The sequence below is a fragment of the Ictidomys tridecemlineatus genome, chromosome 11 (genome assembly GCF_052094955.1).
Source record: "Ictidomys tridecemlineatus isolate mIctTri1 chromosome 11, mIctTri1.hap1, whole genome shotgun sequence".
In the NCBI taxonomy this organism is placed as follows: domain Eukaryota; kingdom Metazoa; phylum Chordata; class Mammalia; order Rodentia; family Sciuridae; genus Ictidomys; species Ictidomys tridecemlineatus.
The window spans coordinates 108592282-108831055 of record NC_135487.1 but is presented as its reverse complement, the minus strand read 5'-3'; the positions used below and the strand labels follow the sequence as shown (position 1 = coordinate 108831055).

Genomic DNA, 238774 nt, shown 5'->3' with positions numbered 1-238774 from the left:
AACCCAGGGTGTCTTACTAATGAGCTACCTGCCAACCCTTTTTATTTTTTATTTTCAGACAGGGTTTTTTTACTAGGTTGTTTAGGTCCCCCTCTATATTGCTGAGACTGGCCTCAAACTTGCAATCCTCCTGCCTCAGCCTCCCAAGTTGCTGGTATTACAGATGTGTGCCACCGTACTAGCATACAATGGCTTTTTTTAAAAAAATGTTTTTACCATTTTATATTCCATACAGAAACTTTTATTTATTTTTTCTAGATTTTTAGTGGTACATATAATTGGACATAATGATGGGATTCTTTGTTAAATATTCATACATCTACACAATATAACAATATAATTTGGCCAATTATCATTCCCCAGCATTCTTCTTTCCCTCTCCTCCTCCCTCTCCCTCATCCCTTTCCTCTACTGATCTCCCTTTGATTTCAGGAGACGGACGCCCTTCATGAACTTTCTTTTTCCTTTTCCTCTTGAGCTTCCACATATTAGAGAAAATATATGACCCTTGACAGTTCTGACTTTGGCTTATTTTGCTTAACGTGATGTTCTCAAGTTCCATTTATTTTCCTGCAAAGGAAGTAATTTCATTCTTTATGGCTGAGACCCCACTGTGTATATATACCACATTTTCTCTTTTTTCCCCACATTGTTTTATTGGTACATTACAGTTATACATACGGATGGGATTTGTTTTTACACGTTTGTACGTGTGCATAACACAATATAACAACTAGTTATGATGTCGCTCCCCAGCACTTTCCCTCTGCCTCAACATCTCCCGCCATTTGACCCCTTGCATCATGGTCTCTCTGTGATTTTCATGAGATCTGCCCCTATCTCTTTTTCTTTCCCTCTTTAGCTTTCACATATGAGAGAAAACATAGGACCCTTAACTTTCTGAGTTTGACCTATTTACTTTAACATAATGGACTCTAGTTCCATCCATTTTCCTGCAAATGCCATAATTTCACTTTTCTTTATAGATTCATCCATTCATCCACCAATGGACACCTACACTGGTTCCATGGTTGGGCTATTGTGAATTGTGCTGCTATAAACTCGGGTTTGCATGTATCATTGTAGTATGCTGACTTCAACTCTTTAGGCTAAATATCAGGGAATTGTATGGCTGGGACATTTGGTGGTTCCATACTTTACCTTTTGAAGGGACCTCCATGCTGATTTCCATAGTGGTTGTACTAATTTACAATCCCACCAACAGTGTAAAAGTTTTCCTTTCTCTCCACATCCTCTCCAGCATTTATTACTATTTGTATTCTTTCTTAAAGTATTTCTCAGTTGTAGAGAGACGCGATACATTTATTTATTTATCTCTATGCTGGGCTGAGGATTGAACCCAGTGCCTCACCCATGCTAGGTGAGTGTTCTACCACTGAGCCACAACCCCAGCCCCAACTATTTGTATACTTTGTTGGCTGCCATTCTGACTGGTGTGAAAAGAAATCTCAATGTAGTTTTGATTTTCATTTCCCTAATTTCTAAGGATGTTGAACATTTTTTTTCCATATATTTGTTGGCCATTTGTATATCTTCTTTTGGGAATTATCTGTTTAATTCATTTGCCCATTTATTGTTTGGGTTATTTGATATTTTTTGGTGTAAGGTTTTTTGAGTTTTTTATTATATTAGGTTTTTTTATTAGTTGCTCAAGACAATACAATGATCTTGACATCTCATATATTTGATTCAAATAGGGTATGAATTTTCTTTTTTCCACATGTACAGAGTGCAGGGTCACGTTGGTTATACATCCATGTGTATACATCCAGCAGTCCTAGTGTCAGTTGTATTCTGCTGCCCTCCCTAACTATATTAGATATTAATTCTCTATCAAAAAGTGCCGCAGTCCGGCAGCAGCAAACTAGCTGGGGGGTGACAAGCAACTTGGGTACATTGATACAGCAGGAGTGGGAGCCCTTTATTGCAGGACAGAAGGGGTATTTATACATTCCACACAGCTTATCTTAATTAACATAAACTAGATACAGCAGTCAACCAATAAGGAATCTCCACACTTAATGGCTCGTTGGCGTTACTTCACAAACCACTCCCTCTGCAAAATGGCCAGGCGCCATCTTGACTTGTTTACAGACTCTAACAAAAAGAGTAGCTAACAAAGATTTCCTCCCATTCTGTAGGTTCTCACTTCACATTTCTAATTGTTTCCTTTGCTGTGCAGAAGCTTTTTAATAGGATGCCCTCCCATTTATTAACTCTTGGCATTATTTCCTGAGCGTTAGGGGTCCTATTGAGAAAGCCTTTGCCTGTGCCTCTGTGCTGTTGTGTTGACCCTATGTTTTTTCTAGGAGTTGCAAAGTTTCTGGTATAATTCTGATTATTTTTGGTTCCATTTTGGGTTGATTTTTGTGCAGGATAGGAGATAATGATCTAGTCTCATTCTTCTACATCTGGATAACCAGTTTTTCCAGCATCATTTGTTAAAAAGGGTGTCTTTTCTTCAATGTATGTTCTTGACACCTTTGCCAAGGATCAGATGACTGTGGATATGTGGATTTGTCTTTGTGTCCTCTGTTCTGTACTATTGGTCTATGTGTCTGTTTTTTTGGCCAGTGCCATGCAGTTTTTGTTACTATAGCTTTGTAGGATTAATTGAAGTCAGGTATTTTGATGCCTCCAACATTAAAGCTTTGGTTTAGAATTGCTTTGGTTATTCGGAGTCTTTTATTCTTCCACATTCATTTTTTTTTATAATTTTTTATTTTTTTTATTGGTTGTTCACAACATTACAAAGCTCTTGACATATCATATTTCATACATTAGATTGAAGTGGGTTATGAACTCCACATTAATTTTAGGAGTATTTTTTTTCTAGTTCTCTGAAGAATGTCATTGGTATTCTGATGGCTATTATAATGAATCTGTATATTGCTTTTGGTAGTATGGGGATTTAATGATATTAATTCTTCCCATCCATGAACATAGAAGGTATTTCTGTCTTCTGAGGTCTTCTTCAATTTCTTTTTCTAATAGTATATACTTTTCATTGTAGAAGTATTTCACCTCTTTGGTTAGACTTATTTCTAGGGTTTTTTTTAATTTGTTTGTTGTTTAAGCCTATTTTGAGTGGAATTGTTTTCCTGATTTCTTTCTCGGCATATTTATTGTTGTTTACCACTTTTTTAAAAAATCATTCTTCTGTTGATGGACACTTAGGCTGGTTCTATAGTTTTGCTTTTGTGAATTGTACTGCTATAAACATGAGTATGCACGTATTGCTATAGAATGCTGATTTTCTTTCTTTAGGATAAATCCTGAGAAGTGGTATAACTGGGTCACATAGTGGTTCCATTCCCAGTCTTTTGTGGAGTCTCAATACTGATTTCCACAGTGGTTGGACTAACTTACAATTTCATCAACTGTTGAGAGCCACAGCCCAGTCCGATTGGCCCCTGGCATTTTGCCAGAAGTAATGGTCGAGAGGCAAGCCATTAAGATGATGATAATTAAGTTAAGCTGTCTATAATTGCTGTGACTGGATGATGCTGGATTGAAACAGGCTGTGTATTCAATTGTATATAGACCCCTGCTGTTCGCCTCCAGCGCCCGCCCCGCTACTTTGGAGTACTTGGGATTTCCTGGGGAGTTGGCTTGGTTGGTGAAATTCCGGTGGAGGGAGTTCCGGTTGGTGTGGTGTGCCGGAGAGAGGCCTCGTGGGTGGCCGTGGCGTTCGGGAGAGTTCCCGGGGAGTGTGCGTGGAGTGCTGTTGGAGTTCAGGCAATAAAGTTTCCTGTTTGAACATACAAGTGCTCGGTGATTTGTGCCCAGCCAGACTGCGGCAATCAACAGTGTTCCTTTCTTTCCAGGTCTTCTCCAGTGCTTTTTGGAATTTGTATTTTTTGATCAATGCCATTTTAACTGGAGTGAGATGAAGTCTCCCGTGTAGTTTTGATTGGCATTCATCTCATTAGCACAACACCTTTTTAAAAAAATCTTTTAAAATGATTTCAAAGTCCCAGGTGTTTTATTTTATCCTTCAGATTGTTCTGGGAGAAATCAAAGGTACCATGAGTATGTCCCTCAAATCGTCACGTGAGCTAGAAGTTTGGTCCCATGCATGGTGATTTGGGGAGACGGGGGGGGGGGGGGGGGACCTTTAAAAAGAGGTGGAACATAGTAGAAGACAATTGGGGGCCACCCTTGGGAGAGATTAATGTGGTTCTCATTGTATCCTGTCGAGTTCCCCAAAGAATTCGTTGTTATAAAAAGAGCAAGTCTAGCCCCAAATCTCTCTGCGCTCTAATCTTTCCATATGATCTTTTCCTCACAGGCACGGGTCATCGTGATCCTCTCCTGTTCAACCCTCACTAAGGATTGAACAGAGGGGGGCCAGCCAATCTTGGACTTTCAGCTCCTAAAACTGTGAACTAAACACACACACCAACAAAAAAAAAACCCCACGACTGGGCGGCTTAAGCAACGAACATTTATTTCTCACAGTTCTGGGGGCCAGCAGTGCTGGCATCTGGTGAGGGCCTGCTTCGTGGTTCCTAGACACCCATTTTCATGCTGTACCCTCACCTGGCGGAAGTGGTGGAGGTGCTCTCTGGGCCTCTTTGATAAGGCGCTAATCCCATTTGCTAGGGCCCCACCCTCATGACGAATCACCTCTCACAGTTCCCACCTCCTGTACCATGACCTCAGGTAGAATTTCAGCAAGTGAAGTTTTGAGAGAACACAGACATTTAGTCCATCCCGGGAAGGAATTGTAATGGCGGATGGTTGATGGACACGGAGGCTGGTTCTCTAGTTTGGCTTTTGTGAATTGGGAATACACGGGAAGATTTGGGATGACTAAACACAGTGTGAAGAGAAAAGGAACCATCGGTGAAGAGAAGGTGGATGGGGTGGAGTTAGGCGACAGGGGAACAGAACTGGACTGTTCAGAGCCCTCTCCCAAGGCCACCCACTCCTTTCCTGTTCCCTTTCATGTTTCCCTAGAGAGAAATCATCCACAATACCTCACCTGTTTAGTCTTCAAATCACATGTTAAAGACAACTAGGGCCAGGCCTATCCTCTAGTAACACCCAACATGCCCACCTGGATCCCTGGATCAAGAGCACCAGTCAAAGGAGTGGGGGAAGCCTGTGATCCATGAGTGGTGGGGAGCCGCTGCAGGTGTGGGGGAAAGAGAGCATCTTCTTAGAAATGGCTTCTGAGCTAATGTTGTAAATCCTACCTAAGAAAAAATCGTACGCAAAGAAGCGCTTAGATTATGGCAATTTGTCTAAAACTGAATTTTTTTTTTTCTTAAAGAGGGGATATAAAGGTGCTTGGACCAAGTCTAAGGACAAACATTATAATGAATGAGCAATGGGGTCAAAAAGAGAAAGCATCTTGATGAGCAGATAGGGGTTAATTTCTATAACCTGTTTGGAATCCTGCGATTCGAGAATTAGATGGGATCCTCAAAAACGTCCAAGAAAGAAGTTATGGAAGAATGGGAAAAGTTCTGACTGAGAGCAGGATACCTGGGTACAAGTCCCAACTCATCACAAACTTGTTCTTGATCCAGTCACCTGCTCTGGATCCCAAATGGAACAGCCTTGTTATGATCCCGGTGATTCCTCATGTTTTCTCCCTCTAATATAATTAAATAGCACCAAAATCAAATGTGAACACATCACCTATACTGAAATAGTAAATTGATAGCAATGCAAATAAGAAACCATTAATTTGCAGTTCTGTGTTTCTTCAACAAGATCCAAGTGCCCCTGCAGATACTGGGCATTGCCCCGAGGGGCACAGAGAGCCATAGGACAACTATAGGCACCTTCCTGGAATGTCAATTTTATTTGCTAGTCAGTGGTTTAAAATACATTTATATAAATATCAAAAATAAATATATTATGGAGAAGAATGCAACATTCCAATAAGCTTTGGAAAAACAACAGGAAACTTCAAAAAAATGTTTGTGTACAGAGAGGGTGGTAGGAAACTATGCCCTAAGACTCCCACAGTGTGTGTGTGTGTGTGTGTGTGTGTGTGTGTGTGTGCACATGCCACATGCACACATGTCTCAGCTCAATAAATCGGAGCATACAGAAATCCAAGCAATATGATTTTTTTTTTTTGGGGGGGGGGGTACCAGGGATTGAACTCAGGAGCACTTGACCACTGAGCCACATCCCCAAGCCATTTTGTATTTTATTTAGAGTCAGGATCTCACTGAGTTGCTAAGCACCTTGCTGCTCTGAGGCTGGCTTTGAACTCGAGATCCTCCTCTCTCAGCTTGCCCCACCACTGGAATTACAGGCGGGTGCCACCGTGCCCTGCTAGAAATATGTAATTTTTAAATTGCACTCAGGTAATAATCAATTAATCCAAGTTGGAGAGAGGCACGGAGGTGATGTAGAAGCACACTCCTGGTGAATTCACTAGGAGGCCTAGGATATGGAATTGGTAAAGAATCCACTATGGGTCAGACCGATAGCAAAGGCCAAAGGCCTACGGTGCGCAGGCCCAGGACTAGGTATCCAAGTACCACATGTGTGAGACTCAGTCCTGGCTTTGGAGAAGGTCACAGGATGGTGCTGGGGAAAGTGGGGACAGAGCTGGCCAAGGCTCCAAGGCACACAGCCCCATGCCAGGGCAGGGAGGGCATGCTCACTTCCTCCTCGACTTCCAGCCAAGCCCGGAGTGCAAGATTATTTACCTTCCCTCCCTTGGTTGCTGCTTCTCTCAAACATATTGTTTTATCTCTTGGGTGTGGCCAGGTTGGAACATTCTGTCTTGGCAGGACGCCTCTTTTTGGAGAGAGTTCAGGAGGAACTGCACTCAGTGGCCGGGAGCAAACAGAACCTGAGATGGATGCTGTCACCATCCAGGTCCTTTCTGGTTGCTACTGCCTTTGGAGTGAGGCTGGGCTGGTGGAAATATGCTGGGAATCATCACTCTCTGGCCCTGAAGGAGGCGCACAAAGGACCTGCTTTGGATTTGACTAACCTGGTTGCTTAAGATGGAGTGGGTATTTGCAGGAATGTTACTCAGCAATAAAAGAGAATAAAATCATGGCATTTGCAGGTAAATGGATGGAGTTAGAGAAGATAATGCTAAGTGAAGTTAGCCAATCCCCAAAAAACAAATGCCGAATGTTTTCTCTGATAGAAGGAGGCTGATTCATAGTGGATAGAGGGGAGGGGGACCATGGGAGGAACAGAGGAACTCTAGGTAGGGCAGAGGGATGGGAGGGGAAGAGAGGGAGCATGGAGTTAGAAATGATGGTGGAAGGTGATGGACATCATTATCCAAAGTACATGTATGAAGACATGAATTGGTGTGAATATACTTTGTATACAACCAGAGATATAAAAAATTGTGCTCTATATGTGTAATAAGAATTGCAATGCATTCCACTGTCACATATAAATAAAAAAAATAATTAAAAAAAAAAAAGGAAACCCATTTCCATGCATGCATAGTGTCTTTGTGGAGGTGTTTAAAAGCATAGATGAGTTGCTTTATTGCAATGGAAGTAATCGCACCAAGGGGTGTACGGCTTGCCTTAGTTTGTCATCCTTCTGGGAGGTAATGATAGGATTTTTCAGGCCTGGGAGGAGGGGTTTAGATCCCAGAGAGTGATCCCTGTGTCGTGGCATTTTCAAAACAAATTTCAGTTTCCCCACAGGCCCCACTCCCTGCATTGCATGTAACCAGCTTTTCAGATTCAGTGGGGGAAACCAAGCCGTGGTGGATATCATTGTTTCTTAAATGCACCCGGTCTTTTACCTGTTTCCCCTGCTTTTTGAGTGATGGTCAGCACACCTGGTGTCTTAGACTGTCCTGCTACAATTCTCCTTTGGTATAACCCAAAGGCCTTGAAAATTATGACCTTGTGAAATGACCTCGCAATCCTTCTCACTTAAAAAACTGTCTACATATAACAAATTCTTTCTCTTAAATATAGAAGCCCTCTCCAGATTTGCACTCTCCTTTATCACCTTGCTGGTTTCTTTGCTAGCAAGATAATAAACTTTGACAGGTGCTTAAGATCAGTCTGTTTAAGACAAAGAGAATTCTGACATTTCCCTGCCCACTGGGTATATCTAGCTGCAGGGTGGCCTCTGACTCCACTCCAGTCTTCTCCGCCAGGCATGTTCAAGTGCACAGAGGATTAAAGTCTCCAGTCCCATGCCCCATTCTCACGCCGTCTTTCAAGACTCAGTTCAAGATCATCTCTTTCTGAGAAGACTCACCTGCTGGGTTCTCCCACCTCTCCTTACCCTTCCACTTCTCTTTCCACACCAGGTTAGGGACGTCTCCTGGGTGCTCCCATGGACACCTTCTTTTTATTTTGAGAGAGAGAGAGAGAGAATTTTTTAATATTTATTTTTTTAGTTTTCGGTGGACACATCATTATTTTATTTGTATGTGGTGCTGAGGATCGAACCTAGCGCCCCAAGCATGCCAGGCAAGTGCGCTACCGCTTGAGCCACATCCCCAGCCCATGGACACCTTCTTAACATTCATCATTGGACATCAGAAGAAAAATACATTTAAAAAACATTTGTCTAGCTTTATAACTTAATTGTGAATTGCATGAGAAATATGTGTAGCTAATGTTTGCGTGTTTACTATGCACCGGATCCCTTTCCAAAGGCGATATGCAAATGATGTCACTGAAGTTTTACAACAGTCTTGTGTAGGCATGGTTCTTGGGTGCCAAGCCACCAGTCGCTTTCTTCATGGCTAGCAGAACCCTAATTTTGTTGAGAGGTCTACGACTCTTCCTAGGAAGTCAAGAAGAGAAATATCCCAGTTGGTCTAAACCAATTACTGTGATCTCATTTCTCTTGGAGCAATTGGTTTCAGCATAGACATGTAATGCAATTCTAGCCAAAGATACATGAAGATAAGCCTAATGGGTGGGAGAAGGGGAGATACTTCTAGAAGTTTCTATATGCCAGAAATGTGGGCAATCATTTGCAACAAGGAGGGGAACCAGACTGAGCACAGAAAGAAAATGTTTGAACCCAGAATGAAAATGAATGGAGTCCTTGAGTCCATTGATTACTGAAGTAATGAACCAAAGCATGTCAGGATTTCGATGCAAGGAGATATATTTTCCTTATTGGTTAAGTAGAAATGTGAGTATCCTCTTAATCACTACAAAAATCCATTAAAATATTTTATTATTATTTCATGTTATCATTTTACAGAGGAGGTAATTGAGGCGCAAAGAACTTAAATTAAGTCATTTACTCAACTTCAAGTTCTTATAAAAAAAGTTAAGCTGGCTCCAGGACTTTTAAGTACTGCACAATGTTCATGCTCTCAGAAAGGGGCCCAATCTCATTTAAATTTTAAATCCTTGCTCAGAGCACCGTGTATGGGATATAATTAGTGCTCAATAAATATATTTTGAATATGTGAGTGCTGACAGGGTCTGTATTTTGATGCACATCATTAAATAGGCTGATTTTTCTGGACTTCCTAAAAGGAATTATAACAAGCACAAACACACTCATACACGTGTGTTTTGTGTTGGGGACTGAACCAGGAGCGCTTTACCACTGAGCCACATTCCTAGCCACCGCCCCCTTCCCCAACTCATTTCTTTGAGACAGCGTTAAGTTAGATATGAGGTATCCCCTAAAAGCTCTTGCTGGAGGTAATGCAAGAGGTGAAATGTTTGGATTAGGAAAGTCTTGACCTAGTCAGTGAATTAATTACCGAGCGGGATTAACTGGGTGGTAACTGAAGTCAGGTAGGGTGTGGCTGGGGGAGGTGGGTAGGTCCCATGGGCATGCCATAGGGGATTATATGTTGTCTTTGTTGAACAGAGCTCTCTCTCTCTCTCTCTCTCTCTCTCTCTCTCTCTCTTTCTTGTGCCATGTTCCCAGTTGCTTTCCTCCACCACACTCTTCTGCCATGATGTTCTAACTCATCCCAGGCCTTGAGAAATGGAGTCAGACCTCTATGGACTGGGACCTCTGAAACTGCGAACCCCCCAAATAAACTTTTATTCCTCCTCTGATTGTTTTTACCAGGTCTTTGGGTCACAGCAGCAACAAAGATGACTGAAACAGACAGGGTCTTGCTAAATGGCTGAGGCTGGCCTCTAACTTGTGATCCTCCTGCCTCAGCCTCCTGAGTAACTGGGATTACAGGTAGGCACCACACTTGGCTAGAAAGATGTATTTCATTTGAATCCTGAAACACATTCATCGGGTATCCTGAAGAAGGAACTATTTAAAACAGAAGGAATGTGACAATACCTGAAACAGAGAGAAAAATAGTTGAAACAACCCCTTATAACCTCTCCATTCTAACCTGATTAGTAATTCTGAGGTTTCCCTGCAATTTTGGTTATGTTTACATTAGTCAATTTAGGAAATGTATACAAAGCACTTGATAAAATTTTTGATATCTATTTCTAATTCTGTAAAAAATTGGCAAAAAAAACCTTATAAAGTGTATCCGTTAAAAATTGCTGTAAACATGCTGAAGAATTTAAAATGATTCTTCCTTAGCCTCAGGATCAAGACCATGACTGCTTCACTACTCATCATTATATTGGAAATTCCAGCTAGTAGATTAATGCAAGGAAAATAAACAGAAGTTGAAAAGACAAGAAAAGAATCAAAGCTATCATTATTCATATGCAATATTATTATCTACAAAAAAAAAGACCAAGGGAATCTATGGTAACTATTAGCACAGATTAAAATAAATGTTCAGCAAGATAGCTAGATCAATATGCATATATGAATTGTATTCCAATATTATCTGCAACAATTAGAAAAGATAATTAAAAACACCATCTGCAGGAGTAACAAAAATCTGTAGGGTTCTTAGAAATAAATCCACATGAAAGCTATATAAGACCTCTATAAAGAAAAGTACCAGTGCTTATTGAAGAACATAAAAGATAACATAAACAAGTGAAGAAATATGACAAACTTATGGATTGACTTAGATCATTCTAAAATTTCCAATTTTTCCCAAATTAAATTATGAAGTCTGCATGAAGAACAGAGAGGAGAATATGATTGACCAGACGTCAGTACTTAGTATAGTGCTCACATAATTAAGATCCCCCAAACATTGAGTAAATGAAGACTTCTCAAACTTTCATGCTCACATAGATCCCAAATCCAGTGGGATCGTGTTAACCACAGACCTGGATTGAGAAGGTCTAGGTCAGGGCTTGACCCTCTACCTTCCCAACAAGTTACCTGGTGATGCTGATGCACCTGGTCCGTGGACCACACTTGGAAAAGGAATAATTAAAAGAAGAGAATACATAGCCCAGGAACAAACCCATGCATTTATGAAAGTTTGCTATATGATGAAGATGCACGGCAGATTGGCAGGGAATGTGAACTACGTGATAAATCCGGCTGACCCAATTTATCAATGTCCTTATAAGGAGGCAGAGTGTCACAGTGCAAGCCTTGAAGATTCGGTGTCACTGACTTGGAAGATGGCAGAGAAGCCACAAATCAAGGAACATAGGCGTCCTGGATGTCAGAAAAGGTAAGGAAATGGATTCTTCCCGAGAGCTTCCAGAAGTCTGAATGTAGCCCGGCCAGCACCTTGATGGTAGCTCAGTGGAATTCGTTTTGGGCTTCTGACCTCCAGAACCATAAGATAATCAGTTTGCTGTGTAAGTCATGAAGTTGGTGGTAATTTGTCACAGCATTGTTTGGAAACTAATATTCCATATAACAAAGGACTCCATAAAACAAAGTGTAAAGAGAAATCACAGTTGGGAGGATTTTGCAAAGCATACAGCTGATACAGGACTTGAATACAAGCATATAAGATGAACTACAGGTCCACAAACGTAAGACAAGTGGTCCACAGGAAAAAAACAGGCAAAGCATACATGCAGAATTCCCAGCAGCAAAATCTCAATGGCCAAAAAAAAGAGAGAAAAGATTCACCATCTGGCTAAAAATCTCAGAAATGCAAAGTAGAACACCAGGGAGATACAATTTTTGATAATGACAGGTGTTAATGTACGTAGAACAGTGGTGACTTTTATAAGATACTGACAGGAGTGCATATTTTTTTTTTTTTGCAGTGACTTTGGAGGGAGGAATTTGGCAATTTAATAAACTTGAAGGTGCACAGACTCCACAATTCAACAATTCCATTTGTAGGTTTCATTAGACACTGTCATATATAGGTACTTGGAGATGCTCACAAGACTATTCAGTAAGGCATTTTTGTAATAATTAACTGTTGAAAATAAATGAAATGTCCACCCATGGAAGAATGGAGAAATGAACTGTGGTCCCTTCCCACCTTGAGATACTACCCAATAACTAAAACCAATGAGCCAGCACTGCCTCTTACGTACACGATGATGCCCCGGCTGCTTCCCCTCTCTCTATCTATCTGCTCCAGGTCTGCACAACTCAAAGATCTTTGAAGACTTAATCTCACCTCTACTTTAATTAAAAATGCTTGAGGCAATCTCAAAAAAAAAATGAAAGAAGGTATAATTGAAAGGCAGTAAATTTAATACATTTAAAATGTACAACTGGACATATTTTGCCATATATATAAATTTGTGGAACAGCATCACGATCAAGGCAATGACTGTGTCTATCAACCACCAAAATTCCCTTCTGTTGCTCTTTGGTCTCTCCCTCCGGCCCCCTTCCTTTCTCATCCCCAGTTCACTACTGATTTCTTCTCTGTAGATGAGTTTACATTTTCCTGCGTTTTTTATCAGTGGAATCATTGAGTATGCACCCTCTCACTTTTGTCTTTTTTTTCACGTAGCATAATATTTGATATTTGTTCACGTTGCCACATGGCTTGTTCCCCTTTATGGACGTGTAGAATTCCGTGGTATGTATACACTGCAATTTATTCCTTCACCTAGTAATGGACCTCTGGGTCATTTCCGGTTTTTGACTCTTACCGTTAAAGCTTCTGTGAAGACTGGCATACAAGTCTCTGTGTAGACATTTGCTCTCTTTTTTTCTTAGGTAGACTCATGGAAGTAGAGTGTTTGGACTAAACAGCGGGTGTATGTTTAACGTTTTAATGAACCGCTGTGGAGTTGCACACCCCCACCAGCAGGCTTCAGTGGGTTTTAAGAATGAGATTGCAGTGATCTGGGACTAGTGAATAGGCATTCAGATGTTCCACCTACTCCCCCGGAAAACTCTGATCTAGTAGGCCTGGGAAGGACCCAGGAATCTAGGTGTCTAACATGGACCGCAGGTGATTTCTAAAGCAGGTGAATTGTGAATCGATATCCCGGGAGACTCTTTCAGTCAGATTTTCCACTGCTGTGACCTGACATGAACAATTTTAGAGGAGAAAAAAGAATTTATTTAGGGGCTCACAGTTTCAGCGGTCTCAGTCTGTAGAAGGCTGTCTTCATGCCTTGGGGCTTGAGGTGAGGTAGAACATCATGGCGGAAGAGTCTGGTGGGGAGAAGTGGTTCACATGATGAATGGGAAGCAGAGACAGACTCCACTTGCCATATGCAAAATGTGTACCCCAAAAGCACAGCCCCCCAATTTCCACCTTCTCCAGCCACACCCTACCTGCCTTCAGCCACCACTCGGTTAATCCAATCAGGAGACGACTCACTGATTGGGTTAAGGCTCTCATGACCCAATCATTTCTCCTCTGAACCTTCTTGCATTGTCTCACACATGAGCTTTTGGGGGATACCTCACCTCCAAACCATAACAGAGACACTTTGTTAATGACAACTGGATTTATAGGCCTTTGAGGATCCTGCTCCCACCTGGATGATCAGGTGGTACCCTGCACGGGCATTATTAAACCGTGCACAGTTTTTCCCATTATAGGTTTCATCCAGTGCTTAATGAGGGCAGTGGTTATAATGGTGGTCGCCAAAAGATATGCCCATGTCCTAACCCTCAGAACCTAAGACTTGTGACCCATGCTGGTAAAGGGGAACTTGCAGGTGCAATTAATTTAGGGGTCTCGTGATGAGATCACCCTACATTAGGAGAAAGGCAAGGGCAGGCAGACTCAGACACAGAGAAGGGGTTCATACGGAGACAGGCAGAACCTGCAGTTCTGTTGCCATTAGTCGAAGAAACTTCACTGCTCCTAGATGCCAGAAAAGTCTAGGAAAGATCTTGCCCTGGAGCCCCCAAAGTGGAGTGGCACCTTGGTTTTGCATTTGCAGCTTCCAGACTGTAAGAACGCATTTCTGTTATTTTAAGCCACCTAGCTTTTAGTAATTTGCCATGGTGGTAAGGATTTAGAGATTTTAAAAATATAAAGGTTTTTTTTTTTTTTTGTACTAGAGATTGAACCCAGGAATACTTAACCACCGAGCCACATCCCCAGTTCTTTTTTATACTTTATTTAGAGACAGGATTTTGCTAAGTTGCTTAGGTCCTCACTAAGTTGCTAAGACTAACTTTGAGTTCAGGATCTTCCTGCCTCAGCCTCCCAAATGACTGGGATTACAGGCATGAGCCAAAGCGCCCCGTTAGATCCCATTTTCAGTGTGAAAGTAGAAAAACGAACTTAAATTAGATACTATGATTATGTTTTTAGTAAAGAGAGTAATGGCAAAAGTCTGATCAAGGAAGGAGACAGTTGGGTCCTGCCCTCTCCCTTCTCTCTCTCCCCCTTTGGACTCTGGGACTCCTTTTCCACTCCTGCCTTTCTCAACAAATAGCATCTTTACTGTACCAGTCATGCGAACCAGAAATCCAAGAGCCACCCTGCGGTCTTCAAACCATTGCCCAGCACCCTAGACCTGTCAATCACCAAAGGCCCTATTCATGCCATTTATTGCCTTAATATTTCTAAAACTCTCTGCTCCACTCCCCCCTTCGTAGCCATCACTATAATCTAAGCCCTGTCATCTCTGGCCTGAGCAATTTCCTCCTAACCCTCTCATGTGTCTGTGTGGATCTCAGGGGACAGGCAAAGCCCTTCAGCAGGACCCCAAAGCCCAGCCCACCAGCCCTGTAGGTGCCTCTCGTGCCCCTCAGTCCTTTGAGCTCCTGCCATTCTGGTCAGCCTGAGTGAAGGAGGGTAACCCTTCCTCACCCGTGTGACTGCCACAGCTTCTGCAGTGCTCCCCTCTGCCAGCCCTCCTTTCCCATCTGACCAAGTGACACCCTCCCCAGAGCAGCGTGCGCCTCCCAGCCACAGCTACAATTTGCTCCTTCCCTGGGCGGTTGCTGCACGGAGGCCTGCTTCTCTCTCCTGCAATCTGTAAGCTCCTTGGGCACAGGGACTGTGAGCTTTCTTACTCACTTCCATGTCTCTGGAGCACATCCAGGTGCTTGGTACATACTAGCTACTCGGTTCCCATTTACTGAATGAATGAAGACATGCCATCGCTGTTTATCATCGTGAAAGATGGAGGGCCCTCGTTAAATAAATTATGGTCCACGCATGCTCGTAAGACCACGCAGCTCTTTCAAACAATGAGGCAGGTCTGTAGTTACTGATGTGGAAGGTCAGCCATGATAGATTTTGAGTAAGAAAGCGACCACAAAAAACAATGACAGAACAATTCTTAAGATAAGTCATGGTTGTCAAATCAAAGCCATAATTTTAATATAAAAATACACTTGAGTGGGAAGAAATGAAGGACAACAGCAAATGGTTATCAGTACTCAGTGCTTGGCAGTAAGACTGGGGGAGTGAGAGAAGTAATTTATTTGTATTTTATAATAAATTTATCAAATTTTATATCGGGTGAATGTCCTCTTTTTATGCATATATATATATGTTATTTTTGTAATTCAAAACATGTTTTTAAAGAACCCAAGAAAGGCATAAAAACATCCAAGGAGGGGAGGCTCGTTCCCTGACGCCCATCACCGCCCACTCTTTCTGCCCTCGTGAACCGTATGTGCTTGACTCAGCCGCCTGGCCCCAGACCTGCAGCCCACCCTCCCACCTGCTCCCCACCTTCTCCCCTACACCTTGCCCTTTCACCTGTGTCTGCATCCTTGGGCCACCTTCCCAGAGTGTGTGATTCATTTGTAAAGTCAGGAAGGGTAAGGCTGTCTGAGCTGTCATGAACTTCAAGTCACTTTACGTTGGTGACTTTCCCTCCCCAGCTGAAATGCAGGCTCTCTGAGAAGGAAAGAAACTGATATGTTCAAAAATGGAACTCCTAAGACCTAGCAGGCCTGTCTACACGGTGGAGCCCATCACCTCTTCACCAGCGTCTGGTGAGTCATTCTTTCCATCTCCACCTTACACAACACTAAGCTCAGAGAGCTTGTTAGTTGCTCGGTGCCTCACAGCAAGGACTGGAGCAGAGTTCTGACCCGCTGTCGCTCCTAGCTCTGTGCCACGGTACCCGGCGGGGGGGGGGGGGGGGGGAGGGGGGGCAATGTGCCATCCCCCCCTGTGTACCTCCTCTCTCAGTTCCTCCGAGACAGTAAGCGCCAGATAAATGTTCATATAACGATGGAAGTGGTTTATCCTTCATCCAGCATGTTCATTAGATAGATAGGCTTTGTATTCATGTTCCATTAAAGCTCCATCTCCTCAAAGCTTAAAATAGAATTGGAAATTTGCTATGTTTGACCTGTTTTCTTCCATTAGCATAATTTATCAAATTAGGGAACTGAGAAGCAATGAGACTGGAGAAGAGTCAGCCCACGCAGTCTCAGGACCGGATCAGCCAGAGGTACCATTAAGAGCACAGAGTCCCAGGGGCAGTGGAGGGGTGGGGGCTGAAGATGGCTTAGAACTGGAGGCAGGAAAGAGCAAATAAATCATTTCCGTCATGGCCCGGTGGGAAAAGGCTAGACTTCACGGAGGCCACCTCAACTTAGATCCCAGCTCGACTGCTCACTTCTGGGAATCTGAGTCAAACCAGTTTAGCAGGGGGGCCTCCGTTTTCTCCTCTAAAGGCTGAGATGCTACAAACCTCATTAAGGTGGCAGCATTCGTTTTAAGAAGATGATGTATGTGACCCTTGTTTGTAGGGAACCCAAACAGAAAGGTGTTGGCGATGTTCCACGTGACTGTTCTACTGACACAACTTTGAATTCTTTCCTTTGGATATAACATTCTCAGTTTGAAAGATGAGACGTTACCAACTTGCTTTAAACACTGTAGAGGTGGGGGACCATCTTTACGTTCCCCCGTCTCCTAAGACCTGGAATGGTATCTTGCCAATGATAGATACTCAGAGAGCATCTGATGAAGGAATGAATCGGACTCATAGCTGCTCAAGCAATGGTCTGTAAACAGTAGCACTTTATATATACCATGTTCCCTGGCTCTCCTCCTGGGCCATCCGTGGGTGCTACCCATCTGATGGCAAGCCATGTGGAGGTGATAAAATAGATAGGAGGAGATAAACAAAAAGTAGTCTTCAAACTAGTAAATAAAAGCAAAAGTAACAAGGAAGCAATAACAGGGATGATCCTGGTCAAATGAGTCTTTTAAACACAATGTACGTGTGCACATACACACACACACACATTGTAGAGTCACTCTAATTGGTGATATATCTAAAGAAAGTAAGAGTTTGGGGTTGGGACCTTAAAATTAAATGTTTCCTCTATGTGCATGCATGCATGTTTGTGTGTGTGTGTGTGTGTGTGTGTGTGTTCTTTCTCCAGGTCTCAGTAAATATGCTTTTTTATCCACAGGGGGCAATGCACATACTGTCCATTTCTATCTGCAGCTCTTCATTGCTCTTGGTAGCCCAAGCTCTGCTCAGGGTCAAGATGAGATGGTTTGGTGGTAGCAGAAAAAAATTGAGAAGAATGTATATACTTTCCAACCACTGGAACTTGTGTATGGTGCCTTATTTGGAGACAGGGCCTTTAAAGATGTAATTACATTAAGAATTTTGAGATGAGATCATCCTGGATTTTCTATGGGGCCATAAATCTGAGGACCAGCATCCTAATAATAAAAGGGCAGATGGAGATACAAGATAGACAGAAGAGGAGGGCAGAGGCACAGATCTGCTTGATGTGTCTGTAGGAAAAACATGCCAAGGAATGCTAAGGGTCATCGGCAGTCACTAGAAGCTAGAAGAGAGGCGTGAGGACCAGACTCATCCCAGAGCCTAGGAAGGTAGTATGATTCTGCCAACACCATGATAGCAGACTTCTGGACTCCAGAATTATGAAAAAATAAATTTCTATTGTTTTAAGTTACTTGCTTTGGGGTAATTAGTTACAGCAGCCCTATGAAACTAGTATAAGACTGCAATGCTATCTTCTCAAAAATGCTCAGTATGGAGGATCTCACATGAACACCCAAGCCTGACTCCAATCTTCAGTGGTGAAAAGGCTCTGAAAGTGCTAGCCAGCTTCGCTGGGCTTAGCAGTCTCAGAGTACCCACCCAGGGTTCTCCAGGCTCCGTGACTCTCCATCAGAGCTCTGCCTCTTTGCATTATCATAGATCCAATATCACCTTCCCCAGATGTGATTAGCTGCGCTCTCACACTCCAGCTCTTAAGGATGTTAGGTACAATTTCTCACCTGCCCAAGTTCAAAGTTCCTCGATATTTCTGCATGATGGTATATTGATCCTAGTTCTGAGAACACAGGGCTTGTGTTTGTACCTCAATGTCTCACCACATTTAAGTCCTAGATAGCTAGCTGCCTGCACACTGATTAGATGAATCTCCCTACAAGGCTGCTTCAGCTGCAAACTCTGAATGGGAGGAAATTGTCTTCTGATTTCCTCCCATCTCTTTCTAAAGCTCCCATCTCTTCACACACTCAGGGCCTATGTGCTACTTTGGTCTGATCTATGTAGGTGCATTCAGCTGCTGCCCTAAAATCCACAAAATGAGTCTGTCCCATGGCCATTGGTCTAGAGCTTTCTCCAAAGCTAAGGGAAAATTATAAATGGTGCATTGATTAGGCTGGCTCAGGAGTTTGACAGTTCTCACCGTGGGAACTTGATGGAGAAATGTGACTTGGACAAGTGAATCTGTGGGTGGATTCACAGCTTAAAGTCCTTGCCCAGTTCCTGGACTTCTGAAGGGAGGGTTCTTGCCCTAGATCCAGTCCTATTCAACATTTTAACTAATGATTTAGGGAAAGTCAAAGAGGTGAGCTTGTCTGATTTGCAACCAACCCAATTCTGAAAAACAAAGGAAACGTGTTTGTTGACATTCTCGGTATTTTCAAAACCATAAAATCATGGCCCACAATAATAAATCAAGATCCATATAACTTCTCCCACTCGGTTTCAAAAAATAAGCCATAAAAGTAAAAGACAAGTTAACAGCTCTTATGAGAAAGAGAGAGGAATTTATGGTTTTAGTTTATTTTCAGCTCAATATGAATCAATAGTAGGAAAAGGATTTTTTTAAAAAAGACATGAACATTTCTAGCCTGCAGAGAGTCCAGATCGAGGGTGGTGAATGTTCTGGTATGTTCTGCCCTGGCAAGAACAGAGCTGCAGTTGTGAATGTGGTTCTGTGCATCATGGGTGAAAATTGACATTGACTCATTGCCAGGGTCTCAGGGAAGAGAAGTTAGTGTGATGATGTGTTTAACAACCTTGTCACCTGAGCAAAGTTGATTTTTTAATTCAGAGCAGAAAAGGCTCAGGCAAACAAAACTTCCTATCTTCACACATCTGAAGAGCTATTCACTCAGAAGGGTTGGAATTGGGGCTGGCAGGGTGAAATATTGTGCATTTTTCAGTGAATGAAACAAAGACACCCCTCCCCCCAAAAAATGGTCTAGAGAGAACATTTTGGAGTTTATTTCTAAGAATGAAGAGGGGTCCAGCAATCAGGTGGTCTGGCTTGCAAGGAAGTGAAACTGCCATTCTTGGAAATATTTAAGCAAAACTATCATCCAAGGGGATCATTAAGGTGAGCTAGACTGGACTCATTGGCTGGTTGGGTCCCTTTCTACCTTCACTAAAGTGTGTGTCTCCCTATAAGCTACACGGTTGGTTAAAAAAAAAAAAAAAAAAGATTCTTCCCATGAAGCAAGGCCATTCTTGATTACAGGGTTTCAAGTGGCATTGTTCCTGGCTAGAAACTCTGTATAAGCTCTTGAAACCCATTGAAAGAGTCTCTTGGATAATGATAAGTTACTTACAGAGAGTATTTTATTAGGGATGATTTCAGACGGCAACTTAAATCAGCTTAAGGGAAAAAGGGAATTTTTTAAGATTTTAGCAAACATAATTTGTGTATCTCTGGAGAATTTAGGTGGAACTGGTCTCAGACACAAGAAGTCAGAGCTTCTCTCTCTAAGTTACAAGACTCTTGCTTTCTCCATTCACAACCCAGGGCTGCAAAGAGCTCTCTGCTGAACCCCTCCCAGCTGGTAAACCCGGGCGAGGGAGCCTTCCCTAGAGAGGATCTCCCATTGGCCCAGCCTGTGTGGGTCCTGTGGTCATGACCCGGACAAATCACTGCGGTCAAGAAAACTGGGGGCTATGTTTGGCCAAACCTGGGTTCCTTTCTCACTATTTTGGCCCAGGAGAGAAAGACCGAGTGATTAGCAGCCAACCAGAATCACATGAATCAGTAATGGAAGGGAGTTCCCAAGCAGATTGAACAGCAGCCATCGGGGGTGATGCTCCGTGGACAAGCTCTTTCACACACGTGATTTCAACTGATTCTCACCGGGGCCCTGTGAGGAACACAGAGCACACATTCTTATTTCTAGGAGGCCACCGGGCTTTACAGAGGTATTTGGTTGCACATTAGCCAAAACCCTTTGAATTTCTGAAACAACATGGCCATTTCAGGGCTGGATTCCTCTGAGTGTCCTTTACTGTCAACTGACACGATTCTTTCCCTGATACTCTACCAGCTCCAGATGTTGCAGCCCATGTCCCGACAGCAGGAAGCTTCCTTCTGAGTCTTCAGATAGCAGCTCGCGGGAGAAGAGCCCAACATCATACAAAAAGTCAGTCACGGGACTTCCTGAGGGACCTGCCTTCGGAAACACAGGCTCCCACCTTTCTTTCCCTGTATTTCCTGACTCTTTCTGTATCAGGAAAAATCAGAGACACCATTAGGAAAAGTATTCTGCTGTTCCAAGCAGAACTGCAACTGGCAACAGGTGGTATACTCATTCGCACACTCATCTCATTTTTTCCTTCATTTACCTGTGCATTCATTCATCCACTCACAGAATTGTATTGAATACCTGGGCTCTGAGTAGTGACTGGGCAAAGCAGTTTTAGTAAAGAGATTCCCAAAATGGAATCGTTTAAGAAAAGTACAATTTTATGCCTCTCATGTGTTCGGTGTGGTAGGGAAATTTGCTAGCGATGTGGGTGTCCTCGGGGACACATCTGCTTTCCAGACCTCGGGAAGGGGAATGAACAGAGGAGCAAGTTCTTCCATCACTAAGAATCTGAAGTGCAACTTCACCTCCCTTCTGCTCTTATCCATTGAACAAAAGCCTCACTGGGCCACGCCTGGATGCAAAGGAACCTGGGAAATGCAGCTCTAGTAAGGCAGCTAGGTACTCAGTCTAAGTTTATCGCAAGGAGGAAGGTGAGGATGGTCGTTGGGTCAACAGCAGAGTCAGCCCCCGTAACACAGTAACTGAAGCAAGATGGAAATTGTTAAGGGTCCTGTTCTCAGGTTGCTTGTAAATTAACGGGACAGAAATGCCTTGCTCTGTAGCAACAGTACCAGGTAATATGGCAGAAGGATTCAGGGGACTTTTAAAAGTTCAGAGGACAGGGAGGGATGCCTTGAACTGGAGGTGATCGGAAATGGTTCCTGAAGGAAGTGGCATTTGAGTTTGTTGGCCTGGGCTTAAAAGATGGCTACGCATCTGAAAATGGACAGGGGTGAGGGCAGCAAGCAGATCAAAGAGCAGTGACCAAAAACCAAAGGGCATGTTTCAGAGGTAAAGGAGGGATTCCTCAAATACCCGTCATGACACCCATTTATTATGTACATAGGTACATCCATTTATTTCTGTTCCCATCTGCTTTAGCATTTCCAGTTGCCAAGTCTTTATATTCTTCTAAGTCTTGGAAGATCTTGGAGTCATCTCCCGGTCCCTTAGAGCAAGAGAGATACACAGTCTAAGAGGACAGGCCAGGCTGTGAGTCAGAGCCCAGACACCTTGGGTTTAATAACTTAACAGCTTTGCAGCCTATACAGCATGCTGACCTATAGAATTTGTTTCTCATCTGACTTCAATCCAGAGGGACTGGCTAAAGTAAGATATCAGACATGAAAATGGTTTGAAGAATCAGAAGTGCTACAACATGGAAAACGTTTATGGCAACATGAAAATCTTATCCTTTCGGACTCCATTGATTCAGAATTTGGACAAGTTTTCATAAAGGATCTAGGCTGAAAATCATTTTTATGCTCTATATAACTAGGAATTGCAAAGCAAATTAACAGGGCAACCAGAATTGCTGGGAGATGTGTACAACCGAGGGAGGACAACCGCTTTCAATGTTGATGGTAGCACTATTGAAGGAGTACTGGACTTCAATTAATTCTGAACAATGCTCTTTTCATTCAAGTAGGTCTGGAGGGATTTTTACAAGGCAATAAAACTTCGTTAGCTATTTGTTTGAGCTTCTGAATATTCCAAAGAGTAAGAAAAATCACTAAGCAAATTAGTTTGGGGCCGCATACAGAATTTAAGTGTTTTTTTTTTAAAAAAAAAAAAAAAAAAACAAAAAAAAACCACCAGACAAACATTGGCCAGGATGTTCAAGAGGAGACTCTGGCACCAGTTTGCAGGTTGAACTAGTCTGAATAGTGAAAACTCTTTCATTTCCTGTGCCCTAAAATCCACATGAAAGCTCAATCAACCAGATAGAGACAGCGCATTCTGGTTAAGTGAGGGTGTGCTTCATTTCCCACCTTTTCCCCACCCCTACCAAAGTGCCTTTGAGCAGGTGCTAAACTCAATCTGAAACTTGGTGACATTTACAGCCTCTTTGGATCTTCTATAGAACCACAATGGAGAGCCCCTAGCACTGATTCAGAATTCCTTCTGTGGTAGACCATATGCTAAGTGCCTGATTTTACCGATGAAGAAACTGAGGTTCAGAGGGGTTTAGAAACTGGTTCACAGTCACACTAAAAGTGATTGGTGGAGACAAGACTTGGCCTCGGTGTTGCAGTACAAAGTTCATGGTTTATAAGCATTCTTTACTGAACCCTATTCTGTGCCAGGCACTTTGTTAAATATTGGGGATATAGAAAAAACACGAGCCCGCCCCCCCCACCGCCCCTCATCGGAAATGATTTGTTAAAATAAACAAATATTTAAAAACCAGCCTGTGAGATGAGCAGTCATTATAGATGTGGCCGTCACTAACTGGGATTCACTGCAGTGCCCTGAGGGTGCATTGAATATTACACTGCAGTAAGAAAGCAGAGTCAAAAAAAAAAAAAAAGTCTTCTTAAAAAACCTTTTTGATGTAAACTCATGCCTTCCCAGATGACGTGGCAGTCATCTTGCAGAGAGAGTCCCTAGCCCAGGGGGAGGGGCCCTGGAGCAGTCATCTTGCAGAGAGAGTCCCTAGCCCAGGGGGAGGGGCCCTGGAGTGAGGTCACTAGCCTCCCTCTGCAGTCTGGGGCTTGCGGGACTGTTGGCTCCAGCTGCATGCATTTCGAGAAGAGAGTCTGATTGATTGGAAGATTCGGAGACTGTTCTCTCACCTCAGATACCCTCTCCCTTCCCCAGCAGAGTCTCCCGTCTGTTGGTGGTCCACCGTTTTCTGGCTGAAAAGTCAAGTATTCTGTCTATTCTGGGAGCCTCCACCCACCTAGCCACTGTCTTCTCCTAGATTCTGTGATTTTGATGGAAGAGAGGCCGATGCAAGAAACATAGAAACTGCTGGCCCCAGAGGTAGGGACACAGAGAGCTGGTGTTACAGTTCCTTCGGAGGAAGGACCGTCCCTTGGTAGAGGGCTTTGGTCTCCTTTCGTGCCCACTTCCCCATCTGCATTCACTTTAGCCCCTGAGAATGGAGATGTGGCCATTGACGGCATTAGGTGCCTTGTCCTGCCCCGTTAGAGACTGATCCCAGACTCCTAGGAGGAAGGACCTTGCAAGTCATCTAGTCCAAGTCCCTACAGGTCTTAGGTTCCCTCTGCCACAGTCTCTACGTTCTGTGACAAGCAGCCCTGAGGCAGTCCCACTGCCAGTCTGTGTGTGGCCCGCACTGGCTGCTGGTGAACTCCCCTGCTGAGCTTGGATGGACTGCCTGGCACTTCACTCATTGTTCCCATTCCATCCTCCCAGGCCAAGGCAGGCAACTTTGATACCTTTTAACTGTTCATCCTTTGGATAATAGATGATTTCCTTTTCGAGAACTAAATACCATTGCGCACTTTGGGGGCATGCCTGTAATCCCAGGGGCCCAGGGAGCTGAGGCAGGAGGATCACAAGTTCAAAGCCAGCCTCAGCAACTGAGCAAAGCCCTAGGTAACTTAGCAAGATTCTGTGTCTCGACCCCCGCTCCCCCCCAGAAAAAGGCTGGGGATGTAGCTCAGTGGTAAAGCGCTCCTGGGTTCCATCCCTGGTACCAAAAACAAACAAACAAACAAAAAAAGCAAAAAACAAAAAAACTATCCCAGTTCTTACAAACATTCCTTGAGTGACTTATTTAGTGATTTTTAGCCCACAGATCATTCATTTTCCCTGAAATGTGGTCCCACTGGCCTGTGTTTGTTTGAAAGTGTAGACCTGGGAGAGAAAGCAGCTCTCTAAAGTGGGCTGAGAAGTTCCCCGGCAAGGCTGGTGAGGCCTACTCCCATCCAGATTCCCAATTAACATTGTTCCTCGAGTCTTTTATTCCAAGCCGGGGCGTAAGGCCTCCAGTGAAACAGCTGATGCACACATTGTCATTAGCAATACTTCTGCTTTTAGGGATTGCATATTATTAAATACAAATCACCCAAACACACACACACATGCACACACACACACATATCTATTTGCTTGACAGAGCAAGCAAGGATGCCCCCAGAGGAACTGGCTGCTGGACAAGAGGGAAGGGGGCTGCATCCTTTGTAGGGTTTGTGTTTTTGCTGCAGGAGGCAGAGCAGGTGGAAGGGGAGCAGGGCTCAATTCTAGACCTTGATTTCTGGGGTGGGATCAGGGGCTGCAGGGAGGGGTGCAGTGTGCTGTCATGAGGTGAGGGCACCTCTGCCATCGGGGGTCCTCAGTAATAGAAGAGTTTCGCAAACAGGTCTGGGGGTGCCTCTGGTAAGAAAGAGGTCGTCATGCATTTCACAGCCACTACATGACCTTGGGAGAAGCAAGGCCCCTTGTTGACACTGGTTCCCCCCACCCCCAGCCTGATTCCCGGGATTTCTTTTTCCTTTTTCAGCTCAAGCTGATTTTCACTCTGGCTGTTGATTCCTTCAGTGTCACTGTGGATTCCAGGGGCTTCCTGGGGTGGGGGTGGAGGATGCGCATCTCCTCACCTTTGGCCGTGTGTTGATAGGGAGGCTGCAGGAATGGCCCATGTCCGTCACACAGCACATCCTGGCACCCACTCTCCTCTCACTCCTACGGCTGCGTCCATCTCTTTCAGACAGCCACTTGGTTTGTGGCCACCATCTCCAAGTCCCTCCCAAACCTTGTCTGAGCTCGATAACCCTTCATTCCAACTTCTGGACAGATGCCCTGACAGGTCCAAGAGACCCCTTGGATCCAGCATGCCCACACATAGCTCTCTTGTCTCCACAACCCAGCCCTCGATCAAAGTCCCCTGCCTGATAGGCACCAGCCAGGACACTGGCCACTGGTCACCAGCCATCATCTGGTCACTGCAGCCGGGGGACCAGGCATCATCTTCAATCAACCTCACCCATACGCCCAGCCCAACCATAGATAATCATTTCCTCCCAAATGGCTGTCTTTTCTTTCCTTTCTGTTTTCGGAATGCCTTTCTATTACGCTCCCCCCCCTCTCTTGGAGTCCTTTGATCTTTTGCTTAAGTTAATGTAAAAGCCCTGAGTCCATGCCCCGCCTCTAGTCTCTTTGAAAAAGGCAATCTGATTTTCTCCCTCCCTGAGTGACCTCCTTTAACAGCCGGCTGCCCTCCATCTTCTCCTACCTTTGTGTAAGCGTTTTTTTTTCAGGGTCTGGGATGTCAGAAGTGGTAAGGACAAGGATACTGTTACCTCTTAGGTCTCACACGCCACTGGGCAGAGACTCTGCTGGTGAATTTACACAAGTCATGGTGACAGCTCTATAAAATAGGTACTATCGTCACCTCCATTTCACAGATGAGGGAACTAGGAATTAGAGCTAGATGTGGTTGGTGGTGCCAGCCTGGAGCCCCAGCTACTCTGGAGGTTGAGGTCGGGGGGATAACTTGAGCCCAGGAATTTAAGGGTAGCTAGGTCAACATAGAGAGATCCGTCTCAAAAAACAATAACTACCAGGAAAAAAAAAAAAAAAAACAAGGAAATTGGGACTTGATGCAGTTCAAGACTTACCCAAAGTCACACAGCTGATAACTGACAGAGCTAGGGTATGAATCCAGGACTCCATACAGATTCGCCGTGCATCCTCCCACGTGTAAAAGAAATTCCAATGATGCTGCAAAACCCATTTTGCTGTATCCCCTTGTCATTGACCCCCTTCCCTGACCACTTTTTTTGAGCAATTAGTTACCTCCCTCCTTTTGTCCTGCATCTCGTGCATCCTTGTATTCTGTCAACCATCTCTCTGCTGTCCTGGGCACGTGGGTGGTACGCAGCCACTCATCATGGCCCTCCCTCTGGAGCCATGCATGGCTGCTTCCTGCCAGCCCGGATATGGCTGACTGGACACGGAAAGGCCAGCTAACCCCCAAGGGCTAGTCCACAGGCTTGCGAGGCAGCTGTGATGCGTATGTCTCTCTGTCTCAATCGAGGACTCCTGGAAGGACCAGGGAAGTGCTTACTTGGATCTCCTTCACCAGCACTGCTGCAGGAAATTTGGTGGACTGACGGCCTCTAGCTACTGCCTGATGGACCCACCATGGTTTTGAATCTTCCTGTCTGCCCCCAGCCCACGACACTGGGGCGAACCAAAGCTGGCCCATGCTGGCCCCACTCAAGCTCGCTAACAGACTTCTTGGGAGGCACTCGCGGCCTTCTGAGGTTCCATACTGCACCCTTTCTTCCCTCTCTCCCCTGGTGTTACACTTGCACTGTAGCCTGAAGGTTCTCCCCACCCGTTCCTGATCCTTCCTCCTTTGTCTTTCATAAGCACCTCCCCCAGTATATTTCTGGCCCATCAAATCCTATTTTGATGTTTACTTCTTGGAGAAGTTAAAAGAACTAAGGCCAGAATCCATCTTTTTGTACTTCTTAGTACCTGGACTGACATAAAGCAAGTGCCCGGAAAATGTTTGAGGAAGGAAGGAAGGAAGGAAGGAAGGAAGGAAGGAAGGAAGGAAGGAAGGAAGGAAGGAAGGAAGGAAGGAAGGAAGGGATTTCCTGATTCCAGGAATTGAACGCAGGAGCACTTGACCACTGAGCAACATCCCCAGGCCATTTTATTTTTTCAATTTTTGAGACAGGATCTCACTAAGTTGCTTAGGGCCTCTCTAAGTTGCTGAGGCTGACTTTGGACCATTTTTATTTCTTCCCCAATCTATATCACCTCCAGATCCCTCTCCCTGGCACACAACCTCACTCGAGGATGACTTCCTTTCCTCCCCACAGGCAAGGTAACAGCAGGTTTTGCTTTAATCATCAGAAGAAGATACAATGCCTGTTTTTTAAAATCAGGTAATGGATTATGGTGATCATAATGATGTGGGATGTCATCTTTCTAATTGCTTGATGAGTTTTTTTTTTTTTTAAGGAGAAATTCAAAATGGAAGGTTATTTGGGGCGATTGAGTAGTGGAAAGGTATTTGGAAGTGTTTTTAGAAAATGGGAACTTCACTGGAGTGAGTGCCTCTGCTGTCCCCACCCCAGCATGACTCCTTTTAGAGTTCTGTGTGCGACACTTATGTATCTACTTGCTTTCCTCCAGGGGATCCAAGAACCCTCATCCATCTACTTCCCTTGCCATTAATCCTTCATTCACCCACTTCCTGTGGGTGACGTCAGGGCTGCCCCAGCACTCAGGGTGCCCCAGCACCATAAAGGGTTGGCAGCCTCTTGAGCTTTTGGGTGAGGCACAGTCCTGGGTGGATTCTCCTTTCTTACCGCAGTCCCTGGAAAATTTCCTTCTCCCTAGACTAGAGCGTGAGGCCAACCCCAAACACTTCCTATGTGATCAGATCCATTCTGCCTTTCCTGGCAAATGTCCTTGAAAAAAGACTATTCGTGTCATGTTCTTGGCATGGGAATCCAGGAAAGGGTTGTAATAAGCATCATTCCGAAGCCTTAAATACAGTCTTTGGTTCTGCAAATACCATAATGACAGACTTGTATTCTCAATGCTAGGAATTTTTGCAGGCACTGGAGCTTAGAAATGACCTGGACATGTAAGCAGGCTTTATTCTTATTTGTGTCTGGGATCCAAGAAGAAAATGGGGGCAGCGAGAGGGAAGGGCCAGTTCCTACAGCACTGTCATGGACGCAGGGAGTGGTATCTCCTCACGGCAGCTTTGTGCTGAGAAAGGGAGGAGAGTACACCTGTGGGGTCTCGGGGCACTATGTGAGTGCAGCAATAGATGATATTTTAGGCAATTAGTGGCCCTAAGCAGAGGCAGTGGCAAGGCCCAAGTAGACGGATTTGGAGGCTCCAGCCCACACTGAATTGGGGTGATGAATGCTGATTGTTGCTGCTGAAATCGGACACTTGGGTTCAAAGGATGTCAAGAGGTTCCCTCGCTGGGACCACAAAACAGCCAGCATTAAGCTTCCTTGAATATACCACCCCACCCCACTCTCCCCGTCTTTGTTCTTTGTGGGTCACGAAGGTGGCCCCCATCTAGTCATTCCTGAGGCCGAAGGGTAGACTTGTTTTCATGAAATCTCTTCCAACATTTGTTTCAAATCCCCACATGCCGTTATTTCACAGAACATAGATGTGCTTAAGGAATTTAAGTGAAGCTCTAATTTTTAAAAAACCTCATATTTTTGTTAGAAAACAAGAAAAGTCTAGTTAACAGACTTCCATTGAGATTCCTTTTAGTAACCTAGCGTGTTAAGCAAATTTCTCTATATCTAGTTCCTTAAGATCTGGATGAAAGGACATTTTTCTAAGGAGTCCACGTCAAAACTCTGAATTCTTTGTGAGCTGCTTCCTCCTTCAGGTTTTTTGCGGACAGGGACACCGTGTGGCCTGTGAGCCTGGCTGTCTGAGGTGGGGGTACTGTCAGGACTCTAGTGCTGGCACAGATACTGGCTTGGGTGAGGCCAGTTCCCAGGATGTCACTGTCATGGTTGGGATATCCAGTTTCCAGAGCACCTCCTTTTCTCACACGTAGCAAGGCTGGGCCTAGATTCCGTGAGATGGCCACACCCTTCCCCAGAATTGTGGCCAGGGAGAGGCAGACTGAGGAATCCCTGCCCCCGTGCAGATTCTTCTGGAAAGGCCGCTTGGTAACTGTCTCTACAAGGTCATTCATTGTGTGGCCTGATGATTGCTTAGATGGGGATTAAAAACTTATTGCTAGAAATAGAGGGAAGACAAGGATCAGTTTGGTCAGTTAGCAAATGACACCTTGGTGTGGGTACCAGTCTACTCAGGCTGCCGTGACAAAATGCAGTTCCTCCCTCCGTATGCAGGGGGTCTTGATTCCAGAACTCCCCTCAGATACTCAAATCCTCGGAGACCCAGGTCCCTTATATAAAACAGCATCGTATTGGCATATCCACGTATAATTTAAATCTTCTCTAAACTACTTACAATCCTGAATATAAATGCTATGTAAATAATTGTTATACTCTCTTGTTTCAGGAATCACAACAACAAAAACATGTCTGTATATATTCAGTGCAGATGATTTTTTTTCCCCCAAATATTTTTGATCCACAATTGGTTGAATCCACCCTTGTGGAACCTATAGATGTGAAACAGAAAGGACCAAACTCTTGGTGGTTTAAACAGGCACTTATTCCTCACAGTTCCGAAGCCTGGTACGTCCAAGATCAAGGTGCAGGCTGACCGAGCTCCTGGTGCCTTGGCTCTGTGTCCCCCTGTGGCAGAGAGCGGAAGCGGCTCTCTGGTGTCTCTTTTTATGAGGACACCTGTCCTCTTGGATCAGGGTCCACCCTTAGGACCTCATTTATCTTTAATTACTGCCTCACGGGTCATGTCTCCAAATAGTCATACTGGGGTTCGAGTTCTACATGTGGATTTTGGAGGGACACAATTCAATCCTTAGCAGTGGTCAAAGAACAGATACCCAGGGAAGGTAGCACCTTTTAAGGCTTTTGCTCCTAATCATAGCCTCAGGCCTCCTCCTCTGGCCTGCTCACCCCTGGGTTCCCTTCCTCCAGCTTAGAACCTGGCTTTGCTCCTGCCATACCACCCAGGGATAGTGGTCCTTAAGGAGTGGGGAGGACACAGGCTACCAGAGCTCTCTGGATGACAATCTGTCTGGTGAGCTCACCAGGGCCTAAATGTGCCTGCTTGTCTCAGGTCCTCCCTCTTGGCCATTGGTCGTGCCCTAGGATGAGGAGAGGTTTGGGGAGGAGCAAGCAGCAGCAGACGCATCTCATCTGTTACTTAGCAGAGGCGAGAACCCACCTGGGACAGAACCCAGCTGCCTCACAGAGCCTGCGCTTGGGCAGACTGCCTCACACACCTCCCAGGTTAAACCATGCAGGAGCCTGGGGGTGGGGGTGGCATGCCTGGCCTCCGAGGTGGAAAATGTGCGTCATAAGTAAAAGCCAGGTTCATCTGCTAAATACAAACAGGAGTGAATGAAACACACAGAATTCGCCCGACATGGCAAATAGCTATTTTTAGCTGCAGAGACGTCTGTGACTCCCCTTTGTTCCTCCTTTTTTCATCTTGGAAAGTACTAAGATCTCTTTTCCACTCCCCCTTTCCTTTGGTCTGCCCCCCCACACCCCCCCAGCCCCCACACTCGGCTGTGGCTGTTGCCTTTGTCTTACAGCCGGTGGCGACGCCCTTTGTGAGCTCAGGGGACATTCTTCCATTGTCAGAGGATCCAGCCACTCAGGCAGCCCCCACTCAAGATTTTATTCTTCCAGCGCTGAGTCACCGCCACCATCTTGTCGCAGTGCTTCCTGTAGGGAGACAAGGGAAGGAGGAAACAGGAAAGGAAGGGGGACCAGAGAGCTCCTGTGGCCCCTCCTGGGCCTGCAGGATGGGAGGCTGAGGCAGGAAAATCACAAGTTCAAGGTTAGCCTGGACGAATGTGTGAGATCCTGTCTCAAAATTGTACAAACAAATAAACAGGGAAAAAAAAAAACGTTGAAGGAGATGGACAGTACTATTGCTCTGAGCAAGGCCGAGAATCGTGGCAATATGAGGGTGGGAGGGTCGTAGGGGCTGCAGGGTCCCTTCGGTAAAGGACCTGGAGTGGCATCCTTAACACAGGTCCAACAGATCTGGCTTTGAAGTCCCAACTCACTGCTCCTGGCATCCTGGGAGTTAACCAAACTCTCTGGGCCTTTGTTTTCCCATCTGTATAACACGGATCCCAATCTCTTTCACAGGATTATTGTGCAATATAAAGGACACCATCCATGTGAAACACCTGGAACAGTGCCTGGCATAAGAGAGCTCTTTCCCTCTCACCCCTTCCTTCCCTCCTTCCTCCTCCTCCTAACAGGACGCCCAGCATCCCCCCCCCCACACAAGCATCCTGTAAGCCTCAGAAAGGCCCAGCACGGCGCCCCGCCATCTCACAAAGGCAGGCTGTCATGCACGCGGAGGGACTATTTCTCACTTGGAAACAAGAACAAATGGGAGAAGATCTGAGGACAAATGATTACGTGTCCCTCTACTGAGGGGACCCAAGCACATTCATTTGTTTCCCTCAGCTCTGTTTGCAATGATTTATTAGTTAATTCTCACATCTCAGACTCGTGGCAAGATTTTAAATCCTCATTTAAAGGCAGCTCTTATCATGATTCAGCTCCATAATCATTATTCAATATTTATTATGTTCAGGGCCTCTTTCCAGACATCATATATTTACTTCAGTCTGGAAAGCTGAAGGCCAAAAGGGGCTGCTGCTGCTGCTGCTGGAGCTGTCCAGAAAGTCCCAAAGGGCCCAGATGGCTGGGGGAGCAATACTTTGTGCGTGCAATCCCAGTGTTATAGGTTGTGCAAGGGCTTGAAGACATTTGAGCCAAAGGACTTTCAGGTTCATGAAAAGAAATGCTGTTTTGTTTCCAACCAGTAATAAACTCACAGAACTCATTAGCCAAGAGGGAGGAAAATGTGACCATAGAAGGCATGCATAAAAAGTTTCAGGTACTTACATGGTTGGCTAGCTTCAATGTGGGGTGCACCATGACCCTCTGAGAGTGCCACCAGGAAGGTCATCCAGCATTTTTGCATAGCCAGAGGAAAGAACAGTCCCCTCAGGTCATGGGTTCTGGCCCATGCAGCAACTTACGTCCACGAGTTTGTCCTTGGAGAGTTCTTAGATTTGTGATTTTCCAGTGCAGTCCAGTGCAATGAAGGGTAGTGATGGCAAGGCACATTCCTGGAGAAAAGGGCTTTCTAGAAGGGGGGTTTGTTGTCCCAGGTACAGATTTTCATTTTTCCTGCCTAATTCTCCAAAGGTCTACACCCTTTTCAGAAACTGCTGCTATTTCACAAGAGCATGAAGCACTCTCATAAGAGTCGCTGGACCATTCCACCAACTGTAGTTGTTACCCTGAGTAGTTTTGTGCATTAGCAATTACATTCAGAAACAGAAACAGTGACAGTGGCTAGAAATGCGGCTGCTGAGCTATGTGTCTTTAAGGAGAAAAAGAAAAGAAAAAGATCTGTGTACCCAACAACTGAAAATTCAGTCATTTAGGAGAAAACATTTTTGAGCACCAACCCTGAGCCATTGGCTTAGGATACAAGAAAGAAGAAGACACATAGCTGCCTTTTGAGAGTTTATCCACTGTGAATAACAGACCAACAGCTCCAATAGGGTTTGTCCCACTGGGGAGGACAGAGGGTCTGTTTCCAACAGCAGAAGTTGCCATTAGAAGAACCCCCCAAGAGTTCTTGGATGGAGATGAAAAGGGGAGGAGAGGGTCTCAGTCACCCTGAGAACGGGGACCATGAAGAGAACTAGGATTCACTATTGGGGGGAGCTCAGACTGCCCGAGAGGGAGGAGCAGAAGATGAGTCTGGAAAGAAGAGAAGACAAGGAAGCCACTGAGGGTGGTGGTCTAGGCTCAAGAGCCAGGCACTGGCTCTGGAAGAAAGCTGGGAAGAAGCATGATCAGATGCCAGCTTTAGGGAGATGTCATCAGTGGACTAGGTGGACTAGCTGAGAGTGAGCCTAGAGACAGGCAGATGACTAAAGTGACTCTGGAAATATCTGAGAGAGAAATCCAGGACTGAAATAAAGCACGGAGGTGTACCGTGTGTGGACAGATTTGAATTCTTTGAAAGGTAGGACCTGGAGGCCTTGGTTGTCCATGGCATGTGAGGGGTCGAGGAAAGAGGGAGAGGTTAGGCATGGCTTCTCCAGATGGATGAAGGTACCATACGCTGAATGGCAATGAATGCTACAAGAAGCACAGGAGAGAGAAAATATAGGTGTTTTGATATGTTCCACTTGCTCTTTAAATGAGACAGCCAAACAGAATCTCCCATCCAGATCCAAGTTCAAGAGAATAGTGTGATCTGGAGATCCCAGGTCCCGGGGACATCGGCAGATGGAGCTGAAAGCTGGCTGCCGAGGTCTGAATGTCTGTGCCCCTCCCAAGTTCATAGGTTGAAATCGAAGCCCCAACCTGACAGTATGAGGGGGTGGGGCCCTCTGGAAGTGATTAGATTGTGAAAGGAACCAGCGCTCTTACGAAAGAGGTCTGAGGGTCTCCTCTTCCTTCGCGCCCTGTGAGGACACATGGAAGGTGCTATCTACGAGAAACAGGTCCTCTTTACCAGACGCAGAATCTGCTGGCGCTTTGACCTTAGAACTGTGAGCAATAGATTCCTGCTGTTTGTAAGTAAGTATTTTGTTACAGCAGCCTGCACTGACAAGACACTGGCCAAAGGAGGGCCTGAGACACAAACAGAAGAGGCCAGTCCAAGGAATTCCCAGGGCGAAGGAAAATGAAGCCGCCAAGAAGAGCAAGCACAGAGAGGGGGAAATAGTCTCACCAGAAAACAGAGGCAGGATGACTTTGGAAGAAAGAGGAAGCGGTCCACAGTGTCACATGACATAGAGGTCGAGGAACATAGGGAAGAAGCAGGCGATCTGGCATCTGGGTACTTACTACAGACTGGCTGGAAGAAGACCCCTGTAGGGAGGTGCAGAGACCGGAAGGCCATGAGTCAGGGAAGTGGTGACAATAGTTGGACAGTTCTAGCCAGGAGCTCAGCTAGAAGGGAAGGAGTTGCTTAGCAGCGGACTGGGTATGAGAATTCGGTCGAGGGGATTTAAGCAGAAGTAGTCGGTAGAGGAGATAGATTTACAGGAGAGAGAAAATGAGTGGAGCAAGCATGCAAAAGAATGTTCTGAGCCCAGCTCAGGTCTGAGCTCCATGTTCCCTCCCTGTTCTATACCTCTTCTGCCTTTACCTGGGCCATTCACCTAGCACCTCCACACCTTGTTCTACTCATTGGAGTGTATGACTTGCCTTCTGAGGTTAACCTTCAATCTCTTCCAGGGAAAGAACTCTATTTTAAATATTTTTTGTTATAATTCATAGTGCTTCTTTTGTGCTGTTTTATTAGAACTGAGTTCCACGGTGGTGGTGTTGGAAGATATAACCACTGAGGTGAAGGACACAGAAAGTGACAGCTTGATGAAGTTTTACGTATGTCCAACGTACCAGCATAGCCTCACCCAGTCAAACCTACCTGAGAATAACCACCTTCTACCGCAATATAATTCTGCCTGCTCTTGGTCTCTTTTTAATGGGGATTGTATAGCATACGTTCTTTGGAGCCTGATTTCTTTCTCCCTCAACAGTATTTTTTGGTTGTATGTAGTGGTTCAAGTTTGCTTGTTTGTTTTGTTTGTTTGTGAAGTATTCCATTGTACAAACATACCAATGTTTCTACCTGTTAATAGATACTAGGACTTTTTTTTCCTAGTTTGGGACAAAAATAAATAGTGTTTACATGAATATTCTTGTGTGTGTGTGTATTGCATACTCTATGAGTACATGCTTGAAGATGTGATTGACAGGTCCTAGGTTAGACATTTATTTAATTTTAGTAAATACTGCCGAAGTGTTTATGCAATTTAGATACTTAAAGTGCATGAGTGCTCAGGTTCTACAGGATTTAAAGAAAATTCAATTCTATAAGGAATGCTTAAACACTGAAAGAACTACCACTTTCAAGAACCCACAATACTTCAGAAGTATCTATTAATACGTTAATAATTGTTATGTATATAACGCATTACTTCTCTACTAACTGACTTTTATTATAGGAACACCCCCCTCCTTTTTTTTTTTTTTTTGGTCTAGTTTGAGTTAAAGCAGATTCCTGAATATGTTTCTTTAAAAATAATTTCATAATTTGTGATTATCATCAATTTTTAAAGATCCTGTTGCTTTCCATTCAGATTCATGAGATTTTACTTTGCTAATCCATTACAAATGTGATTTTTTTTTTCCTAAGAACTGGGGAACCAGCCTCCGTGCATACCTTGGATGACATCGACTCTGCTTTCAAGTTCACCTTGGCTCACTTACATTCTAAGGAGTAGGTCACAGCACAGTGGTTCTGTGAGGGTGAACAAACTGATCTAGAAATGATCAGCCAAAGGGTTGAAAGAAGCATATGGTGAAGAATATGGGCCAACCTTACCTGGGTATTCTGTCCTTGGGTTTAAAAGACAATACAGTCATTCTGGGCATCTCAGAGGTGTTAGGCTCCACCATGTCTGTCTCCTGAGTGGTACAGTACTGATCTGGGTGGTCGACTTCTATCAATGGTGTACAATAGCATTTGGGGTCTCTTTCTCACTGTCCTTCTAGAAATGCCCTTTACCTCTCTCCAGTGTTGGAATTTCTGTTGTTATGTCTTTCCCTTTCTTGAGAAAAGCTGCATGGGAAATAAGTTTTCAGACTTTGCATGTCTAAAAAAAATGTCTTTATTCAATTCTCATGCATGTTTGATAGTTGGCCTAGGTATGGAATTACAGGTTGGAGAGCATTTTCCCTTCATAACTGTGAATATATCGCCCTTATTTTCTTTTTGCTTCTAATGATGTTGTTGAGAACCTCCAAGCCTGTCTAATTTTTTATCCTTTGTATGTGATTTTTTTTTCCATTCTCTGAATTTTCATAGACTATTTATCATATACCCTATTGCCCCCCCGCCCCCGCCCCGGCTTTTGGGAAATTTCTAATGAGATGCCTTAATTTGGATCTATCTGTATTTGAACTGTCGAGCATTTGGTGTATTCTTTGAAACTCAAAATGCTTGTCTTTCATTTCTGGGGATTTCTTTGGAATCATTTATTATTATGCCCTTGCTATTTTCTCTTCTGTGAACTCTTATGATTTAGGTATTGACTTCTTAGACCCGTCTTCTAGTTTTGTTTTATTTTCTCTTCAGTTTTATATCTCTTTGACCTTTTACTCTACTTTCTGGAAGACTTACTACTTTTCCATTTCTATTGTCCTACTTTTTAATTCCTAAGAACTCCCCGACGGCCTCTGCATATTCCTTTCTTGTTTCATCCTGTTCTCTTTTCTTGCATGGAGCATCCTTTGTTATCTCTTACACATATGATATGCCTGCACTTTAATTCTCCTCTCCCTGCGTATTCTCATTCCTCCACCCAATGCTTTGATTTCTGTTTGTCCATTGTTGGTTTTGCTATTTATCTTCCATATTATCAGCTCTCCTCGCATGTTCAGTGATATTGGAATATCTGATCATGACTAAGAATGAACAACTATCAATTTGGTTGGAAGCTCTTACACTGACGACAAACTCTGGGCAAGTTGGTGGAGCTTTGGACTGTGTGTTGCATGGTAGGATTCTTGGAGCACCTCTGGTATCAGTGATGTTAGGTTTGTTCCTCTGGGATTTCTTAAGCACTTGAAGTGCTTTGAAAGGGTTCCTGGCACATAGCAAATGCTCCATAAATATTAGCCATTATTATTATCATGAAAAATGCACACGAAGAAACAAATATATAACTCAACTAACCCAATGTCCACATCCTTGCTAGAATTGTCACACCAACTTACACAGTTTCGATCATTCTCATAATGATTTGGACGCAACCCTTGAATGGCTGATGGATGATAGAAATCAGGGATGGAAGGAAGACTCTCAGGACAGGAGAGTGGGGGGGGGGGCAGCGGATTGGGAAGGCACCAGTGTCTAGACGAGATGCCAAGCAGTCACAGTGACTTTCAAAGCCTCCTCATTAAGCCAGTGTCTAATCATTGTTCATCTTTGCAGTCCTGGGGAGATAGGTTCTGGCACACACTTGGGGGCAGATCTGTAAATTAAATCTGTGACTCCTCCAGTTGCCTCCCATTTAATTTTGTGGGTGATGGCACCAGAGGACCAACTCTGGGGGTGGAGGACAAGGAATATTCCATCCATCTGGCTGCAGATTATTAAGCCACTTTTTCTTCCTGTCACAAACAAATTGTGAATCACACTGCATTCTCCTCCACCCTCCCTTTCTAGAGTCTCCTCTTCCTTTTCTATAACCTGGGGAGGATGTGCTCATCACTGGTGGGTGCTGGCTGTGTGGTTCTTAGTAATGAGAAGGGCTCCCTTTGCCTTCTTCCCACAGCAGTTAGTCCCCAGCCACCTGGAAGTTCCCTCCAGAAATCCAACGAGCAGCTTCCGCAGAGCCTGGTCACTCGCCAGAGCGGTGGATTCCTCTCAGGAGCTGTTGTGTAGCCTTTGGCAGGGAGTCCGCTCCGCGGGTCATTGATTTCAACTGCTCAGCATCTTTGTTTCAGCTCATCTTGTGCATCTGCCTCTCTCAATTCAATTCTAATAACTTTAATGGCACAAAGAGATGGCGAAAGCATTGCCAAAGTCAATAATCAAGTTTCTGCAACCCAGGATTACTTTTTTTTTTTTTTCCCCCAGTTGTTTCAGCATGGATGAGAACCACACAGGCTCATGCTGTGTTTTGTCTCTGGATTATTCTCTGGTGAGATAATTTATATCAGGAGATCTGAGCCAGTCATTTCGCCCAGTTATATTTGGTCTCATTATTTTCTGTGGCTTCTTGGTTGATTCTTTTTTGTTTCCATGTCTTTTTCATACTATTTCTTTTTTGATGAAGAAAGCAGATCAGCAAATATTTATGAACGTGTTTTGCAGGGAGGCAGGGTGGTAGAGTCTTAGTTCAAATCCTGGCTCTTCTGCTTTTATATACTGTGTGATACCCAGGCCAATGACGTGCCTTCTCTACGGCTCCAGTTACTCGCGTGGACATTCCGCGGCGAGTAATGACACCATTCCTTATTGCGTTGTCATGAGGATGAAATAAAATTATATCGTCAGAGCCTGGCCTGGTGTCTGGCACAGAGTCACCCTTCATACATGGAAATTGATATTTTTATGCTGGTTTTTCAGTGCTGTCTTTTATCCATGACCTCATTTCATCTTCAAAACACATCTCTCAAAGAGAAAGGAGAAATGCTTTTCTTCTCACAGCCTAGACCAAAGGAACAGACAGATAATCAAAGAGATGAACCGAGAGTCACACAGCTAGCGAGGAGCAGCAGTGGGAGCCAAACACAGACAGGTTCTGTGACTTACAAATCACATTTCTATCTCGGGCACTAAGCAGATCCGAAAATGTCATAATTGAGAGGTGGAAAAAAAATGAAGGATACTAGAAAACTAAGTAGGGTCCTGATACTGTGAAAGTTAGAGTGATACTTTTGAGTTGGATGTGTTAAATCCAAATCTAGAGCAACGAAGCAGAGATGGAAGAAGTAAGCTCCCAACAGCCCCCAAGGACCAGAGAATAACAAGGACAAATCCAGGACCTCTCCCAAACCTGCCAGGCATGGGCAATAACAAGCAAGTTGATAATGAGAAGCCCTCTTCATAGGTTAAAGCCAGCAGAATCCTGTAGGTCACTGAACACTTTCAACTGATCCCAGATCTAAGGTGAAACAAAGACCCGGAGAAGGAGAGGCACAGAGAGAGCCATTTAGCGAGGCCCAGATTAGAGTCCACAAAGACTCGGTGCCCAGCTTGGGAAAGTGGTTCTGAAGATGAATGTGGTTGTTAGGATAATAATCTGTGTATTTATGTAACCATTAGCCAGGGAGCTGGTGCGTTCCCAGGGAACTATTCAAGCCAGAAGCAATTGGGTGAGGAGGGGAAAGAGGCTCCATTTGTGGTAGATCTTTCTTCTCCTTCCCTTCCCAAGGCAGTGCAAGTCTAGAGGGAGCCCTGAGCTGTTCTGCCGAGGAGACAAGCGATTTTTGTTAGTAACTCTGGAATAAATGGATGCTGAGGCTAGGAATGAGTTCCTCTCCCATCTGCCCTCACTCCTATGCTTGGCATGATTTGGCTGCTCTGCCTCCCCCTAGCACCTCTTGCCAATATCGGCCCCCCCTCTGGATGGATGGAAAAATCCGAAAAAATCACTCCACAATAGTTTTTCCAAGTTCAGCTGGTGCATGAGGCCAGGGCCTGGGAGTTCAAGGGATAAGAAGAATACTTGCACCAGCGGCTCGCTTATGTGGACATGCACAGGGTTGGGTGTTGAGGGCTACGGAAGAAACTGGGAATTGAACCCCCACCACAGCCCTGTGGCCTGTGGAGTGCAGTCATGCCGGAGTGTGCCCCGTGCTCAGGGACCTACGGAATGCGGAGCGGTCAGCCCTCCCAGCTGTACTGAGCCCCCAGGTGCAGAACGCGGTCTGGCAGGAGCCTGAGTCCAGCACATCCCAAAGAAACAAGGTCCCCAGGCCTCAGAGGACAGCTGACCTTTTCCTTTGACATAGCTGAGGAGACTCTCCCTTTTGGCCTCCCTAAAAATAACTTCCTGTTGTTCTGTTATTGGTGGTGGGCATGTCCCATTGATGCTCTCTCTGTAGCCCAACAGAATCTTCTGGTTTTCTCCCCCCATGAATTCTCCTAATTCCCCCAGTCAGTTGTCTGCTCCTGCTGGGAGGGTTAGGATCCACAGAGGGGACCAGAGGGCTGGGAGGGCCAGTGGGCAGGGTAGCCAAGGAGGTACCAGAGGTGAGTCAGGCAGGGGAAGGAACACCCATCTAGAGGCCTGCTCCAGCCTCTCTCCTGTTCCCCAGTCTTCCAGCCACATTAGCTTGTCCTGGCTTCAAAGAGCTGGTGGGAGTGGGGCTTTCAGTGGGTCTGGGGCGTCTTGGTTGGGGCCTCTTTTCAATCCGTTGCTGAATGGGTGCAGGACGTGGTCCCTGAGTTTGAGGATGATATTTTCTTGTGGGGAAAAAAGGAGACTTCCACTGCTTAGGTGCTCAAAACACTTTCAGGCGTGTCCTCAAGGGGTGCGCGATTTTGAATCCAAACAAAGTCGATTCCGTTGGAAAGCAAGAATCATCATCCTGTTTGAATTCCTTGGCAATGAGACTTCGAGCCCACCTTTGTAAAGTGCTATACAATTTAAAACAATCTTCCCCAGCATACACTTTTTAAAATATTGTTGTTGTTTGCTTTTGTTTTGATGTCAACCTAGGGGCTCTTTACCACGGAGCCATATCCCCAGCCCTTTTTATTTTATTTTATTTTATTTTTTTAATTTTGAGACAGGATCTCATTAAGTTGCTTAGGGCCTCACTACTTTGCTGAGGCTGATCTCAAACTTGTGATCCTCCTGCCTCAGCCTCCAGAGTTGCTGGGATTACAAGCATGTGCTATCTGCCCAGCTATCCACTTGGTTCTTGAAACAACTTTCCTAGCCCATTTTATAGAGGTAGAATTCAGACCCTAAAAAATATTCAAATAGAAGGTTACACAGCTAACTTTTGTTAGATTAGATTTCCTGGTTTTGCTCTTTCATTTAAAAAAAAATTTTTTCCTAAACTCTTATGGGAGTTCTTCCCCCTCTATTACACAAATCAAGGATGACAAGAGGGCTTATCCTTGCAGTCCATGAATGGGTACAGTTATTAGGGAAACTGCTCAAATTACATGTGGAATTTGGATGAAAGTGCACAGTGCTTTTTTTTTTTTCCTGGAGATGGAATCCATATTTCAAGCAGATTTATGAAAACTTTCATGATATGCAAAAGATTAAACTCACTGATAGAAGGAAAGCCTGTCACCTTCCCTCTCTGCATACCACAACAAATGAAGATTAAATCGTTACCATAAATATAACAACTCTCAAAACTAAGCCTTTCGGAGCCACTCCAAAATGTCTGGTGTCAGACTCCTGAGCATTCAGATCAATGGCATCTTCACTTTCTTGGGCTGCTTGGCTCTGGGCAGACAGGTCCTGGCTCTCTCCTGTCCCCTGTCCCCTGTCCCCTGTGTCTGTTACTCCCATCCTCATACAGCTTGGGAGGGGAGATTTTGAGAGACTTTCCTGGGTCTCTTGAGGATGAGATTTGCAGCCTCTGTAACAGAAACCCTTGGTTTCCCACCCGGAGCCTCAGTTTACTCTCTCACGCTCATTCCCTAGGGGCGACAGGGACTTTCCTGAATTTGGCCCTATCCCCAGCCCCAGCACGCCGATCCTGATAGTCAATCATGAGAATTTTATTCTCCTTGCTGGAAATTGGCTTCAGAAGAAACATGTGACTCAATTCTGATCAAAGAAATCGGAGGGGAAACAAATGATAGTTTTTATTTATTTTTTTGTGTGTGTTTGATGTTTTTGTTTTTGTTTTTTCCTGGGGATTGAACCCAGGGAAGCTCTACCACTTGGCTATGTTCCCAGCTCTTTTACGTTATTTCTGAGACAAGGGCTCACGAAGTTGGCCAGTCTGACCTCAAGCTTGTAATCCTCTTGCCTCAGCATCCTGAGTAGCTGAGTGGAAGAATTTCTTTCCAGGTCTCCAGAGAACTACAAGGACTACAGAGGACTCTTTTCTGGCTTTGAACATGTTTTCACAGAGAAATAATCACCAGAGCCCTGGCAGCCATTTTGTGGTCAGGAGGGAAAACGACTGACCTGATGAAGTTGGCCAGGCAGAAGCATGGAAAAATCCTAGACCCTTCCGGGGTTGTTTAAGGAGTGAATTAACTAACTCCAGCGCTCATCTTTCTAAACACCATGGAGTGCATGCCAATTAATGCCATGCATCACATTATTTTAAAACCATTGTGAATGGAATCGACAGTTATTGTTGGCAAAAATGTGTTAATTGCCAGACTCAGTGGTTCACATGCACTTCTGTAATTCCAGCGACTCAGGAGGCTGAGTCAGATGGCTTGCAAGTTCAAAGCCAGCTTCAGCAATTTAGCAAGCTCCTAAGCAACTTAGCAAGGCCCTATCTCAAAATTAAAAAATAAACAGGGCTGGGGATGTGGCTCAGTGGTTAAGCACCCCTGGATTCAATTCTTGGTACAAAAAAAGCTCCATGCTATGGAACCACCTTCTGTGGAATGTGTTAAAGTAAGATCATGTTACTATTTTTTTTTTTCAGATAAACTCACCTTATAAAGAAACAAGAGCCACTGTAACTGGTTGAATGACTAAGATAGGTGGGACACAGCACTCATGGATCAACCTATCCAAAACCAAATTGCAAATTTTAAAAGGGACCTTTGGGATAATTATCGGAGTGATGTCAAAGCTCTGATCAATGGACTCCTGTGCTTATACCGGGATGCTTTATAAACCTACCAATATTTGATTCAAATTCCTTTAGAATTTTGTCCCACAATTTACAATTCTTCAAGTAAATTTTTTTTCACAGTTAAACATTTCATACAACAAATGTTTACATGCTATGGAGAGAACCAGGATATATTTATATACATGTAAAATATTAAATTGTATTTCCAGTTTCACAGGCTTCTGCCATAATTATTTTGTAAATGTTCATTGAGTCAGAATGATGTAGCTCCGTGCTGGTCTTTTCTCTATTATTATTGTCATCCTTCAGTGCAGAACTTTCATGTCTATTTATATAAAATTGTACACATGTGTATCACATATAGCATGCAGAGGCCCATGAAATTAAAAGCCAGGTAAAGCACACTTTTTGCTTAGCTTTTGTGTGAACCCAGTGGCAATCATAATTTTAAAATAACAACGGGATGTTTTGTAATGTGTCACGTGCTGCATATTTGTGAACTTACTGTAAGATTTGAATGCTTCTCTCTTCCTTTTAAAGGCTGAATCAGCTCGCCTTGGCAAAGCAAAACTTCTGGGTTAATTCTGGATAATTGGTTAGCAAAGATGTTATGTGTAAAATATGTATATGCCGTGTTCCAAGCAAAATAAATTTGTGTCTATTTTAAATCTTGGAGTCGTTATCTTACCAGACTGCCAATGGGGGACCTGGGACATCACTGGATATCTCATAATTGTGAACTTTTGTTACAGTGTGTCCAGAAATGTTCTTAAAAACCTTACCGTGATTGAGTCATTTAAACCACCCGAAAGCACTGTAAGTTCGGCACTATTAATGTGCCCATCTTACAGATGAGAACACCAAGGCAAGAGGTGCTCAGTATGCAAGTTGTAGTCCCAGGACGTGAACTCACAAAGTTTGCCTCTAGGATCTGGACTGCACTGTATTTTCCTGTGCACAATGAAGATTTACTTGGTTGAAGAACCTATTTATTGACTCCCTCCCTTCAGACTCGACATTTGCCAGCTGAGGAATGATAAGAGGTCTTCCGTGCTGTTATTGACTCCACTGTGAAGGGAAGCCATTTCTGACCTGAAATCGCAGAGCAAGAGCCTCTGATAGTCTCAATCCTCCTTTTGTGTGAATTAGAATTTCCTCAATTCTATGCAACAAAACCAAAATCCATAAACACCCTGAATAGGAGTACAGTGGCTGCAGGTCGCCCTTGTTATCAAAATGTATTCGTTAAAACAATCCTTTTCATTTCCTTATAGACTGACGTGATGACAGGAAAAATATCACAAAACTAAACTTATAAAATAGTTATTCTTGCCGGGTTTCTGTTCTCGCGACTAAAAGGCTCAGGGGTCACTCTAGTTAAACTGGGCTAACTGGGCTGCACGAAATAACCACACAAGAGACACAAATACCTTTTTCTTGGGGGGTCTCTGTGATGGCTCCTCTGACCTTAAGGGTCCGCAGAAAGAGAGAGAGAGAGAGAGAGAGAGAGAGAGAGAGAGAGAGCACGCACTGACCCCTTTTATTGAGGAGAAGCTATTCAGATGAGGCAGGGGTCAGGTTTCAGGGGGCTGAGTGTATCTTCATGATGTCCACTGTCAGCAGGTTGACTGACACCTGGGTAGGCCACACCCAAGGGCACAGTAAGAGGAGGGGACACACACAAGGCACTTCCATGGAAGATTCTATCCTAAACAGGGCAAGGGGTTATATTACAAAGGAACAGGTGAGCATAGCTTCACCCATGGGGCTGTAGCAAGATACACCCATTTCTGTGACTGAGCGCCTCAGCACCCAGCTGGGGAGTATAACTCAGTCACCCGTAAGGTTGGCCTCCCACATATCCTGGTAATGGTCGTATCAGATCCACAGACCTGTGTCCTTCATGGTTTGGGAGATGACCTTACAAAATTTCTGCAGCTCTTTTCTACAAAGCAAATATTAGAGGAGCAAGCAAGAGATATTTAGTGGCTTAAACTAAGAGGACGTTGTCTCTTTCACATAACAAGAAGTCAGGCGGTAGCTGGTGCTGGTGACAGTGTGGCAGCTCAACAGTATCAGGACCAGTATCTCTGAATCTCTAGGCTCCTCTCAGGAGCACAGGAAGGCTGATGTGGGTGCAGCCCACACAGGCACCCCCAGGAAAGAGAAAAGGCAAGGAAAACACCTACCTCTATTGCCTCTTGTATTACAAAGTGAAGCGCCACAGAAACCTTCTCCAGGATTCTGTTTACCGCTCACTGGCCAAACTGCCGTCCAGTCCTTAGTTTCCCTGAGCTTCACAGTTAGGTGAGCCGGAGAAGATGAGGTTAGGAGTGAATGCTGGGTGAGACAGCGTGCAGGCTACAAAGAAAATCAACATTTTCCTGGTTGTCTTTGGGAAAACGCTACCCAAATCACCCAATTTAAAACATTTGCTTAGTTCCTGATTATGCACCTAACACTGCACCAGGTGCTAGGAAGTCTCAGAGGTTTGGATATAGAGATTTTTTCCTGTCCAGAAGAAAGAACTTGCTAGATGAGCTTGCTAACTAATTTTTCACAGTGCCAGGGAATGGTGGGAAATTTTCTATATCTGTTTTCGTATAAGCAAAAGACTAGCTCACTAAAGACACTCCAAGCTTTAGACTTCACGGGTTCTATAGGAGTAATTACTTATTAAGATATCCTCTGCCCCGGCTTCAATGTCACATCAGTGTTACTGTCAGCCGCATGTAGTGACCCGTATTTTCCCAGTCGCTTAAGTGGTCTTTGCATTAAATTGATATGATGGGGTCAATCAGGATGTTGCCAGGGAGTTATATTTCAAAAGGTGGGTAGCTCCACAAGTTTAAGAAATAAGGACAGTAGACAAAGGTAGAAAAAGTCGACATAAATTAAACATCAGAATTTAGAACTTGAAGCCGGCATTAATAGGCAATTCATTCACATGAATTTTTATCCTAAAATTCTATCACTGTCTTTCAGGAACAACTGGCATGGCTGTTCCTGAAGGTGGCTGGTCTTTGTATGACCTCAGGGGCTTACTCGGGTGACCTTGTAGAACATAGTCCTTTACACAGTCAGGAAATCTTTGGTGAGCACCTATTATGTTCTAAGCGCTTCAGTAGGTAGCTGGAGCAGCAGCCTAAAAATCAGCCTTGGTCCCTTACCTTAGGATCCACTGGGAGAGATGCACACTTTGACTAAAGTTAAAAAATCAGTGGGATGAGCTATTATAATAAGAACTGCAAACGCAGTGGAACAGAAATATGGGGGAGATAGAGGTCGATTGTGCCTGGTGTCGTGTGGGAGCAGGGAGGCCGTGGGTGGTGAAGGAATGGAAAGAGTCTCCCAGGAGAAAGAAAGAGAACTTTTGAATGGCACAAGTGCAAAGGCATGTAAATGCATGTGGAAAATTACAGGTCGCCTTGTACATCTTCTAGAGAGCTTAGTGTGCCTGGAAGAGAGTGGTGGAAAAAGCCCCGTAGAATTTCGCTCATTTTGAGCTCACAGAAGAATAGGCCCAGGAAAATTAAAGTTTTGTTTGTTTAGTTGGCTTTGCCATGAGCTTTTTTTTAAATTTCTGTTATTTCTACCCTTCATCACAGGGGTTGAAAGCCCCTTTACCTTCAGGGTAGTTCTGAACTCCACTAGCCTCAGCCAATGAGATGCACCTGTTTAATATTTGGAGATGGGAGGGAGGGGAGCAAACCGTGTCCATCTCTGGCAGCGCCTTGCAGACATTTGTTCTTTGGTGGAAATGAGGATTACGACATTCTCAAAGAGCCCTTCAGCTGCCACCTTCACTGAGTGGGTCAGCTGCTGTCAGCAGTGGCACTTTCCTGACCTGGGTTCCTGACCTGCTTTCTGATCCATGGGCCACAGCTGTAGTGGTGACCCTGTCAGCCGGTGGCAGTCTTTCCTGACTTTCACTACTCTCGCCCTCCCACCAGCTTGGGGAGCACCTAATCCCCTCTATTGCGTTTCTCTGCTTGAAATCCCAAGAGCATTTTCTTTTTCTTTAGCTGGCCATAGACTGATCCCGCATCAACAAAACGAACACAACAAAAGTAAAAAACTAAAACGTAGGGGCTAAACTCCCCTCGTTTGCAGTCAATACAATCGTCCATGTAGGGAAATCTGAGCAAATGTACAGTGCAACTTTAGAGCAACCAAGAAAGTTTAGCAAGGTCGCTAGATACATGTTTACTATACAGAAAAACGGAACGAACAAGGGGCCGACCTGGGTATTCCCTCTTCCATCTCCCACATCTCATCAGTCACCAAGTTTCACTGATGATACCTCCTGGACATCTCTAAAATGCACCAACGTCCCCCGCCACCAGCCTAACCCAGGCCACCATCATCTCTTTCTGGATCATCAGAACAAACTCCCCCAAGGAAACTCCCCCTATTTTCATTCTTCACAGGACAGCTGGATTCACCTTTCCAAAACACCGGCCCAATCTAGGCATTCTCCTGACTCAAGGCTCTTTGTTGCTCTCAGGAACAATTCCAAACTCCTAAGCACAGTTCACAAAGCCCTCATGATCTGTCCCCTGCCTACCTTTCTAGCTTTATTCCTTACTAAGCCACACTTGCCTCTTAAGAGTGCCAACCCTACCGCAATCCTTTTACATTCTCGAGTGAGTTTTTCATAAATACTTATCTCCATCTGGAACATCCTTCTCTCTCTCTCTCCTTAGCTCTCCCTTGCCCCTTTAGCTCCTCATCAACTCTCAAAGTTAGATTGGACCTCTTCTCTTCTAATGTCCCAACCTAAGTCGGAAGCCTTTCTGGGTGTTGTCATGACTTCCTGTACCACCCCCACCCGCTCATGGCACTTGACATACTTTTTTTTTTTTTTTTTGGTGGTGCTGGGGATTGAACCTAGGCAAGCACTCTACCAACTGAGCTATATCTCCAGCCCACTTGACATTCTCTATGGTTACTGCCTGTTGAACTCTCATTCTCCATTGGCAACTATAAGCCCCACGAAGGCTGGGAGTATGTGCATCATTGTGTTTTTAGTGGCGGTGCATAATAGGTGCTTATTAAATACATACTAAAAACAAATCCTTATTTTAGGCTCTTCTCGTATGTTGGGTTGAAGGATGAGGGGATGGGAGAAAAACAGTGCAAAGATAACCAAGGCTCTACTGATAGGGGCTATTATTCCACAAAAACCTCTACAGAGGACCACAGTGAAGTTCACTTAGATATAGAAAAATCCAAACATGTTATCTTTGACTTTACGAAAAAAAAAAAGTCCCAAGGGAACCAATAGGTTTATGGAGAAAATAGAGAAAGATTGCATTAATAACACGGAGCACTTCCAAAGTATCGGGGACATATTGGGTGATGCAGGTGTTCCAAAGTGACGAACACACTCCTTCCCTTTGATTTTTCCAAAGCATCCTCAAGAGGAGGGATGTGCTATTCTCAGCTGCTAATGAGGGACGTGAGTCTTAGAGAAGGGAAATATCCATCTCCCTCTGCTCTCAATAACCAATAACTTGCTCAAAGCCATCAATCAGTATGATACAACCAGGATTTGGATGCAGTGTCATTGTTTTTCCATATGGTATCCCAAAACCTGTACTGTCCCCCCAAACCTGAGGTTAGGACTATGAAAGATATTAAGAGTTTGCTGTAATTCCATTCAATAAATAGGTTCACATTGTCACTCAACAAACATTTTTGAGCCATCCCAAGTGCAACACAGCGTGGGCACTGAGAATCCAACACTGAGCAGAACAAACAAAATGACGATTTTTCTAAAATTCGTTTTGTTCACTCTCAGTATATCTTTTAGAATTTTCCCCATCAGTACATACACATCTTCATTCTTTTTAATCACTGGGTTACATTTAATAGACTAAGAGACACATCCTGTATTAAATGCCTCTCCTATTGATGACTCTTTGAATTATTTCCAGTTTTATAATATTTTAAGTAAACTTACTTGTGCGTGCATACACACGTATTTGTGTAGTTAGGTTGTATTTCTGTAGGTTGAATTCCTGCCTTGGAATTGCTAGGGTAAAGGGTTTTAATTTGGATATTAAAGCCACAGGACTCCCCCTGCACCTTTTCCTGAAGCCGATAGCAATTTAAACTCCCATCAACACTGTCGGAGAATATTCATTTCCCTCTGCCCTCCATCACAACAATCCTATCAATCTTGGCTTGCTAGTGTTATCTTGTTTTCATTTGCATGTCTCTGATTGCTGAGGTTGAAGGTCTTTTCATAAGTTTATTAAATATTTACATTTCTTCTCTAAATAACCTATTTTTTCTCTAATCTGTTCTCTTCTCCTTATCACTGTGTAGGAGTGCTGCAAGTAAGATTGTGTAAAAGTTCTTTTAACATTAGATAATGCCCAAAGTGCTTTTTTCCCCCAGATTGTGGCTTGAAAATTAACTTTGCAGATTTCTTTTATTCAAAGTCACTGAAGTTTGCATTGTCCAATCAGTCAGCCTTTTACTGTATGGCTTGGGGGTTTGGTATTTTCTTTAGAAATACCTTTCTCACTTCTAGATTTATTTATTCATGCAGCATGTATTTGTAAAGTGCTTTCTCTTTGTCAGTCACCGTTTCATAAATTGTGGAAAATGAAATTCTTCTTTATTTTCTGACGGTCCTTTCATGCCTTATACTTTTACATTTAGGCACTTAATCATTAGGAATTTATTTCAGGGTGTGGTGTAAGATGGGTCACTAACTTTCTTTTTGCAAAAGGAAAGCAAATTTTTTTCTGTGCAATACATTGACTTGTTAACCTTTTCCCACTGGCTTGAAAGGATAATTCTAGCATATGCTAATTCCCATAGCTAAAAGATAATTTCCATACATAAATGTTTCTGAGTCTCTTTTTAGTTACCCTGCTGTCGTGCCAGCACCACACTGTTTTAATTACCATAAATTTGTAATATATTTGATATCTTGCTGCAGCAGATTTTCTTGACTACCCGTGCACAGTAGATGAGGCTTAGAATCCACCAAAATGATTGGAAACTTCCATTGTAGTTTTGATTGGGTTTATACTGAATACAGATGAATTTAGGGGAGAACCTTTGTCTCTTTACAGTGTTGAGTGTTCCTATCAAAAACCTATGTCACTGGCTTTGGTTGGGTTCTTTTCAGTAGTCAATAAAGTAGTATAGTTTCTCCACACAAGTCCCTGATGCATCTTGTTACATGTATTCTGGGTCATTAATAATTTTAGTTGTTACAGGTTCTGCATTGTGTTTACTAGTTGGATATTGCTGGTGGGGAGGAAAGCTGTTGGTGTTTTATGTTCATTTGTTCCTCCTGGACTGTCTAAGGGGAGCATCGTAACAGACTACGCCGTGCTCCCTTTGCCAGGCATCCAAGACCCTCGCGTGTATGCACTCATTTAAACCTTGCTATCACTTAAGAGGTGGCCATTTCTCATGATCCCTGGTTTTCACCTGAAAGGTTACATGACTTGCCCGAGGTCACACCGTGAAGGCTGGCATCAGTACTTGCCTCTCCACCAGGTTACTTACAATTCATAGGTTTGCTTTTTGAGTTCTGCCTCATTTCTCCTTCTTCTTTTGCTATGTTACGCTAATCAAAACTCTAAAAATATTGCTGAGAAGAACCACAAGGATGGAACGAGGAGGCAACAAGTGAGGCACTTGCCAGAGATGCACCTGACGTTCAAGAATCGGGACAAAGTAAATCTTAACAAACTGGGCGGTGGTGCACACCTGTAATCCCAGCGGCTCTGGAGGCTGAGGTAGGAGGATTGTGAGTTCAAAACCAGCCTCCGCAAAAGTGAGACACTAAGCAACTCAGTGAGACCCTGTATTTAAATAAAATACAATATAGTGTTGAGGATGTGGCTCAGTGGTCCAGTGCTCCGGAGTTCAATCCCTAGCCCCCGTCCCCCTGCAAAAAAAAAAAAAAAAAATCTTAACAAACATCAGAGCTACATTAGACTTGGAAGCAAAAGGAAAAATCAATAACAGTCAAGTCCATCTTTATTTGAAATTTGCAGATTTTGTTCTCCAGGGATTTTTTTTGCACTAATTTTGATTTACTAAGTATTAATTATCTTACTTGATAGAAGGGTTTTTAATTTTTAATGGACAGTTAATCATTATGCCTGTGATGGTTCTTACGTTTTCTGACTCATTCTTCAACTACTCACCCTAGGAAAGTTCCTCACTCATATAACTCGTCTCAAATCTCAGGGTCTACTCAGTGTTTTACCAAACTGATGGCAAGATTTCCTCTGTTGACTTTTGGTGTGTGTGTGTGTGTGTGTGTGTGTGTGTGTGTGTGTGTGTGTGTTCCTATATTCTTCATAAATTAAGGGCTATCCTTTTATTCCTAGCTTTCTAAAAACTTTTACTAGGAACAGCCACTGCAGTTGAATAAGTGCTATTTTAGCATCCAGCAAGATAATCGTGGGTTTCTCTTTTAACCTAAGACACAAAAATAAGATATCTCCCAGCGCTTTGTTATCCTAAAGAAACACCAAGCATCTTCACAGGTAAAGGATTTTCTGCTGTTTGGATTATATCCTAAGGTTAACTCCTCATACGTGGGATTAGTGAGTGGCTGTTTTTCTTTAAACGCCTTCATTTTACACAATTCCCCAATGCAGCCCCATCTGAAAAAAAATGCTGACATCAATGCAGCAAGTCTTCCTTCCAGAGCAGCCTGGGGACCTCAGACACGCGCTCATTCCAAGTGGCTCTCATCGGTCTGACACAGCGGGTGAGTGAGTGGGTGGCAGCACTGAGGTACAGCCATCCTGAGGCCCGATGGACTCTTTCAATACCCTGTAAGAGAAATTAAAGAAAATGCCCATATCCAGCAGGATCCTGTAAAGGAACGCCCTCCTGTAGAATCCCCTAATATGATTTACTGGTGCAGAAAGAGCAGATTGAAACTAAAGGAGAAAGGGAGACCCCTCTTTCCTTTCTTTCAAGGCTTGGTGGGGGACTGCAGAGTAAAGATGACTTCTTGGGGCATCACTGAGGACTGTTCAGTCTCGTCTTTCTTCCCTTCCAGGGGGATCTGTTGCCTGTCATTATTCGGGTCATCCCTGTGAAGTCTGCATTGGGATGAAGCCCCTCCAAGTGCTAGCACTAAGGTCATCAATGAAACTGTCCCCAGAGGTCAGGGGACAGCAATGGGAGCTGTGGAGGTGTGAACGGGGCCCTCAGCCGTCTTCTCGCCTCCACCTGACACACTCAGTCTAGAGCCCAATACACAGGAGAACTCGGTGAATACCCAGCGATCCATAAAAGAACCCGTTACGAAGTCCTGCGGGACAGTGCACCAAGGACTGAGCCAGGGAGAAGGACCATGAGAAGCAGCGACGAGAAGAACCCACAGATTGTGTCACCAGTGCCAAGGAAAGGGTGTTTAAGAACAGACAACGCTGCCTTAAATGTTGCTGAGAAATCAGAGCAGTTACAAAACACTTCACCGTAATTAGGAAAGAGAAATGTCATAGCAATGATTTAAAAAAAAAAAAAAAAAAGAAGAAGAGGTTTTGATGTTGTTATTTGGTGTGGGACATGAATTTCAGGGAGAGGTGGTCTAAAACGGGAGCAGTACTCAGCAAAGCCGTCAGAGACCCACCTCCTTCTCTGTTTCTCTGTTCCATCCATACTCTGCTAGATTTTCCCTTTGTGACACACACACACACACACACACACACACACACACACACACACACCACAAAAAAAAAAAAAAAAAAAAGCTGCAATACCTCCAGGAATTGTCCCCACATCCACAGCAGTAAGAGTCAAGGAGGGGACAAAAGGACAAGGAGCAGGCCACCCGGGTCTGGCCATTTTTTTTCCAGAAATGCAAAATCTTCCTCTAGAATAGGCTTCAACTCTCCTTTCTCAGATGAGACCTGGGCCATCTGGTCACCCCTGGATCAATCCCTGACACAAAGTGATTTCATTACTGTTTCCACCAATCCTCTTCATCCCCTGTGCCCCAGGAAGGGCATGAGACCCAGGAGCCCTCCCAGGAGAGCGGGGGGACAGGCATTGGGATACGCAATGGATACCGTCGGTTAGAGAAGTGACATTTTTAAAAGACACAGACACCATCAGCTGCCTCACCTGAGAGGCCCCGTGCACACGGGGAAGGCAGAACGCCTGGTTCACCGATTGTGAAGAATTTCAAGACAGCCACAGTGGAGCTTGAGACCCTCCACGGAGCCCTTCTGAGTCGGGCCCCGTGTGACTACGCCATGCTCCTAAAGCCAGCCCAGGCCCAGAGCTGTCCACTGAGCTGGGCACCTGGGAGACGACCGTTGGCCAACCCAGGAACGAAAGGAGGACAGAATGTAAAGTGAGGAAGGAGAGATGGTACCCACACTCCTTGGAGAAAATAGACCCAGGGGAAAAGCGGACAGGATGGGAAAATAGAAGAAAGTGGGTGGAGGCCAAATGCGTCCAGCAAACGGCTGCCCAAGCGTTTTCTGTCTCTCTGCCCTGGGCCAGCTGACGTTGGAGCCTGGGGGGCGACCCTCATGTATGGGAGGTGGGAGGGGGGTCTGGGGAAGGGCTGCACTCAACCCGCATGAGGCCCAGGGCCCTGCAGAGGAGGGAGCTAGGGCTCATCAGAAGGGGATCTGCCACAAAGGACAGGCATCTCTTCAAGCAGACGCCCCCCCACCACCACCACTACTGACCCTAACTCCTCCTCCCTAATTTGAGGGGCATCCGTTTTCAGAACTTCCATTCATATATCGTGGTATTGTCAATGTGAGTGGTGGAGGGGATGAGGAAGGGAGGCGCAGGCAGCCGAGAGGTAGACAGCACTTATTTATATAAACCTACCCCATTCCCTCCCCCACCTCCACCTTTACCATCCATCTGAGCTCAGGGCTGTGCCACCGAGAGATGTAAACAGCACTTCAGTGATGTCACCCCATCCGTGCCAGGGGACATAAATTTCATTTCCCAGAAGATGCAGCAGAGAGTCGCTTCTGGGCAAACAGTGACTCTAGCAATAAATATTGGCAGACGAGAGAGACTTTTAATGGAAAAGCTTTGTGAACCTAGAGCAGCCGGCCTATAAATCCCAAACCAGGGAGGGGCTTCATATCCATTTCAGAAGACAGATTCATCCAAAGCAAAATAAATAACTCCAAGCCCATTTGAAGGCATCAGCTAGTACCATCTAAGTATTCAATTAAAACCACGTCTAATATAAATAAGAAACTATAGAAACGAGGCAGAATCCTCTACCATGAGAACTCTCAAGTAGGGACAGAAAAGATTTGCCTTGGGTTGGGGGGAAGACAAGTTGCCAGCTTACAGCTGTACCCCAAATATTACTTGTCAACAAAATGTACCGGGAAACCAAGGCCTACATAACATTTTTAAATACCTGACTGTGAATTTCATGCTGTCTTGTCTTCATGTTGCAAGCTCTCTGCAAACACTGCCTGCAGGAAGAAGAAAGGCCAGTCTTCATCTTGCAAGAGGTCTGGGCACCTGACACTCTGGAGCATGTTTTCCAAAGGTGATGCCAGCATCTACCAGACCTAGAACACCGTAACCAAGGCCAAGGGCAGACTTAAATGAATACAGATGGATATTTCCAGGGTTGCCTAAACCTGAGGCTTCTTGTTTCAAATATCAGTTTTTCTTACTTTCCTGAGCTATAGTGCCAAATTCCAACTGGGTATGAGACTTGGTCAGTGGGAATGCCGCCTCGGGAACGAGAGGTTCCTATGTATGCAGGTTGGACTGGAGACTCCTTGGTGTTTCCTAATAGACCCTGATGCTTAGTTCTATTCTAGAATTGCTCCAACCAGCCTGGACCACTGGAGCTTCCTCTGTGGTCTGGAGTCAGTCATTGCCCAGCCTGGATCTCTCAAAGTGGGCAGAGGTGAGAGGGAACTTAGTCTGAGGTCTTTGCTCAAGGGTATTTGCTGCAACTGGAGACCCAGTTTGAATCCATCAGACCTGGGCCTGAGAATCTTCAGGGCAGATTTCCCAGGGGAGTCAGTGCTAAAGCAGGTTTGGGAACCACAGCACTAGATGGAGTCACCTGAAGGACAGGAACCACATCTTCTTCATCTTTATTTCACAGTGCCTCCCACTTGGTACGCTCAAATTTGCTCTACCAAATACATTTTTGGATAAAAATACCTGGCTGTGATCTTGGCTCTGCCACTTAAAGGCCGTGTGACAGTAAGCAAATCCCCAAAACCTCCCTCTACCAAGTTTCCCTTATGGGGTTGTGCAGATAAAACAAACCTGACAAATTTAAATGCATTAAAAAAATGTAAAAGTTCAAGAGGAAGAGGAAGCATTGCTAAGGTTAGGAATGCTTTTCTTGTCATTTGTTAACTGTCCTTGCCCAGTTTTGCTCTAATTTTTGGTCTCCCACCCTAATCTAAAGTGCTGTGGAGAGATACGGAAGAAAAAGAGAGAGAGATACATCAGCCTCAAGTTGCTGGCCATCTGATCCCTTCTCTTAGAAGCAGCAACGTTCCTAAAAGTGCATCTACCGTTACCATGGCAACCCGGAGGCTGCCCACCTCACACTCTGGTGTCCAGAACAATGGCCTTGTGTTGGATAGCACTGTCTGTGTGCCCACGCCTGCACTTGTTCCAGGGAGGTATGGGGTGAGCCAGCTATTAGGGTGCTGCACACCCCAGTGTTCATTTAGAGACCAGGAAGGTGACCATGAGGAAGACTCATGTTTAATTTCCCACTAGAAACAGGAAATGGGCCTTGTTTGATGCTTCTGACTAGAGGCCAGTATGCCACAGTCCCCAGGTTAAATCTGGGCCAAGGGCCCTGTTTCCGTACAGTCCCACAATTAAGAATGGCTTTCGTATTTTTAAATAGTTGAAAAAAAAAAAACAATCAAATGAAGAATATTTGATGACTTGTGGAAATTATGTGAAATCAAACATCAATATCCATAAAATCATGTATTATCAGAACACAGCCTCGCTGCTTTGCTAGGTATTATCTGAGGTTGCTTCCACAGTTGAAACTGCACCACAAAGGAGACCTTTGGTCCACCAAGTCAAAATATTTACTCTTGGGCCCTTTACAAAAAAAAAAGTCAGCTCAGCCCAGTCCAGACCTTCAACAGCATGGGCTCTTAGAATGGACCTGCACCAGGCTGTGCTCATACCCAGGCAGCACCTTGAACAAAGCCCGCTTCTGTCCTCCAGAGACCCAGTGCTGGGGAAGAGCACAGAACCTAAAACCAGTCCAGTGCGGAAAGAGACCTAACATGAGGGGGTGTGGCCCTTCTGAGGGTCCTGTCCACCCCTAATTCCCAGGAGCACCCAGTTCTGTTGAAGAGTAAGTTGGTCTGCTGAGCATCTCCAGTGAATGGTCCCTGCGGGTGTCTGGATGTAGGGAGCTGTCACATCCAGGTGTCTCCAACTGTTCCAACTGGCACTTTGCAAACAGGTGCGGGTAGTCAAACATGATGATCTGAAGTCCTTCGGGCCATTTCCCACAGTCCATGGGTCACCTGCCTTTTCTGCATGGCTGTGTCCTCTGTTCCTTTAGTGGATTGTTTTATTCTTTCCCTGTGACCTTTTCATTACAGGTGTCACATGCAATCTGGCCTCTCCCTCTCCCCACTCTCCCTGCCCCACATGGAATTATGATGTCTCTTTCCCTGGGCATCCTCACCAAGACTCTCCTGATGCCATCTTCAGTGAGGCTTCTCACCGGGGCAGAGGCAGACCCAATAGTGCTCAGCACCGAGCACAAAGTGGTCAGGGAAGGAGTGAAAGGACACATAAGGGCCATCATGCCAGCAGCTTAAGTGTCAACTAGAGAGTCCCTCAGCTAAGTGCGACCTGTCCAGCGGAAAGTTTAAGGTATAAGCCACAAAGCATTTCTTCTTTCAAGGCCCGATGTATGCATGGGGCTTATGTGCTGACATCGATGAGTGGAGTTTGAGGACAATGGATCAGGCTAACTGGAGTTTTGAAAGTGAGCCTCAGCAGTAAGTGAAACTTCTCTTGCAACTGAATGGGCAAGGATTGAGATGGTCCAGGGACAGGCTCCAGAGGCACCAATTGGCAAGGGGAGGGGAGTGCACATTAAGTGACCCCATGGGGAAATGAACACTGGTTGGGGTATACAAGGACTCCACATGGAGGGCCAAGGGCACATTCATGCCTCATGGAGGATGGAAGCGTGCTAGGGTAAAGGGGTGCTGCTTGCTATGGAAGAGGAACTCAAGCAACATGAACTTTGTCATCTTAAAGGGTTGAAAGAGGCAATGGATTTCATAAAGAGGAGAGAAATGGGTCTTGGGGTGAGAGTGCTCTGGGTCGCATGATCGTTTGCACCTGCTTCCTGCCTCTGTTTTGCCTAGCTGGCTGCAGACCGCTCCTGGTGTGCAAAACTACTTTTCTGGATCATTGACTCTCCTGCTGCCCAGGTGAGCAAAACTCACCTGGGTTTACTCCAGCACACCTGTCTATGAGGCCCCCGGCTGCGCTGGCATCCTGAAGAATGAGCCCCCAAACAGGTGACTTGACACTGGAGCGTCTAAGGAAGTCCCAAATGCTTTGTGGCCTTCACCATTACTACACCTCACTTTTTGGGAAGTTGTATGTAAACAAAATGTATTTGTATTTTGAAACAAAATACAAATCCATTACTGGAGATTACATTTGTAATTTGCATTTGCATAGGGCTTTTCAATGGCATAAGCTATTTTCAATGACAGGATTTTTTTCCTCAGTGTTCATAACAACCATGGCAGACAGCTACTGTTATCATTATTTAACAGATTAGGATGATGAGTCTAAGCTCTCAGAAGTGGGGAAGCTCTGAGCCAGGAAATCCAACATCATCAGCAACCCGAGGGCCGTCCATCCTTCCGCCCACTCTGCCCTCCTTACCTCTCGGCCTTGTCTGCAGGCTATTAGTTCCAAGGCTACATCCTCCGATCAAAACCCCAGCAGAAGAAGGGGTCTAGTTCTTCCTTGGTTTCTATTCTTATCTTTTTTGGGGTACCGTGGATTAAACCCAAGGACACTTAACCACTGAGCCACATCCCCAGCCTTTTTTATATGTATTTTCTGAGACGGGGTCTCACTCAGTTGTTTAGGTACTCACTTAGTTGCTGAGGCTGGCTTTGAACTCAAAATCCTCCTGCCTCAGCCTCTTCAGCACCTGGAATTACAGGTGTGTGTGCTACCAGGCCCAGCCTGGGTTCTTTTTTAAGATTAAGGAAGGCATCACTAGCAGGCCTTCCTTGCAGACTTATCCTCTGGTCACCTTAGCTATAACAGGAATACACACACACACACACACACACACACATTATTATATATATGTAGGTATGATATATATAAAGTGTGTATGTATGTATGTGTGTTTGTTTGTACATATATAAATATCCCTTCTTAATCTAATCACCGAAGGGCTACAAATGAGCAGGATGGGCTTGGATGGACAGCCCTGACTTGGAATTCTATAAATTTGTGAGCACTGACCTCAGGAACACTGAACGCTTCCTGGCAGCCACACCTTAGTCTATCTCATTTTTCTAGACTAGTGATTCTCAAATTCAAGTGCATATCACAGTCATCTAGAAGGCTTGTTCATGTGCAGATTGAAGGCCTGGGCCTCAAGGTTTCTCACTCAGAAAGGTCTGGAGTGGGGCCTTGGGGTGTGCATTCCTGACAATCTCTCAGGTGATGCTTGTCCTGTGGGTCCCCATGTCACACCCTGGAAACGACTTTTCTGGATCATTGACTCTCCTGCTGCCCATGACAACCACCACTCACAGATTCTCCTTTTCCTCGGACACCCAATATTTCTTCCCACTTGTTCCTCAGTTCTCAATGGATAACCTTGTTGCCCATTTCACTGAGAACAAAGAAAAGCAATCAGAAAACATGCCCGTTCCATCACATCTAAAGTGTGCCTGTGTGTGCATTTCCATTTCTTTTCCACTCCTCTGAATGAACTGTCTTGTTGGGCAATCCTTCCAAGTGTCACAGGTCCTTATCTCCCTCAACTATCCAAGGACATAACTTCAAAAACATGCTCTCATCTGTGGGTCATTTCCATCAGCAAGCATGCTCTGACATTCCCCACCCTGCAACAGAGCAAAACAAAACAAACAAAATGGTCCCAGCCCCTGAGGACCATTAGTCTCTGCTTTCCTTTACAACAAAACGCTAGAGGTCGCTGTACTCACCCTCTTCCCTTCCTCTCATTGATTTTTTTTTTTGTTTGTGTGTTTTGTTTTGTGGTGCTGGGGATTGAACCCAGGGACTTGGGCATGCTAGGCAGGTGCTTTACCACTCAGTTACATCCCTAGCCCCTTTCACTAACCCAGTCTAATTAGACCTTTGATTCCACTTCTCCATTGACACTGCTCTTGTCAAGTTTAGTTTCTTAGAACATTTTCTGTTTCTATAGCAAAATACCTGAAACTGGGTAATTTAGAAAGGAAGAAATGGATTCTTCTAGTTCTGGAGGCTGGGAAGTCCAAGGTGAAAGGACCACATCTGAAAGAGCCTTCTGGCTTGTGGAGCTCTATGCAGAGCTCTGAGGCAGGGCAGTACCCATGCGATGAGGGCCTCAAGACAAGGGCCAACTGGCCCTTATAACAGACCAGCTTCCGTGATAACTAACTCAGCACGATCCAAAGATCCATCCGTCCGGGAATGGGAATGCACTGATCCTTTCATGAGGGCAGAGCCATCCTGACTCAATCACCACCACCCCAGACACCCATTACTTACGACTTTGGAGATTAACTTTCCAAGACATGAATTCTGAAAAAGCAAATATTCAAAGCACAGCCGTTATCAGTGACTTCCTGCTTCTTTCACCCAGTTCTTGCTTTAACCTGTTAGCAACGTGGGACACAGCTTGTCACTTCTCTCTGGGCCCCTGACATGGTTTCCTCTGAGTCCTCCTCCTTGCTCCAGGACCGCTTCTTTTCAGTCTTCTTCACGGGTTTCCCTTCACTGACTTCCCAAGGTTGGAACACCCTAGAGCTCCCTCCCCTCAACTTCTCTCTCTTTCGCCACCTACACACTGGGATTCCCAGACCTCTCCACGGAATTCCAGACCCGTGTAGCCTCCAGCACGGTCACCCCAGGTACGTGGTGGGTATCACAGAATTAACAACTCCAATGTCATCCTCCTGACTCATCCCCATAGTGTGTGTGACCATGTGCGCACACACACACACACACACACACACACACACATACTCTATCTTCTCTCTCTCTCTCTCTTTCCTTTTCTTTCTTTCTTTTCATTTTTTTTCTTTTTTGGCCTCATTCATGCTGGGCAAGTGTTCTACCCCTGAGCTACAGCCTGAGACCTTTTTATTTTATTTTGAGCCAGGGTCTTGCTAAGTTCCCCAGGCTGGTCTCCAACTTGCCACCCTCCTGCCTCAGCCTCCCGAGCAGCTGGGATAACAAGCCTGTCCAACTCCTTTAATCTACTTTCAAAATGTTTCCAGAATCTGATCCTTCTTATGATTTTTTTCTTGCCACCAACTCTGGTCCAAACAAGTCTCATTTCCTGCCTCCATTATTACAAGAGCCATCTCGACGGTCTCCCTGCTTCTTCCCTGACCTGCCATCATCTATTTTCAGCACAGTGGCCAGAGATTGCATCAAAACGTAAGTCAGATGATACCATTCTTCAGCCCAAACGGTCACTCAGAGCAAAAGTCTAAATCCTAACAAAGGCCTGCAAGGGGTTCCCAGGCTACCACTTTAACTCCTTCCCCTTCTGTCCCTCTCAGTTCTCTGCAACCACAATAACCTCTTTTCAATTCCCTAAACACACTAAGCACACACTTGACTTTTAGTTGCTTTGATTGTGCCAGAAGTACCCTCCTGCAGATATTTACCTCTGGGTCTAGCTCCTTCAGATGTATCCTTATCAGGAATACTTTCCCTGATATTTTTAAATGAAACAGAACAACCCCCTACCTTCATTTCCACCCCAACACTTTCTCTGCCCTAAAACTTCCTTATTTTTCTCGTGATATATATATATTAACACCTGACATTCTCTACTCATTTATCACTTATCTCCACCACCCCAAATGTATGCAGCATGAGGGAAGGAAACTTGACTCCATAGTATGCATTCAAAAGATGTGTTGAATTAATTAAAGGAAAAGGGAAATTCCCATAGTAAACCAACGAATTGGCAGCTAAGTTATACCTTGGATTCTTATCAGTATAGAGGTAGTCAGTCCCACAGGGCCCCATTAAGTCTGTACTTCCAGATTGAGCTTCTGAATCTAAAAGGCTAGGAAATAGGCGATGGACTACATGATGCCCACGTAGGTCCTGCTATCCTGAGACACGTGGCCAGCCAGCCTCCTTCAAAGCATCCCCCATCAACTCTCAGAATCCTCGAATTTAGTATTTAAAGAAATCTGTGGCAAATTCCTTTTGCAATGCAGACAGTCCTTCCCTGAATGATCACATTCATAACCCACTAGTTTTTGTATGTTAGTTTGCTCAGAGCTGGCCACGTAGGTATGCACCTACAAAAACCCTACCTGACATAGTTCACCCTCTTTTTTTCCTCCCACAAGATAATACACTCAATTAAAACAGCTGGTCAGCTGGAGGAGGATCGTTTTGATAGCTACGACTAGTCCCAGCATGACAACCTGTACTCCACAAGGAAATCGATGATTCTATCATGACAATTCACTCTTCTATTGGCATCAACATGACTTTTTTCTTTCATGTAAGCCAAAACCTTTTCTCATCCCCAGACAATGGTGTTCTTTTGTTAAAAATAGAAAAACACAGCATCCTGTGAAAAATGGCAAGAATTTCCATGAGGAATCATCTTGCTTGGAGCCTGGCCAGCATGGCACTGAATACATGCCTGCACTACTAAAAGACCTGCCGAAGCCTCCTTGGATGATCTTTTTCTCTCCTGGGAAAGAGCATATTTCACATTTAGGAACAACAATAGACCATGAGATTGGCAAAAGGAGACGGAAGGACCCAACTGGAAATGAGATCAGCGGGCACCCTGACACCTTCTGACACCCTCCAGCAAAGGGGATCAAATTGGACTAACTGATAAAAGGCTAAGGCAAGGCATCTTGCATATGGGAAGGGGTTTGGATGACTTCCATTTTCTTACCATGGTTGGCATCAGTGGTATGACCAATGCTAAGAGTTCAGTTAGTTGAGTAAACCATACCAAGGCTGGGGATGTAGTTCAGTGGTAGAGTACCTGCCTACTATGTGTGAGTACCTGAGTTTGATTCCCAGCCCTGGGGAGCAATTCATATCACAGGATGAACTCCAAACCCACTAGTAAAAATCTTAGTGGAATGGACCATTAACTCTCCATAGAGTCAGACAGGAAAACAACAATAAAAAAATCCCCTTAGGCAAAATAGTAGGAGCTGGCTGAGGGCTTGTAATTTTGAAGAACCAAAGAACAGTGTGGCAGAGGTCATTAACACCTGAATTCAAAATAGTGCTTCATCCTAGCCTGAGCTGGGCCCAAAGCTGTGAAAAATGAACTGGGGCTACCCATTAGTGGGCAGGAGGTAAAGAAATTTAAAGTAGTAGATACTCCTGATGTTAAGCAATGAGTCTGTTTCCCTTTACCTGGCTTCAGATGGGTATTTCAAGATTTTTTAGTCGATGTAGGGCTAATCATTGTTCTTTGTAATAATCATCAGAAGGCTAAAAACCAACAAAAAGTTGTATTTTTATTATTTATCACCAAATTCATAGTGTAGCTATTAAAAATACGAGTAGAATTTGTGTGTTCCAGACTCCTCAGGCAATACCCTGTCTCAGTTAAATCATTATAGCTTTAGTACCTGGGGACCTCTGTCTATCTGGGGAACCTGGAGATATTGTCAAACCCAGGAAGTAGACAGGAAGAATGAAACTTGCTCAACAGCTGAGCTTCTCAAACTGTGCTGTGCCTTCAGTCTCTGGGCAGATTCTGGTTCACTAGGGGTAGGTGTAGTCTGGATTTTTTTATGTGACAAGTTCCCAGTTGATGTCAATGCTGCTGGTCCAGGGACCTCACTTTGAGTATCTGGTTCTGGACTATGCAGTGTGCAACCTAGGATATTTGTGAAGTATAAACCTGAGCCCTAGGGTGCAGGGTTTGAATTTCAGGATGATGAGTAAGGACTTAACTTCTGTATCATCCACTCTCTGCAACCCAGACCCCAGAACCCCAGGGTGCACATTGTTCTGATTATCTGTCCAGAATCTGCAGCAGCCTGTGGTGTTTTATTAAATTGTTTTATAGTTACCTACCTGAGTTAGTCTACCTGAGCTGAATTAATTTTGTTTTCTAGCCCAGATGTTCTCAATTCTGTCTGCATAATAGAATCTCTATGAATGTCTTTAAAATTAGTGGGATACCTGGGGCTCTGCAGAATAACCAATAGATTCTCTGGGGTGAGATCCAGTTTTGTAGTTGATTTTCATGTGCTGGAAATGTTGTTCTCAAATTCTAATATGCATCAAATCACCTGGAGGGCTTATCAAAATATAGCTTATTGGGTCCTACCAATTTCTGGAATCCAAGAATTAGGATTTCTAGCAAGTTCTCAGGTGATGCCCCATGATACCTATATCCTTAGTCCCTGGACCATACTTTGAGAATAAGTATGCTACACAAATGACTTAGCCACTTACATATCTAAATCCATCTCTGTGGAAATTTCATCATTGAGAAGACAGAATGAGGAAGTTGGAGGTATTGGGATTCCAGAAAATGGTCTTTAATAAGGACCACAGTGTGGACTTTGTGTCTAGGAACACTTGGTCTTAGAGCCCTAAACTGTCTTGTTAAGAAGTCTGACCACCTTCATCACCAAGTGACCCATTTAATACATCCATGGAGCAGGAGAAACTGGGCCCTGTCCTAATTCCTGATTTACAAAAATCACAATGCATGATAAAATGATTACTTTTGAAGCCACTAAGTTTAGGGTAGTTCAAATATGCAGTGATAGATAACCAAAATACTGTGTTCACGGTATTTTCTTTCTATGTGAATTCAATTTAGTAGGAAAATATGTGATAGATGTCAGAGAAAATAGATACAAACAAATAATGCAGAATTGTGGCATCTTATGCTATTCACACTATCTTTGACTCCTCAAGTCTATTAAGTGGTGTGTGGATACATTTCTACAGCAAGATGCACAACCACTGAAAACAAGGACCTCCTTGTGAATTGTGCTGAGGTCTGTGATTTAGCGTCAAGTTCAATGTCAGGACTTGTGAAGCGGATGTAGGAGGAGCCAGTGAATTGTACTGAAGGCTCTGAGAAGGTGGAGCCCTTACACAATGAGGGCTCTGTCTGCTCTTGATCACCATGTGGCCATTTCCTAAGGTGGAATTTTGGGTTTGGGAGAGACTCACATTTTGAAGAGAGGGGTTTATTTCCTCCTCTCTTCAACTAATTTAAACCTCCCCCATCCCCATGGAAATTTTTAGTGCAGTATAATAAGGACACTTTCAGAATCACAGCCTCTTTTTCTGAATGTGTTTCTTATGTAAATGCCGCATCAGAGAAATTTCCCTCTGCTTTACACTTTAATTCTGCTTTTAAAACCTGCAAAATAGAAACACAGAGGAAAAAGACACCTTGAAAATACTTTGGATTTCATCTGTTTTCCATTTTTACCTTGGGCTCCCACGTTTATTTATTTATTTTTTTATCCTTATTCTTCAAGTCAAGCATATTTTTAAATCATCCTCTGTTGCACTGGGAAAGAAAAATGATGATTCCTGTACATTTTAGGCCGCCCAAATGTACCAAGAGATGCAAGTCACTTTACAATGATCCAGTAATTCTCAGAATGCTGCAGTGCAGTCGGGAGGCCCACACTGGAGAGTCTGGGGACATATTAAAGAGGCCTCATCTCATGAGGCAGGGCTTCTGAAGGAGGCTCACCCATGAGGCCCTAGGCAGCGTCCATTACACAACACCTGACTGTTGTGATGGTTCACATGTCCATTCGCTCCCTTGGGAACATGAGTAGCGAGGGACTGAAGGATTCTAGTTTGTCTCCATATCAAAATAATCTTTAAAAAATAAAAATTAAAAATATGCTTAATGAATGATTAACTGAATGAATGGATACGAATCTAGCTGCATTGCCTTGGGCAAGTTAGGACTTAGTGGGTTCTCAGCAAAGGGCCTGTCACTTTCCTCTTGCAGACTCACCTTCTTTGCACATAGTCAGAATGGAGAATAGGACTTACCTATGTGCTAAGGAAGGGGGTGGGGGGGGTGACCTGCAGGGTTTGCTGGGCCCAGGATACTGCCCCACATTCCTGGCTGTCAAATCAACTACCCGAAGAATTTCCATTATTTAATTTGAAGCTTAGATTCTACTCTAAAGACAAATCTTGGAAATTGGTGGTGGGGGGGGGGTGGACACTTCAAGCTGTTACCAGTCACTGAAACCCTAGTGTGAACTAGTTCCAGATCCTTCTCATAGACCACATTATAATGGAAAAGTGAGGTAGAGAAGGCAAACGAGTGCCTGAGGCAGGTTTGAAGTAGGTGACAGAGGGTGAAGAGAAAGTTGAAAATGTTGGGACGCCTTCACAAAGGAATCGTGGGGGGCCGTGTGTAAGCAGGGCTGCCTTGTACCTGCAATAACATGGCAAAGTCAGAGAGATTCAGGTTCAAATCCCACCTCTGCTTGCTCTGGCTGTGAGACTACAAGAAAGCTACTTAATCAACTCTTTGAAGTATAGGATTTTTAAAAAAATCTATAAAATGGGGTTAATATCAGCTAACGTACGGGGTGATGCTGGGAATTAAGAAAGGCCACCCAAAATGCTTAGGAGATGGCTGGTGCTTACAGTCAGGAAGGCCCAGCGGCCCACTGGCTCCAAACCCGGCAGGAGATGCAGCAAGGTTTTACTCTCGGCCCATGTAGGCTGTGGTCAGTATTTCCTTTCCCTCACCTCAATTTCTCAGTCTGTGCTCTTCGCCTGGGTCCAGCGGTGGCCACAGTTGACAGCCACCTAAATTAATTATGAGGGAATGCATCTTTTCCACCCTCAAGTTCCAAACCAGAAAGAGGCGAGAGCACAATACTATCTCACTCTAGACCACAGCTCCAGGGAGGACCCGGGCCATTCCACCCTTCAATGGAAAGCCTGGAGACAACGCGAGTGTGTGCTGGGGCGGCCGGCAGGGGGCGCCGCGGGCGCAGGTGCGAGCGCCAGTGAACCCCGCTTGCCCGGCCCCTTTCCGCTGAGAGGTGCTCGGCCCCTCGGTTTTCCTCTTCCCACCAGCGCCCCGCAGATCGCTTTGCCCGCTGCTCCTGCGCCCCCTCTCCAGTTGCCCCAATCTGGGGACATCGCCCCCCGCCCCGACTGGCGTGTTAGGCGACAAAGGGCGCAGGATGCACCAGCAACCGGTGCAGCCTAGGTAGCCCCCTCCCCGCCCCGCCTTTGACTCCTCCTTCCTCTCCGTCTTCTCTCCTTTCTCCCCGCCTCTTTTCACACCCCACCTCTTCCTTCTCTCCCCACCCACGGCACCTCCCCCTTGATGGAATGGCCCAGAAAAGCTGGTGCTGCCCACAGCCGTTCCAGCAGCCCTGTGACCTTTTCTCACTTCTCAGAAGGACCAGGAGTGACATCTCCGCAGACGTCGCTGGCTGCATGTCTCCCCCCCGCATCCTGCGTGTGTGCTGCCCCCAGAGACCCCATTCCGGGAGCCCTTTCTCGTCGTTCTTCAGCCCCACACTGCGCTGGGCAGCATCCTGCACCCGCAGTGAACTTGACAGATTGGCGGCCCCCAGACCTTGCCTATGAGAGAGCCATGCTGATATGAACACAAAGCCAGGACACCCTCCGCCTGCTGGAATCTGGGTGCAGACAGTCCATGGTGGGGGTGGGGCGCGGAGACAGCAGTTCCCGTGTCCCCTGGGGTGGGTTTGCAGCTCTCGCTTCAGGATCCTTCTGGCAAGGCAGGCCCGAGGCAGAGCAGGCCTTGAGAGTCTCCCAGGGCTCTGAAGCCTCTGACATTTTGTGCTCTGTGCCGTGGGCTTCACTATAGGTCACACTGCGCGGTAGGAGAGAAAAAGAGCCGTGATCTGAATTGTTGTTGAAAAAGCGTTTACTTAAAATCTTATTAAGGTTTATTTTTAGAGCCTATGTCTGCTGGCCTTGTCAACAGAGACAAATTCTAGGGGGCCTCTCTGCTCTTGCTGACCTTTAATAAAGACCAGAGAAGGCAGGAGCAGGGCTAGGCAGGCTTCCTTTCCTGGGTGAGAAGTTTTGATCTGCTGACATCCTCACCTGCCTACACAGGGCTGCATCCCCCAGGTACCCTGGGTATCCCCAGTAATGCCAGGATAATGGGGGTCCTTTCTAAGTGTGAAAGGGCATTATCCCTGCCTGCTTCCAATCTTAAACCGTGCAAAAGAAGTCTTTCTCCTTTTCCCTTCCAGCAGACCCAGGGAGAAGGCCAGTTGGGCTGTGGGGTGGTCTTATAATAAACAATTATGAAGTGCTTCCTACATACACTGCAGATAGTGCCCGATGTATCTCTCAGTATATGCTAAGGACAGAGTGACTTGTTTAAGTCTTACCACACCCTGTGAGGTATATATTGTTGCCCATTTTATAGGTTAACAAACCCAGGCACAAAGGGCTTAAGCAATTTGCCCAACATCATAGAGCTCTCTGATTATTTTCCCCATCATAAGAAAATCCCCACCTGGAGGCCTGCCTGGGCCCTCCTGGCCAAGGAGCAGCACTGAGGGCTGCCACACACTGGGGAGGCCTGGACCTGGGCACTGGAACTGAGGAACATGAGGTCATGTGCAAGGAGAACCGCTGCAGTGGGACAGACAGTGCGTCAGGCCTACAAGAGCAAGTGCCAAGAGCTGCTGTCCCTGCCAAGCTGCAGAAACCATGGCCAGCATCTGCCTCTTTGAATGTGTTTCCTCTCCTGAGGGCCCACCAGCAGCTTCGTGTGCTGCTCTCCAGCTAACTGAAAATATACACATGTTTAATGGCCCCCTTTGTCCCCAGTGTTCCCAGCTTTGTAGGGCAATGTAGAGGTCATGATTGAAATTTCAGAGGCCTCGAGATGCAATTGGCCATGTCCCAGAGTAATGCTACTTCCACTGGGAACCACCCAGAGACAGAATGACTAGGGAAAGAAGGACCCTCACCCGTGGATTGTGCCTATCCAGGGTGGGAAGAAAGGCTCGGGCCAGGAGATGGAGGTGTGGGGCACAGAAGTTCTTGGATACAGCCTTGCCGTGGCCCCAGGGGATCCTGGGCACTGTGCTTTCATGGCTCAGGAGCTATGTTTCAACCAGATGGTTTCCAGCTCCTTTCTGATGTGTCCGGGGGGGGGGGGATGTCAGCAAGGCTAGGACAGAGCATGAGGGGAGAGCAGAAACCAGTGGGAGCACAGGGAGAGCTGGAAGGGTTCACACCCTATGGGGACAAAATCAAGCTGCCCGTCTTTGCAAGGCAGGGCCCATATCACCTCAGAACACTGCTGGGGTCTGAAAACAGAAGGGACAAAGTGAAGGCAGCTGTCATCTGCAACTGAGTTGAGAATCACAAGAGAGAATACCCATAGGCACACACAGAAATACAGCCAAATATCTCAGCCCACACCCCTACCAGAGTGTGCACACAGATACTTTAACACAGTCTGTGCCCTTCTTAACACATGCACATATTTAGACAGTGCACCTACGCACACTCTAGTGGGCAACAGTGAAGACACCACATGACAACCTGGTGAGAGGGACCCTGGTGAGATACATAGCTGTCCCCTTATACTGGCAGGCAAGTCCACACCCAGATATGCACCATGGCAGACTCCAGCACGCATTGGCTAGTGTTCCTGCAGAGGGTCCTTATGGCCCATTGATGACCATGCCCAGAGAGCTGGCCTGGAGCCCAGGTGTCCAGCAGCTGGTCATTCGGAGGTCAGCTGCTCAAACTGAGGCTGGTGGTGGGAAGCTCTGAGAATCCCAGGAATTGCTCTGGAGGTGCTGGGCAGCCTGTGGGATTGCACACACCCAAGCTGTGGGATTGCTGGAGACACTCTGGGAACGCCCTGGGGAAGGGACCACATTGTTCACTCTGGATGAGTTGAAGCTTCCATAGGGGCTCCTCTTCTCATATGGCTGGTGCTAGTCAACAGTACTTCTTGGTTCCATGGTGTCCCAGCTTTGGATGCCAAGTATCACAGTGCCCAGAGTTTGTTCTGTACCTAGAACCACACAGAAAATCACCAGACCTGGAGGCTGCACAGTGTGAGGTTCAAAGCCCTGTTAGGGAGCCAGATCACCTGGGTTCGAATGCATGCTCTGCCACTTGCTAGTCCCTTGACCTCGCCAGGCCTCAGTTTCCTCACGTGTAGTATAAGATAAGAGCAGTATTAGACTTAACTCCTGGGCTATCAGGAGAATTGAATGACAGAATCTGAGCAAAGTGCTGAAGCAGTAAGCACCAAGGTGGAAGGAAGACAGGTAAGAGCAGGAGGCCCACAGGCAGGAGACTCAGGGGGAGGGGCAGGAGCAGGTGGATGATCAGGAAATGACCACAGACCCGTGTCTGGGCTGTCAACTTGGATATTCTGGAGGCCAGATAAATAAGAGCATCATTCCTGTAACCATATTTCCTCCCAGAGCACAGTGTGCTCTGCCAGAAAGCTGCAGCCCGCAGGAACATTTTCTCATTACTATATAATAATATCAAAGATAATGTCCTCGCTGTTGAAGGAGTCCAGAGCACTTAGAGATTGCATATTCAGTGCCCAGCTTCGTAGGCGCTGGTCTGGGTTGCTGAGGCTGCCAGCAGCCAACTCCAGGCTGCTCCTGCAGTGGGGAAGGCAGAACCCAGGCCAAGGGCGTCATGCAGAGCCGCCATACTCAGCCACAGAGCTGTATCCTCAGTTCTCCTGTGACCCATGCAGAGAGGTCATCCACTCGGGAGTCCCCCTCCCTGCTTAGAAGCCAGCTTGGTGGAGCTCCGCAGAAAAAAAAAGAGATCCCTCTTTATTGCTCTGGCCACAGGAGAGACAGGGAGGGGAAGCTGCAGGCCTCTCTTCTCCAAATGGGTGCTGATGTTCCTGCCTCCTTCGCAGCCTCTGTGCCTGAGAAAGTCCCATGTGTGGTGGCAGAGCAACTAGAGGGAGAACTCACAGGGGGAGAGCAGGGAATGACTCCTCTTCTGTCCAAAACAAGCCATTGCTGCATGGTGGATTTTGTTTGCAGAATGGCTTCTGCTGTGAGATCACACTGGGAGAGAGACTGTCTCCTGCATGTGAAGGATTTACCCAGTGAAGGACTGTCTGTGTCCTAGGAGATTTCAGAGAATTGATGGCTTGATACGGCCACTGCGGCAAAGTAAAGCTGCCCGGGATCAAGAGTCTGATGAGAAGACTTGATCCATTCTCCCCCGTTAATAGTCTCCATTGAGAAGAAACAGGGACGCACGTGGCTCCCAACATGAAGGCTTCCTGATGCCACTGGTGCTGAGCTCCTGCCTTCCTAGGTTCTCAGATCTCTGTGCTCCAGGGCTGACTTCTATACACCTTCAGCAAAGGGGGACTGGGCTCTTACCATTTCCCCAACACTGTCCCACCTGGAAACCCCATAGTCACACTTTCTACCTGGGCTCCTGCAAGGTCTGGGCCACATACACATGTCATAAGTAAGATGGGTCTTCCCCGTGTTGAATGCAGAGACATGCACATAGTAGGTGCTCACGGCTTTCCAACGCCTTCCCGTGGCTTAGAGTATAATAGGAGCATAGACAATAAACAATAACCAACATCTCCTGAGGCAGATTGCAGGCCCAGAAAGGCTATCTACTTTTCTAAGGCAGCACAGCTCTAAAGTGGTAGGATCAGCATTTGAACCTGGATATAAAGTCCAACATCTGACAGACACAGATCTTCTGGCCCTGGCTTCTGCCGCCTCTCTAGCTTTAGTTCTTGACACTGTTGTGTTCCCCTAATAGTCTCTGCACCTCCTCTCTCTCCCTCTCTCTCTCCCTCTCTCCCTCCCCACCCCCCCCTCTCCCTCTCTCCCTCTCTCTCTGTCTCTCTCGCCTACTTTTCCTACCTCATCATCCCCCCAGCTTCACTAACCCTTCTCCTGGCTAATGCCTTCTTGTCTTTACAGATGCATTTTGCCTGTGACCTCGCCTTGCCAGGTTCCCCTGATCTGTTTATCCTAAGTCCCCAAGGCAGAGGTGGGTGCCCCTCTTTTGTGCTTCCATGCTCATGACCAATGACCAGAGTGTCTATTTTCTCCAACATGATTATGGCCTCCTTAAGGACAGAGGGTCGTCTTACCTGTTACGCAACCCTAGCTCCTGGCAGCGTGGTTGGAACTTAGTCATTCCTTGTCGAGCGTGAACTTTTCCTGTGAAGAGCAGAGGAGAAGTCTTTAGACTGTGTAGACCACAGGTAGGGTCTCTTTTTCTCCTTCTTCCCCTTCCAACTCCCATTTTAAAAAAATGTGAGGACCATTCTAAGAGGGCTAAGAAAACCAGCTGTGGACCTGAAGTTCAGTATACTGCCTCCACCGTCATTAGGAAAGATATTTCTAAACAAAACAAAACACACAAAAAAAACCCTCTTAATTCAGTGATTTCATGTGAGGGCCACACAGGCATTTCAACATGGAGGAGGTCCAGGGTGGGGGGATGATTTCAGTTGTCAGGAGCACTAGGGGGAGCTTAGCAACACTCAGTGTCCCCTAGCCAGGGGTGTTAAAGATTCAGCAATCTACCTGGTGTCTGATAGCAATGCCACGGCCCTGCAAATTTCCCCAAAGAAAAGACACTGGAGAATCACTTCCTTCTCAGATCCAATTTTTCTAGCAGTGTTGAGAAAGAGAAATGAGATCACAGGCCTGGACCCTAGAGGTAAGGACCCTTTTGGGTTCTCCCTGGGATCCCAGGCTCAGAGCCCCACATAGACTTCCATGCACCTGCATCTTGCCCACTGGGCTGCTGAGGCCTGGCAGGGGGCGGCGTCTCAGGGTTGGCTGTGGCTCACTGCATCTTCTGAGGGCTGCGCTGGGCAGAGCTCGCCCTAAAGAGTCAGAAGGGGAGGGACTGGAAGATTTCCCGAAGGCTCAGAACTGAAACAGGGCTGCCTATGAATGAATCAGCATCTGTCTGTCTTGAGTAGGCCAGAGCCATATCTGACAGACCTGTCCCAGGATGAGTGGGAGCTCCAAGATGCAGGTTGTCAGGTTTCATATTGTATTTTATTCAAGACAGGCCCTCTCTAAGTTGCCGAGGGCCTTGCTAAATTGCAACTGGCTTTGAACTTGCATGTGCCCCCACACCTGGCTGCCCCCACCTCTCAATGCTATTACAATAGGTATTATATTCTAACATTTTTTTTTTGAGGGGAGGAGGTACCCAGATTATAGTGACTTTCTGTCCAATAACTCAGGGCAGCCCCCTGAACCTCCTCTTTCTCTTTCCATTCAACATCATTATATATCTGCACTTTAGACGCATGTAGGTACTTTAGTAAGATAGGTAATACTCTCAACATGAAAACTAATAAAATAGTAATCTAAACCCATTTTTAAGTGCTAGTAGGCACTTTGGATATAGGAAAACCTAAAAAGGAACATATAAAATAAAAGGTTAAGTCATCCTTTTGAATAGCTTTATCCATAGTCCCCTAAGCCAAAGAGACCTTAGTTTTAGATTTGAACAAAAGAGACTAAGCCTGAGACTTCTTCAGTCCTTTATTAGCCATGAGTGAGTTCTTTACCCTCTTAGAGTCTTTAATACCCTATTTGTAAAACCAAAATGGTCAATCCCTTTCTAGCTTATTCCCCCACCCCCCGGGGTGATTTTTGGTAATCCAGAAGAGATGAAACATGTAGATGTCCTTTCTGAGCTAAAAAGCATCATAAAAAATACAAAATCCCTTAGGATATTTTGTTTTCACATAAATCAGAATCTGACTCTTCATAAAATTTCCTTGTGCTTCAGAGTTCTTCCTCTTTAGACCAAACTAGTTATTTGCATGAGAAAACAGGTCATATCGACCTTTCATGTTGGGCCCAGATGCTAAGGTAGAAGGATTAGTTTGGAATTCACAGAATGACGTGGAAGTTCCATGATAGAATTTCATAAAGCACTGGGGGGATTTATTCAGGCAGTTCACGTCCACATCAGTGACTACATTCTCCCCGCTATGGGAGGTGGCCTTCGGATTGTTGCCTTTCCCATGTCAGGGCAAATCCACAACATAGGTGTTGTTATCCATTTTTCAGATAAGAAAACTAAGAGAGTTTAAGTAACTAGCTCAAGGAAATTTAATGAGAAATAAATCATGTTCTTTAAAATAAAAAATAAAGATTCTGTTAAAGCTAGTCATTTGAATCCTTGCTAGAAGGCTCTTTAAAACAAATATTTTTCCTGTCAAATCACCAACATATGCACAGTCCTCCTTCAGTTAAAAAACAAAATATGCAAGTGCAAAATAAACTGAAGGGAAAAAATGTAAATTACAAAAGTTTCAGGAGCATGGCTCTTAATCCGCTCTTCCTAAATAACAAAAGCGGATCCTACAAGTCAGTTTTTTTTTTTTTTTTTTAAAGAAAAGGGAAAGAAGGTGAAATATGACTGGAATCTTCATGAAAGGTGAAAAAGACTTGGTTGTAAGAACTCTTGATTTGTTAATTCTCTTTCTTGTTGGTAGATCAATCATGTATCTCAAGGGATAGGATTTACTGATACCTCACATTTCCCTCTCTGTTTCCTTCTGCAGGGAGCCAAAGCCCTCTCAGCTGAAGCTAATTCTTTTTTTTTTTTTTTAAATATTTATTATTTTTTTAGTTGTAGTTGGACACCATATCTTTATTTTATTTTTATGTGGTGCTGAGGATCGAACCCAGGGCCTCACACGAGCTAGGCGAGCGCTCTACCACTGAGCCACAACCCCAGTCCCGAAGCTAATTCTTTCTCTCCTGCTGCTTGCCATCTTTGTTCCTTTAGCTACATTGACCCTGGCCTTTCTCTGGCCTACAGAGACCAGAGAGCCTGATATGGTTTTCAGGTGGTCTGTGGCATGTCCCTCACAGTTTTGCATCATGGAAGCTTGGTCCCCAGGGTGGATATGTTGAACGGTGGTGGAACTTTTCAGAAGTGGGATCTAGTGGAAGGTGATTAGGTCTTTGAGATCATTTCCCTTGGAAGGAATTACTGAAGTTCCTGTGGGAACCTGGTTAGTTCCTTAGTTCCTGCAAAAGCAAGTTGTCATAAACGAGCAGGCCTGTCCACTGAACCTCTTGGGATCACCAGTGACCTCATCCACTCCATGCGCTCCCAACCTCACAGCCACTGGCCAGAATGGCCCTCACCAAAGGATGTACAGATGGGGCCACCTGCTCTTGGACTTTCAGTCTTCCAAACTGGGGCTAAATAAGCCTCTTTCCAAAAAAAAAATAGCTGCCCACTTTCATTTATCTTGCTACAGCAAGAGAAAATGGACTAATACAGAGGTTGAAACTCAAAAGCTGATTTGGTTCACTCTCAGGACAGGGCAGCATGCTCCTGGGGCCAACAACAAGTCACTTTACTGTGGTGAGCCTTGACTTCCAGTGGCTTAGGTCAACTTTTGACAAAGCAGAAAGACAGACTACGTCTATGAGGTTGTAAAATGTGAAAGAAGTAGAGTGCTTTTTCAATATCAGCTTTATTTTTGTCATCCCTCTCCACCTTCACCTTTGCTGGTCCAGAAAATAATGTAAATCCTGCTTCTCTAAAGGGTTGAGGTGCTGCCTTCAACTTCTGGAAGAGCCTCAGTCTAAGAGTCTGGTTAGTTCACTCTCCAGATGTGTGTGAGTTGGGCAGACCAACGTGCCAAGCAGCTTCAGACCTCTGGGAGGGACAGGAGGCCAGGCAACACTTCCCTCACTAGAATGGACTTCCCTCCCCTAAGGCCTTCCTTACAGAGGTCCTACCTATCTAAGGCCTACTTCACCCCTTGACCTTGACCACTCCACTGGAAGAGACCCCGACCGCAGTGCTGCTCTGTACCCATAACATGGCAGCAGCATGTCCCACCCACCACCGAGCCTCCCACTTGTCTGTGTGGGTATCTCCATCTCTCTCCTAGATGGTCAGCTCCTTGGGGGCTGGAATTGAATCTCAAGCAGCCTGGCACATGATTTGAACACAGTAGGTGCTCAGTAAATTACATAGTTTTTAAAATAATGGCTTCTTTACATTTCTGTAGCTTTTAGGTTTAATGGTTCTAAAAATGTATGCGTGGAAATCTCAAAACACTTGGAGATTCAACAAAACATGTAACAGTGATTTCTTGTCGGAGAGGAAGTCTTGAAAGAAAGTAGAAAATATTTTTAACTGAATATAAATAAAAATATAGCATACCGAGATTTATAGGATGTACCAAAGGCAATGCTTTGAGAGAAAATTTATAGGAATAAATGCTTGTATTATAAAAGAAGAAAGGTGTCAAGTCAATCATATAAGCTTTCATTTTATACAACTAGAATAGGAGGAGCAAAATCAATCCAAAGCCAGCAGGAGGAGGGGAATGATACATTAAGTGCAGATATTGATGAGACTGAAAACAGAAAAACAATAGAGAAAAATCAATGAAACTGAAAGTTCTTTGAAAAGATCAATAAAATTAAAAACAGAAAATGTTTCTTTGAAAAGATAAAGAAATTTTAAAACATTAGTTTAAAAAGGAGAGAAGACACAAATTATCACTCTCAGAAATGAAAGGTACACTACTAGAGGTCCTACAGACATTAAAAAGATAACAACATTATGAACAGCTTCACACACACACACACACAAATCTATCATCTTAGATGAAACACAGCAATTTCTGGAAAATTTCAATCTGGAAAATTCAGCCACAATGAAATAGCTAATCTGAGTAGCCTTGTAATGATTAAAAAACAGAATTTGTAATTAAAAATCCTTTGAAAAAACATCTCTACATCCAGATGGTCTCACTGATAACTTCTATCAAACATTTTAAAAAAAAAATAACACCAATCCTCCCAGAACATAGAAGAGGAGGAGTTCTTCTCCTTACTGTATGAGGCCAGCACTACCTTCTATCAAAACCAGACAAAGATAGCACAAGGGAAATAATTCCGGAACAATATCCCTCAAAGGAAAGGGTTCATTGCTAGTCAACAGATACATAGTTTCAATTATGTAAGATGAATAAGTTCTGGACAACATACTATCCACAATTAACAGTGCTGTAGTATGTAGTTAAAATTTTGTTAAGAGGGTAGGTCTCCTATTAAGTCTGTTACCTCACACACAAAGGCAAATTGAATCCAGCAATATGTTAAAATAATAATAGACTATGACTAAATTGTCCTTTGGTAAATGAATAGAGCAATGGACCTCCTATATTCTCATTTTTGTAATGGTTACACAAATCTATACATGTACTGAGATTCATAGAATCATACACACAAATGCACACATGATCCAATTTTATAGTATGACAATTTTAAATCGGGGTCAAAAATTTATATTTTGCATGTGATGTGTGCTGAGATGATAGTAACCAGCACTTTCAGATAATTTAATGCACTCAAGTGAATTTTTTCCCTTACAGTTTTTCAAAGGGTTTTTAGCTAGGAATTCAAATTTCTAATTATTATAAAACTACTCAGGCTATTTATTTCATTGTGGCTCAATTTTCTAGATTGAAGGCATGTGAAACGTGGGGTATGTGGGAGACGGGGAGACTGAGACTCAGAGAAGTGCTCATATGCAGAGCTGAACCACAGGCCAGAGCCCTCAGTGAAGGGCCCTGTCAGCAGAGGCTTCTATGAGCTGTCCCCTAGCTTAGCATGTGTCTCTCCAGGTGGTGTTGGAAGTGAAATCCTGAGTCCCCAAGATAGAAAACACAGGAGAAAAGTTATCCAAGGCCACAGGCTCCAAGTCTCACTAGAGAGAGTAAGAAATTGGAAACATACTCCCTGAAGTCCTGATTAATTGAGGTGATGGGAAGAAGTGGGATGGAGGAATGTGCTACCAACACGATTGCATATTCAGATATCTCTCTTCTTTCAATTTAATTAATACTTATCAAATACCCCAAAGGATATTTGTCCAAGCAGTGTTTTCAGAGAAATAGATCTCCATGACCAGGAGCCATTTTTAGGGGACTTAATTATAAAATAACACTGAAGATACTGAAAAAAAAAAAACTTTTGTCAAAACTTTGGAACCCATTCAGAAACTTTGAATGAGCAGGGGGTACATCTTGGACACTGTGCTCCAAGCGGCTTCATTCTGGCTGATACATCCCAAGGCAGAGCCATTCACAGCCATTCCAACCCTGTGCAGGAATAAGGGCTGCAGTAAGGAGTGGATTCTGGAAAGCTAAGAAGATGGAAAACGGAGTCTGAGACCATGTGGGAAGAGAAGAGAAGTTTTCAGGTTCTTTGCCCTCTGTGGTTGGTGAGTGGCAAAAAATGTTCACACACTGACACTAGAGAATCATAGCCAAGAGCAGGAGAGGACTTCATCTAATGTCATATTTTCTGAGAGCACCAAGCAGAGGAGCATGCTTTTAACTGCATGTCTCATGGGTTTGCAGCAGCAAACCCTAATAGATAGAAAAGGCACATCCCTGAGAGGACATATTTTAGGAGAGAGTAAAAAAAAAAAAAAAAAACCCAGTTGCTTCTCAGGCATTTTGAGATTATCCTGAGCCCAGAATTCTTTTTTCCTTAAGAACCCAGAAAGTTAGACTTAGAAATTACATTTCTAAATATACTCCTATCCAAAGGGTTTCTGTATTTGGAGCAGATAGCCTACTTTATTATCCAAAGGGAGCCAGTACCAAGACCCAGGGTAATCATGGCTTCATCATTATGGTTATGGGATGCTTCATTTTATAGTTTACTCAGTAACTTCTCACACCTGAACTCATTTGGTTTTCCAAGTCAGCAAGGCAGGTTTTATGGTCCCCATTTTACACACGAGGACCTTAAGCCTTGGAGAAATCAAGGGACCTGTTCAAAACCTCTTAATAGCTATGTGGTGGGGCAGGGACAAATCCAGGGTTTGTGCCCTTCCACAGATACACACCGAGGGCCACTGCACAGATGGTAGATGCGATGCTGTCAGGCAGTGTGGAAATCACAAAGGTAAATGAGACTTGGGTTTGCAAGATAGGATTTGATCTCAAAAAGGCCAACTACAAGTAGACTGGCACTAAGGCCAACAAATCCAAGCACTCCTCCCCTGCACTCTTGGAATCTATTGTTTTCTTATTTGTTGGTTGGTTTAGGTTCTGTCACCCAGCAACAACAAGCTCCCTGTGATTAGGAACTCAGCCCTCTTAGTTGCCACTGAATTTCCACACGTGGAACAAAATCTGGCACCGAGCTGATGCTGAATACATATCTATTGGCTGAATACACACATGAAAGTATGGGCCTCCTAGAAAGTTTCAAGGAAAAGGAGGCTGTGGGCTGGGCCTTCATTGGGAAGTGGAGGTTTTACAGGCAGGTATGGGAGCTGCACTTGCTCCAGACAGAATGTGATGAGTGAGCAGACCCATAAGAAAAACAGGGCTGTGTGCCGTGCTGGGTGAGGTGGCTCACCTCTGTACTCCCAGCAGCTCTGCAGGCTGAGGCAGGAGGGTTAAAGCCAGCCTCAGCAACTTAGTGAGGCCCTAAGCAATGTGGCAAGACCCTGTCTCAAAATTTAAAAAAAAAAATTTTTAAAGGGTTGGGTTGTGGCTCATTGGTGAAGCACCCCTGGGTTCAATCCCTGGTACAAAAAAAAAAGAAGAAAAGAAAAGAAAAGAAAGAAAGAAAAGCAGAGATTGTGTTTGGCAGAAGTGTGAGGAGTATGAGGAAGGGAAGTCAGGTTGGGGCTACTTCATGGAAGACCCCAAGTGGCATTTATTCAGTGAGTAACAGGAAACCATTCGAGTTCCTGTCACAGAGGAGAGGCTGGCCAGAGCTTTGGATCAGTGTGACAGATCTGGGATTGACACTTCATATGTCATAGAGGGGAATGAACAGAAAGGTGACTGGTTCAAGCCCTGGTACCAAAAGAAAAACAAAACTAAAAACGGTCATTGGAACAGTGCTAGGGAAGCCTTTTATGGTAGCCTGCAAGATTATAGGATGCAGAGCACTGATCTCAGAAGGGGCTGTGAGCTCACCTCCTAACAGAGGGGGAATCTAAAGCCTAAGGAAGTCTATTGACTTGCCTAAGTTCACACAGCCAATGTGTCCTCCATAATTCTTATAGGAGGTCTGTTAACTTTTTATTTTTATTTTTCTATTTTTAACTATGTGCGCACTTGCGTTCACATGCTAGGGAGGAAAATCGGGTTCTTGCTAGGCAAGTGCTCTACCACTGAGCTGCCACTAGCCCTCAGTTAACTTTTAAGTGATTGAAATTTTAGTATTTTTATAATATTTTCTATTTTAATGAAAAAAGTTCCTAATTTGCATCTCTCTTAAGTCTAAAGTTGATTAATGCACTGTACTAAGGAAACGGTGATAATCCTTTCTGCTTGTAGACTTTGGCTGCCCCCCAGATGTGAGCAGGATCCTAAGGAATCAGGTATAGGATGGTGGTGGATTTTATTTTATTTTATTTTAGGTTTTGGAATGCGATCTTCTGCTAGGGTCTCCTACACGTAGCCATCCATGAGGCTCACAGTGAAGAAGACAGACTTTTCTTTAGTCCTCAATTCATAACCTTTCACCAAGGAAATGTTATTGAACTCCTGGGACATAGAGGGCAGGAAGAAAACCAAGCCCTTTACTAGACACTGAATTCCTTTCTTCTTCTCCTACAGTACATTCTGCCAAATACAAACTTCAGGACTTTTAAGAAAAGCAAATAAAACCCCAACCATGTTGCAAAGGTTATCTGGCCTGTGGAGAAAGCGAATGATTAACTTTTGTAAAAGTGATTTTTGAGGATTTTTACAGCGTTCAAAGGCCCAACACGAAAATTTTAACTTAGAGTTCCACCACTCTCCCCTTCCCAGGAGGACACTGACCCATGTCCAGGTGTGGAGTGTCTGTCATGGCAAGGACAAGGAATGGTATGTGTGTGTCCCTCCCAACCCAACCCCCATCCTTTGGTTTCTGCCAGGCTCATTTGGCTGAAGGGCCCAGCAGGAAGGTCTGAGGCTTCCACCTTGAACCTGGGTCCTGGTCTGCTTTGTCTCCATGAGTCTCTCCTGTCACCCGAACTGTGAGTAATTATTATGACCAATACCAAAAGAACATGACTGCCCACATCCTGCTGGGGACTTGGGCAAGTACTTTTTTCTCTGTGAGCCTCCAATGCTCATGAGCAAAATGGGTTTTGGGTATCCACCTACCTCAAAGAATTGCCAAGGGGACTGAATGAGATAAAACACCAGGCACCCCCAAAATGTGCTGGGCACAAAGGAAGTGTCTGCAAATCTTGGCGTCCCGTCCTTTCCTCTTCCTGAGCATTTCTCACTCACCCACCCATTCTGGCCCCACGTACCACGACGCCTGCTGGATCTCCTACCTTTGCTTTCCCCTGGGGATTATCTAAGAAAACGGAGTCCAAAGGACCACTACAGGTTCCTTCTCTCTTCTGCACCCCACAGCAGCACACCAAGTGTCCAGATGAGCCACCATATGGGTTGAAGTGGCTGTGCCTCTCCCCCCGCAACCCACCCCCTGGGCAATAAATACTTTCCCCTGAAAAGAGGGACCCCTCGGAGGGCAGTGAACCTGTGCATCACGACAGCCTCTCTGGGCGCTGAATGGGCTAAAAGGGTCGCTTCAAGGGTGCAGAGTTCCCTGGGGGTCGCTGTCAGCGTGTTCTCGGTTCCCCCAGAGTCGGCGTGGGCGGAGGCGCCCTGGCCCAGCGCCCGGGAGCCGCATAGGTACGTGGCCACCAGGCTGCGGCGCCCCGCGAGGTCCGCAGTGTCCCCGCCCCCGTGCTGTCCGCGGGCGCCGGTTGCAGCAGGCGGAATTTCCCCAGGGCTTGGAGCACTGCGGCTGTGCGTCCACGCGGAGAGGCCGCGGGCGCCCCCTGCTGCTTGAAAGGAGGATCACAGCTCTAGGCAGAAGGCGAGCTCCTACTCCTTCAAGAAGAGCTCAGATCCTGGTCACAAAGCCAACAAGTTGCAAATGGAGGCCCCTGGACAGATAAAATCAAGGATTGGGAGCCTTATTGATCCCCCTGATATCACACTGTACGAACGAAGAACATTTTGGCAGGAGGCTGAAGAGGAAAGAGCGCAGGAGAGGAGGAGGGACCCCCTGCTAAGGGGTGTGACATGCATGGAAGGCTAGGAATTTGGAGTCCGGCTCCCTTTGTACCTGGCACCCACCAAATGACCCAAACTGTGCTCTTGCTTGCTCATCTGGTTGCTCAGGCCGGAAATGAAAGATTTGGGTTCTTTTTAGTAAGCACCCCAATGTGTTGGGTGCCCCACCTAGTTACATTTTACATCATAAGCAAGATTCTGTGCTAGGTTCCCAAGGTGTTTTATTTACTGGCAATAGCGTTCTTTCACACAGTGCATTTATTCACGGGCTCCTTTGTGTTCAGGCGCTCCGTGGGTTGGGTCCTGACGGAAGATTCATGTGGTACAAAGTCTGAGAACATAAGATATAAACTCACAAAAGAAAGTCAGTTTGCCAAAAGTAAAGCTGGTTGAATGAAAGGAAATAAATGGTCTAGACTCAAAGACAAAGAATGGACAGAGAGCTTCTGCCAAGACCACTACTGTTTGTCTCCGTGCTTGGCAGGAAGGGAGGGTGAAGGCCTGAACTCTCTTCAGGCACGGTTTGTTCACGTGCAAAGGATTTGTGTGCTCACACAGTCCACAAAACGCATGCTGGATCCCATTCTAGCAGACACCTGCTACACAGTATCTGCCTTTAGCTGTGGCTGCCAGGGAGCTACCGCACAACACTGGGCCTCTGCAGCATTAGTGTGCACTGCTGCATGGAGCTGCGTTCTGCACAGCGAGAAAAGAGCTAGGCCCTTCCCAGAAAACAGACTTCTACAGCCAGGGGTAATTTTTCTTTTTCATTTTGATTCTTGAACCTCTCAAAATGCTATATCTCTAGAGGAAAGAACCTGGCTTGAGCATCAAGAAAAACTGAATTCAAGTCCAGTCCCTGCCACAAACAGATACATGTCATGGAACAGAATCATCCATTCATCCATCCACTCATTAATTGCCCCAACTATCCATTTATCAAATATCCATAGAGCATCTACTATACACTAGATGTGGTTTTAGGTGCGGGGGTACAGTAGTGAATAAGACAAACTCTATTTGCCTAAAGCCTATAGTCCAGAAAATAGGCAATTCACTCTGCAGAGAGCAGGGCACAGAGAGGCTTGCTGTGTAGGCTGGCCAGGGAGGAGTGGGTCGGGCCAACATATGGGAAAAGGAGTGATAAGCCAAGGTAAGCAGGTATAAAGGTGTACAAGAATGATCTTGGCGTGTTTGGAGCAAAGCGTCATGCGATTGGAACAGAGCTCAGGAGAGTGGCCATGGGCAAGGGAAGAGAGAATGGGAGGAGCCAAACCACAGGGGCCAGCAGAGGGAGTTCATGTGCATGTTCCAAAGACCTCCCTGGCTCTTGGGTAGGGAAGGCGGAGGTGGGATGGGACGTAGTGGCAAGACTGCTAGAAGGGCAAGGTGATGACTTGGCCTGGAGTGGGGAGCCATATTGGACTACATGTAGAAAGGTGAGCCAAAGATACTGTTGACGTTTCCAGCTCAGGTCAGACTGCGTAGCCAGCATTAGAGTCGATTAGGCACTTACTAGGACTTTCCACTGACAGAGCTAGAATTGTGGCTTCAGTCTCTACCTCTACAATACATCCCTAGGTAGAAGGAAAGCAAGGAATACACAGACTCCAAAACTAAAGGGAAGCCAGGACCTCTGGTAGGTGAGTGGGCAGCAAAGTTTTGCCCCGAGGGGTTTGCTGACTCAAGCCTTCTGGAGCTTTCCATGGGCAGCCTCACTAGACTATGGCTGGCCTAAGAGGGCAATCTAGCAGGAATCTTCTGCATAAAGTTGGGGCTCAAAAGGCCACACTCTCAGAATGGGGGTGACTAAGGAATAAACCTGTCATGAGGGCAGGGACTTGCTTACTCTTATGGTTTAGATATGAGGTGTACCTCCAAATTCCTGTGAGGCAATGCAAGAGAGTTTGGAGGTGAAACGATTGGGCTGTGAGAGGCTTAATCTAATCAGTGCATTAATCCACTTGAACATATTAACAGATGGTCACCGTATGCAGGGAGGGTGTGGCTGGACAAGGAAGGTCACTAGAGCTGTGCCTTTGGGGTATATGCTTTGTCCCTGGTAAGCAGAGCTTTCTCTGCTTCCTAATTGTCACCGACCTGAGCTTGCTCTCCTCCTCCACACCCTTCTGCCATGATGTGCTGCCTCACCTTGGGCCCAGAGCAATGGAGTCAGCTGTCTGTGGACTGAGACCTCTGAGTCCCCCCAAACGCTTTCCCTCCTCTATGTTGCTCTTGTCAATCTTTTAGTCACATTATAAAAAATTAAAAAAAAACAAACACTTTAATCTTGGCACTGAGTGGAAGGAAAAAATATATATTACCTAAGGATTTGTTATAAAAAAAAAAAGGTCTCAAATAATTTAAATCTGGCTTTGGGAGAAAAAAAACCTACAAACATTGAATTTAATTTAAATGGTCTTGGGTTGGCAATGTTCTTGATTAACTGACAAAATTAAAAGTGAATCCTTTTATGTACCTCAACTTCAACCCAGATCTCAAAGAAACTCCCACAGGTAAAACTTAAAGGAAAAATAAACAGCTCACATTAAAAATTTACAAAGCACAGAAGAAACAAGCACTATTATTGACAATCAAAAACAAACAAAAAAACAGACAACAGAAGCAACCCATCAAATATTTCAGATGTTAGAACTTTCATGTATGAATTAAAATGCAATTATCTTTATTATGTTAAATACATAATATAGAAGCTTAAAAACAAAGGGTAGGAACAAGAGACCTTGCACAATCAGGCAGGTTTAAAAAAAAATAGCAGAATCGACCTCCTGAAAATGAGAAACAAAACACTGGAAATAATATTCAGTGGATACACTACACATTAGATTAGATGCAGGTGAAGAGAGAATTGGTCAATTGGAAGACAGATATCCAAATTTATCCAGAATGGAGTTCCGAGAGATAAAAAAGGTATAAATTCTAAAACAGAAGTTAAAAGATACAGAAAATAAAATGGTTTGAGACTACTACATATCTAACTTATTCTTCTGTCTGTAGAGAGAATAAGAGAGTGCAATTATTTAGAGTTAAATGCTGATAATTTCCCAGAATTACTTAAAAAAAAATCTAAAGTCTAAGAAGCCTAAGACTTGACAGAGAGAGAGAGAAAGAGAGAGGATACCAGAAACAGCCAGAGAAAAAAGACAGATACCCTGCAAAGAGACAAATAGAGAATCTGTGAATAGCAGCCATGGAAGCTAGAAACAGTGAGAAAAGCATCTGTAGGATGAAAACAATTGTTGTGAACCTAAAATAGAAACTCAGTTTCAAGAATGAAAGTGGATAAGGGCAGGTTCAAATGAAAAGCATCCACTCTCCCTGCAGGAAATGCTGGAGCCAGTACTCCAGGGAGAAGGGAGGGGCTCCCTCTCTGAAAGTCTGAGATGCAAGAAGATCTATAAGTGAAGTTTGGGGGCATCAAAACCAAGGTGACAAAATATGATGAAAAATTTTATGCTGGTAAATTTGAAAACTCAGGTAAAGAAATTTCTAAGAAAGTAATACTTAACACATATGCAAGTAGGAAAAAAAAAGTCCAAATAGCCTTTGTATGTGAAAGTAAATGAATTAGTAGTTTAAAATCTTCTGACTAGGAAAACACAGGGCCCAGCCGGTGTTTTAGGTATTAGAATGAACCTTCAAGTAAAAAATATTATTAAAAATATTAAAAAATACCAGAATAGGATAGAAAAAACAAAGAGCATTTCCTAATACTGGTGAAACAGACAACCATGAAATTCTAGAGAAAGTACTGGAGCACATCCTCAAGATCTTAAGAAGGTGATTTTTTAAAATAAGATATCAAATGGGTTTTGTTAAAATGGAAAAAGTCACTGAAAATTCACCTACTTTAAAATGGAGAATTTAGACCAGTATAATCACTATGGGAAATACTTGGGTATTACTCAATAAATTTAAGTGTGCATATATTCCATGGACCGAAATCTTGTCCATATATATATATATATATATATATATATATATATATACTCTTAAAACACTGCATCTGAGGACCTGGAAAGTATGCATAGAATATGCAAATCACCAAAATATGCAAATCGCTAAAACTAGAAAAAAAATCCACCTCAAGTACAACAACAAAGATATGTCCAGTATAGCAGAATCCTACAGGGGAAGATTATATCACAATGAAAAGCAGCCCACTCTGAGTATCTCAGAAGGATTCTCGATTATTCTTATGTTAAGAGGCAAACACAGAAGACTTTGTTCAGTTTGATTCCATTTACCTAAATCTCAAAAACAGGTAAAACTAAAAACATTTTTTTGGGGATAAATGCAGTTATATTTGGTTGATTCTGAGACATACCTTTTACTCTAACATTTTAATCTCTCTAAAAAGACGTGCATCTTATAACCAGTGGTGTCTTGCAATTATATTTAGCACGTTTCTTTTTTTTTTTTTTTTTTTAGGCAACGTTGTGCGTCTCACAATGTTGGGGGTTTGAAATTCAACGAAATATAGGAGGTGATAAAACTAGTGACAGAATGACTAACACAAAATTTGGTACATCTATGATTACCTATGTTCAGGAGGGGAGGAAGGAGGCTGAGGGAAGGAAGAGGTACCCAGAAGCATCCCAAAGTACTAGTGCTTATTTTTGTTTGTTTGCTTACTGGTGTTTATTTTATTATTGTTATTTAAACTTCTTGGACTTTTGCATGTATGAATATCTTTCACAATTCAAGAAAAAAGGTGTGCAAGTGGTGAGGAAGTATAATGTGGTTTTTTTTTTGTTTTGTTTTGTTTTGTTTGCCACTGTGACCAAAGAATTTTAGAGAAGAAAAAATGTATCTGGCACTCATAATTTCAGAAGTCTCGATCCATAGATGGCCAACTCCATTGCTCTGGGGCCAAGGTGAACATCAGGGTAGAAGGGTGTGACCCAGGAAAGCAGCTGAGGATATGACAATCAGGAAGCAGAGAGAGTCAGCTTGGCTCACCAGGGACAAAATACATACCCAGGAGCACGTCCCCTGTGCCCCACCTCCTCCAGCCACATCCTGCCACCTAGTTACCACCCAGTTAATCCACTCAAGTGGATTAAGGCACTGACTAGGTTAAGACTCTAATAACCCAACCCCTTCACCTCTAAACTTCCTTGCATTGTCTCACGCATGAGTTTTGCGTGATACCTCCTATCTAAACCATGACACGGGGATGCACAAGCGCATCAGGAAGCTGTGTAGAGAGGTGGGGGGGAGACAGGCAGGGGGCAGTTGCAGGAGGACACTGCAGGGAATGAGTGGGAAGATGGGGGAGTGGGAGCCCTCAGAACCATACATGCAGAGACACGGGCCTTTGAGGAGTGACACTTCCTCCATTTTAATAAAAGGAACACAAGGAGAGCTGGGCCCATGGAATTTGCAGTGGAATTTTCTACATGCTTTCCTTGCGAGGGCGGGGGGTCTGCTTTCTGTATGAAGAATATATAGGGCTGGGGATATAGCTCAGGTGGCAAAAGTGCTTGCCTCACATGCACAAGGCCCTGGGTTCAATCCCCAGCACCTAGAAGAGGAAAGAACGATGGAAAGCCTTTTTTTTTTTTTTTTTCTTTTTTGGAGGAATAAAAACAAAAACTGGCCGGAATAAAGGAGAAATGATCTCAGACATTTCTAAGCTGTGCAATCTTTCCCTGGTAACAGAAAGGAGCCAGAAGCTCCACAGTGCCTTGCACAGGTAGAAAGACTGGAATTTTTGCTAAAAACGGCAGAAAAGTTCGACCATTCATCACGAGCTGGAATCCACAGTTCCTGGGTCTCTTGGTTGGAGGGATCAGGTGTAGGTGATGGGCTGAGTAGGTGACACCTGCTGGGATCTGGGAATGGGATGGGCAAGGACCTGGCTCTTTTCATATGTGGTTTTCTGCTGCCATCTGCTGGCTGATAGTGGGAACACTCAGGAATCCGCAGAGAGTCCTAACTTCCACCACAAACCTTAGATCTTACTGGGAAAGAGGCAGAGAAAGCTACTAGAATCAGACTGTGAAGTATGTCAATCCCACCTTCTACACACACACACACACACCACAACATTTTGATCAATGATACAGTAAACTTTTACTTTTTGGCATACCGTGATTGCATAATATAATGTTTAAAAAACTAGATCAAGATGTTTGCATCATAAAAACAAAACAAAACAAAAAAAATCATTACATCTGCCACTTTTTCAAAGATGACATTTTTCAAGATCCAAGAATATAAGAATTAGAATGCAAATCTTGTGGATTTTAACAAAGCACTGGTTTGTCCGTAATTTCATGTTTTCAAAAAATCTTAAATTTCTTGTATATCTGTTAAGAATTGTTTTGATATTTTAAAAATCATAATTTCCTGTGTGATAATCTAGGGAATCCCACCATTTGGTTACAGTACTTTTGAAAATTTAACCATTTTCATTTTCAAAGGTGAATTTTCAACAAGACAAGATCAGTAGTTTGTGCTTTTAGAAATCTCACTTCGTTATTTCTACCGGGCGGAGGGGTGTTCAAAAGTAATAAAGGAGCGCTTTGAGTTGAGAAGCATTAAGTAAATGCCAGAGAAACCATTGTGCTTACCAAGAAATCCTAGAATTCCTGGTCAGCTGTGCTGTGCAGGATGTGTTGCTTTGTGGCCTTCAATGCCCCTTAAAATAGGTAGGTATGAAAGCTGTCAGTGCCCCTGAGTCTCTTGAGCCCCAGACTTCTGGATGCAGTCACCTGAGCAATTATTTAAAAGGCAAGTCAGATCCTGATACCCCACTTGCTTTGGGAGAGGTCAATGTTACACCTTAGAATACTGATCCCTTATCAGCTTTGCAGGGTCACAGGATTGGACTCATCCTTGCCCCTTCAAGCCTGTCCTTAGTCACCTTTCCTCCTTCTTCTGTGGTTTTCATTTTCGTCCTTTGTGCCTCTTTCTGTTTCAACATTCTGTTTATTTCCTTTAGAGCCCTGGCTTCACCTGTCGTAACTGTTTATTTATCTGTTCATTTCTTGTCTTCACCACTAGGTGTGACCCCATTCAGTGGGTCCATCTTGCTCTCTCTGGTTTTCCCAGTGCCTAATGAACATTTATTTACCAAGGAATGAATAAGTGAACGAGGGATTTGAGCAAAGGAATATGTCACTCCAAGCAAGTTCACGCTAGGGAGCTCATTCTTTAGAAGTAGAAGGAAGTTCCATTCCTGCATCCTGGCATGATGGCTGTAGCTGGCAGTGGGTGGATCCTGGACTCCCACTAGCCACCAGGACTACTCCTGCTGTTCTTAGGAGAACACCAGAGAGCAGAGGCCACTCAGCCACAGTGTAGGAGGGCTGAGGGCATCAGAGGTGTGCAAACGCTTAGGTGCAACCGTTCCATCGGTGTGTGGATACCCATCCGGGAGGCAAACACCGGCTCCTAAACCAGCTAGTAGCACTTTGTATTGCTCCAATGTCCTTCTGTTGGAAAAGGTCCCAGCAATGCCACAGGCTCGAAGCCCTCTCCAAAGAGGGCATATTAACATCTCCATTTTACAAATGGAAAGATAATGCGTCCACGTTCAGTGGGCTAGAGTACACTCCTGGGCGGCAAGCTCCTGTCTGGCCTTCCAGGGGTTCTCCCAGTCAGACGATCAGAGCCGGAGTAAGAGAAAATAAACCAGAACTGTCATCAGTTCAGAAATCGGTGGCTTGGGAAGCTTGATGACAGCTGTCCCCACGAGAGGTAGCTGGGGTGAAATGCTTGCTTAGCTCCAGAGAGGCCTGGGTCGGACATCTCAGGACACAGTGTCCCCTCTCTGGAGTCCCGAGGTGGTCTCCTCTGCCTCTCTCCTGGGTTGGGTCCTGGACAAGGAGCTCAAGCCAGAATGGAGTGTGCGAGGGTCTCTGGGCAGAGCCGGCCTTCAGGGCAGGCTGACCTGGGGGTTCTTCAGGAAGAAGGCCAGTTTCTGGGCTACGGAGTCCAGCTCGCTGGGGTTAGCATACTGGAGGAGGTTGCTCTTTGGGACGAAGTAGTGCTTCAGGAAGTGCTGGCTCACACACTTGTGCAGTTTCCTCACCAGGCGCAGGAGGCCTTTGTGCAACACCTGCCAGTCCTTCAGGTGGGGATACTTCTCGCAAGTCCAGAAGAGCACCGTCTGCGGAAGGAAGAGGGAGCGTCAGACGTGGTTTTGGGGGTCCCTGAGCGGAAGATCTTCAGAAACGAGCACTGAGTCTGTGCGGCCTTGGAAGGAGGGAGAGAAGAAAATGGGGCCTGCCCTGAATTCATGATCCTCGGTCTCAGATGGGCACTCCGTCTCAGCCAGTGGGTCCTCTCCCTGTCTTGGCTGATTTATTCTCTCACTCTCCTCTGACATTTCTCGAGATCATCACTCTCCTCAAGTCTGCAGCGGCGCCCACCATGCCTTTGCCTCCTATTTTAAAGGCAACGTGGAACCAACCCCTCATCCTGGGAAACCCAAGAGCTCCCTTTACCCCTTCTGTTCCACCCCTCCTCCTAGCCAGGGCTGACCCCTGCACAGGACCCAGATCCTGCCATCTTGGAACTGCGTATGATTGCTCTCCCTCTTGCTCCATGGCTTCTCGACCGGTTCCAACTCTCCTGCTCCCTGACCCCCGACTTCCCCTCTGCCCTAACTCTTGCCTCTCTGCAAATCTAGGTTCCCAGTCACTTGTCCTCATTTTGTCTCCTTTCATTCATTGCCTGCCTCCCATCCCCTCCAATATGGCGTCTTCTTCCATTAATCCTAAAAGGGTTGCACTCTTGCGATGGCCCAAGGATCTCCATGTTTCTCAATCCAACCAGACACTTTTTCAGACTTTGCTTTATCTGCCTTTCAGTGATTAGATTCCCATCTACACCCTCCTCTTTTGAGTCACTTTTCACTCGGCTTCCAAGCTAATCTACTCTCTGGGTGTTCTCCTAGCATTGGAGCTACTCCTTGGCAGAAATATCATCCTTGACCCACTTTTAAATGTTGGAGTTTCTGGGGTTCCCTTCCTGCACCACTTCTCCTCTTTACCTCTCTTCCCTAGCTCGGAGTTCCTCCCACCACAGAGGCTTTAGTTCCCGTTAATATGGTTGACCTGTTAATTGTTTTCTCCGGCTCTGACGTTTCCTCTGATCTCCTTACCTGTTTCTCTTGGATTTCTAAAAGTTATCTCAGCCTCAACGTGTCCAGACTGAACTCGTGGCCTTTCCACACAGCCTGATCTGCCTCCAGAGTTGCTTATTCAGTGAGTTATGCAAGACACAAACCTAGGAGTCATCCCTCTCCCCTCCATGCCCAGCCAAGTCCTGCCCAAACTCCTGCCTAAGTAATTTTCAACTCTGCCCACTTACTTCATCTCCAGTGATAACACCCTCTTCCACACCACACAACATTTCAACTGGATCCTGGCAAGGACCGTAACCAGTCTGCACCTACTGCCTTCACTGTTTAGCCTGACCCCACCCACACTGCAGTCCCCACGTGATCTTTTTGAAATATAAATCTTGGTTCCTTCTTGTCTAAATGCTTCAACTTCTTCCCACTGTTAATTAACTAAAAGTACAATTTTTTTTTATCATGGTTTGGTCCGTGAGGTTTGGCCTCAGCCTCCCTTGCTAGCTAGCCTTTTGACAAAGGTGTCAAGAAAGATATAGAATCGGGTGAGACATCCATCAACAGAGCAACGGATAAAGAAAACCTGGTACCTATCCACAATGGGGTGTCATTTGGCCATAAAGAATGGAACCCTGCCCCTTGCAGGAATGTGGATGGAACTGGAGGACATTATGTTAAGTGAAATAAGTCAGACACAGAAAAGCAAGTACTGCACATTCTCTCATATGTGGAAGCTAAAAAAAAGTTGATGGGAATATGAAATGGTGATCACTAGAAGGTGGGAAGGGTGTAAGGGTGAGGCTGGGATTTGATCAGTACATGTCATGTGCATTAGGGGAAATAGCACACTGAACTTCATGAATGTGTACAATCAATACATGTTAATCAGACATAAAATAAGTATTTTAAAAAGAACATTGGAGAAAGGACAGTTTCTTTAATAAGTGATTCTTGGAAAACTGAAGAGGGGTGTGTGTGTGTGTGTGTGTGTGTGTGTGTACATGAACATACATATATAATGTATATGAATATAAATTTTATATGAATGAAACTAGATTTCTATCACCATATACAAAAGTCAACTCAAAATGGATCAAAGAACTAAATGTAATACCTGAAAGTATGGAACTAATGAAAGAAAACATAAGGGAAACAGTTCAAGATATTGATACAGGCAAAGATTTTTTTGCATCAGACCAAAAGCATAGGTAACAAAAGTGAAAACAGGCAAATGGAATTGTATCAAACTAAGAAGCTTCTGCACAGCAAAGCAGTCGACAGAATGAAGACACAACTGCAGAATGAGGGAAAACCTTCCCAAACCACGCACCAGACAGGGATTTATATTCAGAATATATACAGGTCTCGACACCAAAAGGACAAATGATCTGTTGAAAATGTGGGCAAATGATTTAAATAGTCATTTCTCAAAAAAAAAAAAAAAAAGAAGAAGAAGAAATACAAATGGCCAACAAATATATAAAAGATGCTCCAGGTCACTAGACATCAAGAAAATGCAAATCATACCCACCATGAGATGCCATTTCATCCCAGGTAGAAGGGCTGATTTCAAAAAGACAAAATGTAAACAGGGTGAGGATACAGAGAAAGAAAAACTTGTTCATTGGTGGTGGAAATGTAAATGAGTACAGCTATTATGGAAAACAGTCTGGAAGTTCCTCCAAACACTTAAAATAGAGCTACCACACGACCCAGCCATCCCACTACTGGGTCTGTATTCAAAGGAAATGAAATCAGTGTATCAAAGGGAGATGTGCATGCCTGTGTTTATTGCAATGAAGAGCATTAAAACAGATGCCCATCAACAGATAAATGGATAAAGAAAATGTGGCGTATCTATGTACATAATTGAATATTATTCACCCATAAAAAAAAATCCTGTCATCTGCAGTAACCTGGATGGAACTGGAGGACATTATGTTAAGTGGAATAATAATCCAGGAGCTGAAAGACCAATATTGTAAGTTCTCACACGTGGATGCTAAAAGAGTTGACTTCACGGAAGTCTTTGAGAGTAGAATAGTGTTCACTAGAGCTTAGGAAGAAGGAGAGAGGGAGGTGGGAAGTAATTCCAAAACGCAGTAGGATAGGAGGCAGACGCTCTGTTTTAGGGTGACTGTACGTTACAATGATTTACTGTATTTTCCAAAATAACTAGAAGAGTTCAAAGGTTCCCAACACCTTTAAAAGTGATAGATGCATGAGGAGAAGAAAATGCTAATTACCCTAGTTTGATCATTATGCCTTGTAGCCATGGATTGAATGATATGATATCTGATAAATATGCACAAATAGTATGTGTCAATGTAAAAATCAATTATCCATGATATACTGAGAAAAGAAGGGGAGCGAGGGAGAGGGAGAGAAAATAAAAGAGGAAAGAAAAGGGACTCATAAAAGGCCAGGGGACAGAGGGTGTTTGACTCCAGGCAGGGACATGCAGAGAGCCCAAGTGTATTGAATTTCCATAATGAGTGATCATCAGCGGAGTGGCCACTGTGGCCACTACGGCCTCATCCTAAACTGATCCCACGCACCACCCTCTCTGAGTGGCCCTGCCAAGCTGTACACACAGGGTCCCACCTAACCAGAGCTGTCCAGCGGCCACTGCACCGCCACCCCAGGCTCACCTGCAGATGGTGGGAGGTGAGGACCGGCCTCTTCCCAGGACACCATACGTCCTCCTTCAGCTGCCTCATGACCTGAAAGCACTGTCTGCGGCAGCCCCCATCCTCGTCCAGCTGCTCCAGGAGCATCTGCTCGGCCTGGGAGAAGCTGAGCTGCCAGTGATAGCCGGCGTGGGCCAGCAGGTTGAACCCAAAGGACTGCAACAGAGGGGAGATGGGCAAGGTGAGGAGGAAGCACCCTGGAGACGTGTCGCGGGGCAACAGCGCGTCCTACACGGGGACAAGAGGGCAGCAAGGGGACAACACAGACCACACTGGCTGTGGACAGGGAGCCGGAGGAGGCTCCGTCTGCTTTGTCTGTTGTCCGGCTTCACTGTGCATCAGAGACCCCTGGAGGGTTGCAGAGCCTCGTGGGGCCTGGGGCTCTGTGTCTCTAACAAGTTCTGGGGTGAGGCTGCTCTGGGCTGGGATCGACATTTCGAGAAGCAGATCTAGCAAACCCTCAACTTTCCTTGGGGAGCCCGTTAGCCATACTGCAAGGGGTAAGCTGATGGCGTCCAGGTCCCTGGTACCTTGAGGCATTCCACTTTCTCTGGGGAAGGCCAGCGCTTCAGACACCGAGGCCACTGTGCTTTCTCAGACCAGGCGGTGGGGACCTCCACGGTGGGGACCAGCTCTATTTCCACCTGACAGGCGGCTGTTTCCACGGCAACCCAAACGGCCTCGCAGTTTGCCAGCAGGCTGACCTTACCTGGTGGGCAATGACCAGAGAATGAGAGAGGGAAAGGCCTGCTCAATACAAGCACTGAGAGACAGAGTCTGTGAGCAGCTGCTCCAAACAGCCCCTTGCTACCTGAGGGGCGCATTTTTGGGGGTGGGGGTGGAGGGACTTAAGTCAAAACCAGTCAGATACCATTGTTAGAGTATTACTAGGAAATCTCATTGCTGGTGGGTTTTATTTTTTTTATTTTTTTTCTTTCCCTTGCCCCAAAGCTTTTATGCTATCTTTAATTTTTTTTAAATTCATTTTTTATTTCTTACATACATGACAATAGTAGAATGCATTACAATCATAATTATCCATTCACAGCACAATTTTTCATAACTCTGTATATAAAGTATGTTCATGCCAAATTATGCCATTATACATGAGCTCTCTTTTTTTTTTTTTGCATTACGATTCTTAATACACCTTTATGCCACAATTTATCATCTCTCTGTATATAAGGTATGTTGACACCAAATTCTTAATTTACTTTAGCACATGTGTGTGTGTGCACGTGTGTGTGTGTGTGTGTGTGTGTGTGTGTGTGTGTGTGTGTGTGATGTTGGCGATTGAACCTTGCACCTGCTAAACACTTGAGTTACACCCTCAGCCCAGCATCTTTTTGTTTAATGGATTCTTTTCAGAAGGTTCAACTGAAAGAAAATCTTAGAATAAAATGAAAATACTTGCTGCTGTCAAATGAAATCCAACCATTTCCCCCCCTATTCTTCTCCTTTCTATCCAAGCACTGAGGTATCAGTTTCAGATTAATCCAAACATAAGGAAAGACAGTGCCGTTATTTTTTTTTTCTTTTCATCCTTCACCCAGATACTCTGACATTGTTCAAGGACAGCCTCAGTCCCCTTACTTATTCATATGCCTTTGGTGGAATTCTGCTAACCTGTCTTTATCAGAGTCAAAATCTCTTAGATGGTGTTTGTTTCCACCATCCGTCTGCCAAACAGATGGATGTATTTATCCTCATCAGCCGCTGTAATCATAAAACCCTTCAAAGCATGTCACGGCCACTGTTTCCAGAGGCCAGGTGAGTGGGGAGACACCCCCACTGCCTGTTTCCCGGTCAGGCAGAGAAAAAAGGAAAAAATAAATAAAAAAGAAGTGGCTGATAAAGTTCTGTAGCTCACATACTAGGCTCATTTCTAGTTTTCTCCTGCTTCTTTCAAAACATTGTAGTTTTTTTTGTTTGTTTGTTTTTGCCTTCACGACAGATGAATGTCTTGAATGAGGGTCTATTATTTTGTTGGGTTTTTTCCCCCTGCTCAGAGAAGAAAATGGAAGCTTATTAACCATGCTAGGCTGCTCAGAAGGAAAACCCTCTCATCAGAGCTTCCCAGACAGGAACAAGATGATGTCTGGCACTTGGGCATCAGTAGCTGAAAGCACTTCCGATAACCTGGTCCAGCCTGACTCTCTAATTGGCACTTACACTAGTCACAATGTGGTGAAGTATAAAAGGTGAGCCAACATGGAGGCAGTCTGCCAGGCCCACACCCTGCTTCCAGCTTACTTGGTATGTGGCCTTCAGCTAGCTACTTAATCTCTCAAGTCTCCGTTTTCTCATCTGTAGAATAGGTACGAAAGAGAATTTTTACTCTCAAGGGTTGTTAAGGGGATTAAATAACCCATGAAAGCATCTTCTATATAGTAAAAATCATTGAGACATAAGCTGGGGAAATATTCAGAGCAATTCTGTTTAGATAAGTAAACCTTACCTGCAAATGTATCCTTTTCTGTCTAGACAAATGGAACTGCACAGGGCTCAGCAGTGTGGTTCTTCATTTCTTCACCCTGCACCTGCATTTTTTATACTATCTGCCTGTGTGGGTCTCATTCCTCAAAAGGCTGCGCGTGGAGGTCCATGAGGCAGAGGTAGCAGAATGTACTTGGCCAATTCTCCTTTGTTAGTCATATTTCTAGCTATTATTATAAAGCCTCCGGTAGGGAATATCTTTGTGCCTATTTCTTCCTGTATTTGGAGAAACATATTTCTAGAACTAGAACTGCTGAATTGCCAATTAGGTTCATTATTATTATTATTATTTAATGGAAACATTTGACCCTTGAGTTTCTGAGTCTGGTGGCCATCATACTAAGTGAAATAAGCCAGACTCAGAAAGGCAGGGGTTGAATGTTTTCTCCCATATGTGGAGACCAGAAACAATTGGGAAATTAAAAATGGAGGGGGGATCATGAAAATAGAAGGGAGAACAGTAGAGGAAGGGGACTGAGGGGGAGGGAGAAAGAGAAAAGGGGAGGAAGGTCGATGAAACTGACCAAACTATGCCATGTGCACTCTATCCCCACGACTTCCACTTTTATGTGTAACTATAATGGATCAATTAAAAAATAAATGAACAGAAGGAAGACCATACAGTAGAGGAAGGGGCATCAGTGGGACAGAGGAGGAGAGGGAAGTGGGGTACTACTGGGGATTGAAATGGAGCTAATTATATGCATTTGTGAATATGTTGAAATTTTAAAAAAAAGATTTGGGAGGTGGCATACAATGCTTTTATGTAAAAATATTCATGAAAATTTAATAGGCTGTATTCATTTGCCAATATAAAATAAACTTGTTAAAAAATAAAAATTAAAAAAATGGACAAATTGCCTTTTAAAAAGAAAGCACCAAGGCACTTCCAACTTTAATCTATGAATATGCCCCGTTGACCATGCCCACCCAATGCTGACCACTTCTCATCTCTGTCAATCTGTTCCGGATTTGAAGGCACATTTCTTGAAATACACATTAAATGGAACAATTTTTTTTTCTTGTTTTTACCATTCATTTGTAGACTGTTTATATTCTTTTTCTTTTTTTTTTTTTGTCATTTACTTATTCTTTGGGCTTTTATTTCAATCAGACAGCTTTTTTTTTTCTTATTGGTTTACAAAGACTCATAATTAAGGAGATTAGCAAATCCTTTTTCTAGCTTGAAATTCACCCTTGTGCTTTGCATGAACAAAGAGTGTGTTTCAATGGAAAATTACTCAGCCATAAAGAAGAATGAAAGTATGGCCCTTGCTGGTAAATGACAGAACTGGAGACTATCATGCTGAGTGAAATAAGCCAATCCTCCAAAAACCAAAGGCAGAATGTTCTCTCTGATATGTAGAAGTTCAATGGATTAGACAAAGGGCAACGAAGGGAAGGGAAGGTGGATTGGAAAGGAAAGACAGTAGAATGAGTCGGGCATGTTCACATGCGAATGCATGACCAGCGAAACGCCACGTCATGCACAACCACAAGAATGGGATCCTAATCAGAATAAGTGACACTCCATGTATGTGCAATCTATCAAAATACATTCTACTGTTAGGTCTAAAAAGAACAAATTTAAAAAATTTTTAAAAACAGTGTCTGTGTGCACGCGTGTGTACATCCATCTACATGGGCCACATCATACAACAGCTTAAGGTATTGGAGCTGTCAGACTGAATCCGTTCTGATGGCTTCAAGATTCTGTGCTTTGGTCCAAGGATGCCAGGACAGGTAATCTGCTGAAACCCACGGGAGTGTCGTCTGTACAAATTCCACTCTTCTGTGTGTCACAACCAAAAAAAAAAGAGCTCCTCCATGCTCTGGAGACTCCACTGGTGTAAAGAACACACGATTACCATCTCAGGTATCACCCGAGCGGAGGCTTTTAGAGATAAAGGGAGAAAGCCACCATTTCCCTGGGACCTTTTCCCAGATCCGCTCACCTGAGAGGTGACAGGTCCTAATCGCGTTTTCCACCAGCTTCCGGAACACCAGGAGGACCTTGGCGGGCACAATGTCCCCCTCGATGTTCACGTCTGCCTCATGCCACTGCCACAGGCTCTTCATGAACTGCTCCACCTCCAGCCACTGCTGCAGGCCCTCGGGGTCCCTCAGGGGACAGGGGATCCGGGTGCCCTGAAGGGTGTAGTACCGCCAGCGCCGCTCCCTGGCCTCCCGGTACCCGGCCAGACCTTTCACTGGGACTGTGACCAGGAACTGGCTGGGGGCCAAAACCTGGGGTCAGGAAAGTTGAGAAGACGAGGGTGAGTTCACAGGCGGAGGAGGTAACAAGTCCTTGGAGAGCTGACCCGCCAAGCCAGGCAGCTCAGTCAGCCACTCAGCCCACGGCCACGAGACCAGGCGGGCAGAAAACCAGGCCCGGGCAATGCGAGGGGCTTACGTCTGTGTTTTCCCACGAAGCCACTGTGAGGCTGCGGCTCATCAGTTAACTCACTGCACATGAATCCACAAGTGAAAACCCCTAGAACTCTGGAGGGGACCTAAATATAGGAGAAGGAAAAGGAGAGGAAGAAACTAGTATTCCCTGAGTTGCACACATGTGAACCACAGCAATTCTCATACATTCGGCCCTTTGATCTTTTCAGACACTCACTGAGGTGGACTTGGCTGCCATTTCCCAGATGAGGGACCTAAGATTCAGAGGGGCTTAGAAATCTCCCTAGAGACACACAGCCAGGAAGCAGGAAGAGCCAGAGTTTGAGTTTAGGTCTTTTATTTTCAGTACTGGGGATTAAACCCAGAGCTTCGTGCATGCTAGGCAAGTGCCCTTCTATTGAGCTACATTCCCAACCCTTTTAATTTTTTATTTTGAGACAGTTTTGGTAGATTGACCAGGCTCTCCTCCAATTTACAATCCTGCTGTCTCAACCTTCTGGGTAATAGCATTACTGGCATGTGCCACCATGCCCGGCTAAGTTTAGAGCTTTCCAGAGCTCACTCAATGATCATTTTCTTACCCTGGGCTAGTTTTCATTCAAGAATGAATGACGTGGCCAGGTGCAGTGGCATGTACCTGTAATCCCAGAGATTCTGGAGGCTGAGGCAAGAGGATTACAAATCTGAGGCCAGATTCAGCAAATTAGTAAGGGCTTCAGCAACTTAACGAGACCCGGTCTCAAAAATTTTAAAGGGCTGGGGATGTAGCTCATGGTAAAGTAACCCTGGGTTCAATCCCCAGTACCAAAACAACAATAATAACAACAGAAGAAAAAAAAACAGACAAAAAATAATGAATGAATGATCTGGAATGGGTGAAAGGTCTGATATGAATAATGAATACAGGGTGGGAAGGGATGGAAAAGGAGGTGGCAGGATTTTGCAAAATGGAACCCTTTCTTGTTGCCTGTACTGAGGATCCATGCCCAGTATTAATGAGTAACCCTTACCAAATCAAAGGTGAAATGAAAGACTATTTGTGTAGACAATGTGAGCTATTGAGATGATTCTAAGTTTAATGGGGAAAAGCAAGCAATCAGGTTCCACCCACTGCTATTCTCCAGAAACCAGCTCAGCAGTGGTCAGCAAGAAAATTGGCCAATAGTCCAAAGGATAGAATAAGCTAGTCAAGAGTGCAGAACTGCCAAAGGCAACTTGAACTTTGGTCATATTGCACGGCAGCCCACTCCACACCACACCTTCCCTGTAGGTCAGCTACCTCCTCTTCATGGAAAGTTCTGACAATAGAATGTGGTGAACTCTTGCCCAGGGCCTGGCCTTTTCAGGAGGGAACAGCAAAAATCAGCTTCTGCCTCATTCTCAGAGAACAACGGATTGAAGTTTTGGATGATGGGTGCACATGACTTATGGTATCCATAGAAAGGGGGCTAGACGAAAAATCTAACCCATGGAATTAAAATGTTGTTCTAATGCACCTGCATGTCAATTCAAGAACACAACTACCAGGCTGGGGATGTGGCTCAAGCAGTAGCGCGCTTGCCTGGTATGCATGCGGCCTGGGTTCGATCCTCAGCACCACATACAAACAAAGATGTTGTGTCCGCCAAGAACTGAAAAATAATAAATATTAAAAAATTCTCTCTCTCTTTCTCTCTCTCCTCTCTCACTCTCTCTTTAAAAAAAAAAAAAAAGAACACAACTACCATGTTGCTGGTCACAAAAATAGTGCATATCAATACTGTCGAATTCAGTCCGTGATAAACTAAAAGCAATTTTATATCCTACATGTAACTACTTTCAAAATTGAATACGCAAGACACAAAGTATATACGCCCAAGGTATATTTTGAACTATGAATTCTTAACGGGAGCACAGAAGGAAACTTTCTCCGTGTAGTTCTAGGAAAAGTGATGCAGTATATCTATCGAATCCTACTCACTGGTCTGTATTTGTCCAACTTAGGTTGGCCTGGGGAGGTCAAGGTGGGCCGGTGGGTTCTGAGATGCCAGGAATCTAATCTAGTTTTACAATTTTCATCCTGGAATACATTTCCTGAGATCTGACTCTGTCTCAAAATCGACAAGTCCCAGAGTCTTGTGGGTGGTCTTTGTGTCCCTTGAGCTAGATTAGGTCAGCAGGGGTGTGTTGTTCAGGTAGACATCCTATCACTGATGCCCTCATTCATTCAACGTAGGTTGAGTGTCTACCCTGTGCCACCCACACCAGGCTGGCTGCAGGAAGGAAGCCACCGGTAAACAGGATCCCCTCCATTAAGGAGCCTGCGGGCTGGTATGAGAAACAGGATGTGAGTTCATCCCCATTAAGTATAAGATGAAAGAGGCTCTTAAGTGGCATCAGAAACACTGCGATAAAGAACGACGAGGATTCAGAATGATGCGGAACCTCACTTCTCTCATGTTTTAAATGGGAATAACCACACTGTCTTTCCCACAGGCTAACAGGCTGCAGTGAGATCATTGCTGTCCAACAGCTCTGCCCACGGGACAGTGTTGCCCAAACGCTCGTTGTCATGCATGAGTCCTGGTGGCTTATACTCCGTGGGATTCCTTAGCACACAGAGGGACTCTGAGTCCACTCCTGCAGTCCCTTTTCTACCCTCTTCCTTCCTCCACCTGCAACCCAGAGATGATCATTTTCAATCATTTTCCTATCGATGCCCTCAGTTCCCTCAACCCAGTCCCCCATCTATAAGTGGGTGCTTCACTAAGAATGTGTGCCTAATGAGCTTTCATCATCACAGTGGAGCAAGCTTTAGAATCAGAAGCCTTGGTAGGAGCTCTGGTTTTAGAGCCAAATATGACTTGGTCAAGTCATCTGGCTTCTCCAAGCCCGGTTTGGATTGTCCAGGAACGTGGGACTCCAACGAGATAACACCCATGAAAGGTGGTTGTAGAGGGTAAGTACTAAGAGTACCCGGGAGACATGAAGTATTACTGGTGCTCTCAGTGGGGTGAGCACCTGCTGCATAGAGAGTTCCACCCCCAAGAGCTCTGGTCTGTTAGTGGCCCTTAGAGACCAGTGGCATTGCTTACCTTAATGTTCCCATTGTATATGTCAGAGTAAGGCACAGCTTGGAATCGGATGTCCTGGTGGCTGATTTCTGTGGTCAGACAATGGATGACTCTCTGCACCTCCTCCACAGCCTGGGAAACCTGCTGGCGTCTCAAGTCCACCTGGTGGGAAGGCATTGGCAAGGAGGTTATTTCTTGTGTGGGACCCAAGGTGCTGGCATCAGAAAGTGTTGAGACAAAGGCCCAGTGGTGTGTGACCTACGATGTTCAGGGCAAAAATCCTGCCTTGCCAAGACTGCTGGGGAGATGAACTTAGGTCTACTCTGACTTGATGACACTTGCCAGTGCCTCTATGTTTTCTTCTAAAATAGGCACATTCATGCAATATCTATTCCAGAACCTACTATGTGGCAGGTGCCCAGGGGCTTGCTAGGGACACAATGTGATAAAGACAAACAGCATAGAGATACTTGCCCTTTAGTTGAAAACACATACAGGGTATGTTTGAATGTGTGTGTGTGTGTGTGTGTGTGTTGTATGCATGCGCATGTGTGTTATGTAACACCAGGTATAAGTGTTACAAAGAAAAAATAAATTAGGGTATACGATTAGCAAGTAAAGGGGCTGCTAATTTAGATAGGGTGGCTAGGGAAGGCTTCCTTGAAGAGGTGACATTTGAGTGGGTCATGAAGGCAACTTGAGAAAGCAGATTCCAAGGCCCCTAAAGTAGGAGCAAGCTTGGTCATGCTGGAGGGCCTGCAGGGGGTGCCACTGGGATTGGAGCCAGGGAAAGGAAGAGGAAAGTGATGGGAGATGAATTTGGAAAAGATTGTGGGGACCAGATCATCACAAAAAAAGGTTCTGTGAGCCATGGTGAGACCAGAATGGAATAATAAGTCTTTTCTCCAGGTTGGTAAATATTCAACAGTTTAATGTGTGTAAACACACAGCAGATTGCTTCCTGCTTAAGTCACCCAGTGAATGAAGCCTCGCTTCGCGTCTCTATGCACCCCCTCCTTCTGCCACTAGACCGTTAAGAAGAACATTCATTTATGGCCCCTCTGACTCTGCACAGTGAGTCACCAAGAACTGGAAAATTCTCACAGAAAACTGAACACCAACAAGATAACTAATATTTAGGGAAATAGACATTTGTGGGAAACACAAAGGAAATTTTAGAGAACTAAATCAGAATCGGAAGCCTTGGTAGGAGCTCTGGTTGTAGAGTCAAATATGACTTGGTCAAGTCATATTTAAAAATCCACATGAAGGAAGAAGTGGAAAGAGTTTGCATGTTTCTTCTGATGGTGTGTGTGTGTGTGTGTGTGAGTGTGTGAGTGTGTGAGTGTGTGTGTATGTGTGAGTGTGTGAGTGTGTGTGTGTGTGTGTGTGTGTGTGCGTGTGTGTGTTGGGGGAGGTTCTTCATTTGTCAAGGAGGCACCTGTGGGCTGGTGAGTCTCCTTTAGCCAGGGACTGATTTAATATATTGAGACACAATAGCCATCTATGAATCTTTATAGTCCTTCTGAATTTGGAATATTGGCTATTTCTAAATATTCTAGAGTAGTTTTGAGACACCCATAAGTGGTTTAAAATGTTCAGAAAAAAAAAATCACCCAAATATTTCTGTTTACTAAGCTAAGTCGCTACCCAGCTCAGATATCTAAATCGTATGCCTCCCACTGACCAAGAAGCCATTCCACACCCACAAGGAATACAAATAGGAGAATACATCTGTTTGCACATGTCGTATATGCTATATAAATTCAGTTCATCAATAAATGTTTATTTAGCACCTGCTATGTGCGAGGCACTGCTACGTGCCAGGTCACAGCAGTGACTAAGGTAGTCGTAACTAAACGCTTACCATAGGGGGAAAGTCAGACATAAGCACAGGATACAAGTGGAGGGGGTGCCATGATGGAGATGAGTAGGTGCCACTGAGTACAACAGAGACAGGTGACCTAATCAGCAGGTGAGACCAGTTTTATATGCACATAAGCCCAGAGAGAATTAACTTTGAAAAACAAGCTAATCCCTTCCAGATGCTAATACCTTGTAAACAAGGCCCCTGATCTTATTATCTCATGGTGCTTATAATCTCATTGGAAATATATCATAGACCTGAAATGGTCTCTTCATAATCCATGTGTCTTGACTGACCTTGAATATGGCAATCATGATTATACTAGCTTCTAACATCACCCTTTCACCACCAGCAGTCACTCCCCAGCTCTGTACCTTTAAGGTCCACCCCACTATATTCATCATGGAGAATGGACCAAAGGTAGTTTCCTTGAACATTTGTAAACTGCATCTTCCAGCTTATGAAAGTGGAAAAGAGAATGTGATTTGGGGAAGGCAGGTTATTGGCTACGTCATAATTAAAAACGGATGCTTTCAGAAGATTTTGATGGAGGTTGCTATCTGGTGGAAGACTTTCCCTACACATTGCGATTCAACTCCATTTGAGCTGAACACCCACTTCCTGCTGGGCTCGTGTTGCATGTCAAGAGATTTACAGATGTGCTATCCAAGCAAGACAAACGAACTGGAATTTAAAATCACAGAAATCTTGTACCAGGAGAGGTTCATGCTGTCTGCTGTGGAAACCCACAATAGACATGAGAGAAGAGGTAAGAACATGTAAGGTGAGAAGTTTGACTACAGGAGCAAAAGAATTGAATTTCAACAAAAGGAGCACCAGCAAGTTTTCCAAAATGACGTGCATGTTTAAATAAATGTTGAGAGAAAAGCCTCAGGAGAGAAGGAAGAGGTAAGTATTGAGCAAGACCATCGATTGAGGATTTCCCAGAAGGAAGAAGTCATGCAAATCCAGAAAGCTGCATGAGGAATTCACCTTTGTGCATCAGAAGGAAAAAAAGAAGAAAGTGTGCAGTTACAGGAAAATGCACAGGGGATGGTGAAATCAGAGAAATGTCCAGCCTGATGTCTATATTCTTTACAGATTAGGAGACAAGATGATGTGTTGAAGTGAGGTGGGGGGGGTGGCCGTTCATGTGATAGACTGTTGGAATAGGTCTCTAAGGAATGAGATGATATTTAGGTACATGTGACAGCCAGGCAGCAGGAAGGCTCACTGTGGCCAGATCCATGACTGTGTGAGATACAAATGGGCTCGAGATATTCCCTAGCACCTCTCAGCCATCCAAGTATGAGCTCAAGAGCTAAGACTGGAGTTTATTGGGCAAGAGCCGGGGAGGAACAAAGGCAAGGTAGGGCTTCAGCAGGGGCTACATTCTCCAGCCTGAATAGGGCATGGGTAAAGGCACGTTGGTCAATTTGGGTTCAGAGACTAGAAGTCTGATTGGGGTATAATGGGAATAAACAATGTAAGGTAATTATCAGTGACACAAGACAAAAATAATACGAGATATTCTAACTAGATAGAACATCACAATTGAAGGGGCTGGGAAATAGTATTTTCTAATTGTTAACTTCTCAGGATGTGTGGAAGACTCATGTCAGCTTCCCAATCCTCTAAGTCAACTACCGTGATTCTACAGAACTTGAACGTAAATAGCACAACTGTGACGGTGCGTATGTGTTCCTGAGTGAATAAATTAAGCAGTTAAGGAGTCATCACTATACTGACACTATCAAATCACTTTTATTTGATAAAAACTTAAATAAGTGTGCACATAACACATTTGCTGAGTAACCTATCGGAAGAAAGTTCATTGCAAATCTCTGGTACCAACTGTGCCCTCATTTGATGCTGGAATTTTTTTTTTTACTGGGCAGGACAAGATCATACACATCCTGAAAGACACCTATAATTTCTCACTCATTATACAGGATGATCAGCGTGATTAGCTCATCCTTACAATCTGTTTTGATTTCCAAAGGGTAAAAGTCAGAATAAGGGATTTTTTTTTTCCTTTGCAATTTAAAACCACAAATTCTGGTTTGGGTTTTCTTCTACCACCTGTGATGCAGTTTAGACTCATGATCTTAGAATGCAAAAGACCTCAGAAATCATCTTATCTGATGTCACTTAACCGAGGGTCCAACCAATGGCTGACTCTCCTAATATTACCAATGGCTGACTCTCCTAATATTACACCGGCTGTCAGAAGTAGAACTAGAGCAAATGCCCAGGTACACCAACTCCTCTTCCCACCAGTCTCTGTCACATCCTCTTACATTCCTGAACCAAAAAAAATGTCATCAGTTTGGAGTGAAATTCATGAAATAATGAGCCCAGAATTTCCATTTGTTTAGGTGTCACTGACTGTCACCCCACAAGGACACTAGGCTAATGCAGAGGGGCTGGACAGCGATGTCAGGTAATAGACCACAGCTGGGATGGAGACACAGTCCAACAAGTCTGTCCCCACAGAGCACAAGCCACAGAGCTGAATGACAGACACTTTCCCACTAAGTGATGAACAGTCCCATTCCTCCATGTATCTCTGGTCCCACTTCCTGATACAGTTTCTACTCTTTTTCCTTTTTTATTTTCTTTTGAGCTGGAGATTGAACCAAGGGGCACTCTACCACTGAGCTAAACCTTCAGTCCTTTTTTTTTTTTCTTTACAATTTTTATTTTTAAATTTTGAAAGTCTTTTTTTTTAATTTGTGATTAGAGAATGTTAGATATTTATTGAAAACACATTCTTTACAATTTTTTGAGAAAGGGTTTTTCTAAGTGGCTGAGGCTGTCCTCAAAACCTCCTGCCTCAGCCTCCCAAGTCACTGAGATTACAGGTGTGCGCCACCATGCCCAGCTCGGGCTAAAAGTTCTTACTTCTACAAGATCACTGAGCTCAGTAACCCTAGAAGTGCTTGGTGCTAGGGGTTCCCAGGCTCAGTCCCACGTACCTCTTGTTACTCCTAACCTGGAATCCCCAGACTATTTCTGTCCACTTTTCCTGACCACTGCCCAGAGAGCAAGAAGATTCCATTTGATGGTGTGAAAAAGCAGAGTGGGACCCGAGGCAGCTTACAGAGCACGATTTTGGTAAAAGAAGGATGTTCTACCATAAGTGGAGACCCCTCCAAGCCTGGTCCCACACTCCCTTCATGGCCTCTCAAACTTCAGGAAGCATTGAAGACATGAGTTGCAGTTTTGAGGCAGCCTTATCACCAAATTTATTTCAGGGAAAATAAAACTAAAGTAAATGTATGGAGAAAATAGGATCATTTAAGCAAAGGTGCTTAAAAAGCATATCCAATCCAAACTTGACCTCAGGAGCCTGTTCCAGTTTCATTCTCCTCTTCTGCTGATTAAATCAATGAATAAAAGGTGTGTTTTCCTTTTGAAAAGACTGCATTGGCAGAAATGAATTGTATTAAACTAATCAGGTACATGATGCAAGATGTTCTTAGATCACCTGTGCCAGTCCTTCTGCTGCACTGACCCCAGCACAGTCCGGCTGTGATGCCATCCTCTCTCCAAGCAAGCCTAGGTGTCTACACATATGTACACATCCCCTCCTGGGCTAGCCTGCCCTCTTCCTCGCCAACCGCAGTCTCTGGCCTACTGTTGTCCCACAAGTCATTTGCTATTAATAGCTCAAGTTCATGAACAATTTACTGTTTCAAATATAAATCATTGGGAATTCAAGATTGTCCCCTATCATAACACCACTCTGACTCATTCCCATTGCAACACCCTTCCTGGAGGGAAGGGGAAGGCCGAGGCTAAGCAGCATGCCAGGAATACCCCAAGGACCTAGTCACACCCAGGGCAGGTGGTCTCTGTGAGCATCATCCAGGATGAGTGCACGGAGGGAAAACAGGGGAGAACTTCCTTCCAGTAAAGAGGAAGTCAAACCTTTAGTTCTGGAATAGCCTTAAACCCAATTATTGGTTCAGAGATGAAAAAAAAACAAAACAAAACAAACAAAAAAAAAACCCAGGCCTCTTTTCTGTTTTCCAAGAGCTAATTGTTCAAGGGATAGAGACCAATTCAGGGATAGAAACAGAGGAGACACCATAACCCTATCTTTTCAGACTAATTCTTCTAAGAGCTGAATGCTTGGGCCACACAGGGTCTTTACGATTCCTAAAGGTAGCAGGAGTTCTACAGCAGCTGCACTATAGAACTGGGATCGTCGAACCCTTCCTGGGCGCAGGGTGGTTGAAAAGAGTAGCCTCATTTGAGCCTCCAAATAATTCTTTACTGTAGATATCAGGGTGGTTCCCATTGGAAAGATGAGAGACAGAAGATCAGAAAACTTAAGAAATTGGTCCAGGGGCCCAGAGTTAGTAAGTTACAGAACAGGGATTCATACCCAGGCAGTATCATTCTGAAGTCCATATCTGTAACCATGGCCCTGTTGTGTCACCCAAAAGAAAAGGTAACTGAGAGTGAAAACCACCGCAAATATATGAATGGGGTTCCCTTCTCCTAGAAGATCTCTCCTGTACTTCCCCATTTATTTAACCCCACCACCACCCACCCTCCAAGCCTTTGTTTCTGTTCCCTTTCTCTGAACACACTTCTCCTGTTGGAGTGAATAGCCTTCCATTCTCGGATGCCCTGCTAAGTTCTCCACTGCAGCCCTGGCATCTGCCACGTGTTGATGAAGGGTTTGCCTGTCTACACAAACAGCTTCCTCCTTTCTCCTTTGGAGATATGAGCAAAATCTGCAAGCCGGACACGCCCATCCTTAAGAGAGAGATGGAGAATGTCTCTCTGAGCAGCCACATCTCAGGCCTGGCGTTCCCCTTGAACCACAGCCCTGGGTTTGGCACAAAGCAGGTGCTCACTCTGTGTCTGGGGAGATTCAGAGGGTCTGGCAGGTGAGATTTGGCCTTTGTAGTAAAGGACTGGAGTGGAGCCTCAGCACCTTCACAGTTCTAGCTTGGGACTTGAGACAGGTTATTTCATCTCCATGATACTGTTTCCTCTTCTGTAAAAATGAGGGTTATATGCACATCACATGATTGTTGATTAGAGTAAATGAGATGCTACATGTGCCTCAATCGACCAGCACCTTCTACTCTGATCTTGCCTTATATATAATGAATCCTGAAGACATTTCTGACCAAACATGTGCAAGATAACTGTGAATGTCCAAGAAAGATGTTGAAGATGCTTGTTCTTGGCCCCAGGAACTTATGAATAGCATAATGACACAATATTGAAGTCACCAACCAAAGTATTAATAGGAAAAGTGTCAGAAGTCAAAGTACAATGAATAAGCAGCATCAGTCATAATTATCATGGGAGCTCCTAGGAGGGCAAAAATTGTTGGGGCTGGGGTGTCAGGGGAATTCTTTTTGAGAAAGTGAACTCTGAGCTGAACTTAAAATAAAAATAGAGCAGTTTACTGTTAGAAGAGCTAGAAAAGAGTTACTGTTCATCATTGTTGTGTGTATGTCTGTGTCTGCTTGTGGGCACCGGGGCTCAAACCCAGGGCTTCTTGCAAACTAGGCAAGCGCTCTATCGCTGAGTTACATTCCCAGCTCAAGCTGAGTTTGAAGAGCGCATGTGAACCAGAAAGTGGAACCCAGGACCTGGGGCCTGAGACCTGCTTGGGCACAGTTCTTATGGGGCAGAAACAAGAGACTTGACCACCTACAGGGATGGAGAAAAGTCATCCATGACAGAGAGAGAGGGTAAGTGGGGACCAGTGTCAAACCCAGGAGGAATGCAGCCACTGAGAACTGGCCAGCACGTGTTCTAACAGACACTCACCTTCCACCCATGGCTTCCAGGTAAGAAATGGGGACCTGTGGTTGCCAGGTACCCTGATTTTTTTTTCCTCCCAGAGAAAATAAAAATCTGGATTTCTAGGCAAAATCTCACTATTTTGAAATGTTTATACAAATTTTGAAAAATTCAAAAACTGCTCTGCAGGCCAAACGAAACATGTGCGCAGGCTGGATTCAACATAGGGAGAGATCATTTAGAATTTCTGCTTTTAGAAATGCTGGGAAAGCAGAGGGTAGAAGTTACTTGAATGCCAGGCTAAAAAATTCAGAGGTTTTTTTTTTTTTTTTTTCTTACAGAACATAGAGGGTCCCTGAGAAGAGAACAGCTGACATCTTTTCCATTCAGAGCCCCCCAAAAAGAGGCAAAATGGAAAACCCTTTACTCCAATTTTTAATCATTGTAAGTTTTTCCTATTTATCTCTCTTAAGGGTTTTGCCTAAGAAACACACTTACTTATCACTGTGCTAATGCTTTTGGCTTTGTTTACTTGTAAAGGGACAAAACCTGAAAATTGGTCCTTACACTTTATTCAAGTATTTTAATGAAACATTAACTTTGTGCCTTAGTAGCTTTATCTGTAAAAGGATTAAATGAGGGAATATTTAAGATCCCTTCAAGTCCTAATATTTTAAGAGTTGATGACTCTATGTAGAAGAAAATTAGTCCCTCATTGGTATATGCTAAAAATGTCATGGTATTTTTTAAAACAAGCAGTTTCAGAGTTCTTAAAAAAACTTCATGCTGATTTTATTTGCTCTTTTTCAGTGACCCTATGAAAGTCTAAATATCATCACTCCCATTTTATGGCGAAAAAAGCTGAGGCTCAAGCAGATAAAGTGACTTGCTTCATGACCTTCAAAAGTATCAATGACAGAGCTGTAGTTCTCTTCTCTACTTTATACCCAACACACTCCTGGGTGCTAGAACTTTTAGAGATGGAACAGAAATATGACAAGTTCCTAAATATGCTTTCGGGGGGAAGGTTCTTTGTTTCTATCTTTCTGTTTTCTTTTTCTTTTTTTCTTTCTTTGGTGTCAGGGATTGAACTCAGGGGCACTTGACCACTGAGCTACACCCTCAACCCTATTTTGCATTTTATTTAGAGATAGGGTCTCACTGAGTTGCTTAGCGCCTTGCTTTTGCTGAGGCTGGTTTTGAACTCATGATTCTTGTGCCTCAGCATCCTGAGCCACTGGGATTACAGGTGTGGGCCATTGGGGCCTTCCCCAGCAATGTCCTTGGTGTCTGAGGAATATTTTATATACCTCTGGAAGCAGCCTGAAATTGTCTCTGGTTCAGTCTTAGTAGGGGGTGGAGATGGAGGGTGAGGAGCTAGTGCATGGGAGAGAATAGCATCTGCTCTTACCTTATTGAGGAGGCAATCTTCTACGTCTCCCCCAGAAAAGGATTTCATGGCTTCTTGGTCAACACCGAGTAGAGCAGCAACTTGTCGGGGCTTTCTGCAGTGGAGGACAACACCTGAGGGCAGTTTGCCCAGGAAGGGTAGTTTCTGGATGAAATTGCTCTGAATGCGTGTACAAGGACCAGAGATGTGGCTTTTCAACTCGTCCCTCAAGTTTTTATTTCCAAATTGCGAGAATCCGTCTGTCATCTTTGGAGGAATTAAAAAGAAAAAAAAATTTTTTTTAACGAGAGTTGATGAAATTAAATTGGAATCCCACCTAATTTTACCTGTGACTATTTCAACCTAACAGTTCTGCTGACTGCTGCTCTGACCCGGGAATAGTTTTCCCAGGTTTTCCCACCCAGATTCTTCAAAGTTCCACTCAAGACAGAAAGTCCTGTGGTTGGCCCTCTCCCTCATTTTTTATGCTTTTGTGCGGACACTGGATGCATGTTGAAGTTCAGTATCTTTCTATCTCCTTCTTCTTACCTTGTTGACAGTAAATATCCCTTGCTCTCCAATCCAGAAAATCCCGCCAGTGCATTTACCTTCTTTGCAATAAACAAATAGAAAAATCGCCAAACAAACAGCCTCATACTCATCCTTGTGCCTACAACCAAGTAACCAGGGCTTAACAGTTGACACTAGAAAAGCATGCACACGCAGAGGCACACCTACATACACAGGCACACGTACGCACACAGGCACCCAGAGAGACGCATGCTTACACACACCACCCACCCAGAGGAATGGCAGGGCAGCCATCCTTGGGCTCCCTGCTGACCTTTCAATGTAATTTCCCTCTTCCCTCTTGAAAACTGCCATTAAAATTGAAGTCTATGTAAACAGACCCCCTGAAAGTCAAGGAAACACTCACGTCTGGTTTTGCCAGTAAAATTCATGTTGGAAAAACAGCTCAGGCAGCAAGTTCCCAGTCTGACTGGCTGGGGCTAGTTTTACTATAGGGAGGAAAAATTTCACAATGGCTTGATCTCCGAACAGCTGGTAAACATCCCAGCCTACTATCAGAACATCTGAAGGACTGACAGCATGGCGAGGAGCCCGGCTCCCTACTGAGCAATACCTCTCTGGCAAGCGTCTTTCCAAACCTACCTCTGAGTGCAGCCTCTACGACACAGCAACCACGCGGACCAGAGGCTCAGTCACTGGGTTTCTGTGGCCCAACATTTGCATTTCCTCCCAGACTCTGCCCAGGTGAAAGCCACATCACAAGCTCCGGGCTGCTCTGTGCTCCACCCACCTCCCTAGTCCCAGCTTTCAGTCTGGCCTCTGCAGACGCCTTCAAGGAATCCACAGACTGATATAAAACTTAAAAAGTTCCAGTCTTTCCAATGACCCTCCATTACCTGCCTCAAAACTGCCCTCTTTTCTCTGTGTAATCATAGTCCCCTTCTTTTGACATCAAATGCTCCCAAATATTCAAGCATTTTCCCCCCTTGGCTTCTTTACAAATACAGGTTATCATGCCCAACTGTCCTATCAGTGTCTCCCAGATGGAACAAGAGACTTCCCCTCTCTCCACCTGCCCTTCAGAATTCTCTCTCTGCCTCATTTTCAACTTCAACAAAGTCTTCTCATTTCTCTCCTGTGCTCCTGTTTTTGATCTTACTTCTGCTTTCACTGGAATCATTAGCTTGGAAGTCCCTTTCTTCTGGTGGGGACTTTCCTAATGAACTCAGGCTACCCCAGGGTCAGAAGCACGCAGGTTCACCATCTCTGTACCTGTGGCTCTGCTATCTCGGTTGCTCCAGTTTCACAGCTGATCAAAATATTATGTCTGGAACCAACTCTTGCCCTAAGTCACCTGGCCAGGTGTACGATGGGAAAACAAAGAACTGGGCCACAGGAGGAGCCTTCGAGAAGCAAGGAGCAAGAAACAAGAACCATGTGCTCAGGGCAGGTAACATTTCAACAGGATGCACTTCCAGGAAACAAAGGTGTTTTATGAACACACCGCAGTGCTTTCCTCTTCAAAGGCAAAGGTTCCACAGCACAGGACCATCTCCCCCAAACAGGCTCTCTGACTGTTCCTATTAGACACATTGGTGAAGACAAAGTTTCTTGGTAGACATAGATCTCTGGCTAATTGAGTGATGAATCACCAAAAACTTTTGCTTAACAGGATGCCTAAGGCACTGTACTAGGCCACTGAGGAGGATTTAAAGCTTATTCAGATTCTCCCCCTTCTTCAGGAAATACACATTCTTGTGTTTCATGATTCACATGAAACACAAGTATTAAAATGAAAATTGGCTTTGGCTCAGTTTCTATTGTGTGGACCAACAACTTGTTTTTAAAAGTCAGTTTAACGAGGGATTCAAAGTGTTACACTGAACGCAACCCTTCAACATGTAGGGTCTTAGGAAGATCATGCATACTCTTGTTCACCTGCAAAAGGGCTGAGATTTTCACGCTAAGAACAGTATGTTTGATCCAAATCAATCATTTTATTCACTTGTTCTGAGACAGCCTCGCTATGTTTTCCAGGTTGGTCTCAAACTTTCCATCCTGGGGCCTTAGCCTCCTGGGTAACTGGGATTACAGGTTTGCACCAACATGCCCAGCTTGAGTCTTAAATATGCAAATGTGTTGAACTTCTCCAGAGTTCCAAACTCTGACTTACTCCCTGAAGGATTTCCTTTAATCCTGGAGTGACTCAACTCCAACAGCTCAGTAAAGAAGAAATAATCATAATTATCCATGCTATGAGGAAACCCACAGTAGTGAACAATTTGAGGCAGGGGCGGTGTCTATTCTGTATCCCAGTGAAACCTCAGAACCTAACACACAGTTGACCCTCAGGAAATACTACTGTAGATTTATTTGATTGCATTAAAGTGCCATGCTAATAAAAAATATTTTGAGATGCATAAAATCACTTTATACGTTATAGATTAAATTACAGCCATGGAACCATGACAGCTTAAATTCCTATCTCCTTTTATAGGAAAGCCTGATAAAACAGAACTGAGCATAAAGCTTGGCACAGGATCAGACCTTAGCAAATATTGTCTTCATAATCCATTTTATTCACTGAAGAAAAAGACTTCTTTTACTGGACGTGAATAATTCTGGTCTTACTTGGTGGGTGAGGTCTTTCAATGAGTCATTCATCACGGTTCCACCAAAAACCTGATGTTCTCTCCTCTCACACTAGAAATGACAACTGAAAGAGTTTGATCTCCATCTTTGTTTAGGTTCAGAAGTAGGGGATCCCAAATTCAAATGCTTACATGGGCCAGACCAGTCATAAAATATAAATGAGGATCAGGTAGAACAATGGAAAGGGGTGGGTTTCAAGAATCTACGCCTAAGTCGCTAGAGTTTTGTCTTTTACTTTTTTAAAACAATACTGTACTAACCACAAGATCCCACCCCCTCCTGCCTACACTGTAGATTCCTACTAAAACAGGTGAGAGAGTCCCAATGTCTTCCCTGAGACCCTGTGTGTTCTCATAGGCAGATTCTCTCTGCTTGGACACCTTCCCCTCCTCCCTTCCCTCTTCATTGGGCCAACTCCTCCAAGATGATCCTGCAAGATTTGTCTCTCTGGGGGCCTTGTCTGATGCTGGAGGCTGAGTAGGGATCTCCATATGCTGTTCCTAAGCTACCCAGCGTTAAACTTGTGCTCTAGCTCTTATCACACGACACTTTTCTGGCTTAATGGTATCTATTACTTATCTCACCACAAGCTTCTTGAAGGAAAAAAAAAATTTACATTGTTGGAACCAGTATTTGATATATAGCAGGTGCTCAAACGATGAATGAATGAATCCATGAACCAATGAATAACTAAGATGTCCTCTCTCCAATTTGTCCATTCAACAGCCCAATCCCATCCTATCTACAGGCATTTATTTTAAAAAGGAAAAATAAAAGATGAATGATGAGTAGGCTTACATTGGTTCATCTGGGAACACAATTAACACAGGTAGAAAGGGAATAGGCCAATGTCTCTTGGAAAAGCTGACGTCCACTCAGAAAGAGCAAAGCAACAGAATAAAATATGCTTGCACCTGAAGGAAGCCGCTATTTGTGGCCTAAAGCTGTCAGGCATGCTGAAAAACGGCCCAATAATTAGAACATGTCATGCAGGTCCTGGAAGCCAAAACCCCACATGTCTTTGTAAAAGTCATAGCTCCATCTGGCCATTTCAACAGAGAAGCACATTATTTCTTAGCAGCAATCATTAGCCCAATACATCCAGAAAGAGGGGTAGCCCTCCAGCATCAGCCCAAAGGAAGAAACAAATGTTTACTGAACAGCAACAGTTCCATCACTGTACAGCCTGTGATGGATGAGAAAGGATGGAAACTGTCAACTCCTATGCAGCAAAGATGACCTGGTTTCGTTACAAAAATAGTATGTAATGAATGATCCCAATTTGGGCTGCGGGGAGGGAGAATATCTAGATTTGTTTCCATCTGTCCAAGTGTCCATCCATTTATATCTTGTGCACCTCAGTTATTCTGGATTTTCCTTGTTCAATCAATTCAGGCCAGAAGGCAACCCAGGAAAAAAATTTTTAACAGAAACCAGTTGTTGTCGTAATGAAACTGCTGTTACGGCTGGACTGACACATTATTTTCAAATCAAATACTAAAAGGTGTTTCTATTTCCATAGCTTCCTGCTTGGTTGAAAAAAAAAATGTATTTTCGTCTGAAAATTTTTCCTGAAGTCAGGGTGCATTCCTCTTCCTGCTACTCTGAATCATGCAAGGCCAGTCTATTTTTAAGCTTTAACCACCAGAAGAATTGTGAGAAAAAGAGAACCATTTAAGGAAGCAGACAATTGGTTTTATTTGCTTGTTATACCTGAAGCTAACTGGCAACTCAGTTGAACTGTTCACCTCAGTTTCTGAGTTGGCTGAGTTAGGAAGGAAAGAACGGGTTAAAGGAATTAATTATTGCTGGTTCTTGGGAACAAAGGGACAGTCCCCCTTCCCAGCTCTGCCCTCTAGTCTCATGACTCATGGCAAATTTGTCCTTTTTTTCTTTTCAGTCAAAAGAGACCCAGAGTAAAGATATAGATACAGAGATCAATTGAACAAGATAGAAAAGTTCAGTAATAAGATTTACACAAATATAGCCAGTTGATTTTTTTTTTTTTTGATAAAAGTATAAACACAATTCAGTAGGAAAAGATCTTCCTTTCCACTGATGGTATTGGGACAGCTGGTCATCCATAGAAAAAGAAGTGAAATACCTCGCAACTTATATAATAAGACCAACTCAATGAAAAACGTAAAACTCTAAAGATTTTAGAAGAAATATAGGGTCAACCTTTGCAACACGGAGTTACACAGAATTCTTAGAAATGACACCAAACAGATAAGCCATAAAAGATAACACATATGAAGACACTTCTGAGAGACAGGAATATGGTGGATCAGAGGGACTCCATGAAATTGAACTAAACAGGAGCTGCATGTTGGGGTGTGGACGGGGGTAGGAAAGTGCTAGAGTGTACATCTCTAGAAAGGCAATGACCAGGTGAAACTCACACACATTGGGTCTTAGAATAATAAAACAGCGTCCCAATACCCAGTGTTCATCTGCAGGGAGGAAAACCACCCCTTCCGTGGAGCCATGGAACAGAGAGCCCATCCTGGTGACCTCCTGGAGAGTGCCCAGTGCAGTGTCCACTCAGCACACAGGAGACCTGGGGTCTGGGTTGGAGAAGAGGGCCTCTGCACTTCCCAGCAGACTCATATGGTGTCCCCAGACGGAGAGCCATCTTAGGAAGGGTACCATGGTCTAGCTTGCTACTTGGAAGTTCAGAATCCCTGCACCTTTTATGTCTCTAAGACCCACAGTCTCATCTTCTCATTGGCTCAGCAGGTGCCCAACTCGGAGAGACACTTTGGGCTCAGGGAAGTGACTAGCTTCCTACCTGGAACTCTAGGCAGTGGGACAAGCAGTCCAAGAGGTGAAGAGAGCAGAGCAAGTGTGTGGATTTGCACAGGGAATGAAGTCAGGAGCATGGTTCCCAGTACCAGGCAAGGGTGGCTTCCTGTAGCTCCCCACCACAGTGTTGGTTGGGTTGGATGCTACATGCTTGAGGCAGAGGATATGGACTTGAGGCTTGGGCATTTGCCACACCTCCAAACACGTGGATAAGGGGTCTCTGGATCAAGGGGATACAATCTCATTGGTTCACAGGGTATTCGGGTTAGCTTGGCTGGCAGGCCCCTCATACTGTTAAGGATCCCTCACCCCTGGTGCAATCACAGAGGCCTCTGGAGTGCACAGAGCCCTGATGCAGACAACTTTGCCTTAGGCTATACCAGTGGGCAGGGAGGAGATTCATTCTGCGTGTTACCCTAACAGGTTTGGCTTGTCTGGCCCTAAGAAGGAGCACACCAGTTGTAGCTATAGCTCAATAACTCCGCCTAACTACACTTCATCTCCAGACACAGAGGATTCCAAAATTAGAGGTTGTGGAAAGTTGCATCCGTTCCAAAAACCTAGGCAAGAAGAATCTTTGATTTTTGTTTTTGTTTTTTTCTGACAGCATTGTTTGTTTTCTCTATTTTTTCATACTCTTATCTATAATTTTATGTAGGTTTTAATTTTTGATTTTTTCCATCTTTTCTTCTTACTCATTTTATCCTTTTTCTTTTCTTTCTCTTTTCACTTCTTCTGTATTCCCTTCCCTTTCTTAAAAAAATTTATTTTATTATTTTTTTACTTTCATTAATATTTCACTTTTTGGTCTACTTTATGTTGCTATTGTTCCTGTCTTCTCTGGATAGTGGTGTTGTAGATGTTGTTTTGAATACTTTTTTATTATATGTCTATATCTGATTTGCTTTTAAGTTGTTACTGATGGTTTTCTCTTCTCAAAGTGGGATTAAACACATTGGGTGGATGTCTTTCTGCTGAGCTATAGCCCCAGGTCAGTTGAGCAATATTGCACTTTATTTTACCCATGACCTTGTCTTGCTCAAACTTTGGTGGACACCTCAACATAAAGAATAAGGCTGATGATCCAACCCCATGTAGATACAGATGGGGAGGGGACTGAAGACCACTACTGGACTTTCACCTCTTAGTAACAACAGAGAGAAATTAACACAACTCTTGTGGCCATCCCACCGATAAGGAGCTCTAGCATAGTTTTTTCTCAAACCCTCTCAGATTGCACAGTACTGACAAGTCCAGATGAGTAACCATAGAGATTACATTTCATATACGCCACTATCTACATCACACTTGCCTGAACTTGCAAAATGAACCACACAACTCTTACCTATAAAGTGTGTCTCTCAGGTTCCAATATAGTGCACCCAGAGTCAAAACCAAGGAGCCAAAATCTAAGGAGCCACTGGGAAACTACAATAAAAAGTCTATTCGGAATTAAACTCAACACTCCATGACGAACCTATATTCCTGGGCACATCGTAATAGAAGGCTGCTAAGAAGATCCTCACTCAAATGTAGGAGAGATATACATCTTAACAAATGTGCAAATCTCAACATAGAAACACAAGAAACATGAAACAAGAAAAAGGTATTACTCCTCTAAAAGTTCCTAAATCCTTAGTAACTGAATCCAAAGATATTGAAGTGGATAAAGTGATAAACAAAGAATTTAAAAGACTGTTAAAATGATCAATGAATTTAAAGAAGATAAAAAATAAACAGTGGAATGAGTAAAGAAAGACAGTGTCATATATAAAGAAGTAATTCCGTTAAATGATAGACATTCTGATAAAGAACCAAAAAGAAACCTTGGGAATGAAAAGCTCAATAAGTCAAATGAGAAACTCATTGGAATCCTCACCAATAGACTAGATCAAATGGAAGAAAGAATATCAGAAGTATATTGAAGAGAAAGTAAAGAAACCAGCACATTAAGATAGTAATGGAGGAGGGGGCAGAGGAGAAGGAGAAAAGGGAACTATAAGCAGACCATACAAGATCTCTGGGGTAACATTAAAAAATTAAAAGTTTGACTTTTAGAGAAGAAAATAGACACAGAGCCCAATGACATAGAAAACCTATATCAGTGAAATAACATTCAGTGAAATAATACCATGAAAATTACCAAATTCTGGGAATGACATCAAGATACCTATTCATGACATATTATAGCTAAACTTTCTCATGTACACAATAAGAAAAAAAAAAGACTATTGAGAGATGCAAGAGAGAAGTCCCAAGTCACTTATAAAGGTAACAAGAACAAAGCATTATAATAGCAGCAGATTTCTTAGAAGAAACTCAAAATGTCTGAAGGGCATGGAATGACACATTTTAATTCTTGAAAGAAAATAACTACCAACCTATATGACTATATCCAGTAAAGTTATCCTTCAGAATCAATAAAGAAATAAAGACCTTAAAGATCAACATATACTAATGGAATTCAAGACCCCTAATCCAGCATTATTCAAAGGAATCCTATACCCAGATGAGGAAGCAAGATATATAACCACAAGAGCTCTGGAAAGAATAGATCTCACAAGAAGAGTGCTTATGCAAATGAGAAATAAGAGAGATTTAAATATGATTATTTTAGTAAATCATCAAAACTCTAAAAAGAAAAAAATGAATATAGAATTCTCAGAGCAACCAAATGAAAAACAATAAAATTACAGAAACTAGTTCATTTCTTTCACTAATAGCCCTGAATATTAATAGTCTAAATTTGTCAATCAAAAGCTAATGGGATTAAAAAGTAAGACCTAGCTATTTACTATCTATAAGAAACAACCTCACCAGCAAGATTATACAGACCAAAAGTAAAAAGATGGAGAATTATATTCCAATAAAATGGAATCCAAAGGCAAGGAGAGGTAGTTATAGTCAGATCCAAGAAAATGGTCTTCAAGCCAAAATTGGTCAGAAGAGACAAAGAAGGCCATTACATACCGATAAATGGAACAATCTATGAAAATATAATAATTGTGAGTATATATTCCCTGAACATCAGAACACCCAATTTTGCAAAATTACTGGACATAAGGGGAAAAATAAACCCCCAATACAATAATAGTTGGCCATTTAATACCCTACTTTCACCAAAGGATAGATCTTCCAGATGAAAAAATAAACAGCAGAGCAGAATTACACTATAGATCAAATGGGCTTTACAGATTACACAGTATTTCATCCAAAGGCTAAAAAATAAGTATGCATTCCTTTTATCAACACACGGAACTTCTCCAAAACAGATCACATTTTAGGCTACAAAGCAAATCTTAACAACTACAATAATACTGAAGTAATATCTTACATGTTACCAGATCATAATAAAATGAAATTAGAAATTAAAATAAGAGAAATTTTAATTTGTAGAAATTATACAAACACATGGAAACTGAACAATACACTTTTGAAGAGCAGTGAGTCATTAAAGAAACTGGGGGCACGGAGGTCAGATTTAAACATTTCTAAAATCAAATGAAAATTAAAAGGCAACCTGTCAGAACCTGTGGGACAAACAAAAGCAATTATAAGATGGAAGTTTATAGCTATAAGTGCCTATGTTAAAAAAAATAGAGAGATCTTCAACCAATAACCTTCAAGCCCTTATAAAAACAAGAACAAAGCAGACCTAAAATCAGTAGAAGAAAATAAACAATAAAGACTAGAGCAGAAATAAATGAAATGGAGACTAAAAGAATAGTATAAAAGACCAATGAAATAGAATTGGTTCTTCAAGAAGATAAAATTGACATACCCTTATCAAAACTAAAAGAAAAAGAAGACTCAAATAAATAAAATTAGAGGTAAAAATAAGATATTCCAACAGATACCACTAAAATCCAGAGGCTCACTGGAAGATATCTTTAAAAAATTATATACCAATATTATGGGAAATTTAGAAGAAATGGGCAAATTTCTAGACCCATAAGATCTATCATAATTGAACCAAGAAGATTAAAAAAAAACTAAACAGGTCAATAATAAGCAATGAGATTGAATAAATAACAAAAGCTCTCCCAACAAAGAAAAGCTGAATTTTACTAGACATTTAAAGAAGAATTAATGCCAATGCTTCTCAGGCTATTCTATAAAGTGGTAAGGGAAGGAAGTCTTCCAAAATCATCTTACAAAGTCAGGATTACCCTGAAACCCAAACCCGATAAGGACACAACAAAAAATGAAAACTAAGACCAATATCCTTGATAAACACAGATGCAAAAATCCTCAACACAATACTTACAAATTGAATTCAGCACCACATTTAAAATATTGTACATTGTGATCAAATTGGTTTTATTCCAGGGATGCAAGGTTGGTTTTACATATGCAAGTTAATAAATGTAATTCACATTTTAAATAGAATCAAGCATAAAGATCACACACTCATCTCAATACGAGAAAGAATTCAATAATGCTTCACGATAAAAAACATACCTAAATTATATAAAGGCATCACACCTCAACATAATCAAAGCTATATATAGCAAACCCATTACCAATATCATACTGAATAGGGGGAAACTGAAAGCATTTCCTCTAAATTTAGGAATTAGACAAAAGTGTCTATTCTCACTGCTCTGATTCACTATAGTCCTATAAACTTTAGTCAGATCCATCAGGCAAAGAAAAGAAATAAAAGGAATATATAGGAAAGGAGAAAGTCAAATTATCCCTGTTTGCTGATGATATGATTCTATACCTAGAAAACTCTAAAGAATCTCTCAAGTCCTCTAAAACTGATAAAAGAATTCAGCAAAGTAACAGGATACAAAATGAGCATGCCAAAATTGTTAGCTTTCCTAAATATCAACAATGAACTCTTTGAGAAAGAAATCGGGAAACAATCTCATTCACAACGACCTCAAAACAAACAAAATGATGAACAAACAAAAAATAAAGTAATAACAACCAAACCCTGGGAGTACACCTAACCAAGGAGGTAAAAGCCCTCTACAATGAAAAGTACAAAACACTGAAAACAGAAAGTGACACTACAAGACACTAGGAAATGGAAAGATATACCATGTTCATAGATTGAATTCATTGTTGTTAAAATGGCCATATACCCAAAAGTTATCTACAGATTCAATGCAATCCTTATCAAAATACCAGTGATCTTCTTCACAAAACTAAGAAAAACCAATCCTAAAATTCACATGGGAACAGAAAAGACCCTGAATTGCCAAAGCAATTCTGAGTAAAAGGAATAATCCACAATACCCAGTGTTTTGGTCAATTTTTCATCAAAATATGACCAAAAGATCTGACAAAAACAACATAGAGAAGGTAAGGTTTATTTTGGCTCATAGTTTCAGGTGTTCAGTCAATAATTGGCCAACTCCATAGCTCTGGGCTTAAGGTTAGGCAGAAGGGCAGGGCAGAGGAAAGCAGCTCAGGTCATGGCACCAGAAAACAGAGAGGGGGTGGGGGAAGGGGGAAGGGGGGGGAGAGAGAGAGAGAGAGAGAGAGAGAGAGAGAGAGAGAGAGAGAGCATGTGCATGCACACATGCTCTGCTCACCAGAACAAAATCTAAACTTCAAAGTCACATCCCCAGTAACCTATTTCCTTCAGTCAAACACTACCAGCCTACAGTTACTGCCTACTAATCCACATCAGTGGATTAATCCATCAATAGGTTACAAACCTCATACTCAAATCATCTTACTCTGAAGATTCTTATATTGTCTCACAAATAAGCTTTTGGTGGACACTTCTTAACACCCAATTTCAAAATATACTATAGAGTCATTGTAACAACAACAACAACAACAACAAAAACATGGTATAGGCATAAAAATAGACACATAGACAAAAGAAATAGAATAGAGGATTTAGGAATAAACCCATGCATCTATATCCATCTGATTCTTGACAAAAGAGCCAAAAATATGTTGGAGAAAACAGTCTCCTCCGCAAATGATGATGGGAAAACTGAACCTCCACTTGTAGAAGATTGAAACTAGAGCCCTCTCTATCGACATGTGCAAAAATTAAGTCACCAAAGGATCAAATACCTAAATATAAGACCTGAGACTCTGAAAAAACTAGAGGAAAATACTTCAAGATACTGGCACAGGGAACAAAAATTCTTGAATAGGACTACAATAACTTAAGAAAATAAAAATAAGACTTAACAGATTAGATGGCATCAAATTAAGAAGCTTCTGCACAGCACAGGAAACACACAACAAATGAAGAGAAAACCTATAGAATGGCAGAAAATCTTTGTGACCTATTCATCTGGCGGAGGATTGTTATCTAGAATATATAAATAACTCCACAAAAAGTAACACCAAGAACAAGGAATCCAATGAATAAACGAGCAAATGAGCTGAATAGACATTTCTCAAAAGATGTGCAAACTATAACCAATAAATATATGAAAAAAATACAACTTCTTTAGATATTCAGGAAATGTCAATCAAAATTACATATGTAGAAGCTAGAGGGGAAAAAGATGATATGAAAGTATTAGGAGAACTGTTAGGTAGGGGGAGGGACCAGGAGGAACAGAGAGGGAAGGTAAGAGGAGGTAATAGAGAGAGGATAGACACGATCAAAGGACTTTATATGCCCATGTGAAACTGTCACAATGAAATCCATTATTTTCTCCAATTAATATACATTAACAATTATAATTTTAAAATAATAAGAAAAGGAGAAGAATGTTATTTAAATAGTCTTTTTTATATCATTTCAGTTATTCAGTGATTTCAGATCATTGGCTAATCTTTGAAACTAGACCAAGTCTCAAAATGTGGTAGTTTCCCAAAGATTAGTTTAAATATGTAATCTAAAATTGTATCAATGAACTTTTAGAAACCCTTTATATTAAGATCCATTTTTCTATTTGAATGTCTCTTTTACTTATGCATAATTGTGTATCATGCTTTATTTCTGGAAAATATAGTCCACCAAATTATACATTTCTTACAAATATACTATATTAAAATCCCATTTGTTAATATTACCACTAATCTTATCAGTAGATAGTTAATAGAAAATTGTTGATTTCATGAAAATGGATAAAAGTCTTCAAATACCTTTAAAAAGAGGTAAAAGAAAACAAAACACTTCTGTTCTTTCAATCAAATGAACAAAGAGACAAAGTACAGACTAGCAGAATATATTTGAAGACTACATATTCAACAAGGATTTGTCTTTTGAATATAAAAAAAGACTCAAACTCAAAAAGACAGATGACCCAATTTAAAAATGGGTAAAGGGGTAGATAGATCTATATGCATTTATGAAAATGTCACAAAGAAACCCACTATTTTGTATAATTAATGTGTTAACAATTATAATTTTAAAAAATTAGTAAGGGACTTCAACAGATAGGATAACAAATAAGTACATGAAAAGATGCTCAACATTAGCCATTAGGAAAATGCAAATTAGAAACACATAAGATACTAGTACTTACATACCCATTTGCATGGCTAAAATAAATACTGACAATACCAAGTGCTAACAGGTACATAGAACAACTGGAATACCCACATATTTCTGATGGGCCTGCAAAATGGCATAACCATTCTGGAGAATGGTTTGGTAATTTCTTACAAAATGACATATAAACTTAACATGATCCCCAGCAACTCCACTCAAAATATACTATATAGCTGTTATAACAACAACAACAACAACAACAACAAAAGCATGGTATTGGCATAAAAATAAACATGTAGACAAAAGACTTCTTTTGTTAAAATCAGACTGCTCACATATTTAGAGAAGTGAGTCTAATGTTGTAAATGAAGAACCTGGAGGAGCAATCTGAATAAGAAAATGTCCTGTTACTGTCTGGAACGGTGCTCTTTCTGAGGGATACATTTTAATAAACACGATATAACTTAGGGAAGTATATAACTTAGGGAAATGAAAACTTAATTTACACAAAAACCCATACGTGAACATTGATAGCAGTTTTACTCTTTGATGGTCATAAGCTAGGCACTCCCCCAATGTTCTTCAAACAGCAAATGAATAAACAAACTATGGTACCTCCATACCACACGATACTACTCAACAATGAAAGGAGGAAATGAGTAATACAATTTGGTTGCTGTGTGAAGCAACCAAATAGTCACTCTTTCGAATTTTCATTAGATCTGAAATACTGCTATTAATTAAAATGTTAATGATGATTTTAAAATCAGACTGCTCACATAGTTAGAGAAGTAAAGTCTAATGTTGTAAATGAAGAACCTGGAGGAGCAATCTAGATAGGAAAATGTCCTGTTACTGCTCTTTCTGAGCGATACATTTTAATAAACAGGCATTCTGGAAATTCTTAGGGATTTGAGGAAAAAGGAGAGAGAGAGGAAGGGGGGGTAGAGACAGAGAGAGCACGAGAGAGAGAGAGAGAGAGAGAGAGAGAGAGAGAGAGAGAGAGAGAGAGAGAGAGAGAGAGAGAGAGACAGACAACATAGATAGATCAAAGTTGTTAATTTTGGATAGTGGAATAATTATGGCTCTTTTCTTTTTTATACATTTTCTATAATGAGCATGTTCTACTTATAATTAGAACAAGATGTGAATGCTACAAATGCTATTAAAAATACAACAAAATTGCACTTGTTTTTGATGCTTCTTTTTAATTTGCTTTCTATTTTTGGCGACATTAGTCTGCATGATTAGAAAATAGAGCAAATCAGTCTATAAATGTGTGAAGTAAGAAAATATTATTAATATGACTGTGAAGTATGTATTTTGGTGTTGTTTTCCCTTTTGAAGATGTATCATGCAGAGGAAGGAAAGACATAAATATAAGGGAAACAAAAATATATGTAGGTCAGAGGCAGTAATAGAACTCATAAATCATTTCTCGGTACACGTCTAACTTTTCTAGGTTGCTATACGATTTCAAGGGCAAGCATTTAACACAAATAGATGAAAACACATTGGAAATTTTTAAAATAATTTTCAGACAATACAACCAAACTCATTGCACTTTCACCTGGTACAGGTTTGGTGCAGGTGCTGAAAAAATGCAATGATCCCATAGGTTTCTTGCTTAGGTAAAATTTGAGTCAAGGCCAAAGCAGAAAGAGGGGGCATGCTTAGGCTTGTGTTGGGTGGATCAAGTCCCAGATGGACCAGACAAGTTGCTAGCAAGCCTGGAAGAGAAGGCTGAGCACAAAGAGGTGAGTGTCAAGAGAGGTAAGTGGGAAGGTGTCCCCAGCCAGAGACAACTTCTGTGCAGAGGTAACAACTTAGAGACATGCTCATCGATAGTGGTCAAAGAAGTACACCTGGGGGCTAACAGGTTAGCTTGGAGTGGTGGTCAGGCAAGGGAGGCAAGAGGAGCTTTTGAAGGACATTGAAGGGTAAGCTGATGTAATAGTAATTGTTCTTTGAAGTGTTTACTTTGCATTTGTCTATGGAACTATCCATCTCTATCCATCTGTTAACCTTGAGGACAGAGACTGTGTCTGGCTCAAGGTTGTCAGGGGACAAGGCAGCCTCTCTGGGTATACCTACTCCTCCAGGGCCAAGGTTGACTAAGCTGACCACACCTGTGTGAGAAAGATCTTCCAGGAAGAAGCAGCCCACACCAGTGCACATGGATTAGTGAGAAGAGCCCGTGAGATTTCAGCCCAATTTGCCCCTCACCCAGGCATGTGTGCAGGACACAGCCTGAGTGACAGGTAGAGGCCTGGAGCAACCACGTGTGGGGCTAGTTCAGAGGTGATCAGATTATACACTAATTTTTGGTTGAAAGCAGTGGATCTACAAAGAAGAAGGGAGGTCTAAGAAACACCTCTTCCTGCACTTTACCTGGAATGAACTTCTCTAAGGGATCCTGAGCACTGTCTACCCAAGCAGGGGCTTTTCTGATTGATCCGCTCCATTCAGCTCCTTAATGATGCTTCTGATAGGAAAACGTGGCATTGGCTTCTCTATAGATTGATCTCAGTGTCTTCCATTCCCAATGGATGGTGTGTGAGCCTGAGAGCTAAGCTAACAGTTCTTATAAGTACCTGACCTCGGTTGTCCTAGAAAGAAGCCGCAGGTGCTGTTGGCAATCATTTCCTTTGCTGGTGGAAAGGAAATTGGGGGAGGGACTTCTTTCTCTGACAGGCTTCTGGAATACAGACTGCTACTTAAAGTGAGGTCCATCTGAACCCCAGGCCACTGACCATCATCTCAGGAAAACTATGTGTCTCTGTGGTGTTTCTGGGTTCTCCATCTCTTTCACCTTCAATGTCTCTTCCTCTTCCACTGAGTATCTCTTCGCTCTAGTTCTTCCTTCCTTGGTGTGGAGTTTTGTCTTTTGCTCATCTTGCACATCCTATCTAGTTGCCCTTTCCATTCCCATAACTTCTTTTCTTTGCAAATGACCTAGCCTCAGGGATTTGTTACCATCATGAAAAATGGATTACTACAGCATCCAAATTAAACATCTACTAAAGTAAAAGCTTTCTTCCAAGGTTTGAGGGAAGCTAAGAAAGTCCACAAAGACTTCAGTGGACATCATACTCTCTGTTTCCTGAAAAAGATAAAACTTCTCCACCCATGTCGGGTAAAAATTTGTCCCCAAGATGTAGGTTCTCTATTCACCTCACAGATTGTTTCTTTTTCTGAGAAGAAACGTTTTAGTTTGAGTCCACCCCATTTATTGATTCTTTACATTAATTCTTATGCTATAGGGGTCTTATTAAGGAAGTTGGGGCCTAATCCCACATGATGAAGATTAGGGCCTACTTTTTCTTCTATTAGACAGAGAGTCTCTTGTTTAATTCCTAGGTCCTTGATCCACTTTGAGCTGAGTTTTGTGCATGGTGACAGATAGGGGTTTAATTTCATTTGTTGCATATGGATTTCCAGTTTTCCCAGCACCATTTGTTGAAGAGGCTGTCTTTTCTCCAATGCATATTTTTGGTGTCTTTGTCTAATATAAGATAATTATAATTTTGTGTGTTAGTCCCTGTGTCCTCTATTCTGTAACATTGGTCTACCAGTCTGTTTTGGTGCCAATACCATGCTGTTTTTGTTACTATTGCTCTGTAGTATAGTTTAAGGTCTGGTATAGTGATGCCACCTGCTTCACTCTTCCTGCTAAGGATTGCTTTAGCTATTCTGGGTCTCTTATTTTTCCAGATGAATTTCATGATTACTTTTTCCATGAGGAATGTCACTGGAATTTTGATTGGAATTGCATTAAATCTGTATAGTGCTTTTGATAGTATGGTCATTCTGATAATATTAATTCTGCCTATCCAAGAGCAAGTAGATCTTTCCATCTTCTAAGGTCTTCTTTGATTTCTTTCTTTAGGATTCTGTAGTTTTCATTGTATAGATCTTTCCCCTCTTTCATTAAGTTGATTCCCGAGTGTTTTATTTTATTTTTTCAAGGCATTGAGAATGGGGTAGTTTTCCTCATTTCCCATCATCACCAAAGGGAACACTCAGACCTCACTTCTCAGTTTCACCACTCAGAAACCACAATGTTTGTTCCTGAAACATGATTGAGGAAATCAAATGCCAAGGAAAATGTGGCTTTTTACCATAGGCTTCAGGGAGTTTGTCATCTCCAACGAGTGTTGAAAAAATAAGATTTGGCCTTTAGGGCAGGGACTCTTTTAATAAAAATGATCGAGGTCAGCTCATTCAGACAAAACAACAACAGAGACAGGAAAGAATAGAAAATGAATGATGTTGAATACCTAAACATCAATTAGTCTTTTATTTTTAAATAGTTCATAAAGGTAAGTAGCGGAACACAGTGCCCAGTGACTAGTACCCACTGAAACAGCTGTTTTCCATCTGGCTTTAGTTTCTTAAACTTGTCCTAAAAACACCAAAATTTTTCTTGCTACTGAGTCTCTGCCCTCAGGACCTAAGCTTTCTGGGGTCAGGAGAAAACAAGTAGTCAGGGACAGGTCTGACATGCAGAGCTGTAGAATACTTTCACTGACCTCATGCTGCACTCTGGGATCAGGAGGGACAACAGGACCTGCTGAGCCCTATTCAGAGAAAGGCTATCCACAAAGTCCTATTAACAAACAGTATGTAGGTGAGGTTCCCTTCTTCCACAATATACTGCCTAACACAGCCACTTCCCAATTCATTCTCCCTTATCACTGTGACAGCCTTTATTAATTATAAGCAGTGAGGCCCCTGTCAATCAGAAATAAAAAGAAAGACATATCTCTAACTCATGTGGCCTTATTTCAAATAATGATCTTATCTCTTGGTGAGTTCTTGCCATATTATGACTCTGGGCTTCCAGTCATTAGCTCTGGAGGGATCTAAGGGTTCCAGGGCTCTTGGCAACAAGGCCTGTTTGGATTCTGGTTTCCTTTTGAATATCTAATTAAGAGCAAGGTTACACAAATCCTCAGCTTCTCTATTAAGTCTCATTCAATTATTAAATGAGCCTAGAATGATCTAAGATAAAAGGCAATGTTGAATGACACAGGGCAGCAAATTAATCATACAGAGTTCCTATCACAAAGTAAATGAAAGAAATGGCACATTGGTCAACCAGATCCACAGTTCCTTGTACCTTAGCTTGGGTGCCCAGTACAGCACATACAATTCCTTTTGATTAGCCACTGCTAGAAGCTTCCACAACCAAAACATCTTTTTAAACCATTTCAGGTTAATAATGATGATAAACCAAGGCATGGTTGAAATTACTAAAAAATGAGTATTTATTGTCAAAGCTGGGAACAAGGTAATTCTTCTTCACATAGGTTATAACCAAGAGTTGGGTAAGAGCCAAATGATCCAGAAAGACTGCTAGGTAGACAGAAGAATACATAATTTACATATCTGTCTGCCATTTGTAGGTCTACCAATAACTTGGTTTTATTCTCTTGGTAAGTGGTTTTTACACTTTCTTTTAAGGCCTTAAGTCAAGTCTCTAAGGATAGCTGTGTGCATCTAAGCGAAGCTACAAAACATGGATAACACCTTTTCTTTCTTTCTTTTCTTTTGTTGTTGTTGTTACCTGGGATTTAACCCAGGGGTGCTTTACCACTGAGTCACATCCCCAACCCTTTTTATTTTTTTATTTTGAGACAGTCTTGCTCCATTACTTAGGGCTCACTAAATTGCAGAGGCTGGTCTTAAATTTGCAATCCTTCTGCTTCAGCCTCCCAAGCTACTGGGATTGTAGGCCTGTGTCACCACACCCAGCAACACTTTTCTTTACATTAAATGTGGTACCATTCTGAAGAGCTGCAGCAGAAAGAATTCTCTTTAATGACAAGCAAGATACAGATACTTAATTGCAATAAGTGTGAAGGCTATCATAGTGATAAGGGAGAATGCATTGGGATTGACGATCAGTATAAGTGAAATAAATATTGGCTGGAATTTTAACAAAAACCTCATTGAATTAGGAACATGTAGATTGAGTAATAAACAGTGCAAGAATTCATGAGAGAGCTTAGGAAGGGAAGGGTGCTGCAAAAAGGAACCAGGTTAAAAGCATGGAGGTCAGAGAAGCCAATAAGAATGGCAGAGGAAAGACCTCCAAAACTTCCCTAATCCATAGAAGTTACGAGAAAACTGGCAAAAAGTGACAGAATCATATTTTTTAAGAAATTGGGAAATTAAAGGTTTATAATAATATGGGAAGCATTTGTTCAAGAAATATAGCTGGATCTTCATTAGAAGAATGATATTTATGGTGTTTTAACTGTTCCACATTTCATTTTCCAGCTCTGCAGTAGCCTAAATTACTTGTGGTGAAAACTAGCATCTTGGGAGCACCAGAGGAGAAAAAAAGGACTTGAATTCTTCATAGAATTACCATTATTGACCTGGCTAGTCAACCCCCAGGAGACCACATTTGTTGTCTATGTTCTACCTGATTCGTGGCCCCTCTTCCCCTGTGCAAACAGTATTCCAATGAGGGCATTTAAAAAACAATTATAAACAACTGTTTAACTTCACAGCTGCCTGAACAAATGGACAATAGGTTGAATAAAACATTAACCAAAGAGCCTAAGAGGAAATGAGATGTCCACAGGGACTTTGAAAAGCTTCTATATTTCCCATCTCTGGAAATATAGGAGACCACGCCTATACACAGGGGTTTGCACATGCCCAGGGCTGTACCCACTCAGAAGGGACCTGAGGAGATGCCAGGCTCTCACTTCTACTGACTTCAGGTTCTGCCAAGCAGGAAGTGAGGACTAAGGCAGAACTGCCAACAGCCGGCCAGTTGTTAAAGGCATGCCCCCAAAAGCACATGACAGAGTCACCTGGCAAAGCCTGGAAAACTAACTGGTTCTTGATGGATAAGAACATCTCTAATTATTAGCTGACAAGAAATTAAAATAAATTAACAAAGACTTCAGTACTCACACGCAACCAAAAATAATCCTGCAGATTAGTTTAGAAGCCACTAATCAACTAATCATAATAAATAGTAATAATAACAGTGGAGAAGGGGGGCCTTTGATTTCCAGAGTTGCCATGTTACATTATTTAAAATGTCCAGTTTTTAACGAAAAATTATAAGACATGCAAGGAAACGATACATGATAATCATACACAGGAAAAATGTTCTCAGTATCAATTTTTCCCAAGGGATACCAGACTTATTTATTACATAATATATATATATATATATATAAATTATTAATACATATTGTATAATATATAATAATATATATAGTAAATTACTATTTACATTAAATGTAATATATAATATATAATAAAGATGTTAAATCAGCTACTTTAAGTAGAAATAAAGGAAACTATGAGAACAATGTTTTACCAAATAGAGATTATCAACAGACAAAACTTGTGAAAAGGAGCCAAATATAAACTCTGGAGATAAATGTATAATGACTAAAGTGCAAAACTCACTGAGGGATCGACATCAGATCTAAGCAGGAAGAATAAAAAAAACTAATGAACTATATTATGATAGATGAATTGAGATGATCAAGTCTGACAAATGAAAAATAAAAAAGAATAAGTAAAAATTAACAGAGCCTCATAGAGATCTGTAGGACCCAATCAAGCATATAAATAAATCCATACTTGGAATTTCAGAAAGAAAATGAGAGGGAAAAAAAGGGGGCAAAGGGTATTTGAGAAATTCCTAAATTTGATGAAGAAATCTGGTCTACACATCTAAGAAGCTCAATGAACTCTAACTAGGAAAAACTGAAAGAAATTCACACATAGACACAGATAAAACTGTTGAAACACAAAGAGATCTTCAAAGTCTCAAGAGTGGTGACTCATAAGATTAACAACCATTATCAGAGAGCATGGAGGCAAGAGCCAGTGAGATGATATATACAAAGAGCTGAAAGAAAAGAAAAACTGTTGAAAAAGAACAACAAAATTGACAAACCTTTAGCTAAAAAGACTAAGGGAAAAATCTCAAAATACTAAAATCAAGAGTGAAAGGGCAGCACTGCTGATCTCAGAAAAATACAAAGCATTAGGATGATAGGAGCAATTGGATGCCAACCAATTAGGCAACCTTATAAAATGGATACATTTCTAGAAAGATACAAACTTCTAATACTGACTCAAGAAGAAATGAAAATCTGAATAACAGTAACAATTAGAGATTGGATTAATAATCCAAAAACTTCCTAGAAACAAATGCTCAGAATCAGTAGTCTTCACAGATGAAATCTACCAATATTTCAAAAGAAAACCCACGAATCATTAAAACTCACTCCAAAAATAGACTAGAAGGCAACATTTCCCAACCTACCTTCTGAAACATGTATTAACCTAACACCAAAATGAGACAAAGGTCACTGAAATCAAAGAAAAGTACAGACCCGTATCCCCTATCAATGTGGATTCAAAGATTCTTAAAATAATAGTAAACCAAATCAAGTGTCATATAAGAAGGACCATATGCCATGATCAAATAGGATTTATTCCAGACTGCAAGCTTGTTTTAAGAAATGAAAATCCATCAGTATAATGCACCATACAAGTAGAATAAAGAACAAAATCCACATGATCCTCTCAAAAATGCAGATCAAATATAGCAACTTTTTTTTAATTAAAAAAAATCAATAAACTGGTGACTTGGTTAGGCCATCTGAGAAAAATGCCAGTTAACACTTACTTGACAGTAGAAGACGGAAAGCTTCCTCCCTGTGATCAGAAACAGGACAAAGATGGTCACTCTCCCTGGGTCTATAGATTCAAGCCTTTTTCTTAGGCAAGAAAAAGAAAGAAAAAGCATCTGGTGGAAAGGAAGAAGTAACACTATCTCTATTTTTGTGATCTTGTATAAAGAAAATCATAAGGAATACACACACACACACACACACACACAAAATCTATTAGGGCTGACAAATGAGTTCAACAAAGTTGTTGGATGCAACATAAACATCAATATAAGAAAATCAGTAAAATTCACTTTATTGCTATACACTAGCAATGAAGAGTTTGAAAAATGAGGTTAAGAAAACAACTTATGACAACATCAAAAAGAATATTTAGGAATAATTTAACATAAGAAATATAAGACTTGTAGATGGAAAACTATTAAACATCATTGTCAGAAATGGACACCTAAATAAGTACAAAATATTCTCTGCTTATAGAATTGAAGACTGACGCTATTTTTAAGGTGACAATCCTCCCCAAGCTAATCTATAGGTAAAGCACAATGCTTATCTAAAAACAAAACAACAACAACTTGCTATTTTTTCTTTTTCTTTTTCTTTTTCTTTTTTTTTTTTTTTTTTTTTGCAGACTTAACAAGCTGATTCTAGAATTTATGTGAAAATACAAGGAACAAAGAATAGTCAGTACAATCTTGCAAAAGAACAAAGCTAAAAAACTCCTAATCAAAACTTCTTACAAACCAACTGTAATCCTGACTGTGTGGTCCCGGCATAAATACAGATATATGGAACAGTGGAATAGAAGTCAAGTTCCAGGAAAAAAACAACAACAAATATCTATGGTCAAAAGTGTCAAATTTGATGTGAAAGAATAGTCCTTTTGCTGGGTACAGTGGTGTAAGCCTATATACCCAGCAGCTCAGGGGGCTGAGGCAGGAGGATCACAAGTTCAAAGTCAGCCTCAGCAACTTAGCAAGACTATATTGTTTTTGTTTTTTAAAGAAAGGGCTGGGATGTGGCTCAGTTTCCTTCCTCAGTACCAACAAATGAATGAATGAATGAATGAATAAATAAATAAAAATTTTTAAAAAGATTCCTTTCAAAAATGGTGCTGGGTTAATGAATTTCCACATGCAACAGGATGAATTTTAGTCCCTACCTTGCACCATATGCAAAATTAACTAAAAATGAAACAAAGTTTTACATCTAAGAACTAAAACTATAAAGCCCTCGGCAGAAAACATGTGCAAAACTTCATGACTTTGGAACAGCAATGACTTCCTATATATGACACCTAACACACAAGAAACCAAACAGGGGAAAAAACAGATAAATCAAGCTTCACAAAAGTGAAAAACTGTTGTGCTTCAATAAACATGAGCAATCCATGAAAACCCATGTAACGGGATAAATGCTTGCACATTATATTTCTGATAGGGTCTGATATCCAGAGTATATAAAGAACTCTTAAGACTCAACTTAAAAAGACAATCAATTTCAAAGTGGGCAAAGTATCTAAATATATAGATGTCAACAGAGAAGACACATAGACATGCAAAGAAGCACATGAAAAGATGCTAGACATCATCAGTTATTAGGAAAGCATGGATCAAAACCACAAGGTAGCACTTCATACCCACGAGGGGTTATAATCCAAAAGACAACAACAAGCTTTAGAGAGCATGGGGTGATATTAGAACTCTCATACATTGCTGGTGGAAACATAGAAATGGTGAAACCGCATTGCAAAAACAATTTTGCAGTTCTTCAAAAAGTTACACAGAGGTTTTCTCATATAACCCAGCAACACATACTGCCCTAGTCAGTTTGTGATACTGTAGCAAAATACCACAGACCTGGTGGCTTATAAACAACAGAAATTTATCCCTGTCAGTTCTGGAAGTAGGGAAATCCAAGATGAAGGGACTGGCAAATTTGATGTCTGATGAGGACCCACTTCTAGGTTCATAGATGGCCCTTTTGTTGTTGTGCCCATGCATGGCAGAAGAAGCAAGGGCACTAATCTCAGTCACCAAGACTCTATTTTCATAACCCAATCACCTTCTCAATATCCCATCTCCTAACATCATCATTTTAGTAATTAAAATTTCAACATATAAATCTGGAGGTACACAAATATTCAGATTATAGCCATATATCTACACAAAAAATTCACACATGAGTGTTCAACGCAGCTTTATTCATAATAGCCCTCAAAGTGGAAATGATCCAAATGCCCTTTCACTGGTGAATAAATAAATTAAAATGTGGTATGCTCTCGTAAAATGGCAATAAAAAGGAACAAGGTGCTGATATATGCTGCAACATGAATAAACCTTGAAAATATTATGCTAAGCGGAAGAAGTCAGACACTAAAGTCTACATGTATGATTCCATTTGTATGAAATGTGCATAAGTAAATTCATGGAGGTGGAGAATAGATTCGTAATGGCAGGTCCTGGGGACAGGTGGAAATGGAGAGTGCTAATGAGTACAAAGTTGGTTGTGTGTGTGTGTGTGTGTGTGTGTGTGTGTGTGTGTGTGTACAAAAACATTCTGAAATTAGTGGTAAAAGCTGCTCAAACTTGTGAGTATACTGAAACCATTTTAAAGGAGTGAATTTTGTGGCCTGTGAATTATTATCTCAATGAAATGGAGGCCTAATATCTTTCCTACAGCACTCTCTCTGTTTTCTAGTAACCTCTACTGTAGTATTTGCCGAAACTGGATTGCAATTGTTCATGACAATTACGGTTTTCTGTCTCCTGGACCAGCCTTATATCCTTAAAGGTCAGACTTATCAGAGAGACTTTTCTTTTCCTACAGTTCTGCATAATGTTCTTCGACAAATATTTGATAAAAACTAAAAATGAATACAACATGATTTAAAAACTGGAAGGAGTTTGTTGCCACTGTTGTGCTGGGGAACATGAAATGATTTGAGTCTCTGGAGATCAGCAGCATCCAAATTATAGCTGGGTGTAACATGAACTTTGTTCATGAACTTTGAAACTTAGGTAAAGAAACCAATGGGAGTCCCCCCAACCCCCACGCCCCAGTATCTGCAAGAGGGTGGGGCTGAGCCTGCCTCCAAGAGATAAAGGACCTTGGTGTCACCTACCCAGAGACAGTCTGCCAGGAATGTTAATGTTAAGCCCGAATGAAACCAAACTTGCCTCCTATGCAAACTGAGGGCTATCTCAAGAGGCTCAGATTATCCTCTGATCCTTCAATTGTAACTAGCTCCACTGCTGAGTTTCTTTTTTTTAATTAAAATATTATAATTATAGATAGTCGTTGGGTTTATGCAAGGAATTTGGTTTCAATCCCCATTCCCCCTACCCTTTCCTCCCCTCCTCTCTTTCTCTCTTCTCCCGCCTCTAAACATTGGAAGTTTTTAAGCTGGGGGATAAAATAATAACATTTGCATCTGGAAACAAATCCTTCTGATGGCAGAAAAAAAAATGTAAGGAGAGTAAAGATATTAAGGCCAGAGGCCATTGAACGACAGCAGACTTTAAATTAAATGGTAAAATAAGTCTAGGCATCAAAATCTCTTTTACTCTCAACCCAGGTCAACTGACTGAAAAAGTGAGAATTGGATATGTGTTATAGTAGGTTGGTATGAATTCTTCCCAAACCTTTAGTAACCCTTAATTTGGAAAGAGAGGGTGGGATCCAGTCCAGGAGAAGTACATCACCCCTGTTCACAGTCCACAGTTGGAAGCACCAGTCTTAGAAGCTGCTGCATTGGAAATGCCTAGAAAGGAGAAAGCCCAGCCAGACAGTGATCCTTCTAGATTTGGGGAGAATAAACTAGGAAGAACCCACATAGAGCCACACCAACCACTCAGCAGCTGACCAAGCAGGTAATTAAATGCTACAAACCAGACCCTGGTTCAGTGGCTTGTCCAGGCTTGGAAGGTTTCCTGCTGACCTGGCCTGCCGCCCCAGCTCTGTAAGTCCTCCATTCAAGCCCTGGGAGGACAGGGGAGCTTTTATTAACCACTTTCCAAAGTTAAAATCTAGGGAGTAGAGGTCTAAACCTCCAGGTAAGGGAATCCAACAAGAATCTCAGCTGGCTGTGTAGCTCAGTGGTAGGGTGCTTGTCTAGCAAGTGGGAGGCCAAGGGTTTGGATGCCCAGCACACAAGACAAACCAACCCAACAAGAATCCAACAAAGTTTTCTGGCAAACATCGGAGCTGGATTTGTCTTTTGGGTTCGTGAATCAGTGAACAATTAACAGGAGACTATGAAAATATCATATAACCTAAAACACAGAAAGGTGGTGGGATATGAGGATGCTTATGAAAGGTTTACTCTGAGAAAGAATACGTATGCAGCTTTGGCTTCACAGAATATTAAAAAATCCAAGGAAAACAATGGAAAAAAACAAAACAGGTGAATGAAGGCATTGTAAGACAAGAGATAAAGAGGCATCTGGCTGAACTTGGTTAAAGAGAGAGTATGAGAAAAGTAACAATAATCCAAAAGGAACTTGAAGCAGAATTAAGAACGGAAAAGAACCTGCATTACGAAAATCATGTGGAAGACAAATTTCCTCCCACCCCACCTGTTTTCTGCCTAAACCTTTATGACTATCCAGTAGTGCTGGGCCCTTAGGGACCTGAGATGAGGAGGGTTTTCCTGATGGGTGGGAGTAGAGATGGTGAGCAAATCCTGCAAGGGAAAATGCTCAGCCCAGTCAGAAAGAGGAAATCCAGGCCCCCATACAGCACCTTACACCAAAACAAATTCCAAGCAAATTCACAAGTTAAATATCAGGACAAGTCAAAACAAAGAAAACAAGAATGAACATTTATCTGAACTTGTCCGTATGAGAAATTTATGCTAAAGGTACAGAAAGACTTCACTGAATAAGAATTTCAAACTTCAAAACTAGACAACATAATTTCAAAATACAGAATGAGCAGAAAATGAAAAGTAAAAATGGTTACAAAACACAAAAGGCAGTTACATCTCTAGTAATCAGCAAGGTGCATATGAAGGTCCCAACAGTGAGAATTCCCTCATCCAACCAAATAAACGCCAACCCCCCCACCCTCCGTTATTTGAGTTTGGCAAAGATCAGAAAAAGTTCCCAGCATTTTAGGAGACTGTATTAACAACGGCAGTGTAATCTGATAATAAAGACTTTCAAGGAACTTTTAAAAATTTTTGCCCATTGACCCATGTTTGCATTTTGGAATTTCTCTGGAGGAAACCCCGAAAGTATGATATACCTCATTACAGGAGGGAAAACAAAGCTAAACATGCAACCAGTAGACATTGGCTAAATAAGTTGTAATCCAACCATATAACACAAGACTTTGAAGCCTTTCAAAATAATGTAGAGCTGGGCGTGGTGGAAAGGACCTACAATCCCAGCAATAAGGGAGGCGGTTGACAAGTGCAAAACTAGCCTGAGCAACTTAGAGAGAACCCTGTCTCAAAATAAAATTTAAAAGGATTGGAATGGAGCTCAGTGGAAAAGTACCCTTGGATGAAAAACCCAAGTCTGGTAACGTACTTTCGTCTCTAAAAAAAAAATGAGACTTGTTCATCAGCCTTCTGTGATGTGTCTATGATGCGTATCAGAGTTTGCTTCCTGTCCATTCGCCTAAGAGTTTCCTTGGATTTCCATAATTTAAATATAGATGGCGTTTTGAACAGATCACCTGTCCTGAGCGCACCTGTAGCTAGAGAGAATCTTCAAGGGTCCTTCTCTCTCCTGAGTATGATGCAGCCAGTGCTTCTGTTTCTGGCTTTCTCCCCCAGATACACACACACACACACACACACACACACACACACACACACACACACACACACGAGAGAGAGAGAGAGAGAGAGAGAGAGAGAGAGAGAGAGAGAGAGAGAGAGAGAGAGAGAGAGAGAGAGACCATTTACCTCTCTCCCACACTTACCCCTCCAACGTGCTTCCCAAGACAAAGAAAGCAGGTCTGTTGACATTCAGGGCCCAAGAAAGTTGTTTTTTATATAATCCTTCCACTCCTCCCCACCAGGAGGCTGCAATCTCCTCTCCAAACAAGGATTCCTCAGAAAAAAAGGGAGGGGAAGTTGGCTTCCCTCAGGGCAAAGCAGTTAACAGACATTCCTCCACCCAAAATGACAGATCTTCAAGGGCAAAAAAAGAGGAGGCCAACGATCAGATACAAATCTTATTTCCTCAGCTCCATTGTTAGTTGGCAAATGAAGTGGATCAAGTAGAAATATGTTTTCTTAAAAATGAGACAGGGTCTCATTAAGCTGCCAAGGCTGGCCTCCTACCTCAGCCTTCCAAGTACCTGGGGGCTAAGTGTATGCACTGTGCCTGGGCAAAAACCAAAACAAAACAAAATTCACTTTTAAATATGTGTGCATTAAAGCCTTGTTTAAAAATCTTTAAAAATTCTTGCCGGGAGTGGCGGCACATGCCTGTGATCCTAGCAACTTGGGAGGCTGAAGCAGGAGGATCACGAGTTCAAAGCCAACCTCAGCAACTTGTTGACACCCTGTCTCAAAATTAAAAAAAAAAAAAAAAAATTAAAAGGTCTGGAGATGTTGATTCAGTGGTTAAATGTCCCCGAGTTGAATCCTGGTGCCAAAAAGAAAAAGAAAAAAGATCTTTGGTAGTTCCACTTACTGAAGCTGTGCTGTACTACGTGACAGTTGGGATTTAACAAACACATTGCTTCATAATTCACCAAACAGACTTAGAGTACAGATGGTATTATTAACATTTTATATTGTGTTTGAGAAAAGCGAGGATGTCTCTCTGATTCTAAAACCCATTATTTTTCCACCGTGTTGATTATGAAGAGTTCCGGAAGTACTCAAAATGCCCTTTTGGGAATATCTTGAACAAATCCCAAACTAAAAGTTATTGAGTATCAAATAAAGATATCTAATGAGGAATGTGGAAGAAAGAAAAATGGGTGGCACTTGGGAAGACCTGGTTATTGGCCCTGGGCTTTGAAATGTGGCTGATGGGTAAGGGGGCAGGCTTTACAGGAGGAAATGACCAACAGCAGGTGTTTCTTCTCTGTCAGTAACAGGTTTTAGGCGGGGGCATGATCAAAGCACAGGGTGTGGTACAATTTTAGAAGTTATGTGACTTAGACTGCCTTGAAAGCCTGACAGAGATCTCAGCCTGAGATCTCATTTCTCAAGAGATTCTTCCTCGAAAGCAAATACGTTTCCGTTACTAACCAGTCCCACAAACTTGGAGACCTGGGCCTCTTCTCTGATTTCATTATGGCCTTTCACCTTTGTGCTACTTAAGTCCCTTCCCCTAGCCTTCCGCACCTCCTATGCTGACATATCCCACTCGGGCCAAACCCTGGGAAGGCTCACCGCTGGAGAAACACACCTCACTGATCTTTGACAGTCCTGAGCCTACTACTGTGCCCTCAGCCAGCATTCCCTGAATGTACTCAGTGGAATGGCAGGTCAATTGTTTCCCCAAAGTGAAGAGTGAGAGCAGTCTCAAAGGCACCCCCAGAGATGGCCGAGGGAATTCTGCCACCCTCTCTAGGAGATCCTAACTGGACTCCACCTTCCTGAGGAATCTGAATCTTGACCAGCTTCTCCGTCAATCTATGCCACCGAATGACAAATGTATTCTTGTACTGATTTAATTCTGGAAAAATAAAATTTCCATGTTTCTAAAAAAACAGGGGGAATCTTTAAATAATTACAACTCTTCTTAAAATAGTCTGCCTCCAGGAGCCTAATCAAAACAGCTTAGTAAGGAGTCCACCAATACCCTTGCTTCTCAATATGGCCTTTTTTTTAATTTTATTTACTTATTTTTTAATTTTTAAAATTGAAAATATTGTCTAGTCTTGTCCTAAAAGCCAGGGAGGAGAGTTGGAGCCATTTCTGATATTGTTTGAAATACAAGTGGCCCTTCTGCTCTTGAGTTGATTCTTCCACGGAAGGCGGGGTAGAAGGGGTAATTAAGTGTATGGGACTTGTCATATGAAAAATGGGATCTAGGCCTGGCACGGCCACTCACTAGCTCTGACCCCCAAGAAAGTCATTCCACGTCTGAGTTCCACACCTTTCATCCACAGAGCAGAGATCACCCACCTACCTAACAGGGCTGTGAGGGTCATGTCACACCACCGCGGAGAGTACTTAATGTGGTGGCATGATGCTTGGCACCCAGTGCATGGCAGTGATGACACCGCTGTCAAACAGAGCCTAAGGAAAAAGAAGCCCAAGAGAACAAAAATACACGTTATCTTTTTAAATCCAGTACCTAGAAAAAGTCCTGGCAAACAGTGGGTACCCAAAATAGCTGATGAATAAATCAATGTGACTTTTTTTTTCCTGAAATAATCTCTGGAATACTAGAAACGAGCTCAATAAATCTTTTGATCTTTTATGCATCTCTACCTAGGGATAAGCTTCCGGCGCTGTGAGGTGGTTTGAAATGCTTAAAGGGAACCAAGACAAACAAATCCTAGGCTGTCCTTTTATTTCTCATCTGGGCATCATCTAGTGATAGATACCTCTGCCAGCTAAGCGTATTAATTAATGACTTAATTCCTCTGCTTGATTCGCCGGAATACTTTATTCCTCTAACTTTGCTCCTCCATCACATGGTCCCCAAAGGCTCTCTGCCCCCGCCCCACCCTCCAGCCCTTCAGCTTGCCATTCTTCTCCCATCAGCTGACTCCTTAATAGGGCTTTTCCTTCTCCAGGTGGACTAGATGGAGAAGATTGTAAATTCCTTCACTGAGAAAGAGTGTCTGCCGTGTTAGTCTCTGCTTACATCTGTGAGTCAACAGCTGTGGAATTCAACAGCCCCAGGGCATCGAGATGCATTTTCTTTGTTTTACAGATGTTTTGGAACTTACTTCCCAACTAATAAATACCTTTTGGGGATGTAGTAGGATGAAGAAATGGACATAACCAGTCTGTCGACTTTCCCCTCAGGCTTTCTCCCCAGTTGTTTTCAGGTAGGAATTCATTCCTCTGACCAAGCCTTCCTCTGACACATCAAAGGTGACCTGTAGTCTAATTAAACTACTAGAGCCAGCAGACAGAAAGATGTATTAACGCCTGTATTAATGCCTAATGATTCCTCTTAAATGCCTTGATCCTCAAATGCCTGGAACCACACTGACAGCATCGCTGAACTTCTTACCTGTTATTCTTAAATGAATTATTGTAAGAGACATGAATTTTACAAACTTTGTAATTATGCCAACAACTCCTCTAAAGCAGACAGTCATAGGATTGCCTCTCTGCGAAGACAGAGAGATATCAGCTTTACATACACATGCACACCCATGTGGGCAGAATCCATTTATTCTGTACTCAGTCAACCACATGTTTTTGTCTTTTTTTTTTTAAGAGAGAGAGAGAGAGGATTTTTTTTAATATTTATTTTTTAGTATTCGGTGGACACAACATCTTTATTTTATTTGTATGTGGTGCTGAGGATCGAACCCAGCGCCCCGCGCATGCCAGGCGAGCTCTCTACTGCTTGAGCCATATCCCCAACACAACCACATGGTATTTTGCTGATAAATTCATAAGTACATACACAAGGTTATTATTTAAGAATTAATCCTTCTTTGCTTACTTCTGTTTTTGAGGTGGACATTTTCAACCTGGTTAAAATAGAATATTTCTTTGGAATGTATTTTAATCCTGATTATGACCTTGCCGAAAATGGTGAGATTGCCTAATGATAAGATTAAGGAGGAATGAGGTCATTCTAGTTATCTAAGAGCTAAAATTATCCATAGGCTTTTCTCAAATTGACTTTGGGAAAATATAGGACTAGATAGATCAGTTAAATCAATGCCTTTAAAAATCAAATGCTCATCGTGTCTCCTGTACTCTGTGAATTCTTAGGGTTATTAAGATGGATACGATACAGTCCATGTTTGCCTCTTAGACCAGTGCTGCATTAGAACTCCTGGGAAAAAACAGTGAGAGATTCAGGCATTCCTTCAAAAATACAGGAATGCCTAGCACACACTGGTCCACTGTTATGGGCTCCAATGTAGTAGAAAAAAGAAAGGCATGTATGCCCAGGAAGAAAGACATGGTTGTTTATTAAATCACTCAGTAATACTATAGTGGAAAAGTACAGGATCATTTAAGAGAACATAACAAAAGTATAAGTGATATCAGAATGGATTTTGATAAAGCAACTGCTACATGTTAAGGACAGGGGTGTCGTTTAGTGGTAAAGCGTGTGCTTAGCATGGACAAGGCACAGGGTTCAATCCCCAGCACCAAAAAAACGAAAACAAAACAAAGCAAAAAAGATACAACAAGAAATGAAACTTAGAAACAAAGACTTACTAGGTTCATATTCTTTTGTTAGGCATATTATTCTTTCAAACTGTAAGAAATAATAGTTCTCTGTGAGAAACTTCCTGCATAGCCGGATGGGTAGAGAAGATCAATAATAAATGCCGATTTGGGGGAGTTTCCCATGGTCCGGGTCTGGCTTCTCTAGATGATGGCTAAATCATTCCAGTCAACTTATCATATATATCAAGGACTGCCAGATTCTTCATACCGAGAGACTATCTTAGTGACACACACACTTTACGACATCTGTGGTAGACATCTGTTAAACAATAGCCCCCAAAATTATCCGAATTCTAACCCCCAGAACCTAAGAATGTGGCCTTTTATTGCAAAAGGTACTTCACAGATGTGATTAAGGTAATGATCTTCAGATTCACTGATTAGCCTGAATGATCTGGGTGGCCTGATAACAATCACAGTATCTACCTAAGAGGGAGGCAGGAGATCACAGTAGGAAGATGGCTACGTGATCCCAGAGCCAAGATAGGAGTGATTCGTCAGGACTCAGGAATGCTGCATCCTCCAGGGACTTCCAAGAGGCAAGGCATGAATTTTCCCCTGGAGAATCTTGAAACAGCCCTGCTGATACCTTCGTTTTGAAAGTCTTAGAACTCATTTTGCACTCTGACCTCCAGAATCCTCATAGAGTAAATGTCCTGTTCAAAGTCACAGTTTGTGGTAATTTGTTACAGCAGCAACAGGAAACTAATACAATACCCTATTACTTATGAGAACTAGAAAGACCCTTGGGAGCATTTTTTTTAAGGAAAAGTGGATTTGATTGGCATATCCACGTATTTTCTGCAACTGTTCTTCTATCAAAGCAAACTACTTTTCATTCTCCTCCTCTTCCTTGATGATGATGTCCACTCAGAGTAAACTATAATGGAAAAACTAATTTCAATAAATAACTTGAAAAGAATATTATTTGAAATCAAACTGCTTGTTTTCTGACAATTTTTCCCTATAAACTTCAGAATTAAATTTTCTAATCTAACTATGCTGCATTAGAGGCAAGCACATTACAGACATAAATAATTCACTTCAGGTCACCGCTCCTATTTTGTATTACAAAGGAAATGGGTGTGCATGTGAAGCTTCATAAAAAGCATTTGCTAAGTCAAGTCAATAAAATCTTAGATGGAGTCCTCAGGTTATTAGTGTTTTCTTCAGTACCCAGCAAAAGATCTACAGAAGGCAAGTGGGGGGGGGGGGGTTGTTGGGCAGATCATATGCCCCAATTGCAGACAATATAAAGTCCCTCAGCTTTTTAATCATAATCTGAGCCTGCCACACAACTAAATGGGAAAATACCACCTACAACAGCAAGACAAATATCCTATGGATTGAGGTAAACAGCATCTATATTTACTGGGAAACAAAATGAATCTGTTGTTTTATCACAATCAAAAACAGGTTAGTCTCCAACAACAAGTGCTGGCGAGGATGTGGAGAAAAGGGTACTCTCATACATTGCTGGTGGGACTGCAAATTGGTGCGGCCAATTTGGAAAGCAGTTTGGAGATTCCTGGGAAAGCTGGGAATGGAACCACCATTTGACCCTGCTATTGCCCTTCTCGGACTATTCCCTGAAGACCTTAAAAGAGCATGCTACAGGGATGCTGCCATATCGATGTTCATAGCAGCACAATTCACAATAGCTAGACTGTGGAACCAACCCAGATGCCCTTCAATAGATGAATGGATAAAAAAAATGTGGCATCTATACACAATGGAGTACTATGCAGCAATAAAAAATGACAAAATCATAGAATTTGCAGGGAAATGGATGGCACTAGAGCAGATTATGCTTAGTGAAGCTAGTCAATTCCTAAAAAACAAATACCAAATGTCTTCTTTGATATAATGAGAGCAACTATGAACAGAGCAAGGAGGAAGAGCAGGAAGAAAAGACTAACATTTAACAGAGTCATGAGATGGGAGGGAAAGGGAGAGAAAAGGGAAATTGCATGGAAATGAAGGGAGACCCTCATTGCTATACAAAATTACATATAAGAGGTTGTGAGGGGAATGGGAAAATAAACAAGGAGAGTAATGAATTACAGTAGATGGGGTAGAGAGAGAAGATGGGAGGGGAGGGGAGGGGGGATAGTAGGGGATAGGAAAGGTAGCAGAATACAACAATTACTAATTGGGCATTATGTAAAATTGTGGATGTGTAACCGACGTGATTCTGCAATCTGCATTTGGGGTAAAATTGGGAGTTCATAACTCACTTCAATCTAATGTATGAAATATGATATGTCAAGAGCTTTGTAATGTTGTGAACAACCAATAAAAAAAATGAAAAATTAAAAAAAAAAAACAGGTTAGTCTCAACAGTTCTAAAACCCCATTCATTGGATGAGACAGATATTCACCAACTTTAAGTGTTCCTTAGTGGTGAGTATCTTGTTAACCCCATCTGGATCCAGTCCTTGGGCTGCTTGACGCTCCTCACAGGCTGACCCTCACAGACTCAGTGAGTTTCCTCTCCCAAGCTCCCTGCTACTCCATGGTTCCTAGAGGATCTGCTTAGGTAAATTTTTTATTGAACTCTTCTCTTAAGTTGAGTGTGCGTAGTTTTTGCCCACCACCCACAATCATTTCAGGCAGCATCCTGAAGTTATGTTTTGAAGCAAAGCAAAGCAATTTTTGTAAGAATTCTATTCATAACCAATTGCTCTGCCAGTTCTAGACTGAGATCCTGTCAATACTATTTTATTGAAGAATAAAAAAAATATTTTATTGCAAAATATCTTTTTCAACTTTAAAACACAGAGCTTTAGGAGTCTTGGCTTAGGAGTTGTCCAGATATTTCTACAAATGCAAAGCTCTTTTTTAGGAGAAATTTGGACCAACATGTGAGCAAGAATTTGCCAACATATTGTTCAACATTGCTGAGATCCAAATACCTTAATAATACATAGAACTTTTATGTTTGCATTCCATTCCATAAACATAAAACTGTACATGTCCATTTCTCTGCTGTATACAGAAATGTGCATGTAATTTCATCCTCTCACACCTCATAAAGCTGCAATGGACTCTGTCCACATGTCCTTGCTCAAGTACTAGGCAAGAACTAAAGCAAATAAGAATTTCATGTTTCACTTTTTCCAACTGCATGTTTTGCTCATTTGTGAACCGTGAAATCATGTTAGGGAGTCATCACCAATATTCTTTTATTTTTTAAGTAAAATGGAATAGAAAATATAACAGTACAGATACTACAGGTTGTTTATTGTTTTACAAAACTAATCAGTTACATGTAGAGAGAGATACATATGAATCTGTATGTAGGTGGGTGGACTGGGCGTCCCTGTGCAAAACATTTTTCTTACAATGGGTTACAGTAAAAAGTTCTAAAAGCACTGTTCCGTTACATATACATAGGCGCAGAAATTCTGAACCATAGAATATGCACATTTTCAACTTGACTTCCTAATGACAATCAAGTTGATGAATCAATTTATGGTTCTCTCAGGATGTCAGTTAATTCTTTTTACCTCATGGTTTCAGCATTTGATAGTCTCATTTTGTACCCAGCCTAATGGATTTTAAATGATGTCTTAATGTTGTCTCAATTTGCATTTCCCTGATCTTCCAGTGAGGTTGAACATCTTTTCATCTTGAACTGTCTAATCATATTCCCTGTAAACTTTCCTATCACTTTTCTTTCTGATTTGCAGTAATTCTTATATATTCAGTATAATAATCCTTGTCTGTTATAGAGGTTGCAAATATTTTTTTTCCTAATCTAGTGCTTTTCTTGAACTTTGTGGTATTTTTGTTGATGTAGAAAAAAAGAGTTTTAAATTTAGAGAGGCAAATATATCATTTTCCAAGGCTTTGTGATTCTTTACTTCTTTTTTTAAATATCTCTTTTTAGTTGTAGATGGACACAGTCTTTATTTATTTATTTTTACATGGTGCTGAGGATCGAACCCAGTGCCTCATGAATGAGAGGCAAGCACCCACTGTACCACTGAACTACAACCCCAGAGTGACTCTTCACTTCTTATCTGAGAAATTCATCTATCCCCCTGAGTCATAAGATTATTGCCCTACATCATTTTCTCATAATTTTAAAGTTTTGGGTTTTTTTTCATTTAGGTCTTCAATCTACTTGGAATGTTTGTTGTTGTTATGATAAGGAGGATCTGATTTTATTTTCTTTGATATGGAAACCCAGTTGTTCCCCTATAGATAGTTTGCTCTTTTCTCACTGATACATATTTAAAAAGTGCATGATTGTTACATGGGTTTGGCCTTTTTCTGGAAGCTCTCTATGTTCCATCAATCTACTTGTCTATTGCTGACCAAAACTATAGCTTTTTAAGTTTGATATCTGAGAAATCTATTTCCTTCTGTTTACATTTTTTTTTCAGGGTTGTCTTAACTATTTGGGATATTTTGCTTTCCCATGTGAATACTAGAATTGTTATTCCAAGTTCTGTTAAAAAAAAATCTTGTTAAAATTTTAATTAACATTGTTCCTGTCAACATCTCTACTATCCTGCCTCAGAGAAACCAAATGGCCTCATCACTGTGAATCCCAGCAGAAGAGACTCCTTGTTGTGCCCACATTCCAAATTTTATCTGTATCTAACTGAAACTAAATTGCACTGAGAACCTAGCTGCAAGGGAGTTCAGAAAATGGACATTTTAGCCTTAAAGCATCTATAATACAAGAAGATAGAGCAGAACAGTAGATTTCAAACGACAGGTTGCAGTCTAATTGACTGCAGTTGAAATTGATCTAATGGGTAGATCACAAATGGCAGTTTAAAAAATGAAACAGAACAAATTATAAATTATCAGTGTGCCTAGCAAGAATAAGTATTGTTTTATGAAAACTACACATATCATTTACACACAAATGTTTTGAGGATATTTTATATATGTGTATAAATTTGTAAGGGGAAGGAAAAAGAGAATGAATATATTTAAAAAAGCATTTCTTATTGTGGGTCAGGATCAAGAAAATTTGAAGGCAAGGTATCAGCAGGGTGAACAGATATTGTGTGACAATTCACCATAGCTACTACCACATGTCCCTTATTTTTCTAGGGGCACTTCCTATATTCCTAGTCTGTTGACAGTTTTTATTTTGAATGAGTGATGAATTTTGTCAGCAATCTTGACATATCTATTGATATGATAATAGGTCCTTCTCCTCTGATGTGCTATGTTGATGGATTCTCCACAATGCATCATCTTTGCATTCTTCTCTTTCTAAAAATGTTTTTATAGTTGTCTTTTGTACAATGACTCTCTAGCTTTGCTATAATCCCTGTCCCAAACATTGCTCATGATTTCTAGCAAGTTCTGTATTTGTCAAAGATGCTATTGCACATCTTGACACATCCTGTCAGAACAAAAGAACAATTCTGTTTCATGATCCTTGATTAAATTCACAAAAAGCCCCCCCAAAAATCTAATCCTTTCTAGATATCTTTTCAATGTAAGGATCTATGATTTAAAAAATCTATACGAAGAAGTCAGTCCTACTGAAAACCTGTATTTTATTCTGATATAATAGTGACAATTATTTCAGTATCCATTTGTTTATAATATAAATCATTTACTAAAGTATCTCCATCAATGGCAACTATAAAATGTCTGTCTGTTCAGGTTATAGCAATGTAAGTAGTGACCCAGAAACTTTTGTTTTTTTCTTATTTGTTGTATTTTCCTTATTGCTCATTTATAAATATTAAAGAATGTCTACATTGTTTGAAATCAGCCAAAAGATAAGCACTGGCTTTTCAATGGGCCATGGTTTTAACTCACAAAATCAGGAAATTACAACATTAATCAGTTAGATCTTTGGCTCTAAATACCTTTAGATTTCTTATTTGTCTTACATTGTTTCTTGCTACTTTTTAGGATAAAAGAAATTTAATTTTGAATGAAATTTAAAAACAAAGCATGATTTTTTTTACAAATCATCTGTGTAAATGATGTTACCACCAATTTTCAATAATTTAACTGATGTACATATATATGTGTGTACATTCTTTATGAACAATATTCTTCAACATTACCAAATGCAGAAAAATCTATTATTTTAGGGCTGGGGATGTGGCTCAAGCGGTAGCGCGCTCGCCTGGCATGCGTGCGGCCCGGGTTCGATCCTCAGCACCACATACCAACAAAGATGTTGTGTCCGCCGAGAACTAAAAAATAAATATTAAAAATTCTCTCTATCTCTCTCTCTCCTCTCTCACTCTCTCTTTAAAAAAAAAAAAGAAAAAAAAAGAAAAATCTATTATTTTAAAGTCGGTAGAAACAACAACAACAAAAAAAACAAATGCTAATTATTAAACTTTGCTAACGGATTATCCAGAGAGAAACAGAATTTAGTAATACCTCTGACATGAGACAGCCAACTCAGCCTTTTCAACAACATATATTCGAACTGTGGATCCCTTCCTCCTTACTTCTACCTCCTACCTGGAGAGGAGGAAACCCAGAGATGGAATTAATTGAACCCATTTGTTTAGCTAGAAGCAGCAAGAACCCCCGTGCTAATAAAGAGATGGACTCTCAGTCTTCACTGGAGAAAGCCATAACATGGATGGTCTCCAGGCCAATGGGTAATACATGTTATAACTTCCAGTGTCCAAATTTCCTACAAAGAGATACATTGTTCTTATGATGTAAAGACAGCTCCAGCCAACAAAAACATATATAAATATACATATATATATATATATATATATATACATATATATGTTGATTTATTGTTTTATTTCAAATACTTGACCATTTAATAAGAACTTCTAAGTGTCTATGTAAGTTCTTTCTTTCTCCCTCCCTGGATGGTGGGCAGCTCTCCATTTTCCAGAGAAAGAGAAGCAGGATTCCACAACTTGGTGCTGTGAGTCAGATTTGCCTGGGATTTGCAAATATGATTCGAGGAGGAGTCCCATCATCTCCCTGATGGCTAGAAACAGTAGGATGTAGCAGGTCCTTACTCTTGTCTAGGCCAGTGTTCTAAGCACATCAAGGAGAAAGAGTAAAGATGATGCCTGTCTATGAAGATCCCAATCCATAATCAAGGACACGGAGAACGTAAAAGCACTTTTACACATCCCAAGGTACAGATAGTTAGAGCACAAACCAAGAAGCCGACGGTCCATGTGGAAGAGAACAGAAGTGTATCTGGAGCCAACTGGGAGGAAAGTGTCTTCATCAAGCAGCATCCAGAGTGACACCCCTGCCTCTCACACAATTTCCCTTTCTCCAAGAGACCAGCAGAAATGAAAGGTTTGAATTTCTGAAAACACAAACTTTTCTGGTTGGGAAAGTACCAGAAGTAGGGCTGGGGATGTAGCTCAAGCGGTAGCACGCTCGTCTGGCATGCGTGCGGCCCGGGTTCGATCCTCAGCACCACAAACAAACAAAGATGTTGTGTCCGCCGAGAACTAAAAAAATAAAATAAAATATTAAAAAATTCTCTCTCTCTCCTTCTCTCACTCTCTCTTTAAAAAAAAAAAAAAAAAGTACCATAAGTACCATAAAGAATGCTCTCCAAGCTTGTTGACTCCTGGCTTATACTCTTATTAGAGATGGTACTCAAGTTATATGGGGAACAGATATTTCCAGCATGTGACTTTAGAGGACAAGAATGATTTTAATTCATCTGAAAATGAGAATCACTTTATGAAAACAAAAAAAAACCAACGTTTCCTATGAAATCACTGTGCTTTCTATTCTGATTAACAGGTAAGGGCTTATCCAGGTCAAGAGTTCAAACAGTAAACGTTGCCCAAGTTCCTCATTGCGTAACACGGAAAGCGAAAACAAATAGAAATTTCGAAAGATAATTTTCCTGGCTCCTTGATTAAAAGCCGCATCTTTCTTTTTTAAAGAAAATCCTTGACAATCCACCTTTTAACTGCCCTCCGTCTTTGGGAAGCTTTGTTGACTGTGCCTGATTTGGGAGTTATTGCTGGTTCTAGAATCCCAGAAGGAAACTTTTCTGGAGGTGCTTGTAAGTGGGAAATCAGCTCCTTGAAGCAACAGAGGTTGTCACCAGGCCACAGCCACGCCTCTGACTCTCCTCAGTAGCTCTGGAGCGGTGGGGCTTTCACTAGGGAATCAGCTCAGGGACTTAAGGCACAAAGAGCCAAGTCAACCATGGGCCTGAGAGAACCAAAGTTCATCAGTTTAGGTAAAGCTGGGGGGGGGACGCAGGGGGGCATGAGGGGAGGGGACACGGGGGGGGGCAGGGCGGCTGGGACACCACATGGCCTCTGAGAGCTTTTCCTTAGACACAAAATTAAAATAACCTGTATCAGAATACTCCTAAGGAGGAGGAACAAGTCATAGGAGCAGATGTGGGAAGATCATATGAAGACTACAGTTTAAAGACAGTTTATCAATCCCCCCCACAAATGGTGAGACATTTTACATATCTGCTTCCAGATCATGCCGAAGGAAGAGCAGCATGAACCAACTTCTAGACACCAGTCAGCCTCCTAACCCTGGAATGCGCACTACTGGAGCTGTGTGGCCCGAGGTGAGGATTCTGAACCAAACTTGGATTTTTAGACCAGAACGATTCCCTCGGTGCAGTGAGGTATTCTCTTAGGAAATTTCTTCTCCAACTTCCTTTGTGCCTGAAAAGAATCAGTTCATGCTGAACACCCAGCTGCGCCTGTTCAGGCCAAGCCTGTCTTTGTACGGCTCTCCCAGGACCCACCGGGAACCCGCCGTGGCCAGAGGTGTACAAGAGGAACCTGTGCTTCTGAGCAGGGGTCCCGGCTCTTTTTCACTTTATCATGTGAGTCTCTTCATCTGCATCGTAAAACTCTTCCTCTTCCTCACTCTCACTCCCTACAGGGCTCTCCTTGTCTGCAGGCTGAAACAGGAAAGGGGGAGAGGGCAGAGAAATGACGTCATGACATTCCGAGTGTGAAAAATTATCACCTGGCTCTCCAAATAACACATGTATTTTGATGACATCTATTCCCCCAAGTAGTCCCCGGAGTGTTGTAAGAAAGCTAACGAATCATCAGACCTCTTTATTTTTTTCTGAAAATCAGCTGCTATCAGATCCCACCTTTGCTTTCCATTCTACTGAATCTAACTGGAACATTCTTCTTCTTCTTATTTTTTTTTTTTTTAACAACAACCATCATCCAAGCAGAAGACTCGAACAGTTAAGATAAAGATTCTCAGCCCTACCTGCGGAGGATCCAAGGTCTGTAAGGACAGGGCTTCCTCCCCCAGCCGACGATAGGAGTACATCTGAAGGTCAGAAAACGTCTCCAGCAACGGGCTGTTAAGAGTTTCTGGCAGTAACAAACTCAAGAGGCCTGAGGCCAGGCCCGTGGCTCCAAATACAATGAAGGGGAGAGACCACTGCACATATTTCTGCATGGGCAGAGAGTGGGACCAGAACAAACGAAACTCAGTGTCAGTGTCCTCTGCGCATGACATCAAGCAGTCCCGTGACTGAAACTGTCACGTTTATTATCCAGTCTGGGCTTCCCACTAGATTACACCATAATCCACCTTTTCTTTGCTCATAGAGAATTATTCTGGGAGATCACTGAGTGATGCCTCTGGCATGTAGAGATGGGGCCAGGTAAATCAAGAGGAAGCAAAGGAATGTGGACCCGCAGCACGGGACCACCTCACGCAGCGGTGGATACGGTGGAACAGGAGGCCAGGGCCACATCTGAGCAGGGCGGGCCATGCAAGGCTTCACAGGAAATCTGGTACCCAGCTTCTGCTCTCAGGGAAAGTGGTTCCTAACAGTGATCTCCACGTGCTCTTCACAGGAGAGACACCCCAAGATATTTGCTGAGGATGAACTTTAAAGTTCTCTGTTCTGAAATCAGCCAAACCACGCCATATACTTTAACCCCTTATGGAGGGACCCAGGGATTAAAGAGATAAAATCCCTGAAAAGAAAAAATACTACTACCTACATAGGATTTTTAAACTACTAAAATTGAACACGGTAAAAGGCTGGCCCTATAAGCAATTGCTTCAGAGATTCAAAAGATATTCTTAGGAAAAGTTGATGTTCTCTTTCAATACAAACAGGTTCAAAGAAACACACAAAAAGAGATGGCAAGATGCTGCTTCGTGCCATTGGAGCCGATTAGTAACATTCTGGAGTTCCTCCTGTACAGATGTGCTAAGGTTTATGATCTTCTGGTTTGGACTTCCAAATTCTGTGGGCACTAATGAGGATTCTCCCTCAGACCATTTTTTTTCCCCCTAATTTTTCTAAAGTGAAGAGGTGATGGAGAGGATGAAAGAAGCAGGAGAGGGGAGGGGAAAACAGAGTTAGGAGAGAGGAGAGGGAGAAGAGGGAGGAGAGAGATCTCTCATCACATGTTACCTACTGCACACAAACCCAGGGCCTGCACTGTGGGATCCCAGCAAGGGGAACACAGCACTTTCCCTCCTCATGGAAAGGAGAAGACATGATGCTGGGGATTATGATGTTCAGGCACAGCCACCCCAAGTCAGGTCGTTTTACCAATATACACCTCGCGTCCCACGGGTGTTCTGCCTAATACAACTATGGAATTAACATGATTCCTTCGTTAAGAAGAGTTACGTGACCTAAAGTTGCGCATGGGACGTGGAAAGATATATTCAGGGAAAGGAAGTACATTGCAACTCTAAAAAGAAAAAAGACAAGGGTCACATTTCAGTCACCCCATACTAGGAAGTGGGGGTTAAGCTGCCTGAGTGATGAACAGTAGTCCGCAGAGAAGGTCTACGAGCCCTACCTCCAACCTTGGTTACCTTTCCATAGGCTTGGTGGAAAGTCACAGATCAGACCACGGACAGACCTGCATGGGGCCCTGGGGCATTATAAGACTGGAAGGATTTTATGGCTGTCATTCAGTCTCTCCCCTTTTTTTGCACTATGAAATCCAGAAAATGCCCCCAAAATTGTGTGTGTGTGTGTGTGTAAATGTGTGTGTGTGTGTGTGTGTGTGTATGTGTGTGGGTGTGTGTATTAACAAATACATTATATTACACATGAAGACTGCTAGGCATATTTCTCTAGTTTTCTTTTCCAGATGGTGTGAGAGGAAGACATTTAATCTGTTTCTGTAGCATTCTCATCTTTAACACAGGGGTGACAATGACACCTACCTCATACAGCTACCGTCAGGGTTACATGTGATGACATGCATCCAGGGCTTAGCACAGAGCCCTGAGCAAAGCAGGCACTTCATGAAGACTTACTAATTGATTAACTTATGAATGGACACAGGAAGGAGACGACCTAGCATCAGCTGACCCTCCAATGAAATCAGAGGAACAAAAGCTCAGATCCTTCATGGGTAAAAGCAAACCAATCCATTCTGCCTAGACTGAGTACTGGGTTCTTAATCTAAAAGGCATATGTTCATTTTTGTGTCTGTTGATCTTAACCGGCATCTGTGTGTTACCTCTCTCTCTATGCAAAAGCACAAGCATTTCCAAAGCAGAGAATCAAGAAAAATTAGGAGGTACAAACCAACCAGTGAGGGGATGAAGGGAGCAATAATCCCACCAATTCGGGAGAACATGGAACACGTTCCTAGCCCAACATTCCTGAAAGCATAAGAAAAAGGAAAATAAAAATTATATCAGTAGGTTGGTTCCAGCGGGACTATTTAAAGACAGTATATACACATGTGCAGGCACGTTTGTGTTTGTGTGTGGTGTGTGTAGAGGGGCTGGGGGAGTAAAATAGGCCCAGAACAGTGTAAGCACAGTATCCTATAGAGCGGAAGCACAGTATCCTATAGAGCGGCATTGCCCATTACAACTTTCTGTGATGCTGGAAGTGTTCTGTAATTACGATGTCCAATATAGAAGACACTGAACACATGAGGCTACTGAGTACTTGAAATGTGGCTGGTGAGGACAAGAAAATGAATTTTTACTTTATGTAATTTTAATTAGTTTAAAAAAGATGGTGGAAGGAGATGGACATCATTACCGCAGGTACACATATGACTGCACATATGGTGCAACACTACATCGTGCACAGAGAAATGAAAAGTTGTGCTGCAATTGTGCGCAATGAATCCAAATGCATTCTGCTGACATATAGACCTAATTATAATTAATTAATTTAAAAAAATGATCACATGAGGATAATAACTACTATATTAGTGCATCTATAGAGGATGACGTAGAAATGAACATCTGTTATCTGATGCTTTTATTTTTTTTTGTGTCTTGAGTCTCCAATCAGTTAATATAGCCGTAGAGAGCCAGGGCTTCATATTCCCAAAAGTCTGACCATTTATTTAAATTCAAGTATTAAAAATTCAGAATATAAATAGGAATTGATTGTGTGTACACTGTCAGGTAACCCAGAATATTACTTTTGTTGGGAGGGGGCAGAAAAGAGGATGGTAGGGAGGGAGAAGGGCAGAAGTTCTAGATAGGGTGGCCGGCCATACACCACTCTGTAGTCTCAGCCTCATTGTTAATAATGTCCACATTTGCTTTCAAGTTGCCCTAGTTTGGATAACATTTTAGTTTCAAGGCCAATATCCAGACAAACTAGGTTGTGGGAATAATCAGGAAATGAGTAGCCAATCTCGGAAATATGATGTGTTACTGGGGAAAGGGATTTTAAACTAAGAGGAAGAAAGAACCCTTGGTCTTATTGCATGGCTAAGGGAATGAGAAGGATCCACTTAGAATGATCCTCAAAAAGACTGGGAAAGGGCTGGTTGAGGAAAACCTGACCCAGCCCCCTGAGGTCATTCTGAAAGGTATAAGCTGCATCCCAGGCCACCCTTTAAATTTGAATTAGTTTCTTGTTTTCAGACTTATTTATGAGGGGAAATTTAGGACAGAATACGTTCTTTCTGACATCTTCCCTTCCAACTCATTTAAAACCACCTTTAACAATGAACGTTGGAAAAAAAAATCTAACATTCACTTACTACTGTATGAGATGACCGTTATAATGTTTTAAAATGTACACTTAAACATAATTAATCTATTTTGTGCTAAAACAGAGCCTCTGTGAGAACAGCAGCCTTGTCTGCTTGTCAGTTATATGCCAGACACTGGATGGGTGAATGCATAAACCAGATTCAACAAAATAAAACCAGGTCCAAGTCCTGTTTGAATGACAGGATGTGTTTAGTGTGGAGCATGGAAAATCTTATGATTTGCATGAGGGAGTTCAGCTGGGACCAAGCCACACAGGTGAAGAGCAGCCCATAGATTCTGAGGAGTTGCTGCTGCCCCACAGACTCCCAGTGCAGAGGAATGGTCAGTCTGGTGAAAGCAAACCCAGAAGTTCTGGAGGGGGCTTGGGCGAACCTAACGCGTACCTGATGATGGTGGGGTAGAGCTCCGAGGTGTAGATGTAAACAATGTTAAAGGCAGCACTGATGGTCAGCTTCCCCAGCAGGGACAAGGAATGGCTGTTCACCACTGCAAACACACCTGTGTCTGTGGAGGACAGGACACACCCGTGAGGTCCACCGCGCCACGATCCCTTCAAAGGACACATTGCCTTTTGAAGGAGGGAGGGGCCTGCATGGGAAACTCCAACAGCAAAGAGGCAGCAAAACTGAACACCCACTGGGAAGGTGTAGTGGTCACAAACACACACGCGGTATTTCCTCCACGCCTGGGCTGTCCCCTGGGGACCAGATACACTGGTGAGATAAAACTTGCACTCATTCCTGAAAGCCCCTGAAAACTTCTGCCCTGGAGGAAGTAAGCTCATCTACTAAGGGTGCCGCTGGACTCTGCTTCCTGGTCTTCTTCAATCAGTGACGTAACTAACACAGCGTCAGCACCACCTGCCCTGACAGAGAGAAGACAGGCGGAAGATCCAGAACAGTTCCCATTCCTTGGTGGGTTAGCTTTCTGTTCCTGTAACAAATACCTGAGACAATCAGCTTATAAAGAAGAAAAAAGTTACTCTGCCTCACCGTTTGGGAGATTTCAGGCCATGATCAGTTGACCCTGTTGCTCTGGGCCTGTGGCCAGGCAGGACTTCATGGAAGAGCAAAGCTGCCCACCTCTTAGCAGCAGGAAAGAGGAGTGGTAGGAGCCTGAATGTCCCCTTTAAGGGCATGTCCCCAGTGACCTAACCTCTTCCCACTCGGCCCCCCATCCTAAAGGTTCCATCTTTCCCCAACAGTGCCCCAGGCATACGGACCTTTGGGCAAGATTCAAGATCCAAATTATAGAAGTGTTCAAGCGAGGAGATATCTCCATCACTAGAAGATAGAGGACACTCATGTTCTTTAAAGGACACGAGAGACAAAATATGGAAAGACTTCTAATCCTTCCTTCTCCCCATCTTCTGACTGGAATCAATAATGGTATTTAAGTTCCTTAATGTTTTGTTTTTGCATAAAATGCAAAAACATATCTTATGCCAGTTCATTTTCTTATCAAGTATCTTATCAATTAGCTTGTGGTTCTTCTCTTTATTAACATTTATGCTCCCTGAGAGTCTACCATTTAATTATTGCCTGCCAAACAAATTTAACCTCTCCCCTCCTATAATCCATTTGCTTCTATCTTCCAAATAGTCATTTTTTTTCCTTCTGAGAAGCAATGATTTTTTTCCCTATCAAAATGTCACCACGGAGTAGCCACCATTCCATATCCTCAAATGCACCTGCCCTAAAACACACAGCCATCTGTTTCCAATACCATCCCCTCCCGAAGCTCCTACTTTGGAAGGTCAATAGCAATGTTCTAATCACCAGAGGTAATTGCTTCCAATTCTCCTTGACATTTCTGCCCAGTGGAGCACCCTTGTTCCCTTCCTGGGGACTGTGTGGCTCCTATAAACCACTCTTCTCTTAAATGGCTCCAATAAAATATTCTCTCCATCCTTTGACCTCCACCGTCCCTACCTTCTGATTCATTCTGTGGCTGTGCCTCAGAAACTACCTTGTGGTTACTTGCTTTTTTCATCTCGCCGGTCCAAAAATATTTTTTGAGTCACCTCAGGCTAACATTGGAATCTCGTTTCTTTTCCTCAGCATGTGCCTAGGACTAGGTATACTGTTGTTCATTAAACACTTGTTGCACTGATAAGTGGCAGAACTACGATAGTTCATGTTCTCCCAACTTCTTGGGAGGAAGGTTTATAATATGCCTTGCTCCAAAAAATAAGTTTCACCTTCCCTGATTGACCGAAATAAATCTTCATCAACTTTAACGTGGAATCCGGATACAGTGGTCCCTCTGCCCCATTTGACCATCTGGGGCTGTTTTTTCCTCTTCTGCCAAGATTTTTAGGAAAAGATGTTAGCTCTTTTAAATAGTCTGTATTTTTAAGATATAAGGACTTGGGGGAAGAAGAATCAGGCCCTTCTGCATTTACCCAAAGACTTGTTTATGGACTTTTGAAGATCTAATTGAAGCCAAGAATGAGGGAAAATTAAATTTATCACTGTCTTCCAGAAAACTGAGTCAAAAAAAGGTATTTGGGGGAGAGAAAAGGGAAATTGCATGGAAGTGAAAGGAGACCCTCATTGTTATACAAAATTACATATAAGAGGTTGTGAGGGAATGGGAAAAAAAAACAAGGAGAGAAATGAATTACAGTAGATGGGGTAGAGAGAGAAGATGGGAGGGGAGGGGAGGGGAGATAATAGGGGATAGGAAAGGTAGCAGAATACAACAGTCACTAATAGGGCATTATGTAAAAATGTGGATGTGTAACCCATGTGATTCTGCAATCTGTATTTGGGGTAAAAATGGGAGTTCATAACCCATTTGAATCTAATGTATGAAATATGATATGTCAAGAGCTTTGTAACGTTTTGAACAACCAATTAAAAAAAACAATAATAATAAAAAAAAAAGGTATTTGGTGCCACCGAAGCAAGGAAAAATATGCACATCTGCTTGACTACAAATGATTTTTGAAACGAGTTTCCATTCAGGGGATGCCATCTTTCTGACCACACAGAGGCACTTGACAACATCTTTAACAACACACAAAAAGGACTACTGTCCTGAAATTTAAATTCCAATGGTGGAACACAGAAACTTTATTTCTGAACACCCCCACACAAGACCCAAAGCTGGAAGAAGACTCCTGTGAGAGGCTCAGGACACCTTCAGCTGTGGCACATCTGGGGAGCCTGGCTACGGCCACGCGCCCACAGAGGGTCCCCATCAGTCTCACACCCCATCTGCTGCTTGAAACTTCTCTCCTATGTTCCTGCCAACAGATCTGCACTCATTACTTGAACCTGGGGGAATTCGCTTCTTCCCCAAAGTAGCTGTGTCAACTCCAGACAGCTCTGTGGATCGGATCCTGCCTGTGCAGCTGTAGGGCTGTTGGCTTGGCTCAGGGAGGCTTGCAGCCACCGGGTGGGTGTTCCCCTGGATTCCTCATCTGGGTGACAGAACATCAGATAGGACTGGCTGCCCCTCATCCATGTTCAAAGTAATGGTTTAGGAAAAAAAAGTAATTAAAAGGAAAAAATCAAGGTGAAAATATCTTTTTTTTAATAAAGGGGATTCCCCAAGCTCTTATATATCTTTCAAAGTCCTGAACTCAGTGAGGTTAGAAATTTATTCTAATAATGCAAGTACTGAGGACCTCATTTTCATAACTAGTTCTCTGAGAGCCCTTTTGGGTCCCCAGAACAAAATGTGCCAATATGTTATAGGACTCTCACTGACCCAGAATAGGAAAAAATTCAGCTTACTCATTTGGTTCATTGACCAGATGATGATAAGCAAAATTTTGATTGCCTATATGTTTAAAATCTTTAAGATAGCTACCCGTCATTTATTATAATTCACAGGCTGGACAAAAAGCCACAATCCCTTTTGCTGGTCTTTGGCTTTCTTTCTTTCTTTTTTTTTTTTTTTATTCCACTTATTTTATGTAGCATGTTTTTCTCCATTTCCATATATTCACTGGCAAATGCCATAATTTCATTCTTCTTTGTGGCTGAGTAAAGCTCCATTGTGTATATAGACCACATTTTCTTGATCCATTCATCTATTAATGGGCATCTGGGTTGATTCCAAAATTTGGCTATTGTGAATTGTGCTACTTTAAACACTAAAGCAGCTATACCACTATAGTATGCTGATTTTAGTTTCCTCTGGATAAACACTAAGGGGTGGTATAGCTGGGTTTACGTGGTAGTTCCATTCTTAATATTTTGAGGAATTTCCACACTTTTTTCCATCAGAATGGTTCTACTAATCTGCCATCCCACCAACCATTGTTGGTGTACCTTTTCCCCCACACCCTCTTCAAGGCTTTTTATTATTTGTGTTCTTGATAATTGCCACTCTTTCAAGAGTGAGAGGAAATCTTAGTATGGTTTTGATTTGCATTTCAAAAATGAGATGTTGAACATTTTTTCATATATTTGTTGGCCATTTGTATTTCTTCTTTTGAGAATTAGTTCTTTTCCCCATTTGTTGATTGGGTCATTGTTTTTTGAGGCATTGAGTCTTTGGGGTTCTTTATGTATTCTGGATATTACTCCCCTGGTAGAGGAGTAGCTGGAAAATATTTTTTTTCCGTTCCATAGGCTCTCTCTTCAGTCCCTTTAATCATTTCCTTTGTTGCATAGATGCTTTCTAATCGATGGCATCCCACTTACTGATTCTTGGTTTTATTTCTTGAGCCTCAGGGGTCTTGTTGAGGAAGTCAGTACCAACACCTGTGTAACTGAGTGTTACCCTTTGTTTTCTTCTAGCTTTGAAACATTTCCAGTCTAATTCCTAAGTCTTTGATCTATTTCTAGTTAACTTTTGTGCCCAGTGAGAGATAAAACTCATTTTATTCTTCTTTTATGTAGGAATATCCAGTTTTCCCAGCATCATTGAACAATGATTCAGCTGAGAAAGAAATCAGGAAAATCATCCCTTTCACAATAACCTAAAATAAAATACTCGGGGAATTAATCTAATCAAGGAGATGAAAGATCTCTACCATAAAAACTATAGAACACCAAGAAAAAAAACTTAAGTAGACCACAGGAGATAGTGATGGACAGGCAGAATTAATATTGTCAAAATGGCCATACTACCAAAAGCAATGTACAGACAACATGCAATCCCCATCAAAATACCAATGAAATTATTCCCAGAATTCTTCACAGAAAAATCAGTCCTTAAATTCATTTGGAAGAATAAGAAACTCAGAATAGCCCCAAACAATTCTGAATAAGAAAATAATGCAGAAGGCATCACCATCCCTGATCTCAAATTATACTACAGAGCTAGAGTAGCAAAAGCAGCATGGTCAAAAAAGACAAGAAAACCAATGGAATAGAATAGAAGACACAGAGACAAATCCACATATTTACAACCATCTGATACTTGACAAAGGTGTCAAAAATACATGCTGGAGAAAAGACAGCCTTTTTAAACGAATGCTTTTTTATTCAATCATTATTTTTTAGTTTCAGTCACATCTTTAAATTCACCAATCTTTTCTTCTGTAGTTTCTAATATGCTGTTAGTCTCATCTACTATATTTTTTTCTATATATAATATGTTTTATCTCTAAAAGGGCATGCATTTTATGGCTTCGATTTCCCTGCTCATTCTGATCATGTTTTCCTGTATTTTTTAAAAATGTACGAAGCATATTTATAATAACTGCTTTAATGTTCTTATCTCCTTGTTCTATCATCTGGGCCACTTCTAGATTTGTTTCTGTGGATTTTTCTTCTAGCGTGGAGGTATTTCCCCGCTTACATGCGTGCCTGGTGATTCTGACTGGAGGCCACACATTGTGAATGTTACACTGCTGGGTGCTGGAGTTAATTGTAGTCCTTTAAATATTGTTTGGTCTTTGTTCTCTGATGCACTTAAGTTAACTGGAATCAGAACAGTCTGTAGTTTAGGCTTGTTTTGACCCAGCAGGTCTTGTCCAATACTTAATGTCTGGCTAAAGAGAACCCAAAGCATTCATGGCTCTGTGTTCCAGGGAGTGTTGTGCTTGCCCCTGTCTGTTGTCCTCCCCCTTGCCTGAGGACTTCATCTCAGTGAATGCAAAGATCAGTAAGCAGATAAACTTAGAGGTTCCTTCTGCAGATCTCTGAAGATCTTCCTTTGTGTATTCCTTTGTGAATCTTACTTCTCTCCAGTATTGTTCCCAGTAATTTTTTTTTTTTTTTTTTTTTTTTTTTTGGTATCAGGGATTGAACCCAGGGGCACCACATTCCCATTCCCAGCCCTCTTTGTATTGCCTTTTGAGACAGGGTCTTGCCAAGTTGCTTAGGGCCTCACTAAGTTGCTGAGGCTGGCTTTGAACTCATGATCTTCCTACCTCAACCTCTTGAGTTGCTGGGATTACAGTTGTGAGCCGCTGCACCCAGTTTGCCCAGTCAACTTTAACCGTTTTGGCAACCGCAAGCTTCAATCAATCTCTCTACCGTTCAGTAAGAATGCTAGGATTTACTGTAGTCCCCCCCTGCACTGTGTCTTGGAAACCTGGGCTAGGATACTCAGGGCTCACTTTGGTGAGTTGTCTTTTCTCAGGGATCACTGTCACTTGCAGTCTGTGGTCCCATATCTGAAAAATCAACATTTATTAAATCATTAAGTATTTTTGGTCTGATGCTACAGTTGTTTAAAGCAGGAACACAGATGATTCATTATCATGATGGCCCAAGGTTCAAGTTCCCACCGCATTTGCTGTTCGTTCTCCTCTGGGACTGTCTCTGTTATTGTAACTATTGGATTAGTTATTTCCCTTATTACATTGTAGGCTCTCTGAGGCCAGGAAGTAGATGCTATTCATGAACGTCACAGACATTAAAGAATTCAGAACAAAGAACCCTCAGAAGAAGCTTACTGTTATAGTTTGAATCTGGAATGTCCTTCAAAGGCTCATGTCCTTGATACCTTGAAAACTTAGTCCCTAGCTGGTGGCACTGGAACGTGGTAGAAATTTTAGGGGATATGGCCTAGCTGAAGAAAGTAGGTCACTGGAGGTGTATGCATGAAGGGTATATTATTTTGTCTCAAGTACCCCTCTTCTCTCTCTCTCTCTCTCTCTCTCTCTCTCACTCTCTCCTTTCTGGCCACCGAGAGTTGAGCAGTTTGGATCCACCACAAGCTCTCTGCCTTGATGTTCATCCTTCCCTTAGGCCCAAAGTGATAAAATCAAGAGACTGTGGACTGAAACCTCTGAAACTGTGAGCCAAAATGTATCCTTGCTCCTTTTAGTTGCTTGTCTCAGATATTTTGTCACAGTGATGGAAAGCTGACTAACACAGAAAACGGGTGCCCAGAAGTGGCATCACTGTCATGACTGTACTTGACCATGAAGTATTTGAAACTGGTGTGTGGGTAGAGTTTGAAAATTTCTGAAGAAGCAGGCTAAAGAAACCTTAGAATTTCATAAGCTCACAAGACCGGAAAGAACACAGACCTCGAAGGCTGCATTTGTAAGCTTTCAGGTGGAAATGGGGACTCTATGGAACTGAACCATAGGCCATTTGTGTTACATTCTGACAAAAAAAAAAAAAAAACTTGTTTATATTTTGATCATGTCCTAAGACCCTGCGCCAGCCTGATTTTAAGGGTGAGCTACTAATTAACCTAGTGGAGAAAATTTCAAGGCAGCACAACATTTAGGCTGTGGTGTGGGTATTGTTGGCTGCTTTCAGACAGATTTACGCAGAAAATTGGGAACAAAAGGCAGAGCAAGAAGATTTCAAAAACTTGCAGTTTGGGCGAGTAAAACTGGAGTTGAAGAGGGTGTGGATGCTGAAGATATCAACTCAGCTAAAAAGAAACCAAGAGCTTTGCATTGGGGGAAATTGGAAAGATACCTTGAGGACAGCTCAAGAATTTGCCAGACTCCACCAATGTGTTTGAAAGACACTGGTTTGAGAAGAGAGCCCTGCTCCCCCAGGGCTGCCTAGGAGGCCATCTCCCTAGGATTAATTCCTCTGTATTCAGCCATCCAGTCACCCAGAGGCTACTGCAGCTGTGGTCCAAGAGGGCCTGGCTGCTGCTGGTTTCTCAGGCATACCGAATGTAAGAGTTGTGGGGTCACAGAGACTTCTACCTGGATTTCAGAGAAAGACCTGGGATCTCAGACAGTGTGCAGCAGAGAGCTGGTGCAGGGGCCGGAAGCCCCGAGAGGGCAAGGTGTTATGCTATTCAGAGTGAAGCGAAAACCGCAGTGGAGACCCTAGGAAGTGAAAAGTTGCCAGGAACGTCGAAAACCCACCATGGGAAGCTGTTGGCAGCATGAAAAGTCAGTCTAGGAAAGAGGCTTTAAGGGTTTCAACCAGCAAGGACTCAGGGGGGGAGGCTGCCCTAGACTGTTGGGGTCCATATCTCTCTACCGTGTGCCCCAGATATTGGACCCAGAGCTACAGGACTTAATGCTTGCCCTGCTGCGGTTTCAGTCTCGCTTTGGTGCCCCCCCTCCTCTCTACTCCACTGTTCTTCCCTGTAAGAATGAGAAGTTGATCCTGTGCCCGTCCCATGATTGCATATTGAAAGTATTTAACTTGCTTTTTAATATTTTTTGTCATTAATCATAGTGTTTTATTATTTTCCATGAGAAATATGATGTTATTTAAAAGCCTTGAGGGTAGTAGCTATTTGTTACTAAGGCAAGAATTCAGGAAAACAGAAAATATCCAGGGCTTACCTGGTAAACTCCAGGAGCCCCCAGGAGTTGTCCCACCTCCCAGGAAGATGGAATCCCCTCCAGCTGGAGAACAGGCTCCGGAGCCACAAACTGCAGGAGACCTCACCTGAGAGATGGCTGAACCAGGGCCTCCCCACCATGTCTTTTCTTGCCCACAGATGCCATCAACAATTGCTCCTACAAAAACCTGGATGTGAATCTAGCTAGGCTGGAGGGCAGAGTTTCTCAAACACATTGTTTTTAATAGCACTTAAATATAATAAGAAAGGACCTTGTAGATCGTTTATCTACCTTATCCCAATTATCAAAAGCAAATTATTATATATAATGTACATAGTCATTTTAGAACTTTCTTTTCAGAGAATATATTATATACAGCAAATAAAAGAATACACACACACACACACACACACACACACACACACACACACACTCACGGCTCAGTTGGTAGAGTGCTTGCTTGCATACATAAGGCCCTGGGTTCAATCCCCAGCACTGTGAAAAAAAAATTGTTTTTTTTGATTTTTACAAGGACTCACAGCTAGGAGTTCATCTCCAGTCTCAGAGGAGACTGGACTTGGACTTCTGAGCAATGCTACCATTTTGATGACTATGGGGAACCCTTGAAGGTGGACCCAAGGCAGTTTGCATGGTGAGATAAGCATGAAATTTGGGGACGGGGTAGAATGTTCTAGTTTGGATCTGGAATGCCCCCCCAAAAAAATGCCATGCATGGAAAGCTTGGTTCCCAGCTGGCAGCACTGTTGGGAGTCGGTAGAGACTTTAGGACTGGGCCCTAGTTGAAGGAAGTAGAACACTGGGGACCCTGAAGGATATGTCTTGTTCCCAGCCCCTTTTCTGTCTGTCTGTCTGTCTGTCTGTCTGTCTGTCTGCCTCTCTCTCTTCCAATAGCCATGAGGTGAAAAGCTTGGATCCACTACGTACTCTCTGCCATGATGTTTAGCCTTATCTCAGGTCCAAAGTCATAGAACCAAGTGACCATGATGGAAATCTCTGAAACCCTGAGTGAAAATAAATCTTTCCTCCTTTTAAATTGTTTTTCTCATTTTGTTTTTTCTTTTATTTCCCCCTCTTCCTCCCCCCTTCCTTCCTTCCTTCCTTCCTTCCTTCCTTCCTTCCTTCCTTCCTTCCTATTTTTCCACAGCAACAGAAAGCTAACACACTCAGGATCCTCCAAAGAAGAACACAGATCAGGTAAAATATCTGCTGACCTATCTGTGGGAAAAAAAAAATTAGTGACTACCTGCTAATATTAGCTAACATTATTCCTAGACAAGAACATTTATTTGGAGGCTAAATCAATATGCAAGTACATACCTGGTAAGGAACTTGACTAATATAGGCTGAGCATCCCTTATCTGAAATGCTTGGAACCAGAAGTATTTCAAGGTTGTTGTTTTTTAATTGATTTTGGAATATTTACATGTGCATAATGAGATATCTTGGAGATAGACCTGCTAAGAGCCATAGCCTAGTAGGAATGATGCATGGCATTTTTGGTTGAAAGGTGACACCAGCAAGCCACTGAGATGATAATGATTATGTTAATATGTGCATTCAACTGGATATTAGACCCCTGCTGTCCGCCTTGGCCTGCTACTTTGGCCTGCTACTTTGGAGCTCTTGGGAGCCCCCCCACACACACACACACATGGATGACTCCCGGAGAGTTCCTATTGGTTGGGGAAGTGCGGTAGGAGGGATTTCCGGAGGAGGGATTTCTGGTTGGTGTGGTGTGGCCCGGGAGAAGGCCGAGTGCGTGGTGTTCGTGTAAGTTTAGGAAAAAAAGTTCGTTCCTGCTTGAGTGGCTCGTGATTTTGTGCCCAGCCAGACTGCGGCATGGACCCAAGTTTTGTGTTTCATATACATCTTATACATATACCCTGAAGATAATTTTATACAATATTTTTATAAAAATCGTATGTATTTCGAACACTGCTCATTACAAAGAGGTCAGTGTGGAATTTTCCACTTGTGGCATTATGTCGGTCCTCAAAAGTGTCAGATTCTGGAGCATTTCAAACTTCAAATGTTTGGATTAGGGATGAGCACCTTGTCATTATGAACCACAGTTCTCGAAATGCCAGACAATTTACCTTTTAGCTCACTAATTGTCTCCCCTGCAGATATACTGTCACTGAATCCACAAATGCCTTGGACATACAGTACCACCATCATGCACACCCGCTGAAAAGAAGCTGATTGACAGAGAAGGCTGAGTTGGCAGAAAAGAGAGAATGCAGGCATATTTGGTGGGGAAAAGTGAGGGTAAATGAGCACTGGGAAAAAGCAATGAGAAAAATCAATGTCTCCCAGTCACAGAAGACGCTAACAGAACTGTTAAAACTGGTTAACAGAACTGTTAAAAGTGCTAAACCTGCTGAGGATCGAACCCAGGGCCTCCCGCATGAGGGGCAAGCCCTCTACCACTGAGCTATAACTCCAGCCCCCAAAACTGCTGACTCTTTTTCATCATATGTATTTATCAAAATTTTCAGAACATGTAGCTAAAACTTTAAAAAGACAGATTAAAAGATAGCAGACAGCATATTTTCAAGAGTAAATAGGAATGATTTAAAGAAAGCTTAAAGAAAAAAAATTTTTTTTTAGCTCAAAGAAGATTCAGGCCTAGCTAGAGGACTCTGCAAATAAAGAAAGGATTATGCAGGAAAAAAAAAAAAAAAGGTGACCATCTGTTCTGCATCTCCAGTGATGAATCAAGTGAAAGGAAATGGGCTCAAGTGTAGTGGAAGAGGATGATCTTAACAGTAATGGTTATTAAAAATAGAAATAATTCAATAAGGGACATTACAGAATTTCTTCCCCAGAAAAATCTTCAAAAATAGACTGGATATCCACTTTTCCTGAGTATAATAGAGGTATCCTATTCCTGCGGCACCTGAATAGCCCGCAAAAGACACTCTGCTACACTGTTTCTCACTCGGTGTCCACCAAGGGGTGTGACCAACAAAGGGTTCACGTGGCTTTCTTAAAACAAGACTGGAGCAGAGAGGGGAGACTAGCCATCTGCCTTCACCTTGGATTTTTGTTTTGTTATTTAAAATAAGAGATAATTTCAAGAAAGGGCCGGTCCTAGAGGGTGGATTACCTACAGAGTGCAAAGAAGTGGGAGGGAGAAAGACATTGACTTGGCTCTTGGGAATGTGACGGTTACAGGTGTGTTTACACTAACAACGAAATGTTTTCCTCTATGAAGTGATAAATGGAACACCAGGCTGCTGCAGGTCTGAGACAACTGAGTTCCCAAGGTACCTCCCGCAAACAAACTGCTGAGCAGAAGGCCACAGTGATTTGAAACCCCTCACTTCTTGCCCTAAATAAACAGAACAGGGCACCTAGTTCTGACAGCCCCCAGCAGGGCTGAAGAGTGTCCCCTCAACCTGACACGGACAGAGGCACTGGTTTGGCTAGATGTTAAGAAATGGGCAAAATTGCTGAATTCTCTAGTTTCCTTGATTTCATGAAAACCACTGTTAGGCTGCTCTAAACACTGCATAAAATCCCAAACAACCTGCACTCTGGATCAAGGCTCAGACCTTCCAGGGGTGACCTAGAGCAGAGTAGGAACAGAGAACAAGGAGAAGAGGCAGCTTCACAGGCCTCTCTGTGAGACAACAGCACAACCCGAGTTCAAGAAGAAGCAATTTACAAAAGGAGCATTTTATACATGATAGGCTCTGATGGTGACATGACTTCTCCATGCACTTCCAGTAGCTGTCGAAACTTTCTGTCAAACCATCTCATAATCATTCCTAGCTGGAGTCCAAGCTCCAGAATATAGCCCTATCAAAATCCAAAAGCCCCCCAAACCATAAAGCACCATAAAAGAGAGTTGTTGGGACCCATTAGTACTTATGGAAAACTGCAGCTAAAACCACAGTTCCCAGTAACTGGCATGCCTCAGGTGTGCAAGCTGCCCCCACCCCATTCCCAGCCTAAAAAAAGACAAAAGAAAGAAAAAAAATCTGCAGTATCCACAGAATTTCTATATCGAGGCAGTAATCAGGTTAGATGAAGAAGGGACATTTTTTTTTTGCAGTTGTGTCTGCATAGCAAAGCTATGAATATAGAAAATACAACAGGGTCCTGAAGGTGTCATATGCACCCTTCACAAAAGACCAAGAGCATATTCATTGTGACCAACAGGGACTATTACTCTTGGGGTTGTTGTGTTGTTATCATTATTGGGGTATACTGATAGAGAAACTGAGAAATCAAAGCCACCTTTGAGAACTGTTGTCTTCAATCTCCAGTCTCGGGACTGGCTGGAGTGAGTGTAATTTGCAGCCTTGGATGGAGTTTCTTTCTGTGCAGAACTAACCGGTCCTCCTCCTCATCAAATAAACAACTCTAACATCACCAGTACTGCATCCCAGACACCCCAGATGGTAGCTTAATAGCCTGAGAGAATTAATAGTGCACCTCTAAGCACATTATTCACCCAGAGAATAGTTTAGGGAATGGAAAGAATCTGGCCCATTATACCCTACACAATTGCTAAATAATATGCAATCACAGAAATGAAGCATGGCATATGGTAATCTCTCTACTATATTGAGATTCATTGTAATAAAAGTGCTGTTCAAAACCCTTGTAGAAATTTGAAAGGCATACCTTTCTTTTCTGGAAGAAACATTACAATAAGACAAGCCAGTCCTCCTAGGCACAGAAATGTTGCTAATGTCCGTTTCCGACCAAACCTAAATAATAGAAAAATCACACATTTCTCTTAAGAATCTTATAAATCCATCTGCTCCTTCCTCCCAATTTTCCTATCTAAATGTCCTCAGTTTCAACTCTTTTAAAGGAATAGGTGGCAAATGTGAGTCTGCTGGGGACACAGAACAGGAAGGACATACAATCATTCTATTTCCACGAGTGTCTACTATATTCTAGGTGCTATTTTAAATGTTCTCCACATAGTATCTTATATAATCCCAGTAATAAAACCATAGGCACACAATTACATTCTTCATCCTCTAGAGAATGAAACTGAAAAAGAAAACGAAATGTTTTTATTTCGTTTCATTTTCTGGTTACCTGAATCTTAAATTTAAGTAACAATTTTAAACAATGTTTTGAAAAGTCTCTTTCTCTTCAAAATGCAAATGAAAAAAAAAAAGTCTTGTTCGTGGGTTAGAATTAAGTGAAATGTAATGAACACCTTAAAATCACTTTCAAATAAGAGCTTTAGTCTTGGAAGTAAGATATTATGCCTTCCTTTTCTTTTTTTTTCCCCATATTTTTTATTGTCGCACCATAGTTAGGCATAATGGTGGGATTTATTGTTATGTAGTGGTCCATGCACACAGTATACCAATGTAACTTGGCCAATATCATTCCCTAGTATTTTCCCATTCCCTTCCCTCTTCTCTCTCATGGTTTCTTTTCGCTACTGATCTTCCTTCACCATGTTTTTGTCTAAATTAAAAATAGACAGATGAGCTGACATATTTTACACACAGAACACACATAGTGTCAGAGAGAGAGAGAGGGAGAGAGAGCGATTAAGCAGAAAATAGATACCTAAACAAAGTCAATTGTTGTAGGTACATAAGAATCAAAATTAGATTTTTAAATGTGGCTATTTGTTTAGGCTGTGGGTTGTAGATCTATTAACTCTACTTATTGAATGGCCTTTATTTATAAAAAATTTCACCTTTCTCCTCTTACTTTATTCATTTCTGGAAAGACAGTGAAAATGTGAGGGTTTTTTTTTTTGTTGTTTGTTTGTTTTTTAATTTTAATGCCATAAACTCCAAGTTCATTAGAAGAGTCTGTTGTAATCTCTGGCTCCTCCGTTATCTGTTTGTTTCACACCACAAATCCATTACCTAGTGAATAATTATCTAGTAGACAAATCACATCATGTTTCTAAAACTAACTTCAATGGATCTGAACTTTGGCTACCTTTCCTATAGAGGTAAAAAGGGAATATGCATCTAGGAGCATTGTATAAATTACTGACCAGAATGTGGGGGATTTACTTAGAACATACTGGGTACCCTGCTAAGAATGTCAACGTTGTAATTTTGATAACAGTGTTCCAGGGGGATTTGATAATACCTCATTTGAGAATGAATACAGTGGGGGCTCAGTGAGGGAAACTTGCCAAAGTCATAAAGCTAACAGTTGGTGAAGCCTTGCCTTGAATTTGGGTCTGCCTGACCCCAAAGGCAGCATCCTTCCCTTGGCTTCAGATTTAAATCCTGGCTCTGGGTGGAAGTTGCTGGGAAATTGGAAGGGCTTTAGTCTTCTTTTCTCCGTCATTTTGCTTAATGTAACAGCCAGTACTGAGTGTCTTTCAAGTGACATGTACCATGACAGGCCCTAGGGATTGCAAAGACACAGGACATGCCCATGGACAGCTTCCTGGTAACACTCAGTGGTTGCTAGGCATGCACAGGAAGCTACAGCAGCACAGGGGGGTGCTAGGGAAAGACTCCCCAGCATGCTCTCTGATCTGCCTCCTGGACCACCATGAGAGTAAGCTGCAGTCACCAGTAGGAAGTAGCACAGGTATCTAGAATGCTGCCTGTGAGAAAAGGGTCCAACTGAACAGACCCAGACCTGCCCTTCACAGTTTTGTAGACATCATGACAACAGCATCGGGGCCACGCCAACCCCCGATTTTAGTTACAATGATAATTTCCAGAGAATGAGAAATGGTACCATCCAAATGATCCCTAGGTCAAACAAAAAAAAAGGGTTCTAGTTGCTATGGTCAGGGGCTAAATAATAGGAATTATCTTCCAAAACCCAAGGAAAGGGAGCTCCATAATAACTTTTTAAATATATTTCAAAGTTGTGCCCACTGACCATAAGTAGCAAGAGCAGGATGGTATTTATTCTTCCTCTCAACAAAGTGGGTCTTAAGAGGTAAGAAAAATTCTTTGTAGTTCCCTCACTTTTCTTCCTACTTACAAAACCTTATAAATACTATGAATTGGGTTGATGAAATTCTAGCTATATTGATAACCCCATCTCTTAGGCCTAACAATGTACTTAGAGACTACTAAAATCCCTCATCTTATGGTGTCTTCAATAATGCATTAAAGTCTTATATAAAAACTCACACATTTGAATCTAAAGAAGTATTGCACCAAAAAAAACGTATTCTAAATGCATTTGGCCTGAAAGAAACTTTAATCACCACAGTGATTAGCAGATACTATCTACAGAGAAAAAAATGATAATATCTAGGTATGTATGTATATAAGCAAGTCAGTGTGCCACCCATGCACCTTCTCTATGGTGCACTTCATGTTCATCCATACTCACCATTTTTGGTTAATCAAGTAGATGCACAGAGGATAGGATGGAATCTCTATGAGGCCAGACAGAGCCAGGTTGGCATAAATACTTCCACCTAGATCACCTGCGCTCAGAGTGAGGCCATAATACACCAAGCTGCATACGAACCTGCAGTTTGGGGGGGGGGGGGCGGGTGTCAAAGGACCAGGAAAGTGAAAAGACAAGACAACAGAAAACATGTCAAAGTTTGCTGGAGAAGATTAAAATAGAATTGGTTCAATATAATGCAAACTGCTGCACACCAAAAGATTGACTCTCCTGCAAAGCTTTCTGTCTTCATGGTAAATTTCTATCTTAGGAAAGAACAAAAACATGATGTGGCTTTGGAAATGATTTATGTCTATATACTATATAAAGCAAATAGAGGCCTAGCTCCTGCAAGAGAAAAGATATTGTTTGTGCTTTCTCAAGCATTTTTGCATTGAGTAGAAAACAATGACCCCATTCTTCCTTCATTTAATTCAACAATGTATGGAACACTTGCCTAAGGCTGGTTTTGTGATATTATCAGAATGACTCTGGAAAAGTCTTCCCATGGAGAAAAATCAACAAAGGATGGTTGGAGAGCATAAACTGAGAAGTGATGGGTTTTCAGTGGGTCACCTGTAGGCCAGAAATATCAGGCACTCCACCCCACTGGGATATAGGAATTTCCAACCCCGGGTATTAACTCTTCTTGCATTCAGCAGGTGCACATGCTATAGACTCAGAACAGGCAAGAAAACTCAGGGGTCACAGCAGAGGCAGGATTCTCCAGAAGGATCAACTGGGGAAGAGCCCTTTGAAAAGCTACTAATTTATTGATGCATATCATTTCTGAAACACACACTTAGGGAATATCTCCTTAGATGGCAGGCATTGTGCTAGGCACCAAGTGTATCCCTGAAGTTGGGAACTAAAAAGCTAGGGAGTTTGGCCAATCAGAGTGCCAACCTGAAGCTCCAAATAGCAAAGATGGTAACAGGAACTTTTGTGCCTAGCAAACTGCATATTAAAATAAAAATAAAACAGAAGAACAAATTTTAAAAAAAACTGAAACTGGGCTTTACTAGTATCTGAATATATTTTGTAAACCATAAATTGCTACGTAAGCAATAAAACAGAGAAAGGGGCCAAGTGCCCTGGCCTATTACTAGGCTGTGGTAAATATAAGGAGAAAAGGCTGGGGAGGAAGGGAGAGAGGAAGCCCGGGAGCAAGTGCACCCTGCCCCTCTCCCTTATGCATGAAGGCAGATGAGCAGTCCTGTAGCCAGGACATCACAGAAGCAGATGCAAAGGGACACTCATTTACCCACTTTCCTTTTACTCTGGGCATCGCGCATGTGAGCAAAAGGCTAAACAAATTTAAATCCATGCAGTTTTCTAAAATACCCTTTAAATGCTTCCCACCCGTAGGAGAGACCTTGCTCTCACATAATGTTCTTTGTGGGTGGTCTGGGTTAATGTGTCTACACTGCATTTAAGATAGAAATTCCAGTGAAGTGATTCTAGCCATAGTTGGGGATGGTATTGAGTCAGAACAAGAATAAACAAAACCAGTTCAGGACAATAGGGGAATTTAGTGACAAGCTGGCAGTGAAAGAGAACAGGAGAACATGAGGTATGAAAGGCCTGATCATCCCCGAGTCCCCGAGGCTGGGCCTCTCATATGCAAGTTGCCTTCATGGCAGACTTGGTCGTTGGGATCCATAATTACAGCTATTAAAATCATTTCAATCCTCTTTATGTGCACCAAACAAAATTTAAGATCCTTGCATAATATTTAACAGTATATTTAGGGCATTGAAGAACCATTTTAAAAGGCACTATCACAGGAAATAAGAAAACGAACAGATGTCAAACACAGAGGTATAATTTTACTCCCTAGTTAAGGCTTTCTTCAATGACAGAGGCACAGAAAAGATTTCTGAATTTTACAACATCCTCAAAAAGAATGGCAGTATGTCAAATGACATTGGCTCGATTATTGCATCTTTGAACATTCCGAGCCCAGGGGGAAGAAGTTTATTTGAGAAGAGTATCTTTGGCTGTGAAAGAAATAAAATAAACCGGGACAGGCTCCCTGTCCCTTAGCTTGGTTTCTGTTTGTTTTAATTTTTCGAAGGCCTGAATCTAGAAGTTAATATAACTAGAAAAAAAAAACTTAAACAAAAATAAAAAACAGTAAAACATCTTCAAATAGGGGCTTCCTCCAATGCAGAGGGTTTGACTGTCTACGTGACTTACAAATGCAGAGTTCTGTAGAGCCCCAAGTAACTTGAACAGACTTCATAAATATTTGCTTTTAAATAAGTGAACACCAAATCAGATTTGGTGTTTAACCAGATTTGGTTTTCAAAGGTTCTCTTGATTTTCATGTTTCTAAGCTATATCTTTCATTCAGCATTATGGATCTGTGATACCCCTACACTGTGCTGGTTCTGTGGAGAAGGCAGCAGTTGGTAGGATCTGGCCCCTGACCATCCAGGGGGCAGTCAGTGTCTGGGTAGGAAAAGAGAATCAGTATACAGAAAAACACCTTCTCAGCTTCTTATTCTCAAGCAACTCTTCTTTTCAGCTTTATACACACAACTGCTTTTATGTAAAGTCACTTTCCTTTATTCTTCCATGAAAATGTGGGTTTCTATGCACCCTTCATGGCAAATGCTTATAAACAGCACAATCATCCTTTAGTTGTGATGTATGATGATCATGCCCAGGGGCTGGGGTTGTGGCCCAGTGGTAGAGCGCTTGCCTAGCATGTGTGAGGCACTGGGTTTGATTCTCAGTACCACGTAAACAAATTAAATAAACAAAAAAGAGTTATTGTGTCCAGCTACAACTAAAAAAAAAAAAAAAAATTTTTTTAAATAATCATGCCCAGTACAGGGTCAAATTTATAGCAGAATATACAATATTAAAACAAATTCCGGCAGAATGTCCAATATTAAAACACACGTGCAAAACACACATGGTAGTGCCCACCTACTTTTTGCTTTTCTAACCCTTCCTTCTTTAAGTGGAACCATCTTCAACTACTGAATGAACTTACGTTAACACTGAGAGCATTTTAAGATGGGAATAAGCTAAGGAATCAGAAAATCAGGAGCACAGAGTACTAATCATCTCGTTCACTGATCTGATATGTGGCTTTGGATCCCTCACTTCCACTGTCTGGGATCCCATCTACGCAAGGGATAGCATTTCATCCACCTCAGTGAGGGGGTGAGCAGCGCTGCCACACAACATGGGGCCCAGGGCACTGCTGCAACCCTTGGTGCCGGAATCACAGGTAGGCTAAATGCTGGTAGAACTCTTCAGGTTCTGCTGAGCTTGCTGGCTTTCTCCAGCCCTCTTTCTCTTGAGGGTGGGTCTTACATAGTCACATTAAATGCCTCATCAGCAAAGACATGTTTCTATTTACTCAAATTTAGGACGATGCCCAGCAGGCACCATCATCTCCTGCTTCAGACATGGGGCTGCAAAATCAGAGCTGAGTGGGACATACCAGGTGCTGGGGGACAGGTCCTGTCTTGGGGAAAACAACCTCCTGCTGTCAGGACGTAAAGCTTTCTATAAACCTGAAGAAGGAACAGATTACCCAACCTCGGGTCGAAGATCCACAAAACACCCCTTTATGTGACATTACCAGATGAACATCAGGATGAGGGTGTGTCCTAAGAGGATTCGGTAACGGAACAGATCCAGGAAACTTCCAGTCTCCTTGTAGCTCCTGTTGGCAGGATGCGTGAGTGAGAACGTGCACTTGAGCTTGCGGTTCCTCCTGGCGATGAGGTAGAGTGCCTCTTCGGCCTCACTCAGTCGACCCTGGGAGTATAACCAACGAGGTGATTCAGGAATGAATCTGAAAGAGACGTCATTAAAGGCTGTGTATTCATATAGGTGCACGGGCAGAGGAAGGACACAAATCACCCACGAGAACACGAGGTCCCTCACCTCAGCTGCATTCTGCCTTAGGTTTTTAAAGCTTGACTCTCCTGATGACATACGAGAGAAAGAGAGAAAGGGCTGTTTTCAACATTCGTACCAACCTTAGGGGGGCCCACTCTATCAACCAAAACCAAGAGTGTGTTTTCAAAATATCAATAATAAAGGTAACCATCTTGCATTTATTTTTAAATCAGTTTTAATAAGTGAATGGCAATTCCTTAGTATTGAATAAAGCAGATTCTTTGTGGATCAGGGGACAAGAGTTGTTAGAATTATGAGTTAGAGATAGTGCATTTTTTTTAAGTTCTAAAAAAGTTTTACGTGAAGACAGAAATCTTCATTATTGCATTAGGAAAACAAATTTTTTAAAAGGAGTGTTTTTAACATCATGATATGCAATTTATGAGGGAGACGTTATTTTAAGACCACACATAAAAATGAAGCAGTTAGTGAGGGCTGGGGCTAGGGCTCAGTGGTAGCGCACTTGCCTGGCATGTGTGAAGCATTGGGTTCGATTCTCACCACCGCATATAAATAACACAAAATAAAAGTCTATCAACAACTAAAAAAAAAAAAATGTTTTTTAAATGAAACAGTTACATCTTAGCTACTTTTGTCTGTTTACTGTTTCAAAATATTTAAATCATCCAACACACCTGAGGAACTTCTTGATCTTTACATAAGCCTTAAAGAATAAAAAAGTTATTTTCAGGTTCACTTCTAGTTACCAAACAACAGTTATTTTCTAATATAACCACAAAGTGTTGAATAATTATATTTCTTACACAGTTTCAAGACTTCAATATTACGTAGCTTTTTTTGCTTCTTCACAATCATGAATATATTTTCCAAAAACTTCTCAAAGACAACAATGCCACTGTAGGAATGTGGAAGCCTTGTTTACTAAACACAACATCAAGGTCATGAATTTGACATTTCCTGCCAAAGATGAAACTTGGGTGAATAATATTAGGTATTTAAGGTGCTTTTTAGAATTTCCTGTGCCTTTCAATAAGATGGTGAATTGGCAACAAACAGTATAGGATTTAAAAGCTTAATGGATGGCTACTCTGTCAATGACATTTATTAAGAATTTTCAGGGGTCGGGGATTTAGCTTAGTGAGAGAGCACTTGCCTAGTATGTGCAAAGTCCTGGGTTCAATCCCCAGCACCGAAGGGGAAAAAAAAAGTTTTCATTTTATTCAGATTGACATGAGAGGTGCTGAGAGGAAAGACACTTGAAAAAAATAGGAATTTTCCCAGCAGTTTTGCAACTGAGGAAGAGAATATTCATGCATAACACTTGATGGTCAATAAAAACAGGATTGAAGGCTATTTCTGACAATTTTTAAAATTCCTTTATTTACTTCTTTATTGCCATTTGATTATTATACTGACATGCAAGAAAATAACCAAGTGAATAATTGTTCTGTTGAATGTCAATCTGCTGATTGGATAAATTGGATCAACCTGGTCATGTATGAGCTACTGAGTAAAACTAACTGATCAGTCTAAACACAAAGAAAAAGGTCTAAAGAAGAAGATTGTGAAAACTATGTAGAGAAAGTAAAAGATGATAAAAATTAAAATGGTACAGGATTGGAAGGAGTAAGAAGAACCAGCAGGAAATATACCAACAACATTCACAGTTATCATCTTTGGGGAATGTAAGTCATCCTCTCCTCCATGCCTCTCTGTATTTTCGGAATTGTTTATAAACAATAAGAAATTACTTTTAAAAGTATAAGAAGCATTTTTGAAGATAACATGTGTGAGTCATTCAGGCTTTGGAAATTTAACTCTGAGTTAACAAAACTATTTCTACTTGGAAAATTTTATCTTGATGGTTGTAAATTTAGTACTTTATATTTCTCTGCATTTTCAGAGGCCAACAGCTCACTGCCTTGCTGCGGACATATTTGAGAGTATGAGCTTGGACACATGCAGATTATACAAACAAAACAGTAAGACATGTTTTTAAAAGGAAAAGCAGATCTTTGGACATACTGCCCTCTTCCTGATGGCATGGTCACCTGTGCCATGGTCACACTGGAAAGTTAAAAGGCTAATGCAGCAATGTTCCTTTTGTTCAAAAAATGTTCTGTGACTATCTTTCAGGATGGAAAATCTTTGTAAATTAAGAAGGCACCCATTTTCAGCAAAAAATAAAATTACTTAGATTCAAATATTTTTAAAATAAGGAAATAATTTTTTTTTTCAACCAGGAATTGAACTCAGGGGCACTTGGACACTGACTGAGCCACATCCCCAGCCCTATTTTATATTTTATTTAGAGACAGGGTCTCACCAAGTTGCTTAGTGCCTCGCCATTGCTGAGGCTGACTTTGAATTTGTGATCCTCCTGCCTCAGCCTCCCAAGCCCGCTGAGATTATAGGCTTGCGCCACGGTGCCCAGCAAAATAAGGAAATGTTAAGGAAATGTTTCTGGTAAACAAGCAACATATGATTCTAAAATAATGTTGATGACGGCCAATTGTGAAAGTCATTATGGATATCTTTGTGCCTGTGTCTGTCCGATGGACAGGAAGGTTGTACTGAGTGGAAGGCCCTGGGCTCTGGGGCTGGGGGAAATGCACTGTGGAGCTGAGCCTGCTTCTGTCTGAGGACTCCTGGTTCAGAGAGGCAGGGCTCCAACAGGAGGCAGAAATAAGAGGCCCCTGAAGAGACCGGGTTATGCGCTGGGGAATTCAGGAAAGAAAGACGGGAAACACACGGGAGGCCATCGGTGGGACGCCTGGTGCTCCAGGATTGACGGAGTAAGTCGATATCTAATTGCATGCATCTTCCTCCCTCTGTTTTCTACTGCTCTCGACCTGAATTTATTTTCCAGTGAGGAGATACCCCTACCTAGCACTAGCAAAAACCACCTCAGACTATTCACTCAGACAAACAAGAGCAGAATGGTGTAGATTATCCATGGAATTCACACGACTGTTGGAGGAGAGAGCCAGACTGCATGGGGAAGCCTGAGCTTAAACAGCTGAAAGCACATGCATTCATAAATATTTACGTGAGTTCTTACTAAACCAACGTACTGTAGTAGGCACCCACTTATTGTTTTTCAAAGATGTATAATATATAAGCTAATAAAATACTGCTGAGTTTCCCTTTCTAATAAAATTACCTCACTCTAATTCACATAAATACATAATTTTCATGAATGTTGTTTCTTTAGTCCAGGTTAATGATGACTACTGCATATGAGAGCAAATTTTAGTTGGATCCCCATTAAAGGTCAACTTAGAACCAGGGTGCAGAGTTACTAAATGAAAGAGCCACCTGAATTAAAATATTACCACTGTTCGCGCGCTCTCTCTCTCTCTCTCTCTCTCTCTCTCTCTCTCTCTCTCTCTCTCTCTCTCGTCTATGGTACAGAAGAAAGCTGGTACCATGGGATGAAAATCTCGTTCATGCCAAGGATTTTAATGAGTAAACTTAGAAACTGGACCCCTCAGGTGGGAAAGACCTTTGATAGGACACACTGAAACTTCTGATGAAATGGGCTAACGTGGGTGGCCCACCACTGTCACAGTGTGACACTTTGGGCCATTATTTATAGAACCCACCCTGACCAGGGAGCCAGCCTTGTACTGCTCTGCACCCTAAGGGCATCCCCCACGTCTGTGACTCTTCCAGAGTGCACATTAGGGACCCTGAAATGAGACTCATCTTCAGGTTAAACAGTTGCTACTACACAATTTTTTCCCCCACATTTTTTTTTTTTTTGTAATTGTTCTTATTAGATACACATGAGGGTAGAGTGCATTTTGGCCTATCATACATACATGGAGTATAACTTATTCTAATTAGGATCCCATTCTTGTGGTTGCACACGATGAGGAGTCACACCGGTTGTGTATTCACATATGAACACAGGAGAGTTATGTCCGATTCATTCTACTGTCTTTTCTATTCCCCTCCCCCTCCCTTCCCTTCATTCCCCTTTATCTAATCCATTGAACTTCTATGCTGCCCTCCTCTCCCTTGTTTTGAGTCAGCATCTGCATCTCAGAGATAACATTTGGCCTTTGGTTTGGGGGGGACTGGCTTAGTTCACTTAGCAAACACATTCAACTTGAACACTTGGCTCACAATATCATACCTCAGGGCCACTCCTAGCCCATGGTCTGATCCAGCCTGAAGATCTTTAAGCTTGAGGCATTGAGTTAAAAAAAAACAAAACTGGTACCCTATGTCAACAATCTGAAGTTTAAAGGCAGCATGTTGAGTGGTTATCTAAAACAGAGGTTCCTGTATTCTGAACTGACTAAGCGGCATCCATCTCTCATCCCAGGAGCGGCCAAGGAGTGGATCACCTGCAGAGGGTCAGTTCTCCCCCAAAGTCAGTGCACGCCAAGCGCTGACCTGCATCCTCTTTGACATCCCTTCTGCTCACTGGATTAAAACTCTTGGGAAGAAGAGCTACTTACAGAGATAAGAGGAAGACCACTGTCCCCTGCAGGTTCACCAGGACGGCTAGGGTTCTCCAGGAGCGGATGAAGTATCCTAACAGAGCATACTGGGCGATGCCCACGGCAAAGAAGAGGCCGCCAATGGATCCTAAGGCAGGGAAAAGAGAAAGGTCACCAGAGAAAGCACGGTCCGCAGTCCCATTTCCAATCCCAAGTCCCAGAGCCAACTGAACTCATGAGATGACAGCCCTTGCCTGAAAAGTGTGAGAGGCACAGAAGAAGAGAAAAACCAACACCAATGTTCAGCCTCAGAGGATAAAAGGTAAAAAGGGAGGCCAGAAAATGAGTGGAAATGGAGGAAGGAGAGAGGAACACAGACTGCATGTACACAGGATGAGTTCTAAGGGTTTGGCCAAATGTTTTTGGTATTGGGAGTTGCACTGACATCCTCCTGAGCCTCTGGCGGAGTCTTGGCGGTGTGTGGGTGAGCAGGTTTTTAGGCCACATGGTGACTATAATGCTGGGCCTTCATCTTTATCAAAGAGGATGCCCTTGAAGTCCCTGTCTTAAACCAGAGCCTGGTGCCCTATTCTTTCATCACCCTTCCCTACTTAACTCATCACCATCAGATGCATGACAGTTTGTATGTATTTCTTTCTTATCTGTCTCTACCAACCAGAACATAAAAAAAATACCAGCGAGAGAATTTTTTAAAAATCTTATATATTTTTTGAAATGAGTATTGAGGTGGGTATTAAATGTGCTGGCTTGTCCAATATTCTCACAAAATCTATATCTCTGATGTACCTTCTCTAACTGCTTTTATCACTGTTATTTATTGAGCTGCTATTTATTGAACATTAATGGTCTTGCATATATTGTTTTATAAAGCAGGTATAATTATTAACCTGAGAAAGTAGCTCGGAGAGGTTCAGGGAAACTGTCCAGGAACAGAGGGCTGAGTATGGCATGGCCAGGACTTGTACCCAGGTCTGTCTGGATGGTGGTTCTGCATTTTGTATACCATTCCTCTCTCCTGTCTAAATTCTGTGGGCATCTGTAGCCACAGGGCTTTGCTGAGCTTATTACAAAAATTTCATCAAGAATCCTGTAAAACAAATGTTTTCTTTGATTTCTGTCCATAGTTCATCATGAAAACAAAACAAAACAAAACAAAAAAACAAAAAAACACTGACTTCTATACTGTTTGCCTGAGCAAGGAAAAGAGAGAGCCACAAAGAAGAGCTAATGTGCTAGTCTGTGCAGTGTGCTCAAACTCCAGTGAGTAAGGGAATGGCGATAGTGTTATTTCCCTGGAAATTTAAGACAATCAATACCTATTACAGGTTCATTACAGTGCATCATAGAGCACCTGGCTCCCAACAACAAGGCTTCTTGTCATTGCTCAGAATGGTCCTGAGCACGCAGTCCCCACTCACAACAATGTCGGCAAAAGGAAGACAGTCCAAGGCATGGGATGTTTTCAGAGGAACCAAATTTGGACCCTAATTTTGCCACTATTCCTGTGTGATTTTGGACAAATCACTAAATGTCTCTGAGCCTAGGTTTCCTCATTGTTAAGATATAAATAATAATACCTAACAAAAATGGTAGTTTTTGTTCATTGCAGATGAAATTATACATGTTCGACAAATTTTAGTGTGTACAATTATTGTTCTGTTGTAACATAGGTTTAGCTCTTTGTGTCAATTAACTTAAAAAATATATTTGGAAGTCTCTTGTGCATAGCTATTTCAGAATTTTTTTTCTTTTCTTTCTTTCTTTCTTCCTTTTTTTTTTTTTTTTTTTTTGTACCAGGGATTGAATCCAGGGGCACTTAGCCACTGAGTCACATCCCTAACTCTTTTGATATATTATTTAGTTACAGGGTCTTGCTAAGTTGCGAACGCTGGCTTTGAATTTGTGATCCTCCTGCCTCAGCCTCTGGAGCTGCTAGTATTGCAGGCCTGAACCACCACACCTGGCTTTGAATATTTTCTATCTAGCTCTCATTTCTAATTCCAAGAATCCCCCCACCTCACTTTATTGGAGAACTGATCCTGCTACTTCATCTTCACTGTGGTGCTGCCAGTCAGGGTCACCCTAGTGCAGGGTGACCCCAGCTGGACCAGTCGGAGCTCTTACCCAGGATTTTAAATACTGGACTTGGAACTGCTGGGGCCCATCTCTGACTGAGCAGAGGAAGCTTCCAGAGACATAAGGAGCAGAGGTGAGAAGCCTCTCACTTCCTGGTTCCAAGCATCTCCAAGGCCTGGCTCCAAGGCTTGGTGGTTAATCAAATGATTTCCCTCCATACACAGGTTCTTACGATTTGAGTCACAATCAGTAAGAACTGGCATCAACTGGATATGACAAACAAGAGGAAATAATATTCAAAGTTATCTAGCTGGTGGCCTTAAATACTGTGACGACATGACCCCAGGCAGAGATTCCGGAAAGACAGTGTTGATTTTACATGAAAAGCAATAGGTCTTAGGGACAACAGACAGTCGCATCTGATGTCTAGCAAGAAGCTACCCGTGTGTGCTTGGAAATGACAGTGGAGACAAGGTGTGGAGCTGAAGATGTAATGAAACTCTCCGCTACTTCGTTCAAATGATTAACATTTTAAAAACAAACATTTCACATCGCCACTTTTGCACATGACAGTTCTGGAGCACCAAGGGTGGTTAGGTGAATATCCCTGGACCTTGGGGTATTGATGCACACTTCCCAGATTTCTTTTCTGCTGGCTTCTAATTAATTTCAAGTCTGCCACTCCTGCTCAATTTCGACTCAGCAAGAGCTCATTTGGGCAGGTTAGAAAATAGATGGGACTTCATTTGGTAAATGGCACCAAAGACCCTCCCAGTTTCCATACACAAACTCTGAGGTCCCCCTGAGTCTCTCTGTCTCATCCCTGTGAAACCTTCAGGAACGTCATGTCCCACCCAACTCCAGCTCAGATGCCCCTCTTCCTCCTCCTCCAGGGCTCACATCTCCTGGAGTCACTGTTTTACACGGTCAACAACGCAGCCTCAATTTCTACTTCCCCTCGTTTCCCCTTTCGTTCATTCTTCACACGCCTACCACAGTAGCCTTTCAGTACCTTAGAGCCTATCACTACTCTGTTTAATACACCCTGCTGGCTTCTGGCTGTGCCTTAAGTTGAAAAAAAATCCTCATTTGGCCAACCACAGGCCCTAGGTCACAGCCCTAGGTGCCCCCCAAGCCTCACTTCACTCCTGTCCACCCCCTACTTCTCCGCACTGCAGCTCCAGGCATTCTTCAGACCCCCCAACAATCTCCTTCCTGCCTCTGGCCATGGTTCTTGCCACTCCACTTGGCGGGAATGTTCTTCTTTTGACTTTCGCGTGTCCAGGGCTTCCTCATCATACATCTTAGATCAAACTCCTACGAGAGGTTTTCTCTAACCATCGTATTTCACGTAGGTAGTCCCCCAATTCTGTCTAGCCCATTACCCTGTTGAACGTCCTTCACTGTCCTTAGAGTTATCTGAAATTGCCTCCGAATCACAGGATCAGGTTCATAACCGCCAGGACCTTCTCCCACCTACCCTCTATCTGGTCCACCCATTTGATCTAAAATGCTCTAAAAAGCTGGGTCTGACATGTGGCAGGGTCTGTTTCATAAGTGAGTGTTGTGGAACGGATGGGCACAGGAAGAGCTCCAGAAGGACACTCAGCAAAATGTGAGCCACCGTCGTAGGTGGGCAGGTGGGACCGTAGTATTCTTTACATTTGCTGTGTGGATCTATTCTCTTTGTTCTGAGAAGTTATTAAGAAAACAAATAACCAACGTTCTAGCATGGGCTTTTCATAAGCTTTAGCACTTGACTTCGTATTTCAATCGCAGTAACTACCATGATCGATAGTTTCCTTCTTCGTAGGCTGTTCAACACCGATCAGAAATGGATTCCTTCAGTTTGTACTTGTGCCTTCTTTGTAGATACTTTACACACTATTATATACATACTAAAAAATACTATTTAGCTATCAAGCATTGATTTTTCTAACCGATTTTTCCAACGTCTTGCAGTTCACGAGCATATTTGAAGTCACAGGGGTGTGTAAGGTTGCGCTGGAGAGAAACCAACTTGAAAAGAAGGGTCCAGGATAAAATTCTGGGGAAGACGTTGGTTCATGGGGAAAAAAAAGGAAGCTGTACACAAAAGCATTCCAGGCTCCATTAGATGAGCCTTCCTTTTGTCCTGGGTGCAGGTCCCAGTCCTGGCCTCCAGGGAACTCTGTCACACTCTGAATTTCACATTGAATTTGGCAACCATCTGGCTCCACTGTTACAGTTTTTTTTTATTTTTTATTTTTTTAAATTTTTTCCCTTCCTTCCTTTTTTCTTTGCTACAAAAATTTTAATTGCCTCATCTTAACCCTGCTTCAAGGACAAGAATGAGAGGTGAAAGCACTTCGTTATGAATTTTTTTTTCAAGGGCGTTAGGAGACTGTCATGGAAACGAGAGTCCAGGAGGTCTTTCCTTTTGCCCAACATAGGCAACAGGACAGGAATAATCAGATAATCTGGCAGGGGGAGGGCAGAATATGTCTTTCACACAAGAGCATCTTCATGGAACAGCTCAAGTTAAATGTGATTCTTCTCGGAGCAATGTACAAGGCATGTGACAAACATGGTGTCAAACGTGATGCTCTAGGTGAGCAAGCACTAGACCCTGGGCCCTGGGACAGCCCAAACCAGAGACAGTGCCCTTGTTCCTGCCCTGCATACAGCTGCAATCCCTTTACTAGTTCCTTGGAATTAGTCTGACCTTACTATTTAGAAAGATGCCATTAGGGCTGGAGTTACAACTCACTGGTAGAGTATTTGCTCAGCAGGTCAAAGCCCTGGGTTCAATCTTCACTCATCCCCCCCACCCCCCATGACATTAATGACTCAATACAAATGGAAAACTCAGAGGAAAGTTTCTCACTGGTCCTAGCTTAGGAGCTGGGTTAGGGGATAAGTACACTCTGGCAGCTGCTACAGACAAGGTGGAACCGAAAGCGTTAAATGGAGGTAGAAATTCTTAATTGGTAAGATCTGGAAATATTACAGATGCATGTCAAATGCCTAGGGTGGCTCCTGGCTGTAACAGGCACTCAACAAATGGAAGGTGGCACTGCATGTGAGTTCTAAGGAGCGACAATGGCATTCTCTCAAGACATCCTCACTTAGAAACACTGCTGTGAGTCACAGGGTCAACTCGTTTCCCGTATCAGTTTATGAATATCAGTGGTACTTAGTGATTGTCAAGTAAGTGAAAGTGAAACAAGCAAAGAGGTATCACTGTGAACCTATAATCCAAAAAGTAGAGTCTTAGACACTATCCAAGACTATATTTTAAGTAAAAAAAAAAAATCCTTTAAAATCATTTTTTAACTCTATATTAGTTCTTGAGGAAATGATGGAATTGTTAAAAAAATAAAACTGAATAGAACCTCATTTTTCGATTTTTTTTTTACTAAAGAAATTCTAAAACAATATCATTTTTTGATTTGAAGAGAACAGTAAAAATGAGAAAGGCTACGAAATAGGATTTAATAAAATACAATAAGAAGGCTTCAAGAAAAGAAGTTCTAGTACTTTCTATCTCTGCAGTATATCCCACTTTAAGCTAAATAGCATTTAATGCTGTTCTGAGCACTCTCCACAACAAAATGCAGACGGGCTGTGAGTTGAGTACCAAGGTCACCATCTGTGGTACAAGCCCTGGAGAGACATCTTACGAAGGAATATGAATAAAATGACTCATCTGATGTTATACAAAACAAATTCAGGAAATCAAATTTAATACAGATTGAGCATTCCTCATCTGGAAATCCAAAATCCAAAATACTGCAAAATCCAAAAGTTTTGGAGCACTGACATGATACCTGCCACACCTGATCTCCCATGAGGAGTCACAGTCAAAATGCAGACATGCTCAAAATATTGAACAAAATCGCCTTCAGCTATGAATATAAAGTATAATATGAATTAACTTTGTGCTTAGACTTTGCGTTCCATTCCCAACATGTTTCATTATAAATACAAAAATATCACTAAATCTGAAAAAGTCTGAAACACTTCTGGTCCCAAGCATTCTGGATCAGGGCTACTCAACCTGTAGTTGGATTAAGTGCCTCAAGTCCAAATGCATTTTCAGACTCTAGGGTTAAACTAGTTCTCTGCAAGGTTTTGCAGGGCAACTCACCACATTCGGATCTGCAAGGATTTAAGCAGTACCTGCAAGTGCCCAGTAGGCGGTGCCCACACATTCATTTAGCAAGACAAAGGCCACCAGCGACATCCCTCCATTCATCATGCCCACCAAGAATCGAGTTATTGCAAAGAACTCGTATGAAGGGGAAAATCCATTTGCGATAGCAAATAAGATGTCAAGAGCAAAACCTAGGAAAAAAGGAATAATATTCAATGATTCAGAGGCAAAATAGCATTTGATGAAAGTAATAAATTATATCCATTAGTCTGTAAAGTAATCCATTGTAAACTTAAATTTTCTGAGCCATGTTTTTTTCCCAACAGTTTCTCTTGAAAACGACAGAAAAAAAAAATACAGAGGTTTACTGGCTTGGTGACACCATTTCTGTCAATCACACACAGTTTTCAATTATTCATAATAAATGTTAGAAATTTTTTTTTAATTTTTTAAATTTAAAAGAATGCTAGAAATTAAAAATACCTGCTTATACTCAGCTTGTTGAGAGACTATGCCAAGTCCTGTAGAGCTCATTTGAAATGAATCAACAGAGAGAGATCTGAGGAAATGGATATGGAAGACTGTCTCAAATCTTTCACTGTTCCCTTTAGAAATATGGCTTCCATTGCAATTTGGGGGTTGCAGAGAAACACATCACCCACAAAAGTTTTTAACGCTAATACCTAGGCTCAACCAGGGGGGTTAGTCACTGACAAGCCAGAACTCACTCTGCTTGCAGTTTGGTCTTTTGCCTGTATAATAAACATACAATCTGTGTCCCCATGTCAATGCCCTGAGAACTCTTGAGAAACCAGCCTCCTTTTTATTTCCCTAAGAGTCTCCGGGAAACCCATCCTCTTATTCATTTCATGAACACTGATAGGTTACCTGTGAGATAGACTTTTTTCCTTCCGTAGCGATCTGAAAGCTGACCAAAAGAGATCACGCCCACAAACACCCCACTGAAGAAAAAGGAACTTGCCACACTGACTTTGTAAGATCTGTTGGCGATTAAAAACCACTGGAAGAAGAGACAAGAAGAGACATTTAGGTCATAAGAAAAAAAAAAAAAAAAGCAGATGGATTGAGTTAGTTACTGCAAAACCAAATTTATTTCAAAAACTTGCACACTGTAACTTCTGCACTGCGTGCTCCACTCTTAACTAGGACTTGTAGAACACCGTCTTAAAGGACATCTTAAAGAAGACTGCATCTTCAGGAACACTAGAAAAACACTGTTAGTAGAATGTGCTCCCAGAGCACCCCACACGTACCTTCTTAAGGAACTGAACGCAGCCTTTAAGCGCTAATTGTTTACATAACTGTTGGATCTGTTCTTTATCTTAAACCCCCATGTCTCTTAAGAGGAAGAGCCTCCTTCCTTTCATTTCCATTTATCGGATGCCTACCCACACATCATGTGGCTTAAAGAAATAAATGAAAGCTCCTTTTGTTCCACAGATTAGTAGGGTTGAAATCCCTTGAGTATTTTTCTCAAATAATTAAACACAAAATATATGATCCATCAATTCCAGTTCTGGGGTATAAATCCAAAAGAATTGAAAGCAGAGGCATGAAGAGATGTTTTGCACACACATCTTCGTAGCAACATTATTTCCAACAGTCAAAGTGAAAGCAACCCATCCATGGATGAACGGATAAAAAAAAAAATGTGCTATTTCCATATGATGGACCATTATTCAGCCTTAAGAAGGAAAGAAGTTCTGATTCATTCATGGTGAACTCTGAAGACATTATGCTAAGTGAAATAAGCCAGGCACAAGTGGATGAACATTACATTATTCCACTTATATGAGGTACCTTGAGAGTCAACATCACTGAGGCAGAAAGTACCATAGTGGTAATGAGGGTCTAAGGGAAGTGGGGACAGGGAGTCATTGTTTAATGGGAGCAGAGTTTCCCTTTAAAACCATGAGAAAATCCTGGAGCTGGATAGAGGTAAAGGTGGTAGAACAATGTGAATGTACTGAATGTCGCTGAATCGTGGGCTTAGGTATGATTACAAGGGTCACCTTATGTCACATGTGTTTACCACCACAACAATAAATCCTTAAGTTCTACTTGAGGGCAATTTATGAACTTCAAGAGAAAGCAATCATCCTTAAACCTAGTTATCTGAAGCCCCACCTAGGGATGTGCTGGGATATTTGATTATAAGCATCAGAGTCCAACGTTGTCACAGAAGTAACCTCAGAGAACCAAGAGACTGCTCACCTTTCCTCTTCCCAGCCCCTTTCCTAGACCAGCAACCACAGGTGTGTGCAGAGCCCTTTCTCAGGGAGAACTTGCACTTTTCCACCCTCCTTGGTTGCTCTTCTCCTTCCTTCGAACCACCCCTTGTCCCTGCTCTGACAACCAGTTATTATGACTTCAAAGCACGTTTGACTTCTCTCCTTCCCTTGTATTTCCTATAAGCCTGGTTTGATAAAGACCTTGACAAGACAGGCAAAAAAAAGACAAGAGTCGGGAATCAGGACATAGGTAACGACGATGCCCCCTCCCTAATGCTGGGCTTGCCTCTGAAATCCCCCATTTTTCACATGCAATTTCTAGCAAGTTTAATGAATTAGCTGATTTTCCTAGACTTTTGCTATAGTTTTGGTGTTCAAAGACCCAGGTGCAAAGGCGTGGTCACCAGGGTGGAGATACCGGGAAGAAGTGGAACCTTTAGGAGACATGGCCTAGCAGGAGGTCTTCAAGTCACTGGGGAAGTGCCTAGCATTGTCATTGAGCACCCCTGCCAGAGATTTAAAAGAAATGAGTCCAGCTTATGTCATGGACTAGAATTTCTAAAACCATGAGTCAGGGCTTGGGGTGTAACTCAGTGTACTTACTTAGCATGTGTGAGATCCTGGGTACAGTCCCTAGCCCCATAAAAAAAATAAATAAAAATTTTAAAAAATAAAACCACAAGCCAAAAACTCTTTTTTAAAAAATACCTTTATTTTATTTATTTTTATATGGTGCTGAGGATCGAACCCAGGGCTTCACGCATGCCGGGTGAGCTTTCTACCTCTAAACCACAATCCCAGCCCCCCAAAACCTTTATTTTAATAAGTTAATTATCTCAGATATTTTGTCATGGTGACAGAAAGCTGACTAACAAAGAAAAGTAATACTGAGAAGCAGAGCCATTCTCCGCTTTTTAACAGTTTTGCGTATGTGGAGGAGCCTTTGGAACTAGCTGACAGGAATTTGGCAAAGTTTGGAGAAGGAGGCTAGAGAATACCTAGAATGCTGCAGGCAGAGCTTAATGGGTGAACTGGATGAGGATGTGGAAGACCAGAATGCTGATCTAGAGAGCAAAGGTTATGCTAATGAGGTTTCAGATGGAAATGAAGATTCTACCAGGAATTGAAAAGGTCACCCCTGTCAGAATGTAGCAGGAAAAAAAAAATGGATGCATTTTGTCCATGTCCTGATTCTTTGCAGGAGGTCAAGCTTAAAGGTGTTAGATTAATTTATTTGGTGGAGAAAATTTCAAAGCAGCAAAGCACTTGGGCTGCATCATGAATAGGGATGGTGAGCTCAAGCTGGAAGGAGAACTGGGAGAGGACCTAGGCACTGGTATACTCTTCGTGAAGACAGAACCGACAGGACTTGGGGAAGCCTGGGGTGTGATGGCGCGGGGTGGGGAGAGCAGCACCTGAGCTTTTAACTTTAGCCGCCCAGTGGGTGGTTGTGACGTTTAGGGAGATGGTAAAGGCTGCAAGAGATGTTGGGTCTGTGTGGGAAACCAAGAGCCCTGCTTGGACGTGCTCAGGGACAGCATGCCTACAATCACCTAAGTGGAGATGCCAGGCAGGCACGGGGACATGTTTCCTGAGGTCACGGGAGAGGTCAGCTAGAAGGGCTGGGGCTCAGGACACTTCTGCACTCATAGAAGGAGTTAGAAGGAGATGGGAACCATGATCTTCTATAGAGTGGGCCATGGCCTGCCCACGGGAGACCTTGCAGGGTTCTCAGACCATGCTGAAAACTCACTGAAGCTCTGTAGCTACTAATTTTATGAGAAGGAAGAGACAGTTGAGCTCACTCAGAATTGGGGATTTTCCAAGAGTACTATGGAATGCCAAAGGTACCAACTAAGTGTATTTGCAAAGGAGTGATTGTCATGATAATGCAATACACGGTGGCTACAAAAACAAAACAAGCTATGGGGGTGGGCAGTAAATAACTGTTGCCATTAAAATACTCCTTTTTATTGTTAACTTCTCTACATTTCCCATTCTTGCCCTGGTTGAGACCTGGTTGTCTCCTACGGGATCCTTCTCAGCTGGAAGCTGCTTTTCCTTTCCCATCGAGGGACCTGAGTGCCTGGGAGGAGAGGAGAGATACAATTTCAAAATCAACAGCTCCTCTGAAGCTCAGATGATCAGACTGTGTAACCCACGACCCTCCTGAGGCACATTCCTTCTTCCCTTCTTCTCTACTAACAGCAGGTGTAGCTGGGCAGATGACCAATCAGGATGAAGACGAGATGTCCCAAGGCCTTACAGTTATTGTATGGTATGGGCCATGTTGTCAAGTTCTGGGCGATGGGTTTGGGTGACAACCCCCAAGAATTTGTCTGTGAGTCGGCTGATCTAGCTTCTCCCCCTTCTTCCTGCCCACTGTTGGGAATGTCCAGGAGAAAGCTGGAGCCCTCCCCTCTCTGGGGACATAACAAAGCAGCCAGAAAACAGCAATTTTGAAATCAAGAGCAGAAAGGAGTCTGAGTTCCTGAGAACATGGGGGAGGCCCTAGTTCTCCAGACGGTTCTCACAGGCAGTCAGATAAGCCCTGGGCTTTATCATCTTCAATAGCAACATCACTTCTAAAAATCTTGATTCCGAAGATTCCGCACTCTCAGATTGCCACCCCTTATCATCCACGTCCCTTCCTCTGTGCCTCTACTCCAAACATTCTCTCACCTCTTCAAGGCCTCCAGTTACCATACCATATTAAGTATGGCCTGGGTCACCAAAAAGGTTCAATCATGTTAACATGCCTGGGATTTAAAGATCTGTGAAAGAAAGGGCACATTCTTAAGTTTCATATGAAAGAGATGGAAAGAGTTCTGGCACCTGAAGGAGAAATTTTGTTTTGTAAAAAAAAAAAATAAATAAATAAATAAATAAATAAATAAATAAACAAAAACTTTATTTTGGATACATGGATCGTTTCAAGGAAGAATTTTCAACTCGAGAGGCATGCCTATGGTGACGTTTTCCCAGGTCTAAAAATGAATTGCTTTAAGATATCAGGTTGTCCTAGAAAAGACTGTGTCAGCTCTAGGGATGTCCTGTTTCTTACCATGGACAATGAACAAGGCCTAACGTTACTCATACTTAATACCTTAAAACTCAAGATGTCCATGCTTTTATGTCTTTCACGTTCTTAACTGCTTATTTTGATGTTTTCGTGCTTTTAAAATCTGGCCTGCAACTTTAGCCTTGATTATTCTGCACTTCAATTTCTGCTAGTCTGCTCTGTGGCCAAGTATTTAGGCTCACGCTGATCTGTTTTACGCTTGATAAGAAGTGGCTAATTTGGCTACTCTATCGTCAACTATTCTATTGGCCACATTTGTGGAATTTCTCAAATCCATCAAAAAGTCCATAATGCCACTCTTCCAGCCACTGGATAACTGTCAACTTGGATGGCAGTTTTAGGAAGAAATAGCCCCTGAAATGTTTGACCAGCAAAATCCAAATTCTGATTCTCAGGCTGCCAGTTCCCAAGTGTCAAAAATAATTTCTAATGATTTTTTTTTTTTTCAAGTCAGTGCTGGTTGGGCGAATGCATCTCCCTATTTCTCCTGGAGCACGATCATGAAGTGACAGACAAATTGAAAAGTGTTTTTTGTTTGTTTGTTCAGGTTTTGTTTTGTTTTGTGGTGGTGCTGGGAATGGAACCCAGGGGAGCTCTATCATTGAGCTACATCCCCAGCCCTTTTTTAATTTTTATGTTTTGAGACAGGGTCTCACTAAATTGCTGTGGCTGACCTTCAACTTACGATGCTGCACCTCAGCCTCCTGTGGGGCTGGGATGACTGGTGTGGAGGCCACAGCTGGCCTGAAGAAAAGGAAATCAGGGAATGGGAAGCTGAACCCAGGAGATCTCCCGACCAGATCTAGCTAAAAGAATGGAGGTGGCTGGTGCAGGGTGGCCAACGCGAGGATTTGGAACTATGTGTTGACAATTATTTTTCCAAAGCCCCACACACAACATGCGAGTGAGATTCCGGTTTAAATGTTTTGTTTTCAACGTTAAATATTTTTTTTTAAATAAAATGCCATTTTGATGTTGATCCTACTAACATTTACCCACTATGTGATCTAAAGGGGTTGATTTTGCCAAGGCTCAGACAAAATATGCTACATCGGCAATCCCTACAGCCTTAAAGAAAATGTATTGGAGCAATCTGCTTTTAAAGTTTGGGAAGGAGGTTAACCTACCAGAGTGGACCCAATCGCTAGCTCATTTTTGTGTCCCGTCGGTCAATGTTTAGTGCCAGGGTAAAATCTGAATCAATACATCACCAGCACACTAGAAACGGAAGCATAATAAACCTAAATATGACTGTCATTCCCAAGAAATGTTGTTTTTCTTTTTTTTATGAGGATTTAGATTTTAAAAGCACAAACTTGTCAATCATTCAAGCCCTTACTGTCTAGAGGTCGTTAAGGTGATGTCTCTCTTGAAGTTTTTGCTAATGGCAGGCCACATTCTAAAGCCATAGAATAAGCTTTTATGCCAATTAATTTCCAATTGAAAAATCACTTGCAAATTGAAAAAGCAAAAAAAAGAAATCCACTTTTCACCTAGATTGACAGAAAAGGCAGCAATATAAAGACAAAGTCCCATAGGCTGACCTATCTGAATCTATTTTCGTTTTATCATCAACATCTGTATTTTTGCTCCTGGGCTCACCACAATCACTAAATCGAGTTCGCGAGTTGAGCATTTTTATTATATCCCGTTTTCAAAGAGGATTTGAGGTCCATCCCACTAAAAGCTCTGATGCGATCATTCACTTCTCTAAAGAAACAGAGCTGAGAGGAAATCAGACACAACTGGGCCAGAAGTAACAGCAGGTGCCTCTCACATCGGAGATGAAAGGAACATAAATATGGCAAATACAGGTGTGAGCGCAGCACCAGGTGTACACAGAGCCTTCCAGGTCTAAAAGAGGAAAAAATAGGCGAGCAGAAGGGAGGAGAGCTGAGACAGAGTTCCTATTGGCCGGGTATTAGTGAGACACTTGGGAAGACTTTTTGTTGTTGTTGTTGTTTAATCTTTGGATTGCTACTGCTCAGAGGCTGAGCATAAACGGCATGTCCCAGTAAGGATAAATTACCGGTGCCTGTCAAGAAAAGCTGCTCTGGCTGCAATGCAGAGCGTGGAATGCAGGTGGCAACCAGCAGCAGAAAGGCCTTTCATCAAAGGCCATTAGTGACCCAGGGCAGCGCTGGGAAGGTTGGGGGTTCAAGGGCAGAATGGATTCAAGCTGGACACGGAGACCTGGAATTCAGAGAGGAGATCTGTGCTGAGTTGTCCATGAATAAGAATTACTTGAAGCCACTGGAATAGACCAGCTCAACCACAGACGGAGTGAAGCTTGAAGACGAGCTTTAAAGGAAGTCAAGCAACCCTCTCGAATTCATCAAACTTCAAGCTCTATGGGAATGTCCCAAATCCAATCAATCATTTTTTTTGACATGGCAGAAATATTATAATCTGAAAAAATAAAGTCTTATTTTTAAAAAGGACTGTGTGTTTCTATACTCCTGACAGCAAAATGAGCAGCTGAGTCATGAAAAATGAAGATGCATCATGCAGCCAGACCAACTTGCACACCTCACACCCCTCCCATCCTCACAGCCTCCCTTTGTACAGAAAGTACAATAGAGTGGGTAAAGATGCTATTGGGAGGGGCTACTTTTGGGTGTAGCTCAGTAGTAGAGTGCTTGCCTAGCATGCACAAGGCCCTGGGTTCGATTCCCACCAATGCAAAAAAAAAAAAAAAAAAGACCCTCCTTTTCACCTTCAGCATGCATTCCATTCAGGAAACTATAGAAAAATATCAACACCAGAAGGAATACCAGGAACAAGTTGATCCTTGACTTAAGAGTATCAGAATCAGGTGCTGCTAGGAAAGGAGGAGGAGAAAAGGGAGAGGTTGGGTATCACTCAGAAAGTGAAGGTCTTTCCACGAGGCCTGTGCATGAGGAAAACAGTGCAAAGAAGGCTGGGGCGAGGGAGAAGAGAATGCTTCAAAGTCAACTTCCAAAGTGGTTTTCAAGGTTCTTTTTCATATTTGGCTGGTCTTTTGTCTCAGAGTTTATTTCATTCCACAGCATGACATTCTGGTGTACCCACATGACACGAAGCAACAGACCACAGATTTCTTTCTTTTTCTTTTTCCCTGAATACCCTGTGCGGCCTCATCCTTCCCTACACGACCAGAACACAGAGACTATAACAGATGTCTCTTAAGATGATCACGAGGATCAGAAAGACTGAAGAGCAGGAGGCACCTCTCCTATACCAAATCGAGGCCATACGCAGCCTGTGTCTGAGCAACTTCTCATTGGCTCGGTGAAGATCAGAAGTTTGTCTCTGCTTCAGTTTTCTCCTTACTTAACTGCCCATTCTTTTCTCCATTTTACTTATTCTTCTAGTTTATGGTGACATTTCATGCAATGAAAATGGATGAACGTGGTATAAGCACCGACCACTGTAATAGATGGAGCAGTGATGGTACCTAAAACATGACTGGCACTCAGCTCTTACAAGCATTGGGCCATTTCCCTCCCACATGTGGGCTTTGCTCATTCTTGTCTTCCCTCCTCATTTTGGCTCAGGGCCTGTGACTGACCCTGCATTACCTACAAATGAAAAACATGGGGCCACAGCCTGCAGAAGTCCAGGTGAGGGCCTGGCTACCAAAGGGAAAAAAAAAAAAAAACAGATTTTTTCATTCCACTTTTACCAGAAAACCTGACCTGATAAGAACTTACTATTCCTCATATGTGCCATGCCCTGGGTCTCCACTTCCCACCCCACCTCACCCCCTGGGAACTCCTACTCATCCTCAGGACATTCCTTGGATCTTGCCCAGCTCATCCCCCAGAGCTGACCGTCTCTCCTATTTGTCACATCTCCTACTTTTGCTTCTAACATAATGTGTGTTGAACCCTGCGCCCACTGGTCTCTCCCTCCGATGCGTTGAGCTTCTTAAGGGCGTATTTGTATCTCCGGTGCTAATCTTACAGTGTCTGCCAGAACTCATTACACACTTGCCGAATTGTTTATGTTAACAGGAGTGAATCCCCTAGTCTTACAGGCATCTTCACGGACAGCATCTCAATGTCAAGACCTCAAGCATCAAGTTGTAAATTTACAAGGTGGGCAGGGACATACTGAACTGCCCATCTTCTCCTTGGAGCTACCAAAGGACATTCTCAAGAAAGGAAGTAGAAGGATATTGGGAATTTGAGGGGTTTTCCTTCTTCCTACGGCCAACCTGCCATCTAGAAGACTGTGGTTTTATCTTTAGCCACTGAAAGCACTTAATTGGTCCACAAATACCTCTCCTGAGAGGAAGCACCTATGATCATGGGGAAACAAGCAACAGGCCATGCATGATTCAAAGCATATCAGTGAACCTGTAAGCCAGGCAGGGGCTACTGCAGGTCCGAGTGGCACTTAGACCCTTGGGGAAAATCAGGTCACATGACAACGAGCAGAGCCCAGACTCCCAGCTTGTGCAGTACTGGGACAAACAGAGGCTTCCCCAACACCCCTGAGCGTGACCTTGAGGGTGGTACACAAGTACAGAGCCTGTTACCGCTCTGCTGTGAAAACTTCTGAGTGGTACTGATAGCAATTCCAACCAAACTTCAGCCCTTCCCCCGACCTGTATTTCCCATAAAAATTATTTACAGCTTTGTACAGGGAAAAAAAAAATGTCACTTCAGGAGAAAATCGGGTAATCAAAGTCCTCCTGTGATGAGGGAGAACGTGGACAGGGTATTTTGGGAACAGTTTCATGGTGATTAACTAACTTGCTTCATTTCAATGTAGTTGTCACTCTGAATTACCACTTAATGGGTGAAGTGTGCAGGCTATAGCCATCAGTAGTTCAGGCATAAGGAAGCGAGACATTTTAAAAAATTAGCCCCTAAAGCAATTAATTGCAGTGAATTTTTCAAATAGTTTTAATACTCTCGTCTTTTGACCCCAGGGTATGGCTTTGGGAAAAATATATTAATCTCAAGATAATAGACAGTCAATTTCAGCTCTTCAATATCCACAATGATATTAAAGATTCCAACCTTACACTTTTTGGTTGCAAACATTAATTAAGCATGGTAATTGTGTGTCTCCATGATATTTGGTGCTTTCTGTATGAGTCAGAGCTCAGGGAATAATTTGAATACAGCAGACAGCAATTTGCTACATAAATTCACCCCAATGGCTATTAGCTCATTTTAGAATAGTCAAGACTCCTAGATTAAAGGTTTCTTTTTTTTTTTTTTTTTGCATTGAATACCTAGTTAATCACATCTACCTCACCTCTTATTCACCTTTCCCAAAACTCTCCATAAAGAAGTTCTGTAAGGCCTGACCCATGTGCAATAAAATGCAAGGCAGAAGTTCTAAAATGTGTATTTTAAAGACAATATCCTAACTGGGGAGTTCTGTAGACTGTCTTAATATTTATTTTTGGAGTTTTTTGAGACAGATAAAGAGGACTTTTTTTGTTGTTGTTTTTTAAAGAATTTCAGTAAGACTCAAATATTATGTTACCCGTATACCAAGACTGTCTCAACATTCCCACTTTGGAGATTGGTGAATCAACTGAAAAACCAGAGAGGCAATCAAAATTGAATGAATGCTAAGAAGTTAAGTGGGAGTTTGATTTGAAACTGCATTTCACCAAGATGCAGATGAACTCAACTCCGTGCAGAGGCCAGCAGCTCCTTAAGGACACTGGCCAAGCGGTGGCTGATGCACCATCCTGTCAGGACTGCTGGCCCTGGCTGATCCTTGGGCACTACTGTAATTCTGCACTCTGCTGCTGTTTCTGTTGACTTGTGGTTTTGGCAGCAGCAGCAGGAAAACTGGACGCCACCGATACCAGCCACTGTAAGACCACCTAATCAGGACTCCAGCATCCAGGGCAGGTGCTGACAGTAAGAACTCAAAGGTAACTCACATGAGCAGACTGGGCACAAGGCATGGGCCCTGCACTTGTACCTCCAAATAAAACAGAAGAACTTCAGGCAAAACCAAGCAATTCCGCATTAAAAATGGGAAGCTAGATCCCTACTAGGTCTCCCTAAGAGGAAAAATGGGTGACAGCATTGCCACTGGGCAAACCCCCGCTGGGCTCTGGCTGCACAGTGAACTGCTAAGAAGCAGAGGACTTAGCTAGTGCCCCTTTGTTGTTTTTGGTTTTATCAGGAAAGGTGTATGTTTAGGCTTAACAATTAATAAAGCTGAACTGAGTCATTTCTACTTCCTTTGTCCCTGAGTTTGTGTGTGCAGAACCACTTGCCCGGCTCCTCCCAAGTCGGATACAAATATCCTGAGTCCCAACCCCTTAGAGCAGCCAAGTGCATGACCCCATTCATGGAGGACAGCCCCCTGTCTCCCTTCCTGCTTGTTTTGTGTTACAGTAGAAGTGTCACAGAAACCAGTGGCTAGGCCCCTACTTTCACCAACTAGGGAACACTAGGCAAGTCACCCAGCAATTATGAGCCAGTGTTCTTCCCAAAATCTGCAAGCCACAACATCAACATTAGTGGTGTCTTTCCCTCTCCCCTAGGATTCTCTGTCAAAGGCACTCTCAAGAGCATGGCTGGCAGCCAGAAGGCGAGTATTTATTTATTTTTTCAACCCAGCTTTCAGCCCAACATGCAAGCACCGTAAACAATCCTGCCACGGTCATGGTGCTAGCCTACATTCTTGCCAACCTGCCCCTGGCACATACTGCCATCAGGCACTCCCTGTCACTTTATTGTCAACAAACACACAGCCCAGTCAGAGGGAGTTCTTTGCCCTGTTGTCTTTGTGTTTCTGGGACTCTGCAAAGTGTTGGCAGCAGCAGGATTGCCTGGACCCAGTCCCTGTCCAATGACAACAGCAAAGTCTGTAGCTCTTTTACACACTGGCATGCCATCTAAGATACCATTTAAAATTAAAAGCCTCTATTAAAAATAAATAAATAAAAATAAGCTGGGTGCGGTGGCGCATGCCTGTGATTCCAGCGACTCAGGAGACTGAGGTAGAAGGATTGCAAATTCAGAAGCCTGCCTCAGCAATTTAGCAAGGCCCTAAGCAACTTAGCAAGACCCTGTCTCAAACTCGGACATTAAAAGGACTGGGGATGTGGTTTAGTGGTTAAGAGCCCCTGTGTTCAATCCTAATACCTAAATAAATAAATAGTGTAATAGAAAGAAGACAGACTCATTGAGTCCCAGAACAGTAGCTTATTAGGGATAGGATTGAAGGCAAATTCTTTAAATGTTCTCTATCTCAGGTGTTAATTTATAGGAAAATACACAGCTACATCCCACATAGAAAGGTGAGACCCATCTGAGCCCTTCATTCTTCTGCTCTCAGAGCCACTTTAAAGATCTTCAACACTTGCTGGGGAAGTCATTTCATCCCATTTCTCCTCCATCTACCAACTCTCTCTTGAGAGAAGGGGTTCTCTGGGCTCCCTCTGGCTGATTCTCCTTTTCCCCCGTCTTCAGTCTTCCAGTATGTACTGTTTATAGTGAGCTTTCAATGTAGCCGGGGACGAGTGTTGCTGTCCTGAAGTGTAGCATCCCACAGCTCTCCCTCCTTCGGTGGAGACTTTTCTAGCAAGGAGGTGAGCAGCAGTTGCTCCAAGAACATTTGCTAACAGTGATATCCTTCTGTGACACCTAAAAGGGAGCCTAAATTTGGATTTCATCAACATTAATTTCATTCAAATACCATTAAAATTTGTTGAGGGCCTGCTCTGCTGAAGTCGAGTGCTGCGATGTTAAATAATTCAGAGTATTAAGCAAGTACAGTGGGACTTGCTTACTTATTACCCAGGTCACACTGTCACCCCAGTACCATGAGCAGTCTGAGCAAGACCACTGTCCGGGAGTGGTCGGCTGGTCTTCACTTCAGAAAGACCATCTGCACCAGGGCCTCTGTAATCATCACCTCCATCAACAATGGGCACTTCACAAATTCACTACTAAAACAGTGGTCTGTTGACTAGCCGTGTTATGAAAAGTGGGCGACTGCTGATGCAAATAAAGGCCTTCAAGACACATGGATAAGCTCAGTGTATTTTGGAGACCCCCCACCCTTGCACGGCCAGAGACAATCCAGGGTAGTCTATACCATTCTGGGGTAAAAACCCCTCCCAGGTCCATCATGAACTCTGAAAGCTTCTCACTTCTGACACGGGCAGTGGTGTGCGGAGGAGGAGGAGGAGGGAGGGTGGAGTCAGTATCCCACCTTAGGAAACATTGGAATTCTCTTCTAGTGACCTGTCATGGAAACCATGTTCAGAACACCTAGGAGACCAAAGAGCTGGGTTTCTCGAGGCTATAATACAGTTTACTGTGTGCTTGTGGATGGTAAGAATTTAGTTAATCAATGTTTATACGTGTAGCGGAATTTAGTCTGCAACGGGCATGGTAAAGGAGTTCTCGGAAAGAAGACCTACAACTAACCGTTTCACAATCTCAGGAGGTACTAAACGGAGCCAGGGGCTCCTGGAGAAATGCCTAAGGCCATGGTTGGGGAAGGCAGGAGCAAGATGAACCTGGGGTAGCTTGTCATGCCAAAACTCTCTGACGTGCTGAGGGAAAAAAAAAAAAATGATCCAGAGGACACTAGAAGGCATCACTTCCTGAGGACAAAGCAGGCATATTTTCCTTATTTGTCCCACTAAGTGTTAACGAAAAACATGGGGCTTTCTATATAAAGCCAACATGGGACAATTCTGAAAGGTAGAGAGCAGACCAGCTGGGGACCTAGGACCCTGGGTATGACCCAGTGGTGAGTTCCCTGGTTTCTTATGGCCTCACATATTCAAGACCAGGTGCTGGAGAAATTCCAAAAGGAACAGACAAAAGGATTCTGAAGGTAGCAAGTGCTTACTCTAATCACCACACAAAAACCACGTTTTCAATCCCATCTACACAAGCCAGGGCCGAGTGGGGAACACAGACTTCCATCCTGGCCACCTGACAAGTGACCCAAGCTCACCCAGGAGGTGCCAGGGAAGGCCACACTTTCATTCCTGCCAGGCAGCAACCCTGCCCCACCAGTGTCAGTGTGGACCACTGAGACGTGTTCCACCATCACCTGGTAGTAACGAGGAGCCCTGCTCTTTCCCCACCAGAACAGTGTCACAGAAAGCCGACAAAAGCAGAAAGTTTACCTGAGACCCAGAATCTCAAAATACCCCAAATCTATAGTTTTCAAATGAAAATAATGTCATACCCCAATAATCAGAAAAATCTCAAACTCTATCAATGGAATAAAAAAAAAATCACTGAGATGACAGAGATGCTGGAATTAGTTAACAAATGTGTGAAAGCCCTATCATAAAAATGCTCCAATGATGGGCTGGGGCTGTAGCTCAGTGGTAGAGCGCCTGCCTTGCACGTGTGAGGCACTGGGTTCAATCCTCAGCACCACAGAAAAATAAATAAATAAAGATATTGTGTCCAACTACAACTAAAAACAATATTTTTTTTTTAAAAAAATGCTCCAATGAGCATTTACAAAATGTTTGAAATGAGTAACAAAATGAAAAGACAGCAAAGGTAGAAAAGGTCTTGGTAAAGAAAGGGAAAATTATAATAAAAGAACAAGATGAAGTTTCTAGAACGGAAAAACACAATGAATGGGCCCTACAGAAGAATGGAAAGAGTAAACTTGAACAAAATCAACAAACTTCTAGGACAAGAGGAAACACCCAATCTGAAAACAAAGGGAAAAACAGGCTGAGAAAAAAGAATAAAGAGTCAGGGATCTGTGAGTCTATCACAAAAGAGCTAACATTGCCACCGCTGGAGTTCTGGAAGGAAAGGAGAAAGGGGGTAGGTTAACAACGCGCTGAGAAAAATGTAGCTGAAAAGTTCCAAATTGGTATAAAGAAAAAAAAGAAAAAAACCTTACAGATCATACCCAGGAACACCATAGTCTAAATCCTAAAAACTAAAGACCAAAAAAAACCAAAAAACTAAACTAAAACATCTGGAAAGCAGCAAGAGAGAAATGACATCCCTCTACTAGAGTGGTATGGGGGGAAATTCAAATAGTAGGCAGCTTATTCATCAGAAACCAAGGAGGCCAGAAGGAAGCAACACTGGCATCATGAATTTTAAAACCTCTGCGAACGAGGAGTGAAGGAGAAGACAAGACATCCTGACTTCTGTGCCCACAGAACTACCTTAAAATAAAACAACAATTATTAGGTTTATAAAAAGACAGAAAACATTTCCCAAGGGATCTTGGAATATCAGTAAGGATGAAGGAACACTGTCAGCAAAAATGTGGATAAGCACAATGGACTTTCCTTCTCTTCTAAATTCTATTTGATATGTTAAATTCTAGTCCTGTACAGTGTGGCTCTAAAAGTACATAAGAAATGTAGTTAAGACAATTATGAACTGTAGGAGTAAAGGGACCTTGGGTGATGCGGAGTCTCTATTTGTCCTTCCACCTGTTAATTTGACTGCATCAGTAGACTGTGATAAATATGTATATGTAAAGTAATGCCGAAAGAATCACTAAAATGGGTTCTAAAATAGTTAGAGCAAAACAATAATAAATAAATAAATAAATAAATCTACCCTAGTCCAAGCCTTGTTAAGTAACTAAAAAATATTACTAAATCTGGATGTATCTGCAGAGAATTATACTGAGTAAAAAAAAAAAAAAGCCAATCCAGAAAGGATGATCCAAGAATGTAATCCCATTTTCCAAACCATTCTTCAAATGACAAAAGTATGGTTTAAGAGAACAGATTGGGAGTTATGGGGAGTTAGGAAAAGGGTGAGGGATGGGAGGGAAGTGGGTATGACTCCACTAGGCCAACTAGAGGGGTCCCTGTGGTGATGGAAATGTTGGGGCCTTAGCTGTATCGATGTCAGCATCTGAGCTACGATATTATTGGAAAGATGTTACCACTGGGGAAGCTGGGGAAATGTACACAGAGTTTCTCTTTATTATTTCCTGCAACTGCATGTAAATCTATAATTATTTCAAAATAAAAATTTTAATTAAAAATTGTAAAAAGGACACAAAAGCCAGCTTGAAGGAGTTCCCACTGGTAAACTGGGGATAATCTGAGCAGCAAAATAATTAAGGGTTATAATAAATTATAAATCGTTAAAAAGAACAGGCATCTCTGAGTACACACTCATGACAGATAGATGTATAGGCCAACAGACACACACTAGGGAGAAAGAAAGGACTCTTGCTTACAGCACAAAGCAGGATGCCGACTAGTAGTGGGTGAGAATGGCTGGGTTGAGAAATATCACTTTGCCACCATCGTTGTCTAGGTTGGTTCACACAAGATTCATCAATAGACACTAAGATCTGATAAAGAACAGCAAATTTACATAATTTAAAAGTGTTACTTATTCCTTGAAATGAAACAATATATAACTGTATAAGGGAGAACTCAACTGACACCCAGCATGGATAATCCAAATTAACATCACCAAAAAGGGGCAGATGGATATTGTGTGTCTCCAGATGTGACACCTGAGAAGGACACAATGTTACTTGTGGACTATTCTGACCAGGGATGCATAACCAACCAGAATGAGCTATCATTAGATAGATCTCCCCTCCCCCCCAAAAATGCAATTTTTAAACAGGAAAGGGGTACGGATTCTTTAAAAATACCAAAATCATAAACTGGGCACAAAGAGTCTTGCTTGTAATCCTAGCCACTCAGTTGAGGCAGGAGGATCACAAGTTTGAGACCAGCTTGGGCTTAAAAAGAACATATCTCAAAATAAAAAATAAACAGGGCAGGGGATGTAGCTCACTGACAGAGCACTTGTCTAGCATGCATAAGGTGCTGGATTTAATTCCCAGGACTGGGGGTATGTGAGAGTGTGTGTGTCTGTGTGTGTGGTACCATACACACAGACACACACAGACATACACACACACGTACATATATACCTTGAAGAGCTATAACAACTAAATGTAATACATAATCCTGAACCAGATTCAATACGTTTAGGAAACAAAAAAATCAATCAAAGACAATACTGGATCAAGCGACAAAAATTGGATGTTGGTGGTAAATCAAAATTGACGACTGTTTAAGGAAAACTTAAACTTAATTAATTGGTAAACTGTACTGTGGCATTCTTGTATTTCCTTATTTTTAGGAAACACACCCTGAAGTATTGGAGTGTAAAAAAAGACTGATATATGCAATTTTTAAAATGGCTTAGAGAAAAACAATGCTATCAAAGCAAAATATTCACAGAGAAATGAAAGGATATAAGGGTAGTCACAGTTATTCCTGAAATTCCTATCAGTTGAAAATTAAAGATTGAAAAAAAAAATTATTTGGCTACTGTTAGCTATCAAAAAAGAACCTAAGAAATGTGAATACAATTTGTATGGGATAAGTTTCTTGAAAGTAGAGTAATGAAGAGCACGGGCTTCTGAGTTAAGATGAATTCGGGTTCAAATACCAGCGTTGCCCTTATTAGCTAACCCTGACCTCCCAGAGTCTCAAACCTCTTCATCTGTAAAGTGGAGAAAATAATGCCTACTGCATAATTATTGTGAGAATTAAGTAGGGTAAGGGCTGTAACCAACACAATGCCCAGCAGACAGCACCCTTCTGCAATGCTATTGGTTATTTTAATAGATTAGTGGTGGTCATGGTTATTGCTGTTGTGAGTAGCCCGGGGGATTCCAAGATGACCAAAACATGATTTCTGACTTCAAAGACCTTTTAAAAAATAAAGAGTTGAACCAAAAATAAGAGCCGGTGACATATTACTCTCAAAATGTTACTAGAGCAGAAACGGGAGAGTACTCCTGGGAAGTGGGGCTGGGAAGACTTCCAGAGAAGGTGACAATGAAAGTGGGCCCTTAGGTGGCAGATTGGGACCTCTGGGTCCATGCCCCAGGTAACAGGTTCAGGCCGGAGGCCCAGGGCATGCGGGGTGCACAGTAAAAATCCCCGGGAAAGGGATGGGCAGGGCTGAGGCACAGAGTGGAGGTGGAGAAGTCCACCCTGACCCACCTGTGAGGTGGGCCGGGCCTCAGGGTCCTTCTGTGCTGTGCGCAGTGGGAGAATCGCTGGAGGTTTCTGAGTGAGCAGTGACATGGGCAGGTTCTTGTTGAAAATGCTGCTTTACGGTACCTGGAGAAGTTAAACTAGAAATTATCCCTTCTCCTGGGGGACTCCTAAGAACAGGCCAAGCAGACGCCACCCTGGGGGCTGTCTCTTTTTACTAAGCCCCATCATCTAACAGATGGTAATCAAAAATTCCAACAATAGGAAAGGGTGGCTGGGGTCACGGTGGGGCGGACAGGCACCGGGAGGGTGGTTTCCAGGCCTGGACGGGTGATGACAGCAAGGCACGTGTCAGACTCCATGCCTAAGAGAAGGCAGCCACAGGCATCTGGAGGAGCTTATGTGGAGCAGGCAAAGAAGACAGGAGCATTTCAACAGTTTTAAACCAGTGCCCGTGCTTCCGGCCCCTTCCATCCCAGGGTTTCTCCTCTCCAGACTGTCTGCCCTCAGCTTATCTCTGGTTGGCTCAGGGCTGGAGCCTTCCCCTTGGCTAGCAAAGCTTCCTTCACGGCAGGGCTTCCTGCTTGCCCTGGTAGCACCAGCTCTACTGTAGACTGCACGTTCAGGGTGCCCCCTTGAACCTACCCACGGGACTGACTTAAAAATGAAAGAGAGCAGGATGCTCCAGATGGGCCAGTGCCTTTCTCTTTCTTTACTTTACCAACATTTGCATAGGTGGAAAAGAGAGATGAAAGTTTTAATTCACTTTCTAATTGGACGCCATCATTGAAATGAGCTCTTTTGAAGCTTCTATCTTATTCCGTCTAATTTGGGTGAGATGCACACTTCTCCCAAGGGCAGGGAGAAGGAAAAAGAATGTGTTTTTATAGTATATTCTCCTTTGAAACATGAAAACCTTACGTCTTTAATTTATGAGAAAGTTACTTGAAGAGGCGGCTCAGATGGAAACCAACAAGACAAAAAACAGTGGTTCCCTCCGGGGAGGAAGGGCAGTCCCTCAGTGACCGGCGTGGCCGGAGGTTACCTCAGAGGCGATGGAGGTGAAGCTACTGCTAAAATGCACGTGCTTGTGGATCTCGCTGCCGTTGGCGGTCAGAAGCCATTCCCCGAAGGCCTCGTCTTTGCCTGCTGAGTGGTTGCCGTGGCTCTGGTTGGGCAGGAGCCCCGCCAGGTCCCAGTGGTACGACGGTGTGGCCCCGATCAGTGCAATGAGGATGGCCTCCGTGGCCACGTACAGCTGAAAGAGCAAGCACACAAAAGCAGACGCTGTTGAAGGGCCATGTAGGTGGAAAACTCAGGGTGCCCGCAAACCCTGAAGGGTCTGTTTCTTGCTTTTGTGTTCTTAGGAGCCACATCAGAAATGGGCCACATCAGAAACCAAGGAGAATCGTGTGAAAAGGAAGCTTCGTGCTCTGCAAGGAACAAGGCCAACAGCAGCCCACTTACAGAGCACTTTATGCTTCTTCGGGGTGTTTTCCTATCTATTCTGAGACAGAGCTGATGCTAAGGACTCTGTTGATACGGTCCGACTTTATGGGCTCTGACTTAAAAGCCCAACATCCCTGCTACTTCCTCTCCAACACTGTATCTGCTGCTCAGATAACCAGGCACCGGGCCGTGGACTCATGATCTAAAGAAGACCCAGTGGCACAGTTGCATGTCTCAGAAAACAGCATATATAGTATTGCTTTATTAAAGCAAAGCATAATGTGTACTTCCATAGATACTAATGGAAGATACGACATGCAACTCAGGATTTAAAGAATTTCAAAATCCCAGGTGTAGATATTCATTTCACCACCTTCACCTGCACTTAATATTGGCTTAATCTAATCATAATTGTTCTCTACCAGAAAAGATATTTTATCCATTCATCCCAGAAATATTTACTGAGCATACAAGTCATTTGTCATTGATTGTGCTAGGCTCTGTAGTTACGATGGGGTTTACGAGCTGTCCTATAGAGCCTTTGTATGCTATAGATTTCCATTTGTCTTGGCTTTCATTATTGGACAATTATTTTAAGCTTAACATTTATTAAGAAAACATAATCAGTCTGTTTCACAGTGTGGTGATCTTATTTAAGAAACAATCCCCATTAACTTTGAACTTGATGTCTTCAAATATCTTTAAATAAAGCAAGTGTCTAAAAACCATGAAGAAATGTGATTTCTCTCTGGCATGTGGTACTGTGCCCAGTAGATGGATGAGCTGACTGAGGCACACACAGGAGAGACTTCCCAATCATCTCCTCCCCAGTCTGCAGAGAATTCCAGCCTGGGGCCCCTTGTACACCATTCTGTAGGGGCATATTCAGCTAAATGAATGGTGTGGCCCCAATCAGCTCAATGAACCAGAAGGAGAGCAGTCTATCACCACTAGATGACAGGATTGCTGTCAAAGGAAGAGAAAAGGAGTCATGACATTGCAGGCGTTATAACAGAAAGCTAATGCAAAAATCCAGGATGGATTTTTTTTTAAAAAGTATTCTTTTGGTAAAGCTGAAAAGATGCAAGGAAGCCCCAATCTATTTTGAGTGGGTAGACTGTGGGGACCTCTGGAGATGCACAAAGCAGCCCCAAGTCAGCTGGTGCATGTGGTGATTTATTATAAGATGCAAAGGAAAACATGTCCCTAGGTTTACATGCATCCTAGTCCCAATTTGTGTACTATTAAGGACATTTTAGAACAGGAGGCAATCAGTTTTTAAAAATAAAGACCCTCATCATTGCAAAAACACATCGATTACACATTTTGCAATCGCTAAAATTACAAAGCCACTTTCGTCCACCTAGTAACTGCCCCCCCACCCCAATTACAATCTGCTGAAATTTAATTGATGGGTAGAAAGAAATGAAAAACACAGGGCAAGGAACACAGAGGAGATGACTCAAAACATATGTGCTAGTGAACGTGCAGCCTTCAATCGGGCAAAGCAAACCAGCCACGTGTCCTCTCTGAGTGTGCCCTTTTCTGTTTTTGTCATACCATTCACTTCACCTGGAAGGCACTTGAATGGTTGAACTTTCCCCATCCTCCAAGATGCAGCTTTAGAATAACGCCTTCCCTTGCCTCTTGCCTTCCTCTCCAGATGTCCTCTCCTGCTCACCTACAAAGTTCCATCTAGACTTTTCTAGAGCACATATCACTTTCTTCACTGCACATTCATGTGCCGATTCACCTTTTGGGCTTCCAAAACAAATAACCCAGGACCTACGCATTTAACAAGGGAATGGAAAAAATGGCTCAGAGAGAATGCTAGTGATAATGACACACACTTTTCTAATGCTAACTGCGTGCCACCACGAGAGTCAGTTCCTGTTGAGTATCTGTTAGCACTTCACATTTTTATCTGGATTGTCCCAGGATAAGGAATGTTCTAGGTAGAAGGGAAAATTCTCCAAAGGGTCCTGTAGTTGGAGACATGTTTCATTACGAAGGCCCCATTCTTAGTAAACACCACAATCTGGAGAAAATAGTTCAGAAACCAAGAATTGGTGCTAGCATACAACTTTAGTCATAACGTAGGAAATGTGGACGCCATGGCATGCCTATAATCCCAGTGACTCAGGAGGATGAGGCAGGACCTCATCCTCCAGTTTGAGGCCAGTCTCAGCAACTTAGTAAGGACCTAAGAAACTGATTAAGCACTTCCCACCTATCTCATCCTCTCTGCCCTCCTCCTACCACTCTCAGGGTCTCTCCGGCCCACCCAATGCACAAGTGTGTGTATTTGGGGGCACTCACATAGACACATATGTGTCCACACGCACATCCAAGGTCCACAGCAGAACACACAGGGCCACAGTTTTCTGTCACCAAAAAGGTCAGAAACCTGCAACCTTTCTAGACAGTGCCCGCCTCAGTGACAGCTCGAAATCCATGTCATGCTCAGTCTTGCTGGTCATAATGGAGACTGAGTAGGCACTCAGGAAAGGAACTGCATGATAATGCTACCCAAGAGGCACCATGAGATTAGGGTAGAGAGGAGAGTCTTAACCTCCAATCACAGCCTAATGTTAAGTCGTTTATACCAGAGGCTCTATATCCATGGGTCATACGGTCACAGGAAGTCAAAGATGGCTTGGCACTAAACTAGCCCTGGGGATGCACCACCCTCACACATTGCTATGACAATTTCACACAACTCACACATCCTGCTCCTTTCCCCCAGAGAACAACAACCAACACCACAACAACAATTCTCTCATTCTTTTCTCTACTTCATTCTACCACGACCACGTACACATTCACCCACATATTTTTGTCTAATGAAATCGCAACCAACAGCAGATGGGCCTTAAAGCCACCATAAGAAACCACCATCCATTCTCCTTCCGAGTAGGACTGACAACATCTCGAATAAATCATTATCTTCTCGGCTCTACCTCCAGGGAAGGAAGAACAAGTGCCACAGATGGCTGGATTTTTTTTCCCTCTCCCTATCAATGTAATTATAATTAGAAAAATGACTAAAATGCACCAGGGGATTGGAATTTTAAAAAGTTTCAAAAAAGTGAAGGTTTGAAAAGTAATTTTATATTATCACCATTATGAGCTTTTGTCACGCTTCCCAAGGAAGGAGGAAGCCTCTCCTGTAAATTATGTCATCACAACAGCTTCCATGTAAAGTCATGGTCAGGTGTGACGTTTGTTTTGCAGGCAGGAAAAATGAGACACAGAGCAATTAAGGGATCATTCACCATCTCGTTTAACACCGATAGCTGAACCAGGATGAGAATGGGAGCTAACTGACCTTGAGGCCAGAGCGTTTTTTCTTCAGGGGAAATGAAGGAGACAAAAATCAAAGATGATTTTATTGTAGTCATTACTATTCGTCTTTTCTGCTATTAGTTCTCAGTTATCCACCTGACCCAATCCTAAAAGCATTACGTAATCAAGACCCTAATCTCGGAGGCAGGACCACGTGCCCGGTGCCCAGCACAAAGGGGACATTGATAAATTCTGCTTGGCTGACTTACTGTTAGTACCTATTTTTTTTGTGTTTAAAATTTGGAACGTACTTACACACTCCGAGTAACTGGTGTTTCTGAGTACTCTCTCGTCCCCATTCTAATCCATCCACAACACACCACTGGATCAACTTCCCCGAAACACCCCATGAAACTATTCTGGTCAAAGCATATTAACAGACAAAGGATAAGTTTCCTATGGCTCAACTGCCAATTAATCCACATTCGAGCTGTCTGCACAGACCTCCTCAATCCCCCAAACATGACTTAACTCGCTGTGAGAGGTGAAAAGCATAGGAATCTGCATACCTGAGTCTAAACCTCAGCTCCAGCCAGCCTTGAGCAAATTCAAACCTCTCTAACTTCAGGTTTTCTTAGAGTAAGAATGGATGCTAATGGTACCTTTTAATCTAAAGCCTTCATTTTAACTATCCCCTGCTAAGGGTCAAATGGGATGCTTCTCTAATTGACAGGAAATTGTACAGCACGATACAAATAGTATATGCCAGTCTTTTCAACTTAACAGGCAGGGTCTGACTCACTAAGTCTGGGGTCGGGTCTGAGACCCTGCATTTCTAACCACATCCAACAATGTGTCTGGGCCACATTCTATGTGGCCAGGGTATAGGGTAGTCCCTCTTCTATACCTTTTCCAATGTTGTTTTTCCACTTCAAATGACCTTCCTAATTTCAAACCCTCTCAACCCAAGGTTCAAAGTTCATCTCAATCTCAACTTGTCTTTCTGAAGTCTCCAATAACCACTCTAGACCGCAGTCTCCTTTCTTAATTTCTGAAGCATCAGTTGGTTGGATTACTTAATAGGCAAATATTGTTTTCTGTCATTATTTGTGTATATTGAGTCAAATTCTAATTTTCTAATGACTTTTTATGTCCTTTAGGAAAAAAAAACCTTAACATTCTTCTTTATCCATTCCAAACACCCAACACACCAATCATAGATAACAGCCTATCATATGTATTTTTTAAACCAACCCCTCATAGAATGCTGGAACAAAAATCGTGCATTGAAAACCAGTAGTTCTTGAACCTAGTTTTTGTTACCACCATTAACTAAGACTGGACAAATTATTTTATACACATCTGTTTATCTCAAGTAAAATGGGAATATCACCACCTGACCACCTTCCTTCTGTTGTTGTTGTTATTATTGGTACTGGGGATTGAATTCAGGGGCGCTTAACCACTGAGCCATATCCCCAGACTTTTTTTGTGTGTGTATTTTATTTAGATACAGGGTCTCACTGAGTTGCTTAGGAACTTGCTAAGTTGCTGAGGCTGGCTTTGAACTCGCAATCCTCCAACTTCAGCCTCCTGAGTCACTGGGATTTACAGGTGTGCAGCACCGCACCTGGCCCTCCTTCTGTGTTATTTAATTTTAATTGAAATCTTTTGATTTTAGCAAGCACCAACACTTTGGAGCACATTGTATTATGCACCTCAGATGATAACCAACAAGGATTGGAAGCAGTCGCTTCCTTCGAGGCACACACATTCAAGTAAAGATAGCAAATACATCCAAAGTTGTGAACACAGGGCAGATTGTGATGGGAGCCCAGTGAGCCACCGTAGAAACAAAGTTCAAGAGAGCACAGAAAAAAGGAGATGTGAATTCTACCCACGAGAAGGAGGGGCAAGTTGTGAATGTCGCACTTGAGTAAGGTGGTGAAGACTGCTAGGGAATTAATTAAAACAGAACTCAGGGGAAGGAATTCTTTGGCAAGAGCAACTACCTAATCAGAGTCAGGAGAGTAAAGAACACATATTTAGGGTTTTATGTCACATGACAGGGCCAGCTCAGTTTTTTTCCAAAATCAGCTCTTCAAGTATCTTTACGAGAGACTGGGATGTCCATCTTCTGGGTGACATTATTTACTTGTCGTCTTTTTGTTTGCTCTGCAGTGCTGAGGCCTGAACCCAGCACCTCACAATGCTAGGCAAGCCCTCTGCCCCTGAGCCGTGTCCCCAGCCCACTAGTCTTCTTGCAAATCATTCAGAGTTTTTAAACTTAAGTAAATTAACATAAAAATAAGATTGGATGTCAATACAGATATCACTTGTCAGATGGAACTATCAACAATGAACACAAGGTTAAAAAGCCACATACTGGCTAGAATGTTTTCATCTAAGGCGGGCCCTAAGAGATATCTGCAGGCAAGATGGATGTGAAACTGAAGGAGCAGTTATTCTTGGTTTACAGGCTCAGAAGGTCGGGACAGGTGCTTTCATGCCTCCCATACTCTGTCATTCATTGGCTGGCTCACCCAGCTGGTGTGGCATGGAAGCTGGTCCTGCAACTCCTCCCCCTTCTTCTGTATCCTCCTTTAGCCTCTCTGACTCCTGGGCCAGGTATGTCTAAAAGGCATTCACTCCATCCAGGTTGGAGGCAGTGAGAATGGCACCGATGCCAGTCAATTCGGATGGACTCCAGATCATATCTGTCCTCCCAGGAGCCTGCCCTGCAGGCGTCCTGCTCCCATATCACATGCTGAGACCACAGCCTTAAAGGAGCTGCTCAACCAGCTGCCACCAGAGCATGAGGTCAAACTTCCATAATGTATCACTCATCAGTATATACATAATGTCTCTCTCTCTCCCCCTCTGTCTCTCTTACACACACACACACACACACACACACACACACACACACACACACACGAGATGTGCATTCTAGGGTTCTGCTCCTTGCCTCTCTGGTTGAGCTATAACTCCTACAACCTTAAACATATATGGTAAAATATTTGCATTTACTAAATTTGGAAGTAGATGCATGTGTGTGTGTGTGTGTGTGTGACATTAATCTCTGTATTTTTCCATTTGAAATGTTTCCTGGTTTAAAAATGAATAACAAATAGGATGAAACAGAATGATGGTATTAGGTCATGTTTTCTGCCAAAGTCTGAACCTCCGTGAATTCTTCCATTCTAGCTTATTCCCTTTGTTAACATAGAAATATCTGCGAATGTTCTGAGAAGTGCTAGTGCCAAATGAGATTTTCCCCTTCAATAAGGGACTGAAGAAGTGGAAAAGAAATCACCCTTTCACATGATTAGGTCAACGCTACTTAATACAATATCCATACGCCTCCAACTCTACCGCACAGGCTATTCTTTAGGACATCAAGAGAATGCAGCTGGGGATGGGATTAGAAATAGCAGAGGGAGTAACGTGGAATCAAGAACAAAGGTGAGACGGTATCACTGAAAAGAGGGCAGAAATACGTCTTCCTCTTGGACGCTGACTTTTGACAGGGAAAGAACTTCTCTGTGGAGAAACCTGCTGGGTGAGGATAAAAATAAATTCAGAAGCAAAGAATTTGGAGAGTTTATACCAAATGACCTCTATGTTTATTCATGACTTCTATGTTTATTCAGGAACAATGCTCATGGGGGAATGAGAGGACTGGAAATTTGGACTTAAAAACAGTAGTAATCTATCTACAGGCAAGAAATGAATCAGAACAAAAGAATGGCCCAACCCCACAGGCCAAGTGGGATTCTGAAATGAGAAAAAGAGGGACAACCTGTGTAATCAAAGAATAATAATACACTATATAGAAGCCTTTAAAAAAATACAAGGGTGTTCATCCATGAGCTCAGCAAGGCATGTGAAATGTAGCTGAGACACAAAATTGCGTGTTAATACACATTTCTGCAAAAAAGAGACAAGGGTGCATATTTATATGATAGAAAGTCTGGAAAGCTATACACCAAAAAGGTGAGCGTATTTTACCTCCAGGTGGCACAAAATTCTGGTGATCCCTTTCTCTTTTCTGTTCTGTTTTCCATTAAGTCTACAATTCCATTTACTGCTTGTGGAGTACTGTAGGATTCCCAAGAATGCAGGCCCTTGTTTGTTTGAGTGTTAGGGCAAAGAAGTCAGAGGGGATGCTGCCAACCTATTTATGTCTTTGGATCTGATGACCTCTTTCTTCTAAGGCAGCCTCTAATGACCGTGAGGAGCCAAGCTCGAGGCCCATTAGTTACAGGGTACCAGACAACTTTAAGAAATCTTCAACCCACAAAACAAACTCAACTTTCACGGCCCAGCCATTTCCAAGAGTGAAGTCGATGGAGGGGTCATTTGCCCAAGGTCACCAGCCCCCTTGCAGCACAGTGGCACAGCATGCAAGTCCAGTGTTCTTTCTGCCCTATTCACATGGCTGTTTTCATATTTTTAAGTCTTCTTTCGTGCTAACTTGGAAGGTAATACCTTCTTTTTCTAGGTACATGTCAGAGAGCTATGGGGGGGGGGGGCTTGCCGGGCATGCGACTGGGGGTCTGGGTGCTTCAAAAGAATAAGACTATCTGATTTTCAAAGCATAGCCCCACGTTTTGAAATATTCTGAACCCAAGGAGCCCTCTACATCTTCTGGAGGCCTCCTGCATCTCCATAGCCTCCCTGGAAGGAAATGTCTGACAGATGTGCAGCTTCATCTGCTTTACACCAGGGGGCAGTGCCTACCTAAAGACAACTTTTCCCAGGAGTCTCAGGGGGGCAGCGTGGCCCCACCCACCTGAACTGGTGGAAGGAACACCAGGCAAACATTCCCCAACTCATCCTAAACTCTCAAGGGATCCAAGCTCCAGGTCACTGTCTGAGGATCAAAAGAAAACTGTGAGGGTAGGAGCAGCAACATGCGCTAGAGTCACCATGAATAAGCTCTTACTAATGTCATAGGTTCCCACCTTGGCTGAACCCTGGTGGTGCCAAAGGCTGGTCTCAATGACTGTCATATATAAGATCTTCACTTGTTTATGGCATGAACTCCGTTGCTGGGGTACGGCACTGAATTTGGAAGAACTAGTTATCATCTCAATCATATCTCATCAAGAATGTGGTCTACCTAGGAATCTCCTGTGGAGGGAAGGACACAGTGACAAAGGAAGGGGAGGTGAGTTGTGTTCAACACAAAGTTTAATAAAGCACCTTGCACAAAACTCACTCCATCCTACCCTCCTGGGTTAAATGACAACTCACTATAGAAAAAGACTTAAGGGATATCAACACAAAAGAATAAACACTATACTCACCCAGAAAACTGGAGCGTTCTCTCCCACTTCTATGTAATTTCTTATCTTTACATAGCAAACTGAACAAAACAAGATTCACAAACCCACCATGACAACAAACAAAGGATAAAACTTCATCAAATATCCTTCAGATTTTTTTTAAAAAATGCAGTATTACAAATCCAGATGAAGTCTTCTTTTATACCCCACCCAAATTCCACCCCTTCTTTTCCTTCCCAAGAGGCAACCATTCCCATGACTTGGTCTAAATGGTCTCTATACATTCATAAGCCATATATGGTATGGTTTCATGTGCTTTAAATTTTATGTTAAGAATATCTGATATATTAATAACATTAAAATTTATATTGTACTTATCTCTGCCTTTTTTTTTTGCACTTAACATTGTTTTAGAGGTCCATCTGTAGAGTTACATAAAGATCTAGTTATTTCATTTTAGTTGCTGTGGTCTAACAAATTTATACCACACCTTAACATCTTTTTGAAAGTATTTCTTGGGTTTTATTATTAAAAAATGGTGTCCACCAATGGATGAGTGGATAAACAACTGTGGTACACATAGATATAAGAATATTATTTGACCATAAAAAAGGAATGAGATATTGATATATGCTGTAATGTGAATGAACCTGGCAGGAGAAGCCAGGTTAAAAAATGTCATACACTGTATGATTCCATTAATATGAAATATGCGACATAGATAAATTCATAGAGACAAAAAAGCAGATTTGTGGTTGCAAGGGGCTGGGGGAGGAGAAATGGGGACTAACAGTCCGATGAGTTGAGGAGTCTCTTTTAGAGTGGTCACATATTGTGTTAAATAGATAGTTTTACAACACAGTGAAAGCACTAGAAGTCTCTGGATTGTTAACTTTAAGATGGTCAGTTTTTCTTAAATGGTTCATTTTAAGTTATATGAATTTCACCTCAATTGAAAAAATAAAATCCTGGGCAGGGGGTGTCACTCAGTGGTAATATGTGAAGCCTTGGGTTCAATCCCCATCATGGCAAAAAAAAATAAAAATAAAAACAATGCAGTAATAAACTCTTATATGCATGTTCAAGACACACTACTGGCATGCCCCTGGTCCCTACACCGGGTTTTAATTTTACTAGATGGTGCCATATTGTTCTCTAAACTAGGTAGTTCCCATTTCTGCTCATTTTCATCACACGGATGGATGGACTTTTTAGTGTTTGCTAATATAGTAAGTGTGAAATGGTATGTCACAGTCATTCAATACACCCGTCCTGGATGACCACTGAAGGTAAACATCTTTTCGAGTGTTGACTAGGATAGGTTCCTCTCCTGAAAAATACCGATTCACTCATTTCACTTCCTAAAATGCCATAAAAAGTCTATTTATTGCATAGCACCATCAATGCCTTGGTAGTGCTAGGGTTTAAAAAATAAGGTTGAGAGTTTTAAGGGTTTACATAAAAATCAATGCATGCATGCCCATCAGAATACCATATCTCAAGACGAGGTTCACAGCCCCACATCACAATTTGGCTGTTGAAACTAAGGCATGTTACAGAGTACATGTTCCTGTTTGTTAACGAACAGTTCCAATTTTGTGCAAATTATACTACAACCTAAGATTCGTGATCCTAAGGGAAATGAAGGGGCTGGAGCCTCTGGCTTAGAACAAAGAAGCAGGATCCATTTTTGTTTTATGTGTAAGATAAGGAAAAAAACAAGAATTTTACTGCCTCCTGCCTCCTCCAGACATCGTGGCAAATGCGCACACCGCACGGTGATGATGGCAACAGCTCTAACACACCTTGGTTTTCCAGCATAAACTAAACAGAATTATTCATATTTGAATACCAAAAATAACTCTTCCCCTAGGGAAGGCAAGTATATTTTGATAGTAAGAATTTTTCTGTTAAAATTGTAAATCTTATTGCTTATTCATAAGCCGACTACTTTTATATAAGGCAATCTTTTTCATATTTCTTCATGTACTTTCAAACCAGGTACGTGTGTCATGAAGGCATCCGCATCTAATCGTGCCAAAGAGAAATTGACAGAACCTTCATCTATTCTTTCTGCGTCTGAGAGCTGACCACTACAGAGATTCAAGATTGTGTTTGCAAGGAGGGTGAAGGGAAGTCTCTTAGCCAAGGAAACTGGAGAGTGTGGCTGCTTTTGATGATATACACGATGCTCTTGGTAACTCAGGAAAGCCGTTCACCTAGGACCTTCAGAGTTGCTGTGGGATGTGGTTTTGCTCTCTTAGTCTGAACTTGATGTATTTGAAGCAAAGGGAGTTTTTTAAAAAAACATTTTAAAAATAAAAACAATGCTCCCCAAGAATGAAAACGTAAAAGGGCCATCAAGTGTCCATCTCTGTCCCTCTAGTGTTGTGCGCCCTGGCTGCGGCGAGTCGTTATCAGATCGCAGAGGCGAAAAGGCTGAAGTGATGCTCCCCTGCTCTATCAGAGCTTCTGTTCCGCAGATCTGCACCTTCCCTGCTCCATGGTAAGAAAAGTCCTTTGGTGTTAAAAACAGACCAACATCAATTTCCTTCCACTTAAGGCAATTCTGTGAAAAGGGTTTCTTACTTTTCCTCTGTGAGGGAACATTTCCCCATCCCCCACCAGAAAGATGAATTCATCCATGATACAACTGTGTCACAGGTCTCCCAGTACTCCCACTTACAGGCCAACTATCCCCAAAAATCTCCAGCCACAGTCTCAGTAGAGAGGTGTTTGGGGGAAATCCCTTCTCATATCCAGGACTGTTTTCGGTGGACCTATGGCCACTTGGATCATGCATGTCAACCAGGAAGTTAAGTCCTGACAATCAAGTGGGGACTGTGAAGGATTCACTCCTGCCTGAACCCCTCCAGTGGCACAGGTGTCCCTCCCAGGTACCCGCCCAACCCACACCTACAAGATCAACAGTCACTTATCACCAACAACACTCCAGGACCTGATCCCTGTGTGGCAAACACGGATCATATGTCAGCCAAGGGTTAGTGAACCATCATGGCCACGGGCTTGGAACTTTTTGGTAGCAAACTTCAACAAAGTAGGTCAACCATAAATAAAAGGAAATAAGAGAAACTCAACAAGTCCTGACCCAGAATCCTCGCCTTTTCAGTGCAATACCACTCAAGACAAGCTTATTCTCAGTCAGTGGATACCTGGCTAGCTTGGTAAGAAGAGGATAACACAGGAAAGTGGAAGGTAGGGAAAGGGAGGTGGGATTGCTCAGAGAAGGAATATGTTCCCGGAATTCTTGGTTAGAACAAGAATATTCTCAAAAAAAAAAAAATTTTTTTTTTTTTGTAAACTAAGATCAAATATCATGGTTGTGATTTTATTTTCTCTGTATGAATTACTCTCATGATTCAGCATAAAAATATTTCTTCCACAGAAAAAGTGTATTAAAACCTAAAACAAGTTTAAAAGAACTTCTGAATGCCGTATATTTGGGAGCTGGAAACTTGTTCTACTACAAGAAAGAACTGTCTCCACCACTCAGTCCATCATTGGAACCATTTTCCCCCCCTGCTGGTGTTGAAATCAACTGAACTTTTGAACATTTTAATGGAAAAAGGGAATGAAAAGTCAACTTTTACCTCCTCCCATGTTCCTGTTGCGCCACTGCCTTAGGTGAGTCTTAAGCAACTTGTGGACCAGAGGTTATGCCCATGATCAGCCTGTACTTCCTGCAGAATAACTACCAACACGTGTTAACTAGTTGCTTTTTAACTGTCAGCCTGCCACACCCCACCACCAACCTCCTGCAGGCTGGGGCCTTGATTTGTTCAGCATTGTGTTCCTGTGCTCAGAACCTGCAAGGCACCCGGTTCAATGTTCTGACTGCAAGAATGAGTAAGTAAGTGGCTGGCTCTAGTAGGAACTAACAGAGGAATCTGAATGAAATGCCTTTAGAATATTGGAAGAAGCAACTGACGTCAAATGGGCCCTTTAAGTTGGCGAGAGAGGAGTAAACGCCTGCCTGGAAGCTAATGTGTAGTGATCTTTTAAGCATATGGAACCCACATTTTTTAAGCTGGGATGTGCAAGCGGGTTCGGAGAATTCTATACAATAAAGAAGGGATTCCATCTGGTAACCACATATTGCAGATGGCAGTATTTGGCTTATAAAATTCTCAACCCAAGGGCTTAGGGCTGAATGATCCAGCAGAACTTAGAAATAAACCCTATGCATCCCAGCCCCTGGAACAGGAAGACCCCTGAAACCCAGAAAAGGCTGGTAAGTAGATGCCCGGAGCTGAAGGAGGCCACCCTAGATCCAGCCTTTAGTGTGTTTGTCATCAGAGCCTTCCCTGTGTCCCAGATGCCAAGGGGACAGCGCCACAGGTTACAGTAACATTTCCCTTTCATTTTTGCAGCCTGTTTCAGAAGGTATTTGGCTTCCCTTACTAAGCAGCGCCGGGGGGCTTCAAGTGCCTCCCCTAAACCCTCCAGCCACCGCCCCAGGTGGCGGGGTGGGAGCCCCGGAGTCCAGCCAGCGAGGCTCTGCAGCCGGCAGGCGACCGTGGCGTCGCGGGACCCAGGCCACCGCGCCCTGCCCCGCCCCAGCGCGCGCTCCACCCCGCGGGGAGCCGAACGCGGGCCTGGGCCGGGCGGGGCCGGGAGCGGACGCGGGGCCGAGGCCTCCGGGCGGGCCTGGAGGAGAGGTGGGGGCTGCGGACTCACCTGCAGCAGCACGGCCAGCAGGAAGCACAAGTACATCTGGTAGATGCCCATCTCCCCCACCGCCTGGAACGCCTCCTCCACCTCCATGGCCCGGCGCCGCGCGAGCCCGGGGAGCCGCGGAGGCGGCGGGGAGCGGCGCGCGGAGGCCGGTTTCGGGGGCCCAGGGGCGCACCGGGGGCTGGGACCCCGCCGCGCGCTGGGGATGCGGGGCTGGCTGGCGGCCCTCCCCGCGGGCCTCCGGGCTTCCTGTCAGAAATAATTTTTTGAGAGCGACTGCTGCGTGCGTCGGCTCCAGCGAGAGGAAAGAGGAAGTGGGTGCGGCGGGAGGCGCCCTTTGGGATGGAGAAACACCGGGAGGGGCCGCATCGTGCGCGCTCCGCCGCCGGGTTCTCGGGCCGCCGCGGTCGGGGGCCTGGACTGACCAGCGGAGCGCGGGGGTGGGAGGGCGCGGGGCCGGGTGCAATTCCCACCCTCCTCTGTGCTGGCCCTGGGTGAAGTGCCCAGACACGTCAGCCAGTGATCGTGAGCCCTGAGATACACTGGCTTATATAAGTATGCAGCAGGCGCAAAGTCAACACGGAGAGCTAAGAATAGTCTGGAGGGCAAGTGATGGGCACCCAGGTGTTTAAAGGTTGCCTGCGGGGCTGGAGAGGTAGGGAAAGACGTGGCAGGGCAGGGCCGAGGGACACTGATGGCCCATCTTAGTCCCCTTATGCCTCCCTCTCAAGCCAAAGTGTTCTTTTTTAACACCTGTATAATATTCTGTTGTCCCTACAGTGACCCTGATACAGTATTGAATAGAAGTGGTGACCTGGGACTGTCCTTGTCTTGCCAGCATCTTTGTTATGCTTCAGAAATTATCCATTAACTATTATGTCTGTTGTAGTTTATGGGTTGCTGCCCTTTGCTGCTCTCTTTGAACCATATAGATTTAGCTTGTTCTGGGGGCAGGGATGCTCTTTAGTGGGGGCTGGGAGAGAGAAAGGGAAATACCACTTTTACTTATTTATTTCTACAAATGCTTGTTTAGTTTTTCTGTTGCTTTTGAAATAGGCTTGTTCACAGTTTTCTCTTAGGGTTTGTAAGAATCATGCTCTCTTTGTAGTTATGTCCCGTTTTTCATTCTTAATATTGTTCTTTTTTTTTTTAAAGAGAGAGAGAGAATTTTTAAATATTTATGTATTTATTTTTAGTTTTCGGCGGACACAACATCTTTGTTGGTATGTGGTGCTGATGTTCGAACCTGGGCCGCACGCATGCCAGGCGAGTGCGCTACTGCTTGAGCCACATCCCCAGCCCCTAATATTGTTCATTTTTATTGTCGCATTCTTATTAGTCTTGTCTAGAGGTTTGTCTACTTTGTAATTCTTTTAAACAACCAACTTTTGTGTTGTTTCTCTTTCTATAAAGAAATAGATGAATATAATCCTAATAGAATATAGTTCATGGATTTGGTCAATTCTTTTCATTGCCTTTTGATACTCTGTAATTCTTAACCAGTTAAGTGATTGAAAGCTTACTTTCAATTCTTTTTTAAAGAATAATTCTATTGAAAGATATACACTTCTAAGAACTACTTGTCTCACTAGTTTTGTTAGTGATACTTTTGTGTAAATAGTTTTAATCTTTCATGACCGTAATTTGTTGGTTAATACCTATAAACTGCCAGGCACAGGTGCCCATGATCCCAGCTGCCCAGGAGGCTGAGGCGGGAGAATCACCAGTTCAGAGCCAGCCCCAGCTCTTTCCTGAGGTCCTAAGCAACCTAGCCAGACCCAGTCCCAGAATAAAATATTGAAAGGGATGGGGAGGTGGCTCAGTGGTTAAACACCCTGAGTTCAATTCCCAGTACCAAAAAATTAATTAATTAACTATGGTTAGGGCGTTTTAAAAATAGTTTCCAGTTAAAAGTCATTACTATTTTTTTTAGCTTTTTGATTGGTGTTTATCCATTTAAATGTTTTATGGACAAAGCTAATATTAAATACTGGAAATTGTTCTCATAAGAAAGCTAAAACAATAATGTGTAGTTATTTTTAAATGTATTATATGTCTTGAAAATAATATATGGTTACCATGTCTTCGGTGCAGAATTTTATATAATCTAATAGACAAAGCTTGCTAATTTTATTAAAGTTGTCTGTATTATTACTGAATTGTAAGATAGATATATCAGCTTTTAATAAACGTATCAAAACCTTCCAAAATCATCACTCTGAGTCTTTATCTTTTTTCTTTATAAGCTCATAAAAGTACTAACTGAATCATTCTTTTTATCATGATGAAAAGCTCTTTTCTCTCTTAATACTTTTTTGTCTTCATTTTTATCTTGTCTGATATTAGCTTTGCTGCATCCCCTTGTTTTTGTTGTTATTCGTGTTTTCCTTGTCACCTTTGATTCTTGTTTCATCATTCTACATTCATCCTTTTGGTTTTATTCTGCTTTAGGCATCTTTATGGAAAGAGGTCTTCTTCTTCCCATCCAGTTTGCTAGTCTCCATCTTTTCATAAGAGAGTTAAATTCATTTATATTTATTGTGAGTGATATAATTGAAATGATTTTCATCCTCTCGTTTTGTGTTTTCTGTTTGCCACCTTCTTTCTTTTAACTTTCTGTCCATCTGTTGAGTTGTTGGAACTATTTTTATACTGCCTTCTCTTTTACTATTTTGGGGAGCTCTATTATTATTATTATTGTTATTATTATTCCTACATTAAAAAAAATACAGAGAGAAAAGAGAGAAAATTCTTTAATATTTATTTTTCAGTTTTCAGTGGACACAACATCTTTATTTTTTATTTTATATGGTGCTGAGGATCGAACCCAGCGCCCCGCGCATGCCAGGCAAGCGTTTTACCGCTTGAGCCACATCCCCAGCCCCTATTCCTACATTTTTGATGTCCACATAACCATTCATTTTTCCACAAGGCTGATTGTTATTTAATATCTCTCTCTTATTACAGGTGCATGCCTGTAATCCCAGAGGTTCTAGAGGCTAAGGCAGGAAGATCACCAGGCCCTAAGCAATTTAGCAAGACCCTGTCTCAAAATAAAAAATAAAAAGACAGGGGACGTGGCTCAGTGGTTAAGTGCCCTGGGTTCACTTAACCACTAAAAGAAAAACTGAGAAAAACTAAGAAAGACATAAATGTGTTTTGTTTTGGAAAACTCTGTTAGTTAAGAAGCGACTATAATGATGCTGAAAGTACCTACATGGAAGATCTATAGAAAGTTTTTTGATTAGGAAGAAAACTTCCGTTACTTCCATTGTTAAGAAAGATTCTTCTTAACTTAGAAATAATAGGAAAGCAAGAAGGGTTCATGAAGAGCCCCGACACAGAAGTGACAGGCCAACTTGCAGATTGTTTTTTACATTCAATGGGAAAGATAATCTATCATTTCATTGTCCTGTGGGCATTAACTTATTGAGTATGTAATTTAGCAATCCTAACATTCTTTTTTTTTTTTCCTGTAAATAACCGTTTTCTGAAATGCTCTTAGAATCGGCTTTACTCTATTAGTTCCCTCATCAATTATTGAACTTATTCAATTATTGAACTTATTCTTTTTCCAAAACATAGTGAACTCACGTAAAGGATTTTATTCAAATCCTTTACGTGAGTTCACTATGTTTTTTATTAACTTTAAAATTTTTTCCCCTTTACATCATGATGTGCTCATCAAGTGAAAAAATCAGTTGTTAAAATTAATATTTTACATGACACATAGTTAATACATTGTTTAATTTGAAGTTAGATTCTTTCATTATTCCCTAAAATTTTGTATATATTTTAAGTGAACTAAAAAATCAATTTTTATTCACTCATACTCAGACATATATACCAGATGCATATGGTGAGGACAGAAAGTATAATCTGGGGAGTATCTGAAATGGGGCCTCAGGGTTGACAGAGGACAGATATGCAGTGCTAAGAAGCTGGACACTGTCCTGCAGCCAATGGGGAATCACTGAGGTATTGTTCTAAGTTGGAGTGACGTGATTTAAATAAGACAAGTTGGCAGCAGTGGAAATGGAAAATGCATCTAACACCTGTTGAGAGACTATTATAAGGGCCTCGGCAAGACCCAATGAGAATTTAAGCCAGAAGAATGACTACAGGAATGGAGAAGTCAAGTCATACTTAAAAAGTAAAATCTGCAAAAGTTGCCAGTGATTGCATTTTGCAACTAGAGATTAGGAAGAAATCAGCAAGGACTCCCATTTTTAGTCATGGTTGCCAAATGGAAACAGTAGAGGTATTATTAATTGAGATAAGTAACACAACCGTGGAGTAGGTTTGTGGTGGAAGGTGGAGGGGCCTTTGACAGAAATGGTGGGGCCAACAAGCATTGCTCTTTTAAATAGCTATTGCCCCTTTAAGATCCTGCCCTTCCCCCTTAACCCACCCAGGCCCCTGCTGGATTTCCATGCCCTAATTTACAGTCTGCAGCAGAGCATCTGAGCATGCGCTGGAGAAAGAACCAGACTAATTAAAGCTCTCCTGAGGTTCAAGGTACTGCATCTGTGTCTCTTAGCAGAGTTCCATTTTGAGAGCATGTTTTTCCCCATCTGACCATTTTTTTCTCATTTTTCTTCTTTTTCAGTCTTTTTCTACTGTGGTTTTGTAGTCTCTACATCCTTCTTTTATAACTCAGGAGTAATGCACATCTTTTTTTTTTTTAATAATAAAAATTTAAAATAATGTTTAGAATACAGCATCACCTAAACACCCTTTGGTTCATGAAAGGGGAAAAAAAATAACTATACTTGCTAAATTACATAAAGCTTGGAAGCAAATATAATCAATTGTTATCTTTTTTTTTTTTTTTTTTTAACTACAAACCCTGTGCACCTACTACCCACTGTCATGTCTTTTGCTTCAATGGTAATTGGGTGACCCAGATGGCTACTGAAATTTGATGTGCAAGATAAATGGACTTTATGTATAGGAACAATTCTTTCAAATCCTTGAAAATGAATGCTTTCTCCCAGCCTAAATGTACCCAGAGGTACTGCATTTTTAAAAAATTCAAACAAAACAAAACAAAACAAAAAACCCCATGTTTCTTCTGTGTAAACCTTCATCAGGCTGAGAGTGCATTTATTGATAGTTTGTCACAGCAGCACACCATAATAAGGACAGCCAAAGTAGGAATACCCATGTCCACACTAAATTGATACAAACTCAGCAATGGGACAGGAATAAACAGATCACAGGAGAGCTGGAAGTATTTCCGGGCAGGTATCTGGGAGAAAGGAGAAAGAAGCAAGAAGACAAAGGGAAGAAAAACAAAAAGAAAATGGAATTAGCCGGGAAATGGAGGTTTCCCTGTCTTTTGGCCTCCCAAAGCTACAACTTTTATTCAGAAAACATCGTTAAGTGGTGAAAAGCACATATTAAAATAGACCCAAATTTAATATGGAGAAATTGGCCATTTACATGTCTCTAACCTTAGCAAAAAAAAAACAACAAATGGGTGTAAGTAAGTAGAGCTGGGTCTAAAATTGAGGAAATTAGCCATTAATTGCTTGAACTGAGGAGAGCGTTTTGCTCACTGAAGAGCCCAGTTTTACATGTTGTCCAAGAGGCGCTGAGCTGAGATAATAGGGCATTCATTTAATTCAACAAATACATTCCTGAGTGCCCATTTTTAATAAAAATGTCAGTGGTGTTATTGTTCTTTTTGTTATTATTGTTACTGCTCCTCTTTCTTACATGGGATAGTTCTAGAACTAGAAAAAAAGGACTGAAATGATGAGTTTGCTGTACTCCTGGGGTTAATAAATCGAGGCTATGATTCAGTACAATGGATGAAAATTTGCCCTGTACTGTTTCCTAGGATTATGTGCGGATGCTCCCTGGAACAGCCTGAACCACTTTCGTTAGTGGAGTATCACAGAACAATGATAATAACCTACATCTCAAGAGGCTCAACCCCACTGGGCTTTGCAAATTAAGAACAGCAACTCATATTGCTTTCAGAAAATAGAAAGCCAATGTGGATTTCAGAGAATTGCATTTGATGCCCTTGGTCAACTCAGGCTCAGAAAAGACAGAGTCATGACGACGACTAAAGCATTCTGAAAACCGTACACTCATTCCACAAATGATTGCTGAGCACCTATCCTGTGCTGGACCTTGTTTGGGGCTAAGAATACACACGGTGCTAAACCAGAAAAAGTGGCGATCGCATTCCTGTGTAGGACTCTTCCTTCTTGGCAACAGTTCAGGGAGGGATGGGAAATAGCAAGGAGGAAGAGGGAGCTGTAGGTAGTGGGAATTGCACACTTTCTCAGTTATCTGGTCATAAAATCAACCCCAAATCATGGTGAACCAAGTGCTGAGATTATTAAGGAGGATGGTGCCCATTAAGTCTTCCTCAGTCTAATGACTCTTCTCTGCATTGTAATCTGCCTTAGCTAAAAAGAATGCTGCCGAATCTTCTCTCCCTATGGTGAATGGCACTTAGTAGAAAGTTGCTTTCATGCACAAACTCACAAAGATAATTTGCATGATTTTCAGAACCAAATTAATCCCTAATTTACTGGCATACACACATTTGAGCCAAAAGATCATCTTGCATGTTACAAAATATAAATTCATCGTTTTTTTTTTCAGTCTTCATTTGCATAAGCAGAGTGTCTTATTCTCAGCCAAACAGAACAAATCAAATCCTCATGTAACTTGTCTGTTCCAACAAAGAGACTAAATATAATCAGCGTCACTTTCCATTCCTACAGATTATCTGTCTGGGTCAAGACTCTTCACCTTCTTTTAGTCCTGAGACCTTTTGCAAATCTAATAAAAGTTATGGGTAGTTTTCAAAAAACGGGGGTGCAGGGTGCTCTCTTCTACACACCAATATAACTTGAATATATTGTTGTTTTTTTTTTTTAAATCACCAGGACCAACCTCTACATTGTAAAAATGATAAACTGAGGCTTAGAAAGATTAAATAATATTCGTAAAATGGTTAAAGGACATACATCCGCAGAGTAGTAGTACATGAAACCAACTTCACCAAAGTTTGTGCTTCTCCCAGTCCCGGCTCCCAAAGACCACCCGGGGTAGTTTTCCATCCATGAAACACTTTTTCTTTTCTGGAATTATTTATATGTAACAACATTATCTTTGAAACACAGCTGTCCTCTGATTCCCTTATAAACATTCCCAGATCCACAGTGATTCTAGAATTGGGATGTAAGCTGAATGAGGCCTTCCCACCCTCTCCCAAGCGCATATGCCCAGCTCAGCAGCAGGCCTCCAGTCACAGAGGCTGCAGGTAGAGTTCTCATCTGTTCTGCGTGAAACCAGAGAATGGAATCGCTTTGAGCTTTCCTTGGTGAGTCATTCCCCACTCAATGGCCATTCTGCTTTTGACCTGAAAAAAACGAGGCCACAAAGATGAGGCACCACCAGGCCTGTTTCTCATTGGTCTATGGAAGTCTGGCATATGGCTAATTACAATGCGCCCCTCCTTAAGTGCCCTAACAATCCACCAAAGGCTGTTTTGTCCCTCTGGTTCACCGTTGCTAGCACTTTTTACAGACAAAGCACTCCGCAGTTCCTCTGGAGGTACTTTTTAATTTCAGACAGATGATGGTAGGCGATGGACTCTCTGCCTGGGTTGTTAATGCTGTGTTCTCAGCCTGACCTGTTGAATGGCTATGTTCCTAACAATGTGGCATTTGCCATTTATGACGTCTGGGTGACCAACTTTCCTTTTCCTTGCCCCCTTCCTCCCCTGGTGGAGACAGAGTCCATCGAGGAAGAAATGAAAAACTAAGGTAGGTGAAGGAAAATTGAGATGAAATTTTAGGAACAAAATATCTATGTCATAAAATAATTTAATAGGAGTGATAATAAAGATTCAGAGTGAGTCATTTTGGTTTTGTGGTTTTGTTTTGTTTTTTTTATCATTGCTCTCTTCAAGCTACATGTTTATGAGCCCTCCCTGCCCCCCACAGATGTGCTCAGTGGCGAGGAGATGGGTGTCTCTTAGAGCAACGTATAATAGAAAGATATTGCCTCAATGTTAGTTTTTAACTTGTTATATATTAAAATGCAAGCAGATAATTAAACATCACTTAAGCAAAGAGGACTTTTCTGCTTAATGAAGTGGCTGGCATGAGGAGATGTTCTGGCAGAGATGGTACATCTGACATTGGGTAGAGAAGGGCAGGATGAATTTAGTCCTAAGGATGAATTTAGTCCCAAATATGAGCATGGCAGCATGATGTGCTCAACTAAGACCTATGTTTCTATTTTCCTGCATCCAGGGAGAAACTAAAATCATGATCTCTATTTCCCTTACAGGCATGGGGCAGTGAATAAATAAATGAGTTTTCATTTAAGATGGTAAATAGAAATATGTGGAAGAGTTTGGAATTCTGAAGTTTAAGTTTAGTACAGACTGAGTATCCCTCATTCTAAATACTTGGGACCAGAGTGTTTCAAACTTCTATTTTTCAGATTCTGGAGTATGTGCATATAGGGAATGGGATGTCTGGGATATGGGACCAAAGACTAAACAGGAAATTCATTGATGTTTCATCCACCTTATACGCATAGCCTATAGATGATTTTATAAAATCTTTTTGGAGTGCCTGCATTTTGGCTACAACCTATCACATGAGATTAGGTGTGGAAATTTTCGCCTGTGGTATAGTGTTGGCACTCAAAAAGTTTTGGAATGTGGAAGAGTTCAGATTTTTATTTTTTGGAATAGGATGCTACCTGTAGTAGGATTTGGATGTTACCTGTAGAAACATTTTAGGAAATTAAGTGATTTATGGATTAAAGTAATATGGACCAGCTGAGTTCTCTACCATGTGAACAGAACAGCTGATGATATGGGAGATTTTCAAATTAACATTTAGCTTTAAGATCAATATTAATGCAATGCATATCTTTAGAGGTGGCCTAGACTCCCAGATGGAGGGAGTAGGTAGGTGAGAAAATTTGGTTTTTCTGCATTAACCCTTATTTGCTTGATTTGACCCATGGCCAACACAGTTTTGATAAAGACAAATATTTCAAATGATCTCTTGAACTTTAATGGTTTCCTTTTAACTAATATTTCTCTTTTCATTGTAAGGGTACCTTTAAAAGTGTCTTTAAAGCTCCCCAAAAGTATTAAAAAGAGGAAAAAATAATATGAGCCGCAGTCGTGGGAACCTGTACCAGTAAGGATGGTACAGTTAGACCTTGGGTTCAGATGGACCAGTCAGGCAGGTGGACCGGAAACACCAAACTGTCCTGGAGGACCCCTGACCTGGTACATCCCTCCAGCCCTGTCCAGCTGCTCTGTGCAGGAGACTGGGATGTCTTACAGTTTCTATGAACAATTCAGGGCAGAAGCACATCTAGAATTCAATCACAGCCATACCCACTCCTCCACCTGTCAAGGTCACTTCAAATTTTCTTTAGGGTTATGTGACAGGTTCCCCAAGATAAGTTTAAAGTACTTCCATATATTGAAACAAAAATACTGTTACGTGACACAAAATAACTTACAGAAAAGAGGCTAGAGAGCTGGCATTTACAGGGAGGGGGGACTTACTGAAAAGGAACTTGAACATAATTCTTTACACTTTCTTTTTGTATTTACCACATCTTATTAGATTGATGTTTTCCTTGAAATACATGGATGTGTTTATAGTATCTGATTTGAAGTCCTTTTCTGCTCGTGGGCTAAATCTGTCAACTCTTCATTTCTGGGTGTGTTTCTATTGACTTATTTTTATCCTGGTTATGGTCTCAATTTTCTGCTTCTTCTCCTATGGAGAAATATTTTATTGGATGCTAGAAACTGTAAAGGTTTTTTTTTTCCTTTATTGAGCATTTGATTTTGTCATGTTTGTTAAAAAGTGATAGTTTTTGTCCTTGAAGGTAGTTCATTTACTTGGGCATCAGTTTGAGCCTTTGGAAGCTTGTTTTGAAGCTTTCCTGAAGTTTCGAGTGAGGGTCACTAGTCTGCTCCTCCTCCCCAGGCCTGTCTCTTCGAGGTTGATGGTGACTCTACCAGGTGTCCTCTGTAGACTCTTTACACCTTCTTGGCTTTTGCCTCTTCCATATCCTGGAGCTGCTTTCTCAGATCACCAGTGACTTTTAAACCCACAGGGCATTTCTTGCGTTCTGTATTACTTGGCCTCTTGGTGGTGGCATTTACCATTGTCAACGCTCTCACCCTCTTGAACTTCTCTTCTTGGGTGACTTGTGTTTCCTGAGATGCTTCTTCTAGTTTTCCTTTTACCTTCATGGCTAGTAAGTAGGTCCTCCTTCTTCCACTCAGCCTTTGATCCCTTGCTGTCCCACAGCTCCCACTACCACCTATTTTACGCTGACAAACCAACAACAAAAAAAATGTGTGTGTATGTGTATTCCCTGTCCCAAAGTTCTCCCAATATTCAATGTTTACCGATTACCAACTACTTCCTCAAATATCTTTTCTTGGATATTTCAAACACATATAATAATTCATACGTAATCCCGATGAATCCAGGCCATTGGCATACATCTGTACTTTTTCCAAGGTTTCTGCCTTGTTAAAAGGCAGTGTTTAGTTCCTCATGCAAAACAATCCAGGAACCATTCCTGAAGCCTCCCTCCTGACATGAATTTCAGTTTGAGTTCTTATATAGAATCATGTTTTCCTCCAAAATATCACTTGAATCTGTCCACAAGATCCAACAGGAAAATCTTGATCCTGCACCCTGAGCCCTGTTCTTTAGGAGATAAACTTGGCATTTGATGTAAGAGAGAGCCTCAAGGTGTTGTTCATAGTCAGATTGTTTTGGAAGAAGCAGAACATTTTCTATGTTGCTTGGAGAACCCTTCAGACACGGGAGGAGTCTGTGGCCTGTAGAGGTGTCAAGATGGTGCTACAGAAACCTGGGTGAGCCTTTGCCTACAGGGGTGACACACTAAGAATGTGTCAGTGGATCCACACGGGTACAAAAATGAGGAGACAGGAGTGTCCATCCACACCCACCTTGTACAAGACCTCAGCATACTTCCCACCCAAATTTATATTCAAAACCAAGAAAGAAGTGGAGAGATCTCAAACTGACCAAAATCAAGATTGTAACTTCCAGAAGAACGGGTGCTTGAAAGTGAAATTAACTTCAATTACATCTTTTCAAAATTTATATTTCTTGCAAAGGAATAAAAATCCTATTCAGTTTATAAACAATACCATGGATAAAGACTTCGTATTTAATCCAAATGGTGAACATGCCCAGATGCAAATATTAAGTAGGGCCTGTAATTAGAAATCTCCATTGATACCATCTGCCCTCCCAAGCCAATATCATCTCTTCCCTAAATGCCAGTGAACACTCCTAAATGATCTCTCAGGTGACTCCTGGTTACCTTCAGTCTCAGTTGCCACTCCAAAATGTAAGGGATCTTCTTGAAATGCAAGCCTTATCCTGTCATGCCTCTCCATGCAAACTATTAACAGCTTCTCTTTGTTCTTAGAGACCAAGTTCACTTACTAGGGCCTTCAAAACCCTGCACTCTTCCCAGTGGTGTGGGAGGCTCAGGCATGAGGATCTCAAATTCAAAGCCAGCCTCAGCAACTCAGTGAGGCCCTAAGCAACTCAGAGAGACCCTGTCTCTAAATAAAATATAAAAAGGCCTGGCAATGTGGCTCAGAGGTTAAACACCCAGGTACAATTCCTACTACAAAACAAACAAACAAACAAATAAACAAAGAAAACCCTGCACTTTTCAACCAGCTACCCCACCAGGCCTCTATCCTCTCTTCCTACTTTGACTCTCTCTGTCCCAGATTCAGTACTTTAACACTTGTCTCACCTCTCTAGTGTACCCACTTCCTCTGAATACCCCTCTTCGGGCCTGCTGTGCCTATATCCACCTGTTGACCAACTTGACCAACTTCTACTCATCATTCAGTCCCCCTTTCAGTGCCACTTCTTCCCTGAAGCCTTCATCCTTTGCCGAGGTCAGACAGACAGCCAGGGGTACACCCTCATTTGGTCCCTGTCATTTGACCTCATAGCACTTTGCTATATCTGTGCTCCATGGAAGCACAGCCAGGGGCTGGCCTATTCTCAACACCCAGGACACACACAACACCTCAGACACAGCTGTCTGGCAAGGAGATGGCATGACAGACACATTGCATGAATGAAAGGAGTGCAGAAAACTGATTCCCATGAACACTTGAGCTGACCAAGTTTCCAGTGCTTCCTAGAAAGTGGAGCAGATTCAGGTCAAGTTTCCGTAGTGGAAGCTGTGCATGTCTACTCGTGAAGCCCTAATTACTGGAAATTTTTTTTTAGAGAGCGGCTTTCTAGTTCTGACACTTAGGGCTCTCCATTAAGAGAAGAGGAACAGAGAAGTCAGCCACTACCCTTTCATCACCAAGCCTTCTCTCCCTGGTCTGCCTGTCTCACTTCATCTCATGCCAGTGCCCCACTTCTCCCCATGCTTCACCCCAGTGAATTTTATTTCCTTGACCACACTAAGCTCTCTCTCCCTTCTGTGTGGGACTCTCCTTGCACCCCACCTTTACAACAGAAATGCCTCTTCTTAGGAGAGCTCAGCTCTGTCACTCCTGCCGTTGCCGTCCCCCTGACTCTGTCATCGCAACTGGTAAATGTATGTCTATCTCATTTACAACTCGGTCAATAGGGAAAAGGACCATCTACCTTGTTCACTGCGGTTTAATCCAAACTCTAGCACAGCGCCTAAGGCATATTTGGTACTCAATATGTATTTGATGAATAAATGAATTAATATTTAGAGTGAGGTTTACAGGTTTCAGGGATTAGGATGTGGATGTCTTGAGGGCCATTACCAGCCTTACCATGGGTCAAGTTTGAGCTTGAATTTCATACTGCCTCACAAAAACAAAACAAACAAACAACAACAAAAACAGGTATCTTGATTTTAGTTTGGGTGCTTTATAATCGTTGTTTTTCTTTAAAGTTCCAACAGTTTTCAATGAGAGTCAAACTTCAGCTATAAGCAGACTGCCCTTCATTTCTCCTAGACCCCAAACTTTGTTTTTATAAGAAAAAAAGGGTATTGTGAGCCAACGAAACCACTTCAGCTTTGTTTGGTCAGTGAAAAGTGTCTCCAGTGAAGCTAAACTTAGAGATGTCACAAAATAAAACTTCCAGAGACTTCTGTTTGGCAAAGTGCTGAGCGACACAGTGTGTTTTTTGGTCTTACCAGATTTACTTCCACTTATCTAGATGAAATAGAAATTCACTACAGGGAATTTTATATTTTTCTGCTTCAATTCCACAGATCGAGGCTTGAAAATCAATTTAGTGGTGTTTGCCCTTTTAAAATGTTATACATTAACCCCGAGAGCCTTCTAAACTATGTAACCCCAGCGGAAAGTCAAGATACTCTTAAGAACAGTAAGGACCCCTCCCTGACATTTCACAAGCTTCTGGCCTAATTTTTGGAACAAAGTTGCCTCTATACATCCATGATTCCTCAGACTCCTCTACTGAGAGAAATAGTCCTGAACTGGGATTCTGGAAACATGGCTCTCTGCTAGTCGGGAGACTTTTAGACAGTCTACACAGATTCTTGGAACCTCAGGGTCCTCATTAGTAAAATGATAAAGTTAGATAATGGTTTTTCTAATATTAAGCAATGAACCCATTTCCCTAACAAAAGTTTACAGAGAATTTTGATACATTTGACCAGAACCAGGTAGAGCTACTCTGATACCAGTAAGAATAAGGAATTATGGGGGGGAAATACAAACAGGAGCAGAATGGACCAGAGTCCCACTGTTTCTGCCTTCCTTCTGCATCTGAAGCACAGTTTGCAAACCTGAATAGATGGCCGACACTATAGCTTTCCTACACATTCTGTCACTCTCCATTGTACTCAGTGAGTCAATGCTCCCAAATAATCTGACTTGTAGACCAAGAACAAAGTACAGGAGGGATCATTCCCAGGGAGATTTGATGCTGGCTGAGGACTGACATAGGTTCTTAAGCTTGTCTCCTTTCACACTCTGCTACCCTGCCCCATAGCATATCATAACCATAACGTTTTTAGCCGGGAATGGTGGTGCCAGGCATGGTGGTGCTCGCCTGTAATCCCAGCAACTCAGGAGGCTGAGGCAGGAAGATTGTGAATTCAAAGCCAGACTAAGCAACTTAGCAAGGCCCTAAGCAACTTGGTGAGACCCTGTTATTTTTTTTTTGTTGTTGTTATTTGTTTTTTAAAGGTCTGGAAATGTGGCTCAATGATTAAGCACCCCTGGTATAGAAAGAAAGAAAGAAAGAAAGGAAGGAAGGAAGGAAGGAAGGAAGGAAGGAAGGAAGGAAGGAAGGAAGGAAGGAAGGAAGGAAGAAAGAAAGAAAGAAAGAAAAAAATAAAACAATTTTCTTTTGTCATTTTAGAGATGATTTTTTTCAGGTCACAAATATTTGTGAAAGTTCTTTAAAAACTTACAGACTGTAAATACTATGTCTTTAGAGGCTGAGAGAAGATGTCTCAATATACTGCCTCCACAGACCTAACCCTATTGATTTCACTGATGAATCATTACAGAGGGGGACTGGTTAATGTAAACAATTCTCCATTTCCTTCCTGAAATTCTTCCTTAACACCAAGTCATTCATGTCTTGCTGCTAGAATATAGAAAGGGCTAGTCAACGATATTAAAATCATGAGTGAATGAATCGATGGGATATGAGCTATGCAAATTCTGTAGTAGAACCAAAACTCAGTAAACCTTAAATCATCTGGTCTCCACCTGGGTGTTTCAGGATATGTAGTTTTGACACAGTGAGTAATGGCTGAGGTTGATACCACTGAGAGGAATTAAAGAGTCTGGCAACACTGAGTGTTGACAAAGATGTGGGAAAGCAAGAACTGCCAGGATACGTATGAATTTGTGAGCAGGTGGCCAGCCTTTTGGTGAAACATGAAATTGCATATGCCTCTGGTCAACTTTTGCAGGGTCGGAAAAGAAACATTGCCCAGGATAGATTAGGCACTCAATAAATGCATACTAAATAGAAGTGTAAAGGTGTTCCTTGTAGCATTGTTGTGGTGAGTCGAAATGAGACACATGATCCTTCAATCACTAGGGGCACAGGAAGGAAGATGAGCGCAGTATTCACATTCAGTGACAACTAACATTGGTCAAATGATCGCAGTGTGCCAGGCAGACTTTCCAGGGTGTATTAATATGATGACCCTCATAACAATGCTCTGAGGTATTTATTTTACACAGAAGAGATTGACAGATTAAACTGGCTATCATGCAAACAGAAAAAGCAAGAGCTAGGCTTGTTCTGGCTCCAACAGCCAACCACTGAGCTACCCTTGATGAAGGACTGCTGCCTTCTGTCCTGTGGATCTCTACAGGACACCTGTCCTGTGTTTGTTGACCATTCCCAACTTCCCGGGCAGTCCTTTCTGTTACATCAGACCTTTTCTCTCTTCAAAGGGAATCAGTGTCAACTTATCTTGCAGTAGATAGGAGCAGACTTCAACTAGGTTCCAAGTACCACCCCTGTATGGTTATGGCAAAGTTTCCTCCCACACCCTTCAAATCACTGAAGGTCCAGTAGTGAGGAGCTGGTTTTCTCTCTTTCCTAGTCTTTTTGAGATTAATTTTCAAATAACCTGAAACCTCTGGGTGCAGGTACATTCTTAGAGACCTATAGTCTTCAGACCTCTAGAATGTCAATCATTGCACTGGGCTGTGATGTAGCAAGTTCCCTAAAGGTGACTTAGATCTGAAAGGGCTATTTTCCTCTACTCTAAAAGACTCCTAACCACTAAACCAAAAACTTTGATTTTTGCCTTGTTTTTATAAAAATTTTTATTTTCTCCTTCTTATGTATTTTTTTGTCTCTTGTAGCATTCTTGAAATGCTGGCAGGTTGCAGATGGGAAATCAGATGACCCAGCTTGGTAGAATTGTGCCTGAAGTCATTAGGTCCTGAGCCAAATACTGAAAGGCTCCGTGTAGGAGAACCACTTCCAAATTCAAATTCCAACATGTGTTGAGTCATATTAGGTGCACACACTGGAGCCCCCATGGTGCTGTGTTATCGTATTTTAACCTCAGGGTCTCCCGGTGAGACAGATACAAGTATCCACATTTTGCAGACTCAGAAGACCCAGGAGGGTAAAGGGCTTGCTTGCCAGAGGTGAAAGGTGGGATTCAGTCTGATCTTTTGCCACAACTACTGCAAAATCTTTTCGTCCTTCCTTTGTTTTTGCTGACGTTCAGGCTCAAAATTACCAGTTAATTAAAACGCTACTGAAATGGTACACTCTGTGTTTAATTTCATTTTTTTTTTCAAAAAAGCAAGTCACCTATAAATTGGAACACTTTCTTACTTTAGAATATTCAGCAGAGTAGTAAAGAATAATTAGAAAATTGGAGTTTCCTGAAAGGAAAAAAAAAAAAATCCCTATTACAAGAAGCATAGTTCAGCTCTCTTTGGACCAGTCTGGCTGTTCTTTTTGTAAAGGACTCTGCTTTCCCTGGAGTAAGTTTATGTACAGATATAGCAAACGACCCATTATGGGGCTCGAAGCACTAGGCACTATTCTATACCCTTTACAAGTACTACTTCACTCAGTGAATTCATTCACTTGGTCCTCCAGGCAGAAGCGGATAATATTACCTACATTTTACAGATAAGAAAACAGGTTTGGAGAGACCAATCTATTTGTCAGTCACACAGGCAACATTTGAACCTGAGAAGTCTGTCTCTAGGGTCCAGGAGCTAAAGTATTGCACCCAGTTCTCTTTTACTAACCCACATTTGCTGTGCCAGAAAAGGTAAAAATAATAGATGAGAGCAGGGGACAGCAAGGAGCCCAGGAGAACTTTTTCTGCAGGTGTGAGGACAGGTTCAGAAAGACAAACAGCCTGAGATAAACTTGTCCTCAGAGCCTCCAGCAACTTGTCACTTGTATCAGGGTCATTGTCACAGAGCCAAAGGTAGATTGGCCTTTCCTTTCCATGTCAGTTTGCTAGCTGGCACCATGTTGATATGACAGAGATTCTCTTGAAGAGTCTTTTATTGGGAAAAAAAAAAAAACCTATAGGAGCATCACTGCTCACTTTGCTTTCCTGTCAACCCCCCTGCCTGGCATTTTACAGATAGGATCCAGGTATGTATATGCCTGAAAAACTTAGACTTTTTTAAAATTTTATTTTTATTTTTTAGTTTTAGGTGGACACAATATCTTTCTTTTATTTTTACGTGGTGCTGAGAATTGAACCCAGTGCCTCACGCATGCTAGGCGGGCATACTACCACTTGAGCCACATCCCCAGCCCAAACGTAGACTTTAAGTAGGGTAGATTTTTGAATAAGAATATACACACACACAATTTTTCATAGAAACACTGAGATATATATTCACATGCATATATATATGTATATATGCACACATATATATATACATGTATATCAAGTAGGTATACATATACATATATGTCTGTTTTTTAATAAGGAACTGTACAAATGTTTTGGTTGGTAGTCATGAAAAAATAAAAAGAATTGCATTTTACTTCTGCTTTGGGGATTTATAGAATGAATTATACTCTCAATTCAGCCTGTATCCACAGAGGGGAGCAGAGAGGTTATAAAAGCCTGGTTGCTCCCATGAAATAATCAAGTTCTACTCTTCGGTGTCTGGATTTTATGTTTGCAGACTGTCTAGGCTCCGCATTTTCTATTCCACTTTTCTCTTAGTTGCAGCCTTTGGATTAGTTAGGTCACAGGAAAGAAAAAAAAAAACTAAAAAGAGGAAAGACAAATCGATTGGCAAGTTTTCTTTCTAAAGATGGATGAAAACGAGTTTCCAGCAGCAGCAGGTGGTTGTAAGAGACAGATCCTGAGAAATTCAGAAGTCCAGGGATCTCCAAGGCTAGGTCTCTCTCTTAGCCTTTCTGCTTCCTTCCTCTCCTGATCCTTCTTCCTCGCCCCCTGCTCCACCAATGGGCTTCTCCGTTGTCCTCATGGGATTTTTGAGTCTGCTTGACAGAGCATCCTGTGCCCTCAACTTTACTGAAAACTTCCTCCATTCCCCAGTTTCCCACTTATAATTAGGTCAAGAACTATCTGAGCAGTCCATCTTGCCAAGACAGGCTGCACAAGCCACAGGAAAGTCTATGAATTAATGGCCTTCAGAGAAGTTGTCCAGCGCTCACCAATTATGGCAATTAGTATAAAACTGAAATAAATTGTATATTTTGCTGGAAATTAAAATAAAGTAAATAGAGATGCAGTAAAGATGATCTAGAAATATACCCTAGAAAGGGTATATTTGCTCTCTGGCCATCTTTTGAAACCCATTGAAAACACCAAAAAAACCCAACACCAATAATAAATAGAATCAATTAAAGAGCCATATTATCAGTCAGATACCTTAGCTACAAACAACAGAAATCAAATCTTGCTGCTAGCTGCAGGGAGTGGGGTAGAATATTCCAAAGAGATACTGAGTCAATGAAAAGGCGGAAGAACCAGGGTCAGGAATGACCAGGAACAAATAGAAGGAAGTGAGATTCACAGCCCAGATCATGCCAAATGGAAGTACCAGGGAAGAAAAGTGCTGCTGTACCTTTGGAGAGAGCACATCCTGGTTAGTGACCTGTACCTGAGCTCCTCTTTTTGTCTGATCACATTGTCAGGAGAAGCCTAAAGTGACCGAGTGGCAGTCGCAGCTTCTGATTCAGAGGAGCTATTGCTCTCTCCCCCAAACTATTCCTCCTTGGACTCTAAAACTTCTGTATGACTGGAGCCCTGAGTGGCAGGGAACACAATTTCCCACGTGGGAGTGAGTCACAACTCCAGCTTCCAGCCTTCTGAGTCCCAGATGAGTGTATTCTTGTTCTGACAGAAATGATACCACACGTGGGCCACTGCTTCCGAGAATCAACTGCCTTCCCCAGGACCTCACTGCACCTTCTCCGGCTTTAGTTTCTCACACAGATCCATGACTGGGCCTTGGACGGGCTGTTGCCCTCCTCTGGATTTTGCAGTGTATTAATGATGAGGACAGGCTCTGGAGCTGGACTGACCAGATTCAATCGTCAGTCCCCACTGACTCATCAAGTGACCAGAGGCAGTTTATTAACCATTCTCACTTCTGTCTTCTTGGAAATTTCTATAAATTATGGTAATTACCTTGGAAGATGGTTTAAGGGTCGTTAACACAGGGGAGGTACTTAGAATAGTGCCCAGAACGTGCCTGTTAGTGGTCGTTGCTTTTCTATAAGGTCAGCAGCTTCTGGGTGAAGGGTAATCGGTCCTCTAACTCCCATTGCTTGACTTCTTTCAGAGAGCAGTATGTTACTTGGTCAGAACCCAAGGTTGTGTGGGACACCATGACAGTGTATGGGGTCTGGTTCTATCATCATGACGATGGTGAATACATCCTAGAAGAGATTAGCATTTGAATATTAGCCTGAGTAAGGCATATCCAGTTTTACCAGTGTGGGTGGACATCATTCAATCAACTGAGGCTTCAAATAAAGCAGAAAAGGTGGGAGAAGATGGAATTCTCTCTCTGTGAACAGATATCCACCTTCTGATACCTGGGGACATCAGCACTCCTGCTTCTTAGGCCCTCAGACTCAGTCTGATGATGCCACTTGGCTTTCCTGATACTTCACCCTGCAGACAGCAGATCCTGGGGCTTCTTCATTTCTGTACTAGTGTGAGTCAGTTCCCATTAAAAAAACCAAAAATCTGTTCATATACACCCTATTTATTCTGCTGTTTCTGGTTTTCTTGAGAACCCTAACTAATACAATTATGTAGAACAGGAATCGAACACTTTTTGTGTAAAGAGTTAGATAATAAATGCTTTGGACTTTGTGGGTCACATTCAACTTTGACACAAATAGCAATAATATATAACTAAAA

General features: G+C 42.6%; 2 protein-coding genes and 4 long non-coding RNA genes across 18 annotated transcripts; 3 read left to right on the top strand and 3 right to left on the bottom strand.

Annotated features, from left to right (window-relative positions):
• Window positions 1-19693: 19693 nt before the first annotated feature.
• Window positions 19694-27282, bottom strand: LOC110599077 (uncharacterized). Its single transcript, XR_013428077.1, has 2 exons — window positions 26407-27282; window positions 19694-20953 (listed from the first exon to the last, which is right to left on the bottom strand). It is a non-coding gene; the product is annotated as an uncharacterized LOC110599077 (long non-coding RNA).
• Window positions 27283-50739: 23457 nt separating this feature from the next.
• Window positions 50740-143731, bottom strand: Mab21l3 (mab-21 like 3). 9 transcript variants are annotated; one of them, XM_078027076.1, is made up of 10 exons: window positions 111024-115154; window positions 109872-110117; window positions 100840-100980; window positions 97312-97603; window positions 93391-93569; window positions 92822-93016; window positions 87661-89201; window positions 71093-71162; window positions 70406-70525; window positions 66860-70327 (listed from the first exon to the last, which is right to left on the bottom strand). In XM_078027076.1, exons 2-7 carry the CDS (start codon window positions 110115-110117, stop codon window positions 88968-88970), a joined length of 1287 nt encoding a protein of 428 aa, XP_077883202.1. In that variant the 5' UTR covers window positions 111024-115154; the 3' UTR covers window positions 66860-70327; window positions 70406-70525; window positions 71093-71162; window positions 87661-88967. The 9 variants fall into 9 exon arrangements, with proteins under 9 accessions (XP_077883206.1, XP_077883207.1, XP_077883204.1 ...); XM_078027080.1 differs by lacking the exons at window positions 66860-70327; window positions 70406-70525 and adding an exon at window positions 50740-51564; XM_078027081.1 differs by lacking the exons at window positions 66860-70327; window positions 70406-70525 and adding an exon at window positions 52498-54200.
• Window positions 79755-81599, top strand: LOC144368274 (uncharacterized). The gene is made up of 2 exons (XR_013428075.1): window positions 79755-79817; window positions 79903-81599. It is a non-coding gene; the product is annotated as an uncharacterized LOC144368274 (long non-coding RNA).
• Window positions 105512-110096, top strand: LOC144368275 (uncharacterized). Its single transcript, XR_013428076.1, has 2 exons — window positions 105512-108904; window positions 109271-110096. It is a non-coding gene; the product is annotated as an uncharacterized LOC144368275 (long non-coding RNA).
• Window positions 143732-145449: 1718 nt separating the features above from the next.
• Slc22a15 (solute carrier family 22 member 15) lies at window positions 145450-219379 on the bottom strand. 5 transcript variants are annotated; one of them, XR_013428072.1, is made up of 13 exons: window positions 218870-219377; window positions 205192-205404; window positions 202355-202471; window positions 186743-186875; window positions 185881-186045; window positions 179641-179770; window positions 174888-175103; window positions 171227-171367; window positions 168560-168645; window positions 155610-155730; window positions 153785-153861; window positions 151480-151668; window positions 145450-151153 (listed from the first exon to the last, which is right to left on the bottom strand). XR_013428072.1 is itself a non-coding variant. In XM_078027070.1 (13 exons), exons 1-13 carry the CDS (start codon window positions 218954-218956, stop codon window positions 151064-151066), a joined length of 1761 nt encoding a protein of 586 aa, XP_077883196.1. In that variant the 5' UTR covers window positions 218957-219369; the 3' UTR covers window positions 145450-151063. The 5 variants fall into 5 exon arrangements, 3 of the variants coding, with proteins under 3 accessions (XP_077883196.1, XP_077883198.1, XP_077883197.1); XM_078027070.1 differs by having other exon boundaries at window positions 153789-153861; window positions 218870-219369; XM_078027072.1 differs by lacking the exon at window positions 218870-219377 and adding an exon at window positions 204153-204272 and having other exon boundaries at window positions 153789-153861; window positions 205192-205308.
• LOC144368272 (uncharacterized) lies at window positions 217136-221079 on the top strand. Its single transcript, XR_013428074.1, has 2 exons — window positions 217136-217387; window positions 217578-221079. It is a non-coding gene; the product is annotated as an uncharacterized LOC144368272 (long non-coding RNA).
• The last annotated feature ends 17695 nt before the right edge of the window (window positions 221080-238774 follow it).

Coding starts and splice junctions, on each gene's coding strand:
- Mab21l3 (XM_078027075.1), bottom strand. CDS start 110,117: ATGACAGACGGATTCTCGCAATTTGGAAATAAAAACTTGAGGGACGAG. Junction 97,604..100,839: donor TATACAATGGGAACATTAAG/GTAAGCAATGCC, acceptor TCCTGACCCCAG/GTTTTGGCCCCCAGCCAGTT. Junction 93,017..93,390: donor AGAAAGTGGAATGCCTCAAG/GTACCAGGGACC, acceptor CCTCTGTTGCAG/TCCTTTGGGTTCAACCTGCT.
- Slc22a15 (XM_078027070.1), bottom strand. CDS start 218,956: ATGGAGGTGGAGGAGGCGTTCCAGGCGGTGGGGGAGATGGGCATCTAC. Junction 175,104..179,640: donor GTGGTCTTCCTCTTATCTCT/GTAAGTAGCTCT, acceptor CGTCTCTTTCAG/ATTCATTCCTGAATCACCTC. Junction 153,862..155,609: donor CTCTACCCCACCATCATCAG/GTACGCGTTAGG, acceptor TTATGCTTTCAG/GAATGTTGGGCTAGGAACGT.